At 39.1% G+C, this 258,995-nt stretch overlaps 12 protein-coding genes across 28 annotated transcripts in view; 8 read left to right on the top strand and 4 right to left on the bottom strand.

Annotated features, from left to right (window-relative positions):
* Positions 1-46,365, bottom strand: part of creb5b (cAMP responsive element binding protein 5b) — a 63,179-nt gene extending 16,814 nt beyond the window's left edge. The window contains exons 1-7 of one of the 3 annotated variants that reach the window (XM_053627827.1): positions 46,227-46,365; positions 40,508-40,585; positions 39,599-39,692; positions 35,380-35,501; positions 31,790-31,947; positions 15,525-15,651; positions 12,427-12,537 (exon numbers count right to left, since the gene is read on the bottom strand). In XM_053627827.1, coding sequence (XP_053483802.1) covers positions 12,427-12,537; positions 15,525-15,651; positions 31,790-31,947; positions 35,380-35,501; positions 39,599-39,692; positions 40,508-40,561 — 666 coding nt within the window. In that variant the 5' untranslated portion in view covers positions 40,562-40,585; positions 46,227-46,365. Of the gene's footprint in view, positions 1-12,426; positions 12,538-15,524; positions 15,652-31,789; positions 31,948-35,379; positions 35,502-35,677; positions 36,446-39,598; positions 39,693-40,507; positions 40,833-40,946; positions 41,297-46,226 lie in introns of those variants that run through there. The other 2 variants (XM_053627835.1, XM_053627843.1) reach the window with 2 other exon arrangements.
* A 17,662-nt stretch (positions 46,366-64,027) lies between these two features.
* jazf1b (JAZF zinc finger 1b) lies at positions 64,028-84,944 on the top strand. The gene is made up of 5 exons (XM_053627895.1): positions 64,028-64,522; positions 75,840-75,912; positions 77,295-77,491; positions 80,755-80,924; positions 82,576-84,944. The coding sequence occupies exons 1-5, from the start codon at positions 64,408-64,410 to the stop codon at positions 82,750-82,752; spliced, it is 732 nt and encodes a 243-aa protein (XP_053483870.1). The 5' UTR covers positions 64,028-64,407; the 3' UTR covers positions 82,753-84,944.
* Positions 84,945-85,085: 141 nt separating this feature from the next.
* tax1bp1b (Tax1 (human T-cell leukemia virus type I) binding protein 1b) lies at positions 85,086-116,909 on the bottom strand. 5 transcript variants are annotated; one of them, XM_053627796.1, is made up of 18 exons: positions 116,803-116,909; positions 115,372-115,567; positions 105,191-105,293; positions 104,512-104,702; positions 104,057-104,215; positions 99,253-99,401; positions 98,351-98,441; positions 97,533-97,718; positions 96,578-96,829; positions 96,299-96,454; positions 94,471-94,540; positions 94,205-94,323; positions 93,863-93,988; positions 89,463-89,549; positions 88,550-88,727; positions 88,254-88,405; positions 86,602-86,684; positions 85,086-86,291 (listed from the first exon to the last, which is right to left on the bottom strand). In XM_053627796.1, the coding sequence occupies exons 2-18, from the start codon at positions 115,507-115,509 to the stop codon at positions 86,090-86,092; spliced, it is 2,442 nt and encodes an 813-aa protein (XP_053483771.1). In that variant the 5' UTR covers positions 115,510-115,567; positions 116,803-116,909; the 3' UTR covers positions 85,086-86,089. The 5 variants fall into 5 exon arrangements, with proteins under 5 accessions (XP_053483771.1, XP_053483761.1, XP_053483753.1 ...); XM_053627786.1 differs by having other exon boundaries at positions 88,550-88,730; XM_053627778.1 differs by having other exon boundaries at positions 96,299-96,457.
* A 4,888-nt stretch (positions 116,910-121,797) lies between these two features.
* Positions 121,798-134,412, top strand: hibadhb (3-hydroxyisobutyrate dehydrogenase b). Of its 4 annotated transcripts, none has more exons than XM_053627885.1 (9): positions 121,798-122,180; positions 122,762-122,919; positions 123,514-123,623; positions 124,478-124,599; positions 129,883-130,016; positions 130,110-130,186; positions 130,404-130,560; positions 130,773-130,934; positions 131,800-134,412. In XM_053627885.1, exons 1-8 carry the CDS (start codon positions 122,111-122,113, stop codon positions 130,929-130,931), a joined length of 987 nt encoding a protein of 328 aa, XP_053483860.1. In that variant the 5' UTR covers positions 121,798-122,110; the 3' UTR covers positions 130,932-130,934; positions 131,800-134,412. The 4 variants fall into 4 exon arrangements, 1 of the variants encoding a protein (XP_053483860.1); XR_008386216.1 differs by having other exon boundaries at positions 121,800-122,180; positions 130,773-131,611; positions 131,800-134,405; XR_008386212.1 differs by having other exon boundaries at positions 121,800-122,180; positions 130,773-132,241; positions 132,362-134,404.
* Positions 134,413-146,228: 11,816 nt separating this feature from the next.
* On the top strand, positions 146,229-147,732 carry hoxa13b (homeobox A13b). Its single transcript, XM_053633065.1, has 2 exons — positions 146,229-146,991; positions 147,491-147,732. The coding sequence occupies exons 1-2, from the start codon at positions 146,340-146,342 to the stop codon at positions 147,730-147,732; spliced, it is 894 nt and encodes a 297-aa protein (XP_053489040.1). The 5' UTR covers positions 146,229-146,339.
* An 8,111-nt stretch (positions 147,733-155,843) lies between these two features.
* Positions 155,844-158,648, top strand: hoxa11b (homeobox A11b). Its single transcript, XM_053633184.1, has 2 exons — positions 155,844-156,777; positions 157,465-158,648. The coding sequence occupies exons 1-2, from the start codon at positions 156,147-156,149 to the stop codon at positions 157,695-157,697; spliced, it is 864 nt and encodes a 287-aa protein (XP_053489159.1). The 5' UTR covers positions 155,844-156,146; the 3' UTR covers positions 157,698-158,648.
* A 2,094-nt stretch (positions 158,649-160,742) lies between these two features.
* On the top strand, positions 160,743-163,866 carry hoxa10b (homeobox A10b). The gene is made up of 2 exons (XM_053627920.1): positions 160,743-161,875; positions 162,695-163,866. Exons 1-2 carry the CDS (start codon positions 161,140-161,142, stop codon positions 162,967-162,969), a joined length of 1,011 nt encoding a protein of 336 aa, XP_053483895.1. The 5' UTR covers positions 160,743-161,139; the 3' UTR covers positions 162,970-163,866.
* Positions 163,867-166,041: 2,175 nt separating this feature from the next.
* hoxa9b (homeobox A9b) lies at positions 166,042-168,638 on the top strand. The gene is made up of 2 exons (XM_053627931.1): positions 166,042-166,922; positions 167,769-168,638. Exons 1-2 carry the CDS (start codon positions 166,376-166,378, stop codon positions 168,005-168,007), a joined length of 786 nt encoding a protein of 261 aa, XP_053483906.1. The 5' UTR covers positions 166,042-166,375; the 3' UTR covers positions 168,008-168,638.
* Positions 168,639-175,456: 6,818 nt separating this feature from the next.
* On the top strand, positions 175,457-183,539 carry hoxa2b (homeobox A2b). Of its 3 annotated transcripts, none has more exons than XR_008386223.1 (3): positions 175,457-176,494; positions 177,129-177,898; positions 182,830-183,539. XR_008386223.1 is itself a non-coding variant. In XM_053627934.1 (3 exons), exons 1-3 carry the CDS (start codon positions 175,641-175,643, stop codon positions 177,845-177,847), a joined length of 918 nt encoding a protein of 305 aa, XP_053483909.1. In that variant the 5' UTR covers positions 175,457-175,640; the 3' UTR covers positions 177,848-178,170. The 3 variants fall into 3 exon arrangements, 2 of the variants coding, with proteins under 2 accessions (XP_053483909.1, XP_053483908.1); XM_053627934.1 differs by lacking the exon at positions 182,830-183,539 and having other exon boundaries at positions 175,457-175,643; positions 176,299-176,494; positions 177,129-178,170; XM_053627933.1 differs by lacking the exon at positions 182,830-183,539 and having other exon boundaries at positions 177,129-178,170.
* A 4,000-nt stretch (positions 183,540-187,539) lies between these two features.
* skap2 (src kinase associated phosphoprotein 2) lies at positions 187,540-200,084 on the top strand. 4 transcript variants are annotated; one of them, XM_053627935.1, is made up of 13 exons: positions 187,540-187,650; positions 188,157-188,262; positions 188,408-188,433; positions 189,163-189,264; positions 190,967-191,047; positions 191,171-191,254; positions 191,433-191,557; positions 191,691-191,754; positions 191,850-191,978; positions 192,229-192,303; positions 194,577-194,692; positions 199,508-199,610; positions 199,747-200,084. In XM_053627935.1, the coding sequence occupies exons 1-12, from the start codon at positions 187,611-187,613 to the stop codon at positions 199,598-199,600; spliced, it is 1,041 nt and encodes a 346-aa protein (XP_053483910.1). In that variant the 5' UTR covers positions 187,540-187,610; the 3' UTR covers positions 199,601-199,610; positions 199,747-200,084. The 4 variants fall into 4 exon arrangements, with proteins under 4 accessions (XP_053483910.1, XP_053483913.1, XP_053483911.1 ...); XM_053627938.1 differs by having other exon boundaries at positions 194,580-194,692; XM_053627942.1 differs by lacking the exon at positions 187,540-187,650 and adding an exon at positions 188,013-188,058.
* A 15,862-nt stretch (positions 200,085-215,946) lies between these two features.
* On the bottom strand, positions 215,947-219,787 carry snx10b (sorting nexin 10b). Its single transcript, XM_053627960.1, has 4 exons — positions 219,604-219,787; positions 219,407-219,507; positions 217,943-218,044; positions 215,947-216,345 (listed from the first exon to the last, which is right to left on the bottom strand). The coding sequence occupies exons 1-4, from the start codon at positions 219,694-219,696 to the stop codon at positions 216,141-216,143; spliced, it is 501 nt and encodes a 166-aa protein (XP_053483935.1). The 5' UTR covers positions 219,697-219,787; the 3' UTR covers positions 215,947-216,140.
* A 362-nt stretch (positions 219,788-220,149) lies between these two features.
* On the bottom strand, positions 220,150-226,181 carry cbx3b (chromobox homolog 3b). 3 transcript variants are annotated; one of them, XM_053627954.1, is made up of 5 exons: positions 225,800-226,181; positions 222,366-222,511; positions 221,462-221,627; positions 221,061-221,226; positions 220,150-220,938 (listed from the first exon to the last, which is right to left on the bottom strand). In XM_053627954.1, the coding sequence occupies exons 2-5, from the start codon at positions 222,503-222,505 to the stop codon at positions 220,826-220,828; spliced, it is 585 nt and encodes a 194-aa protein (XP_053483929.1). In that variant the 5' UTR covers positions 222,506-222,511; positions 225,800-226,181; the 3' UTR covers positions 220,150-220,825. The 3 variants fall into 3 exon arrangements, with proteins under 3 accessions (XP_053483929.1, XP_053483928.1, XP_053483931.1); XM_053627953.1 differs by having other exon boundaries at positions 220,164-220,943; positions 221,066-221,226; positions 225,800-226,179; XM_053627956.1 differs by having other exon boundaries at positions 220,172-220,943; positions 221,066-221,223; positions 225,800-226,172.
* Positions 226,182-258,995: the final 32,814 nt, after the last annotated feature.

The raw sequence follows: 258,995 nt of genomic DNA on the forward strand, positions 1-258,995 counted from the left end.
TTTCAACTTTTACTTTACTACTATTACTACTACTACTACACTTGCAGACCTGGTTTGCATGTGACTATTTTTAGTTTCTCCAGACACATTCACATTAATTCTTTCATGCTGCTCATTCTCACTTTGAAAGAAAAACAATTGTGATAAAATTGTACCCATCATTTCTCAGTTATCCAATCACCAAAAAGGTTCTCAGGATTCAGATACGCTGTATGATTCATTTTGCAATGTCAGTCCCAAAGACCTGACTCATGGCCATCGTGGGAGTGGAGAAGCATGGAGCCATCACGTAATATCACCATAACATCAATGTGTATTCAGATTTGCAAACAATACATCACTTCTTTGTAATGTCATCAAAGGAAACTCCAAGTTGATGAAATAAGTGTTTCTGAAATAACTATAAAACAATATATTTCCATCCATCCATTTTCTGTGCTGCTTATCCTATACAGGGTGGGGGGGACGGGACAATCGCTCACTCATTCACACAGTACAGACAATTTAGAGATGCCAATCAGCCTACAATGCGTGTCTTTGGACTGGGGGAAGAAACCGGAGTATCCAGAGAAAACCCTTGAAGCAGAACATGTAAACTTGATGCACACAGGGCAGAGGTGGGAATCGAACCGTTAACCATTAGGTAGCTTAGTTTGCTAAAGCCATCCTAGTTAGTCTGTCAAGTTTGTGTCAACTAGTTGTATGATATTTGCAGAGGCCATATGTGGTGATAATTACCATTATAAATTCTAGTGGAGTGAATGAAGTGTGCTAAAGAAATGTAACAGTTTGGTCTGTTGTGATCAGCAGGAATCATGACAACAAATTTGTGCAAATACACACTTTGCTTCACTTGGTAAAAATATTTTACTAAATCAAGAGATGCTAGTAGGCTAGTGCTCTCCCCACTAATGGTAGCATGGTAATGGCCAGATTGTATAAGCATCATACCACTTCAGCCTCTTATGTATCATGAAGATTTAAAGAAACCAGTGTTCATCCTTAGACTTTCTATTATACTAATTCCCAGTCCTAATAATCTTTTCTCTGCCTCTCTCCTTCTGCCGAGCCACACACGATTTTATGGAGATACTACAGATCCAGATCCTTTCTGCCTCTGGATGGAGCTCAAATCTTCTCCAATTCCAGACTGCTGGGACTACGGCTGCTCCTCAGGCCATACAGACTTCATATAAGTCAATAATGAACTTTTTCACATTATCTGTTGTTACCCAGATGAGGATGGGTTCCCTTCTGAGTCTGGTTCCTCTCAAGGTTTCTTCCTCTTAAAACATCTTAGGGAGTTTTCCCTTGCCACCGTCGCCACTCAGTGGCTTGCTCAGTTGGGATAAATTCGCACCTTTAACATCTGTATACCATGTTGATATTTCTGTAAAGCTGCTTTGAGACAATGTCTATTGTAAAAAGCGCTATACAAATAAAATTGAATTGAATTGAATTGAATCCTAATGCAGACCATAATATAATAATGCAACACCAAAATGGGTTTAGAAGAGCAGGCAATGAAAAGCATAAGCTGTGATTTATTTTCTAAATTATATATAATTATATAAAATTAAATATATAATATATAATGTCACTGGTATAACAAATGGATTAGGTTGCTTATGGAACGTCTTATAATCTTGACTTTCTTACAAAGTCTTCATAGGGCATGCATTTTTCACTAGTGTTTAAATTCCACAATATCATCCTTCACCTCTGACACCTCATTTTTGTCCTAGGTTGTCTCTCTTGCAGGGATATAATGGCACTTTAATGGTATTTATTGTCACTTGTACTGTGGCACTAGATAGTGAGCGATGTTGCACTGTGGGGTGCATCCTTCTAACAGATTCAGGTTCCATGGGATGGCGGGATGACTTCATATCAATAAACGAGTGTAAAAAGTGAGAGAGTACCCCACCCACTTCTTCAGGAATAAATCAGACTGAATGAGGTCAGAGGGAAAAGGGAGCCCCTAGGTAGAAGTAGAGCAGTAAAGACTCTCACTCTCTCGCGCTCTCGCGCTCTCTGTGTGTGTCTCTTTCTCTCTGTGTGTGTGGTTGGTGAATATCTAGCCAGGCTCACTGCTGTTGCTGCTATCAGTGCGCACCTGTTACTTTCTATGCATCCCTCCGTCATCTTTTCTCTTTTCTCTTTCAACAAATTAATTCCACACACTATTTTAAAAATCAAGCCCCATGTCTCGGAAAACAGCATCTGATCATCAATATAAGTTTTATCTGATCATCAATATAAGTATTTGATACAATAATGAATATATGCTTTTGTTATGTTTAAACTGATCTCATTTTGCTGTTAGAAGAAGGTTAAGAAGCTCTGAACCAGTCTTCTGTCATAGTGCTTGAAGCTCAGCCATATATCCATTCCAGACCTTAGGAGAGCAGACCAGGCTTTATGTACACATTACTGCTTATTGCATAAATCTGAGCCCCAAATTTCCTGGCACCCTTTCCTGTTCTCTTTGGGCTCTTGGGTATTAGACACCCATCTGGTTCCTCATCACCCCCAAACCTTCATGCCAGACACAGTCTCTTTCCAACCATCTCAGTCCCAGCTGTGGTGAACCCAAGTGCGCATGTCCAAACTCTCCACCACACCCCCATTAGCTCATTTTATGAGCCCCCCCCCCCCTTCCCAAACACCACCCCACTTAGCCAAGCTCTGCCAGCAGCTGTGAGCTGGAGCCTACTTAACTGATTTCTTATGGGAAGGCTTTTATGAAGGGAGAGGCACAAAATCTGGTATTACTATAGCCTTACTGACATGACTATGTGTGCCATGTGCAATTATTGGAACCAGTTTGATTTGCTTTGTTTCAGTGCATCAGCCCTAGTGAAAATGGCCAGAAGTTTGATTAACTAAATGGTTCAGGGTGAGCATGCTGACCTAGGATCATTTCCTTCATGACACCATAATTGTTTTCATTTGGCCCTGATAGACAAAGCTTAGTCCTACATGATCACTTACATGATTACTCTGAAACATAAAACGAAGCCCAGCTCATTAACAAAATACCAGAAACTACTAGAAACAGTGATGGACAGTCATGATATTAGATTTTAGCCTCCCATCAAATATCAACTGTAGACAATGAAACTGTTTAATTGAGCAATGCATTATATCATAACATGTCATTGATGTCATAATAAGATATTGGGCAAACTATTACACATACGCTTAAAAGCAGATAGACAGCTATATATAAGTTTTCTCATTTTGAGTGTTTGAAGTCTGTAATGCACTACTGGATTCATGTTGTGCTTCCTCCTAATACCATACTTTCATTCAAACCAAAAAAGATTCACAACACTAAACGGTTCTGTTATCTATCTTTTTGTATAATATGTACTTTGATTGGACAGTGTGTGCTGAGTCTGAGTATTTTTAGTTTCTCCTCCAAAGACATATTGAGTGTAGGGGAAATGGAATGATAGAGTAAATAATCCACCTTGTTCCTGTTCATTAAACCCGCAACTGATTTTACATTCACTTTCACTGCTGATGATATGTTACTGATGCTTCAGCATCATGGGATGAAAAATAACAGCCCAAATGGAGATCGAATCTAGGTGACGGTTCACCCTGTGTAATAACCTGACTTGACTGTCCATCCGCGTATGTTCATGCAAACTGTGGGATATCACATTAAAAAACGCTGGATGGAAACACCAGATGTGAATAAAATCGGCAAAATGTGCATCAAAAACATATGCGCTCAATTGAGGCGAATAATTTTTTTCATGCGATAAGAATACATGAGCGTGAACTACAATGGAAACACATTTACCAAATAAATTCCTAGATGCGCATCAAAAAGTCATGTGACTTTGCCTCAACAAATCATGTGATTGGATAATTGGCTCAGAAAAGTTAAAAAACAAAATAAAATAAAAAAAACGGCGGCAAGCAAGATGTGCCAGCGTCACCAGAAAGTCAGACAGTTTTGTTCTCTTAAACTCATGGGATGGAAATGGTGCTTTATTCGTGAATGTTTAATGTGATATTCCAATTTTTCGCAATTTGGATGGAAACATAGCTACTGATAGGTGGCATGAATCTATACTCTCTTCTGGAAAGAAATCAGCCCCAGCCTTGCTTGTTACATAACATTATGTGTATATTTCTTAGCACCAGGTCCAGAATTATCCACCTTAAGACATTTGTTAACAGCAAATAATCTGATATGGATGCCAGATGCCAACAACGAAACCTTATACTGACGTCTTTGTATCTTTGAGAGACACAGGGGCTTAGGCCTGCTAGCCAATTTATACCAGCTGCCCCTGCAGACACTGATTAATGTCAAAAGGCAAACTGGAAAACAGACTGAAAGTCCACTTTACTGATCCAACTCTACTCAATACCATATTGAGTAGACCATGTTTGCTTTCACTTGTAAGACTGTGCATGCTTTTAATAAAAGTGCTCTTATTCACTATTAGCAGAATGGATAATGTTCTCAGTGGAAGCTGTACAAAATCATTTTTTCTCTCAAACTGCTTGTGCCTCGGGGTGGCAGGCTGGGTAATGCTGGCGAGGCCTAATCAGGCTCAGTTAACAAAAGCATAAACACACAGACCTCCTGGACTAACTGTGGCTAAGCAGCTGTAATCAGGGCTGCTCTTACTATGGACACAAACATCCATCACTTTACACTGTAGATAGTGCAGTGCATGACATTAGAGAAGTTCAAGGCTTCACAGTTCAATCCATATCACTTACAAGTTAGGGCTTAAAAGAAACTCTCAGTTGGCCATCACGTGGATCACATTACTGTAAAAATAAAGCTGACTGTACCTTAAGCTGCCAGATTTGCTATGGCAGGTCAGTGAAAAATGCCTGACATCAAAGACTAAGCAAAAGTGTAATGGTGTAGCTCGCCTGTGACTGCGGAGGTCACATTTGGTACTGATCTGAACGGTGAGTGAGTTAGGCTTCACTCTGTGTGAGCAATCTGGCCCTGAAATCAAGTCATAAATGATTTGATAATTAGGTGAAATAAGGAGAAACACAGAGCACAGTGTTCCCCAGAAGGGCAACCACCTGACCTATATTTTGTTTTCATGGATCAATCGCAAGAGTGCCACCCGTGAAATAAGAACCTACTATAAACAGTGAGAACAACAAAAAAACAATATATAAAGCACATATATGGGCTACGTGTGAGTCTGCATCACTGAGTGTGCTTACCCAAGATTCCATGGTGGCTGAATGCATTGACAGGCTGTGAAGCGTAGATGCCCATGCAGCTAAAACAGTGTTATTGCAGCTAAAACAACAAGCTGCTACACTAAGACAAACACGCAGTAGTCTCCCAATCCTCTGTCCACTCAATAAATAAACTTACAACCAGCTGCAAAACCAGGAACCAAAGGTAGGAGCCCTCTCTTGTCTTGTCATTAAAAAAAAATCTATGAATGCTCTAAGTGCTGTGACTCCTGTGTGGGATTTTTACAGATTTTATTTTGAAACAGCATACTACACCACAGATAACTCTGCATTACTATGGATACAGTCAGGTCCATAAGTATTTGGACAGTGACACAATTTTCATAATTTTGCCTCTGTACAGCACCACAATGGATTTGAAATGAAGCAATCAAGACATGATTGATGTCCAGACTTTCAGCTTTAATTCAAAATACAAAAAATATTGCATGAACTGTTTAGGAATTATAGACTTTTTTTTGGCATAGTAATTTCCATTTTCACAGGCTCAGACACTGGACAATCTAATTGTACAAATAAAGTAATGCCCACAGTAATTGACAAACTGGATAACATAATCATAAATATTAGGATAATTTTTAATACTTGGATGCAAATCCCTAAACATATATATGTGTGTGTGTGTGTAAGGGTAAGCATATTGAAACCCATAGAAAACCTGTGGGGTGAACTGAAGAGGAGAGTCCACCAGCATGGAGAGATTCTGTATGGAGGAATGATCTCAGATCCCTTGCCATGTATTCTCCAACTTCATCAGGCATAATAAGAGAAGACTCAGAGCTGTTATCTTGGCAAAGGGAAGTATTGACTAAAAGGGTGCCAATAATTGTTGCACACCTATATATTTTTTTAAAAAACCTGTATTTTGTTTGCAATTGTTTGATATCCATGAGAGTAGAGTATTTTTGTTCATTTTTTTAACAAAAAAAATCAAAAGGTTAAACAATAAAGACAATTTTTCACAGCCTTCTTTGCTCTTTGCTCATATTTACTAAGGGTGCCAATATTAGTGGAGGACAATGTATGAATGTATGTATGTATGTATATATATATATATATATATATATATATATATATATATATATATATATATAGTATTTTTGTACAGTATAGTTTTCTCTTTAAATACAGTTAAATGTATGTGTCCAGTCGATCATATCTGCACATTTCAGCTGCGCCTGAGCTCATCGTCACTTTTTAATGACATCATTCTCTGACAATGCCACCATTCATACAGATGTTGCTCCCAAAACCTAGATTCCAGCCCTCACTCGGCACATACTGCCTCACACACAGCCTGGCCTCCAGCCACAGGTGCTGCTGAGGCGCTGAACACAGCAAGAGGGCTCCACATTCACCTATGCAGTAATAAGGCACTGGCACTGATACAGGAACAGGAAATATATAGATGAGTGATGTTACATCAAACCCTGACAAGGATAATTCCACTGGAACTATAACGGACAACAGAATTCACTGGTATTATGTGTTAATGAACTACAAACACCTATAAATATTTCCAGTAGTACACAGTCCTGAACAGGTTTCACTCCAGCTCTAGTGTATTTAAGTACTCCCAAAGTTGCAGTTCTCGTATAAATCCTTTACATCATCTTGACTGCAGTATTCCTCAGTGAAAGTTTCTTTAAGATAGGTTCGTTTTTCTCCCCCACTCCAAGTTTTCAAAAAAAGGAGTACATTTACAGCCAGCCAAGCATGATGTCACCCAGCGCAGCGTGTGCCAGCTCTTGGACCCAGTAGAGGAATGGTGCATGAACACATAGCATTGTTGACCACATAAAAAAAAGCCCACCTCCTAGCCTGATACTTAGTGACAAATTTATTGTCCATAGTAACAATGTAAACAATAGATAATTACCCCTCGATAAAAAATCACACTTTTGCTGTGTGGCGTCACTCACATTACTAACAAGGCTAGCATTCCAACAAGGCCTTTGCTTTGGGAGGAACTTCATGGAAGACTAGGCGAAAGAGTCTGTGCTTTTAAATCCACAAATCGAGAGCACTCAACTGCTGCATTGCTTGGAAACCGAACACAGAGGATTAACGTATAATAAGTGCTGCTATAAAAATCAAAGTGGAGTTATACTATAGGCTTCACACAAATGCCATGTTTTAAACTGACTTTTAAAAGCCAAATCTCATAAATCCCTAAGATCTTATCTATCCCTGTATACACGTATGGTGACGATCTTAATTAGCGACAAACTGCCGCGATCACAGCAGAGCAGAAAAGGTTTTGCGGGGAGAAGAGCTGAAACTTCAGCTGATGTTGTACAGTTGGCACACATGCAACCTTTATCCTCCCACTGATAAGAGTGTGTTTGGGCTTCCCTCTTCCCCAGAGACATAAGTGCTTTCATTTTTCCAAACAACTCAAATGAAGAAGGTTTCATGGGGAAAAGACAGGCTCGCACCCTGAACTGCTCACATACAAATGCGGAAATAGGCACACACACACACACACACACACACACACACACACACACAAACACTCACATACTCTCTGCGATTGATGTTGGCGAAAACTTTGTGCAAATATGTATGTGTGTGCACGTCTTTCTGTGAGGTGTTGTTGACCCATGTGTGGCTCTGAATACACACACTAATACAAACCTAAGCCACAGAGGAGTGTTATGTGTGTGATGTCATGCTTGGAGCAGAATGGGGTGCTCTGTACAGCATTTCCTCTCTGCACACAGATTCCTCAAATACAAAACATTCATGCAGGCTCATACAGACACACAGACACACACACACACACACACACACACACACACAAAGAGCAATATCACACTCTTGACTACATACTGTATGCCAGCTGCTATACCAGTGGCAGACCGCTTATGCTGTAGTGCCTATATGTTAATATATTTGGAAAAAAAGAGGAAAAACTTGTGTGCGCATGAAACAATAGTGCAGCGCTGCACTCATGCCTGTGTGTCTGTATGAATGTGTGTGTATGTGTGAGAGGCTGTAATAGTGAACTCATGGGGAGGATGGAAGCAACTTATGCAGTATTCAGGCCCGAGATCCTTAAACCACCGAAAAAATCAATTTAGCCTCATCAAGCAGAGCTCGCTGTACAAACCTAACAGTGACGCGCAGACACACACACACACACACAGTCTAACCTACTTACTCCTAGCTTTTACTCACCTTTCATTTCCAGCTCTTCCCAAGTTCTTTATCTGTCCTTCCATGTTACACATTCCTCTCTAACATCTTATTCGTCCCCTCCTTCTTTCCCTCTTTCCTTCTTATTCTCTCTCTTTCTCTGTCTGTCTCCTGTGGCCAAGGCTAGGGTTTCGAGTTACAGTGGGGTGCGGGGGTGGCGGGGGGGGGTCTGTGGGGGAGAGATTTCCCATTTAGAGTAAGTCAACATCTCCGGATAATGAGATTAAGGCAGGATTCTATGTGCTGCGCTCTGTAGCCTCGGCTCAACCGTGTGGGGGACACATGGCTCTGATCAGCATGGGGTCATTCGATAGCACCCAAAATCATCATCCAACTGGGATCGTAGCGGAAATTACACTCATTAGAAAAGAAATGGACTTAAGAACAGGTTAGATAGTTACCAGTAGTCCAGCTGCGTGGTTCCTTCAGTGAGCTTTGTATTTCAGCATTATATACACTGTGTAAAGTGCAACAAAGTGCAACAAGGATTTGTTAGTGTCTTGTGATAAGTAGCAAACAAAACTAAATAAATGCAACCTGACAAGGAGGACTTGTAGATTTTATTAGAGATCTAATCTTGGACTAAATTACACTGTCAATCTCTGTGTTGGAAACTGACTTTACATGATACATATTGCATATGTAGTTCACAGCTAATTTACCGTTAATGACTAAGTGAATCACTAAGGTAATAAGTGCTGACAGACCTTCTTCTGACAAGTCATGAAATAAGACTTTTCTCGATATCTTAAAAGATTTTTGCTTTTGATTTAAAAACTGACTAGGTGTTTGCGTATGTGAGGAAGAGAGGGGTGCGATGTGTGTTGGGGGAAAAAGGCTGTCCACTTCTAATTGAATTCCAATCAAAGAGGCAGCACTCAGAGGATGTTCTTGGAGCAGAGCCAGGACAGCGATAAGACAGTACATTAGACTAATATTATGTTCCCTCTGCCTGTTTCCATGGGGAACAAAAAAGAAACACGGCACGATCAATCTTTAGCATAAGAGAGAAAGAAATTCCCTCTCTCCCATCTCACCCACTAATCACTTACATTCTGTAAGACACACTTCTCACACACACGCACACACACACACACTTTCCTGTTTGTATTGCCTTTCTCACTAATATTCCTTCTCCTCTGTGTCCCAGTATTTTTCAGTCCTCCTATCCACACCCCATCCCCCACCCACACACATACACTAGCAAAAATAAAGTGCATATATAAAGCATAAATATAGTGAAAGTCTACAGACATCTTAGTAGGCATGAATCCTTGCTGAATTTTATATATATATATATATGTATATATATATATATATATATATATATATATATATATATATATATATATATACACACACATCTTCTATAAATACAGTTACAAAATTAACAAATGTCTGTATTCACTTGAACTCAACATTTGCAATATTCAAAAAAGCTTACTGTACGAAATATTCAAATGAGATTTTTCATATTTACATTCCAGTTTACCATAATTGCTTACACACTGTTCTTACTTCCTGGCACGTGATCCTCTATAACCAAAGCTCTCTTTCCCCTCAGCGAATGAGACCAAACTCAAAAACACATTGCAATGCAGTTCACGCTCATAACAAACTCTTATCCCACTTTTTTGCAAAACTCTTTACTAGAAGACACTCCCCTTCTAAACACAACTTTCATGAGAAAATCCTCTTCCTTTTTTTCCTGGACACTATGACATTTCTTTGCAAATCAGTAAGCAACACTGATTCACCAGGACTAACACTACATATTTTTTTTCCTCTACACTTCTGCATCCTTCTCTGCCAAATAAAAAAAAAGTTAAAATGTCCTTTTCTATATAATCCAGAGGCAGAGACAGACCTGTCTGCATAGAAAAGTATATTTGGATTATGTTTACGTAGAAAATCCACACAATAATTTAGTGTATGAAATGAGTACATCTGCCCCCCTTCCAAACAAGACACACAAGAATACAAATAGTAACAAAAGCCTTCTGTAATTTAAAGAATATTTCAGAAAACTGATGCTGCGTCCCAGTTCGCCTACTTTTACTATGCACTAAAAGTATGTACTCTTTTTTTGTGCAGGAAAATTCATACATTTCAGTGTGTAGCAAAAGAGTATGCAAGTACATGGTACATACTAATACGTCATGTAACAGAAGAGAACGTTGTTGCCTAGTTACGCACGTTGTCACCGTAAACAAACTCCTCGTTGCATTTCAGCTATTTTCTTCATTCATTATTCCTTATATAATTGATACTATAGTATTTCATTTACCATTCCCTTGATTTATTTTTTCCACCTCTCTAAAATGCGTCCCCGACATTACACTTGTCCGCCACGTTTGCAGGTTGAATTCGGTGAAGCAAGCCATCACAAAACTCTTCCTCCCTCTCACGAGGAGTTGGGGGCAATATTATCTGAAAAAGTGTCCACGCATTCAGACTTTGAAAATCTACCAGAAATAGTAGACCCTCCAGGTACCTTTGTCCCAAATTGAAGTATGCTGAAATAAGTATCCCAAAAGGTGCCTTGTATCACAAAGGTACCCCAATTTGGGACACACTAATTCTAATCTCGGATACTATTTATGACGGATAGTAGGCGAATTGGGACACAGAATGAGTTACGTAGAGAGACAGAGGACGAAGAAGAAGCAGCATACTATCTGGCCACGTCCTCAACCATGATTAGAGTCTGAAGCCGCAGAGGGTTATTCCAGCATTGTTAGAGAACACTGCATATGATGTAAACAAAATCAAATCACTGAATCAAAATGATATGAAACATCCTGCAGCTGTCTATTTTTTACATTTTTTTTTATACAAGAGGACCAATAGTCGTTTGCCTGCTGTGCAATGAAGACGTTTGTTTAATGTTACAGAAATTCAGTTCCTGAGCACAAAGTAAACAAATACATGAGTAAACAATTCTCTGAAATCAAAACATGGTTCGTTGTACAAATTCATATGATAATTGTGTGTTGTATTTTAATAGGAATATTTCACTTTGAGGAGAGTGTTTATGATTTTGGAGCCAGTGTTTCATTTCGAGCACAATCTAGGAACATTTGCAAACTGTGTGAGTTAGTGTGTGCAGTGAAAACGTGTTCGAGGATTTGAGACACTGAGACACTGTTTCCATGGACGTACTTTCAAGTGTAATTACTCCAAGACACTCATTAATAATCCGAGTTGAACTTGAACATTTAATGTGGTCGAGAGCGATCTTGCATGCAAAGGTGACAGCATTTTGTTTGGAGAATGTAATTTTAGAGGGCCTGCTCATTATGATGGTGATGAATGAGACCCTTATTTCTCGCTGTTTTCCTTGTGATACTGAAAACCTCTGCAACTTCCTGCACTGCCTTTGAGAATAATCTCTGGACAAGGATTTATGTAAATCGAAATTTCAGGTGCACATACTTGGCCTTACGGATAGATTTAGATTCATCATTATGTCCTAATTGTGTGAACAGAAATGAACCAGGAGTATCACAAACACGTATCCATGTGTTCCATACGCAAATATATTCATATATTCTGGAAATTTCAATGAATAATATACAGTATCTCAATTTGGCGTAGATGTTAATGTCACAGATCTTTAAATGTAAAACTGATTTATGTTTTAATTATTCAGATTTGAATATTTGCTCTGGTCGGACTGAGTGCTTTCTTGCCGATGAGCTCACATAAGAGTTTAACTAGTGTTAACAAAGCTGCAGAAATGTTTATGTGGGCATTAGTTTTGGACATCAGGTCACATGGCCTATATAGCAGCACCATCAGTGTTTATGCACTTGTGTACCTCCGGATATTCGGACCCAAATCCTTTCAAACAGCTCAGTTTGGAGAAGCAGAAAAAAACTTTTACAATGTTAATTAACACAGCTGAGAAAGGTTAATGCTGTGTGACATTCACGTGTATATGTGTGTATGAGTGTGTGTGTACTGACTAACCAGTTTTGCTTCTGAATGCATGGATGTTACATGAGGAGAGGAACAGGAGCTGCTGTGGGTGGGGCCTTGCATGCCCATTATGTTGGAGCCCATGGACATTTGTCTCTCCATCTGTTCGGGCGGGGGGGACAAACAACAAACCAACAGAACATGAACATTGGTCAGGAAAGAAAAAAAAAGAGAACGAGACAGACTAGAACAGATCTATCACACCTTTCTTACATCCAAGTAAATTAAACAATCACAAGACAGTTATTGCAAGATGTGTTTGAAGAGAGGCCACAATGTCACTGGTGTGTGTATGTGTGTGCGTGTGGTGTGTTTCTGATTTCGCATTCTTATTTGTGAGAGCAAAAGAGTGGTCAAAACTAACACAGGAAGTTTAACTCTGCAAAAGTGTGGGGCTCAAAAATAGAGCCTGGCTGCTGCATGAGTGGTTATCTGTGTGAAGTGTGTGTGTGTGTGTGTGTTTGTGTGTGTGTGAAGTGTGTGTGTGTGTGTGTGAAGTGTGTTTGTGTGTGTGTGTGTGGGGAAGAGACATGTACTCAGCCTTTGTGGGAACTAAATGTCCTCATGTTAATAGGAATATAAACTATGACTTATAAGTATGTTTGATGCTCATTTAAAATAAATAGAATTCATTTGCCGCTTTTATCTGAAAAAGGGAAAGAGTGGAAAGATTTCCATTTAAGTTCTGAGGTTAAGGTTTGGTTTTGGTTTAGGGTTAGGTATAACATTATGTAGCTATAATAATACAAAAGTCAATGGAAATACCTCAAAGGTAGTAATACAAGTGTGTGTGCGGGTGTGCGTGAGAGAAACACTCATTTCCTTTCCTAAACCATACAATCTTTTTTTTTCTCCAGTCCCCAGACGACCCCCTTCTGTTCCCCTTGAGCCCGGCCAGGTGGACGCAGAGCAGCCTGCAGAAATTACTGGAGAAATATTTGGTATAAAAATATGTCCCTACACTGCACCCCTTTCCTGGGACATCAGTTTCTGGCCAAAAAACTGTCCAGCTTTAATTCAATCACCACTAAGCTTCTTTTCCCCGCCATCAATATGGACTGGCTTCAATTACAATGAGAACATGTGTTGTGTCATTAAAACCCCGATGCGTGTGCTCTCAAACACTGACTCTCGCTTCAGTCCTCTCCATACGTCCAGCTCTTATTGACTTTGCTACAACGCAATTAAAGTTACGGACACTGTGGTAGGAATCTATACTCCAGGATGGCCTCCTGTGTCACTGATATGTGCAAGGCCCTGGGAAAGTTGACTGAAAGACCACTAAATCATTTCAACTTGCAAAAAACCAGGTGAGTAGGTGGTGTACAGTATTGTGTTTTTAAATTCTGCATGGAATCACACATTTACTTTTCAGATTATAGGAGAAATAATACATGAAAAATATCTGTAATCAGAAATGTTGAAAATTTGGAAGATTAATTCAATGATATTAACACTAACAGTCTGTGTCTGTGATTGAATAGAAATGATTCAAGTCAATCAAAACACTCATATTGGGAAATAGATCTTAGAAAATAGTATGAAGAAACTGAAACAAAAGTGTAGATGTTTGTGCATTATGCGAGACTACTAATTACTATGTCTCATTCACTATTAGGACAGAGCAGATTATGGAAAGCTAGTATCTAACACACTGGTGGTTGTCCTGCTCATGTACACCTGATTCACTCAGAGGTTAACCCCTTAAACCTTTCCTATTACATTTACTGTAGGTACTGAATATTATACCACAGCGATGTTGAATTCTCAAATCTGATTGGTCAGAGGGTGTTGATTAATTTTCTATAATATCCCAGTTCGGACAATGGCACCACCTTTAATTCAAATCACAAGTTTTTATCTATGCACTTGTTCTAATATGTTCTCACTTCTATAGTAACAAATAATTCACATGGACCAGTATGCCAGATATTTTAGATAATCTAAAAGTAATTTTCAAAAAACAAGCTTAAAAATGTGTTATTATTTAAGAATCAAAAAAGGTGTAATTGTTAATATGATGAGGCGTTCCTCAAGGAGACACTGATTTAACTTTTATGGAAGGAGTCTCAGGTGTCCAGGCTTTGTAGCAGTCAGGGTTAGTATGCGCAGTTGGATCGGGGTTAGTATGTGTAGTTGGACCAAGGTTAGTATAAGAATTTGGATCAGGGTTAGTATGCGTAGTTGAATCGGGGTTGGTATGTGCAGTTGGATCGGGGTTAGTATGTATAGTGGGATCAGGGTTAGTATGTGTAGTTGGATCGGGGTTAGCATGCGTATTGGATCAGGGTTAGTATACGTAGTTGGATCAGGGTTAGTATGTGTAGTTGGATCGGGGTTAGTATGTGTAGTTGGATCGCAGATAGTATGTGTAGTTGGATCGGGGTTAGTATGTGTAGTTGGATCAGGGTTAGCATGCGTAGTTGGATCAGGGTTAGTATGTGTAGTTGGATCGGGGTTAGTATGTGTAGTTGGATCGCAGATAGTATGTGTAGTTGGATCGGGGTTAGTATGTGTAGTTGGATCGGGGTTAGTATGTGTAGTTGGATCGGGGTTAGTATACGTAGTTGGATCGGGGTTAGTATACGTAGTTGGATCGGGGTTAGCATGCGTAGTTGGGTCCGGGTTAGTATGCGTAGTCGGATCGGGGTTAGTATACGTAGTTGGATCGGGGTTAGTATACGTAGTTGGATCGGGGTTAGTATACGTAGTTGAATCAGGGTTAGTCTGCGTAGTTGGATCGGAGTTAGTATATGTAGTTGGATCGGGGTTAGTATGTGTAGTTGGATCGGGGTTAGTATGTGTAGTTGGATCAGGGTCAGTATGTGTAGTTGGATCAGGTTAGTGTATTTGCTGGACTGCAACCATCTGCTTTCCAGTAATTCAATCAGATATTAAAGAAATAAGCTGCCACATTATTACTGTCCAGCATCAGTGTCAGTGTGCGTGTGTGTGCGTGTGCGTGTCTGTGAGTGAGTATGAGTGTGAGTGCGAGTGCGTGTGTGTGTGAGTGTGTGTGCGAGAGTGTGTGTGTGTGTGTGTGTGTGTGTGGTGTGCATGCATATAAGTGAATGTTTGTAGGCACTCACAGGCATGAGCACAGCGGAGGATCCCTGCATGGTGGGGTCGGGCAGAGTGCCAGGCATGGAGGCTGGCAGAGGCTGTCGCTGTCTGTTCCTCAAGTGTAGCAGTGATGAGAGTGAGCCAGGAACTGGGCTGGGGGAGACAGACAAATAGATGGACAGATGTATATATGTTTTTTCTCAACAATAACAATGATGCATACTTCCGTTAACGCAGGGGATGTTGCCTGTGTTTTCACAGTAATTAGACTTCCCTTTTTTGTTAGTCCTAATTTCTAAGAAGTTAGTGCTAACACTTCCACTCTCTCAATGAGTCACTACCATCTCTTCTGTCCATCATATCCTCATTGTACTGCAACCTGGTCTAAGCTGTGACAATGAAGACTATTTTAGGGCATTGTGTTCAGGAGACTTCAATCCACTGAAGAACTAGGATACTTTAAAAGATATACATTTTGGCGATTTTATAGAGTAACCCACAACAATTTTTCTAACACTGAAGCTTTAACTTTGCTAAAATTTGGTATATATATATATATATATATATATATATATATATATATATATATATATATATATATATTTAACACTTTATTGAAAGTCTAAAAGACGACTCCTGTGAAGTATAACACACTTCCTTATCTTTAAGTCATAAAGTGTGAAAAGTCTGGATTGAATATTTTTTGAAGCACTAAAAGTGCTATGATATTTATGATACGTGTCAATACACAGACCATTTATTTAGACAATGATCAGATGGACACAGTTAAACACACACTTATTCTCACTGGAATGAGAGAGGCATACGTGGCTTTTCGGGTGAAAACAAAAAGCTCTTAATGAGATCTACTTAGTACAAAACATGTATGAGTTTGGTTTGGCTCTCCTATACATCCTCTCTTTGTAAGCCTTAGATTTATGAATAATTCTAGTTCACTAATCGCATGTTTTAACATCACTCTAAACAAAAAGGAAGAATTACTGTTACTATGACACCTTTTATATCTAAATATCTAACCCTGTTAACTGAAAACAAATGGTCGGGAACCTTTATCCAATTATATCCTTCAAAATACCCTGCTCTAAAGTAACGTGCTGGAACATTATTATGTGGGCAGTTACAGCTTATGAACAACCTGGTACACATAAAATCAATAAGCAATACATTTTCTACTAATACATCATGGCAACCTATACCTTTGGTTTTTTTTGCATGGCAGGATCCATGCACATCCCTGCCATTTTTAATACCTCAGAATTTATGGTCATGTGATCGTCTAATGAAATGCATCATTTGGACTTTCCCATTGGCAACAAGTTTGTAAATACAAGCCTACTCACAAGCTAGCTATTTGTTATTAGCTTTAGACTAGCTAAAGTATGTGGACTGTCCCCAAACCACTGGAAGCACACAACTGTATAGGATGTCTTTGTATGTTGTAGCATTACAATTTCTCTTCACTGGTACTAAGAGGCCCAAATCTGTTCCAGCATGACCCTGTGCACAAAGCGAGGTCCATGAAGACATGGTTTGCCAAGGTTGGTGTGGAAGAACCCCAGTGGTCTACACAGAGCCCTGACCTCAACCGCACTGAACACCTTTGGGATGAACTGGATTGTAGACTACACTCCAGACCTCTTCGCTTGACATCAGTTCCTGACCTCACTAATGCACTAGTGGCTGAAAGAGCACAAATCCCCACAGCTACACTCGAAAATCTAGTGGAAAGCCTAGCAAGAAGAGTGGAGGTTATTATAACAGCAAAAGGTGGGACTAAATCTGGAATAAGTGTTATGGTCAGGTGTCCACAACCTTTTGGCCACACACTGCATAATAAGTTAAACCTCACTGAAAAACAAAATACTCTGACAAATAGTTTTTCATTCACTGATTGACTGCATAATAGGGCTAATGAATATGAATACATTACTTTGGAATGAACAGATAATGTGCTCTAAATTAATACAAATACAAATAAGACATGTGCGATTCTTTCTTTATTATGTTTTATACAGCTTGCCAGAAAAGTTCACAGGGCATGTGTTTAAGACTAGAGTTGTTTATCAGGATTGGGATCCTGCAAGATGCAACACTACGGACAATTCAGAGATGCCAGTCAGCCTACAACTCACATCTTTTGGACTAGGGGAGAAAACCAGAGTACCCAGAAGCCCACAAAGAACGAGGAGAACTATCACCATGTACGCAGGGCAGAGGCGTGTATCAAATCTCCAACCCCAGAGGTGAGCGGTAAATGTGCTACCCACTAAGCCACCATGCCTGTAGTTGGGACCAATTATGAACTCAAGTGGTTTCCAGTGTTTCTGGCAGCATAGTCGTATGGTTCATATTTAATAATAATTCAATTTTATAATTACAATTTTTATCATAAAAAGTTTAATAATTAAAACTTTCTGATTTACGCCTACATCAGGTTTAAATCCAAATCCAGAAACAGGTAAAGATATTTGGAACACTAAACAGATACAGATCCAGGAATTGAGTTACACTCCTAGTGCAAAGCTTGATAACTCATCAATAAATAATGTGTTTTAGTAGCGTTATGGTGCATGATTATGCATGGGGCTGTGGTAATATTAAGGTAGTGGGAATGGTGTGTGTGTGTGTGTGTGTGTTTTGGAGGTGTTCTTGTCCTGTCCACTAGAATGCCTGCACATGGGCCTATGAGAACATGCTGAATACAGTAGTGACACATTTCGCCTTGTAAGCCTAAAACATTTGGGGCAGTGGGGTTCAGTGTTTAAGGCTCTGGGTTACTGATCGGAAGGTCGGGGGTTCAAGCCCCAGCATTGCCAAGCTGCCACTGTTGGGCCCTTGAGCAAGGCCCTTAACCCTCTCTGCTCCAGGGGCGCCGTATCATGGCTGACCCTGCGCTCTGACCCCAACTTCCTGACATGCTGGGGTATGCAAAGAAAAGAATTTCGCTGTACTGTATATATGTTATAAATAAAAACTCATTATCATTATACAAAAGATAAGATATTTCAGATATGTAAATCATTAAACTATCATATTAGAACACTAGCATTCATCTGTCGGATTGTACCACTCAACTCCCTGCATCGAGATGCTCACAGCTGAACTCTGCAGAGCTGGCACTTTAGAGTCAATCACGTCCAATCCTTCTGGCACGTCCTGCCCTGTTTAATCTGTGCTATATAGAACAAGCACTCAATGATGTCATTTAAGCAACTGCCATCAATTATTTAGCTGGTAAACCCAAAGCTTTGCAGCTGCCCTACTACGAGCAACAGAATTACATTTCATAGCATGCATGCTAATGTCATAAAAGAAGGATGTGCTTAACAACAAAGAATAATGTAAAATCAACGTTTGCCAGTGCCGAGCACTATTATGGCCAGGAAAAAGGGATGACAGACAGCTGGAAGGTAAATGTAGGAAAGGGGGGAAAACATTCCTCACCTGAACAAATACATGCATTTATACAGGCTAAATGGCAGCAATTGCACTGCTGACATGTGCACACACACACACACACATACGCACAGGCACTGTCATTAGCATTCTGACATATTGTCATTCATGTTCAATGCTCCAATCCATCATGATCAATGCTAGGGCCCCTTCACAAACTTGTGTGACATGTTAATGAGATGAGTGAAAGTCTCAATCTCTGACACACGCCTGTACGGATACAAGGACAGAAACAGTTCAACCACTTTCAATTCTTCAGTTTTACTAAATGTGAGCCACATTTCAGCCCTATTTTCCATCTATAAAACAATCACACCAGCATCTTGCTGAACCAGACTAGACTAATCCATTCAAATGCATATGACAAAATGTGTAGTGAAATCTAACCTAATGAAGTTTTCATAAATGTCTTAGTCTTTGACTTAGAGCGGCTGTGGCTCAGGTGGTAGAGTGGGTTGTCCACTAAGTGTAGGGTTGATGGTTCAATTCCTGGCCCACATGACTCCACACACTGAAGTGTCTTTGGGCAAGGCACTGAACCCCAAGTTGCTCCTGATAGCAAGCTAATGCCTTGCATGGAAGCTCTACTACCATTGGAGTGTGTGTGTGTGTGTGTGTGTGTGTGTGTGAATGGGCGAATGAGAAAAATTGTAAAGTGCTTTGTAGAACTGCTCAGGTTAAAAAAAGTGCTATATAAGTGCAGACCATTTACCATGAAAAAATCACATTTGTTATTGTATGTACAGCCTCTTAATCTATTCAGAAAGAAGTACTTTCTCGCGTCACGGTATGAATAAAATTTAGTTATGGAGTAACTAGCATTAGCATAAGAGTGAGACAGGGCAGTATAACACAAGAGCTCAGTTCGAGTCTGGGCCTCCACCCAGGCAACAAGGGGATGAAAAAACAAGAGAAAAAAAGGGAGGCAGAAACAGAGAAACAGAGAGAGAGAGAGAGAGCGAGAGAGAGAGAGAGAGAGAGAGAGAGAGCGCTCTCATTAGGCTGTCTCTCTGCGTATAAAGGGCAGGAAGGCCTCCGAATTGCAGTTGAGCTTGGCTAAATAGAAAGAAAGCAGCTTTCCCGCTGTCAACTACTCACCTGACCCAGAGAGACCAAGGGGGGTTGAACTAGACACAGAAACAATTTAAGACACAGAGAAGTTCCCCAGGCAGCTTGTATGCACACACACACACACACACACACACACACACACACACACAATATGGATGGAAGTTGAGGCAGAAACCCACCCTGGATGGGACACCAGTCATCATACACAAACATACACAGACACTCATTCACAACTAGGGGCAATTTAGTTAGGAAAGGTATGGATTTTGTCTATACTGTTATACTGATATAGAAACACTTTTGTATTTAAAAAAACATTCAGTATTACATATAATCCATAAAGAATGTGATGTGAAAGACTGAAGGAGGTAAAAAATAGACAGTGGTTTTCTATAGCGCTATCCACACTGGTTGCACATGACACTGATGTCGTTCATTATCCAAAAATCACTAGCGCTGTCTCTATTTAACTGTCCTTACACTCATTTACTCTCTGTCAATATTGCAAATTGTATTCATATTGATAAAAAATCAACCCATTTGTCCTGCCTTAGTGAACAGTGCTACTATAGCATACATTTTTAGGTCTTTGCACAACAAACACTTTCTATGTTATTGGCATGGCTTTATAACAAAATGCCTCCAGCATCAAATTTATAGATGGCATACTTTTTTTGTCAGAAAATGCTTTCAGCAGCCTACGTTTTTCCAGTATTCAGCTGTCCAGTCTTGGTGAGCCTGTGCTCACTGCAGCTTCAGCTTTCTGTTCTTGGCTGACAGAAGTGGAACCTTACGGGGCCTTCTGCTGTTGTAGCCCATTCACCTTAATTTGTGCATTGCGCTGCTGCCACACAATTGGCTGATTAGATAATTGCATGAATGAGTAGGTGTACAGGCGTTCCTAATAAAGTGCTTGGTGAGTGTAGCAACATCATTCAGAAATTAAAGAGACATCACATAATATTATGACATGTACCAATAATGTGGTCATGTAAAACCATACTGTGCTATACATTTCTGCCATACTGCCCACTACTAATATACTATATATAAAATGACTGTAGACTTGGGCAATAACAAACAGAGCCCTGGTGAATCCAAAGACACACAGTGCAGCCCGAACCTTGACTCTCAGATTACACACACAAGCCCACTCTTCCTAACATGACATCACTCCTCTTTCTGTCTCTTGCTTTCTTCCCGCACTGTAGTTTTGTTTTTTTTTGCATCCCCAGGTCCTTCTTCTAGCCCTTTCTCTTGATTATCTCTGATGGGACACTCAGTCCTAACACAAACAATTCATCCTGCTGCACACACACTTGGGCATGTCCAGGGTCCAGATGAGATGAGAGGACTCCATGTGTGGCACTCTAGCTCTACAGTATGAGCTCTGCACATCATGGACATGCTCCAAATGCACCAACAGGGTGGATGAATGGGATTTTCATGGGTGACTGAGAACCATTGTATGTACTGTAGATCACACCATTTGTGACATATAGTATACAAAGGTATGTGCATGCATATAAATTAGATAACAGACATGCAGCCAGATCACAAGGCTCAACCTCAGTGACTTCAACATAAGAGGCCTGGTCGCAGCATGCAGAGAGAGAGAGAGCGAAAGATAGAGAGAGGCACAGTCAGCCCACTGACTCATATCCTTCCCTTCTTCTCTCCTTCCAACAATGATGTAATGCTCTTGGCTTATTGCCTTCCTCCCACCCCCTGCCCCTCTCTCTCTCTCTCTCTCTCTCTCTCTCTCTCTCTCTCTCTGCGCCATGCTGGTGAGGTCAATGCTAACTGGAGCAGACACGGCAGGAGCAAGGAACTTTTACTCTGTGTGAATGTAACCAAAACAGCCCCGGGCTTGCTTCCAGCCACTGGGAGATGGTGGTGCGGTCTCCACAACAACGGGCCTAAACAGTGAGAGAAACAGAGAGAGTCCAAACAGCTTGCAGCTGCCTGGCGCGCTGAGTAAATACAGCACAGGACCTGCTCCTGATTTACCACTTTAATCAGAGAGAGAGAGAGCAAGAGAGAGAGAGAGAGAAGGGGGTGGAAGAAGGGGATTGAGATACAAAGGGGATATAGAGCTTAAGAGAATGCCACCGTGCTTGGGACTGCTAGTGCAGGAAGGTGGGGAGGTATAAGAACGTGATCAAATAAATCAAGGCCTAATGGCTTGTGAGACTCTTATTAAAAAGAGTGACAATTACTACATGGGGGAGGGACAGCAATCTTGGCATGTCCTTGTCCACAGCAATCTTGGCATGTCCTTGTCCCATTGCTTAAGGACTGGGACAAGGACTTAATTATATAACTCAACATGTGGAATTATAAAAATTATCCAGGTGTGAAAGAAATGCAGTGACAGACACCATAAACAAGCTAAGCACTATCTACAAGAGTATAAGACTTGTCCTGGGACATCCTCAGGGCAAAGCAGCATCCTACAATTCCTGTAGTGTATAACAACCCTATAATTATGTGCCAATATTTCCCTCAGCACAGGGGAGAACTGGTCCAGAGAGAAAAAAAAACGATCTGGCACAGGACCAGTTTCTTCCTCATGTGACTGAAACTGGCCCATGAGTCCCGCCTACACCTGTCAATAGAACCTACTGCCCATATATCACCCTGAGTGTTTCACTCGTCACGTAAATATAATCCCGCCCACCAGTTGCTGACTGCAGACAGAGCCAGTAAAACAGCGCCAGAGCCAGGTGACAGCTCTTCTAATGCAGTCCATTGGCTGGGACACAATTTCACGAGTGGAGCTTTGCGGTGTTCTGGAACACTGTCTGCATTTATCAAAATCAGCTTCATCAGAGTGACACTTACAAAACAGGGTTGTTTTCTCTTCTCGCCAAAACCACATCTGCAGGCTTACTTTTAATGACAACCCATAATCTTCTAGAGCAGCACGTTTATGTATTTCATCGAGATATACAAGAATATGACACACAGTGTGGCCCATCTTCACATTCCATTAGGATCCTGCTTTATATCTTCCATCCACTTTGGCTTCAATGCTGTGTTCACTCTTTGGTTGGTTTTTTTTTTGGCTATTCCACTATTCACCCAGTTCCACCTGATCAGACCTTTTAGAGCTCTCTCTATACTTCACTTCCTCCAGCTGCTCTTTTCATCATCCCCTTACCCATTTAGGTCTTCATCTTCCCCATCCTCTTCCTCTCTTTCCTCAAGCTCAGGGTCATTCCTCCCGACAATCCACTCTTGATCCCGTTCTTCCTCTCTTCCCTACGCTGTCATGGCGGACGGACAGCCCCGGGGCTGTGGATGACACAGCGGTGTAGGAATGAGAGGAACAGGGCCTGGGCGTTCCTCTCCAAATGCTCTATTAAAGCCTGTGCTGTACACAATGAGCTCACTCTAATTCAGCTCAGATGTACATCCTGCCTGTCTGCCATCTCTCATTCGCTCGCTTTTCTCTCTCTCTCTATCTCCACATCATGCTCTCTTTTTATATGTATGTTATAGGTCCTGAAGTCTAAAATGGATTTCTCTCTTTCCTGCTCTAAAACCATACACAAAGTCACAAGATGCCATTCAATGTTTTATATTTAACATTTCAATTAGTTGAAGATGCCACATGCATTTGTTATTTATAAATCACTGTATTATGTGATAATGGTACCATGATAAACATTTTATTTTATTTATTTATTTATTTATTTTAAATCACATTTATATCTACAATGATAGTCTACAGTTTTAACAATACAAATTGAAATCTAAACATGGAAATCTATGACGTCCATGTTTTGGCCCGAAAACAGAAGGCCTTAAAAATACAATTCACTGCTGAGAGAATTATAATCATGATTATAAAGGACAATGATGATGACAGGCTAGGAACATGAAACATGATAATGCTATTTTATGTAACTATTCACAATAGTTATTCATTTCCCATTTCCGCTTCTCAAGTGCAATGAGCTACTTTTCATCATTCTCTGAAAGTATATAATGCTCGCTCTCTCGCTCTCTCTCTCTCCCCCCCCCCCCTCTCTCTCTCTCTCTCTCTCCACCAAGCTGCCATGTACAGATATGGTAACGTACTATTTCAGCACTCAGCTTCCTCTATACACATCAAAAGTACCTCAGGACGTCCTCTGTTCTCTGGAGGTGTGAAACCAAGCATGCACGCAGAGCTATATAGTCACATCCCTCTATTACACTCAAACTCACACTCACACTCACACACACACTCACACACACTCACACACACATACACACACACTAACACACACACACACACACACACACACACACACTAAGAGATACATAAAACCAGTTGTGTAATGATGAGCTTTGGAACACTTTGAAAACACTGATCTAAAACTGCTCTAAAACGTTACTTCACTCCCTTACTTTACTATAATAGTATTTTAATTAAGGACATCAAGATGGTTTCTATATGGTTCTTGATGTCTCTGAAGCTTTCCTGAGTATAAACAGACAGACAGACAGACAGACAGACAGACACACACACACACACACACACACACACCCCTCACTAAACTGTCTGCTCACAATCTAAATATTAAGATCAGGACAATTATTTGCCTTGATATTTTAGCAATTATGCTGAGTTTAAGTAGAAACACACTCAAAAACCAAATCAGATGCTATGTTTCAGGTCTTAAGCTTCCGTGTAATGCCAGGAGAGTGACTGCAGAGTCATTTTTAAGGAACTAAAACCTTGTGATTTAGATGCCAAGGAAAGTAGTTTTAAAATGTCAGCAATTCTGATCATCAGGAATCAGCTGTCACACTTTATAGTATGTGCTGAATGTGGGGTGGCGTTAAAAGATTTTTTTTTTAAAAAACAACAACAACAAAAAAAACGTCTGACTTCCTTCATCATTAGCATGTAGCCAACAACTTGTCTCAAAGTGTATCATGGTCTTGTGACTACTTATGCTACTGATATTATATGTGCTAATGATTTAAGCTTGTGCTTACTGGTCTAATAAATCTTATGCAAAAAGAATAAAAGAGCTATCTGAGTGCCCAAACTGACAGGAAGATTTATCACATGTTCAGCCCATTAGAAGTCCTTGTTTTGCTTTTTCCACAATTCCTGCACATTGCACACGTTGCTGGTTCATACTTCCATTCACTGCATCCCCCCTCCAACCTCCTGCAATAAGAGACATTGAGGGACTCGTACAGTGTTTTATCTCACGCGGTTGACTAGCTGTGTCTAACATGTTTAGCGCTGACACAACTCAGGAACAGATGTTTCCAATTCGAAAAGCCGAGGCCGTTTGAATCATTCGGACGTTCCCCATCTCCCAACAGTGGGCAATAATGGTAGCCATGATGTTCAGACTCGCTGTGTTGTGCGCTTTCCTTTGTAATTTTTTCATGGTTTCTGCTGGTTTTTGTCAAGGTGTATATCAGAGGGCTTTCTTGTTCAGGGCCAGCATATATCAGGGGAACGTAGGCAAACTGCTGGGGGAAGGTGGGGGGGTGGGGTGGGGGGGGGGGGTCCTTGGGCTCGCAGCTGTGGGCCTCTCGCCTCAGCAGGCCGGTTCGAGTAAACCCAAGCTTAATTGATTCCAAGCCTCAAAAGCACTTTGCTAAACATGTTGCAGCAATGGGTTTTCTTTTTTTGCTCTCTTCATTTAACAGAGGCCCTTTACTTCTTTCATAATCCAGAGTCTAAAGAAGTCAGGAAACAGACACGGTAAGGATCACGTTTCAGTGATGCTACATATCGCATACATTCTACACAGGAAGTATTCAGAGCCCATTTGTCTTTCTCTAAACTCCACACAATATCAGCTTACCACATGCATATGCATTTCAAAACCTTAACTCCAGAACAACTCCAGGATACTTTCCGTCCCCACTGTGTAAAGTGTATATAGTGTAGGTAACGTACATTCCCGTACTAAAGACAAAGAACGTTATGTTTTATAACGATACGTTTGTCTACAGAGTAACAACGTGATTTTCTTTGCATATTCCAGCTTGGAAGAGTGCACACTCAGCAATGCTACATCATCCCTGGAGCAACTGAGGACTTGCTCAGTGTCAGCTTTAAGTGTTGTGAAACCTGAAACTTGGAACCTGCTGATCAGTTGCCCAGAATGTTAACCAACAAACTAACACTGTTATCACAAAAGATAGCCATGTTAGTACCTCTAGTCTACCAATCTTCCACTCTTCCATTAACTATGCTAATGAAGGTAGCTGATATCACTCTTTATTCATTCATTCCATTTAGAAAAAAGCAATGGGTATATAGATAGATAAATATATACAGTCTATGAACATAATCGTAACATAATAGTCAAAAAGCAGCAGTTGAGGGAAGCATTATTGGTATGCTCGTTTGGCAGGTTTTACTTGAAGAATGTGCAAAACATTTACAGCTTTAAATGGAAGACATCCTGACAGAACAATTATGTTGCTGTCTCACTAATCATGAACAGGAGAATTAGTGTACACCTGCTGTCTGTGCAGACATGAGGTCTCTGCAAGCATTTATGAATGCTTTGGCTTTACGAGTCTTTTATGAGCACTTCATTAAGCCACAGTTCAGCACTGTACAGCTGCAGTGTTGTCTGTGAGCAGTGGCACCGGGGCTGAGGGGTCACCGAGTGTGTGACAGAGGAACATCGTTACAATGCAGATGAGAAGGAAGAGGAGCCCCTGTGAACAGAAGCGCTCACTGACCCTCTGCTTCCTGCCGAATGGGTCTTTGGGTTACAGAAAGTAACATACAAAATAATAACAAGTGCCAAGTGGTTTCCTTGCTGGGCTTTTCCCGCTGAGGTTTACATTTCCACCCACTGTCGGCCTACCCGGGATAACCAGCGACCTCAGCAAACCCTGTAAACAATAGGGCTCGTTTGGCCGGCTTTCCAGCGACTTTCTCATGATCTCGTTTGATGGTGCTGTGTGCCGCTCACCCCAACTAGCTGGAATAGCAAGACAAAATGATCTGTAATTAGAGATCCTCACATGGGACACCAGTCGTTCTGGTTATCAAAATAATTCTTAAGAAAAGCACAAACCTGAGCTTGTAAATCTTCATTTATGTGAGGGAAAGAAGCGAGTCAAGCCTCTTCATGTTTAGACCTGACTAATCTCATTCCCTCAGTGTGTTATAAACCAGATCCTGTTTCGCCACTTTGTTAGCGCTACGCATGCAGACAACTTCTGTTCAGCTTCTGCATGGCAATGAATTTTGAGTTGAGATTAAAATAATTAAGCACAAACACATGTTTAATTCATCTTTACCAAGGCCGCCAATCATTCTGGAGATGACTATATTATGACGGTTTATAGTTGTGGTAACTCCATGAGATTTTATATTGGAATGTAACATGATATGCATAATGAAAAGTTTATGAGGTAAACTGTTATGATGACAAGGAAAATGTAAATAGTTCAAATCTTTTTTTTTCTTTTTTTTAAAAAAAAAATATCATTCCTACATATGCAGCATTGATAAATGTGTAGATTTATTTTCAGTAAACAATACACAGGACTGTTATTCTACATTGGTCCAATAAATTCCTGAAGCAAGTTATAAATATTTTTGGTAACCTATTATATGAACGGTCATAACACATTCATTACTGAATCCTTTATAAAATTCTCTGTGATTTATGAAATGTGTGACGTGACATTAATGTATTTGTTGACTGATGTTGAATGTTGAAGGCATTTGAGTCTTTTAAGATCTGTACAATTAAGCCTTCCTTTTTTTTTGTCCTGTCTGTCTTTTCATCTGTTTTTTTTTCTTTAATGCTTTTTGTTGATTTATTCCGTATTAATTTATTTTATTGTGTTTTATTTCATTTCTGTTTGTAATTACTTCATTTTTTTGTCACTAATTATTTGTCAGTTTATACTAACAGCACATTCCACACAAGGTTTAAGACATTGTAAGTATTACCACATGGACTCTTAACTTTTGGGAAGTGTATTTACTTCAATCTACTTCATACTGAAGCACAGATTTGCATGTGTGCTGGCGGGCCAGCTTCATTTATTATGAAGATAAGGTGAAAGCTAATGGTCTCAAACTGAAGTGGTCATCAAATTTGCATTTATGAAGCACAATATAACCTTATTACAACTTCAGTTATTTAAGAAGACCATAAATGGATACTTCATAGACTTAATGAATGTGCTGTTTTATATATATATATATATATATATATATATATATATATATATATATATATATAAAAAGCTTACAAGATATGACTTAAAAATGACTAAACATTGTAAAGTCTGACCAGACTGACGCTTGAGAGATGTTTTTTCTCCTTCTTATTAAGACCAAGCTATAAGTTCTGTAGTTCATTGCAAGTGAATGAGCAACATTCTTACTGCTGCTGCTCGCCCTTGTTCTCTCTCTCTCTCTCTCTCTCTCTCCCTCTACTGTGGTTGAAATTCCATCCATACCTCTGAACAAAAGCCACTGTCGACCTGTCAGTCAAACTGACTGACAGTCTTCCCATCCAATATTCACAAGCTGTCCCATCTAGGCATCTGCCCCCGTGCTGTCTCGCCACTGACATAGAGAAGACATTGTGTTCTCCTTTAACCTCGCGCGTCACACCATGCAATGCTCAAGGACCAGTCATTAACTGTAACGCCGACCCTCGGCCAAAGCGTGTGCATGTGTGTGTGTGTGTGTGTGAATGTGTGTGACAGTGGTTGTTTCGGAGTGATAAGTATGCAGGGCAGGCTTGACATGCAGAGCACATCCTGGAGCCTCGTTAGTTAACCGAGTGGGTGAAAAAAATTAAAACAGTTTTGTCTTGTACATATTGGGTGCAGTTCAGGTCTGTACAGTCCTTGGTCATTGGTCATGTGTTTGAACAGAACCACAAGGACTGCAGATAAATCAAGGCAAAAACGTGCTATTAGGCAAAAACGCATTCTAAATGACATGAATATTTTGGGCAAAGTATTCTGTGGCTGGATCTGTAATGTAAGATACAGACCTTCAGGTCAGCTTAGGGAAACAGAACCTGCGGCAGCCCTGAATGCCTACCTCCACTGCATGATGGATCTGTCTTGCCACTTTAATCCCCTTCAAAAATACCAAACCACAGGCACTGAGCTGGAAATGACACTGTGCTTTTCCTGCAGAACATTATGTTTGTTTGTGTGTGTGTGTGTGTGTGTGTGTGTGTGTGTGTGCAGTCAGGTGATGATTATGTCGCAGACAGGGTATATTCTGACGCAGAGAAAGCAAAAGAGAGCAAGAGAGATGGATCAGAAGTGGTGAGTGCTTGCGCAAAAAGGGCGTCACCCCCAAATAGTCGATATCCCCACCAGAGTAGTACTATTGATGTCATAAGTGTGGGACACACCCAAGCTGGCCAAACCACACAGGCTCTTTAAGGGCCAGGGCAATTGAAAAGAGCCACGTGCACACGTGCGCACACACACACACACACACACACACACACACACACACACAGCACCACTGGAGACGCAGGACAACATGCATACAAAAGCTTCCATAAAATCGTCCCTTCGCATAACACCTAAATACGTTTCAAAAGTAGTTTTAATATATTGCAGATATATTAATGTATTATTAATAATATATTATAGTTATATAGATAATATATTACAGATTCAAACATGTGACTAGTTAAAGGAAACATAAAGTGTCTTAGTAAGTTGTTGGGTCACTACAAGAGACAAGAACAATGTGCCTTGTTATACATTCTACAAGTCTCTGGAACTGAAATGGACGGATGAAAATCATTCTCTTTGATGATGAGCCACGGGTTTTTCCTTTAAATTTGTCACTTATCAGCATGCCCTCCAACCCTCCGACATGCAGTGCTGTGTGACAACGGTACACAAACAACACAGCTTACACTACAGCAAAACAATGTATAAAAGTATACAAATCCCCCAACAATACACATCAACAGAGGTGGAAAAGTGGATATAAATATAAAATATAGATATAAAATATACTTAAGTGAAAGCATAGATATGTCAAAATTTTACTCTATTAAAAGGAAATATCCAGCCAAAATATGTTTACACGAAAAAAAAAATGCTTATATAGAAAAGTAACTTTTCTTACTTATCTTAAATTGTTAGAAGAGTTTTTTTTTTGTTTTAAAGCAACTACACAATTTTGCCTGAAAACATTGTTCCGTCTCTGTAAATCTGCAGTTCACATGCATGACTAATGCTATGTATTTTGCTACTGAATTAATTAGAAGTGAAATATCTTCTACATAATATATTACCATTGACTACAATTCAACTTGCTCTCTAGCCAGTTCATGTTAGCTAATGGAATCGATGCTAGTCTAACCTGGCATTAGCAAAGAAAACAGGCTAACTTAGTTAAATATAGCCAGTTGACATTAGCAAATTAGCAAAACTTTCCTCAATATGCTTTTCCAAATTAGATGGAATTCATGAGGAGACACCTCATTTTATATGAGCCTTTTCTTACTCCAGCATATTGGAACATTTTACTGAGGTAGGGTCAGGGGCGCAGTCTGGTGGCTTATACATCTTCAAACGCACACGGGTTGCTACAGCGCTAACCTCATTAGAGTTATGCAGCATGAGAAGGTCACAGCATTTCTTGATAATTTTTTTCTTTGTTGATAAAGTTGGATGCTATACAGAAATGACTGGATGCTATTCTGAACCCCTTTAATTGATTTATAATGTACAGCAATTTGCTGGATGAGAGAAGAAGAGATAAGTTCTAAATAAAACTGTAAGGAGTGAAAGGTAAGGTTTTTTTTTCTTGGAAATGTAATAATGTAAGAGTGCAGCTTTCAATTTAAATAAAACTCAAGTAAAGTGTAAATGCACTAAAATAATACTTAAGTATAGTAAGTACAAAAACTCAAGTATTTTCCACCCCTGCACATCAACACACATGCACACACAATGCCCTACAATTACCATGTACAGCAAAAAAGCTACAGACAGCAAGGTGCCTCAGAGATCACAGATGGAGAGAGAGCTGTGTCACAACTTTTTAGGCGTCTTATTGGGTGAATCTTTTCCCATAAGATTATCTAAAAGACATTAACCAAGGGAACCTTGGACACCTTGGTGCATTTCAGTAGTGTAAACAACGTAAAGAAGAACTGATCAAAAAGCTCATCTCAATCTGTTATAAATCTTTAAAACCACATAAAGCCTTCTTAATTATTTATCAACAACCAAAAGATGTCTCCTGAGAAAGCCATATTTGTCTGGTAAACAAAGAGGTTTCTTTAGAGAAGGATGTACAAGAAACATATTCAACGAGCCCCTTAAACTATCGATGCAGAAATATCTACATTAAAAACAAAAAACAAAAAACAAATCAAGCAGCTACAGAGTCTGTAAGTAAACTCCAGTCATTCAACACATGCCTCAGCCCATGAGAAAATGCAGACTTCCCCCTGGGTAACTAGTTTGAATGGTACAATATTAAAAGAGCAAACTTGTGTGTTTACATATTATCACAAATTTTTGAATGAGCAGCAAATACATCACTTCTACATCAAGTTCTCTAAATGTTCTCCACGTGTTCTGCAGGTAATGAGTAATAAGAGGACATTAAGACGTAATATGATTTAACACAGTGCAGCTGATTATCATTCTCACTTGGATGTTTTTACGGTGCAGACATTCAGTATGAATCATCTAACCTGTAAGTATAATTACAGTGGGACGCTACTGAATCTGAAAGTCCTCTACTCACCCAGTCTGTCTGTTAGTGGAAGGAGCCTGCGTGATGACGGAGCTGGACTGTGGCGAGGGTAATGCTTGCTGTATCACTATGCTGCTCTCATGGTTGGCCATGCGGCTGTGAGGTTGCTGGTGCTGGTTGGGGCCTGGTTGTGCATGAAGAGCAATATTCTAATGAGAAGAGAGACAAAATGTGCATCAACATACCGATGACAAATCCTGCACTGCCAAAAAAAAAAAAAGATTGAAAATATCTTGAATATAGTCAAATTGATCAAGTATGACTTATTATAAAATTACAATAAACTTTTACATTTATAAACCCAGCACTATTTATTACTATTTATTAAATATACTGTTTATTCATTTTGTCATTACTATACATCATGGCTATATATATATATATATATATATATATATATATATATATATATATATATATCACAATTGTATCACTCTGTCCAATGCACCCTGAATTGCATCTAGCTGCTATTTCTACCTCCACTTTAAAGTACATTACAACTGAGCCTACCATTTCCGTTTAATGTGTAATATTTGTATATTTGGTGCAATATTTGAATATCTGTATATTAGATGCAGTGTGTGTATATATTAGGATGGCAGTTGTGTTGTGTTGTGTTGTATGAGATGTTTGTGTTGAATGTATCGTGTTGTGACCAAACACCAAGAAAAATTCCTAACATGTGTAAACGTATATGGAGAATACAATGATTCTGATTCTGATGTAAGATTATTAAATCTATTTTCAGACATTTTTTTCCTACTAATATAAGCTTTAAATCTTTGTATTCTACTATATTGGCAGATAATTATGCTTCTTTTTTGGAAATAAATGCTTAAAATTTGCAAAACTGATCTGCCAATAGGAAATACTAGATAGAATTTGACTACATTTAGTACAATATATTTTCCCTTGCTGTGTATTTTTTTTTTTTCTGCCGTGTGTAAAAAAGAATTTAGTTAGCATTAATATGCACTGAAATTACAAACTACAATGTTTATAGTTCAAATAATGAATTTGGTTTACAAATGTGCCCACAAATAAAATTTAAATAAAGGATCAGTTAAATACTGTACTGATTGCAACACTAATAGATCATTAATAGAGGTTGCATACTAGTCATTAATTTACAGATAATAAATATGCATAGAAATGTGAGTTCAGTTATTTGGCATTTGTGCTCATTAAGATTAAACTAAAATACTTACCTCCTTAATCATTTTCTTAACCTAATTTAATTTTCTCTGTAAAGTGTAAATATGTTTCATTGTTTGAAAAATACTCATATGAAATTGAAATTTATTTGAATATCCTGTTTATAATTTTTTTCCCCCATAAGGTCTCCTTTAATACAGTGTAAATGAGTTACACTAAGACGCAATTATTAAAACTCAGTCATAATTCTGTGCAACATTAATTGCCCTGTACTTTGGAGTTTGTAAAGTAAAGCTCTGTGCATAATACTTAAAATAAGGAGCAGTCATTTAGGAGGTTTTATCTTTATATGTTGAGACAGCAAATCAATTCAAGCTATTATAATGTTAGTTATTTCCAGAAACAGGAGTTATTAAGAATAAATAGGAAACACCAACAATACAAAAATATTTTTAGAGAACACTAAATAGCAGTCAGTGTTGCCGTATATCAACTACTGCTATATTAACTACTTATTACACTTATTAGTAATGAAGTAATGTCTAATGTAATATGTACTGAAGTGTTATCTGTGTAACCAGGCCTTGTAGAAAGTGCTGGAAACTGAACTACTACTAAATAACAAGTCTCTTTTCTGGAACAGTTTATAGACTATGACACAAGTTGACTTTTGTAGGGTGTTTGGAGCGTATTATTATATGAGTTAATGGAATATAAAAGAGCAAATGGAGAACTTTAATAGTTGTGGTATTTATACCAATCATTTGGTGATTTCTGTTCTGTATTCTGCCTATAACATTCATTCACTTTGCTGAGGTTTTTGGAGCAAGCTCTTGGACAAGGGTTTTTTCCTGCTTCCTCTTGATGCCATATAGGTTGTCAATGGAAACTATTTGTACTATATTTAACCATGCACTGTGCATGTAAAAATATGACTGTTCATATAAAGCTTTCATAACGTAATGGGGAATGTCCCAAATTAATAGATATGACACTTGCACAGCTTACACAGGTTTAAAAAAAAGCACATCTTCAAACTTTTAGAAGTAAGTCTGAAATCTGACGTACCTAACTCGTGTTGAAATATTCAGAAGCCTAAAATAAATGTCATTTTATTCGTCATTGTTCCTAGAATTCGTCACTGTTCCTAGAATTAAAAAAAAAAAATTAAAGTTTATTTTACTGTATTTCTGCTTTTATTATTAACCCTTTAATCCTGACTGCCATACATGCATATAATTATTAGCCCGACAAAAGGTTCTTGCACCAGTGACAGGTTTGAAATTTTGTTTTCGTAGCCTACATTGAATGACACTTTAATTATGCTACTGTTATTATTTATAAGAAGCAGAAAACACATGCATTTTCTCATCTAATGCAAAGTTGTTTGAGGTTTTCTCTCAACAGTAGTGATGAGGAAGTTAGCTAGGGGTGGGTGGTCTCTGTCAGACCTCAGCACTAAAACAGCATCTAAAACTAAACTTGAAACCTAAAAGTCAGATCAGAAAGTAAGTGTTACTGGTGTAGTGTATTAATTAAAATCATCCAGTATTGTAATTCTGTCTTTGCTTTATAGATTATGATAATGTACTGAATTTACAGGAAAAAAAAATGCCTTGAATGTACAAATATAAACTCTTGTCCCGGCAGTCGAGAATGTCTGATTTCTTTCACTATTTCTTAGTAAATTATGATCTTGCTTAGATGTTTAAAAAAAAGCAAGAACAGAATTCCCCTTCATGTCCCTCGGCAATCTCTGAGCTGCTGCACATGCGTGAGCCATAATCCTTAGCTGTTAACTTGCATATCTCTATATCCTTATAGCTCCTTTACTGCACTCAGCAGAATCTTGCTACAGCGTGCTAACTGCTGACTTTGCATCTCTACTCCACAGGTACACTCCTTACACCACCCAGACATCAGTTGTCCTGCAAGAAGTTTCACCAACTGCTCAGGCTCTAGTAGTTGGCCGTGTTGTGGTTCTGTTCTGTTTAGGTTATGAAACCCACATCGGGGTCAGTTGCAGGTATTAGTGTTCTCACAGGCAGAACAGCGTGTGGTAGACACAATGGTTCACCACAGCTGTGTGATTATTTTAAAGACATCACATTAATCAGTTCACATTGTACGAGACTCAGACACTGATGAAATATGGCTGTCTCTAAGGAATGTACGTAGAGGTTAAGATGCCATGGTAAATTTTATTTAGAGGGGAAAAAAACTCTTATTGGTCCTTTGAAGACTCAGACAGATGCTATTGATCCAGTGTTTGCAAGCTGTGTGGCTGTGTGTGTGTGTGTGTGTGTATTTGTGTGATTATTTCTGAAGCAATATTGCAATATTAGAAGCTATGGGAGCGACAACAGCAGTATTTGATGTAGGATGAGCCCCACAGTGCAGCTGCACCACAGGCCCCACTCTCTCACCTGTTTGGTGTCCTCCTCCTCTTGGACTTTACAGAACTCCTGCTCGATGGAGCAGTCCAGCTCACTAAACAGTCCTACCTCCTCACAGTTCTTCAGGAAGCGTGTTGGGGTTGGCGTCTGGTCTGCAGACAAAGCAAAAACATGATTTAAAACCTTAAACCTCAGTCAACCACATTTGTAGAAGAAACATCAACCCCCCCTCCCCCCCGTAGCGTCTTTTGAACAGTACATATAGTCTATAAACACTGAAGTGGTCAGCACCATTAGTTTTGTATAATGACATTGTGGATTAATTTACCTGTCACCAACATCCTTACGCAAATATGCTGAAATGTTTTCAGAATGATGAAGGAAGCGACAGAATTCGCATGTAAACTCATTTTTTACAGTAATGTAGATGTTCTGGCTTACAGAGTCAACAGGGATCTTGGAATTTAACCCAGTATCAAATCTTAGCTTGCAGTTAACAGTTAAGTTACAGTTCCAGACTGCAGTCTGCATTGTGGGTTAGATCAAGTATATGGTCATAAATTGTGTGACTTTAAGTGTGGTTAGAAAAGGGGTGTTTTTTACAAGTTCAAGGAGGTGACATTTTAGTTGTTTCTTTTTCTGAGAGTATGTGGTTGTGTGTGTCTGAGTGAGTGTGTGTGTGTGTGTGTGTGTGTGTGTGTGAGAGAGAGAGAGAGAGATTGAGAGAGAGAGAGAAAGAAAGAAATGAAATATGAGTCTAGATGTGATATACAGTAAGTTGGGGAGTGAATGTAGCGTGAATAATGGAAAGAGGAAATGAATGAATTTATAAGTAGGAGTGAGTAAGTAAGTGAGTAAACGTGTGGGGGTGAATATATAAGTAGGGGAGTGAAGGAATAACTGCATGAGTGAGGGTGAATAAAGGAGTAAATGAGTGGGCATTTGAGTATGCTGTGTATAAGGAAGTGAGTGAAAAAGTGAGTGTGGGGAAGCTGAGTGAGAGAGTGAGTGAGTGAGCGAGCAAGCGAGCGAATGAAAGAGTGAGTGAGAGAGTGAGTGAGCGAGCGAGTGAGTGAAAGAGTGAGCAAGTGAGTGAAGGAGTGAGTGAGAGAGTGAGTGAAGGAGTGAGAGAGAGAGTAAGTGAGAGAGTGAGTGAAGGAGTGAGAGAGAGAGTAAGTGAAGGAGTGAGTGAGAGAGTCAGTGAGGGAGTGAGTGAGAGAGTCAGTGAGGGAGTGAGTGAGAGAGTGAGTGAAGGAGTGAGTGAGAGAGTGAGTGAAGTAGTGAGCAAGTGAGTGAAGGAGCAAGAGAGCAATTGAGCAAGTGAGTGAAGGAGTGAGTGAGTGAGCGTGAGAGTGAAGGAGCGAGTGAAGGAGTGAAAGAGTGAGCAAGTGAGTGAAGGAGTGAGTGAGCGAGAGAGCGATTGAACAAGTGAGTGAAGGAGTGGGTGAAGGGGTGAGTGAGTGAGTGAAGGACTGAGCAAGTGAGTGAAGGAGTGAGTGAGCAAGTGAGAGACTGAGTAAGTAAGTGAAGGAGTGAGTGAGTGAGCGAGAGAGTGAAGGAGCAAGTGAAGGAGTGAGCGAGTGAGCGAGCGAGCGATTGAGCAAGTGAGTTAGCGAGTGAGTGACTGATAGAGTGAGTGAAGGAAGGAGTGAGTGAGTGAATGAGTGAATGAGTGAGCGTGGGAGTGAGCGAGTGACTGAAGGAGAAAGTGAGTGAAGGAGTGAGCGAGTGAGTGAGTGAATGAAGGAAGGAGTGAGTGGTGGAGTGAGGGAGGGACTGAGTGAAGGCGTGAGGGAGGGACTGAGTGGTGGAGTGAGGGAGGGACTGAGTGAAGGAGTGAGTGAGGGGCTGAGTGGTGGAGTGAGGGAGGGACTGAGTGGTGGAGTGAGGGAGGGACTGAGTGAAGGAGTGAGGGAGGGAGGGACTGAGTGATGGAGTGAGTGAGGGAGGGACTGAGTGAAGGAGTGAGGGAGGTTCTGAGTGGTGGAGTGAGTGAGGGAGGGACTGAGTGGTGGAGTGAGGGAGGGACTGAGTGATGGAGTGAGTGAGGGAGGGACTGAGTGATGGAGTGAGGGAGGGACTGAGTGAAGGAGTGAGGGAGGGTCTGAGTGGTGGAGTGAGGGAGGGACTGAGTGGTGGAGTGAGGGAGGGACTGAGTGAAGGAGTGAGGGAGGGACTGAGTGAAGGAGTGAGTGAGGGAGGGACTGAGTGATGGAGTGAGTGAGGGAGGGACTGAGTGAAGGAGTGAGGGAGGGACTGAGTGATGGAGTGAGTGAGGGAGGGACTGAGTGATGGAGTGAGGGAGGGAGGGACTGAGTGGTGGAGTGAGGGAGGGACTGAGTGGTGGAGTGAGGGAGGGACTGAGTGGTGGAGTGAGGGAGGGACTGAGTGAAGGAGTGAGTGAGGGGCTGAGTGATGGAGTGAGGGAGGGACTGAGTGAAGGAGTGAGGGAGGGAGGGACTGAGTGATGGAGTGAGTGAGGGAGGGACTGAGTGAAGGAGTGAGGGAGGTTCTGAGTGGTGGAGTGAGTGAGGGAGGGACTGAGTGGTGGAGTGAGGGAGGGACTGAGTGGTGGAGTGAGGGAGGGACTGAGTGAAGGAGTGAGGGAGGTTCTGAGTGGTGGAGTGAGTGAGGGAGGGACTGAGTGGTGGAGTGAGGGAGGGAGGGACTGAGTGAGGGAGGGAGGGACGGAGTGATGGAGTGAGTGAGGGAGGGACTGAGTGATGGAGTAAGGGAGGGTCTGAGTGGTGGAGTGAGGGAGGGACTGAGTGAAGGAGTGAGGGAGGGAGGGACTGAGTGGTGGAGTGAGGGAGGGAGGGACTGAGTGAAGGAGTGAGTGAGGGAGGGATTGAGTGAGGGAGGGACTGAGTGATGGAGTGAGGGAGGGAGGGACTGAGTGATGGAGTGAGGGAGGGACTGAGTGAAGGAGTGAGGGAGGGAGGGACTGAGTGGTGGAGTGAAGGAGGGAGGGACTGAGTGAAGGAGTGAGTGAGGGAGGGACTGAGTGAGGGAGGGACTGAGTGATGGAGTGAGGGAGGGAGGGACTGAGTGATGGAGTGAGGGAGGGACTGAGTGAAGGAGTGAGGGAGGGAGGGACTGAGTGGTGGAGTGAAGGAGGGAGGGACTGAGTGGTGGAGTGAAGGAGGGAGGGACTGAGTGGTGGAGTGAGGGAGGGAATGGTGGAGGAAGTGAGAGAAGCAAAGAGATGAAGGGACTGAATGTACAAGAATGCACATCTAGTGGGAAACCTAAAGCTTCAAGGCTGCTTGGTGCTGAAACCTGATCTGCTCCCCTGACAAGGGTAAATAATGAAGAGGAGAGAATCACAGCGTTGCTGGAGACACACATATACACATACAGACACACACACAGACACACACACACATGCACACACATACACACACACAGACACACACAGACACACATTCTCTTGCTTACTCCTGAGATAAATTCAAACATTTCAGCCTGTAAGACTTTTAGCCTCAAAGTTAAACACAAACACGTATTTTAAAAACTTGTATAAACTGATACAGTTTTGAAAATTTCAACCGTTATCTGAAGTAACCAGTGGGAACCATTTCATCGTTTCAAGCATTTGCACTTCTAAAGCACCAGAAGGTGTATGTGACGGGAGTCAGATGTGGAATTTCTCTAAATTTGAACTCTGGGTTTCTCCTTGTTTTCATCACGGTAATTGTGGTTTTGCGGTTTGTTTGGTTTTGTCCTAAAATGACCAGGCCGCTAACTGATATGGGGCTTAGAGCGTGCGAGTGATAGGAGGGATTAGACGAGTTAGGTAGAGGGCAGCAAAAATATTATTTTAACCACATGGTTATGCGTTTTAAACTTCACGTACACACGCATAATGCTTGCTAATCAAAGACAGACGTCAAATTAAGTCCCAGGCGGCCCGTGTGGCTGGTTGTGTGTGTGTGTGTGTATGTATGTGTGTATATGTGTGTGTGTGTGTGTGTGTGTATGCGTGTGTATATATGTGTGTATGTGTGTGTGTGTGCGTGTGTATGTGTATATTCACACAAATATTCATATATTACCGTCATTATGAGGAACTACACCACTCTATTCTGTCTTTGTGCTGACATGTTTTTGTTTCCCATAAACAGCATTTCACACAAAATGATGCAGCTTTTGTTTAAAAAAAAAAACAAACAAAAAAAAAACAGTTGAGGTTAAGACTTGGGTGAAATTAGACTATAGTCCATGTAGATGTGCCGTGTGTGTGCTTCACCTGATAGCATGTTATCGCTTTTGATGGGGGGGAATTTGAGGGTCATCTCATGCTTATGGCGGTGAATCATTAGATGGTCTTCTGTGGGGAAACGCTGTTAGACACACAAACAAGTCAGTCTAAAAGCAGTTGTGGTTTAAGTCATGGCTAAAAACAGACGGTGGTTTTGCTTTGCCTTTCTAGATTTGGCAGGAGTCTTTGTAATATCCTGAAATGGCACGGACACTTACAAATCGTATTCAAAACAATCGGCGCGATTCAGGGAGCGTACAGTCAGCGTGATCAGACGCTTCGCTGTGGAAAGGTTCTATAACTGGTCACAATGCAAAAAACCTATTCTCACTGCTAGCTCAAGCAGCCTCGTAAACTGGATGCAGTTATTTTCTCTTTGCTCTTATCGCACGCGATCGTTTAGAGCATGAGAATGCGGCTTTAGGACACAAACACCTCTGATATCGGCAACTAATAGACTTAACATTTAGTGCAATCTTTAATTAGCAGCAATCCACAGACTGCTTGTAAGACCAGTATAACCCGTGACCCACAGCTATAGACATCTTTATAATAATTTAGGAATGAATTCATATATTTATATGGTGTCTATTATTATTATTATTATTATTATTATTATTATTATTATTATTATTATTATCATTATTATTATTACACATATAAAATGTACTGCAAAAGAAACATTAACTAGCATGTGCTACTCCGGGTTCCTTTTTAATCAACATGCCAAGAAATAGTGACCCCAGACATCTAAGGAAATATGGTGGCTTCACATGTTAAAAAGGCCCAAGGGAAACAGTTTTCTTAGCAGGGTAACATTTCACTGTGTGTCTCTTTGAGAGAGCCTCGATCGGGTTACCGATGCGTTCATCCCCGCCATTGTGCAGTCAGACTTACCTGAGAGCAGCCTGGAGCGCTGCAAATGAACGGCCTTTCCTGCTCAGAGTTCATCTCTCGCTCCAGCTCCTCATAAATCTGAAAACAAGCACGTAGAAAGAAATCAGCGCCTTGCCCCGGTGTCGCGTTTTGCTCGCGTCGTGTGCCGCCGAAAGCCGTGCTACCTGCCGGGGATTTTCTTATCGGAATCTCAGGTGAGTATTCAGTTGCCTGTTCCTGCTGAGGTTAAGGTCATGTTGGGGTAGAGCTGAGAGAAGTAGGAAGGAGCGGGAGCACAGTTTACTGGCCCGAGGTGTCACACTGCCTCTGTGTCTCCATGGTGCTGCTGCTGACCACAGCACAAGTGTGTAAATTATCCACCAGCTACCCAGGACGCAACCTGGTACCCAGATAGCAACAACAACAAGGGCTGGGGATCAACAAACTGCCACTCACTCACCGTTATCCTGACCCTTCAACTCCGCCGTCATCTCAGTCATGCCTTTAGTAGCAGGGATGAGGTCAATTTAGCAACTGACTGCTAATAATGGTAAATACTAGAGGCTCTATTCATTCGAATGATAATGAGTGTTGACTATCAAGCAGACAGGGGAATAATATATAGAGTGGAGCGTAGAGTAAATAGTATGTCACAAAACAATGGCAAAACTTCCAACGATTCCTAGTGGTCATCTTACAAGTACTTAATAATTCCAACCCATCAATGATGAACATTCTCTCTCCTCTCTGTCTCATTCTCTATGTATGTCTCGCTCTCTCTCTCTGTTTCTCTCACAAGAGCCCTTCTTCAGTGCCATGATTCTACTGAATACCTCTGATGACAGTCTGACAATAGAACGGCATGTCAGTGATTCTTTTTCCCACATGCAGTGTGTAAACAGATGCTCTCTGGCATTAATGGAAGTTTGTTTGCCTGCAGTTTTCCTACAGATACATACTGTAGTTGCTGCCATTTCTTTAAGCTGTGAAATAGGTGGGTCAACATGTTTGCCTCATGGGAGAAGAGGATATTTCTATTTCCAGAGATGATGAAATTGGAAGGACTTAGTGTGTAACTCAAATCGCCTGGCCCTCTTAGCACATCAGGGGTCTTATGCAACTCAGTGACCGCATATCTATGATTAGACCCCGAGGATAAAACCACAATGGGGTACGATTGAGGAAGTATTAAATAGTATTATATATCATATAAAAGATTATATGTTATAGTGGGGGAAATAAGTATTGAACGAGTCAATGTTTTTTTCAGTAAATATATTTCCAATGAGGCTATTCACATGAAATTTTCACCAGACTTTGGTGTTAACTCAAGAAATCCAGAAATATAAAGAATGAAGCTGTCATTACAAACAAAGGTTTCTCCACTAAGTATTAAATAAATTCCAGTTAGCATGTTCAATACTTTTTTCCTGTGTCATTCCACTTTATTACACATAACTTTATTTATGCACTTTAATGTTGTGAATTCTTTATATTTCTTGCGTTAATACTGATGTCTGGTGAAAATTTCATGTGAATAGCCTCATTGGAAATATATTTACTGGAAAAAATGTTGACGCATCCAATACTTATTTCCCCCCACTGTATATAATCTTTTTTTTTTCTTTAATTCACTTTTGCATAGTTTATACATTTGCAGTTTGGGCATTAAACACTGTTCTCTCTCTCATGCCTCATTTCAGTAACAGCTCCACAGTCTAGAAGAGCCTAATGAGTAGCTGTCTTAATAGTGCATGACAGCCTGAGTCGAGTCCTCCATATACAATAGTAAAACCAAACTAACAGCCATGGGCTAGAATATGTATTGACACGCTGGTTAGACAGCTAACAAACATCCTCTTTCCAAATACGTGGAAAATAAACATGTTAGAAGTTTGGAGACATGAAAAAGGAGGCACATAGAGCTCACGTCAGTGCTCTTCAGGTTAGGTCTCTCTGGGGACGCACAACTTCGACTGCATGAACGCTTTCATACACAATTTGCATGTGATTTTTTTTCCCCTGATGGGTCTCGCCAACTGTTTCCTCTCATGAAGTCAAAACATTCAAATTTGGCGTTATGTTAGCCAGAGCAGTTTTTCCTTACTGACTGGTCGACGGGCAGAACCCCTCCAGCCAGGCCCCAACACACGGCCTTATGGGATACAAGCTCTGGTCTTGAAACAGTGCCTCTGTCCGAGACCCAGAGTGATGAGAACCAACAACATGAATACGCTCTGTTTCTCTCTCGGGATCTCTGTATATCCCACATCTTTCTGTTTTCTCTCATTGCTCTTATCGCTTATGTATATATATTATCACTTATTTATTTAAGACTGAATGTGCATCTTATTTCAGTCTTTATCAACATATTTATTCTGTCTTTGCGATCACAGATACAGTATATTAGGCAGCTTGTGTGTTTGCTGCCTCACATCCAAAATCAGTCTGGTACCAGAACCAGTCTGTTTGGTTACGATGTATAATTTAATTGACCATCAGGCAGTTTGATGAATTGGATAATAATCAAAAGGCTTTTGCTGAAATTTATCCAAGATAGCACCTAAAAAATGGAGCAAGTCCATCCATATCATAAACACACGAGGCTGCTTGTATATAGTAAGCTTTATTCTGAGACATTGGTATCACTTTTTGGGGGTATATATAATGCTCAAACCATTTAGAGGTGGGTAAAGGAGACTTAGTTGATTATTTTGGTGCAGACTATCACAGTGCGGTTACAAAAAGCACAGCTCACGGTGCAAATTGATCAATCCATACATACGGCTGCTTCACCCTGCATACATGCTTGTCTGTGTGTGTGTATGTGTGTGTGTGTGTGTGTGACTACACATTGAGCATGTCTCATGTACACTCTGAAACCTGTCATCACAGCAATTCAGACTGATGTATAACTCCATACTTGGTTGATTGTTATGACCTCCAAAATGAACAAGCTCACTTCCCTTTCTCTGTCACATCTTTCAGACAGCTCAAAACTATCTGACCCCACCCGATGACACGGGCCTGCGTGTCATGTCAGATTGCTGGAGACTTGACTGCACCATTCAGGGCAAAGGGGGCAATTGCTGATATGTTTTCATTTAGCAGAGGAAATTTGGTTACGTTTCACAGTAAGTGGGAGCATATGAGGTTTAGCGAAGCGGAGTACAGTTTCATGAGGAACTTTTGCTCTCAAGGTTCAAGCAAAAATTCAGGTTCAAGACAGAATTCAAACAGTATGGAGAGGGAGGAGATGAGCGTAGGATGCAGCATGCACAAACTTGCACTGCAATTCTACCTACCCCTCCCACCCACCACCAGCACCACCAACCCCATCCAAAAAAGAACACACACACACACACACAGCTCCCTAGGCCTTTGACAGCACAAGTTCAAGGTTGGATCAGTGAAAGCCCGGGGGCGAGGAATAAGGCGCACATAGGCAATGCACTTATTGTCAAGAAGCCATCATAATGAAATAATGAACAGACGAAGGGGCCCCACACTGGCCACCTTCAAACAGTGCCAATAGTTTTACCTCCTCGAATTTAAACACAGACAACTGTTAAGAATTCACATTTTAGTTCATATCTTAAGTTAACACAGAGTCCACACAATACAGTGTGTAATTGTTTCCTATCTATACAAATATTTGCTTAGCAAATGCAACAATTGGAAGAGTTAAATTAGAACACTTAATTAAAACTGCATGGAAACAAACTGAAAAAGACGGATGAAAGAATGTGTGAGAGCCACCTTCGGCTACACTGATAGCCTTGAAGGTTGTCAAACGTCTATTACTAAGACACTCACATTTCCAGTTTAACTCCTACATAAAGCTGATATGACCTGTTGTGGGGTTTTTTGGTTTTTTTTTTAGATCTACTTTTCCTTCAGAAAGTATAACAGAGTATCAAGCACAGAAATGTATATGATGTTTTGATTTGTGTGTCAACAAACTTTAATGCTGGTGTAGTTAAGAACTAATTCATACCAAACCCCTTCCCCCCACAAAAAAAAAGGAATCAACATATATAGGATATTTCACAAACATAACAAATACGGATATATTTGAATATAAATTTGAAGATAAATTCAAAGTCAGAACAGAGAAAGTCTTATTTTTGTTTATGTTAACATTCAAAATCATTCAACTGACCTACGCATCATTACTTTTAGGTTTTACCTACATCTAATTTTACTAACTCACTCAGATGCAATTTTTTAGGATTTATAGTAGATAAATAAAAATAAAATTACGATAATAACCTGATGCTTCTCAAACGACGCGTTAACCTCTTAAACTCCCAGGATCCATTGGCAGGTCGGGACTAACCTTTCTTGCACTTGGAACTACATACGTTATTACATTCACTGTCTGAAGGTACTGAATAATTCATCGTAATGAATAATAATATGGGAATAAAATGCTTTAGCTTGAATAACTATTATTATTAATAAGCAGAAAGTTCTAAGAGTAATGCAAAAAAAAAAAAAAGCAAAGAAATGATTGATCCATTTTGTTATTCTTATTAGTAGTAGTAGTAGTTGTAGTAATATTATTATTATAATAATTATTATTATATTATTATACTACTACTACAACTACTACTAACAACAATAATAATAATAATAATAATTACTATTATTATTATTAGTAGTAGTAGTAGTATTACTACTATTACTAACAATAATAATAATCATTATTATTATTATTATTATTATTGTTGTTGTTGTTGTTGTTGTTGTCATTAAAGGTTATGAAAATAAATGAATGATTTAATCTATTAATCCTATGCCACTAGTTAGTCTACAGACAGTGTGTGTATGGATTAAAGCATGGCTTCAGCCTGGAGGTTTTAGTGCTTGCTCAGCACAAGTCTCCTGAAGCCTTCACCATCTCAGTGCTTAATCAAATACTCCGACTGGCCTGCAGAATGACGTAATGTCCGAGAGGCATAGCAGATTTGTATGGACAAACAGAAAACAGAAACATTTATAAGACAACCAAAGTGTTATTTGGGAATTGGAAAGCTTTCCTGTGTGCACATTCTTCCTTTTCAGTGTGTCAGTGAAGCTGGGGCGGTTGAGCTCCATGTGAACTAGAGATATATTTTAATGCAGAGCGGCGTGGGTCCGAAAACCGTGTGCCGGTCGCACGTCGCACAACACTTCACTACTGTCATGCCCACAGAAAACTAAAGTCCTCTCTCTGTCTCTCGCTCTCTCTCACACACACACACACACGCACAGACATGCGTGCAGCACCTAAAAGAAATCTCTCCGGTGCTGCACAGCAAGTGTGTCACAGCTTGAGGCGCGCGCAAACAGAATAAAAGCCAGAGAGAAGCGCTCAGTTAACTTCTAACCCTAATCACACAAAGCTGAGTTGAGTCAGTAGTTACAGATGAGCGCGGCGCACAACTCAGACATCCTGAAGCAAACCAGGCGAAACCTGTTACATGCTGCTGACTTCTAGAGGCGAATCCGACACGCATTGTTTACTCACACTGATGCTTAGAACAGCAGAAGACAACACAACTCGCGCCGCACGCATTCCGTTAGACACAAACTTCAGCTGTGTTGCCCCGCACAAGCGACTTGTCACTCCAGCTCACGCTGGAGAAGAGCCATTGTACCGGGGCCGAGTTCTCTGTCCAGCCTGCAAAGCGCGCGCGCTCTATATCTGCGAGCAGAAAACTAAGCCAGCGGCACCGCGACTCTCCAAACAACTTACCGCAGAAGTGTAGCGTAGATGCAGCGCCCTTTCTGAAGGAACCACGTTGGACTGAGCAAAGATTACAATACGATCTATTTAGAGAAGCATTACGTCACCCTCTGGTGACGTCGCGTGGGATTCCTGAACTTCTAAATCACTGCGGTCCGTTTAGAGGCGGGGCGGCACGAGGCGGGGGCGGGGCCAACGGGGATATGGCCCAAACCGCACACTACCCTACTATAGAGTGTGTCAAAACAGGAGGCCACTACAGCCAGCGCGGATTGTAGGTTGTTTAATGTACTGTTTTGGCATACTATGTAGTATGGTAGTAATATGTGGGCGTGGTGACGATGCCAGCTGTCTGGTTTGTTGTTATGTGGGATGGGAAACATGCTCAAACACATTTAAACAATGTTGTGTAGTAGCTGATGATGGAGTGTATTTGGGGGCCGCATGAGACTGTTTTAGAGCTTCTTTAGAGTTTTACAGGCAGGAGTCTCAGGAGGGATAGTTCATAGACAAACTAATGTAAATAAATGTAGTCCTAACAATTACACACACACATTATATATAGGCCCTACACATATTATATGTGCTTGTGTATAGTGGTTAGCACGTTTGCCTCACAGCTCTGGGGTTGGGGGTTCATTTCCCACCTCTGCTTTGTGTGCAGTGTTTGCACGTTGGGGTTTTCTCAGTGTACTGAGGTTTCCTCCTCCAGTCCAAAGACATGCACTGTAGACTGACTGGCATTTCCAAATAGTCTGTAGTGTGTGAATGTGTGAGCGGTTGGGCCCTGCAATGGGTGGGCCTGTCCAGGGTTCACATCCATTTTCATCCATATATATATATATATATATATATATATATATATATATATATATATATATATATATATATATATATATGACTTGATATCATGTCCTCCGGAGGACATACAAACCATGCACAGGGTGTCCCCCGCCTTGTGACCCAAGTTCCCTGGCATATATATATATATATAAATTACTTTATAACTTTTCTAGTTGCTGCTCTCTGTAGACACAAAGGAAAATCCAGGAAATTAATGCCTGTTCTCTTTTTGGTCTGTAATCCCCAAACAAGCATGCTGATTTCCCCATTATCAACCCACGTTGGGTCACAGTGACTCGACTACCTGATTCAACAAACTAAACCCGCAACTGAATTGCAAAGACAACACCTTTTGCAATTGCAATGCAATGACCAGTTAATTTACAGCCAGCAGGCTACAGCACATTAAAGTCTCTATCTAATGTTAAAACAATGCTTTAATTTAATGAACAGAACCTAATTTCCCAAAAGCATCGTAAAGTTAAGATTTAGGGAGAGTGCTCAATCTGATGCTCGTGCTATCATTCAACAATAATCTTGTGCTGTGGTGCTTTTGTGATAAAGACTAGAACACACACACACACACACACACACAATCACAATCTGAACACTTGTTGGGTTTATCCCTGATCAGCAGGCCAGTAATACTAATTGCATAAGGCTCGCCAGTGTCTTGGCGCATACTAAATAATGGAAGTAGCAGGGGTAAATAAATTATTGGCAGGATTATGTCTGTCTGCCAGTGTTGTATTCAGAAGATGGTGTTACAGAATCAAAGCTCTGACTTCTTTGTCCTGAGATAGTTGCTCAGTAGACGTAATATGATGCAGATAAAGCCTTAACACTACACAAATCTTTATTGTTAAAGCAGAAAATGCTTTTTATTACTTGTGTGTTTTATAACACAATAATTGACTGTGACACAATCTCAATTGGACATGCATAATAACATTAAAATGATCTAAAAAGATATAATGTGTCTAATATCTGTTTTATCTTAATCTTGAACATGTATGCTATGCCAATAAGTCTTGATAATGAGTATATCACAGATTCATTTAAGTACTAATGGGCATCAGGTTTAAGTGATATGATAGATATTGATAAATGCAATGGAATTCATGTATTATTCATATTTCACAACGGTCTAAATACCAACAGTGTAGCAAGGTAAAGTAATATCACAGCCGGTTTTGATACTGATCTGGAAGGTCATGGACATAGCGATACTCTTGTAACTTGATAATTTTAAAAACAGTCTGTGGCACTTTTCACTGGCATAAGTATCCATGGTTTTGAGCTAAGTTAAGAGTGGAGATGGGAGTGGAGTAGCTGTTGAATGGCTGAGAAATACTGTACAATAATAACAATGAATTAATGGTGCCTCTAAAACTGCTTAAGAACTATTAATCTTATATGCTATTCCTTTCCTTGAGCAGAATCTACACCATGTGCAATAGCAAAGACAATGGTGATATGGCTCATCATAGCCATTAAATTGACACATTAGCCATTTACAGATGAAAATGGAAAAAGTGGCGCACCCAGCAGGCAGCAGACGGAGTCATGGCCCTTAGCGCTTTAGTGACTCTGCCGGTGGCAGTGCAGTGATTTCTGAGGCTGGAGGCTCATGAGAGGAGTCTGAGATGGCTGCAGCAATTAATGACTGTCTGTTCCTGGGAGAAGGGGCTGTTTACAGCGAGCCGTCCATGCTAAGAGCCTCGTCACGGGAACAATCACACTGGCCCCATCCTACGCTATAACTCAGCCTCTCCCTCTGCCTCTGTCTTTTAACCCGAGGCTTAATCAAACCTTTATGACAGTCTTTTGTGCCTTTATGGACGATATATTTCCCCCACCAATCCAAACATCATCCCTTGGGAGAGCTGCACAGTAAGTGGCATAAGTGCACAGCCAGGGGTGGGTCGCTGACCCCAAGCTTTAGAGAATTTTGCCTCTAATGCACCAGAGAGGCTGTGCAGCTAACAGGTTTGAGACTTCAGTGAAATAAAGATGATCATAGATGATCTTTTTGAGGCTGGAGTTTTCAAGTCAAGTCACCTTTATTTATATAGCACAATTAAATGTCAGCCAACAGCAAAGAAATATGATACATCCATTCATCCATCCATCCATTTTCTATACCGCTTATCCTACTGGGACGTAGGGAGCCTGGAGCCTATCCCAGGGAACATGGGGCACAAGGCGGGGTACACCCTGGACGGTGTGCCAATCCATCGCAGGGCACAATCACATATACATTAACATTCACACAGACATTCATACACTACGGACACTTTGGACATGCCAATCAGCCTACCATGCATGTCTTTGGACTGGGGGAGGAAACCGAAGTACCCGGAGGAAACCCCCGCAGCACAAGGAGAACATGCAAACTCCACACACACAGGGCAGCTGCAGGAATCTAACCCCCAACCCTGGAGGTATGAGATGAATGTGCTAACCACTAAGCCACTGTGCACCCCGAAATTTGATACAAATTAAATAAATCAAAATAAAACAAAAATAAAACAAAAATTAAATAAATCAGTAATTGAATAAAACACTATTTCCATTTTCTGTATTGCTTATCCTACACAGGGTCGCGGGGGAGTCTGGAGTCTATCCCTGGGAACTCGGGGCACAAGGCAAGGTACACCCTGGACTGGGTGCCAACCCATCACAGGGCACAATCGCACACACACTCATTCACACACTACGGACAATTTAGAGATGCCAATCAGTTTACAGTGCATGTCTTTGGACTGGGGGAGGAAACTGGATTACGCAGAGGAAACCCCCAAAACTCGGGGAGAACATGCAAACTCCACACACAGGGAGGAGGAAGGATTCGAACCCTCTACCCCAGAGGTGTGAGTCAAAAACATGCTAACCACTAAATATAACACTATATGAATAAACACGAATAAAACACTAATAAGCATCAAAAGACAAACATTTCAGACACTGTGGTTCACAATCATTCCAAATTCCAACTATGACTCCTTGCTTAAGAGTCCAATAGCTTCAGGTTTGCAGTATCGAATGTTTCCATTAGAGAGTGCGAGCCGTACAGAGCTGCTGATTGCCTGTCTATGTGTTTGATCTTGCTAACGGAATGTTCCACTCTCATTCTCTCAACTTATTTCGATGTCTTGAAATGCCCGAGGGAATGGAAATATTATAGCATAAGCCTTCATATAATGTTACATGCCCTTCTTGCAGATCATAAGAAGCATGTCTAAATATCCAAAAGACAGTTTAGAGGTTATAGTGGTTTAATAACTAGATTTTGTTCTAGGTATATAATAAAATCATGTTGAACACAAAGTTTACAAGTAAAAAAAAAAAAAAAAAAAAAAAAAGCTGTCATTTTGGGTTTGTTTTGCTTTATTGAAAATTCTCTATCAACATGTACTACATAAATGAAATGTCATGTAACAGTAAAATGTATGTACTGTTCATACCCTGTCATGTGTGTTCACTTTAGGTAACCACCAATTGTATCTGAATAAGCTCTAATTCCATGCAGGTTCAGATTTCATAAGTAAACCCAAGTTAGCCAAAACAAAATCTAGGAGCTATTTATTTCCAAGATAAACATGATCTTGAAACGTATATTATGTGTTGGTGCTCATTAAAAGGCCTACGTCCCCTAAAACTTCCATGTCATTACCTTGTGAAAGGTTATGAAGTGTTGAACAATTATTACACAGACTGACTTGGAACAGCTGAAAAAGTATTAGTGATGCTTGGCTAGAGACTTAAAGGAAAAGCATTTACCATGGTGGAGGCATGAAGCGCTTCATGCTGCCAGTGTGCGTAATGACTCTGTGCAGGGATATTATGGTGTTGTTTAAGTCCTTAATGGGGTCTGAAAGTTTGCATTTGGCCATGCTGAGGGATTGAGGTGAGTCAGTGGACCTCTTTAATGTGTCCAGGATTTAAACCCAACATCTTTCTGCTATTACTCATCCTGTGCATGGCGGCTGCTGGGCAGATAGGCTAAAGAGAATTCAGAGATGAATTAAAACAGTTATTACTCAGGGGTTTTATTAGACTACTAAAAGTGACACTTCTACTTAACCTCATTTGTATATTGTGTGGAACATGAGGAAAAATAGAACTGCCTGTAACTTGCAGCCTACAACAATACGGTCTGCGCTAAAAATATTGGGTAGGGTAAAGAAATATACACTGCAAATATCAAATCAATGTAATATTTCACACAAAATAGATCACCTCATATTACTTTGTGTAGTGTTAGGGCATTACATCCAACCCATGTGCTATATACTCACTTTTTCAGTAAGCAGTGCATTTTTGCACATTTTAAAATGTATTTATTTGTTTGTTTGTTTGTTTTGGTAAAAACTGAATGTCAAATATAGGCTATGAAGCCATTAATTATCGTTTACATGTTGGTGTGAGCTTGCAAAGATTTATTTTTTTTTCTGAAGAAGTGCCTAGAAATGGTCTTCAGAGAAATGTAGACCCTTACACTCATGCAACTACATGTTTTCAACATGGATCATGATGCTGATCCTAAAATGCACACAGTATAGAGAGCGTTATAATAAATTACAAATCCTTATAATCAGTATTGTGAATCACAATCACTTAAACATTTTTTTAAAAAAATAATAGAAATGCTGTACACATTTCCTAGGTGTGAAAAGTATGCCAACAAAAGGAGGCCAACTTACAACGCAGTCTTCTACACACACACACACACACACACACAAATAAACAATTCGTAGTCCATGACCTCATCTCAATTTCACTAGTTGTAAATGAACTGAAAGAGAACTTCAATGTGATCAGAGGCAGCCTTTTGCATTTCCCAGATCAGTAAGGCTGAGATGGAACTGGAGGTTGCCACAGAGCTCTGGAGCTCCTCAAAGCCATGAGTGAACCAGTGAGGTAATGCTTTCATAGGCACGTCCCTTAGCATGCTCTGGTGCTGCTGGAAAAAGCAGGTCGATCAGAGGGAAGGCTGGTCGCCCAGCACTGCACTGAGCTGAGGCTGAATGAGGCCCAACCCAGCACAGTCCCCATTACACACCACCCTGGCACAAAACCAGTATGGACCGCCTCTGCCAACAAATGTGAACAGGAAATCATGGAAAAACAGAGGGCGTGGGGGGGGGATATGACAGTGAAGAGGGAACATTGAAGTGCATGGATGTGAAAGAAAAAGCAAGTTTCCTTGGACTGATATTGTAACTAGACAGCCAAGTCTTCTGACACTATGGCTGCTGTCAGATAAGGTCTATCTTTGTGGGTTGCAGTAATCTCTTCTTCCAACAATGAACTTCTTACATCCATTTAATACATTTTCAATATGTTATTTCTTCGTTCCTTACTTTTGTCCATGGACCTGCAAGCAAATGGCCTAAATATTACTATGGGGTGTCCCAAAAGTCTCCATACATAGAGGAAATTAACATGTTTTAGCAAAATGTCTTCCAAAATTTTTCATACTTATCTTATAGATAGCCTTTAAGAATGTCTTTGACAAAAGAAGAACATATTGAAATCATTCTCATGGTTGGATCAGGAAACTGTCGTAAGGTTGCGATAACACACGACATTGTTGCTAAGCTTATTAACAAATTCAAAAAGAGGAGAAGTGTCCACGAACATCCACCTCTTACGTATGGAGACTTTTGGGACACCCTGTAGTATGACACATGTTACCTTTGAAACTCTTTAAACTTTTCAACTCTTCAAATTCTAGACTCGTGTGATTAGGTATATCATACCCCACTATTATATTACAGATATATATTACGATACCACTTTTTCTTTTCCGACACCGATATTGAAACCTTGAGGATCAGCTGGAACTAATATGCAAATATTGTTTTCTTTAAAAAACTACTAAATTTTAATTTATTTGAACTGGAGCACAAAAAACACTTACATTGTAAATATAATAAATATAGTAAAGTATAAATATAATCAAATCAGTGCTAACAAAAGAAAAAAGTCAAATCATTTATATGTAAATATTTCCCAATTCCATCCAAATCTTTGCCATTTACTACAGGATCCAATATCCCACATGTTTTCTCTAATATCCGATCCACTGGTTTTAGCCCAAGTTGTGTTAGATGAAGCATTATTGTCTACAATCCTTCATGTCTGTCTGGAACTGGAATAGAAGCTGCATGCGTAAACCTTGGACTTAAAATCATTGGAGGATGGTAATGCTTTTTCTGTATTAAAAGCATAGAACATAAGTACAGAAATTTGTAATACCCAACAACAACATGGAGTCTATGCTTATTTGTTTACAGATACACAATATGGCCAAAGGTTTGTGGACACCTGACCAGTATGTGCTTTTTGAACACCTGATTCCAGATTTATTCCACTTTGCTGTTATAATAACCTCCACTCTTCTGGGAAGGTGTTCTGCTAGATTCTGGAGCGTGGCTGTGAGGATTTGTGCTCATTCAGCCACAAGAGCATTAGTGAGGTTGGACACTGATGTTGGACAAGTAGGCCTGGGCACATTCCACGTTCCAATTCATCCCAAAGATGTTCAGTGCTGAGGTCAGGGCTCTGTGCAGGTCACCTGAGCTCTGTCACACCAATCTCATCCAAACCATGTCTTTACGGACCTTGCTTTGTGCACAGGGACATTCTCATTTTGGAACATATTTGGGCTAAGCCTCTTAGTTCCAGTAAAGGGAAATTGTAATGCTACAGTATACAAAGACATTTGCGTGCTTCCAACTCTGTAGTAACAGTTTGAAGAAGAACCACATGAGTGTGACAGTCAGGTGTCCACAAACTTTTACCCATATAGTCCATTTTAATGATATTCTCTTGGTCTTTGTCTAAGGTAGTTTGGTAGTTAAACTATTTTTGAGGTTTCTAAACTAAACTCACTACTGATAGCGAGACTAGTCGGCCCCTCAGAGTTCTGGTTTTAAGTCCTATACTGCCTCCTTGCGGAGAAAGATCGGAACTGCAATTTATTCTATTTTGCATCTTGGCGGAAATAAACAGTAAGCCTATATTTGAAGAATAACTGCATGACCAACGATTGTGAAACAATTTGCAGCACAACTGGAAAAAGCCTGTTTGTACATGACTAATTTGTGAAAAGAATCCTTCATTTGTAAGGACTGCCAATGTGACACACACACACACACACACAGAGTCATGTGAAAAAATAAGTACACCCTATGGAAATTGGCTTTTTTGACATATTTGGATAAGCAAACATTTGATCATCTTTGAAACAGTGCCTATTAATGAAGTTGATATACTTGAACAAAACCACAAGGAAAATTAGCGTTTTCAACCATTTATTCAACAGAAATATCAATAGATGTGATATTCGTCTGTGGAAAAAATAAGTACACCCTTGGCCTGAGAGGTTAGTATTACCCCTTTAGCAGAAATAACTTCTTGTAGGCGCTTTGCACATTTGTCCCCCAGGCTTGCTGTACTTTGTGACCACTCTTCCATGCAATATTCTTTCAGTTGCAAGATGCTTAAGGTTTTCTTGCATGTACTGCCCGTTTCACATCCCGCCACTACAGTTACAGTGGGGGAAATAAGTATTGAACGCATCAACGTTTTTTTCAGTGAAATTTTCACCAGACATCAATATTAACTCAGGAAATCCGGAAATCTAAAGAACTCACAACATTAAAGTCCATAAATAAAGTTGTGAGTAATAAAGCGGAATATGACAGGAAAAAAGTATTGAACACGCTAAGTGAAATTTATTTAATGCTTAGTGGAGAAGCCTTGGTTTGTAATGACAGCTTCAAGATACCTCCTGTATGTAGAAATGAATGGGCCGCAGCATTCAAGTGTGATTTTGGTCCATTCTTCTAAACATATTGTCTTTAAATCTTGTTCAATTGGACTCAAGTCAGGTGATTGACTGGGCCATTCTAATACCTTGATTTTTTTCTCTGAAACCAATTGAGAGTTTCCTTTGCTGTATGCTTTGGATCGTTGTCCTGCTGGAAGGTCCACCCACGTCTCATCTTCATCATTCTGGTAGATGCCATCAGATTCTTCTCAGGAATCTCAAGGTAAAGGGCTCCATTCATCATTCCTTCAATTATATGAAGTTTTCCAGTACCATGCGATGAAAAACAGCCCCACACCATAATGCTTCCACCTCCAAACTTCACTATTTGTATAGTGTTTTTAGGGTGATGAGCAGTGCCATTTCTTCTCCACGGTGTGTAGTATGACAGCCAAAAAGTTCAATTTTGCTCTCGTCTGAACAGATTACACTCTCCCAGTAATTCATAGGCTTATTCAAATGAGTTGTAGCAAACTTTAACCAAGCTTCGACATGCCTTTTCTTTAGTAATGGAGTCTTGCGGGGTGAGCGTGAGTAGTGGAGTGCATCGCCTATTGTTTTCTCTGTGACGATGGCACTTGCTGCCTCCAAGTGTTTCTGGAGCTCTTTCTGAGTGGTCCTTGGTTCTTGGGCTATTCTTCTGACTCCCTGGTCAGAAATCTTGTGAGGAGCTCCTATGAGTGGCCGGTTGATGACGGAGTAATGTTGCTTCCACTTGCGGATAATGGCCCCAATGGTGCTTACTGGAAGATTCCGAAGTTTTGAAATACGTCAGTATCCGAGTCCATCAATATGTTTTGCAACTAAAAGGTTCCAAAGGTTTGGGAGAGCTCTTTGCTTTTACCCATCATGAGATGTTTCTTGTGTGACACCTTGGTAACAAAAAGCCTTTTTATAGACCATCAATTTACTAACCCAGCTGATATTAATTTGCACAGATAGGGGGTATAATTACTTATGGATTTCAGCGGGTTCCGTGCCTTACTTTGCCTTATAGAACTGCTTTTTCTTAGCGTGTTCAATACTTTTTCCTGTGTTATTCCACTTTATTACACATAATTTTATCTATGCACTTTAACATTGTCAAAAAAAATTCTGAATTTCTTGAGTTAATACAAATGTCTGGTGAAAATTTCATGTGAATAACCTCATAGGAAATATATTTACTGAAAAAAATGTTGATGCATTCAATACTTATTTCCCCCACTGTAAATTATTTTCAAATCCAGAGTTTGACTAGGCCATTCCATAACCCTCCATTTCTTCTTTTTGAGTAATTCCTTGGTGGATTTGCTAGTGTGCTTACTATCATTATCCTGTTGAAAGGTCCACTAACGGTTCAACTTCAACTTTCGGACAGATGGCCTCATATTATTTTCAAGCACTCTTTGATATGATGCAGATTTTATAGTTGAATCAATGAATGCAAGCTGTGCAGTCCCTGAGGCAGAGAAGCAACCCCAAACCATTACATTTCTCCTGAAAAGCTTTGGTCTGTGCCAAACAGCTCTACTTTGATTCGTCTGTCCAGAGCATATTATTCCAAAAGGCCTGGTCTTTACCTGTACGCTCACTGGCATTTACGTCTCCCATGCAGGTCAAATCTTTTTTTTTTTGATTGTGCAATCTCTTTCTGATTGTAGAAGCATGCATTTTGACACCAACAGTTGCAAGACTTATTAGCAGATCCTGTGATGAAATTTTGGGGTTCTTGAAGACTTCTTTTTGCATCTGTTCTTGGGCTGAATTTGCTGGGATGTCCAGTCCTGGACAAATTGACAGTCATTTGAAATCTACGGCTTTTATAGATTATTTTCCTTACAGTAGAATGATGTATTTCAAATAATGTGGAGATCTTTTTAATCCCTTGCCAGACTCATAGGCATCCACAACCTTTTTGTTGAAGGCCTTACAGAACTCTTTAGATCTTGGCATGATGACACCACACACCTCATTAACAAAGGGAACACCAGACACTAGATATGAGAGGGGTATGAATAAGACCGGTTCCACCTGTACTCCCTAAGCAGCTTCTAATCACTGGCACACAATCCTCAACACCTGATTCTAATTTTATGGATTTGAATGTGTGATAAATGTAGGAGTGTACTTACTTTTTCCATGTGACTGATCTGTTTTTTGTTCATTTAAATTGTGATAATTACTACAAAATGTCAATTTTATGTGTCATTTGATAGAGTGTATCACCTTTATTAATAGGCACTGTTCCAAAAAGGATCTAATGTTTGCTTATCCAAATATGTAAAAAATAAATAAATAATAAAAAATTAATTAATTAACATTCCATGGAGTGTACTTATGTTTTCACATGACTGTATGTACAGTATCTCACAAAAGTGAGTACACCCCTCACATTTTTGTAAATATTTTATTATATCTTTTCATGTGACAACACTGAAGAAATGACACTTTGCTACAATGTAAAGTAGTGAGTGTACAGCTTGTGTAACAGTGTAAATTTGCTGTCCCCTCAAAATAACTCAACACACAACCATTAATGTCTAAACCGCTGGCAACAAAAGTGAGTACACCCCTAAGTGAAAATGTCCAAATTGGGCCCAAAGTGTCAATATTTTGTGTAGCCACCATTATTTCCCAGCACTGCCTTAACCCTCATGGGCAGGGAGTTCACCAGAGCTTCACAGGTTGCCACTGGAGTCCTCTTCCACTCCTCCATGATAACATCATGGAGCTGGTGGATGTTAGAGACCTTGTGCTCCTCCACCTTCCATTTGAGGATGTCCCACAGATGCTCAATAGGGTTTAGGTCTGGAGACATGCTTGGCCAGTCCATCATCCTCACCCTCAGCTTCTTTAGCAAGGCAGTGGTCGTCATCATGCTGGAATACTGCCCTGCAGCCCAGTCTCCGAAGGGAGGGGATCATGCTCTGCTTCACTATGTCACAGTACATGTTGGCATTCATGGTTCCCTCAATGAACTGTAGCTCCCCAGTGCCGGCAGCACTCATGCAGCCCCAGACCATGACACTCCCACCACCATGCTTGACTGTAGGCAAGACACACTTGTATTTGTACTCCTCACCTGGTTGCCGCCACACACGCTTGACACCATCTGAACCAAATAAGTTTATCTTGGTCTCATCAGACATGGTTCCAGTAATCCATGTCCTTAGTCTGCATGTCTTCAGCAAACTGTTTGCGGGCTTTCTTGTGCATCATCTTTAGAAGAGGCTTCCTTCTGGGACAACAGCCATGCAGACCAATTTGATGCAGTGTGCGGCGTACGGTCTGAGCACTGACAGGCTGACCCCCCACCCCTTCAACCTCTGCAGCAATGCTGGCAGCACTCATACGTCTATTTCCCAAAGACAACCTCTGGATATGACGCTGAGCACGTGCATTCAAGTTATTTGGTTGGCCATGGCGAGGCCTGTTCTGAGTGGAACCTGTCCTGTTAAACCGCTGTATGGTCTTGGCTACCGTGCTGCAGCTCAGTGTCAGTGTCTTGGCAATCTTCTTATAGCCTAGGCCATCTTTATGTAGAGCAACAATTCTTTTTTTCAGAACCTCAGAGAGTTCTTTGCCATGAGGCGCCATGTTGAACTTCCAGTGACCAGTATGAGGGAGTGTGAGAGCGATGACACCAAATTTAACACACCTGCTCCCCATTCACACCTGAGACCTTGCAACACTAAGAAGTCACATGACACCGGGGAGGGAAAATGGCTATTTGGGCCCAATTTGGACATTTTCTCTTAGGGGTGACAACTTTTGTTCCCAGCGATTTAGACATTAATGGCTGTGCGTTGAGTTATTTTGAGGGGACAGCAATTTTACACTGTTACACAAGCTGTACACTCACTACTTTACATTGTAGCAAAGTATCATTTCTTCAGTGTTGTCACATGAAAAGATATAATCAAATATTTACAAAAATGTGAGGGGTGTACTCACTTTTGTGAGATACTGTATATATGAGAAATATGTATGCATAATGTATGTCTCCCTCTAACATCCACAAAAAAACATTTTCTTTGCTGCAAAAAGTTTTTAGGGTGCTAGGGGTATAAGACTGACCCCCTCTCCCCTGGTCTTTGCTAGCTGACCATTACCAGCAGTGGATCCAATCATGGGAAGTAAGACAATTAGAAACTCTCAAACATGTATTAATACAGTTAGTATATGGAAGCAATATCGAAGCAGGAAAATAACTTTTCAGCTGGTAAAGTTTGTGCTCTACCACTTTGACCAGTTCAGCCTGTGTTTTGGCAGCTGGGAGATCAAACCAAGCTGGATTTTTAAGCAGGGACTAAATATTTGCCAAAATATGAATAGTTAATAATTATTTAAACTGATAACCCATTGTATGAACAGAAATGGTCCCATGAATTAACCCTCAATACACACAATAAATCTATAGCGGATTACACTCTCCCCCCATTGTTAAGATGTCCTCCTGACAGTCCCTTTCCATTACCATAAACACTTATTATACAATACTGTATGTAGTGTTAATAAGCAGGACTTGTATTCTGAATACACTTTGCCTCATTTCCACAGTCTTTTTTTTTCCATTCTTCATTGGCCCTTTTTTTTTAGTCCATATCAATCAATTGGCAGATGCCATATACTGACAAGGGTCTCAAAGTTCAGCAACAATAGTCCATTTGGCTGAATTGTTGTCAGGAAAGAACAACAAAAAGGACATATCACTTATGCCAAAATAGAACAGTCCATTTGAAGCTTAGAACAGCTTACCATGGCTGTGTTCACAGCCCTACAACAGTCCTTGTTCCCTGCCTTGCTGGTTACTTGTTCACTATTGATTGTCCATTGTTTATATATGTTTTCCAGGCTCTCAGTGTGCATATTAGAAAGGGCAATTCATAGCGAATCAAATGTTGCGGTGTGTATAAACACATATGAAGCGTCCATATCATTTGCACCCCAAATGCACTTGGTAGTATAATCAGAATAGCAGATCACCTTAAGGATACGGTAGTTCACAGTTAGTAGCAGTAAGCTGGGGCTTGGTAATAAAAAAAAAGGGGCATTGTTGACTAAATGGTTGGAACTTGGATATCCTAATAATAGTCACCACTCATGCTCTGCACATTGCGACACACTGGTGTCCCAAAGGTGACGTACGTGAACATTTTTCGAGGCCGTCCTGTTCTCGTTGTTAACTTGAAACAGTTTTTTTTCCCCTGCGTGTATGTTTATCTGCTCTTGTGTTGCATGTGCTCCTCTCTCAACTAACTCCAGTTCCTCTGACTCAGCATTTGATCCGATCTCCTGAGCTCTCTGCCTGTCTCCTGTGTCATCTACTTGTCTCTGTTCTCTAGGCTCAGTTTCCAATTCAGCTTGGGTTGACTGTGGATGTGGTTCATGAGCTTGTCCGAGTACATACTGATGATTCAGGTAAGTCTGACTCCCTTGATAACATGTTTCTCTTTGTCTCATGTTGTCTATTTGGCCTTTGGTCTATTTGTTGGAGTTCCACTCTGAAGCTGTACTCATCTTTGTCACTTTCACTGTTGGTCTCTTGCATATACCCTCTGCTTATCCTTCCAAGCTGACCCCTCTTTTTCCTCTGTTGGTTATGCGTGGAGTCCTTTTTCTCATCAATGGCGGATAGTAAGTGATCGCAGGGTAGAAGTAGATTTCTGTGTAAGACTCTTTCTCTTCCTTTCCCCTGCTCAGGTTTCACCTCATAAATACGGGCATCCTCCATGACTTGGCGGATTACAACATGAACTTCATCCTCACAGTAGTTCCTTAGCTTTCCAGGACCCCCTCGCGGAGTGAGATTTTTCACAAGGACTCGACTTCCAGGGTACAGGTCAACACATCTTACTTTGTGGTCATAGTTTCTCTTGTTCCTTTCAGTAGACTTTTTTGCATGTTCCCGTGCAATCTTGTGAGCCTCTTGCATCCCCTTTGTCCAGCGTTCTACATACTCTCGCTAACTGGTAGAGCCACGGTCTTGGTCAAGTCCAAACAACACATCAACGGGGAACATTGGGGAGCAACTGAACATTAGGTAAAATGGCGAGAAGCCAGTAAACTCGCATTTAGTACAGTTGTAGGCAAAGACTAGTTTGTTAAGTGCCTACTTCCAATTAGATTTCTTTCTCTCTGTCTTGAGAGTCTTGAGCAGCTGCAGTATTGTTCGATTGAAACTTTCCACCTGGCCATTTCCTTGTCGATGGTAAGGGGTTGTTCTTGATGCTGTAATACCACTGTACTTCCTTAGTTGGTCAAACATCTGGTTTACAAATTCCCCACATTGGTCGTGGTGGATCCTTGAAGGGAATCCAAACTTCAGAGCAAAATCACTGAACAGTCGTTCAGCTGCCGTTTTGCCTGATTTTGAAGTGGCAGCATAGGCTTGAACAAATCGAGTAAAATGCTTGATAATGACAAGGATATAGTCATATCCCACTTTGCATTTGTCCAGGTGGAGAAAGTCGAGACTAGCTCAAACGGTAAGTTGTCTTGATGCTCTTTAGTGGTGCTCGTATCTCCTGACATCGTTTTTTTTGCTTAATGCACGGATACGACCTGAGGACATATTGCTCAATGTCCTTCTGCATCTGTGGATAGAAAAAAACTGTCTCTGATAATACTTGTAGTCCGATCCAGCCCTTGGTGGCCCACCTCACTGTGTGCTTGAACTTGGCTGGTAACACAAGTTGAGTCCGCTGTGACGTCTTACAGTACAGTATGCCGTGTTCGTCCAACTGTAACTTGTCCCATTCTTGGAGTAAACCTCTGAATTTTTGGTTGACTGCCCGCCACTGCTTTGACCCCGGCCGAGACCCAGACTGTAAGTGTTCGACGATCATTCTGATGTCATTATCGTCACTCTTTGCCTGTCGGATCTCCTCATTTGACAATGACTTTTGTGGGTAGTTCATCTGTGTGTCTCCATGCCATTACATCCTTGCATCTGACAGTCATGGTGGAACCCAGCTCATCCTGGATTTCGACTGCTTGTATCATCGCTCCGATGCAATCTGATGGAAGCTCCTCCGTGTACTCCTTCATCACAGTCTCTATGTCCACAAGCATCCTAGACAACGCGCCTGCATCCATGTTCTCCCTTCCGGGCTGGTAGCGGATTGTGAAGTTCACCGCTAGTTCACCGATCCATCGCCACCCGGTGGCATTCAGTTTTGCAGACGAGAGTACATAGGTCAAGGGATTATTATCTCTGAACACCATGAAAGTTGGGCCATAATACAAATAGTCCCTGAATTTTTCAGTCACAGCCCACCTTAGGGTGAGGAATTCCAGCTTCCCACTGTGGAGGTGGTAGTTCTTATCAGATGGTGTCAAAGCTCTGGACCCGTAAGCAATCATTCTCAACTTTCCACCATGCCGTTGGTATAGAACAGATCCTTGATTTCATTTGTTGTTCATGTGTGACCAAATCCAGCCTCTGGGCTGGATGACCTGGCCCTGGGCCCCACTCCGGTGGCAGCTGTCTGATCTGTGTCACATTCTGCGGATGTCGGCATGTCGCTGTAACTGCTAATTCTTCATTGCTACCTGCAAAGCATTGCATTGACGTGACTGGTAGCTGCTGAATAGTCTCTTTAAATTGCATAATGTCATCGCTAAGTCTTTGTGGCTGAGACATCAAATCGAGCTTTGACTGTTTAGGCTGATATTTTTGTTCGGGGACAGTCTCATCTCACTGTGTGACATGAACAATGGCCTAGCATTCTGTTTTCCATTTGTTCTGCCTTTCCGACTCATTAAGGCAAGCAACATATAGTTTTTCCACTAATACTTCACCAGAAATCGCAGCGTCAGAAAGATATGGTTGTAAGTCACTCTGAATACGGTCGTTTTGCAGGCCCATTAGGACTGAATGCAGAAACATGTTCTGCACTAAAACAGGGTCATACTTCAGCCCAGATTAATCTTCTTGTGAGGCAAACAGAATTTTTTGTCTCAGGTCAAGAGCATGTATCAGGATGTTTTGTGGGATCTCTTTGCTGCGCTGGCCCTCCGTGCTCAATTGTTTGTATAATTCAGTTGCATTTTTGTCTTCATAACGGGAATGGGGGATGCGTCTCAGTGTAGGAAGTGTTAAATCAGCTTTCCCTTCAAGATAGCTATGCAGTTAAAGCCCAGGTGTAACAGATCTGATTACTGAGTCTATGATTTCCTGTTCAGGATACCCTACGCACAGCCCACTCTCTATCTGACAAGCAAGACTAGAAAATGATCATATGTCCTTTTGGCCCGGTTCACCGCTCAAGCTTGAGATTTTGAATTCTTTATACCAAATCACTGGCACGTTGTGTCTCTGGGGCAGTTGAGACTGGTCTCACAGCCTCCTATCTGATGTCGCCTGCGCCCCTGCTGTGGTATGTGTAACAGCAGTATTGATATGCACGGCCTGAAATGACTCAGTGTGCTTGTTTCTCTCACTGGTCTCTGTACCCCGGCTTCAACCATTTTTCTGGATTGTCAGCAGTGGCCACCGTGAGGTTACTTATTTTCTCATTAATACTCAATAACTTAGCCAGACCACTATCCTCAAGCTCTTCCAGCTCACTCCTCTGCTGCTGAGATACTTTATGAGTGAGAGGCGGGTCACATTTGTTACCTCTTTCACTGTGATGTCTAAAAAAGAGCAGACTTCAATTATTTTCTCTCTTGACAACATGCATAATTTTTCTCCCATCTCCTCCTGAAGACTTTGAAGCGCATCCATGCTTCTTCTTCTTTCTCTCTCAGCAGTGTTTAGCGGTGATGGAAGTGGTGGTTACCTCACTGACCTGAGTCTGTGATCACTGTGCCTCAAGTGCACGCACCACTTAATCAGCCTTGTCTCTCCACTTCACTCTGCTGCCTCACTGCTGTAGGTCTGGGTAAGTAGAGCTGAATGTGACTGGGTGGTTCTCGGTGATGAAGGACTCAGACCATCCAACAATCATCCCAGTGGTGCCTCCAAATGTATGTTGCACCCCTGTAAGGGAGTATGTTTATCAGTAAACACTCAACACGCGATGCTTTACTGAGAATGAAGCGCATCGCGAGAACTCCCCGATAACGGGAAGACGCACGCGCAAACAACCAATCAGGTGCGCCTGATTTAAACTTATTAACATGTTGCTTTTTAACACAATATGAATTTACTAAACGTATCAATTATTGGAAAAAACGTAACATTTTCAGAGTATTTGCCAACATGTGGGTATTAAATAATTATTTCAACTGATCTGAACCCATTGTGTGAACTGAAATGGTCCCATGAATGAACCCTCAGGAAAACACACACAGTTAATCATCAGCGCGTTACACGTACAAAACACCTCGCGCATCAACAGGTCCGGTAGTCGTGACGTCAGAGCGGGTCTCGCAGATGGCCCATCCCCCCTCCTCCTCCTGCTCGTGCAGCTGCTCCAGCTGTGTGTTTGAGTGTGCGAGTGCGTGTGACCGCCGGTGTGTGTGAGACTACGTACCGCTTCCTTTCCGCTCGCCCTCGCGCTCAATGTTGCAACCACCATGACAGGCATCGCCGCTGCCTCCTTCTTCTCCAATACGTGCCGTTTCGGAGGCTGCGGGCTGCACTTCGACTCCCTGGCGGAGCTGATCGTCCACATCGAGGACAACCACATCGGTGAGTGCGGAGCGGCACGCACACGCATGCACACACGCGCACACACACACGCACACAGCGAGGAAGCCGGGGAGCGCCAATCTGCAATGGCCGGACTCGGCCAGCTACTTCCTGCGTCCCCGCGCTGCTGTTGCTAGGTGTGGTATCGATGGTACTGAGGGCTAGTTTAAGCTTCCCCTCGGCGGCATTTCAGACTCCTGCCAAGACTGGAATTGTAATGCAGCTCATAAGCAAAAGCTGTTCGCCGGAAATGGCACGCAGGCTGTAACTTTTCCACCCGGTAGATGCTATCCGCCCAAGCGCTGGCTGTAGCTGTGCTAGGCCTGGGCTTAACACACCGCAGCCGCACTTCTCACACACACACACAGCCAGCGCCTAGCACGCTACTCACACAGTTATTTAGTCGACGTGACTGAAGAATGCCATATTAACGTTGGTGAAAAGTTGCCTAAATAACAAATGAGCCCGGTCGTAGCTCCCGTTAGCTGTGTAGCTAAAGAGTTAACGGATTCTTCCGCGTCGCGGCTCAGTAACGTTGACATGCTCCTTAGTTCACATTAGCCGTGTTTTGAAGTGACAATGAGAAATGAACTGTGTGTATTAGTAGCTACCTGGTGTCATATTATAATATATCTGATAATAGAGAAACAGCTCAGTCACTCGGTTTGTTTTTGTTTGTTTGTTTATTTAGGCCAGTTTGTTCAATATTTTACTTCCACCATTTGAGCTTCAAGACATCTTTGACACTTTAGTGTAAACATGGCAGAGCGTGGGCTGTTGTTCAGTTCAGTTCAGTTCACAGCTGGCTTGGTCACAATAGTACATTTTCTGGAAGGCCATTTAGCCACAGTTTCCCAATCCTGGTCTTGGAGTACCCTCATCTTGCACATATAGTGTTTTCCATGGCTGTGTTACAACTGGTAAACAGTAAAACATGTAGGACATGGGGTACTTCATTACCACAGGGTTGAAAATCTGTGCCCTGCCTTTTCTGTTGTATTACTCCTGTATCCTTTCCTGTTTATCTCTTGTTGTTGTTGTTGTTTGGATGTAGTGCAGGTGGTTAAGCATATGCAGTTTGTTTTCCTGTTTGTTATGCAGTTCTGCTTGAGTTAATCGGGGTCAGTCTCTCTGGTGTATACTTTAGATAGGGCTACGGGCTGCAATCATTATCTGATTTTATAAAGCAATACCTGGAGTGATCCTTACACAGGAAAACTAGACCTTTTAATATGCTTATATTTGTGTCATGCAAATAACGATACATCTTTTCGAGACTAATTTGGTATTCATGGTTGAACCAGTTAAATTTTTTCAGTATTTAAATACATCATTAAGCATAGCTATGGGGGGGAAGAAGAGCGAATTATTTTTTGTGTGTGATTTATATTTTTATTGTTATTGCCTAAGGAACATGAAACACAAAAAGTTTGCATATCCTTTGCAGAATCTGCTCAATCTTAATACTGTTAACAAAATAAGAGCGATCATAAAAATCCCGTGTTGTTTATTTAGTACTGTCCTGAATAAGCTATTTCACATAACATGTTTACATACACAAGACAAGATAATTGAATTTATTTTTTTAAAAATTACATCATTCAAAAGTTTACATATCTTTGATTCTTAATACTGTGTTGTTACCTGGATGATCCATGACTGTGTTTATATTTTGTGATAGTTGTTCATGAGTCCCTTGTTTGTCCTGAGCAGTTAAACTGCCCACTGTTCTTCAGAAAAAATCCTCCAGGTCCTGCACAGTATTTGCTTTTCCAGCATCTTCTGCATATTTGACCCCTTTCCATCAGCGGCTATATGATGTTGATGTCATACACAACTATTACATGAGGTTCCCTGATGCTCAAGAAGGTAACACGGTACTGTAACATATAACACGATAGTATAAAGATTTAGCAGATTCTGCAAGGGGTATGCAAACTTTTGGGAACAACTGTATGTATATACATTTTTAAAAAGACATCATAAAGATACCAGTACTACTGACAGAAGTGGATCTTAGAAATTGTATTTTTTTAAACAGTGAACAGGCAAATCATGGCAGCAGATTATTCAGTTATTAAGCAATTCATACACATCTTAAAGTAGTCGACTGTGTGCTTTTTGCCCCCATTGATTCTTGCGGTGCTACATTCTAAGTAGATCATTTTATAAAAGGCGAGTTTCCAGAACTGTTGCGGATTGGTATCTGGTGCAAACCATAGTTGTAATATTGTTTTTTTGGCTGCTGTGAAGCCTGATATATCTATATCTATCTATCTATCTATCTATCTATATATATATATATATATTTTTTTTTTTTTTCTGTGCTACTGTGAAACGATAGAGTGAGTCATCATTTAGCAGTAGCAAACAGGGGTCTAGATGAAATGAGAACATGAATTTTTATCATCAGGTTGCTGCCATTGTCATTAAGGATATACAGAATAAGTTTGCTTGCAAACATACTAGATGTTGATTAAGACCCTTCTTAGTAAACTGCTTGTTGAGGAGCTGGCCTTATGCTAGTGCTATACTTTTTAATGAAAAGTCTTGCGAAATTGATATTACCCGAGCAATCTAGTGTCAAAGAGTTAGCATTATTATTATTAGCTAAAATACTTTAAGCTTTTGCACTACATAGACAACTAAACACTTAATTAATGGTGAAGCCTGTCTAGGACTCCAGTTCTCCAGGAAATCTCTTGTGGACACACACCATTCTTTTACTGTAATCACTCTTTCATTATGTTAATTATCAGCGCTGAAATTGTGCTGTGTTGGTTTGATATGTGAGCTGAAGTGTCTGTCTAATCTCTATTCCTGTAACGTGATTCCTCGGCTGCCTGTCTGCTGGGGAATTTGCCTGGTGGCTGAGTGTGAAAGGATATGTAATGAGAAACCCACCTGCAGGGGGGAATTTGCTTTTTTTTGTGGCTGATTGGCATGTCTGTCAGCCAATCAGAATAGATCTAGTGGGGTGCAGACAGCTGGACGTCTTCTACTGTTCTTCGTCTCGGTCATCCATCTCACTCTGAGGCAGTTAGTCCGGCACGTAGGAAATACTGGCCTACAGTAGAGCTACTTCCTGTGTTGCTTTGTCGCCTATAACACAGACCCTCAGGATCCCAGGATTGTTATAAAATAGTCTTATTTGTTTCTCAAATTTATAGATAACTTGATCTGTAAGTATCTACTTTTCATGAAAATGCTTGAAGATGTTTGATTTAAGAGTGAGGATCTCAGCACTTCTGGTTTCAGCCGTGCGTTTTAAGACCATGAGTCATACGCTGATGATGTGCTTTTTGAAGATGTTGTCCATCTGCTGCAATTCTGATAATAAATAATGTAGTGATGTATTACTTATTTTAGCAGGCCTCCCGTACGTCCCTGATGTTCATGAACATTCTAATCGATGCTGTCTAGATTTGCACTGTTACTCATCATCACTACATCATCTATTAACAAACAATAGCCATAACATTAGCTTGTGCATCAGCCATGGCGGTGGTTGTGCTGCTGTAGATGCTGTTGCACTGGCTTGCTTTTCACCAACAGAGGGGGATACATACTCAGGTACTGAGTATAATCCAGTACTGCTTCCATGCATGCACGAATTAGTCTACACGGAAATGTGTTGGCAACCTTTAACTTTGAAAGAGAGCTGTTGGAAAAATACAGCGCAAGAACGGTGGTTTTGGATACGACGGGTAATAAAACCTTAGATCTTGTGTCAGAATAATCTTATCTCTTCACTAAGTGTTTAAATCAGCACATTTTCCATTGCTCGTTGAACTAACTTCTCTCTATCAGGATTTTGGATTGATAGTTTTCTTAGACCCTGGCGTATTTGTACTAAAATGAGGACATATTTGATGCAAAGAATTGTAAGTCACTCTGGATAAGGGCATCTACAAAATGTTGTAAATGTTATTTATTAGCAATTAAACAACCGACTAGTCCATATAAAAATGAAAACTATTTGTCAAATGAGTTAACAATATCTCGATTCTGGTTTGCATCATGCGCTTTGCAAGCAAACTACACCTCTCTGTAGAGGTCTTATCATTCTTCTGAAGAGATCATAAAAGTAAATGCGGTGTGGGTGAATTTACAGACGAACAGCCTTGTACAGTAAAATATTTGAACATTTACAATGTCTTTGTTTAACGACAGTGATCACAAAAAGCATCCATCACTGCTTGAGACTTAGCCAAGCTAGGATAGTAAACCACATTTAAGTAGACCTACAACACAGAGGAGAGGATTTCTACACTTATGCATCTAGCTAATCATTAATGACAAGAAAACTTTACTGTAGGTAAATAAATCACATCAAATCTAAAGCCATATGACTCTGCCATTTTCAGTGCAAATGTTCCATGGTTTATACATTATGAACTGTGGAGGTGTTCGCTCTTTCTGTGCTGGTATAAAATGATATTTAATGTGACTGTTTGAATGTTCAGTATGCAGTTTACAGTTGAAAAGCAGGTGCTTTGTCTTTTAGGTTTAATAAAATTTTTGTCACAAAATAACGAGTAACTTATGAGTAAGCGTGTGCAACCGTACATGCAGTGAACAATTTTTCCAGCACAGAGCTTTCAGTTGTCTCGTCATATTGGCCAGTGATTTGCATGTTACCGCTGGGCTTTAATCTACTTCCCAAATGTCTGATCAGCCGACTGCTGCCCTGCTTAAATCTAGGCCAAATTAATCTTGTTTGCGTAAGTACAAAATGAATATTATAGCTTTAAATAAATAAATGTTTGTACACTTCTGACGTTACTGTATCCGTACATACCGTGTATAAGAAATCTTTAAGCCCAGTGTCAGATGGACATGATCCTATACCAGTCGAATTATACAGGCTTTGCTTGAGGTCAGTCAGTCAAATAGTGTTTTCAGACAGTCGGTTTTGAAATTAATGTATTTCTAATCTCTTCCCTAGTCTCTGGAAAAACAAACTGCATATTACAGAATGTTGACTTGCCTGACTTGGGTTGTGTATAATCGGATCAGAGAAGCTACCACACACATTCACTGTGATAGAAATGAATTGCAGGTCTTTTATAGTGGCATCAGAGCAAAGGCCAGTCTCTCTGCTGGCACCCATTAGCTCCTTGAGTAATTTCAGATAGACGTAACTCACCTGTGCATTTTATTGCACATTCCCATATTTGTTGTAACAGAACATGGTGCTGTGTTTCTGTTTGATGTGTTGAAAGCCTCTTAGGCCTCTCTCTTTCCTTCTCTCAAGGTTCTTAGTTGCTTATTAGTTGCTTTCTATGGATGATGTGGCGCGTATGGATTGTAGGCGTGAGTTGAAAGTGTGATCGGTGTTATTGGTCAGTAATGATCTAATTAGTGGTCTCTGGAGTTAAAAAAAAAAAAAAAAAATTCCTTGGAACCACTCCTTCCTCTTGCCTCGCTCTCAGCAAAGTGCAAAATCTGGCACGCTCTGCAAAGGGCGAGGAAGCCTAATTACAGGGTGCGCTGGCAGATTCTGGCCTCTCTTCCTCCTCATCTGGGGACCTGCTGCTCAAACACATTCTCTGCTTTAATTAGTACCAGGCTAAAATGAAGGTCCACGTTGCACGTACATATGCTGTGGTGAAGCATTAGCATTAGGTGGCGCTGTCACACTCTTAGAGTTGCTTTGAGTGTTTGTTAGGAGGCTATGGCACTGCTGCCGCCGCTGCTGCTTTTCCTTGATTTAACGGCAATAAAGGTGGCAAAGGGGTGCAGGGGCATGACGCCGATAAACTAACAACATAATGTTTTTCTGTATGTCGGTGTATAAATTTGATATTCTTTCCGTACAAAAGAAAACACAGTTCACCTGTTTGATTGTGGCTGATGTCATGTACTGTTTTCATGTGTGTCACACTCCAGCAGGTGACCAATGCATCTCTAAGAGTTTCACTGGTAAAAGTGGAAGTCCACAACATTTTTTAAATTCAAGTTACGTTACAAAAGAAAGAAAGAAGTCTCGGTTACTATCAATAAATTAATGTGCCTTTCACCTGAGAAAAGCAAGCAATGTATGGTAACATTAACTACATGACAATAGCTTTGTCCTTTATCTCGCAAACTAGCTGTTATCTCCCAAACTTGCCCAGTATCTTCAGTCAGTAAAAATCGGTTAGACAAAATAGAAACAAAGCATACTACAGATAGATATTTGGTGACATCCTAGGTCACCTAAAAACACATCTACATAGGTTTTTGTTTTGTTTTGTTTTGTTTTTTAGATTCAAATGACAATTCTTGAAAGTCAAGAGCTCATGGATTTTCAGGTCCACACATAAATAAGAAATGCTTAAGCCCCGTGTCAGGTGGACACGATGCTACACCAGTCTAATTATCAGTCTGTACAGGATTTTGCTGCGGCTTTTTTCTAAATTTGTGATTCAATTTGCAAAGATTTTTATGGGGTTTTTTTGTGGGAAACTACTCGAACTGGTGAAATTGCAATCACACAAAATTGTTTTGCACGGACTTTCGCCGGGATGCTTGTTGGTAAATGAGAACTTTTTGCTGTACTCATGTTCGATGCACATGAATCGATGGGTCTTTGGCTGAATGAGCATTGTGAAGACGTCACATGGAGCGTCTTGGCCCAAATCTAGGTAAAATCTGTGATAATTTTGAAAAATTGCAAGCTCCTTGATTTTGCGTTACTTTCTGCGATCGCAAAATCCTGGAGGGACTGAATTACGCTAGGTTTCCTTGAGGTTACTTGGTCAAGTAGTGTTTTCAGACAACTCACTGACTACTCATTTTTAAAAAATATATATACTTTCATGTAAATGATTTGACTTGCCTGATTTGGATTCAGTATAATAATAATAATAATAATAATAATACAAATACAGATACTGTGCTGGCCACACACATTCACTGTTAAAGAAGAGCAGCCATTAAAGTGTGTATCAGAGCAAAGGCCAGTCTCCACAGAAGGACATTGCTGTGTCTCTCTGTTGACACTCATTAGCTCCTTGAGTCGTTTCAGATAGACTGTACATTTTACTGCACTTGCCCATATTTGTTATATAATAGCACATGGTGCTGTGTTTGTATTTGATGTGCTGATAGCTTCTTAGGCCTCTCCCTTTCTTTCTCTCAAGGTCCTTAGCTGTTTATTACTTGCTTTCCAAGGATGATGGTTGAGCAAGGGGCAAGACGTTGGATGATAATTTTCAATAGATAGTCAGAAAAGGCCATGGATGAAGTACATCATGTGACAGAATTGCTCCTTTGTCTGTATTGGCTGGTTTGTGACTGGCTGAATCGTTATAATTCACATTACAGTATTTTGAAACCACTGTAAAGAGGAGATCCCTAATTGCACTGTCACTTTTTGCTGTACAACACTGCACTTCTGTGTAGTTGTTTTTTGAAAGACTCTAGTGACCTATAGAATCTATACTATAGATACAAGTATAGGCACGGAAGTTGTACTCCACAGTCCTACAAAGTTAATTAATGAAATTCATTAAAGGCTTAAATAAAATCAGTTTTGGTCTACCATGGCTAGGACCTCTTCATTAAACAAAAACGGCCACATGGTTCTCTAAGCATTGCTCCCCAACCCCCACCCCCAGTACTGTTCCGAGTGTAGTGCTGCTGTCTAGAAACCTGGGCTTTGACACAATAATTATATACATTTTTACTAACCGATGAGGCTGAAGGCTAATATGTGCTTCCTTCAAGACAGGAATTCAAGACCTGCATTTTTATAAACTGCTGCTCATGCTCCACAATATGGCCAGAAGTATGTGGACATCTGACCCTCATACTCGTATGGGGTTCTTCCCCAAACTGTTGCCACAAAGTTTCAAGCACACAATTGTCTAGAGTGTCTTTGAATGCTTAGCTTTAAGATTTCCTTTCACTGGAACTAAGGGGCCCAAACCTTTTCCAGCATGACAATGCCTGTGTGCACAAAGTGGGATCCATAAAGACATGGTTTGCCAAACTTGATGTAGAAGAATTCGAGTGGCCTGCACAGAGCCCTGATCCCAACTGCACAGAACACCATTGGGATGAATTGGAATGTGCACCCGGCCTATTAAGCCAACATCAGTGCCCAACCTCTTGCATTCGAGGGGCTGAATCCTCACAGCCATTTTCCAAAATCTAGTGCATAGCTTTCTCAGAAGAGTGGAGACTGTTCCATTGGATTTGAACTTGCAATCTAGCAGCATTAGGGAGACCATTTTGTATTACACCACTTAGGAACCCTAAACAATTCTTTATTCATATTTGTGCATGGAAAAAAACACACGCCTCACATTATCTTGAGCACTGATCTGAGTTAAGACTTAAGTTCAATATAGTTAAGGCTAGACAGAGTTCTGTTGCTCAGGTAACATTAAGACTAATAATATCTTGCCCTGTCGCAACTGCACATTCAGTCGTCTGGAACAATGGGACTTTCTCGGCCTCTGTGAACCGGTAGCTCATTTAGGGCACCTGGAATGCATCCCTGAAAGCTCAGCGGAAATAATAAATTTGAGGAGCAGTTAGTGGTCCTCCCATAGCTGCACCTGGCTGAGCTAATTACCTCTACCCCATGGCAGCACTCTTTTTCGTTGTTCTTCCAGTTCCATTGGGCTCCAGCAGGGGAGCAGGCGTCCGAGAATAAGCTCAGCCCAGCACTGCTTCTCACTAATCATGGCTAACGACAGGAAGGCCTCATATTACCTCTGCTAGTTGAGGTGTGCGGTTGTTCCTAATTTAGGTAATTGGATTTTATCAAAGTGCCGTGAGGGAACGTGATGCTGATGTGTCACGGTGACATGTTGCAGAAATATTATCGTCTTGCCAGATGAATAAATTTAGCATCCATGAACGCACTTGATGCGAGACATTGCTGGTTTGGCGTTCCTGGTTTCTGGTCCCACACAGGGGCCTTTGCTGTAAACATGTCACCATGACGAGGGCCACACGAAGGCATCCCACAGTGCACTGGGAGAGCAGAGCAGAAGAGAGGAGGAGGGAGGACGCTGGGAGGCAGTCATGTCTGAACAGCAGAGAGTGTTTGTACTGGCTGAGAGGTAGAGTGAGGAAAACAGGATGAGGTACATAAAGATCCAATGAGGCGAACATGCCTGCGTTTATGGCTTCGTTCTAATGAATGTGTTCGGTGTGCTGTTTCAGCTCTGTACACGCTTGCGTGTTCACACTGTGATACCTAGCCTTCTTTCCATAGCAGGATTGGTTCTGGTTTTATTATGAGGTGTAGGAGGAGGAAAGAAGGAATTCTGCTGTGCCTCACTCATTCCTTCATCTGTCTGTGATGGGCTATGGTACTTCTCTCTGTCTGTCCTTTTCACTCATTCACTCCCACTTTCCTAAACCATAATAAGCATTTTACATGAACTCTGGCTTAGTCTCAATGGAGTAATGGTGTGTCTAAGAGATAAACAGGAGAAGAGACCACCACGGCAGACCACCTGCCTGCATGCTGGACCACCTCTCTCCCTCTCCTGAGCTGGGATCTGGTAGGCTGCTGCGCCAGGTCCCTGATTGGCCTCCGGATGCCAGCATGTGATTTACAGAGTGTGTTGGGGGATTGATCTATGGCTAATTGTGTGGCTGTTGAGGGTGTGTGTGTGAGAGTGTGTGTGTGTATTTCCCACCCTCTGTTCTGGTGCAGAAGAATAATGCTGATCTTAATGTGTCTTTGTGTGTGTGCGGGACTGCAAAGTGTCAACTCTCTTACACAGTGGTTCCAGACTAATGAAACACTTCGGTAAGAGTGCAGAGTGTCAAAGTGCTCAGTGTTGCAGTGCCAGTGACTCACGACACACAACGCTACCTGGACAAACACTCCAGTCGAGCCCTTATAGCTGCTGTCTAAAGAGCTCTCTGCCTTTGGCGCTGTGGCTCTGGCGAATACCAGGTGGTACCGTCTGCATGCCTGTGTAATTATGAGGTGCTGGTGAGTGTGTGATGCCACGCTGGCCGGAATTGCGCTGCAGATTCACACACACATACACACACACACACATATTGGCTTGCTGTCTCTCTTCAGGGAAATTGTGTGGTTTCTGAAGAACTGAGACAAATATGGTTTAGTTTAAACAGAGAGACAATGTGTTTACTCACAGCAGCAGGATAAAGAGAGGCATTAAGATGCATCGTAGTGTGTGTGTGTGTGTGTGTGTGTGTGTGTGTGTGTGTGTGTGTCTTGGTTTAGGCCATGATTAGCTAAAGTCTTTTTTGTGCAGCATTTGTGTTAATGGTGTTGGAGAATGCCTGCAGAGGTGGGCATCTGAAAACAATTACCCTGGCAGAGCAGTGAAACTGTGGGCTAAGTTAAACACAGAGTGGACACGAAGCTCCGGGACCTGTGGATTCTCTTGTAATAAAAGCTCCCCAAAAATGCAGGGCTGCATAGCTTTCAGGTTTTAGAGCAGGCCACTTTGAGGGTGTTTTACATTTCGTCACACTAGGGGGCAGCAGAACTTTACCAGTTCGTCTACTCCGACCAGTCTGCAGAACACCAAGGACAAAAACTCTTCCTTGGGGATACTGATTCAGGAGCCTTGTTGTGTCCTCTCAGTGTGAGGTTTGGCCAGGTTGGACTGATTTCAGGTTCACATTCCTGGCTATATCTTGCACTCTAGACCAATGGGCTGGATATCTGGATAGGCTTCTGAACACAAAGCGTGCTGCTGTAGACCAGCACTAAAGTGCAGCAGACCAGATGTCTGGAACACGTTGTATGAAGCTGCACAAGTGTGTCTAATGTGGTCTAACATGTACCCAACTGTGTGTGTGTGATTTCAGTGAAGTCAATATGAAACCAAAATGCCTGGAAAGACCAACTCCACTTTCCACATATTTAGTTAGGACCTCTGACTAATTCTGCTGCTCGTTTACATTTAATGACAAAGTTTATTAATGAAGTTAATTGCCATCTGGGAGCGATTGGGGGTGGGTTGGTGAGTGGCAGGAATCTTAGAGAACCACTTGGTGAGACTATGAAATGAGTAATAGATTCACTTTATATACGCTTTGGGATAGTCCACCCTCAAAATGAGTGCCTTCATGGAAAAAGTTGTTACCACGTAATTAGCTCCTCACACTCTCACGCAAGGTTTGCGCTGTGTTCTGCTAGTTATTCTGATTACAATTGGGTCGGTTTTCTCAGGAAACCTGCGAACAGACGCGGTCATTCTGACAGGTGTTTAAAACGTTGGGTGTTTTTCAGAACACACTGTACTCAGAGCGGTTTTGTGTTTTTATGCCAGTCTATGACCATCTTCTCTTTTTCTCAACTCCTTTGTTCTTCCCTTTTCTGTCTCAGATACGGATCCTCGCGTGCTTGAGAAACAGGAGTTGCAGCAGCCCACATATGTCGCTCTCAGCTACATAAACAGGTGACACACATCACCACACACAGAATTGCAAATAGTATGTGGTGTGGAACCACACTTGGTCCTTGAAATTAATGGTCCGTTCGCTAAATTTTTATCCATAGCAATACAACCATGAAACACCAAGAAGGGTTTTTGTTTTGTTTTGTTTTGGGGTTTTTTGCATTAGATAGTAGACAAACTTAACATACAATGCATTGGGCTTTCAGTGTTATTATTATTATTATTATTATTATTATTATTATTATTATTAATCTCAAACTACCTATTATGGATGGGCGATATGGACGTAAAACTATATCATGATATTTTCTGGTATTTATTGCGGTAACGATATCCGTGACGATGTAAATATAGTACCATGCACCACTGTTTTTAGCTATGAGTGATAGCTGTGATCTTGAGAGCCTCAGAAACACAAACATTGATCTAAAAGTAAAACTGATTTTCTGTAACCAAACCAGTTCCAAATTGTAGAGGTAGCTCCTCGTTTAGCAATGAACTCCTCAGCTTCACGTCTGCCTTCCCCTGTACTTGTTTTCGCTCTGCACGTGAGCTGCGAATGGGTCGCACACCATCTCACCCAGAAATACGTCATCAACTAGGCTTTATTGTTTTTATCGTGAGAAGACTAATTCTTATGGTGGGGAGAATTTCTACCGGTATATCGCAAACTATATTATATTGCCCATCCCTACTAGCTATTATTATTAATTGCAAACTAGCGGTTATTATTATTCTTATTATTATTATTATTAATAGTAATAATAATAATCTTATTAATCTCAAACTAGCAGTTATGTTCTTTCTTTCTTTCTTTTTTTCTTTATTTTATTTTTAAACAATGCTAAAAGCACTTGTACTCAAACATTATCAGCTGGCTTTTTCATGTTTATAGTTCTCTAGGCTTCAGCATTGCTGCGCATGGTAGTGTTTTAGATTCCCTTGAATGGCTCCAGTCCCTTTATGGCTCTATTAGTGACTTCAAACCAGCATCTGAGCCTCCATATGCTCCTCATACTGAAGACACTTGTGTTCTGACATTCTGTGTACAGCGTGGTTTCAGAATGGATCCTCCATGCTGAGAGAGAGCATTGGGTCTCATATGCAGTTTCACTGCTGGTAGAAAGAGGAGTCTCCACTTGATGTGGTTTCCAACTGTAGTCTGTTAATTCCACACCAGCTTTAACAATGTTTGTGTGAACTTTTTATTTTTGTGACATGCATTTATAAAAGCGTTTACAGCGTCCCAAAACAACTCGTGGCCCAATAGTTTGATAATGAAAGCATCTGCGGAGGATCAACTGACTTGGAAGTGATTGCACATGTGTCTCTTTGATGAGGATTTCTGATCATCCTCGTTATTTCTGCGCCCTTCTCTGTAGGTTCATGACAGATGCAGCGAGGAGAGAGCACGAGACTCTGAAGAAGAAAGTTCAGCCAAAGCTGTCCCTCTCTCTGACAGGCAGCCTATCACGTAACAGTGTGTCCACTCCGCCCCGACACACCAGCGGCAACCTCACTCCACCTGTGACACCACCTATTACACCCTCCTCATCATTCAGGAGCAGCACTCCCACAGGTACTGAATATACACACACACACACACACACACACACACACACACACACACAGGTTACTGCAGTGGTTCATTCCTGTCTTTATGATCATACTAGAACTGGATGTTTCCAACTAACCTATAATAGCATATTTATGTCAAACAACTACAATATTTCTCCAACATATTTAGCATTCTTCTGAAATCATCATTCTCAAAAATGCTACAGTGTCACATGTCTTCATTGGGGATGGGCACACATGCTTCTGTAAGTGATAGTCTCTTATTGTGAATTTTGTAAAAAAAAAAAATTACATGAAGGAATAATTATATAATATATATTTATTATTATTATTATTATTATTATTATTATTATTATTTAGGTTATTTAATCTTAAGATTTTTGGTCCAGTACTAAACAATTACACATAAATCCTTATAGAAACTGACCTTGATTTAAAATATTGTGCTTGATTACAGTGGGGACTGAAACTTACAGTCTACACTGACATATGTTTTAGAGCAGTTTTAAAGGATTGTTCAACAGGTGATCTGCTGACAACCAGACAGCTGCCAATTAATATAATGAGTAAGGAAAAAAACAAAGGCTGCACAGGTTCACAATGGTTTCAGCTATGGATGTAGAATAGAGGGGGGGGGCTTCAATTATGTGAGCGCTTCAGCTATTGAAGATGAATTAACGATTGTGTATTGAAGCATGATAATCACACCGCTGCTGTGGATAACCGAATGCCATGATCTTTATTTATTTTTATGTTTTCACACTGATGCATTACAATATGTGTGTACTAAGTAAGGAATACAACACATGTGGTTATAGGAGAAATAATCAACGATGAGGTGATGTGATGTGGAGTGCCGCAAATAACTGCACGTTTTTATTCCTCTTATTCTTCAGTGTTTTCGTTCCTCTTATGCCACAGCAATTTAACAATTACAGTTGTTTGTTTATTTATTTATTTTCAGTAGTTACATTTGATGTTATGACACTCACAAAATCAAGTTCCTGTTATCACTTCCGATATAGCAGCTATAAACAGTCGCAATAAGGCAGGAAAAAAAAACTTGCTTGTCTAGGAATGTTACCAGGAATGTGCAAAGTGCTCCCTCCTGACAACTTTACTGTTGCAGAAATAAATAAATTCATGTGTTATACATTTTATTTCATTATTATTATTATTATTATTATTATTATTATTATTATGCTTAAATTATGTGAAGCAGCCACCATACAATTCCCAGTGAACTACTTGTTACTATAGAGATAATAATATATTAGATTGAGCCGTGATGTATGGAAAATTCATTGCCACCTTCTGAGCAATCTTGATTTGAGAGTTTAAACTCGCTGTGGTATAAATATTAATCGATTAACGCAACAGACAGAGAAGCTGAACCTCATGCACACACTCAAGCTGTTGTTTTATCTTGTGCTATCTGTCCCACAGAATGTTAGACAATGAAGGCCATATATTTTACAGCTGCCCTAGTTGTTTGGTGTGTTTATTAAATATAGGGATAGGGTTAAAAAAAATCTAAAGTACAAGAATCATGATATCAACGCTTCCATGTCCTTTCTTTAATTTTGTTTTGACGAAATAAAGTAATGAATAAAACATGACAGGGCGTGCTGTTATAGGAAAATGATCATTGATGGGGTGGTGTGATGCAACCCGACATGAAGCTACAGAAATATATTATAATGAGTGCTTTAATATAAATGTGAGTGGAATTACAGTTAAAGACAGTTATACCATAGTGCTGCTGAATACTCGATTCTGATTGGCTGACAGACGTTCTGAGGTGTGCGGTTATTTTTCATTAAATGCACAGCTAAAAGTAGTTCCAGTCAGATCTTGACCGCATTACAGTTCCATATCACTTCGCCGAGTTAACGGAACTAACGGAAATGTTAGCCTGCTGTCCACCACAGCACCCAGAGCTAACGACAATCAAAAGGACAGGAAACTTCATCCGTCCATAAATATATGTAAGGTATAATTTGAGGACAAATAAAGCACACCCGAGGTGGGAATGCGGCGAGAGGGAGAAAAGAGAGAGGGCGCGAGAGAGCATGTGTGATATGCCGGCGAACAAGTGTCAATATGTATTTATTTATTTGTTTTCTGCAGTAATAAAAAAAAAAAACGTGAACAAGTATTTATTTATTTGTTCTATTGTATATTATCAGCATGAAGCGAAAAAAACCTGATCCCTCTCTCCCTCTACCCCCTCTCTCTCCCTCCCCCCCTCTCTCTCCCTCCCCTCTCTCTCTTCCTCTCTCCCCTCTCTCTCCCTCTACCCCCTCTCTCTCCCTCCCCCCCCTCTTCCTCTCTCCCCTTTCTCTCCCTCCCTCTCCCCTCTCTCCCCCTATCTCTCTTCCCCTCTCTCCCCCTCTCCCTCTCTCTCCCTCTCTCCCCCTCTCCCCCTCCCTCTCCCTCCCTCCCCCTCCCTCTCCCTCTCTCTCTCCCTCTCTCTCTTCCTCTCTCTCTCCCTCTCTCTCTCTTCCACTCTCCCTCTGTCTCTCTCTCCCAAATAACTGCATATCAATAGCTCAAGCCTCCTCTAGCATAACAAATTAATATAAAATAAGTTCCACACGAGCGTTTTAAGGACAAAAACCTGACATATGTCTTGAAGTAAACCACCTGAACAATGTCATGACGTGTGGTAACTGTGGTATAAGGGGAATAATTGACTCCGGTCCATTGAATTATTAGTAAATAATGCACACCTGAGGTGTAAGGGCCACTCCGCTTCACGGCCGCATTACCACCTCAGTGCGTTATTTTCTAATAGCTAATTCAAAGGCCCGTCGTAAATTATTCCTTACTTAATCAGTACATTCTGACTACTCAGACTCGAGAATATACCAGTTGTAGCGTATAAACACCCATGGCATTTTATTGCTTTTCACAACATTTCGCATTTTCTGCATTCACTGCAACTATAGCTGTATTTTCCCATGCTCCTTATTAGTGGGTTATTTTTTCTCTTTCCTCCACAATTAGAAGTCAGAGCATTTTATTTGTGTGGGTTTTGTTTGGGAATGCTGGTTGCTGGCATGATGCTTTTCCTGTGCATTAACCCATAACCCTTTACAACATGCTTACATTCTTTTCCATAAAAGTACAATGGCAACGTGTCAGCGCTATCGTAATAGCAAGGCAAAGGTCTGTGAGAAATTCACGCTACCCTTTTTTCTTTCTTTCTGCATAGCTACAGGACCCATGAGAAACAGTTCTTTGGCTGTATGTATCCTGCAGGTAGCGAGTATGACGAGGAGGAAGCAGACTACGAGGAGTCTGACAGCGATGAGTCTTGGACCACCGAAAGTGCCATTAGCTCCGAGTCCATCCTCAGCTCCATGTGCATGAACGGAGGCGACGAGAAACCCTTTGCCTGCCCCGTGCCCGGCTGCAAAAAGAGATACAAGGTAGGCAACAGGGGCAGATCTGCTTTCGGCGTTCTGCAGCAGTGGATCTGAGGCGTGTAAGTGGTGCTAAAGCAGGGTCCTGATGAGCAGCAGGTCATACAATAGAGCAAAGCTGTCCATGTCGGAGCACCCTGTTAAAAACAATAACGCTAGTTGACAGAGTACACTCAAGACTGATGAAAGCTCTCAAAACGCACTACTCTGAGAGCAGACTCCTACGGCCATACGGTCCACTTCAAGGCTTCCACGGGTTTTATGGGATTTTCCGCTGGCATCTGGCGCATGCTCCCGTGATGAATTATGTACAGCTTGAGAGAGCCGTGTTCATTAAGAGGCACAGGAAGTGGCTGGTGACAGGCACGAAGGAGATTTTCCATGTTCATGCCATTTTTCCATGCCGTTAGATGTGGATTTGATTTGGGCTGGAGTGGTTCTCTGTGTACCTGGTCTTGACACCAGATGAGCGTCATGTTACCATGCTCTAAAACGTTAAGGCCAGTACTGCTAAATGGTAGTTCTCCATCAGGTTCATAATGAGACCTAAAAATTCAGTCTGTTCAACTCAATAGCATTTTTTGTATAGCTTTTATTATCAACAGTCAATATTGTTACAAAGCAGCTGTACAGAAATTTTGATTTGGCTTTGTAATGAGCAAGCCAGAGACCATGGCAAGGAGGGGAGATATGAGGAAGAAACCTTCAGAGGAACCAGATTCAAAGGGGAACCGATTGCCTATTAATGAATCCTGGTCTGGATAGTGGGATTGGAAATCATCGCAGCATACAATTATAGAAGAGTAAAGACAAACTGTACTAAGAGTGCTGAAAGTTTAATCAGTAAGAGAACATTGTAAACGAGGCTACGTCTAAATTAATCCGAATCAATTTGAAAAATTTCTCTATGTTTTGGGTTTCTGTCAACAGTGTTTTTTTGTTGTTGTTGTTGTTTTTTCTTTTTGTCAAGCAAAAACTGAGCTTGTCGAAAAATTTGAAGCCGCTGTCTTCGCGTTGGAGTGCGGACTGAGAAAACGGAGATATTCAAAAACGATGACGTATTTTTAGTCACGTGACAACTCGAAACTTTGTAGTCACTTTGTACAACCTTCAGATTTCATTTCTAAACAACCGCCTGACGGAAACGGCGCAGGCCAAAACTTATTAGGTTTTCACACGTGCAGTATATGGATGTAAACATTTTCAGACATTTCAGTGTGGACAAGCAGTTTTTGGAAAACATTTGAAGACCCCAATCTAGATGAAGAACATTTCAAAACAAAAATGCAGTTTTCAGATCTATCCAGATTCACGTGGACGTAAGCTAAGAGTCCAGGGATGAGATGAGTACAACACAGTTTGAATGATTACAGCAGCAGTTTTTAGAAGATACACATTCTTGGAGAATATAACTGGAATGACTTAATTCATCTGTTTATGGCAATTCAGTATGACTTGGCAATTAAATTCACTAAGATTTAGGTTTACAGTGTATACCCAGAGAAAGGTCCTAATTCTATTATTAGAATACAAGTGCTATTTTCTTGTAAGAGAGAAACGTGCATATGCATGCTGGGAAAAATATAGCCTATGTTACAGTTGTTATGAAAAACCTGGTATCATTGAATCATGACTATTGCTGGGTTTTCTTTCGCAGAATGTGAACGGTATCAAGTATCACGCCAAGAACGGCCACCGCACTCAAATCCGGGTGCGCAAGCCGTTTAAATGCCGCTGTGGGAAGAGCTACAAGAGCTCACAGGGCCTGCGCCACCACACCATCAACTTCCACCCGCCCGTCTCAGCTGACATCATCCGCAAGATGCAACAGTAGAGCGGGCCTCTGTGCCAACCAGATCCTTCACCCACGCGTTCCATCATTAGAAGCTGTTGCTGCATTTGATACCTTTCCTGCTTTGTTACTCTTTATTCCTCCTTGTCCTCCACGAGGAAGACTCTGTCCACTCATTCCACCTCTCCATGAGGAAACTTGTACCCCTTCATTTAACTCTTCCATAAGGAAGACTCTTTCTATCGTCCCATCATTTCATACCTCGTTTAGGAGGTTCTCTTTATCCCCCTTTTCATTCCATCTCTTTGTGAAGAGTAAACCCGTTCACCCTCTTAATTCAAGAAGCACCTATGTTCCCTTTACACTACGCTTTTGAAATGCATGCATATGGTTGTTTTTGTTTTTTGTTTTTTTTGTATCCTGTTATCTGTTCTGTGTCTATTTGAGATGATGTATCATAGAGTTTGCAGTTTTGTACTTTTGCACATTCAATTATTATTCTTTTTCTGTCTTGTATTACTATTGTCATAAGGTGCTTATTGTGAAATGATTGGGATGCGTTTAGACAAGATAAGGCTTGGCATCAGTGTGGGACGAGTTCCCAACAGTTGCTTTGACCACCCGGGGCAGTTTGTGATGCGTGTCAAAGCCACAACATCACAATTCAACCACCATGACTTTTTTGGCTTCTGACAAGAGAAAATGGTGAAGGAAAAAAAAAAAAGAAGGGCAGAACATTTCTGACTGTTTGCGCTACCCAATATAACTGACATTTTTAGTTATAGATTTTAAGAAATGCATATAGACTTTCATAATCAGATGTTAAATATATCCTTTTATTCCCAAGTTTTTTTTTGTTTTGTTTTGTTTTTTTCCCATTTCCAGTTTTTTAAAAAAAAATTATACCAAGTTAAAATTAAGTTTGGGACTTTTGGAAGTTGAATCCTATATTTTGTCATCCTTGGACAAATCGTGTTTTACACCTATTAACAATCTCAGGTGACAGATTGCCAGCATTTCAGACACATTATCCTGCCCATGTGGTCAAATGGTATTTTTTTATACAGCTGTTACACGGGTCCCAGGACAGCTGTGGCCGGTGTGTTCTAGAACCTTTGGAGCATTCTAGAACTCCACAGCTGAATCCATTGCCTGCTAAAGGACCTAAAGCACTTTGTAGCACCTAGTTGCCAACCTAGTTAAGAAGTTTCCATTGCCAACCTTTCAGGGACTGCAGAGTCCTACCTGCGAGTCACTGAGTTAAATCTACACACTGACACGCTGCTTTGGGTTTAGAGTACACATACGCTCCTTTTTCTTTTTTTTTCTAAGTCTTAAGGGATTTCTTTTATTTCCTTATCTTTCATCATAGCCCCAAAGTGTGTGTTACTGGAAGATCATTGTAAATGATTGCCTTGAACTGTTGTAGACCATAGCATTCCACACCTTTGGTGTAACAAGTCGATCCGGATGTTGTTTTTTGTCCTTTGATACAGGTTGAGCTCTGGCGTTACCTGAGCCGCCTTTCAGGTGGACAGATGACAGTTATTGTACTTCCCAATATTAAAACTACAGCAGAGGATTTGCCCATCGCCGTCTTTGGTGGCCAGTGTTGTTTTGCTAATGGGGCAGTAGGATAACTCAGGGATGTCCTGTCCTAGAGTTAGAAGTTTGTTTTTCTGCCTTTTCTGCTTGAGTTTAAATCAGACAGCAGCAGGTTTTGGAGTACCAGCAGTAATCCTACATCAGTTTTTTGCATTAAATACAATAAATAGAATAGGTATATAGAAGAGGTGTTCTATTGCAAAATCAATCACCCTACTCTGGGAGGTATCAAAAGAAAAACAAGAAGAGTTGGCAGAGAAAGGCCTGACCAAGCACCAAGCTACGAATCCCTCATGATCATGACATTCTGCATGGACATCAGTGTTGTAATGGAATTACCTGTTTAAATGAACATTGTGACAGTATTATACTGCCAGTCTAGAGGGAAGTATTGGACATGTTGTGCATAGTTTATGTATTATGTATCTGTGTAAGTGCATTAAATTATATTTTCATACATTAGGGGAGGGGGAGGGGGGATTCCTACATGTAATGCCATTGACACCACGGGTTGTTTTTAAACTGGTGTCCTTCAACAAAAATAGAAAAGAAAAACTGACAAAAAAGCTGCTTCATAAATGTAAACCTGGTTACAAGTTAAATATTAAATGGCCTCTGATGTGTTTCGATATCTGTGTGTGGGGAATGTTTTATTCTTTTTATAACCGTGTAGGGACATGTGTTTTTCACTTTCAGTGAAAAACAGAGTGGCTTTTAGCTAAAACTAAGTAGCACTTATCTAACCACACCGGCAATTCAGCAGAACCAGCTATTGTTCCAAACAAAACTTTATTGGTGTATATCAGAGTAAGAAGACACACGTACAAGAAAAAGGTATCTAGAAGACCTTACATAATTAACTTAAACCAAAGTAAACACACATTAGTTTGGTTAACTGAGAACAAATTAAGTCTAGCACTGGGCAGTGTTCAGTAGTACAATGCTGTGTACAGGTTTACAAGTTAATCTCTCATCCATTCTCTGCAGGATAATTACTAAATGTAGCACACTTTTTTTTTGTTGTTGTTGTTGATGTTTTTGACATCAAACTCTCGAGCATAACCTTGGACTAACACGTTCATTTGTGATTTTCCTTTTAGTCTGAATCCAGGCTTAATTTGTGTCAAGGAAACCAGACCAAGCGGTTTTGAAGTCAGTGCACAGTGACAGAAGCATGCAACTAAAATATAATAATGGCTAAAGTATCAGTTGATTTAAATAGAGGGAAAAAAATGCTCTTTATAGCCTGTTCATGTGCGACATTTAAAAGCATTTTCTAAAATAGATTATTTTATGACTATATGATCAGCTTGTTGTGTATAAATGACTACTTTGCCCTGACAGTACAGAACTGTGCTAGATCAGCACAGTGGGGGAAAATAGGTCATACCTGACATTATTTCATAAAGCCTGGAGAGTGCTTGCAGTTACATGTGTTAAGATGTTACACTGGCTATATGATTACGCTTGTGACAAAGTGACAGTGAGTTAAGTCTGTACAGCCTTCTCCAAAGAACTAATAAATAGCACCCTGAAAATCATTCATCCTGCGGTATCTTGATTCGATTGTGTTAATAGTAACCCCACCTATCTCATGGGCAATGTGAGCTTAAAAAGAAATCCTTAACAAAGAGATAGTCATGAGCTAATTAACTGATTGCTTAGAAGTAAATGCTCACAGCGTAACATGTGGCTAAGAGTTAACAGCTGCAGTTTCGAGGTGATAAAAATGAGTTTAGAATAAATGTGGTGAAGATTTTCCTCTCTGGCTGGTCTAATCGAAGTTGAGTATGTTGCCATCAAAATGAGTGAGCACGTGCTTCTCGAACAGCTGCTGGTCGCAGTCTAAGGGGAACTGCTCGCTGCACATGGGACACACCTTCCAGTGGCTCTCCACATGCTCCTCGAACTTGGACTGGTCATAATTCGGAGGGAAGATGACCTCACACAGGGGACAGCGCTTCTGCAACTCTTCGCTGTAGGAGAGCAGGAGAAAGTTGGTGCATGAGAAAATGGTAAATACAAACGAGCGAGAAGAGGGATGGAGAAAACAAGAGAAGAACAAAAGAAGGCAAGGCGAATAAAAGACGTTTGTGCATAATAAGCTGTTTTGATGATGCGGGAGAACCAACGGAGTGAGGCAGTAAAACAGCATCTGTGTGTTGGGCGATGTGGGTGGCCCATACAGCTAATTCAGCCACAAACACAACTCCTGCAGAGCTCAACAACATGACACATGACAGCACTTTCTGTGTGGTACTTTCTCAGTGTTTTTGTGCATTTTACCTGGTATCAAAGCAGAACGGCATTTGTCCGTCGTTGAGGAAGTGGGTGGCTGGCTCGCTGACCGTGGCCTGGTTGTTGGTTTGCTGTAGAGTGAGCACACAGGTCAGAGAGCACTTATTACTGTTACTACCTTTGTCAGCATTAGCATTAACATCTAGTATGTGCCACAATTCCTCTCTGAGCTGAATTACTCAATTAGCTGCAGTGTTTGGAGGCAAGCTGCAGCGTCCTTAATGAGCCTCTTTAAGTTCAGATCTGGCAAGCTCAGCTAATCCCCACTCAACATAGCAGAGAGGGCACAATACAAACCATAAAAAGCTTTTCCACCAGATAACGTGGCATGATACAGATACTATTCTAAATCCAAAACTTTACATACCCTGGTCAGGGGTGTGTGTCTGTTTCTTATTACATTACTGTCTGTGAAGGTAGAAGGAACTTGTATAATATTTTGCAGCACTGTCTATTTGGTCAACCAGGAAATGCTGGGAAATTCCTTGGTAGACCTTCTCATTTCATATACTGAACTCAAGATCTCCCTTGTTTTTGATTCTCCAAACACATACTCATGAGGGTTTGCATAAGGTTCTCCATGATGGGGATGTGGTCTAACACTACTACTGGAAAAACACTGTGCCATGCTGTCTGGTAGAAAAATAACTCTAGCTAGGACTGCTTCATATGGCACGTGTCTGACGAGTACTGAAACAAGAGTGTTCAGTACTCTTAGTTCCCTGGCAAGAAGGGTAACCAAAACACAGGGTTTTGTTTTGTGTGCTTGTAATTTAACTCCATGCCAGCTACCATGTCTATTTTCATGGTGGGAAACAGGTTAAAGTGTAGTAAAATATGAAGAATTATCTGCTATATAAATTCAGAAACTAAAACTGGTCACACTTAATAAAAATCTTTTCATATGAATCAAATTAAAAAGTGTTCTTGAGGAGTTGAAAGCATCACAGTGCTCTAAAATATGCCTCAGAGATACTGGACTTTGGCATACTTGTGACTGAGTCTGAAGTGGAATTAAGCACAGGTCACTTGACAATGGAAATAATGAGAAAATGTTGGCTCACAGAATTGCTGCCATACTGTGATGTACGGTGCAGTGCAATCAGGCCTGCTGTGCATATTGCTTAGGCCCAGGACAAGTCATTTAAAAAGGACCCCCAAAGAATTATTCACACAATCCTTGAAATATAAACAGTTACATCACATAATCAAACTATAATGCATTCTAATGTGATACTCGGGTATTGCTTTAAGAACTTTGCAATACACTTCCTTGGGTTAAATGGTCCTTCCCTTTTGAATATTTATTTTCTTTTTTTGTGCACCTGACTTAACTGAAATCTTAGCAAACCTACATGAAAGTAGCTAATAGACAGACCCTCTACAGATAAGAAAATGTCTGTGATTACCAAGAAACCATGGAAGCTCTTACCACAAAATAAATAAATAAATAAATCATCAGACCAGATCATTTTACAAAATTGAGGAATTATTAACTTGATGAAAAACGGCCTACATTTTTTTAACAATGAAATTAAATTAAATCTCAATGGAAGACTTCACTGGTTGTCCCCCATGAGAGTGGGTCTGAGTGATAGAAAGTCCTTGCTGGTGTGTACGTGGAAGCATTATCCACTCACAATGTTCGGCTGCTCCTCAGGTTCCTCCAAACCATCAGGGCGGCTCAGGTTGCGGGCAGGCTGGCTGCACACCACGTTACTGTCCCAAGATGGAGGTCCAACAGGAGGAAGCCTAGGCATCTGATCATCTGAGAACTCCCCATCTGCACTGTCTAAACCAAAACATACACAAAAGACTACCCTTCCTTATCTGAAGGTGACACCAAAGCTATTTAAATCTGGATATGTTTAGTTTTTTTTAATTTTTTATTTCAGTTGTTGGTGCACTTTGTGTGGCATGTGGACAGAACACTGACCCCTGCTTTCAGAGGAGTATGGGTTTCCAAACATCAGCTCTGTAGGACGCTGGGCCACCAGTAAAGGAGAGGGGACATCTGGCTGATATGGCAAGGGGTACTGTAGAAAAACTGGAGGCACATCCAAACTGCCATCATCCTCCTCGTCTTCCTCGCGGCTAGCACTTCTCTGCAGCTCCTGCTATCAAAGACAAATTTATTAAAGTTTAGCCAGTGAATGGAAACAAAAGTAATACTAGGTAACTCTAAATGGCAATGTGGTGGCAATGAATGATTTAAACGCCCTAGATGGAAGCTACATTTAAATTTTACTGTTACTAAATGCAGCTCTGCTGCCAAACAGAGGCAACATAAAAATAAAATAAAAAGCTTAAAGCAGCAAACAATTTATTGACGGTCATTCAGATTTCCATCAGTTTTCCTTTCTCTCCATCTTTAGCTCTAGACAATACATCATCTGCCGCAGTATTTTAGCTGCAGAGTTGTGGACGCACTAGCCACCCTCTCGCACAAACAGTTTAATTAGCCCCTTAATTAAAAACTCCTCTGCCTGTTCAAAGGGATGCAGAACGTTGCTTTTTACTGAAGTTTTCTGCAGGCGCCAATTTAATTTACAGTCTCAGCCTCAAATTGGGTCATTTTGCTAGTTGAAGCATCAGGCTCTGTGCTCTAGCTACCTCTCTCAGCAGTGCTTTCTGTTTTTTGGATTTTTTTTTTTTTTCAAGGCTGCTGTGCATCCCTTTCTGTGGTCCAGAGTAATTGAATGGAAAATGAGGCCTTGCTGGCTCTGCTGCCCCAATTAGAGAGATACGTTAAACCCAAACCAGATCCTGGGAGGGGAAAAAAAAACAAGCACTCTGCGGGCATTTTTAGATTGGCACAAGTTTTAAAGAAGAAAAACGAAAACCCGCACCCCTTCCAGTTTCTCCTTCTCGTTGGATAAAGCAGCAAGGCTGTCCTTCAGCTCCTTCAGTTCCCGACCCTTGGCTGCTAACTGGCTCTATGAGATGAGGAGGACAGTAGTGCAATATTAGTTAATAGCATATGGTGTTAATAACCGTGAAGACTAGGGGTTTAAATATCCGGGGGGGGGGAGAATTCTTCAAGCTGAGTGTTCTTTTAGCATTTATGCGAATGGGTAAGAATGGGATAAGATTAATCTTTAACATTAATTTAAATCACTACTTGCGGTGAATAACTCACTTCCATCACTGCTGTACAAGAGTCATTCTACTATCCTTCAGCCATGTTACTCGTGGTGTTTAAATGAAGGCACAGTGAGCCAGCTGTTACATTAGGCTGTCTTGCATCAAATATCTCTGTCTGTCCTTCTCTTGTCTCCATGTCTCGTGTATACAGCAGTAAAATGCTGTCTCCACTCTGTGCTCTTATAAACCTGCCCTGTCTATGCAGTTGTGCTAACAAATGATACCACTCGATGGAAAAACCTTGAGTCAAAGCAGCTCCGCACAGACAGAAGAGAAGCAGTGCAGAGGCAAGTGATCAGGGCTCAAACTGTCTCAGCACTTTATTTACAAAGCAGCTCAGAGCAGCAGTTATGATCTACAGTCAGGTTTCCCAATGGGTGGCATGAATAAGTTACACTTTTTCATACATAAGTGTACAGCACAAGAAAGTCATTTAGTGAATTGTGAGACTACAGCAAATCCGGCTGGGTTCCAATGAACCAGAACAATTTATGGTTTGTGGGACAGCACCTATTGATTGTTTACTATAAAGGTTTTTTAAACTACATTTGTGTTATGGTTTGTTTCACTATAGTTTACATTAATGTCCACCACAAAAAAATCTAAATTCTTGGGTTTGTGATACTGTCATTCAAATAAAAGACTCCAAAACTCCAGTGCATAGCAGGAATAAAATAATATTAATATAAAAATACATGAATTCAATATTAAAAAAGTATTTCATATTTACTACCCTCACTAGCAATGCCATGTTGAAGCAATTACTCTGACTGTGAATTATTAAGTTCCACTATCACATTTATTAAAAATTAGAATGTGCATGACAAAATATATATTTATATACTGACTACAGTTGGCAGCAGTCCAATACCCTTGATCAGTATTGGTCTGATGCCAGCAAAAAATGGTGGACTGGATACTAGAGATAGTTTAGAGCTTCAGTTAAAACAATAATTTTAAAGCTTAGTAGTTTTTAATAGAAGAGAATCTCAGATAAGTATCAATATCAACTGATACATAAAGTTTCTGTATCAGTACTGGCATCAGAAAAGTAAGCGTGGGTTCATATAGAGCTGCAACAACTAATCGATAAAATCGGTAATAATTGATTGTGAAAATAGTTGTGAATGAATCTCATCGATTAGTCGGTCTGTGCGTGGCACGGGGTGCGTTTACTCACTAAGTTACTTCTGTCCTGAAAACACATCGAAGAGTAAGTACTAAAGTTGTGTCCCAAATGAAGTACTATATACTTACACTATGCAATGTGTACTCTAGCATGTAGTGTAAGAATTTTAGAAAGGTAATATGTTCTCAAATAGAACACTGGCGCTTTTTTTTACTAACTGGAAGTATAAGCCGTGTCCTAGTTGACGGCACATGATGTCATACGCACATAATATGACGCCGCTTGCTTTAGCAGATACCCAGAGTCACAGACAATGACTTTCTTCAGTTTACTGTTTATGTCAACGTTACCTTTTATAAAAAGTAATGCATAAATACTATTATAAAATATAAACTTTTATATTAGTTCATATTTTATATAAGTATTTATGCATTATTTTTTATGGATGCAAAAAAAAAGCACAGAATTAAACTACACTCCTAAATGAATAATATATATTCTGGTGTGTGTGTGTGTGTGTGTGTGTGTGTGTGTGTGTGTGTGTGTGTATTGGGTTCTTTTCTGTGTTATATAATTGGACTAACAGTTGTGTAAAGTTTTAGTCTGAAGTTTATATTTGTAACACTCAGTTTGTGGATTTTATTTTAAATAAACGAAAAACGTGGTACTGAAAGCCCCCCCCCAATCAGATTAATCGATTAACCGAAAAAAATTACCGGCCAACTAATCGATTATGAAAATAATCGTTAGATGTGGCCCTCGTCTCAAACCATCTTTAATATTTAGCGTGTTTCATGTAAATTACAGAGGTGTGCCAACAGGTCTATATTTATAACAGAGGCTTTCCTTTGGGTCCAACTGTGTTTTTACAGCTCTGGGTAAGTTAACTTACTTTTTAGTAGCATTTTTGTTTGCATTGTTGGCCAAACAACAATTAATTAAAAATATATATATAAATAAAATAAAACCTTTTTAATTAATAAAAATAATAAACTAATTATAACTAATAAAAAAAGAGAAAGTCCAAAAGTTGTTATTTCCAACCACCTTTTCATGCATAGATATACTTTTCTTTAAATCATGGTTATGTTTACAGAATAGCTCTAAAACAAGATATTTTAAATCTGTGTGCCACACAGTGAGAGGTGAGACACTGGGTGTTGATTAACTCCTGTTCCTTCTGCTGTAAATATGCTAGGAATTTAGCTAGACTTTAGACCATGTGAAAGTAGAAGAAAACATCCAGTGGCACTGGAACTATGTTTAATGTTTAGGAATTACTGCCATTTTTTAAAATAGTCCCTCCATTTCATTTTCACAGGCTCAAAAGTAATTGGACAAAGTAACAATTATAAACATAAGGATTTTTTAATACTTAGATGCAAATCCTTGGTAGTCAATGACTGCCTGAAGTCTAGACATCACCAAATGCCGAGTTTCCTCCGTTGAGATGCTTTGTCAGTCCTTTACTGCAGTCCGCGTTTTTAGTGCTTGTTTGTGGGTCTTTATACCTTCAGTTTTGTCTTCAGTAAGTGAACAGCATGCTCAATTGGGTTGAGGTCAGGTGACTGATTCAGCCAATTTCAGAACATTCCCTTTCTTTGCCTTAAGAAGCTCTTGGGTTGCTTTTGCAGTGTGTTTTGAGTCATTATCCATCTGTACTGTGAAGTGCTGTCCTATCAGTTTTGCAGCATTTAACTAAATCTGAGCAGAACATATAGCTCCATACATTTCAGAATTAATCCTGCTACTTCTATCGGCAGTCACATCATCAATAAACACCAGTGGCCCAGTTCCTTTGGCAGCCCTACATGCCCATGCCATAACACTTCCTCCACATGTTTGACAGACGATGTGGTATGCTTTGGATCCTGAGCCCTTCCCTTCCTTCTCAATACTCTTCTGCTCCCATCATTCTGTTACAAGTTAGTTTTGGTTTCATCTGTCAAAAGAATCTTGTTCCAGAACTGGGCAGGCTTTTATATATGTTTTCTAGCTAAGTCTAATCTGACCTTTCTGTCCTTGGGTGTTACACCAGTGGTTTGCATCTTGATGTAAGCCCTCTGAATTTACATTATGGAGGCACTATTTGATTATAGACTTTGACAAAAGATATGCCTACAGCCTTGAGAGTGTTCTTGACTTAGCTAGATGTTGTGAAGGGGCTTTTCTTCAGCAAGGAAAGAATTCTGCGATCATCCACTTCAGTTTACTTTTGTGGTCTTCCAGGTCTTTTGGTGTTACTGAACACTCCAGTACATTCCTTCTTTTTAGGAAATTACCAAACTGTTGATTTGGCCACTCCTAAATTTTCTGCTATCTCTCTGATAGGTCTGTGGTTTTATTTTAGCTTAATGACGGCCTCTTCCACCTGCACCAATACCTCTTTCGACTTGCACAAAGTTCCATGAACAGCTAAATGCAAATTTAACACTTGAAATCAACTCCTTTTATTTCCTTAATTTGTCATGAAATAATGACTAAAAAGGCCACACCTGGCCATGAAACTGCTTAATCAATTGTCCAATTACTTTTGAGCCTGTGAAAATGGAGGGACTGTTATAAAAAAAATAATAATAATAAAAATAAAAAAGGCAGTAATTCCTAAACAGTTAATATGATGTTTTTGTTAAACCCCTCGATTTAAAGCTGAAAGTCTACACTTCAATCACATCTTGACTGCTTCATTTCAAATCTATTGTGGTTGGTGTACAGAAGCAAAAATACAAAAACTGCATCACTGTCCAAATACTTATGGACTTGACTGTGTAATTCACTTTGAAAACGTGAACAATTATTTCCTACAGTGTAATCACAGTATTTAAACAGTATAGACTGATCAGTGTATATTTCTATGAACTGCCCATTAAACGTGGTTCTGTCTAAGAGAAGACAGGGAATGCCTCCACAGGAGGAAAAACTGATTTCACTACACACATGGACAGGTTACACATTGGAACCGTAGGGGGCGCTGACCTTGTAGCGGTCCTCCTCAGCGGCCAGCTGCAGCTTCAGGCTCTCGTTGATCTTCACCTGCTCTTTCCACTTTAGCTCAAGCTTAGCCAGCTCATCCATCAGCGTGCAATTGCGCCCCTTCTCTTCCTACAGTACATGTCACATGTACAACATGTCTTTGGTACTAGCATGATTGTAAGTGTAGCATGTGCCAGAAAACGACCATAACCGCTCAGTTAAAAGCAGGGTGCATGGCTGTAACTAGATGCACATGTTGATGCACTAGACGCACATCACGTCTGGCATGAGGATTAAACAATAAAAGGAAATGATTATTAATACTAAAGATGCAAACTGACTTACACACAACATCTGTTTGCACTTCTTGTATTTGTCACTCTTATCAAACACATCCTTACTGACACCCTTCAGCTTGCCCTGAATAATAGCATCCAGCACGTTGTCTGATGAGCCAGGGCTCCCTGTCACAGAGATAAAAGCTTATTGATACCTTTATGCTCAGCAAAGAAAACTGTTTTTAACTACAAGGATCTGTCTTTTGAATTCAGATGTCTAAAAAGTTAATACACAAATTGGATACTATTAAGCTCGGATACACGAGGACTTACCTGGCACAGAGGCCTCAGGGCTGCCAGACAAGGGGCCAGTTGCTACATCTAAACCAGGACTTCTTTTTGCCTAAAAAGAGCAACAAAGTCCTGCCACTGAGCATTGTACCTATAGTAAGCATGAACTGATGTGTTGCTTATCTCAGTGTGAAAAATATTCTTGTTCTTAAAGTATCACTGAGCTCAAAAACTTTATTTTTTAATACTGAACAGCTGACTGATTTATAGACTGGAGTTTTGGTCAAGAACTAAGTTTCCATTAAAACATTTTTAGTATTAGATTTTGATGCAGTGAAGCCCGTCACATCTGCTATGCAAATTATTGGCAGATTTGCATATTATCCAAACCTGGCACATTAAGCCAGCTACATAGCTAACTTGGGTAATATTAGTGAAGAACAAAGGTATGTTCTAATCAGTGAGGTTACTGTTAAATAAATTGCTCAGTATCAGGCAATAAAAATCAGAAATCAGTCAATGAAATCCAACTCAATCTATCTGTGACAAATTTCCTCTTTTTTTTCCCCTTTTTTTTTTAACAAGGGTAAAGGTGGTCCAAGTTTCTTGGGCTTAAAAATACAGCTTAAACAATTTATTGCCCTACACAGATTAGTGTTACTGATTTCGAATAGCACATTCATGGGTTCATTAAAGCGCACCTATTATGGTTTTTGAAACGTGCCTAATTTTCTTTTAAAGGTCTCATACATTTACATGCATCCAAAGTCAAAAAACACTTTCATGTGCTCATAATTTAAAGTGCAGTATTACATCCCCCCCCCCGTGTTAAAAACGACTCGTTCAATGATCCGTTCTAAATGATTCATTCTAAACTCCTCCTTTCAGAGAGCATACTCTGCTCTGATTGGTCAGATGTCACAGTCTGTTGTGATTGGTCTACCACTGTCAGCATGTTTCAAAAAAGAAACGCCCACTACCATAACGACTTTAAGCTCCGTCTGTACGCGAGCAGTTGATGAAGAACAGAGGCGGGGCTTTTTGTTACAAACCTACGTAGGTTAGTACAGGAAGTAAAGTCTGGAATTACTAACGACTCGTTTCAGCTGTTCAGAATCGCTTCCTTCTTTTGGGAGTCAATACCTCCGTTTGTCGTGCGCTTTGATTTTTTAAACTTTGCAGACTTTTTACATTCACAAACAGCTCTAACACACTGCATGAAAGGTAATATTTAAAAACCATAATAGGTGCACTTTAATATGTACTTGAATAATAAATAATACAAAAGGCACAGAGTGCTTTCTGTGTCACGAAAGATCAGCAGTACCCACCCTTCCTCTGGCCAGCCCTGATAAATTAAGATACAACACCAACTTGACACAACCAGCTGTAATATTCAAACATTCGCACATGTTAACTAGATCAACTGTGCTTGTTTTGGGTGGGAACCGGTAGATCCCGGGCAGTGTTGCCTACTCTTTTCAAGGGAAAGTAGCTAATTCATGGTCAAAAAATTCAGATAAAATGCTTTTCTTACTTGTAAATTTAACCAAGAAGAAGTGTGCATGTGCGAAATATGATGTTTCTCTGTGATTGGTTGTTGGGAACGTAAGCACACACAAGCGTAACTCAATCAGGCCTGAGTTGACCGAACCTACTCGCTCACCTCATATAACCAGCAGCAGTAATGTGAGGTGGAAAGCTGTACCGAGTGCAGGACACTTACTAACATCTGTTCAAAAAGTTACTAGATTTGTCACTAATCTCTTTTTGAGACAAAGTGGTCAAAAAAGTCAGCAAATTGTTAAACTGGCAACGCTGGCATAGCGTTGAACTGGGCATTAGATTATACATAGGTGTGTTTACTCACCCCTTGCTGCTCAGAGAGTTTGACCACCTGTTTCTGCAGTCTCTGGCACTCCTTGTATTTCTCTTTATAATGTTCTGCAGCCATCTGCAACCTGAGCTTTAGGTCTTCCACTTCCCTCTGCAGCTCAGCCACAGCCAAATCCTCAGACTCCTTACGCTGCTAAGAAACAGTCACATCACTTTTACACCACAAGACTGCAAGTTCAAACTTGGCACACAAAGCTGGTTGCTCAAATGTAGAATAGGAATTCTGGAAGTGTCACAGTGCATTACAACTTACTGCCTCCTGCATGGCTGAGTTCTTCATTTCCTCCACTTGTTTTTCTAGAAGGCTGCAATCAGCCCGTGCCTCAGCTTGGCCCTGTCTGAGCGCGTCAGCCTCCAGCTTGACTCGGTAGAGCTCAGCCATGCTGCGATCCCGTGCGCTGGATGAGTCCCGCAGCTCTGCAGACAGCATGGTAGCCTGCTGCTGAGTGGCCTGCAACTGCTCCTCTTTTTGCCTCAGCTGCTCCCGCAGTGCCTTGCTCTCTCCCTGAGAACACACACACACACACACACACACACGTCACTTGCATGCAAATACACAAAATTTTAAAAATATTCGACTTTACTTACCTGGGGCATCACCTAACTAAATTTACCAGTAAAGCTTAAGTTTTGCATTTCAAACCATTTCACTGGGATGCATGCATTCACATTTGGCATGAAAGTCTCTTTACATAGGCTGCGAATTTATGTTTCAGTTTGTTTATCTCCTGTGTCAACTGTCTACTGTCTTCACCATCCTCTTCTGGTGATTTGCTCAAAAATAAGCACACCCTAGACAGTGATAATTATTTGACTTTCTCGTTCTCTGCATGAACTCCCATGGGGGTCAGGGGACCAAATGTTACTAGACTGAAGCTGACTACTAATGCAGCAAAGCATGTCAGTTTAGTGGCTAGTTAGTGGCTAGCAAGAAAACTCATAGGATCATGCATTAATAAGTAAGGAAAATGTTTTACTAGCTCAGTGCAGTTCTTCTTTCTCATTAGTTTATGTTGCCTCCACTCTGCCCTTTCCCACTTTTGCTTTCTCTGCTCCCACTATCTCTCGCCTCCCCCTGACCCTGAGCTGCGTTCATGTCACCACCAAATTCAAAACAAGGCACAATGATTTCTTAGAATGGATTGTCAGTTGTCAGTTTCCAAAATCTGCCCAAACGGAAGAGACAGGGGTGTGTAGATTTATATTACCGAGGGGGAACTGTTAGCCAGTAGCTGACGATGCTGCTTGTCTTTCTCTGCAAGACAGGCTTTGGCTCGTGCCAACTCCTCCTTCAGCTGTGCGATGGTATTCTCCTTATTCACGTCCACTGATCTTAGCATCTGCAGCTCAGCACTTAACTTAGTGTTCTCTAGCTCTCGGTTCTTCAGATGAATCTGGGTCACACACAAACATACACACACACACAGAAAGAGTGAGAACTCAGTGACCTCATTTGTCTAAGACTCTGAGACTGTGGCACTTGAGCACAAACGGTCCATAATTATCACCAGGCTGCATTTCTGCTCTGCACGGAAATGCGTTGCCTAACTCTAATTATAAGAGCAATAAGAAAGCACCGGCAGCACTGGGCTAACCCACACAGCCAGGGGCAACAGCAATGAGGTGTGGGCCTAGCTGTGTTTCCGTAGCTACAGCTCCATGTCACGCCTAGTTCCTGTGCCCACCACAAAAAAGCAGCAGAGACATGTAAAGCTTCCTGTGTGAACAGAGCCAAGCCTGTTCCCAGAGAGCAGGTAAACTGAGGGGGAGCACAAACCTAATTAAGGTCTGCTGTAAGAATATCAGCTTTTAGATTTACTGGATCTGGCTAGAATGGGCCACCAATGCGCTTTCTCTTCAGACACCCGAGCATCACAGCAAATTGCCTCATCACACGTACTGATAGATCCGGACGTTCAAAGATGGGTAAGATAGAAGCCATTTCTTACTATTTTCTTGTCCATTTAAACATGTTAAATAATATAGTATTCTACAGTGATTATTTTGGTGGTGTTGGACGTGTTACCTTATAGAGCTCTTTCTCATCCTTCTCATTCTTCAGCTGAGACTCCAGTGCTTCTTTCTCAAGAGTGAGCTTCTTCACTCGATCTCTCAGGCTGTCAGATAGGACATTAAGTAATCAATAATCCTCACTCAGAATTCTTACTCAAGTAATTAAGGTACAGAATTTCTTTGCTAATCTGGAGTACGTATTAGGGTTTGACAATTTCAAACTAGTTGTAAAATATTACACGTCAGCGTATCACAGTATAAAGTAACAGGATGATTTAACAAGGACACACAATGCCAGTGATGTGCAGCACCATGGTACATATGTGACCCCCGAACATCCCAGTGTGCCTAAACACTGTCGCCATCCCATCCCTGCAGGTTCCTAGCACAGTCACAGCATTCCCTAACACCTATTACATATATGCATAATATGCCACATCTTATAAATTACTCATTTATTCATCATTGTACAATGCAGCACTGCAATTGGTGGATGCGACTAATTTCTGTCTAATCTGAGGAGGTTAACATTCTAAATCACTAAAAGCCAATACAGACTGACACACACAAAAAAATCTGGTCACTAAAGATGGCAGTTAAGTCATAATTTGCATCCTGAATGGGAAAGGCAGAGATCACATTTCATTCTTCTATAAACAACTACTAAACTAAAAACTGTAGGTTGTGTTTCATTTAAACCACCTCACAATATAATGAGGCCTAGGATATGCGCGACAAATGTGGCTGTAATTTGACTTGTGGTGCAACCTGAAATATCTGAAGTGGATTTTACCAGTTTGAGAATAGCAGTGGCAAGAGTAACAGGCTGCAGTGTATAAGAAACTTGCATAAAAATTAACACATAGACTGTAGGACTGGAATAGTAAATCTGTATTTTGATACAAAAACACACACCAGTCCAACTCGGTCTCCTTCTGCAAGCCTTTCTGGGTGACCCCAATAAGATCGTCTTCCAGCTGCAGCAGCCGTGCTGTGTTCTCCTCCATCCTCTTCTTCACTTCCTCTCTCTCCTCCTGTAAGCTCTGAGAGGACAGCTGTAGCTCCTAAGATATACACATACACTTCTCAGTATTCGTAAAACTTAATGTAGACACGCCAACAGGAAAAAAAAAGCATAACAAAAATATTGCTGCACAATCCAGCAAATGCATCATTGATTTCTGACACTCACATTAAATCAGTTTTAAAACTCTCCACTTTATCCTGACACTTTATCCTGCTATTTGAACTTTTAAAACTGTTACACTGTAAAATCTTACTTATTTTTTGATATTTAAAAAAAAAAAAAAAAAAAAAAAAAAAAAAAAAAAAGTGTATTATATGACTGTAGAGACCTATCAAACACCCAGGAAAACACCCATCAGCTAAATCATAACAAAAATCATTCCTCCAGAATTCCCTTCTACTGTATCCTTTTAGGAGCAAAATCTTTTTCAGAATTATTGTAGCAGCACATAAAACAACATATAAAAGTGCAGTCATAAAATTAACAGCCACAAATGGGTGGGCAAACTCATCTTAACTCAGTTTTCCCTCTGTGCTCATACAAATATATTTCTAAAAACTCCACTCAGTCACCGAATGATAGCTGCAATGATCTGATCGATGATGATTTATCACATAAATACTCACTGATTGCATTATTAGGAACACCTGTACATCTGATCTTACCTAAGCAGACAATCGTGTGGCAGCAGTGTAATGCAGATACAAGTCAAGAGCTTCAGTTAATGTTCACATCAAACATCAGTATGGGGAAAAAGTGTGATTCCAGTGACTTTTGGCATGGTTGTTGGTGCCAGATAGACTGGTTTGAGTATTTCAGGAACTGCTGATCTCCTGGGATTTTCACACACAACCATCTCTAGAGTTTACTCAGAATGGTGTGAAAAACAAAAAATCTTCGCGTGAGTGACTGGTCTGTGGGTGGAAACGCCTTGTTGATAAGAGAGGTCAGAGAAGGAAAATGCAGTCTTCAACTGTCCAGGTTTGGGTGAGTTTGTGCCCATGATCGGCTCAGATTCTTGTCCTTGGCTGACAGGAGTGGAACCTGATGTGGTCTTCTGCTGTTGTAGCTCATCCACTTCAAGGTTTGATGTGTTGTACATTCTGAGATGCTTTTTTTTTGCTCACCATGATTATAAAGAGTGCTCATTTGAGTTAGTATAGACTTCCTGTCAGCTCAGACCAGTCTGTTCATTCTCCTCTGATCTCTCTCATCAACAATGTGTTTCAGCCTAAAGACCCTCTGCTCACAGGGTGATTTTTAGTTTTTTTCACGCCAGTCTGCGTAACTTTAGTGACTGTTGAGTGTGAAAATCCCAGGAAATCAGCAGCTTCTGAAACACTCAAACCATCCCATCTGGTACCAACAACCATATCACAGTTAAAATCACAGAAATCACATCCCCCCCACCCCCCATTCTGATGTTTGATGTGAACATTAACTGAAGCTCTTGACCTGTATGTGCATGATTTTATGCACTGTGCTGATGTCACATGATTGGCTGATTGGATAACTGCATAAATGAACAGGTGTACTAGTGTTCCTGTTAAAGTGACTGGTGAGTGTACTTTGCAGGGAAATTCCTTTCTTCGCATATTCCAACTTGTTGGGAAGCTGGCATCAGAGCACAGCACTATGATTCGGATGCCCCTGGAGCAGAGAGGGGTAAGGATCGTGATCAGGGACCCAACAGCGGCAGCTTGGAGGTTGAACCTTCTGATCAGTAACCCAGAGACTCAACCGTTCAGCCACCACTGCCTGAAAAGCACTGACATCATTTATTAACGTGCTTTTCATTCTGGGAACACGTAAATAATGCAAATCCTTACAACAGTGAGTGATGATGAACTGAAATGGATTTACACCAAATAAAAATTCACAAACGTAAATTATATTAACTTATTTGAGTAAAATACTAACAAGAGTTGAACAAGTTCAATGCCTTTTCAACATGGTGAACAGTTGGATTCTATAACATTTGATACTTTGGACTCTGTATTTAAAACAGGCCGCCACTAAGCTGACGTTGTATCTTTACCTACAGACGAATCAAATTGAGCATGCTAATTTGACTTGCACAGTGGCTCCAGCGGGAAGTACGGAAAAAGAAAACGAGCGTCACACCCTGAAACTGTGGAAAAGATGAGCTCAATGAAAGAGACTGTGCAAATAATGTAATACTGCCACTTCGAAACAAACACCACAATCTTGGAGAAAAACATTCTGACACTGACTAAATTAGATAGGTATAACAGTTAAACATTTTACTGGAAGTTTAATTCAGGCACATACCTGCTTTTCCTGTCTAGATAATAATCTAATTTTACTTATAGTCATGTGGAAAAAAAAATAAGTACACCACATGGAAATTGCTGTTTGTTTTTTTTTTTTTTTTTTACATATTTGGACAAGCAAATATTTGATCCTCTATAAAACAGCGCTTAGTAATAAAGTTCATTCACTCTATCAAATGACACATAAAATTAACATTTTGTAGTAATTTTCACAATTTAAATTAACAGAAAAACAGATCCTTCACACTGAAAAAAGTAAGTACACCCCTACATTCATCTCCCTATCAAAACGGGCAGTACATGAAAGAAAACCCTCAAACCCTGGTGGACAATTATGCAAAACGCCTACAGGAACTTATTTCTGCTAAAGGGGGCAATAGTAGCTTCTGAGGCCAAGAGTGTACTTACTTTTTTCTGCAGAAGAATATCACATCTATTGCTATTTCTTTTGAATAAATGGTTGAAAAAGCTAATTTTCCCTGTGGTTTTGTTCAAGTATATCAACTTTATTAATAGGCACTGTTTCAAAGATGATCAACTGGTTTTCTTATCCAAATATGTCAAAAACGTCAACAATTTCCATGGGGTGTACTTATTTTTTCACATGACTGTAGTTTAATGGTAAAGGAGTGTGATAAAGTATTGGTGTTACCGGGATTACTTACACTCACTATATATATGTATATATATATATATACACACACACACACACATACATACATACATACATACATACATACATACATACATACACACACACACACACACACACACACTTTTTTATTATTTATTTATTTTTTAGGGATGTCACAAGAACCGATACCTCGGTTCCAAGTCAGTACCAACATTCTTAAAACGTGACGGTACTTGTTTTTCCTGGAGCACTGTTGTAACCGATTCTAATGGAGGTACCGGGGTTGCAATTCTTCCGGACCTGATGGGGGCAGCAAATACGCGCAAGTGTTTTAGTCAGTCCACAAGTGTTGAAGAACAACAACTACTACAAGCACACAGGACAAACTATAGAAGTTTAGCTCGCCGCGACTCGTTTCGAGGAAAGGTGGTATGGAACATGGAAATACTTCGCATTTGAGGCGGATGATAAACATATAATTGATGCTCTGAAGTCGGTGTGCAACCGATGCTATCGTTCATTTCAAAAGTCCCTCTCAAAGCGAGGAAACACCTGGAATTTGGCGAAGCACCTGAAAGACGGTCCTATATTATGTTTGTTTGAGGCAGCTGGCATTGTGGCCGTGAAACCAGCTAACGTTATGCTCCATGTAATGTTTGCAATAGCCAGTTATTTGTTAATGACGCGAACACATTGCAGTGTTATAAACTACCTCCTAATGGGCCACCATGCAACGCCATTCAGCCCGCGTCCTGTCAGCTAAATGTAGCCTAATGTCACTAATAATTATTCAAATGTTCATGCTTTTAATAAATCTTTTTGGCTTGCCACCATATCAGTGAATTTAAACTAATGCTTGCATTCAGAGTATGGGGGGGTGGGTGTGTGTGTGTGTGTGTGTGCGCGCACGCGTGTCTGTGTGCGCGTTTAGGAATGCCGCACCTCCACTGTAGCCTCCACTCACTGTCAGACAGTGTTTGATAACTAAAATCTCTCTCCATCAGAGGACGATGTCCTCCAGGAGAGTTTTTAATTTAATTTTTATACCACACCGTGGTATCGACTTTGGTATCGAGTACTTTTGGTGGTATCGGTACCGACTACTAGATTTTTGGTATCATGACATCCCTTTATAAAATATATTATCTATATCTATATCTATATATATATATATATAGATATCTATATATATATATATATATATATATATATATATATATATATATATATATATATATATATATATATACATATACATATACACACACACACAGTATGAGGGTGATTAGGAGTGATTAGCTGTTGAGTTATGTGGATTGCTATATGCCCATGAACATTAGCTAGCTAAATATTTTCAGGTTGAACCCTTCCTGTATCTTTAGCGTTTTCTTTTTTTTATAATTGCTGTTTTACAGTTACGTACTTCTTACTAAGAGTGATTTACAAAGGTTTATAAACAGAAAAGTTACATGTCTTTGTTATAGCATACCCTAAACAAACAAGTACAATTTTATCCTTTGCAATAACATAGCTTCACAATAAAATTAATTGCTTTTCCTCAGTTTCATAACGGAGCTTCAACGTAGCTAGCTACGTTTTCTTATTAGCTTGTAGTGTAGCTAGTTACTTTATCAAATGGGTAGTTTGACTGTAGCTTAGCTATTTTAAATCATGCATAGCTGGTAGCTCATAAGTGATTTAATACATGTTAAATGTTCCACCAACTTTAACTAGAGGCAAGAAGAAGAGACACCCAGCTCTGACCTGCACTTCTTTCCTGAGCTGTGCAGTGTTCTCTATCTCCTGCTCGTACTCTTTTTGAATTCTGTCTCTCTCCTCCAGCAGCTCATCTCTCTCTTTCTGCAGGAGCTCCATGTTCTTCAGCAGCTCCTCCTTTTCCAGGCACACCTCCTCCATCTTTTGCTGAAAAACAATGCATGGAGCAGATGCAGCACTCATAAGCACATACAGGAAAATGTTGCACACAATTAGTTGTTCATCAAAGCCTCACACTGAGCGGTGAATCAGACAGGAAACTGACAGGAGGTGAGCAAAGCAGCTTACATAGGCTCACTTAACATATGTTTTATATTAGAGAACGTACAGCACTTCATCTGCACTCAAAACACAGGAGTGATAATCAGGAATTAGGGAGAGGTTTTTATTTTTATTTTTTTACTTTTCTGTAACACAATTTACAGTTCTCTAGACTTGCTTACCTCTAGATAGCTGGCTTTGGTGGTGACAACCAAAATGTCTGATCCACCCTCATCCTCCACAGTGAGCAGCTCCTCCTCAGTGGGGCTGTTAGCACGGAACTGGAAAGGCGTACTGGCCCCTCGAATCTCTCCTTTATGAGTGACATAACAGAACTGGTAGAATTCGCCATCATCATTGGGGACGTAGTAACCTGTACAAATAAACACAAATCCATCTTGTTATTCTCGTCATTATCAATGAAGGAGAGTTTAGATGCATGATTTTGCCAAAAGCTTATAGAAAGCCCTCTGGAGAAAGATTTTTTTTTTTTTTTTTTAAATTGTAGCCTCCACTTAACACCATGTTTTACAACTCACATGTGCAAACTAAAAGTGTGCTAGCTCATAAATTGTTTTTACTATATCTTTCTGCTATCTCCGGACTATACTGGTGCACCTTTATCTTAGAATTTACAAAGACTCCAGCCTGTGACCTAAACCACTGCTATAAAAGTGGCCCATCAACACTTGGGCGTGCTAATAGGGAGTTTGAGTGTTCCATATTTTACTGCATCCGTCATTTGGATATTAAAAGCTCTTAATATACCTCTGAAGGGCCCCAAGCCACAGTGCTGCATTCAACTGAGAAAAAAAGTGTCAGATAAAGGGGCAATACAATATTATATTAATCTCATGTTACCTTGAAAGATCACTGATCTGTTGATTGCAGTGCCTTCTGTGTACACGTCGGGTAAAGGAGACCACAGGAAGGTGTAGTAGTCACGAGCCGTGCTCCATCCAACCTATGAGAGAAAGGGTTTTGCATGGTAAACTGGCTAGATCCATATTACAATGGGGGGGGGAAAAAAAGTTTTTTAAAAATTTTAAAACATGGCTCCACTCGACATGTAATTTATATAAATACATTCTCACAGGTTTATCAACTCACAATTCAAGCTAGAAAGAGAACAGGAACACCCTATTTCTATAAAAGGAGGTCTATTTAGTCAGCCACACGTGCGGTCTAACTCAAAGACACTAGATGCAGTGTTCAGGTGGTCATGGCATTACCCACAGCCTGACTCACTTGTTTACATCACCGCTAACCTTTTAGCACCAAAGCCTGAAAGGAACACTCAGAGATGTGTGCACACATGTGAACTCTGCATGAGTTATAGTGTGGATGATTGATACATGGCTCTTCCCAGCTGCCACATGCGCCAAGACCTTGTTGGATATGTTCGGTTGAAGGAGCACGGCTACAACTCAGGCTTAACAGGAAGAGGAAAATAGGTGAAAATTTTACACATACTTCAAACTGGAAACCAAAATGTAATTATATGAATTTTATGTGTTGTTAACTGATGGCTGATGAGGGGGGTGCACAGAAAATATATCCATAACTTCAGCCGTCTGCCATAAAACTGTCAAGCAAAATCAGACTCACGTTGTACTGGCTGTGGGTCCCAACACGCACACACACCCGTGCACACACACACACACGCTAAACAAGACTGCCGCTTCATAAATGTGCACACAGGAAATCTACAGCAAGTGATTTAACATGCATATGTACAAATCCACAAACGCAGAGTCACTGGTAAACGGTGATATTTAAGAGCTGCTCTCACTGTGCAGTTCACCACAATTAAAGTTGCTGTAATTCCCTGACTGTACAAGGGAGAATAGCCTGGGGTGCTGGAGCTGTAAAGAACAGGAAGCCATTAAAGGTAGTATCATTACTGCACGCTGGACACCGCTCACTCATTAAGCCCGTTTAGGGTGAGTGAGGGTGAAACTGAACCCCTGTATGCCTCTCATTTAAGCCCAGAGAGCAATTCACTGCCAGTGGCTGATCACAGCAACATATAAATGGGATGCTATGACGTTTAACTGAGTAAGATGGTTAAAATTAAGACATGTCTGAAAAACAATCAACTTTTAAACAATGACTTGGTGAAGCTCGTCTAATTCTGAATGTATAGGACACTCACTACATGTAATATCCTTCCTACTCATCCCTACGTATCCCTACTTTCACATCTGATCAACCTCAAAGGCACTGGATGACTTCTACAAGCATGTGTGAACTGCAAGCAAACCATGCCACAGAATGTGTTTCATGCAAACAGCCCCCTTGATGCCTTAACGCCCCACTCCAGCAGCCTTTTTTCCTGCTGTCACACCCCATATACAAACACCATCTGTGACCTGACGTAATCACTGGTGGGGGTGGGGGGTTGGGGGGGACCGCAGTAAGGAACTTTGTTATTTAGTTGCTGGAATATAAAGTTGTGAATTTTGGTCAATTTCTCATTAATGTTAATGTACAGCAATGTGAATCAATAAGTACACCCCATGGAAACCGTTGGCAAAATTAGCTTTATCAATAGATGTGATATTTTTCTGTGGAAAAACTAAGTAGACCCTTGGCCTCAGAAGCTAGCACTGCCCCCTTTAGCAGTAATAACTTATTGTGGACATTTTGCATAATTGTCCACCAGACTTGCTGGAATTTATTACCACTCTTCTATGCAATATTCTCTCAGTTACACGATGTTTGAGGGTTTTCTTGCATGTTCACATCCCGCCACAACATTTAAATGGGATTCAAATCTGGGCTTTAACTGGGCCATTCCATAACCCACCATTTCTTCTTTTTGGGTCATTCCTTGGTGAATTTGCTAGTGTTCTTAGGATCATTATCCTGTTGAAAGGTCCACTATCGTTTCAACTTCAACTTTCAGACAGATGGCCTCATATTATCTTCAAGCACTCTTTGATATGATGTAGAATTCATAGTTAAATAAATGAATGCAAGCTGTCCAGTCACTGAGGCAGAGAAGCAACCCCAAACCATAACATTTCCACCACCATGTTTCACAGTTGGTATGAGATGCTTCTCCTGAAAAGCTGTCTTTGATCTGCACCAAACATGTCTGCTGTTACTGTGGCCAAACGGCTCAATCTTTGATTCGTCTGTCCAGAGCACATTATTCCGAAAGGCCTGGTCTTTGCCTATATGCTAATTGGCAAACTGTAGTCTTGCTTTAATGTTATTTTTAGGCAGCAAAGTATTTCCCTGGTACGATTCCCATGCAGGTCAAATTTGTGCAATCTCTTTCTGATTGTAGAATCATGCATTTTGACACCAACAGCAAGACTTACAAACAGATCCTGTGATGAAATATTGGGGTTCTTGGAGACTTCTTTTTGCATCAGATGGTCTGTTCTTGGGCTGAATTTGCTGGGACGTCCAGTCCTGGACAAACTGGCAGTCCTTTGAAATCTGCGCCATTTGTAGACGATTTTCTATACAGTGGATTGATGCATTTCAAATAATTTGGAGATCTTTTTAAATCCCTTGCCAGACTCATAGGCATCCACAGCCTTTTTTTCCTAAAGGCCTTACAGAACTCTTTAGATCTTGGCATGATGACACCACACACCTCAATAGCAAAGGAAACACCAGACACTACATGTGAAAGGTTTAAATAAACAGCTGCTCTCCCCAAGCAGGTTCTAATCGCTGGCACCCAATTTTGAACACCTGATTCTAATTTTATGGATATGAAGGTGTGATAAATGTAGGGGTGTACTTACTTTTTCCATGTGACTGATGTGTTTTTTTGTGATAATTTAAATTGTGAGAATTACTACAATAAGTCAATTTTATGTGTCATTTGATAAAGTGTATCAACTTTATTAACAGGTGTGGTTTTATAGAGGATCAAATGTTTGCTTTTCCAAATATGTATTTAAAAAAAAATTATTACTTTTTTTTTTTTTTTTTTTAAGAAAAAGCCAACAATTACCATGGGGTGTACTTATTTTTTCCCACATGACTGAATATTCCCAGGAGCTGATCAGGATTTTTGAAATTCTGTTGTGTTGGTCCCTTTAACAAAACTTAAGAGCAGACATTTGGCTGATTTATAACACGGGCTCTCGCGTCTTTGTTTTCGTTCTGTATGTATATAAATGTGAGGAGGTTTATCATTATCACTGGTGCCACTTTACTAAACTCTCATTTGAAACCTGAAGCGAGAAAAGCATCTTCATGCTCAGTAACCTTATTTTGTGAATCTAATAATTTTCTATAGCTGCTTGTATACAGAGGTTATCCATATTCAAAAGTAAATGATCCTTTGCACAATGTATTTATTTTACTCATATTGAGAAAATACCCAAACGAAGCGCAGCATTCCAGTGCATCAATGGCATCCAAGCCAGTGTGAAATACATGAATGAGTCAAGCTTTGCCTAAACAATAATAAAATATTGCCGCTCCATTTTGTAATTTTTCATGTTTGCCAATGAACTGTTTGATGTTGGACGCATTTGTAGGAGTTTTGCTCAATACTCAATGCCAAGGCATGCTAAAAAAATATATGGGGGGGGATAAAAAAATAAAAACACACACAACAGCCTTAACGAATTCAGAAACCACGGCTTTGCAAGATATTATGTATTACATCATCTGACAAAAAAAATCCCTCTCAATGGCGCGGGTTAATTTTGAGAAGCACTTTGACATTTACATCTTGTATCTGACATCCATCACTGGTAGCCTAACACTGAACAGTAACAGATAAACCTACAGTCAATATTAAAGTAACCTAACAAGAAAATCTCTTAGCCATGATAAACTGATGTGGGTGTATTGGTGTGGATTTTTTTTTTTTTTTTTTAGAAAGACCTTTATAGAAAACTATAACACTAACATGTTTTTCCCCCTTATATTAATGACAGGAAACATGGCCAGAAAATATTTCTGCGTGATCAGTTTTTAGGAATGAAAATCATGAAGCCTTCTGAGCTTAAGTGTCAGGAACAATGAATAGGTCCAGCTTCCACATTGGCTCAAAACACAGCATTTTAACTTGCTAAACACATAAGGTGCAGAATACATGGGATGAACAGTCTTACTATTATTATTATTATTATTATTATTATTATTATTATTATTATCATCATCATCATCATCATCATCATCATCATCATCATCATCATCATTATTATTATTCATACTGAGCATTGCCTGTTGTTCCAATTAGAAGTGTGTTCTTAATGCTGTAATAATAAGAAGATTGGGAATACAGTGTTTTGGTTTTGGAGAGTGGATTTAATTGTATATGTGAAATAGTCAATTTGTGAAATAAATGTAATTACTATTGGGTCAGGACACAATAATCAAGGACAAATGTTGGTCTCATGGCAAAACCAGTTGACAACAACTGCTTTAAAGTTTGTTATGTAAAACAAATCAAGTCAGACTTGAATCTACCTGTAGCAGTAGGAAGAACATAGATCACAATACTGACTGCTTCTTCTCTGACAAGATAATTATAAAGCAGTGTTTGCCAGCTCCACCCTGGTGGCATGTTCTGACGCTCCAATCATGACGTTCACAAATTGCAAATCAGGCGTCTACTAGAGCTCCAATTTCAAAGAGCATCAAGCTGCTGCTCTTTAGAATTTGTTTAGACCAGAGATTGAAGAGACAAGCTCCAGCTAACATATGGGTTATTGCAAACCATTTCAACAGCCAAGTAAGCTGAGGACATAAAGGACAGCAAAGACATCATGGCGTCATAGCTCTAAATTCAAGACAAGAGCGATATGAACTTAAACGGACAGAAAAAAACGATACAGTTTCTTTTCAGGCAGCAATAGCTATACACAGCCAAGCTATACAAGGCAGACAGAAAGACCAACAAGTTGCTACCAGGGCTCCATTTCATTAGTCCCAGCTCAGGTAGTGTGAAGTCTTCCCCTGAACACCAGGTGGCAATAACATCCTACTGGCAGCCGTGAGCCCAAGTCACAGCTCCAGGCCAGTGACTCATGGAGCAGGTATCCATTTTGGCATTGTTTAGTGTTTGGCACAGCACCCACCCATCTTTCAGCAAAGCAATGGCTGTGTGAAGGATTTATAACCCATAGGCTCTTCATCCCCAAAGTTTAGTCTTGCGTCAGGAGGTCTGTGTGCACTGCAGACGTACAGATGAACGTATCTACCTCTAGGGCAATGCTGTGTTTTGTGTACCACCAACCTCAAGCTTGGAGAACAGGCTTCAAGCTCCAATCAGGATCACACAAAGGTGGCAATGACAACAAAAGATATAAGATAGCAGCTGTAAGTGACAGAAATACAATACATCTATTGGGCAGGAAGTTAAACCAGTGAAATGTGGCTCTTCAGATTTTGATTTTTGCTCTTTCCCTAAATTGCTCTAGGTTATAAAAAAAATACAGGAAGCAGTTTCAGAGATCATAAAGTTTTTCCATTAATCAAAATTGCTCATCATCAACTTTCTTTGAAGCCATTTAGCTTAAGTCTAAAAGGTTGGATCTTAGAGCGGTTTTCACCGGAGGTTAATCCCATGGCTCTTAATGAAGAACACTGCCTGCAATGCAACACAGCTGCAGAGGAGGAGAAGCCCTCCTGACAGCTTGTTGTAAAAAGACTACATCAAACTCGGCACAGCACACAGAAACACTCATACACACACAAGCCAGGAGCCTCTAAAATTCCTCTTTGATCTCATCAGACCAAAACCCAGACACTGAATCTTGTCAGTTACCATCCTTCCTTCCATCTCAAAAACCATTAAACGTTAAGTCAGTCTTTCTCTCTGTAGCAGCGCTTCCCTTAACATGGCCAAGGCAGTTGTGTGTGTGTGTTTTAACCAGCAGCAGCTGGGAGAAACTGCAGCATGCAGATCAAGCCAAAACACTAAGCTTACCCTGCCAGCAACTATAATTCATACCTAAAAGCTCCCACGGCCATTAAGCTACACTAGCTCTCTCACATGCATTCACAGATAGTAGGTGAATGTTCAGCTACATTCCAAGCAATTTACACTCCAACATGAAGCAACGCATTCTGTCAGTCTCAAGTCCATGTGTAACAAACATTTTTCATTGCCAAAGTGCTAGCTGAGGCTTTTACCTCAAAAGCAAACTGACTCTTTTAGAAACACATAAGTCACACTATGTATAATTTAAAACAAAAACAGACACACAGAGAGAGAGAGAGAGAGAGAGAGAGAGAGAGAGAGAGATCAGAAATAACATTAAAACCACCTGCCTAATATTGTGTAGGTCCCCCTTGTGCCACCAAAACAATTCTGACCTGTTGAGGCATGGACTCCATTTGGCTTCAAGACATTAGCAGTAGATCCTTTAAGTCCTATAAGTTGTGAGGTGGGGCCTCTATGGATCAGACTTGTTTGTCCAGCACATCCCACAGACCCTTGATCGGATTGAGATCTGGGGAATTTGGAGGCAAAGTCAACACCTTGAACTCTTTGACATGTTCATCATTATCCTGCTGAAAGAGGCCACTGCCATTAGGGTATACCGTTGCCATGAAGGTCTGCACCAAATGTTTAGGTAGGTGTCAAAGTAACATTCACATGAATGCAGGGAGCCAAGGTTTCCCAACGGAACACTACCTCCAATGGCTTGCCTTCTTCCCATAGTGCATCCTGGTGCCATCTCTTCTACAGGTAGGAGACGCACACGCACCCGGCTGTCCATATGATGCAAAAGAAAATGTGATTCATCAGGCCAGGCCACCTTTTCCTATTGCTCCATGGTCCAGTTCTGATTTCTCACTTCCCACCGTGCGCATTTCACTTTCACTTTCGAATTAGCAGCAGTTCGGGGGCAGCAATTGCTTGAATGGTGGGTTTGTTATTATTCTTAATGAAAAACACAACAACTACAAAACAGTACAATGACAACTCACTTATATTAAACACAGAACTTTTGAAACCAAATCTTCCACCAGCATCTAAGCAGTCAGCTCGCCTCAATCTCATCACGTGATAAATGAAATCTGATCTGTGCTGCGACTCTGACTCATTCGGCTCATGCTGAATTGAGCAGACGCGTTCAGTTTTTAATTGTAGCGTCCGTTCTCTAACAGAACTAAATGATTTTTATTACTATAAAAAGGCAAAACGATGGTGGGGGTGGTGCTGCAGTGGGCAAGTGATGTAATCAGTGTGCAGCCTGAACACCGGTAACACCAGGAACATTGACTAGCGCAGCAAGCCTATCTGACACCTTTTGATCATATCCAGCACTAACTTTTTCAACAATATGTGCTACAGTAGCTCTTCTGTGGGATCAGACCAGATAGGCTAGCCTTCACTCCCACACACACATCACTGAGCCTTGGGCACCCATGACCCTATCTCTGGTTCACCGGTTGTCCTTCCTTGGACCACTTTTGGTAAGTACAAACTACTGCATACCAGGAACTGGATACCACGAACACCCCCAAGACCTGTTGTTTTGAAACGACTTTTGCTTTGTGACGTGGTGCATTATCACGCTGGAAGTAACCATTAGAAGATGGTAAATTGTGGCCATGAAGAGATGCACATGGTCAGCAACAATACTCACACAGGCTGCAGCATTCAAGCAATGATTGATTGGTATTAACTGGCCCAAAGTGTGCCAAGAAAACATTCCCCACACCATTACACTACCTCCACCAGCCTGTACTGTTGACACAAGGTAGGTCTGGTCCATGGATTCATGCTGTTGCTGCCAAATTCCGACCCTACCATCTGTGTGCCTCAGAAGAAATCGAAATTCATCATACCAGGCTATGTTTTCCAGTCTTCAGCTGTCCAGTTTTAGTGAGTCTGTGCCCACTGCAGCCTCAGCTTTCTGGTCTTGGCTGATAGAAGTGGAACCCAATGTGGTCTTCTGCTGTTGTAGCCCATTCGCCTCAAGGTTTGACGTGTTGTGCATTCTGAGATGCTTTTCTGAGCTCTTTCATCAACAAGGCATTTCCATCCTCAGAACTTCCATTTAGCATTCTGTGTACACTCTAGAGACTGATGTCTATGAAAATCCCAAGAGATCAGCAGTTTTTGAAACTCAAACCAGCTCATCTGGCATCAACAAACGTGCCACGGTCAAATTCACCGAGATCACATTTTTAACCAATTCTGAAGTTCGATGTGAACATTACCTAAAGCTTTTGATGTGTATCTGCATTATTTTACACACTGTGCCACTTCCACATGATGGGCTGATTAAATGAATGCATGAAGTGTGTAAACATTCCTAACAAAGTGGTCAGTGAGTTTATTTCTGATATTCATGAATTTAAGTTATTCTCCCAAAGAAAACTGTACATTCCAGAGCAAAATATTAAGCTTTTAAATAGTTTTAACAACAAATTACTGGTCAGAAAAGTGGCAAGAATGAAACAAAACCACTACTGAGACCTCCTGTGCCACCATTTGCTTGTTTGCTTTAGCTGCAGTGAATTGTTTTGGGGAAAAGCTAGAAACAAGGAAATTCACTTCTTGTATGCAAAGGTTAAATCATGATAATGATAAAAAAATTAGGGATGCACCGAAATGAAAATTCTTGGCCGAAGCCGAATATAATGAAAAACTTGGCCGAAAGCTGAAGGCCGAAACCGAACACGTTTTTTCACGTTTTTTCCATTTATTTTGCCATTTTTTTCACCACTGCATAAATTAAATAGTCAAAATGTGCTTTTTACTATTTTGTCTTGCTTTTCAAAGAAAAAAAATCTATTACAAAAACTACAATTTCAGAATATTTATTTAACACTGAACATTTGTTTTTCATTCCAGCAGGCATAGGCTACCAACAAGGAACAATATAACTTTAAATAAATAAATGAGTAAAATAAAAATATTTTTATGTGGTCATCTTCGAGCCCCCCTTGAATAGCCGATGTTAGGCCTATAACTGACTGCTGAAAGAATTTAACACTCTGTAGCCTACAACTAAAAATGCATTAAAAAGTGCATTGATAAGAGTGCAAAAATGGTTCTATTCGGTTCTATACGGCTGATCATATTGGGGATATATACTGCTCACGTCCTTGTACACCTCGCAGAGTATTATAGTAGATATAGTATAGTTAGACATGTTGTTAATGTTATGTTCCTTGATAGATTTAGTTAGTTTAAACTATAGATTAGTTCATTTAGTCCCTTTGCCTGTCTTGACTACGTTTTTGGATTACGATTTGGATTTGTCTGCCTGCCCTTAAATCCTTAAATACGTCTTTACCTGCTTCCGTACCCTTACGTCTCGCGACGTGACAGAATACTCCGGAACAGAAACCAAAAAGTAAACATCCGAAGAGCTCACGCATGCGTGCGCCCCCTCATCGAGGTCAAGAAATTTGCGCGTCTCATTCTGGTTGCTAGGCTATTTGGTCACGTCATCAAACACGTCGTTGTTCGGTCAAATTTATTCGGCATTTTCACTTATTCGGTCAAACACAGAAAATGCTTTTTTTTTTTGCTATTTTCGGCCGGATAACTTCGGTTGTCGAACATTCTGTGCATCCCTAATAAAAATTTTGCTGTAAAAGTCAAAACTAACATGTATGGGTGTTAAAATAAAATAAAGACAATAAATAAATAAAATAAAAAGCTGTTTGCAAGTTTACCCACAAGGCTTAAACGTTTAAAGAAATTCAAGGGAAAATCTATCCCATATTAAGTTACTTTATCTATTTGTTTAATTTTTGCTCAATTCCTGACCAATGACTCAATTCCTGAACATTAAAAACTTAATATTTTGCTATTTTGGGCTTGGCTATTTTTTTGGCCCAGGAGTGTAGACTATAATACTTTACCCTCAAACAAAAGACAGTTGTTTTTTGTTAGTTTTTATTCTGGCAAAATAGATGTTGAAGATGTGCTCGAGTTTTTGATTTGCTGAAGCAAACCAATCTGATTATAAAAGCAATGCGTTTCCTTTCAAACCATGTCAAACTGTAATAGTGAGGCGATCAAATCAACGCACTGCAATAAACCTTACCAGAAACGAACCACTAACAATTAATCAGAAACGTAGAAGCTTTACCTTGAATATGCCAACCCAGTCCTTGGGATGGGGCTTGATGAACTGTGTTAGTGTATAGTGGCACTCCAGAGCAGCGTGGGGGAGATAACTCTTCCCCACGTTCTGGAAGATGACATGAGCAAAATTAGACATTTCCATGGTACTAGGTGCTGTCGTTCCCTCCTATAAAAGTCTATCCATCAATCAGCAGCTGGTCCTGCATTAAAAACATCAAAAACAAAAGAGTAGATGAGTTAGTTTAGAAATTACACACTCTGTGCTTCCCCAAATGACACCATAACTCAGACACATGCCAAAAACTCAAGCATTCGGACTTTCCTCAACTTTAACAATAAGAACTGCATTATAGAGTAAAAGTCATCACATAAAATCACTTGATATGACATGACAAGCCCTGCATACCAGGATTACTGATGTCGCACTTTTTGAAGATAAGATGAAAGAAAGCATATCTTATGGGAGTGTAAGCATAAACCTGTCAGAATTAAACACCCCCTGAAACCATGGCGACCCCGTAGGCCTCTTTTCAAAGCCGTTTTAACACAAGTTTAAATTGAAACGATATAAATAAATATATAATATGGAATTTTATATATATATATATATATATATATATATATATATATATATTTTTTTTTTTTTTTTTTTTTTTTTTTTTAATAGTGTCTACATGTATCTGAAAGCACTGTATTGACTATCCATTGTTGTTATTTTTGGTGCACTGACAGCATTCAACATTCCTATTAAAAATGTTTTCTTATGTATATGCCGTGTATCTGTATACAGCCCATGTACATGTAGAATGCTATGTATAACTTGCTAACACAGCCAACTACATTTTAAACCAGTTAGCTAATGCTATACTTCCTATTTCTAGAAATATATACACTTAACACTACGATGTTATTGTTAATTATAATTATTATTATAATAATAATGATTATTATTATTATTATTATTTATAATGTTCGACTCTAACGAGTTATGCTAACTAAGCAGAAAGCTGACTTCATAACAACGTCATTTAAAACCCACAAAGTTCGTTGCTAGTAGCGTGAGCTGCTAGGCTAAACAATAACAAACGAAGTTCCCATTATTTACTTAACCTTATTCAGTTATACAGAAGTCCTATCGGAATACATACATCATAACACAGAATTCAAGTGCTCCTGTCATCCTAACGATGAGAGAATCTAGCTGTTTTTCATATCAAATACTGTATACACATATATAACTATATATAGGAGTGTGTTTGGCGGATCTATAAGCGGCTAGCATGCTACTTCAGAGAGCGGATTAGAGCTAGCGTTAGCTAATAAGCTTCTATTTATCTTGGACATACCTGACGTCAAAATACCATTTACACTAAAAACAACTATCAAAATGTTATAAATAGTGATACAGTGTATAAACATATAAAGTATGGCCTACCCCATGTTTCACAGCAAGCAGAAAGCCTTGGTCCTGTTATTGACGCACTTTCCAGACTCAGCTGTACATTCCCTACTCCGCTTCCGGGAACGTGACTACATGACTGTCCTACGTAGGCGCTTGAAATACGGCTCTTCAAATCATATTTCCAAAATCGTTTCCTTGTATATGATGTGTAGATTCACACCAATACTCCAACACACATCTGTTCTTATGCGAGCAAAGGTACAGGCTTCATCGGCCACGTTTAACCGTGTGCAGGGTTAACCCAGTTCCGTGCAGTCTCACTGTAACACAAGTATCGTTCGTATCTCTGAGATTTCTGAGAGAACTTATAAGTCAAATTCATAAATACCTTCAGTATTGTGCAAAAGTCTTAGGCACTGGTCAAGAAATGGTGAAAACCAAAGATGTCTTCGAAATGTAATGAAAATAAAAAAAAATTACATGAAAAAAACTACATTAAAGATCAGTAATAAAGTAAACAAAGTCAGTATTTAATGTGACGGTCCTTTGTCTTTAAAAATGCACCAGCAGATGCATCTCAGGTACATTTTGTGCAGTTTTTAGGAATGTAGAGGTTTTTTTAAGCATAGTAAAGAATCTGCCACAGTTCTTCTGGAGAGTTTGATTACTGCACTTGCTTCTGTTTTTGCAGGTAAAACCTGATCATGCTTGGGGAGTAACGGAATACATGTTATGGCATTACATAATCAGGATACAGGAAACACTGGTAACTGTAATCCGTTACAGTTATGTCAAAAAACAAAGTAATCAGATTACAGGTACATTTTGTAAAAAGTGGGAATGCTATCAAGATTTAAAGATATATATATTTTAAAACCAAAGAAATTAATGTTTTGACATCATAATACAATATAGACAGCTGCTTGATTATAGTTCTGGTTCTTGCTTGCCAGTCGTGGCTCATGTGAGCAAACTCCTGGTGCATGCGCAAATAAATTTTGCGGCAAGTTAATTTGGTAGAAATTAACACACGTTGTTCTCTGAAATACTTTTTTGGGGTGACCATACATCCTCTTTTTCCCGAACATGTCCTCTTTTTCGGACCTTAAAAAAGCGTATCTCTAAATTTTAGAAAATGTATGGGATTCGGCTTTAATTTCATTATGATGTGCTTATGGTCTAATACTGCAACATGTGTGCGCATATTTGCATTGCTTTATCCCCACTCTGTAATTCCCGTCTTCTCGCACACCAATTGGTCGATTACAAAAGGCTTGCAGCAACTACTGGCCAATTTCCTGCCTCTCAAACATCAGCCTACTCTCAGTGAACAGGTGAAGGAAAGAGCTATCTGCCCTCTTCTACATATATGAGCTCATACAGTGCCCTCCACTAATATTGGCATTCTTGGTAAATATGAGCAAAGAAGGCTGTGAAATTGTGTCTTTATTGTTTAATCTTTTGATCTTTTGTTAAAAATAAATTCACAAAACTATTCTGCTCTCATGGATATCAACCAATTGCAAACAAATCACAGGTTTATACAAAAAATATATCTTTTTTTTATAAGACGCTTGAGTTTGTTTTTGGCTGAGATGGACTTTTTTCAGGGCTTTTTTCTTGAAACCCCTCCAAGCAATTTGTGGTGATGTAGGTGACTTCGGATTGTAGTTTTGGAGACTTTCTAACTCCAAGACGCAAGTGACTTAACTAACTATAATTGTAGATTTTTTGGTCACTTGAATCATCCTTTTCACAGTGCGTTGAGACAATATAGACGCACGTCCAATTCCAGGTTAATTCATAAAATTTGCAGTTGACTGGAACTTCTTAATTATTGGAAATGGGCATCTTCAATGCTTGTGCTAATATTCTTATAGCCACTTCCCATTCTGTGAAGCTCAACAACCTTTTGCCGCACATCACAGCTATATTCCTTGGTCTTACCCATTGTTATGAATTACTAAGGGAATTTGGCATATGTGTTACCTGATATTTCTATCCCTGTGAAACAGGAAGTTATGGTTGAACAATTTCCTGTTCCTAGTCACGCAGGTGTCTAAACAATTTAAAATATCACTGGGAATATACTTCAAACGTACTTTTCTCATATGAATTCATAGGGATGTCAATAATTTTTGCACACCTATATTTAACAAAGATTTTTTTATAAACCTATGTTGTTTGCAATTGTTGGATATCCATATCCAATTTTTTGTGAATTTTTTTAAACAAAAGTTCAAAAGCTTAAACAATAAAGACAAATTTTCACAGCCTTCTTTGCTCATATTTACCAAGGGTGCCAGTATTAGTGGAGGGCACTTTAGATGACTGCGATTGGCTAATGACATTCTGATAGTCAGGGACATTCATCAAGATCTCTCAGGATCCAACTCGCAATCTTCCAATGACATGACTAATTCTTCTCTTTTGCACCACTTGGGAACCCTCACATACAGTACATATTATTATACTGGTATAAGGTGTCGCACACCTGGGTCACAGCAAAGCTTATTTTCAAATTATGTTTTGTTGCTTTTGTCTTATTTTTTCTGTTTTTGTGTTCACATTTCACGTGTAAAAGTTTGGAGATCTATTTTATGAACTGTAAAATATAGCTACATTTTTCTTCCCATAAAAAACATTTTTCTTCACAGAAAAATGTTCCAGGTATGGTGACGCAGTGGGCAGCGTTGCCTCATCACAGCTTTAGGGTGTGATCCTGACCTTCATTTACTGTCTGGCCTTTTGTATGTCCGTGTCCACACTGGTTTCCTCCCACCTTCCAAAAACATGGGAGGAAGTAGACTGCCTATGCTAAATTGCCCCTAGGTGTAAATGTGTGTGTACATGGTGCCCTCCCATACATAGTGGGATCCTGCCTCACCCACGACTCTGACCAGGATAATGTGATTACTGAATATAAATGAATTAACAAAATAGAGGTACATTTTCCTGCCCTGCGATGAATTGGCACCTCGTCCATTGTGTCACCTGCCTTGGACCACAAGTTCCCTGGGAAAGGCTCCAGGCTCCCTGCAACCCTGTGTAGGATAAGTGGTATGGAAAATGGATGGATGAATGGATAATATTAGAAATATTTTCTCCCAAATAATCACTAAAACTTGCATGTTAATACACATGCAAATACAAAATAAATAATACTGTTTCTGGATGATAATGATACTTATTTTATTTTATTTTTATACACATTGACATATACCTTAGAATATTGGCTAGATTTGTATACCCTCTCTTAACTGATGTGTATTTCAGTATATCAGCAAAAACATCTAAACTGCGTTGATTTCATTATTATCATCAAATAACATACTGGCATAAAGTTGGCTTGATGTTGATATTCGCAGATAAGCGGAAATTAATGGACCGTCTCTAAAGTTACATAAAACATTGTTAAGTAATGTAATAAGTAATGATAATAAGTCTTTATTGGTCACATATACATGTGCACAGTGAAATTCTTTTCTTCGCATACCCCAGCATGTTAGGAAGTTGGGGTCAGAGCGCAGGGTCAGCTATGATATAGCACCCCTGGAGCAGAGAGGGTTAAGGGCCTTGCTCCAGGGCCCAAAAGTGGCAGCTTGGTAGTGCTGGGGCTTGAACCCCCCACCTTCTGGTTAGTAATCTAGCGCCTTAGCCACCAAGCCACCACTGCCCCCAATATTCATGTATATAAAAATTGCCATGTATTTTATTACTGCACGGGCTCATACACAAATATACTATAATTTAAAGCTCAATATCATTTGAAGGGAATGACTTACAGTCACACATCCAACTGTAAAGTGTTCAACTAGGTATCAGGTATAACGCACACCTTTTAGATTTTTGATATTTGTTAAAATAAACTATTAAATCACATTTAAATTTGACATGTATTGCATTACTGAATAGGCCCATACACAAAATATACCATAATTTAAAGCTCAATAGCATTTGAAGGGAATGACTTAAAGTCACACAACCAACTGTAAAGTGTTCATCTAGGTGTCAGCTATAACGAACACCTTTTATATTTTTGATATTTAACAAAATAAGCTATTAAATCATATGTAAATTAGATATGAATTTCACTACAGAATGGGCCCATACACAAAGTATACCATAATTTAAAGCTCAATAGCATTTGAAGGGAATGACTTACAGTCATATAACTGTAAAATGTTCGACTAGGTGTCTGGTATGACGCACACCTTTTACATTTTTGATATTTAACCCTACAATGCATGAACCAATAAAACCTTCACGAATGCATAAAGGGGGTCAAAATGACCCGTACTGGATTGAATGGTTTTCTTCAAAAAAATAGATGTCCTATTAATGAATTAATTAAAAGAACTGATGATCCACAAATGTTTTAATATTTCAAACTTTTTTTTTCTTTTAATTTATTTATGTACATGTTTAGATTGTGGATGGGAGCCAAAGGAATTCAAAATTATGAATTATGAAAAATTATGAATTGTTGAAAATTATTTTGTGTATGGGCCCATTCTGTAGTGAAATTCATATCAAATTTACATATGATTTATTAGATTATCTTAATAAATATCAAAAATCTAAAAGGTGTGCGTCATACCTGACATTTAGATGAACACTTTCCAGTTGGATGTGTGACTGTACATCATTCCCTTCCAATGCTATTGAGCTTTAAATAATGGTATATTTTGTGTATGGACTCATTCTGTAGTGAAATTCATATCTAATTTACATATGATTTAATAGCTTAATTTGTTAAATATCAAAAATCTAAAAGGTGTGTGTTATAGATGACACCTAGATGAACACTTTACAGTTGGTTGTGTGACTGTACATCATTCCCTTCAAATGCTATTGAGCTTTAAATAATGGCATATTTTGTGTATGGCTCCATTCTGAAGTGAAATTCATATAAAATTTACATGTGATTTAATAGTTTATGGTATTATATATCAGAAATCTAAAATGTGTGTGTTATACCTGACACCTAGATGAACACTTTACAGTTGGTTATATGACTGTAAGTCATTCCCTTCAAATGCTATTGAAGTTAGAAACGTGTTTAACAATGTCGTACGTAACTTTAGAGACGGTCCCTTAATTTCCGCATATCCGCGAATATGGAACGTCCAACGTCAAGCCAACTTCCCTAGCCAGTCTGGATATCGCTTGTTATAGTGCAGCTAACCAATGGGATTATAGCTATGAAGAATGCCCCGCCTACACCTGGTTTTCATTGGAGAAAAAGTCGAGCAAACTCAAACTTGTATGGACAGCAATTGCGTCATTTGTTTGCCGTCCAATGCTGGCGCTGTGAGTTAGAGGGCAGCAGTAAAGCAGCATGGCGGCTCTGTTAAGGGGCTCTCGTAGTCTTTTAGGAAAGTGGCATAGCCATGTCACTTCGGTGCAGGGTATGCTCGGTCATGTTTCTCTCAGTTAGCGTAGTTTTCTTCTGTTGTGTTTACAGCGTTGTATTGTGAAAAATGTTCTGTTAAATTAACTCATTCAGACAAACAGTAATCTGAGCTCAGCGTTGTACTGTGAAAATGCTCTTATAAATTAACTAATGTCATGCTGTTTAAAAATTATTCGGGTAACTTCAGTTGTAGCTGTGCCGACTAGTTACCGATTACTATTACTTTACACCCGCTTTGTGTCTATTAAGAGGGTTAATGTCATGAGTGTCATTGACAGGTTATGTGTTCATTTTTCATCTCTACATTTAGGCTTTGTCAGATTTGAATTTTAAACCAAGTTGGTAATAAAGCCGCTTGCTTTTTTCATTGATTAACCAAGATCAGATTGTGGTGCAGGATTTTCAGAAATCTACAGTCTTGGCCTATAAACCACACACTCTTCTTCTCTGGAAAGCTTAAATAAATAAGTTACTGATTTTGGCTGTTTACCTTGTGATTAGCAGAAGGACATCACTGCTGCACAAGGACGTTCATGTGTGTTCATTATGTTTGTATTTTTATTTATTTATTTTCAGTCTCCAGATCCATGGCCTCCAAAACCCAAGTGGGCTTCATTGGCCTGGGGAATATGGGAAACCCAATGGCCAAGAACCTGATCAAACATGGCTACCCTGTGATTGCTACAGATGTCTTCCCTGAATCTTGCAAAGAGCTACAGGAACTGGGTGCTCAAGTGAGAATACATCAAAATATGATTGCATGGCTTTTAAATGGTGCTGGTTTTTAATTGATCTAAGGTGGCACTGCAGGTTCTCCAGTGTCTGTGGTTTAATCCTGATCTCGGGGTATTGTCTGTGTGGAGTTTCGTGTAAGAGCAGGTTTCTTCTTGGTTCTCCAGCTTCCTCCCACCTTCCAAATAAAGGCCTGTATGTAAATTGTGTGTGTGTCCTGCATTGGGCTGGCATCCCACCCAGAGTAAATTCCCCTCACACAGTCTTTCCAGGATAGGCTATGGAGCCACTGTGACCTTGACCAGGATAAAGTGTTTACTGAAGATGAATGAATAAATTACTGAATTGAGTGAATTGGTGTTCACAATATGACTTTAAATTAAACATGTCTTTGATTGTACTGTTATGTGGTGTAAAGTATGGACACGTGATCATCTTGTAAATACGTGGTTTTGCAATTCAAGATTATTTGGTGTGATCGTCTTTACTTGCAAAAAGTGATATACATGCTAGAAACATATTATTGCACCTTAGTAAAGCATAGTCTCTTCCTTTATTTATGTTTGACTTGATATTCTTGTGTTGTATGGTCTTAGATTTTGGACTCCCCTGCAGATGTGGCAGACAAGGCAGACCGCATCATTACAATGCTGCCGTCCAGTCCTAATGTTATTGAGGTGTACACAGGCCCCAGCGGCATTCTGAAGTAAGCCCGTGTTAACCGTTTTCAATTCTTAATATCACAACATTAAGTGTTTTTCTGGGTAAATTGTATAAGTGTGTAATTATTTCAATACAGCTGCAAAAAGACTAATAATGTCAAGTCAACATGTATGAACAGGATCAGAATTATGTTCGATACTTCCAATTGCCTTATCCTTGGGTTTTTCATATGGTGTAATTTATAGAAAATTGGTGACCACATGTGCGATATCAGATTAGAGTGTGAAGGGGTTATGCTGTCCACACACGCATACTCAAATAACGATAGGCTGCTTTTTTTTTTTTTTTTTTTTTTTTTTTTTTTGTTAGTGATGTGTGCGAACTTCATGCAATCTCCTTTCAATTTGTAATTTTCTAGTGCAAAAGTAGTATTTTATAGTGTATACATTGTGTCTGTGTGTGGTTTTTTTTTTTTTTTTTTTTTTTTTTTTTTTTAACTAATTATTTATTTATATAAATATATTTGTAGTGTGTGTATATATTATTTTCTTCTCTTCCAACAGCCAAGTCAAAACCAAAACAAGCCAAATTTTTTAATTGGTGTGCTGTATAATCCTTACATTATTTAACAAATTATCAAAAAGCAATCAATCAAGCAAAAATCACATGGAAAATATGTGTATTGTTGCACTACCATATTCTGGATTTAGTCATAAGCTTTTTTTAAAAAAAAGTAAACATTTTAGTTTACATGAAGCCGTTAAATAGTATCTGTAGTTAATATGTATATTGTCCAGTGATGGAGTGAAGAGCTGGGAGCTTGTTGTATTGACATTAAAAATATAAAACTAATTCCATTTTCTATGCTCTCATATACTCATTGCTCTTGTTGTATAGGAAGGTAAAGAAAGGCTCTCTGCTCATTGACTCCAGTACCATTGATCCTGCTGTATCGAAGGAAATGGCTGTTGCTGCCGAGAAAATGGGTGCTGTTTTCATGGATGCTCCAGTATCTGGAGGTAAAAGCATGTACCCAGCACAATGAATAATGTGGCCAAAACCAGACAAAACTGTTTTACGTGAGTGCAGTGTTTTATTGTTGTCGCACCCACACATGTCCTGAACTGACGTGATTCATCCTGAGCTGACCCCCCACCCCCCCAGCTCAGTATGAAGGAAAGAAAGGAAAAAAAACATGATTCATCCTTTACTGTAAGTGATGTCCCAGAAGAGGCAAATAGGCTGTTTTCTCAAAAGGAAGGAATATGAGAAGGGTCTTTATGCCCTTTATGTTTTCACTGTGTTTATTTTGTAAAATATAATCTGGTAATTCAAAAATATTTCTTTCCAGTTTCATTGTTTAAAATATTTTGGCAATTTCATTTGGTTTCATTTATGTTGATATAATTTTTAAAGCCTCTCTCCCCTCTTTAACTTCCAGCCATTTTAACTGACCCCATCCCCAAAAATGTATATTTATAAAACAGAACTGGTGTGTTTAATATTCATTAGTAGACTTGCACCAGAGTACATATGCCAGTATAGGAGAGAAGCATTCTGCCTGTCAATACACCCAATGTCTTTGCTCATTACATGAAAAGGAAAACTCTGATTCATTATTGTCAGAAGGCCAGAGCTAATTCAGCCCCATGCAGCCATATTGACCTGTGTTCTGTCCTGAGAGAAAGTTCCCAGCTGTAAAGAGATGAGAGAAGTTGATGGGTCAGTGAAAATGAAAACTTTGACATTCATTAAAGGGGTTGGAAATGGTGTAGATCGATATGAACGTATCAATATTGTGATAAATTAGGTTTGCATTTCTTAGATATTGTGATTATCTTTTTATTATTTTTTATTATGTACAAATTGGCGGATCATTTTATGTTAAAATGTTGCACTTAAACTTTAAAAATTTTACTTTTTTCTTTTTAGTTACTTAAATATAAAAAATAGAATGTATATTTTGCATAAATTAGAGTATTAAACAGTTTTTTTTTTTTATTTTTTTAAATGCAGTGCTGCTGTATTGCTGGGAAATTGTTCACAAATATGTATATCGTGAAACATACAGTCCCCTCTGAAAAGGGATTACCAAATAATACTAAATAGTATAAAAAATTAGTGCACCACCAGATGTTTCATATAATGTAGTAGTCTACTATTCTGCATGATGGTATGCTGTTTGGGAGCCTGTGTCTCATTTGTGTTGAATGGGAAGTGCCAGAGAGTTATTCAGATGCATCACTCATGTGACGCTCTTGCTTCTATGTTATTTACAGACATGGGCTATTCATTGTGAGTGTTCAAATAAATCTCTAGCTTCATATCCATAATTCTGAATTTGACCAGAGATACCACTAAGCTGAAGAAAATGCACAAGGTACAGGTTTCACATTTCTTATTGACTACATTTACATGGACAGCAGTAATCTAATTATTGACCTTATTCTGAATTAGACAATCTGACTAAGGTGTTTACATGCGTTGCTTTTAGAATATTCCTTTCATGTTCCCGTTTTAGATGTAGAACATGGATCAATTAATGGCACATTTCATTATGTCCCCGCACCACGCCGTCCGACGTTCCCTCCGGAATTTCATGCATCAACATACAGTTCGTCTTCGTTATGGTACCATATACAGTTTTGGGTGTTTCATTTTTAATTTTATGTAAGCTTCAAGTGCAGTTAATTATTTGTCATGGTATACGTGCAAATAGACGACTGCTTGAAGCCATGGGCTGTGTCCGAAACCACATACTTGCCTACTATATAGTAGCCGAAATACGTGTATATCTCCTACTATATAGTAGGTAAATACACGGTTTTGGACGCAGCCGTGCTCTCTTGTTTGCCGTCAAACGGTTGAGCACTGCCATGTGTGTGTGTATGTGTCCTGTCACAAAATGCAGTGAAAACTCCCACACGACGTTAATAGTGTGATTTAAGGTGTGTACATGTCTATAATGCGACTAAAACAGGAATACTCCACTTGTCTTAATTTGATGTGTTTACTTCGAGTATGACTTTAGCCGGACTAAGGTCATCAGAAATCGCTGTTTACGTGGTAGTTTCTTAATCAGAGTATTGTCTTAATCGGGTTAATATTGGATTACTGTTGTCCATGTAAACATACTGAATCATGCAATTATCTAATCAGTCAATCAATTATGTGGCTGCAGCGCAATGCATAAAATCATGCAGATATGGGCCAGCAGCTTTGGGTAGTGTTCACATCAACAAAAAATCTGAGTGATTTTGACCGATTGTTGGTGCCAGACGGGCTGGTTTGAGTATTTCTATAACTACTGGTCTTTTGGGATTTTCACACTACAGTCTCTAGAGTTTACTCGGAATTGTACAGTAAAGAGAGAAAAAACATCCAGTGAACAGCAGTTCTGTGGACGGAAACACATGTTTGATGAGAGGTCAATGGAGAATGGCCAGACTTGTTCGAGCTGACCGGAAGGCTAAAGTAACTCAGATAACCACCATGTAAAATTGTGGCGAGCAGAAACGCATCTCCGTATGTACAACACGTCGAACCTTGACATGGATAGGCTACAACAGAGGAAGACCATGTCAGATTCCACTTCTGTCAACCAAGAACAGAAAGCTGAGGGTGCAATGGGCACAGGCTCTCCAAAACTGAACAGTTGAAGACTCGAAAAAAACTTGGACTGCTCTGATTAATCTCGATTTCTTTTGAGGCACACAGATAGTAGGGTCAGAATTTGGCAGCAAAAGCATGAATCCATGGACCAAACCTGCCTTGTGCCAACAGTCCAGGCTGGTGGAGGTGGTGTAATGGTGTGGGGAATGTTTTCATGGCACTCTTTGTGCCAGTTAATACAAATCAGTCATTGCTTGAATGCCACAGCCTATTTGAGTATTGTTGCTGACCAAGTGAATCCCTTCATGGCCACAATTTACCATGTTCTAATGGTTACTTCTAGCATAATAATGCACCATGTCACAAACCAAAAGTCGTCTCAAACTGTTTAAATGAACATGACAATGAGTTCAGTGTTCTTCAGTGGCCTTCCCAGTCACCGGATCTGAATCCAGTAGAACACGTTTTGGATGTTTTTAGAGCCATATCACCCTGCAGTTCTTGTCTGGTTTCCCAATGAAGCGAAGCAGGAACTAAGCAACTAAAGTTGCTGCTGGAAGTGGTATTAGTGAGGCCAGCCGTGGGTGCTTACCCTGTGGTCTCTATGAGGCCTAATGCCCCAGTATAGTGACTGGTGTGCCATACTATTAAAACAGCACCGTCTTTCGGATGAGACGTTAAACCGTGGTCCTGATTCTTTGTGGTCGTTAAAAATCCCAGGGCACTTATTGTAAAGGGTAGCCCTGGTTATACTTTTGGTAAAGGTATAACCCCTGTGTCTTGGTGAAATTCCCCCATTGTTCTTTATCTATCGTGTGTGTATAATTAATGTATATTTTATATATGCACATATGCGCACACAGAGGGAGGCCTGTACAGTCTCCACTGTGCTCCCTTTTGCTAGTAGTGTTCTGGAGATTTGAGGAGACTAGGCAGAATGTGACTCGTGCTATTAAAGTTAATTTACCACCCACAGATTGACTCCTGGGGTCTAAAGACATGCTCACACAACACACATGCACATCCTTCATACGATCATACATGCTTTCTGCTTGTTCTCCACCTCTCAGCTAAATATGACTCATGTTCTTTGAGCTCCTCAACCATATTTTATGATGTAGCCCCAGCAGATTACTGAAGATTTATGTTTTCAGTCCCTTTCCTACTGCACTGTGATTAAAGCTGTTCAGCTGTCCATGCTTAAACTGACTGTTCTGCATTGTATTTAGAAACACCATACTGCAATCTCTCTATTAACTCCTAATCTGAAATGCCGCCTGTGCAGACCTTCTGACATAAGCTGCTGTATCTCCAGACCAACAAGGGAATGAGTCCAAGGCTGCTCACTCAAGAGTTTTAAATCTTTCAACTCCACTTTGAGGGAGGTTACAGGTTAATAAAAATAATAAATCACAATTTTGAACTATTACAGGTATGCATGAGCCTTTGTTCTGTTTTCATCTTTGGCTACAAATATGTTCGACACCTGCAGCAACAGGCATAGGCCACAACAGCACTTATAGGCCACTCTCAATATGCACATGCATCAGTGCATAAACACATTTTTAAAAAAGTATACGTTTTTAAATAATCCTGGCAGTTACTGTAATGCAGCCTTCCTTTCCTGTAGGCTTGGCTGAGGTGCAATGGCTACCTCATGTTCTAAGACAGCCGGTTCTTATACTGAGCCAGCACCCACTCTGTGCTTTATGGCCCTTTTAATCAGGAAGTTGTTGCCTCTGGCTTTTCAGCACGTAAACAAGAGCACGCTACTAGTTTTCTTTCCTTAAATTGTTGCCTCTCCCGACAAGACTGCGTCAGCATGGTTTGGCATGGGCGCCGCTGAAACTGCTTTTGGGTGCGAAACAGTCATAAGAATTCCACAAACCTGCTCAATCTCTGTACTTAGCCCCTCCAGTAGACATTATTCTCAGCTCTACCCTTGTGCCTGTGAACCGGCCGTAATGAAAAGCAAGCCACAACAAAACTGAGCATGACGTCACTTTCGTCCGTGTGTGAAAGTAGATGGAACTGCACTGCTGTAATTATAGAACTTTTTCCTGCCTGTGTAATTAAGGCTCTGAGATGGAGTCAAAGTAAAGAGCCACACAAGCTCTCAGCCTCTTTATTCCTAGCTAGCTTGCTTGCTTGCTTGCTTGCTTATTTATTTATTTATTTATTAATTAATTATTGCTGCATGTTGTACCATTAATGTTCACTGGAATGCAGTGACATCTACAGATTGGAAATTGTGGGTCACTTAAAGTTGTACCAAGATGTGTCTTTTTGTTTTGCTTAGCATGCATTATTTTATTTCTTTGCTGGCAGCTTTCTTTGGAAAGACACTTGACTCAAAGTTGCCAGTGTGGAGTTGGCTTCATTTGCTGAAATTAAAAGCCTGGTTGAAAAGCCACTCACTCACTGTATTTTACATTATACATGCATTATTCATACAAATTCTAGTGGAGCAGTGCACAGCTAAGTGCACTTTGTTGGGTATTTTGGTGATGAAATAGCAAACTTTAATAGTCTGGTTTAAGTAACTGTGTTAATATTAATACTGGACTCATACATGACCACTATAATACTTTTACTTGGCTCAAAAATTAATTATAAAGCCCTTTACAAGCTCAGCTAGGTATGGACTAATTTGGTACCACCTTCAGAAAGTAATTTTCTGATTGGCGCAGGTGTTGGAGCCGCCACTTCTGGTAAGCTGACCTTCATGGTAGGAGGAGTGGAGGAGGAATTCACTGCAGCCAAGGAGTTACTAAGCTGCATGGGAGCCAACGTTGTGTACTGTGGTCAAGTTGGCACAGGACAGGTATACCTCTAACTCTGCATTTGTTGTTGCTCTTGTTGTTGCTTTTGTATGTTGTATTTGTGTAATGCTCTGTTTCTCACATTCTTTTCACAGGCTGCTAAGATCTGTAACAACATGCTGTTGGCAATAGGAATGATTGGCACTGCTGAGACCATGAACTTGGGCATCAGGTATAGTTGGCCAATCTTAGTTTTTATTGAAGGTGTGAGTGTGCAATAGGGCAGTAAAAATGCTATATCTTCTATATCACTCTTACTCTGCATGTATATTTTGTTCAGATTTGGCCAAGTTATTTTATTACTTTTTTTTTATTTGCATATTTGTAGACATTGTTGATCTGTCACACTCAGTGGTGTAAGGAAGTTCTGTTTTGGTCACCTCTGACAGGCTGGGGCTCGATCCCAAGCTACTGGCAAAAATACTCAACATGAGTTCAGGCCGCTGCTGGTCCAGTGACGCCTATAATCCTGTTCCAGGAGTGATGGAGGGAGTCCCCTCAGCCAACAACTATCAAGGGGGCTTTGGAACCACACTAATGGCTAAGGTAGGCTTTGTCTGTTTTGTTTCGGTGTTCTCGTTCTGTCTCTCTCGCTGTCATTCATTCATATTGTATTAAATGTGTATACAGTGTGAACAGAAATAGTACTTTTAATATTTAGTTTATTCCAGTGACTAGATCTGACATATTGTTTAAATAAAGTGTAATAAACAATGACGTAAAATAATTCTTTAAAATAAAATCCTGTTTTACTACAGGATCTAGGACTTGCACAGAGCACAGCGACAAACACGAAGACTCCGGTTCCACTTGGTTCTGTGGCTCATCAAATCTATCGTATGATGTGTGCACGTGGTTATGCCAGCAAGGACTTCTCCTCTGTCTTCCAGTTCCTGCGTGAGGAGGAGGGCCAGTAGGGGGTAACACTCACAATTGTGGCCTAATTCTACTCTCCTGCCTCACCAAGACCTGGCGAGAGTAATGTTTGTTCATAGTGCAACACCTATGTGATCTTGAAGACTTCAAGTCTATGAAGTCAAATGAGTGAATGAGTAGAAAAGAGGATATGAATGTAAAAATTTAAACATATTCAGTCCTAAAGAATTCAGTCCTTTTCATTGGAATCATGTTACCTGTTTGGGCCTGCCCTGTACAAACCATGTTCCCATGTTTAACTCTTGACACTGAATCTGAGGCAGTGGTTGCAGTTTGTTTTTAAAGCAGATTCTGTGGTGTTGTGTCCTGTAGACTGACTTTCAATTATGTGTGTGGCCATGTTTGAATTGCTCTTATGGTTTCAGCTGAAGGAACTGGCAGCAACTGCAGTGAGGAAGTGACACGTTTAGACTCCACTAAATATAAACACTCCTTTTGCTCCAGCTAGCTGAGACACCCCATACCTTATCTTACAGTTCTGTAGCACTTTTTTTCTATTTTTTTTTTGGTAATGGTTTTTTTTTTTTTTTCCTAGTTTTATTTTCAGAGTTATTGCTGTCATGTCTAACAGGTTTGCAGTGGTGTCTACATGTCAAAGTTATGTCTCTACTCTGAAATTAAAGCAGGAAAAAATCTGACAATGAAAGCTGGTTTCCTCCAGGTGACACTTAAATTCCTGGTTTACACACTCACTAATGAACTCCAAATGATCCTTTTTCTCATGGTTTTTATGATTCCTGCTGCCTGGTCAGTGTCCTGATTGGCAGTGTCATGCTGATAGAATGAAGACACATGTGAGGGTGCTTTAATATTCATGGTTTGAATCTTCGGTGCATTTTGTTTAAGCAGGTGAGAACACGGCAATTGCACTGAAGATAAAAACAGCACTTCGAGAGCCATTTCTGACCGGCTCTAAGCAACTTGACTGAATCAACCCAACTGCAGGAAGTGAACCAAACACACTGTGTACACAGGTGTTTTAAAGAATTATAAATTTTTAATTCTGATATTTTGAGATACTGGATTTTTGATTTCCATGAGCTATAAGCTGTAATCATCAAGATTAAAATGAAAAACGGCTTGAAATATTTCACTTTGTTTAATAAATCTAAAACAAAGTTTGACTTTTTGAATTAAATTACAGGAAAAAATTTACTTTTCCCCAATATTTACATTTTTTTAGATGCACCTGTAATAGGTTGCGTGCCAAAGGACTGAGCTGATCGCTGAGTAGAAGTGCGATTTGTTTTGGATATTAGGACTAAGGAACCAAAACAAAAAGAAAATCTGGGTGAGATGCAGACCATAGTTTTAAAATTTATTCAAAAGTTCTTTATGCTCGGTGATTTTTGTGATTTCTGCACAAATACAAAGATTTTTTTTCTCACTTTTTTCCATCTCTGTATTTCAGACCAATTAATGAAACCGGTTTACGAGTCCATTTTCAGCCCTACATCTCAAACATCCAAAGTTGTTTTGCTCGAGTTTTTATTTATTTAAATAATTTTTTAAAACTCGGTTTGTTTAATTATGTACTGTGAAAACGAACCAAACAAATTTCGTTTGATTCTGGTTAAACAAATAGACTAAAAAGCGTGACATTTCTCACATTACATTTACATTTATTCATTTAGCAGATGATTTATCCAAAGCGACTCATAAATGAGGAAATACAAAGCGATATATCAAGCGGAGAGCAATTACAAGTAGTGCAACCATACAAGATCTTTAATTTAGTTCTAGAGAAGCAAAGTGTGCAGAGTAGAGGTGTAAGAGACAGAATAATATTTATTTATTTACATAATGTGGGGTTGGCATTTTTAAGTGGTATTACATGTTCCGTAATAGCACTGTCCTAACATCAGGTCATTTAAGGCATGACTGTCGCAGTCCTGACATCAGAAATATGAAAACTAGGAAATGCAAAAATAAGAAACTGTTATCAATTACGTTTAAAGCTGCAACCATAAACACTGGTTATTTTGGGCTACATGTCCTCTTCACTGTCCATATGATTATCTTGAAAATTAAATTGAGTATGCCTAAATACCAAAGCCCCGTAGTTACTGAGCAGACAGAGAATTGGGGTTCCAGATAAACAGGCTTACATCTTTTCCCCTCTAACACTGTAAGCCTATACAAGTTGATTGAACTTATTTATGGAAACTCATTGCCCTAAAAAAGTTTGTCTTGGTGAACAAACAAGGCATTTCAAGTTTAATGTACTTGATATTAAAATAAGATTGCATTAAAAAAAAATTGTTACACTAATGTAACTTTTATTTATTGTAATAGATAATCAGTTTAGGTAACTCAAAATATTAAATTGCACTAACTTGGTTTTTTTTTTAGTTAAACTTAACTTTGAGTAGACAAAACTTAACTTTTTATTTATTATTTGATTATCTTTGCAGAATTGTTACTCTTTAAGTTACAGCTGCATTATAAACAAGGACAAAGAATACATATAACAAGGATTTGTTTGAATAGGCATAGTTTATGAAGCACAATTAAGACACGTTGACTTTTTGTCTAACAAAACTGACAATAAAGCTGAAGACAAATGTATGTTTTCTTGTCTTACACAGGAAGCTGATTTGTTAGTGGTAGAACTTTGCCTTTCAACTCCTTCTTACCCAAACATTAAATCACTTGCTGAATGAAATGGAATGTGTTGGTCATACACTTGGGGGGACGAGACCCATGGGGGGGACGAGACCCATGGGGGGGGGCCGGTTCTCTAAATTGTCCATCACAACATTCCCCTCCAAGATGATTTTCATGGAGGTGGAAGGAAGGGGGATGCTGTGCCACATCTTTACTTTCTAAGTGGAGGAACTGGCACATGTTGGAATGAGTCCTCGTCATCATGAATAGAGAGGTTACGTAAACAAACTTTAGCTGTCTAATATTCGTTTAGATATCAATAAATTTTTATTGAACATGTTTTTGTTAGTTATGTGCATGCACAATGGTTTATGAATTACGTACACAAATATATGCAGGAGTTCAAAAATCTGAAAATATTGTTTGTCTGCTTTTCAATAAGAGTAATTGCATTTAACATGAACTACTAATTCAATTCAAATTAAATGACTGATTCAAAATGATATGCATAATTATAGAATGAGTCAGTGAGATCATCCTGGATTGCATTTGAGTTTTAAATTGTCATAGCATGAATTAAATTTAGCTTTCTTTCTTTCTTTCAGCATGCAATAGTTCATTCAAACTTCAGAACTCAAAACTTCCTCCTCACTTCTCACAAAAAGAGCAGCCCCAAATTCATGTTTGATTTCATTCATTTTATTAATAAATTATGACTTATTTTTACTAATGATATAAGAGCACATCAAGGAAAATAACAGAATAAAAAGTATGTAATGATCCTTTTAATTTACATCAACTATGAGAGATTTTTAAAATTAACAATGCTTACAAAGCATGCTTTGAAGAACGTATTTGGGTCATCTCTAAGAATTACTGGAAGTCCTCTTATGGCAACACATCTATGTCAGCGAGGTCAAAGGTCTGAGGTGCAGTGGTGGCAGAGACAACATTGTATCAGTTGTCATCATCAAAGGAAGGAAATTTCTATCAATCATTATTTTGTCTTATTTAACAGTCTTGAAGTAATCATAAAATGCTGATGTCAAAATAATGCTGTAAGTGTATTTTAAGGCTCTTGAAAGTACATAAACACTCCTGATGTAGGCCTGGAAATGGCTGGTTTCTTGCATAGCTACCATGTTTTAAGTGTCCCCTTATGTCACAAGCAAATATGCAGTACTTACATTTCCAGATCATTGCTTAGTTTTGCTTGAATCTTCTTGGGGGAAAAAATTCACAAAAAATCCACTGATGAGGTAAACTGTCCTTAAAACTTGTGATCTGTTAAGTTATCCACATAATTTTCTATTTAACAGCTACAAAAAACAGTAGGCTAGTAAAATTATCTAGCATGACATGGTACAACAGACTCCTTATCGACGAAAATGTATACAGTAGCTAACTAGCTTGGCTAACACCATGCAGCTAGGATAATCATGAGATTGTAATTATTATTCAAAAAGACGAATCTATTCATATAATATACTTTCGCATACTCGTTAACCTTACCTTATACAGCAGACATCCCAACCTGCAAAAAGGGAGTTCCCCAACTATTTCATAACGTTTTGCAAACACTATTTACACACGCTAATGCAATTAGCTTTTCTGGTATATGCAGCATATGTGACATTAAATATGTACGCACACAGTTTCGTATTATTTTATTACTGTATTATTTCACTCATGGAGTCATTTTTATATTCAGTAACTACTTTACACATGTCTACAGGGAGTTTGGCCTCATCACCTAGACATCAATACAGTTAGCTATGCTAATGGACGAATGACACCTATTAAACTCACCTCAACATGTCTTATAGTCATTTTACCCACCATGGACAGGTGAGAAATCACTGCTGTAAACAGTACAGCGAGCTACACTCTCGTTGTTGTTTTTTTGTTTTGTTGTTGTTGTTTTACACCTATTATGCATAGGTACACTTTAGTGTAGTCTGGGGTGAAGTGCGTTTTGTACTTTTTATTTGGACACTGCCATGGCGCAGCAGACACTAAACTGAACCGAACTGATGAATGAACTGGAGAGAGAAAGGTTGAGTGTAAAGCCCGCCTACCGAGAAATCTGATAGGTTAGTTAGCATATAGAGAGACCAATCAGGACGCTCGCTGTGTCACTCTCTCACCAGGTCTATCTTTCGCTCTCTCGGTTTCTCCAGAGTCCGTCTACCTTTAGAAATAACCATTGAACTCTCTCTATCGCTCTCAAAAAAATAAAATAAATCCGGGTTATTGTATATAATTTGCAGGCGTCAGGGAGCCGCTATTAAAATGCGGGAGACTCCTGGAACCTGCGGGAGACTCCTGGAACCTCCAGGAGAGTTGGGATGTCTGTCTTAGACACAAATGATTGTCTCTGTCACTCATTTAAGCTGCATACATGATTGAGAGATGGTGCTTTCGCCCTTTTGTTTATTGAGGATCACTGAACAGATTATCGGACACGTATTTACACATAAAAGTGTAAAGTGGTCCAAATCGGGTGCAAAACAAAACGATCTGTGACAAACCGTCGTGAAATTTTTGTAATTATTTAATTTAGTTTTATTAGCTAACTGCTATCACTTGCGAGTAATGGCTTGTAGTTCATTTGACCTTTCTCAGACTAATTAATAATGGCTTGTTTCAGAGCAAAACGCACCTACAAAAAGTCCTTCGACTCACCAGAAAACGTTGACAGAAATATGCGCTACATCCATGCCTTGGCGTCAGTTCAAACAGCCCAATTAAACTCTTCTTCCTGTTGTGTTCCACTCTGTCTCTGGAGTGTTAATCGTCTTCAGTTCGTTGCCATTGACAACGGACTACGATAAGCTCAGTTAAATTGATTCAGCTAAAAAAAAAAAAATCCAATAGAATGAGAGAAATCATGAAAATCATGCACCTAACTCAAAGAAATTCAGTAATACAGCGATAATGTTAGGGTTTATGTTTAGTGTAGGCTACTTAATTAATTTCGGTTAAAACAAATTCAGGGAAAACAGTGAACGCTATGTTAGGGAATTTGGGGAAGATTAACATGCCTAAATTGTAACTGTGCAGACGGGATAAATATAGCTGTCTTCAATAATTTATTATTATTTTTTGCTGTCGGTTTTTTTTTTGTTGTTGGTTTGTTTGATTCATGATAAATTTTACATGATAATTTGAAGTTAAGGCACAAGTAGTATGCTATTGACTGTTATGCAATTTACCCAAACTTATAATATAAGTATAAAATATAATATTATATAATATTATAATATGCCCCATGGAAATTGACAAGCAAACGTTCGATCCTCTTTGAAACGGTGCCTATTAATAAAGTTGATACACTCTATTAAATAGCACATAAAATTGACATTTTGTAGTAATTTATGGAATTTAAATGAACAGAAAAACAGATCAGTCGCATGGAACACCCCTACATTTATCACACCATCAAAACCATAAAATTAGAATCAGGTGTTCAAGATTGTGTGCCAGTGATCAGAACCTACTTAGGGAGTGCAGGTGGAACCTGTCTTATTTATACCCCTCTCATATCTAGTGTCTGGTGTTCCCTTTGTTATTGAGGTGTGTGGTGACATCATGACAAGATCTAAAGAGTTCTATAAGGCCTTCAGATAAAATGTTGTGGATGCCTATGAGTCTGGAAAGGGATTTAAAAAGATCTCCACATTATTTTAAATGCATCATTCCAGTGTAAGGAAACTCATCTACAAATGGCACAGATTTCAAATGACTGTCAATTTGTCCAGGACTGGCCGTCCCAGCAAATTCAGCCCAAGAGCAGACAGTCTGATGCAAAATGAAGTCTCCAAGAACCCAAAATTTCATCACAGGATCTGCTAGTAAGTCTTGCTGTTGGTGTCAATGTACATTCTTCTACAATCAGAAAGAGATTGCACAAATTTGACCTGCATAGGAGGTGTCCCAGGGAAAAGCCTTTGCTGTCTAAAACGAACATTAAACCAAGACTACAGTTTGCCAATGAGCATACAGGCAAAGACTGGGTCTTTTGGAATAATGTGCTCAGGACAGACGAATCAAAGATAGAGTTGTTTGGCCACAGTAACAGCAGACATCTTTGGCACAAACCAAAGACAGCTTTTCAGGAGAAGCAGCTCATACCAACTGTGAAGCATGGTGGTGGAAATGTTACGGTTTGGGGTGGCTTCACTGCCTCATGGACTGGACAGCTTGCAATCATTGATTCAACTATGAATTCTGAATCATATCAAAGAGTGCTTGAAGATAATGTGAGGCCATCTGTCTGAAAGTTGAAATTAAACTGAAAGTGGACCTTTCAACAGGATAATGATCCTATGCACACTAGCAAATTCACCAAGGAATGGCTCAAAAAGATTAAATGGAGGGTTATGGAATGGCCTAGAAAAAAGCCAGATTTGAATCCCATTGAACTGTAGTGGGGAGGATTTGAAACGGGCAGAACATACAAGAAAACCCTCAAACATCTTGCAACTGAAACGAATATTGCATGAAAGAGTGGTTAAAATTTCCAGAAAGCGTTGTGGACAATTATGCAAAACGCCCACAGGAAGTTATTTCTGCCAAAGGGGGCAACACTAACTTCTGAAGCCAAGGGTGTACTTTTTCCACAGAAAAATCTCGCATCTGTTGATATTTCTGTTGAATAAATTATTTAAAAAGCGAATTTTTCTTCTGCTTTTGTTCAATTATATCAACTTCATAAATAGGGACTGTTTCAAAGATGATCAAATGTTTGCTTGTCCCAAAACATAATCATAATAATAATCAATGTTTGATTTCTTTACTTAAACAAGAAAAAATAATACAATAAGACATACAAATATTGTAAAACTGAAACAAATACATATTAAATTATAATTGTACATAAAAATGCGGAATTGTTTTGGCAACTCGCTTGCTGGGTTTACCTTTGGGTCAATATGCGACAACCAGAAAAAAATACCTGTAACTGCAAAAAAAAAATGTTTTGTTCACATGAAACTTAATTTATAACGTAGTTTAATCGATTTAAACTATATTCCAGGCATAATAGGCAATCCTTTTTATTATTATTATTATTATTTTTAACGTTTTAGCCAATGAGCCAAATAATATTGAAGGCTAGCTAACGTTATATTTAGGGGAAATATGACTGAAGTTAAAAAAAGTTATGTTTATATTTTATTATAAAAATTAGATTAAATTCAATTGTATTTTTGTTAACAACGAGTTAGTTTTAAAACTAAATTTGGGCTGCTGCATAACTATTTACTTTTAGTTCTAGAAATGTTCCCTAACATTTCCGCAGATTCAAGTTATTTCGAACACTACGTTTGATATTCACTCATGATTTCAGTATGTACTCGGATGTAATGTTGAATTATGATGGTTTAGTCATGTAAAGCTGTTTTCACACCAGGTGTTTTGTAGAGAAAATGAGTTGCATGCAGGTTCTTTTGTGCTGATAATATGTGGGAGAAAAGGCTGCTCACGCGAGGCGCACACTGTTGGGCTTAACTGAATTAGTCCATATTGCACCCAGGGCAATTTTACAATACAATACAGCTTGAACTATATTTAGCCTATATCAACAAACACCATATACAAGTGGATCTACTACAAAACAAGAATCCTGCAGATTTATTTAAACATTTATTTTATCCTGGTTGCAAATCAAACTAATGCAAATGGAAGCGACAAAACGTGCGCAAGGGTGCACTGCAGTAAGACTGGCATTTCCATCATATTTTGAAGATGACGTAACCATGTTTCCACTGAGTTCTGGGATGAAAAAAGAATCCAGCTGTGCGAGGAACTGGCGTGTATGTATGCTTAAATAAGTAAATTTTGGTTTGACAATGTTCTATAGAGCAAGTGCACTGTCAAGATAGGAATAACAAACCCAAACAGGCTTAACGGGAACTCCCACTCTCCTTTCATTTTCTCACCTTTGCACTCCTTGCATGCCACCAATGTCAATGTCTTTCTCTCTCTCTCTCTCTCTCTCTCTCTCTCTCTCTCTCTCTCACATACACACCCACACACACACCCACACCCACACACACACACACACACAGATACAGACAGAGAGGGGAGGCAGAGAGGGAGGGGGAGAGAGACAGAGACAGAGAGCTATGGGGAGAGTTTTGTTTAGTTGGTGGAACAGTGAAGACTGACATTATAAACAAAATCACACTAAAAACGTTTCATTAAATCGATTGCACAACCTGAGCATATTTGTACAGGTACCAAAACATTTCCCCTACAATAATAGGTGAAACTGCGATAGGTGGCAACTGGTTATTTGTGCTCCGTTGTTTCGATTAGTTTCTTTCGCTTTTGTAGGCTACTTATTCCAGCCATTTTCAGATGCCCTTACGGTAAAGTCACACAGACTTCACATATGAATAATCACAAGATTCATTATGGGAATTTTACACACAAGATATGTTTCAAACATTTTCACATTTCACAGTGCCTGTATTTCTTCTCACATTTGTTCTTGCAAGGAATGCAGTTTTATTTCTCACGTGGTTTTCCCCCATATTTTTTATTTTAGTTTCTTTTCGCATATTAATTTTCCACATGTTAGGCATGTGGTTTTATTTTTTCACATATTATTCACGTCATGAATCAGCATAATCATATGTGAACTTTATGATCGCATGTGAAATGTATATGATTTTCTGTAAAGGTGAGCATAAATACGAACGTTATTATTATTATTATTATTATTTATTTATTTATTTATTTATTTATTTATTTATTTATTTATTTATTTGTCGTTGTAGTTGTTGTAGTATTATTACTAGGGGTTCAAACCCAAAGGGCTGAAACCCTATTGTAATTACTAGTGGTGTTGTTATTATTATTATACATCGTCGTCGTTGTTGTTCGTTTGTTTGTTCGTCTGTTTATTACAATGCCAATTAGCTTTTCCACTATTTCCAGCATGTTTTGCAGACAAAGTGTATGCTTTTGAAATTTTGTCCCTTTTACACTGTCACCTTTGTCTCACATTGTGGAACTTTCTCTTCACTTTTTCCTCCCACAAAATGTCGGGCAGGCACTCAGACCTCTAAACGGACTGTAGTGGAGTTGGAGGGTTTCTTTTCTTTCTTTCTTTTTTTGTTTTAGTTTTTGTTTGTTTGTTTTTAATGTGGGCTTTCCTCCGGTTACTACTATTGTCCCCTTTCCAACACAGCAGCCATGTAATAACAAGTTCACTGCTCTGACTGGATACAAACAAGACAAACAAAACTAAAGGAAAGTTTACATTATACAGTACAAGTGTAGTCTTTTACTTTTTGCAAGACATTCCAAATGAATCACTGACTGGAGCTCTGAATGGATTAAACATTTTGCCTTCGGCATAGTGATTGTGACGATAGTGATATAGTTACTTTATGGCTTAATGATTCGTTTCAAAATAATGTAGTACTTATTTTGACAAATTATAATTTAAAAAGTGGGAGTGTACTTTTGCCTTGAATTAATTCCAGATGAATGAGTTTAACTGATTAGTAATTTTTTTAAATTTATATGCAAAGACCCAGTACTTATAGCAGACACCTCTTTTAAAAACACTGTGATTGGTAGGCTACCTGGCAATTTAGCTGTCTCAACTAGATTACTGTTATAAAGCACACATATCTAGTTCCCACCTATCTCAATTCCACCAGTTTACGAATGCTATGGGGAAATATTTTGGTACCTGTACAAATACGCTCACAGTTTGTGCAATCGAAATTTTTCAGTGTGATGTCTTTTATAATGTCAATCTTCAATGTTGCACCGACTGAACAAATCAATCAATATCTCTCTCTCTCTCTCTCTCTCTCTCTCTCTCTCTCTCTCTCTCTCTCTCAAAGGAACAGGAACACAAGTATCGGTGTGCTTAAGATCTAAGCCTGTAGAGAACCACACAGAGGTTCTAATGCCAGATGTCACATGATCACAAGGCAAACCCATAAAAAGTCCATTAAGCTAGGAGGCCTAAGTGCTGCCTTATCTAGCTGACAGTTCTTCCAAACAGAGCTTTGTGCTGGGGTTCACCTACGCTCAGCGTGCTTAACCACTGTTCGTTTGGATTGCTTTGCTCAATACTTTATGGTTAGCTTGTTTCTATATGACCTTCTTAATGCCTTTCAGTATTGCCTATGGTACTTCAACCCTCAGTGCTTTGATTCAGATAGGCCTATGGAATTAAATTCTCCAGAGCAATTAAAACGGAAAGAATAAAAAAAAATATATGTACTTGATCTTTAGGGCTCCTTTATGTTTGTCACTCAAAACCGCTTCATAATAACCAGCTTTCTGGAAGATTTGTAATTTTGCTGGGAAAGTTAGTAAAAACCCGAAAATCATGTTATTAACATGCAGTGTCATGTGCTGAGGGTGATTAACCTTCATCATGTCAAAAAGCCGAACAAACAATGCTACAAAAAATTATACATTTTTAAAAAAACTAGTTGTTGCTTACAATAACCACAGCTCTAAAAAAAAAACGTAATTCTTAAGCATCCGAGTCTGTGATGAAAAATATCTTTTAGGACGAATTTATTTATCATTTTATTTCGGTGATTGGTCAGATTTAAAGAAAAATTAACTAAATTAGACTAAAATGTGCGATGACATTTGTGGGATGTAATTTTATAAAATATTCCAGTTTGATTATTTAGGAACTCCACTATTATGTTTTACTTCAAGATAGTCACATAACCTTCCCCTTTTCTAATGTCTAGTCTAATATTCTGATAACACTAACGAGTCTTAAAAACGGGGCTTAAATACATTTAACGTTTGTGCTTAAATACATGACCACTGATCATGCTAAACAGATCTTCTTTAATGGTGTGTATTTTTACTCACAGCTCAGACTGCACGTGTGCTAATAACTTCTGTGAATTATTGAGCTCTAGCTGCAGCTCGCTGGATTGAACTATTTTGACGGTAAAGTCCACGTTATGTAAAATGCGTATCCAGTGCAGTCTTTTATTAATTGGTTATCATATATGTTAGCAATTATTAACGAATGTTTTTTTCCCCCGACAAGAATACCTAGCTACACCGTCGTTGTGGTGGAATATAGCAGACACGTTATTATCAAGTTATTTTAAAACCCTTAAAAGGTAAACTAAAATAGTTTAATGTTATGTACATATACTTAACGTAAGCTATTTTTTGTGTGCTTTTTTTCTGTTTGTTGATTTATTTAGCATACCTGACCAATAACAAAAGTTACACATTTCATTGAGCACTTATGCAATTATTTGATAAACCTGAAAGTCTAAGGTCATAATATTTTCCAATATTTATTCAACAAAAACCAGTGAGAACCCTAAGCTTACAGATAATTACCATTTTTGCACTGCATAATGTATCTTATATTTGAATGCGTTTATGTTTATTAATACCAGTGCGCCAAGAGCTTTGATGTGGGCTGTAAATTGTGCATAAATACTGTTGGTGTTAGCTTCTGTTCACCTACTCGTTCACTTTCTCCTGTAGCTAGCTCAGCATAAAATAGTTGAATATTATTAATCGTGACTTAGTATAAGGGGTATACGGTTCTCTTTGGGTTATAAATGAAATAGTGGATGTAATACTAAGGCCACTAAAAGGAGCAATTATCTGTTAATCAGTAATTCTTGTCACAGTTAATTCAGTATAAGCCCTAAATAATTTTGTGGTCTTAATGATCAAAGTCTGAAGAGTCTGGAATGGTCAGAGACGTATTTCGGTTGTTTTCAGGAACGATAAAAGATCGCTACTGGAAATGTTTTAAATGCATTTTGTCAAACAAACAGAAAATGACTACAATGACAAATGTTAAACAAAGAAATTAAAACAAGCTGTAATGTATGATTTAGTTTGTCTGTCTGTCTATCTATCTATCTACCTATCTATCTTTAAAGTGAAAATATTGCTTAGTTGTTCATATTCACAACAACTAAAGAAAGTAAACCCGAAAAGTGACCTAGGGAACTAGGCTTTTCTTAAAACTGTTTTCCATTACAATGCGTACTATAACAGTCTACAAAAGGAATGGTCCTATTTGCAGGATAACTTAGTAGTGTCTTAACAAAAAGTAGGCTATAAGCCTACTAATCCGATTTATATGCACCTTTCTTCCCAACTGTAAAAGAAAATACCATCAATGTTATTAACCTGACTGACTTACTTTTTAATTATTGTATATTTGTATATCTGACAGCAGCATTGCTGAATCTATATGACCTCATAAAAACTTATGATGAAACGTCAAAATCATTTTAAAGACCTCAAGAGTATATCAAGCTTCAGGAATAAAAAACTGCCTTCATTAGGGAGACAAGAATTCCTCTGTTTTCTGGCTTTTATATTTCTTCCAATATCTATAATAAAGTCACCCAGTTATTTTTCCTCTTTTTAGTAACTTACACACCATTTCATTTTCATGCTGAGATGTCCTACAGTGTCTGCTCTTAAAGACATATCGTTTAATTAAGAGTGTCTGATTATGAACACTGTAGAAAAATGATCGAAATTTCGCTAACACAAATCTATTGCAAATCTATTACTTCAACAAATCTATTAAATCTACCCCAAATATATGACCAGTGCCTACTACTAGGCCTATATGGTTACTTATAACTAACTTTAAACAACTAACGAGAAACTAAAGTAAAATGACTCCTAAATGGCACATGAAGGGTTCAGTCCAAATTCAGATTAGGCCACGTCAAAACCCAAATATTTTGAGGGGCACATATCAGCTTACTTAGCCTATTTGTAATACAGCAAATTAAATTTCTCCCACTCGCTATATTATATGGGAAAGACAGTGAAATATAAATGAGGCAAAAACCATCTGACGTCTGTGTTCCATCTCGGGTGGTCAGGAAAGTGTAGGCTTTGCCAACAAAACGGTTCTTAGCTCATTGTAAGAACAGCTAAAAAAAAAAAAACGGAACCAGTGTTTTTGTTATTTTTACTCATAACGCTAAATAGGTTTATGGTCAGAGCAATATTAGGCAGCACAATTTAGCAGCACATTTTAGGAGGCATAGGAAAGAATGTATATTCTGGCTTTAATGAATGAATGAATTATATGAATGAATAAATAATAATAATAATAATAATAGTTATTATTATTATTATTATTATTATTATTATTGGTGGCAGCAGTAGTACCACGACAGGTCCTACTTTAATGATAATAATAATAATAATAATAATAATAATAATAATAAGAAGAAGAAGAAGAATACTCGTAGTAGTAGTAGTAGTAGTAGCAGTAGCAATAGTAGTAGTAGTAATTAATAGGCCTGCATATACTATGCTAAAATGGGAATTTAATTTTATCATGTTCTTAATACTGCTCATGTTCAATCACACAACAAATATTACAGTGTAGTTTAAAATGAAAGTGATACAGAATAACTTACTGTAATTATCTTCTCCGAGAGTTGCAACCGTGAATTTGATGTCTGTGTACTTCTGATAAATAAGTATTTTCTTTTTGTTACATTTACCTTCGAAAACCAAAGTACTGTTTCATTTACATTTGGTTTCAAAATAAAATAATCTGGTAATTTGCGTAGATTTTCTTCCAGGTGACTCTAATTAAAATCCTATTTATCAGAGCCAGACTGAATCTCGTCTTTTCCTATGTCTCGCTGCAATTGCTATAGAGCTTCTAACACCTCAACAAAGTTGGCTCATTGGTCAGAATAGAAAAAAATCCAGTAAAGAAAACCTAACACATCAGTACCTGTTTTCATCCCCCTATTTTTATTTTATTTTACAATGCTGAGAGAGATGTGTGGTCGTTTCCTGTCAGACGGTCAAAGGCTTCAGTGACACGGAAAGCGCCTTGGCTAGACTGCAACTTTCAACTTGACCTTGGCCTCCAGCCGTGCCTAAACTCTTATGGAGTCTGGCCCTGCCAAATTCTGGGCAGAATACCGCAAATTCTTAAAATGCACACTTCACTAGGTGAGTGTGATTTGCTGTAGCCTATGTGACAATTTTATGTAGGGCTTCGTCGCTTTACTTTATTCGCTGTCACTGGCCATATATTTGCTGCCACAAACATCGAATCATCATAGTGGAATTAACTGGAAACTGGTTTAGATGGTTATTATATTTTTAAATTATCCCATGGACTTCCTAAACGTGTTAGTGGAAACGAAGCCTGTAACAAAGTGTAAAATGTGTAACAATGGGGTAAAACTGTCATCTACATTAAGGCTTAAAAGTCATCAACATTGTTCTTTATTGATTGAAATTACATTACCATCTACCCGGGCAGCGTGTTGTAGAAACGACGAAAACACGACATTGCTCATGAACCTGAAATGCTGGCCGTTTATACATGTTCAGAGGCTCTTGATAGGTTTCGAAAATAATTTTCACAAATATAAATAAGCAAATTGAATACTTTTAGTCAAATAAATGTCATATTTGTTTTATTCATTCTAGCTGTCGAACTATAAGAGAAATTCGTTTTGAATTTGAATAGAACGCCACTTGGTTCCCAATCAAACTAAACTCTACAGATAATTAGTCTCTCTTCTTTATATGTTCAGTGGGAAAAAAAACATACCCGTGCTTTGCATTATCTTCTGCCTTGCACGCTTATCGTCCTCTTTTGCATATCACGTGCTTCCCGTCGTCCAATAACCGTTCGCGTTTAGTCTGCACGGGCGCGTGAGCTTCCCTTTACTCTCTCAAGTTCACCGTCGCATTTTTTCAGTCGTGGGGATTCCTGAAAGAGCTGGAAAAGGCTCAATGTTGGTCGTGCTATGACAGCGTCTCTGCTCCTCCATTCTCGCTGGATCGAGCCGGTGATGTTTCTCTGTGACAGCGGCTGCTCAGACGACGTGAGCAAAAACATGGAGGGATTCGCGGGAGGCAATTTCTCCACCAACCAGTGCCGGAATCTCGTGGCCCACCCGACTTCTCTTGCTCCCGGTGCGCCCTATGGATCGAGCGAAGTGCCAGTATCTGGCGTGACGGAACCTGTCAAGCAGTGCAGCCCGTGTTCGGCGGCGCAGAACTCCCCTGGTGCTGCTTCTTTGCCCTATGGATATTTCGGTAGTGGCTATTATCCGTGCCGAGTATCACATCACGGCGCAGTGAAGTCCTGCGCGCAGCCTGCCGCTTACGCAGACAAGTACATGGATACGTCTGTCGCCGGAGAGGAGTTCTCGTCTCGATCTAAGGAGTTCACTTTCTATCAGGGCTACTCGTCCGGACCTTACCAACCCGTCCCCAGTTATCTGGACGTGCCAGTCGTGCCTGCTCTAAGCTCAGCTCCGGAACCGAGACACGAGTCAATTTTGCCCATGGAAACTTACCACCAACCCTGGGCCATCACGAACAGCTGGAACAGCCCTGTGTACTGCCCAAAGGAGCAGACCCAGTCCAGTCATCTCTGGAAGTCATCTCTTCAAGGTATTAGGCCTACGTAGCTAGTGCATCCATTTAGTCCATCCTTGTGGTTCATCATTATAACAATTATAAGTGTAAAATAAGTAAAATCAATAGACTATTCTGTGACTATGTGCAAAATATTATTAAGCTACAATTATGTACAGCGTTTTTGCAAACACATTTAGGCTGATACTCATTCAGTTAAATATATTCTTCACATTAGTTTATTCATATATATATATATATATATATATATATATATATATATATATATATATATATATATATATATGTATATGTATGTATGTATGTATGTATGTATGTATAAAATCAGTTCAACTTGACCTTGACGTCTATCTTCATTACCCCATTTATGAAATGTTATATGTATGTTCTTTTCTTGAATGAGTTTAAGAATATTTGCAGATAAGAGGCTATCTGTATGAATGGACCTACTCGTAAATATTTTCCTATGAGTTTCTGCCAGATGTAACCATGATTTTTTTCTCTCGGCCCCTAGACAATGTGTCAGGAAGTGATGGCGCTTCCATTCGCCGAGGGAGGAAGAAGCGCGTCCCCTATACCAAAGTCCAGCTGAAAGAACTGGAGCGCGAATATGCGGCCAATAAGTTCATCACGAAGGATAAACGGAGACGAATATCTGCTCACACAAACCTGACCGAGCGCCAGGTCACCATCTGGTTTCAGAACAGGAGGGTAAAGGAAAAGAAAGTGGTCAACAAATTCAAGAGCATCACTTAAGGGGCTACAGAATTTGAGACGGACAGAGAGAAGGAGCCACTTCGTTATTTATTATGTTCCTTTGGGAGTGACTGTGCTGAGATGTGTAGCCTATAGCTTCCATGCAAGAAAAAAAAACAAAAACAACATTCTGCTTAACTTTGAAGGCCATATATGTTACACGGTGATCGTGATGAGCGGGCAAATAAACTGTCAAAACATTTGTATGCATACACAATTTCTTTGTTTTTGTGGCAGTGCTACCCGCCACATAAACCCTGTTTCGTATTGAAACACGAAACCAGTGTGCTAATTGTAATTGCGCGGGAGACAAACGCTGTGTCTAGGTTCAGTAACATGAAGCTACAATTAATCCAATGTTGGAAGAACACGCTGTTAAGGCTATACCAAAGGTCATCTCCTCCAGTCCTGGAGGTCTGGAGTAATGCTCAGTTTGGTGATTTTCAGGCTCAAAGACACCTGATTCAACTCGCGTCCAGTACTGGAATTGATGACCTCAGCTACATACCGCCATTACATTAATAGTTTATGTAAATAAAATAAACATCCTCTTAGATATGACTACATGGTATATTAAAGATTTTAGGTAGAAAATATAATTATTTACAGTTTGTTCAATGTTTGTACCCCGTTAAGTCTCTAGTCCAGGTTGTTTATGGAGCAAGCTCCTATTTGTTAATGCAAACAAATATTCCAATAAAATTCCCAATTTTAATATTTCCAGTAAGGACTGAAGAATGCTCATCGCTATGCCTAAATTGTTTGCGCATTGCAAAAGTGTTTTGTTTTTTTCTCTCTCGATATATACCTATATTCGAAATACAGGTAGAAAAAAATCGACAAATATTTATGTGACAATGTTACAGGCAGAAAACAAGTGAAACTTGAATGAACACCACAATGTTGCCATCTCGTGGTAGACTTGAGTCGTTGCATCTGTGTAAGCAGTAGGGAGAAATATGGAGCTTTCAGGATTAAGGTGAAACCTTAAATAAAAAGACTGAAAGGACTTTGAACACAGGACAAGGTGTATATGTAGTGCAAATAGTACTATAAGTGTAATATCAGAGCAGTGTAGAAAAGTACATTTTAAGTATAGCGACATACGCAACACAATATAATAACAGAACAGGTACTGAAGGTATTACACGCTATTGGATAAGACTCAGGACAAACCATACAATAGGGGAATAAGACAAATCACTATTATTGTAGAGTAACATTTTTTTTCTGAAGAACACAGAAATTGCACTTTTACCAACAGACGTTGTGTTTGTGTGTTGGGAGGGGAGAGACGTAATGAATAAGCCGCTCGTACGGACCAATGTTCGCCGTGCATGAAAGTAGGGTACAAATGCTGGTTTTTACAGAACATTTTACACTCTAGTGCTGAGGCAATTAATTCTGCCGTGCTGCGAATATCATTTTAAAGTCAATTAGTTACCCTTAGAAGTGGTTGCATTGTCATTCTGCGAGGCCCTGAAGTCATTGTAATAGTGTAGAGCTATAGTATGAGCTGTTTGCTTGTCAAATTATAGATTACTATATTGTAGCAATAAAGAAATAAGTTGTGTGTGAAGAAATACGTAACATGAGTTGATGGGCCTACCAACGTCCGTAATATAAATCAGTCTTTTTGATATCTCGTGAAATAAATGCGCTAAATATTACGTGATTAGCATCTCATACTTGCCAGGAAAAGCACGTAAACCTGGGAAAATATTGTAATCAGCTAGGCGATAACGTTTTTACGAAATATAACATAATTTCCGACTTTTTAACTAAATGGATTTTAAGAGATCATTAATTTAGTCTTTCAACGATTAAAGAAAATTTGAAACCGATGCGTGAATAAAAGCCAGCCAGATACGTTGAACTTAACAAGACCTGGACACAGAGTAGGCTATACATAGAGTTTTTGATTTTAAAATAAAATGGTCTAAAAATAATTTTTAAAATATTTTAAAAATCATTACAAAAATTAGTAAATCTTTTTAAATCACTTTTTAAATCGTTTTAAAGTAAAAATAAAATTAATTTATTTGCGTTTATTACCACCAAAGAGACGAGAAATTTCAAAGACTGTCAAGCATGTATATATTTATATTTATACATGTATATTTTTGTAAGGAAATTCCTAAGATTACTTGCGAAATTAATACATAAATTAAGTTTATATATATATATATATTACTATATAATATTTTCAAATAAAATGTAAAAGATGACTAATCATTTCATCGAAATCATTTACATTGTACATGACAATTCTGTGATTTTAAGATCTTTATTAAAGCTATAGCATTTTGACTCATATATTTTTTTTAAATACATTTTTTTATACATTTAGGCAAGATCTTGTTGTAAAACGTCTTACTTTTATTCAGTGACATGCAAACAATATATTTAGTCAGTGACACTGACTAAAGTCCCAATTCCAAGGTCAGAAACTAAATTAATGGAACAGCAAGGTGAAAATGAATCACCTTGATCAAAACATTTAAAAGGCACTGAATATGAAACGTGGTTTAGACGAATGCTGTTATGGCAGAAAGTAATCTAGTCTCTTAAGTCGAAAGTGAATGCGGTTAAAACAAAAAAAATGGGTAAGCAGGGTAAAGACGACAATATTATATTTTTATATGTATTACATAAAAAATCATAAAACTGCTCAGAGTAACGCAGAACCCTCAAACACATAGGCTATATGCAGGAAATAAGAAATAAAAACAAAAAAAGAATCTGGGTCCGTATGTTTTCAGGGTAGTTTAAGTTAACGTGGTCACCTTTTGAAGTGGTGAATAAAAAACGACTTAAAAGACAAAACACTACACAAAATTTCCCACACTTGTCTAATCAAATATATGTGTGCCAAATGTAGCTAATTATTCATAGACTACTCGGCAACCGCCATTCTCATAGTGGATATATATATATATATATATATATATATATATATATATATATATATATATATATATATTAGATGATGGAAAATTTAGTGCATTAAAAAACAAAAAACAAAAGCACAATGCGTTTCAGTTCAAACCTAGAAAGCAAATTCCTATTGCAAGGGGAAATTAAAGGTTTTTTTATTATTATTTTTTTTTAAAGTGACATTTAACACATGGGGTTCCATCGAAACAGTTATTCCATGGGGCTCTAAGTGTGCAGATAAGTTTCTTCTGCAAGCTGTTTGTCACAGTCTAAATCTACAAGTGTTACCAACCTAGACCGGTGACACTAAAGATAAAGATCCGATGTTGCACATGAGGTCGCAGTGAAAATACGCGGAGGTTCCCCTCCTTGGCCCCTGCACTGCAGCAGAAACATATCACAGTAAATGAGCCAATAAGCAATGCTGCAGGAAAATACCCGGATAGAAAGAAACAGGGCGATTGCTGCCACCCAAAGGCCGAATTAAAAACAGCATTACATTTTGAAAGACTGGCTTTGCAACTGTCATTTACTGACTGTTGTACATTTCGTTAAGGGTGATTAAAATAATAAAATAAATATTATACGCTGATCTATTATGAACTTTATTAAGAAGACAGAAGACAAACACACCCAACATTAAATAATTATTGATCTATATGCGTGCATAACTATTTGCGCTGCTGAGAGTATAAATAATATCCCATTATGTTATTCATTGCCCATCGTTTATTTCTAACAGTTTCACAGTATAGTTAATTAAGTTGCTTCTTCTCCTACATGTAGCACATAAGTGCCTTCTTTTATAATACTGCTCTTATAAAATCCCTACCACTAACTATTAATAGTCTGCGGCATGATTGTCAAATAAAAATATGCTGTCCTGTCAAGCAAGTACGCTTTAATGCCAGCCTCCTTATAAAATGGTACTGATTATAAATAAATTAAATAAGAATTAGCTATTCATTAAAGGCCATTTTCATGGACAATGGATTTATTAAACAACACTATATCAACACCTGATCTGGCCTGATCACACTTAATTTTTAAAAAATCTTTTAGATGTAATGTCAAAAGCTATTTAGAAGCTAAATTAAACGTTGTTACGTATTTTCCTATAAAACAAAATAGCATTAGTTGAAGTAGGAATTTACACTTTTCGTTCAAATGGTAGCATTATTTTAATCTGACATTTTATAATAAAAAAACGCAGCAAAATACGAACAACAACAACAAAATCATCAGTGAAACAACATTCAGAAAGAATATTGAGTTTATTGTTATATAGTAATATTATATGAGTTTACTTTATATATTGATTAAAAGTGTTCATTATTTCATATTAGATTCAATCTTAGATTTTAACATTTTTAGAAAGCTTTTGTTACTGGCTGGTTGTTTTTTTCACCTGTTGTACAAATGTACTATGTTTGAATTGTATCTGATACACAGTAGTGCTTTTATAAAGATTATTATTATTATTATTATTATTATTATTATTATTATTATTATTTCTTCTGCTTTTCACAACCCATTTAGAAATAACTAATTCCGCGAGAGACATATGCGTATAAACATGCTATTTATATATTTGCCCAAATTAATAACAGCCACAGTCAGTTATTACTGTAAGTAAAAAGGAAAAGGAAAGAAATATAAAGACAGAGAATATATACTCCAGCGCGCGTTCTTTGTCAAAAAAAGTAATTATGGAATTACAAGAAACAGTCCAAAAACTGGGACACTTAGCTATCGCGTGTATCTAGCTCCTGTCAACTTGCACCTGAGTAGACAATAAATTGATATCATATGTATATTCATGATCCGGTTTGAAGGATTTCAGGTATTCTTAAATGGATTTGCAGGCACAAAGAAATTGGTGGAGACATTAAACTAATTCAATCGGTATGCCAAATGTATCACCCATGAGTATTTTGGGTATAATATGAACATTAATAATTGTGTTCATAATTTCATTTGGTTTTAAAATTTGAGAAAATTTCAGTGTTCAATATTTGCGACGTGTTTTAGAGTCGTGTAAAAGTGCATTTTCGGTGCATATATAGCCTAGGCTAAATAATATACTAGTTTTTATTCTACTTTACTCCAATACAACATTCTAACAGCTTTAATTGAACGCGTATTGAATGCTCTTCATATTTATTATAAGAATATTAATTGTTTCTATCGTTGCACAGTCTGATCTTCGCAGCTGACGACGGTGTCACCTGCAAAGAAAAATAAAAAAGTAACAGAAACAAATATATTTGTTATGAAGATATCAACTATTTGAAAATAACAGTCGTCAGAATCAGTAGGCTGTTTACCAGTTGGAGCGGGAACAAGTGCAAGGCAAAGGTTGGGTTTGGGTTCAGACAGTGCCCATGGCCCCCAAACGCACTACTAACATCAGCAAAACCCCCACTCCACTACTGCAGACACTAAAAGAGCCATCGCAATTCAGTTTGGCTAAAAGGTTTGGAACCTTTGCTTTATTACAGATTTAAAGTACTTAGTTTGATCTTTAATTATTATTATTATTATTATTATTATTATTATTATTATTATTATTATTATTATTATTATTATTCAAATTGTATATGGCAATGTTTTTTCCTGATTACACATTGTTTCTGTCATGAGAATTTAAATAAAAAATAAAGCTAAATAAATAAATAAAGAAAGAAAGAAAGAAAGAAAGAAAGAAAAAATAAATAAATAAACATTGAACTGCAAGGCATCAGTCAGAATCCACAGAAATATAACGGCATTTAATAATCAAACGAAAATGCAGACACGTCTGACCTTTTCCGTTAAAGAGTATAAGGAATTCATTTATTTTTATGAACATATTTACATTTATATTAATTATATTTACATTTTTATTTATATGTTTATATTTGGATATTTCAACTTTTAAACTATACTAAATATAAAATACTGTAACAAGTGCAATTAAAATATTATTAATTAATTCAAGCAATGCAGAATATAGTGAAAAATGAACAGCTTCAAATATGACATATAAACCAAATACAAATAAAGAAGGAAGTAATATCAATGAAGTAATCGTTGGTTATCTAAACCCTTCAAAAAATGAAAGCATACTTATCAAATAAATTTCAGTCACTTCTGAGTGACTATATGAGCCTTTTGTTATTCCATTTTTGTGAAAGGTTGTTGAGTTTCTATATGCCTATCACTTTAAAAGGAATATATAGGCCTACATGTTTATAGGCCAGGAATTTTTTTCTTCCGTGTGTGTGTAAGCGCATGCGTTAATTATTTTACCACACTCTGCAAGACATAGAAGCAGTTTAGTACAGGATATATAGTATATGCTGTATTATAAAAGCAACGAATCATCTACTTGAAATATTCGATTGAAGAAATAAGTATTCGAGCGCCCCTTGCGTATATCTATGGTGATGGGCGCTTTGATAACGTGGGCTATCTTCATTTCCTTGAATTTCCTTGAACCGTTGGCAAATTAGTTTGGACTATAAAGGATGCCAATTAGTATATACCATTCAAAAATACTGTTACATTTGGCTTAAACAAAAATGGGTACAAGTAAAGAAGTTTTACTAGTAAGAAACAACGAGTTAGTATGCTATTTCTTTCTAGATCTGACAGAGAATCGCTCTTATAGTGTAAGCATGTGCTTCATCCCGCACACCGGACATTTCTAGGCTCCGTCTACTTAAATTTCACAGCAGAACATGAGTTATACCCATTTCAACGTGAACGTGAGCTCTCTAAAACAAACAGGGCTGGCTTGCGCGGTAGAGCCGTTCTATAAAATCGTTTTGAGAATTACCTTCACAACACTGCATAAAAAAGCTAAAATATTTAACTAAATTTACACAATTTTAATAGATCATTGTTCACCTATTTTGCATCTGATTATTAAACATAAACGTTAAAAATGTGTGTGTATCCTACCAGATATGTTAGACGAAGCTGGAGGCTCTGTTTAATCTCCCTTTACCCGTGACTTCAGGTCTAATTGAAGTTCACGAAGCCCATGTAGGTGGTGTCTCCTAGTCGCACTCGGCTTGTCTGTGCAGACAATAAGCTACTGCAGCTAAAACCCGCCATAAAAAGAGCCTATATCTCCGGCTGCCTTTAGTATTGGTTCCCACCCTGCCCTCATTTAAGCTTTAAAATGGCATAGCATAAAAGAAATATTACTTAGTGGATACCTGGTGGAGAAAGTCCAGCAAATCAATACTTTAAAGTAGGGCATTCGAATTATTGAACGGATCAGACTGAACTTTTTCACCTCCTTTTTCATGGTATTGTGTTTAAAGCAACCCACATCTCTCCCCATAGGCCTAAACGCCTACATAAGGATACCATCAGCCGTCCTTCTCTATGGAGGCCAATGTAATTTTAACAGGGCCGCAGTCCAAGTTAAAACTTTATGGCCCTAAACCGTGTTTAGACCACTCGGTTTCTCCACTACCGCCTGAGGCCAGACACGACAAGACAGCTCTTTCGGTAGTTCTTACCGGAAAATTCATAGAACAAAAGATAAAATTTTTATTTTAAATAAACATGCAAGCTGTGCTCGGTGCATGATGGAAACGGGTAGGCTGAAGAATGGCAATATTATGCTCCTGAATTTAGCTGCATTTACACCTCCGTCTGATGCACGACCTGAATTTGCACGGATAAGGGTAGTGAATTAACTTCTGTAGTCTATGACTAATCGACCGTGTTACACATGCTGTATAAGTGCAAATAACCGCATACGGACGCATATAAGTAAACCAGGATTTACTAACAACACCGAGGAAAACGAGTGTAGGCAAACTCCATAAACATTCTCCCTTTAACCATTTAAAAATATACCCGAGTGCCCAACCATGTACTATGCGTTCTATGATAAATTGGTCTGAATAAATTAATTCCAGTAATTGAGTCATAAAACCAAATTAAAGGGTGGCAAATTGGGAATGGATTTAATGACAATTTCCCTTTCAGCAAATAATACCCTATAAAGAAGAAGCTGTGGTATACAATATTTACAGTAATTCTATGCATGATTGAAAAAGGACAAAGATTTAAAATCACATCAGTTGAAAGGCTCGAGCAATCAGCTTATATTGTTACAGAGCACATAACATTTACAGAGACGTGGCGTCGTACTTTTTCCTAAGTAGCTTATTTGGATGGATAAACAAAACAAAAGTCTAAAAAAAAGCGTTTTTGAGCTTTGGTTTGCTATCAGTAAAATGTTTCTTCTTACAGCACATTTACAAATGCTGGCACAATATAGCCTACACTTAGGAGTAGATGTCAGATTCTGCTCATGGTCACATGACTTTCTGCTCTCTGCAATGGATGGAGATGGATCTCCACGTCACCTCACTGCTCAAAATTTCTACTCGGCGATTGCGCTCCAAACCCACTAGAGCTCTGCTCGGCACAACGATGTGAAGCAGGACCGGCGCTTTGGTACGGGCCATTAGATGATGGATTATGATGAGCGCGTGCCCGTTGGGTCTAATATGTATTTGCCTAACTGCACTTACTACGTTTCCGGAACGGACTTTTCCAGCCTCCCTCCTTTTCTGCCCCAGACCCCGTCTACTTGCCCCATGACATATTCCTACTCATCGTCTAGTCTGCCCCAGGTTCAGTCCGTCCGAGAGGTAGCATTCAGAGACTATGCCATTGACCCTGCCAGCAAGTGGCACCACCGGGCCAATCTGCCACACTGCTACGCGCCAGAGGACATGGTGCACCGAGACTGTCTGCCCAACCCGGGGACTTTAGGGGACATGTTCTCGAAAAACAGCTCGGCTGTTTACCACTCGGGTTCCGGCCATGCTTCCGGCGTGTATGGCAGCGTCGGAAGGAATGGGGTTTTACCCCAAGCTTTTGATCAGTTTTTCGAAACGGCTTACGGCAACGTGGAGAATCAAAACAGCGAGCAGGCAGCGAGCAGATCTAACAGCAGTAAAGCCCCTCCAGCAGCTGCGGCAGCCTTAAGCTCGGGGACAGAGCCATGCCGGGACCTCGAGGAGGCAGACCGCCGCGAGGAGGCCAGCAGTCCCGAATCGTCTTCCGGCAACAACGAGGAAAAATACGCGAGCACAAGTACGTATGAACACTTGAGTCGGTTATGGGAGAAACTTTGTAATCTCGCGCGCCCCTGTTAAACATTTTATGTGCTGTTTTATAAGCATATAAGGTTTATGGAGGGCCTGTAGATTTACTCTAACAAAACTTTGTTATAAACGCAAGATCACGTGCTTTAAGGTTGAAATTGGCCGTGAATGATAGGGCATTTCCTCTCTAAAGTCTTTTAAGTCTTCTTTAGAGCTGTGATTTTGCAAAACCTAGCAATTGCAAACAGTGCTAATATTGTAGGAAAATTCGGTCCGCAGCTGTGATTAGCGTTCAGATTTCAGCCAAGTTGTAAGTTTATATTGATTTCAATGTATATAACATTTACGCATGCGATGGTAGGCTACTCATCACAAAACTAAATTAACAATCTTTTTGTTCTAAGCAAAATACTATGATATACTCAAATTTTACCTTGACCAATAATTGTTTTTTAAGCTGTTGCTTTTACAACATTCGTGACAGAGTTGGATATGATTTGTTTGAATGTACTTATCTACAGTAGCAAAACACAGCTTTCTCTACTGTAAACTACAATCAACTGAGTAGTCTAAAGTTAATTTAAAACGTGAACTTTGTTTTTTTCGAGGTTCATTTTACTGATCAATAATAGCCTGTTCTATATTTATGTTTTATATGTTTTTTTCCCTCCTCCAGATGGACAAAAAACCCGTAAGAAGAGATGCCCCTACTCCAAGTATCAAATAAGGGAACTGGAAAGAGAATTTTTCTTTAGCGTTTACATAAACAAAGAGAAGAGGCTGCAGCTATCCAGGATGCTTAACCTTACCGACCGTCAAGTTAAAATCTGGTTTCAAAACAGGAGAATGAAGGAAAAAAAGTTGAACAGAGACCGTTTACAGTACTACTCGGCAAACCCTTTGCTGTAGAGGTTGTGTGTGTGTGAGAGAGAGATAGGGTGAACTTCAAGGTCGCAGCGCCTGCACATTCCAGGAGCGGACCTGAAGGTCCAGAAACCTCATTTCACCATATATAGGCTATGCAATATCGGCGATATTATTATTATTATTATTATTATTATTATTATTATTATTATTATTATTATTATTATTGCATCGCCATTCACTCAGCAATGTCAGATACATTTTACAGGGTTTTTATATTTTATTGTTTTATGGCTTTATTTTCTGACGATCGTGTGTACTTTATATTTATAAATGTGATATGTATACCTGTTCAAACCAATGTATAGGGGAAAGTCGTTCTACAGAAGGAAATTCACTTAAAGAAATCATTAATTCGAGTGTCTTTATAATGACATCATTGTTTTTTCTTTCTATTTCTTTTTTTTTGACAAAGCAAATGAATTGGTTTGTAAGGGTTATCTTCTACTTGAATTTTATCCTTTTTTTGTGCTAGACTTTCATCTAGGCCTAAAAGATCTGATTTAATGAATACAAAAGTGTACGAACTATAAAGATGTGTATGAAGAACAATTTAAAAGCAATAGCCAAGTCGAGAAGGACACTGCTTAACATGTTAACATTTCACTACAAATGTTGGGCTAATATCTTCGAATTGTCATACTGTAATTTTTCCAACTTGTGATACATTATGGACTATGCATTCAGAACTCGTTATATAAATCGATTCGTGAAAAGAAACAGTCTGTTTTTGTTTCTATACTTTTCCCCCTTATATAGGATCAAATGTTTGATTGATTTTTTTTTTATTACCGTGGAAGTTCAAATTGATTCGGGGATCAAATAGCTGTCATTATTAATGCCTCGTATCCATTACGGAACTACCCCAAAACACTGCAGTGGATGTCTCGGTGAATCAAATCGGCTTTAAAACCCCTCGCTCCAGTTTCGACCTCCCAGACGACTGAATGTATGCTGACACTGCTTTGATGCAAATGTAGTAATACCTACAGTTATTCTTTAAATAATCAAGAAAACAATACAGTTGAAGCGCATCAATCAAGCAGTGATTACTTTCATCGCAAATACTTAGCTTGCAACCTATATTTTACAGTTTCAATGTGACCTATCAAAATACAATATAGGATATGGTCACAAACCCAGTAAAGGCTTCATACAGGTCTTCAACTCTCAGGTCTAATAAATAAAGACGCGCGTCAAGTAATAGCGAGTTCCTCGCGCATCCTTTGAGGCTCTGTGGAATTTGGACGTCCCTCCCCCACCGGCGTTGCTGTAGCAACTTGGCCATAAAACCCATCTTAGTCTGGAGCATTTGTACAATTGGTGTGCGGTGCAATAAACTGTCTGAGAACCAAGGTTATTAACTGTGACTAAGAGCGCGAAAAACAGCGACTGCAATCATTGAAAGCTTGCGTTCACCGACTCTTCCGGCATTTGTCTCAGACTCGTGGACGGAGTCCTCAGCGATTAGCCTTCCTGAGCACTAGCGTTTTCTCCACAAGGTGGCGCCATTCAGCTCAATGTCATGGCCGCGGATTTAAAATATGCTGCCGAAAAACAATTCACGTCTGGTTCTGAAGATGGACCATGTCCTCATGATATAATAAGGTATTTCAGGTAGGCTAAACATCATTGTTTATCCAAGTGTTCGGAGTTAGAGAAACTAGTAAATAGATTGCCTAAAACTACCTCCACGATAACTAGCTATGCTACATTGTGGTGCTCATATATCTGAGACAGTGTTGGAATATGTCTGTGACTGACTCTTTTATTTAATTTATTTTTTTATATTTATTTTACAGTGTAGCTTATAGGAATTATTAAGATTTACAATATAATTAGGCTAATTTTATTTTACCTAAAAACGAGGGTGGAATCAGAATGAAGGTAACTATAACATAAGCAATGCCCGAACAAGAGGTCAGGCTGGATGTCCTAGTGTTTTTACAATATTTACAATATTCATAGTGTCTGTACAATATTTACAATATTAGGATATGAAATTCCATTTCCTTAATTTGCAAAAAAGTTTAGTCGCAGGATGCTGCAAGTAACTTAATAAGAATTATCTGCTAAACTAAACGTGCAAAAGTAATTCGCGCCACGCCGAGAGAGAAAGAGAAAAAACAGTGTTGGTTTCATCTTAGATGAAAAAGAAAACATTCCATGGTTATAGAAAAATATAAGTAATACATGAAAATGTACATGTAGCGAAAATTTACATCTAGCTTCTTGTTAATATAGGCCTTGTTCTCTCTGTCTCTTTCTCTCTCTTTGTGTGTTTTTTTCCTACCAAACACACCAAACATTGTTTATCACTAATATCATAATTTTGCCCTTAGTAAAACTGAGAGACGTAGTAAAAAGTTTATGTAATTGACTATATAGCAAGTTAAGTGTTTGTAAGGTATCTGTTCTCAGTTTTCACACACACACACACACACACACACACACACACACACATATATATATATATATATATATATATATATATATATATATATATAACTATTATTCATTTTAAATATCAAACATCAATCAGCCGTTTTGAAAAATAAACATATTTAGTATTAAAAAGTATTTGCCATATAGGCTACAGGCTGTTATCCTACAGGTTGCATTGTATGTGTAATTATTATAAAAAGAACGCCTTTATTGTAAATTTGGGGGCAATTAGCGACAAGGTAATTTGCTCAGACATGTTGTATAGGATAATATATATTTTCTCCTTCCTGATTTAATTTTTTTCTAGTGAGTTTTTTATTCGATATAGTAAAATGGTAAGATATATAGATAGGTAGACAGATAGATAAATAGATAGATAGATAGATAGATAGAACGATAAAAGGTAGATCAATAAATTTAATTAATTGTATATAACATTAAAATGAGTAAATTGAATTAATTGTATTGAAATGTGATGATGCCTTCAAATTTATTCAGTCAACAAAGCATGAAAATTTTTTTTTTGAACTTGAATGCGGTTGAAACGGTCCCAAATACATTGAAAGATCGGAAGATCAATTGTAATTCGCTTAATTTTATTACTTTGCTTGATTAGTTAGTCAGTATTACTAAGGTTTACCATTTTAACCCAAGCTGTTTTATATACACATGGTTTTTTTTATTGTGCTTTTTAAAAAATCTGGGTTGCTCTGGCTGACATACCAGTGATAATGAATGTGGATGATCGTATTAAATTCCCTTCACATGTGCTCATACAATAACAAAAACACAAATGCAGTAAATACCTATTTCACATTCTTGTTGAAAAAAATGGTAGCCCAAAGTGGAAGCAGTACACAACATTTAGACTACGTATTCACAGTGGGAGGAGCTTTGAGCTCCGATGCGTTTTAATTGGTTGCTAGCTCACACTGAGTTGTACGGTTATCGGTAATTATATTCAGCATGTTTTACCCAAGAAATGACATCCAGAAAGGGTTATCTTCTTCGACCGTCAAATTATACCACGAGGATGGCATGCTCCGACAGCCCATCTGCAAATTCGTTTTTGGTAGACTCTCTGATAAGCAGTAGAAGCGAAGGAAGTGCTCACTACTATCAAAACGGTGGCGTGTACTTGCCACCCAGCTCCGACTATTCCTATGGATTGGCTAATTGTGGCTATTTTCACGGACCCAAACGAACTGAGAATCAAAATATGGTACCTACAACTGGCCCATATATGCAAGGAATGGAATCATGGTTGGAGACTTCGAGATCATGTCGCACTGAACAGCTCAGCAGCCAGAGCGTTTCCCGGTCGTTCTCCCCTGCCATAAAAGAAGAAAACTCGTATTGCTTCTACGAGTCAGGGAAGTGTCTAAAAAGCACGGGGACTGAAGACATTTCTTATTCCCGAGTGACGACGACCGTATGTCCAGCAGGGAGTAACAGCAGCGTTCCTGTACCTGGTTACTTTCGCCTGTCACAAACGAGTTCATCGTCCAAAGGTTATTATCCAACCGACCTGTCCGAATCGGGCCATTTTGCCCGTTTTGAGGAATCGCGTCCAACCCTTTCTGCAGAAACAAACGGGATAGAAATCGAAGAGCCGGCCGTCCAAACAGACGAGGAGAGCCGGAGATCACCGAGCGGCCCCTCTTCATCTCCACTACCAGCAGAAAGTGAAGCGGAAAACCCACAAAAAGTGAATGAAGGTTTGTTTGTTTTTTTTACTTTAAAATGTGTGGGTTGTAATTTCTGCAGTCTTGCAGTCCAACTACAATAACAACTGCAGTCATACAGTATCTCTAAGTGTAAAATAATTTGATGGATAATATGACTTTAATTTTCAAAGCTCCCACGCCCTGCGTGTTGTCATATGGTCAACTTAATAAGTTTTACTGTACCTTCTTGAACCAGCTCTAACAGTTCTAGCAGTCTGTAACTCTAACAGTTTTTATTATGTGACAAAGCATAGTATATTTAGTCTACTTTATCTGTTCACTACAGTATATGTTATAGCTTTGCGATAATCAAATAGAAAGATATAGGTTTCGATTTACATGTGTTAATAGTAGCCTATGTAAAGGTCAGAATGCTGTTGAGTTTGTTAGTAGGCCTATAGGCCACGAAAGCTAATTCACTGTAATGTAGATTGTACCATTTGATAAGATTAAATAGTGTGATTAGACTATTAGTCTATTTTTAACCTTTCTTAATTCTGTTTAATATACTCACCAAATACGTCATATTCCAGGTAGGCTATTGTACACTTCTAAATACGTAGGTCCCCCAAAAACATTTGTTTTTTAGCTTTTAGTACGTTTTAACAATTGTATACATAGATATTTTTGATAGAGAAATGCAAGAAACACCTCTAGCAAAACCTTTGCAATAACAATAACAAATCATTAACTAGAGAAAAGTTTATTTTTGTACATTTAAAGGTGGAGACATAAACAATGCACATTACATCCTGTATTGCAAATATGTCACATATGTAGATATTGTGTGTTTTCTACACTATTTAACAGGAGAATGTAAAAGTGACAGTACGGCCAACTGGTTGACGGCAAAGAGTGGGCGAAAGAAGCGCTGTCCATACACCAAGCACCAGACTTTGGAGTTAGAGAAAGAATTCCTCTTCAACATGTACCTGACCCGAGAGAGACGTCTGGAGATCAGCCGCAGTGTTCACCTAACGGACAGACAAGTAAAGATCTGGTTTCAAAACCGCCGCATGAAGTTAAAGAAAATGACTCGAGAAAACCGCATTCGCGAGTTATCGGCAAACTTCAGCTTCGCCTGAGGAAGGAGCTCTGGCGCCCTCAACCAGCTAAAGCGCTTGCTCAGATTACTCTCCAAGCGCGCACTTCTGAGCTGTACATAATATAAATGATAACTTATTGTGTCGTATATACTACTGTCTGAATCTTTTTTATATGTCCGTTTAATTTCACATTTTTTCCCTGTACCACATCATCATTATTTATGAACGCTGCGTGCGTGGGATATAGTCTACAACTCGAAGAAAATCATGTTGTTTTATTGACAGTTGTATATAAACGGACAGTAGTATATATTAACTGTATATAGTATGGCAATATTTGCATGATGTAATATTAATTGTAATTACAATCATCGTTTACAATTATTGATCGCTAAGTCCATGTTAAGACTATGTTGGTGACTGTTTTTTGAATTAGCCAAAGTGTTAATATGAAGGGGGGAAAAAAAAAACTATCTTAAATTAATGTCTACACGTGAATTTAGCTGCAGTTTACTTCTAGGCGGTGTATACAGTTTTCAATTTAATTCCAGTTACCATTCATTTAAGAGTAGACGAGACCATTTTATCACAGATAATGTTAATCGGTGGCGTATATTTTAATCTTACAGTATGCCTATGGTTTTGGGCGGCCACGAAGAAATGACCTGCTTGTACATATCACAAACTGTATAGGTCAGAGGTGCAATATGATTTTAGTTTTGCTCGATATCATTTATAATTTGCTGCCAAAGAATTGTGTGAACAGGCTGTTTGGGCAAAACCCAATAGCTTATCTTTGACACCGCATTCTCCCAAACATGTAGCTATCTGTGAATTCTTCTGAAACTAGTAAAAAATTGAAACCATACCTAAAACATGTTTATAACACTTTTTTTCAGATGCCTGTGTGTCTGAATTAAAAATAAATAGTTTACAAATGTGATGCTTGATGTTTTGGTAGTTTAATTATTATTATTATTATTATTATTATTATTATTATTATTATTGTTAGTAGTAGTAGTAGTAGTAGTAGTAGTAGTAGTAGCAGTAGTACATTTATTATTATTATTATTATTATTATTATTATTATTATTTGTTTGCTTTTTTAAAATTTATATTTGTATTTACTGTTGTTCCAACGGAAACAAGAGGACTGCTGAGTGATTTAGGTAGTTTTATGTTGTTGGGCTCCATTTCGTACCCCCACAACACGAAACTGTCTTAATTGCCTTGCAGTGAATTTCGCCTCAGAATCTACCTCATGTGTTTGAATTACTTTTTATAAACTGAACATTATGTGCCAATATATGCTAAAGTGTTTCCAGAAAGAGTATGTGTATGCCGATCACATTTGTGCGTAATTTGGTGATAGATTCACTGGATTGACCGTAATTTCTTTTGGTGCCATATGTTAAATGGAGACTTCATAGATATCCGCGTATAAACATTAGTTTCACCCTTAAGATCGACAAAAGAAGGAGTGTCCTGTAACTGAATTTTCCGTGGAGTGCAGTAAAGCCACCGCAAGGCCTAGGTTACGATCAATGCACTTTGGCCAAAGCCGTGTGTGTGTGTGTGTGTGTGTGTGTGTGTGTAGTACTACAGGACCGTGTGCCACGCCTACACCGCCGGATGCTTCCGCCGCACTGTAGAAGCAGCACAAAAGCTTTATTGGGGATATTCAGGCCAGACAGCCAAATAACCTGCAGGAAAACAGCGTAATAGCCCTATTATAAACGCAGTCTGTTATAGTACCCAGCAATCCGCACTCTCAGAGGGACACTGTTAGTAAGGAAAAATTATGCTGTGACCAAACAGAATAGAAAGCTTGACTATAGGGGCCTTTTTTTGCAGTTGTTGAGTTGTATTCTCCAATTTCCAATTTTATCTCCACATATATGATGATCGTCTGAAATCTTTTCTAATTTACTTCAAATTAAAGGTTTCTTATGCTTTATTATAGTGACAAATGTACGTTTTATCAACAGTGCTTATTCTACATGCTATAATGTAATATTGCTGGTTATTATCTGAAATAGAAATACACTTCTAAGCCAGATTTAAACAAAAAAAAAAATCTTAGTGTTAATAAGCTAAGGTAATCTTAAAAATGAAAGTGGATGCTGATATTTCCTATTAAGAAGTGGCTTTAATCTATCTATCTATCTATCTATCTATCTATCTATCTATCTGTCAGCACAGACAGAAAAACTATTAGCTCACAACTAGATCACCACTATTAGACTAAAATAGTCTATGTTGCTGTTGGTAATGTAAATAATAGGCTACTTGAGATATATATATATATATATACACTAAATGTATTTGAATAGCATAAATAATTGAAACTGACATGTCTATATATAATTGTGTATATACTATGATTATATATATCATAAATACATCTATATAAATATCTACACTTTAATCACAGTATATACACAATTTGATAGATGTGTCAGTTTCTCTGATTTATACCATTAAATAGCCTATTAGTTACATTTCCAACAGCAACATAGACTATTTTATGTTAATAGTTGTGATCAATACGATTTTTTTCTGTGCTGACCTACTTAGATCTTTTCGCAAGACATATCTACCAACTCACGAAACTGAAATGTAAAAAATAATTTGCTAATAAATTTCACCATATTTTATACACGACAAATTAAACAGCTAATTAAATTTATTTGAAATGCGCTGCAGTAGAAGCACACACGCCTTCTGAGCACGCAACGTTGTTGAAAGACTGCGGTCACTGGCTAGTAGATCATATCTCAACTATTCCATGGCACTTATTGCCGTATAAAACTTACATATGGCTCACGTAATGATTGTCTTTATTTCTTAAACATGTCTGTAATATTTTATGTCACCTTGTGCTACTATAAACATTACGTGTTGGCCACATGCAATGTGTGAAGCCTGCAAGATAATGTATTTCTTATTGTTTGCATCATTAGCAGCCTGAGGTTGTTTTGACTTGGAGAATTTTTTACGCAGACGCACTCCTTAAAATAATAATAATAATAATAATAATAATAATAATAAACTTTAAATCTATATTTTCAGAGTAATGCTGATACATAAATTACAGTCGTGAACGTTTGAATCAAATACCTTATAGAATTATTATAAAGAAATATAAACCTAATTGCACAAATAAAACCAAACTCGCTCTCATATGAGCATACAGCTCTTCCATTAACAATTTTACTGCAAAATGGAGGCTATGTGAAGCTCTGGTTTAGGCGACCCCTTTATTGTTCTCTCCCATGGTCACGTGTCCGTGTCATCCAATCCTGTCTCGGCCGCCGTTCAACTTATCAAAGGTCTGTAGTTCACAGTGAAGTCGACCGTTCCTAGATTTGCAGATTCCGTGCTTGTGTCTATTCCGTGGTGAGGATTGTACGCACGGTCGCGCCTGTGTGCGTTTTTTTATGTTATGTCGACCCTGGGTACTCTGGGTTACTACACCGACTCGCACATTCCTCACGAGGACGATGATCATTTGGCACCGCGGTTCCCAACTGCACCGGCGATACAGAGCCAGGCTCGAGAGCCATCTCTGTCTGAATATGGTGAACCCGATTCGTACCCTTTCCAAAGCAAGTCGGCTATTTTTGGCGCGTCGTGGAGCCCAGTGCCTGTGCAGCCTCCGGGCGGCACATCTATCGCATACCATCCTTACATACATCAACCGTGTCCGACAGCCGAGTCGGATGGAACGTCTGCGCGCGCCTGGGCGCTCGAGTCGCTTTCTGCATCCGTGCCTTTCGCCGGATTATCGACAGATGTGCATCACGATATCAAACTCGAGCCGCTGGTCGGGAGTGGTGAGTGCACCACGCTAGATGCACGGACACTAATGGCTCCTGATGTTCAAAACAACGCAAACCCTGCGGTGAAGGAGGCGGATCTGAGCCATGCGGATGTGACAGAACCAAGCGAAGAGAAAACGTTAACTGAGACTAAGCGGGATCTGGACCCGAGTAAGTGCAGCTCTACTTCATCTGGCTTCCACATTTTTTAAATAGTGCAGACCGTTACCTATCTGCACAATTTTACTTCAAGGGTAACGTTATAGTGGAGATTAGAAATCAGTGTTGTGTTTGCAGCCAGCACCGTCGTCGCTCGGCCATTGGTAGTATCTGTTCCCTAAATTATATAGCATTGTAATCTAAACCTATCGGATGATTTAATCTTTTGCGCCAGATTGCTTTCACAAAATATGCAGTGTATTGCCTGTGGTTGTGGTTGTTTCCTAGTGCTTGGTGAATTTAGTTAGATTCAAATGTGTTAATATTTTATTATCCTCCAATATGTTACAAGCTCATTGCAACAAATTAGTGAGCTGGGTGCCACAATTTTTGACAACAACGAACTATGCAGTGATTACTGTCTTCAGATGTTCCTTGTTTTCGTGTAACGGCTTTCGACCACATCACACCCCATCCTCCTGCTCCGGAGAAAAAGTTTAATTAGTGCCATAAAGCATATAGAACACAATTGACAATTATTTGCTCACAGATTTCAAAGGCCTTTTTTTCACTTTTGACGGTAAATAGATAGGAAAATGTAATGCCCTCGCAAAATATTTTGCTCAGATAAAAGAATTATTGTACCGTTTAATTACAAAATAAAATAAAATAAAAATAAAATGTAAGCTGGAAAGAGCAAGTGGTCTGCTTGTACTTTGAGCAGGCATTTATTAGGCTGTACATCTTTCCTTGCTGGCTAATCGCGCACCCACCAGCCACAGGTCATAAAATGGCCGCAGTCTATTCCTGAGGGCAATATCACTACCTCTGTTTTTCCTTTTCCGACCCTTCTTTCAGATAACCCTGCGTCCAACTGGCTACACGCGAAGTCCACGAGAAAAAAACGCTGCCCATACACTAAGCATCAGACTCTCGAGCTGGAGAAGGAGTTTCTCTTTAATATGTACCTGTCTCGTGACCGTAGATACGAAGTGGCAAGACTGCTAAATCTCACCGAGAGACAAGTTAAAATATGGTTCCAAAATCGTAGGATGAAGATGAAGAAATGCAACAAAAATCGCCCAAAAGACATCTGAAGTTAAAGAATACTGATGAGTGCACACCGCAGTGGTTTGGACAGCTTTAATTCCTGCGTACACCGGTTTTGTGCTATGCCTCTACAACAGCAACAAAATTACTTTTGCACCAATTTTCGGTGTGAGAATGTGTCAGTGTAATGATCGCGTTTTTGTTATAGGGCTGTTTGTTAGTCAGCTTGTGTCGTGTTTGCTTGTTGTAGGTCCAGTGTTTATAATTGTGTACATTTTTGAGTCTCTTTCAGATTTGAGAAACTTTCCATGTAGGCTACTGATTTCAGGGACATATACTAAATGCTCGATATATTTAATATTGTTGAGTTGCATGAGTGTCAGTTGCTTTTTAAAATGCCAGAATGACTTCTGTCCAAATATTTAATGTTTAATGTAATGTTTAATGTAACTACCTAGATGTATTTGAACTACCTATTTGCATTATGAAAATAAGTGTTTTGTCATTGAGACATCGGTGAATTTTGTATCATAAACATGCTTGAATTTTTTTGTGACTGGAAAAAAGGCTGTACAAGTAAATACCTCAAATCATCAGTTAGCTGAACCATTTTCAATTCAAAGTTCATCTGTGTAGATGACAAATAAAGTTCAGAAAATTTAATATTTTGTTATTGCTCTATTTCCGATTGCAAAACGTAATAACCTGCCACTGAACATTTAACTTTTTACTTTTTTTTTTTACAACAATCTACAATTAATTATATCTACTGCTATTAATGATATTAGTGATAGATAGATAGATAGATAGAATAATCTATAATAATATTACATAAGAATTTATATATTAAAATATTTGGATGAAATCTTGGATATAAGGGTCTAGGATAATACATACATACATACACACACACACACACACACACACACGCACACACACACACACACACATATATATATATATATATACATATATATATATATATATATACACAGTCTGAAAAGTCCTGTATATAATCTGAAACCTTATACTACGCAGGTTTAAAGTTTTAAAATCAAACATTTTTCCATGTCACGTTTACCATCCCATATTCAGCTTTTCACCGTTCATATATTATAACAAATTCCCTGTTTCGTGTCTCGTTTGTGTCATATAAATCAGGTTTATTTTGTTGTCCGTGGACAGGCTTGAGTGTGTTATGTGTACGTGCATTCGCAAATGATATTGGTGGCCATACCAACAATAAACCACAATCACAGTCTTAACAGTTTATGGGGTGCAAAGTGATTGAAGGCCGACCTGTAGGAATTTTTCAAACGCCACTTCCTTATCGTCATCAATATAATAACACACACGGCCTATATTGTGTGACAAACATGGGGTGTGTGCAATTATAGAAGCAGTGGTCTACCGCATATAGACTGCATCATAAAACTTTAACGCACAAAACGTGCTTAAACACAAAGTCTCGAGCGCACATACAAACACGCGCGAGCATTTTCTTTGAAGGCATAGTATGGGATATTTTGTCACAGTAAAATACAGTAGGAAAGGTTATCGTTTTATCGGTCTCTAACAGCTGCTAAGGAACAATGATTTGGGGACATTCTCTTGATTATTGCACTGCAGGCTGTACCTTCAAAGCTGTAGGCACAGACAGCACCATAAAACGCAAGGCTTTCCGCACTGTCTGACTTTTTCTCTGCTAATTACTTTATTACAGCAACAATGACGACACTCCTGATCGCGTCGTCCATTTGTTAACGCCGAACACAAAGGCACAGAGAAAAAAGCAGACATTTTGACCCATCAGTCCTGTGAGACTTGCATTTGGCTCTAGCCTATGTTCACTAATCCTCACCGTTTTGCCAAGAACAATTTAAAAATTCTTCAAAGTCAATTGAAAATCAAGGGAAAAACCAATCTAATTAATTAACACCCAACCCCCCAAAGCTAAGCTATTATGTGTATGCCCAAACAGGGATGGTGAAAAGACATTTAAATATTATTAGACATATTAGATAATGTTAATGAATTAACAGCAATCAAGATTAAATTTCCCCCTCTATTTAACCCACTAGTTCAATAGTAAAAAAGAGTAGACATGAGTAACACTATTATGCGTACTGCGTTAGAGTTAATTCTAATGGCACTCTACCTACGTCCAAATCCAGATACTGTCTTACTAAATATGTGTATTAGTATGCGGTTTCTTTGACACAAACTACAGAGTGCTACACAGGCTACATCTATACTATAGTTAACAGTCGAAAAAAAGTTGCACAATCACAACGGAAGCCATTGCTGTTACCCATAATAACCACCAGATGGAGGCAACGTCCAGGCCAAAACGTTCAAGAACGCTTAAAGTTGCCTTTGAGAAGGTCTAATGAATCTAATCAGTGGCAACTGACCAAAAGGATGCATTTTGTAACTGGGAAAGTTTTGTCTATACAGGTGATAAATTAAATTACTTACGTCATTCGGACTACGGGAGTAGGCCTACAGCTTAACCAGGTTGAGAAATTTACAGTAACATGGTTTATTATTAGATAAATATACAAACCTGTTAAAAACAGTGATTACAATGCGTCAAATAGACCCACATAAACAGTGATTACACTGGTTACTCTACATAATCTGTACCACACACTGACCTGACCATGAGCAACAAACGTGTTGATAACGGCACAGCGTCAACAATCACGTGACATATGACAGTCACGTGACGGAAATAACTGAACTCCACTGAATGATGCTTCACTGTTTAATTATTAGGAATACCAAAACACATTATAGGCTATTTATATAAGTACACCCTTAACGTCTTCTAAATAGCCTACCACATAGTCCACTGTCGTATGTTGTTACGTTTTCTGGTTATACTCTAAACATATATAATTAGGCCTATACAAAAGTTTCATTGTCTTTCATATTATCGTAAATGATCTTATAGTCTATATTATTGCCTACCTTACACTATCTCAGCTTATCTTATACTATATGAGAAAAAAGAGAGCTGAAAAATGTTTGCCAAGTTAACTGCTAGTAACGTGGTGAATAATTGTTTTAAAGCTCTAAGCTGGTTTTATTTATGTTATTACTGGTTGTAGACAGTGGAATTAAAACCTTTAGTACTATATTCGTGAAAAAGAGCTCCCAGAAAGAAATTTTTACTTAATATCAATTTGAGGAAAATAGAAAAAAAAGTGCAGAATTTGAGCAAAACCCTAGGCGTCGAATAGCTACGCAACTACCGCTAGAGGCAGTGTTGAGCTTTTCATCTCCAGATGCACAACCCTCTGTTGGTATAAGCTTCCGCAAAACGCATGTTGCGTTTTATGCAAACAAACCAGTACTGCATCAAAGCACGTTAATTGTGGACATAATCGCAATGTCTTGCTTCATGACGAGGAATAAGCTATTATGTAATATTGTTGTCCCTACATAGGCTGCACGTTTGTTTAGTGAGTTATAAGGGTTTGCTGACCATATCTGTACTCTTAGAATTCAACTAAGATTTGGTTGTATTATTCTACTTCATGATTAAATAGCGCTCCACAGATATGCAAGTCTCATGTTTTCAATTCAAACCTTACAAAAGGCGCTTACATCTAAAAGCCTTCCAGCATCCGTGAGACTTCCGTGAGGGCTAGTTTTCAGTACTCTTTCCTGACCCTACGACCTGCAATACATCAAACTCGAGGTCAGTTCCAGACAGGCAGGGTCTTTTTCGCTGCGCTCTGGTGCAAGATGTTCAAGTGTTGGCTGTGCGGATCAGCACCTGGTTTCAGTAGGGGTTCAGTGACATGGTCACAACATCACATTCTACAGAGCCATGACCATGTTCTGGCCACGTTTACTGAACGATTGTATAACCGAAGGAAATATTACGTGTGTCGTTTTCTAATCGTATTAATATTTTAATAACATTGGTTTTAACTATATTCATAATTCCAGAAGCCGCACCAGGGCCAGTACGTCGTGAATAATATAAGGAATGTTTGGTTAAAATAATGAAGACAAGACCCTAATGGTGTCATTAGCATTAATGGTGGCATTAGTCAAAAGTGGTTTTAATATATTTTTAATGCTTGTACATACAAGACATAGGCATTGCAATATCCAATATGATAGGCTATCTTACATTTACATTTACATGTATTCATTTAGCATTCTTTTATCCAAAGTGACTTACAAATGAGAAAATACAAGCATATCTTGTTCATACTGTGCAACCCAAATGATTAGTTCCTATGAAAAACATAGCTCTAAAATGCGTTCTTTCACTAAATATGAAGTGCGTCAATGATACCAGAGATGCAAGCATGTGAACAAATAAAACAAAACAAAAGGGTACGATAACACAAATTTGGCTAATTTAAAATACAACAAGGACCCAGTTCAAATTGCGCGATGCTTTCGTCCTGAAAATTATTTTCTGCTAATTTTCCGTTTACCTGCATATAATTAACTTTTGGCTGCGATATTCTTCCTGTTCCTATACACAATACAAACCTAATACATAATATACCTAAATAATTATGGTATTGTACTTCACTTCCTAAAATTATCGTTTTAGTTTGGGTTCTCAATCACATGAATCACATAAATACTGACATACTAACATGTAACACACACACACACACACACACACACACACACACACACATACATACATACATACATACATATATATATATATATATATATATATATATATATATATATATATATATATATATATATATATATCAAATTATACTGTGTGATGTGAACACTCCAACCAGGCTCAGATGTACTAAAGGAATGTTGATGTTAATGGCAGTCATATGACAAAACAAATGTAGACAATTATGTTACAAATAACGCAGGACAATATTTAATCAAGTAATACCAAATACGATAGATATAAAATGCAAGGCACAGAGTAAGCAGCGATTTGATTACAATATAATATTTAGTTCATATTACGCTTTAGAAAAGGACTACTTTACAACGCCATAATCTGTAAAAACCTATTATGGTCTATATTGCCGGAAACGACAGACACCTCCAGATGAACAATGGTGGTATGGATCTCATTTACAGCTTGTGTGTGTGTGTGTGTGTGTGTGTTTGTGTGTGTGTGAGTGTGCTGAGGGTCATCCATCAAGCCCTACTGTCGAGCGCTGCCTCCGCACACACTATAAACAGCCCATACACGCCTCAGCCACACTCATTTACACAGCATCCACGCTGAGGAAGAAATAAACAATAAGAATATCGAATTGCATTAGAAATACATAAAATAGCTAAGTAAAAATTGGACATTAAAGATGAAGTTGTAGGATATGTAGCAGGCGCTGCTGCATAGTATTCTTACCTTGGGTGGGTTTTATTCCAGCTCGGACATGTTTTTGGATAGACTACAGTAAACGTATGAAGCCAAATGAAATATTGTCGTGGGTAATACTTATTAAGAATTATTTTTGTACCTTTGGATATCTTTTCGCGGTGCAGATGTGGCGATTTAAAATATAGCAGTAATGGGTTATAGGGATTTTAACAACAGTGTCAGCAATAACAAGAGCAATAATAATAATAATAATAATAATAATAATAAGAAGAAGAAGAAGAAGAAGAAGAAGAAGACGACGAATACTAAACAAAACTGTGCGGTATTCAATAATAAATAATTATTTAGCAAGTAAATCCGAGATATTTTTAAAAACATTATTCGACACGTTCATCTGCTGGATGACGAAGTTTTCCCTTTTAATTTTGATGGATTTTGTAAATGTCTATGATCAGCATTGACTGTTATGTCTAACAGACGGTGAGCGAGCCTAATCACCGTGCCAGACACTAACAAAGAGATTGCTCAGAAAACCTTTATTAAATAGAAAGACGAGTAACCTTATAGCTATGATTAAGCATTAAGCTGTTTATTCAACATCTCAATAAAAAAAATCTAAGAATTGTCTTTTTGATAAATGGATGCATGAAAATATAAACAGTAGAACAAGGAAGCCCTTAGAGTAATAGATAACTTCTGACAAGTCTCTGAGTCATTTGAAATAAGAGTTTAAATATATTTGGACGTTGTATATTAACGATGTATATTTTATAGTAATAATAATAATAATAATAATAATAATAATAATAGAAGAAGAAGAAGAAAAAGAAGCAGAAGAAGAGGAAGAAGAAGAATGTAGCTAACTATGCTTGAAAAACATTTCCATTCTAAATACAGTTAGCATTACTAACGCAACTTGAATTCATGCAATACAATTGCAGTGTTCATGTTACACATACATAAAGCACAACATAAAAAGTACACAGAGTAACGTGAACGAAAATCTCTATAAATACACAATTTAGGCAATACAACTAAAAAAATTACTATATCTGAAAACAGAAAACAAATACAGATTAATTAAACATTCTGTTTCTGTGAAGTGAATATAAATATTATATGGAGTAAATTTAACTGTCCATTTGTAGTGTTATTGCTCATATCGTGAGAAAGCACGCCAGCTTTGCTGTTTGATAGAAAATATGTAGGAAGGAGGAAGATTTTTTTGAAGAATGCCAACACCCACTTCTTTCCCACACAATACATCCAGTGTAATTGCAGAGAAAATCCTTTTTTCTTCTTCTCACATCTTTGGTAATTCTATCCATATAAATCCTTTTCCCCATACTCTCTTTTCCAACACCAAAATGAAGCAGGGCAAACGAATATTTGGTCCACAAACAAGCAAATGTAGTTCTCGGGCATATCCGGTTTGAAATTAGAATTAAGATCAATCCATTCTTCGGTAAAATATTTTATAAACAAATGTACAAGAGAGAGACTCACATCGCAATCCCTATGCTGTTTCCTTCTTCCTGAGCACATATGATCTAAGAGAGGGCTAGATGGTTTAAATGTGTTTCTTAGGGCACGAAGCTGTCAGACCTTTTGGCGAGCAAGATTGATAGCGCGCAGGCTTCCAGGGCTCTTTGTTTGGAATATAAGCAATAAAGAGCTCGTGGCCCACTGCCACTTACAGCTGAAGACAACATAGGTAAAAAGTCACATTCTGAACATTCTGAGGTCCATATTTATGTGTTTATTTTGCATTCATATATTTAAAATATCCCAAAAGAGTATACTTTGAGGCTTATTCAAATCCTCAATGTCATCGTGAGGTCAGTTAAGGCAACAACATATACCTTCATAATTGCAAATCATAATTGCAAATAGGCTGTACGGATGTAGGTCACTTTGCATTTTTCGTTTAAATGCAATGCAAAAATATTTTTTAAACCTTGATCGTAAAAATCTTATTAAGATACATATTAACGAACTCAGACCATTCTGGCACCACTATGATAAAACTGTCCAATTGCAAGAGCACCCAAAACCCAAAAGTTTTATTCTACAATTTAATACATTTAAGATCATTCGACAGGGACAATGCCCATGCAAATGCCCGTGTAACACCTTCATGAACGCGCTCGCACGCCCCTGTGCGCGTGAACTGCAGAGTGAAAGTCTACTCGCCCTTGTGAACGCGCACACAAGAGTGCGCGTGCCAGGGTTCTTACGCATGCGTGTATTTGGGAACGCGCATAGTCTGACAAAAGTTGGTGGTAAAACTCGGTCGCAAGATTAATGGGTTTCTTTTGAGCATCACGGCTGGTGGATCTTATATGGTGAGTTTTTTTATGTGGTGTGGCTCACAATCCAATTTGAGTCGGAAAAATACGTCGAAGAAAGTAGGCGGCGAGCATTTTCTATTTCATAGCTTATAGGCTATAAATACATATAGGCCTATATAAAATATAATTTTTTTAAAAAAGAATTATCAGTTAGCGAGCATGTGGACAAACTGTTCACAAAATGCGCAAATAAACTAGCCCGTCCCTGAGAATGAGGCGTTCCTCTTCGACTTTTCTCGATCAATCACGCGGACAGTGGCTCCTTTTGATTAAACCCCAAATTGTCATTGGACAGAGGTAATCATGTGACAAGCAATACGGTCCAATTTCAACCTTGTCTCCATGAAAGCAGTTTAATGGTATCGCGGTCCCCATACGGCCGTAATCAGCAAAATAGTGATTTTTTTTTACACCGGGCACAATATTTCATTATTTCTTCGTAGGTCCCAAATCTGTGCGCGGGGAATTCCTTTAAGACTCGGAGGAGATGAATTACGAATTCGAGCGAGAGACGGGCTTTATCAATAGTCAGCCGTCGCTCGCTGAGTGCCTGACATCTTTTCCCCCTGTCGCTGATGCATTTCAAAGTTCATCAATCAAGAGCTCGACGCTTTCACGCTCGACACTGATTCCTCCTCCTTTCGAGCAGACCATTCCCAGGCTGAACCCGGGCAGCCACCCTCGCCACAGCCGACCCAAGCAGAACCCGAACGGCGTGTGCCCGCTGCCCGCCGCCTCGTTACCCCCGGAGTACCCGTGGATGAAGGAGAAAAAAGCTTCAAAGAAAAACCAGACTTCAGCTGCAGCCACAACCGACCCTGCACCACTCTACTTCTCTCCTGAAGGTAAAAAAAATTGTAAATCTCATTCGAACACTCTATGTTTCAATTTTACATCATGTTATAGCCATAGGCCTATTTAAGTTATCTTTAAGGAATTATGGGCAAAAGTCTCTCGCTCCGGTGCATCAGAACTCAATGGTGTATGCAATATTTAATATGTGAAAGCATGACAAATTATTTGAGGGTGTTTTTGCACAACTCCTAAACTCTGTGTGCGCTACTTGTAGGGCGTGAATTTTAATATTTGACAGTAATGAAGAGTGATAGATTGGTATTACTCAAGTCGGCAGCTGGCGTGTTCATTAATCTTCTCGCGGGCTCGTCCGCACTCACACCGCACACAGCTCTCTCTCTCTCTCTCTCTCTCTCTGTCTCTCTCTCTCTTTCTCTCTCTCTCTCTCTTTCACACACACACACACACACACACACACACAGCTTTCTGGCACCGGGGCCGAGGACACAAATTATTCTCGTGCCGTGGCTTCATTCCCACCGACGATTTATGCCCCTTGCGAACCGCAATATATTGGACAAGTTTTGTGAGGTCAGCTGTATAGCCCCAGAGCGCGTTGTTAACAAAGGACGTGTGATAATTAGTGGCATATTGATAATATATAACGTTGCAATGCGCGTGCAGGTTCGCCGGAGGTTTCTGACGGTGGCGGAGGTGGCGGCGGCACACGCAGACTGAGGACGGCCTACACCAACACACAGCTCCTGGAGCTCGAGAAGGAGTTCCACTTCAACAAGTACCTGTGCCGACCACGCAGGGTGGAGATCGCCGCGTTGCTGGACCTCACGGAGAGGCAAGTAAAAGTGTGGTTTCAGAACCGGCGCATGAAGCATAAGCGCCAGACGCAGTGCAAGGAGAACCAGAACGGCGAGACGAGAGCTGTGAGCCTGGAGGAAAACACCGCTCATGGCAAGGTTTTTTACGAACAATCGGGAACGAACTCCGTTTCCGGGGCTCTCTTGGAGAACGAGAGTTACGCGTTCCAGCAGAACACTACGCAGAATGGACACAATGGAGAGTCGGCGAGCTCTACTGTTTCGCCCCTGAACAGTAATGACAAAAATCTGAAACATTTTCCCAACCAGTCACCCACTGTTCCCGTGTGCGCCTCTACAATGGCTGTGGACGGCGCAGCTGCTCGGGACAATAGCACTCCTCCAGGCCTGGACGGCCCCATGCACGACTTTCACGTTTTCTCCACAGATTCCTGCCTGCATCTCTCAGATGCCATCTCTCCGAGTGTGTCTGAGACGGTGGACAGCCCCATGGGTTTAGTCACGGACTCATTTGATTTCTTCTCGGAGACGCTCACGACGATCGACTTACAACACTTGAACTACTAACAGTTTTTGAGCACAAGGAAGCCCCGTTATCTTTCTCTACGTTGACGGATGGTCAGTCTGTTTTAATTATAACGTTTGAAAATTAGGCCTAGACCATTAGCCTGCGAAGGGTTAAGTTTAATATGAATGATTGAATGATTAATTGTGTTTACAACGCAAAAACAAAAAAGAAAGTGATATTTTTTCGTTTTATTTTTGTATAATCTTTGCTGCAGTGTGGCATATTTTCCTAAAATAAAATTTTTACATTGCTGAAGATAAAGGAAGGCCGCTGTGATTTGCATACATTTGCTAAATATTTATAATATGAATTCATGCCATTAAACAGCCATAAAAAAATTCATGCCATAAAAAAATCAAATGATCATGTGAAATAAATAAAATAAATGCTGTGGGATGACATGATATTCAGTCTAGTACGAAAACAAAAACATTTTTTGTTTCGGTAGACCCAATAATTTCTGAAGTGATATAAATAGCCTACATGCACATATAAAATCTCTGGAGCACGTTAAAGCGTAACAAGTGCAAGCTTATTGTGAATAACCGTCGCATGGGCTGCGTAGTTTAATATAAGCAAAATATAGGCAGAAAAATATATTGCTTGTTTTTAAAGAAAATTGTATCAGCCATAGGCCTTAACTGTTGAATATTCCATTAGGCCTAAATATGCAGCAAAATTATACATACATATATATATTATATATATATATAAAACACCACCAAATGTAATGAAAGTCCCTGCTGGTGCATGGCCGAGAAAACAAACTCTCACTGTATCGGAAAACACGGGTAGCACTCTGTTCAAGAGCTGTAGCGTTCAAGAGTTTAGCAATTAAATTTTATAGCCTATTAAACCTTCGACAGTGGGGTTAGTGTCGAAGCCGCAGCACAAGTAATTCAATCTGGAGCTAGGGACGATCATTGAATTCTACCCACTATTAGTCACTAGAATGAAATTAAATTTATTTGAGATTAATTTCGGAAACAGGAAATATTTATTTATAACGTGATCAGAAATTTAATTTCGAAAAACAACAGAAATGCATATTGTATAAATTCGATATATATATATATATATATATATATATATATATATATATATATATATATATATATATATATATATATATATATATATAAGGTTAAAGCATTTCAGAAAACTACTTTCCTTCACAGCCAACTCTTGCATGAGGCCCAAATATAAGCCAACTTTCAGTAATGGTGGACTGCCTCACCATACAACGCAAATTCCTCGCTAATGTTTATACATATACATTTTTCCTTAAATATTTTACAGAAACCTTTTTTTACTTTTACACTTGTTTGAGTATAAGTTTAGTACTATTGGCTGTAATGCGAGTTTTCCTTTAAAGTCTTATTAATTATAACATAATTAAATGTAAATATACTTTTATACTGCTTTACAATTACCGCTTTATAATTACTGGTTTAATTCACGACTCTGCACTGAGAAGACAACACCACACTTAACTACATGTAGAATCTATAGTTTATTATGTAGTTTTATAGAATTTGAAAAAAAACCCCAAAACTAAAAGCAGCCACGTGGGATTTTTATTATTCAAACAATTAATAGCCCATACTTCACTTTAACGATAAATTTATTTGCATGTCGTGTTTATCAGTGGGCCATCGAGCTAATACTTTCCAAACAGCTGCAGTGTTGCACTCCCGAAGTGGGTATTAAAATGGAAATGAGTTCCCTCTACTCTCTGGGGTCTGGACACTGGTTTTATCCACAGATAATGGAGCTAGTAAAGACTGTTAACTGCATGTGAACTTCTACAAGAAACATTTCCTGCTTTTCCAAATTAGTTCTACATGTCAGATTTACTTTCAAAAAGTGATCAGTGATCCAACAGTATTTTCACACATAATTAAATTCAATTCAAAATTAATTGTATTAAATAATATTTATAATCATACATTAACGGACAATTAAAAGCCAGGTGTTACTGGACACTGACTGGGAATAAATGTGATAATACATTGACCTTAATTTGGCCAACATTTTGAAACAGTATTAGTAAAGTGAGGCTTTGATTCAGTATATTGATATTGACATGGCACATCTAAATAATACAGGGAACTGCAGTCTAAACTTTTCTTAGTCATATTTACACATTTAGTGGATTCACTCAAGTACAGACTTGACTCAAGTGCACAGAAAGTCACTCAAGTATACAGAAATAAATACATTGCACAATAGGTGGCATTTACAGTTTTCTAACAGAGTATCCTGTATTAAAGTCAACTAATCGCAAGCAATACAGTCTAACACCCACTGGGCATAGAGCCACAATGAAGCAGAACAACAACTTGACTGATGTATTTGGACAGAAGAAGACACAAGATTGACATGCTGCAGTTAGTTACAGACCAGTGTTTCTCTGGGTAGGAACTCAGCATAAGAGTTGATTTGCAACAAGTTTATTTACACATAAGCATTACCCAGGAAAGTTGTTATCGAACAACCCATAAAGTAGATAAACTGAACATTTTCTTTTTGTGTTTTATCATTGCCATCTGAATAACATCAAGTCTACTTGTATAATATAATAATTACTTGAACTTTAGACAACAGCCATGCATCAAATTTTATTTGTACAAGTACAAATCTTTTAGAATAACATTCCGGTTTCTTGGTCTGTTATCCCAATCAAACGTTTATTATAGCAATTGAAGTAACACAATCCAGTAACACAAGAAGAAAATACTTTAAAAATTTCACAGTCAGTTTTTCACTGTTTAATGCTCTTCTCATGCCTATTAGCTGGTCATAAAGTTTGGTGGTCAGATCTCATGCCACATAACCTTTGGATAAACAAATAACTCTGTGATGTAGTGTGAGATAGTGACTCTGTAAAAAGTCACTATGAGTGACACAATTAACATTTTTATCTTGTAACATTTAAGCAGTCGATACCACATATAACCATGTACCATTTGACTACTTATACATTTAAGCTGACCTTATTTTGAAAAAGCATTTTAATGTTCATGTAACCATGCCTTTTTTTTTTTTTGCAGTTGTAGGAATATTTGATGTCAGCAAAGCCTTAAATGAAAAAGACTTTGTGCTATTTGCAGAAAATATAAAGACAGAAAAGTGCACAGTTCCTCCTTCTAGCATGCTGATGACAGAAAGGAAAACCCCATGGCTTGTCCACTAGCATTGAAGCTTATGCCTATGTAGCCATTTAAAGCCATAGTGTTAGACATTTAGTGGTTTCCATGGAAACACAGCATTTTTTTTGCAGTCCATGCATCATTCCCATGCAGGGCTTTGCTTCCCAAAGGCATCACAGAAAACAACCTTCATTAAATGGCAGAGCGAGTCTTACTTTTCACCTTTGATCTACTATAGGGATGTCATGCTGTAATGCTTCTGGGTAGCATAGATTGGCTGGGCCTTTTACTGTATCTCAGGTTAATTCTATGAAGTATGAAGACAAGCAAAAGAAGTAGTATGAGGTACAGTGTATAAATCACAAGCATGGTAAGTAATTGTAATAGCATCAGGTGGATGTATTTATACACCTCAACCTTGGGAAGTGGTACAGTGGTGCACTGTGCTGCCTGACAGCTCCAGCTTTCCTGGTTGGATCCTAAGCTTGGTTTAATGTATTTGCAGAGTTTTGCATGTTCCTTTGTTCACATGAGATTCCGTCGGGTTCTCCAGTTTCCTCCCACTGTCCAAAAACAGGCAGGTGGGCAGAGTGACTATGCTAAAATGCCCCTAGGTGTGAATGATTGTTTGAATGTTTGTGCATAGTGCACTGTGATTGGCTGGAGTCCCATCTGGGGTGAATTCTCCTGCCTTGCTCCCAGTGTTTCTGGGATATGCTCAGGATCCACCGCAACCCTGACCATTATAATGCGGTTACTGAAAATGAATGAATGTTTAGACCTCCTTAACTAAACCATACCTTAGGCAAAAACCGGCCCCAGAAGATTCAAAAGCAAACCTCCTTCATGAAATTTACAATACAAATAAGCAACGGCTGAAGTGTTGCATTCTTTGCGTTAACAGTACTATTGTGGTCAAACAGCATGTTATTACATGTTATTGTTTTGATTTGATTGTAGGTTATGTCACCCTGTATATAATATGAAAGAATTAATCTCTGGGACTGCAGAGTGCAACAGCTGGATGGAAGTCGCTCACAGCTGCGTACCCTGCAGGTCTGAGCCAAGTTCATGAGCACTCTCTGAAGAGGTGTTGTAAGCAAAACCAGACAGTGAGGGGGTGTAAAGCTCAAAGCAACTGCATACACATTTCTCTTACCACAGAAGCAAACAAAAGGGATTTCTAAGCTTGAATGCATTAATAATAAATATAATGTCCATCAAAGGTGACCTTTTGTCGATCTTTATCTGGCAATGCACTTTGCCCCCCCCACCCCCCAAGATGTTAGGTTTCCATGTAAGCTAATTCTAAGCTATTTAAAAACAACACCTGAGCAGCTTAATCCTTTGAAGGCCAAAAGGTAAAATGCCTTCTCATCCACAACAGAGTTTATACTTCACACGTTTCACTATACCCTCCAGACAGGCTGAATTACAGTGGTAAGTGCAGATTGTCATGTGTTTGGGCTCCAGGCTTCAGAGGCTGCTTAGATGTTCTGATAGTGAAATGAGCTATCTGCAGCATACTGTAACTCATCTTAGTGACCTCATCCCTCTCAGCCAAGGGCTTGAAACCTGCAGTTATCCTGATGTTGTTGTGATGTTTTAAATGCATCAATGTAAACATGCAAAATCACGTATAATTTTATATTCATAGCACAGCTTTAATTCCAGAGACCGAGATGGCCATTGTAAAAAAAAAAACAAAAAAAACACCCTTTTTTGTCCCTATAACAATTTCTGTGTTTATGTGGGTGTTCGCATGGGGTATAATCTTGTTGAAACCTCTGTCTATGGCTACATTTTAACCTCCTGGCAGGAGAAACCAGGGGCAACAATTTCCTGGTATGCAGCAAAATTCATGGTACAACTAATCCTCCCAAGAGTTCCTGGACCACGAGCCACACAGCAGAGCCTACACATCAATGATCCACCACCATATTTCACAGTGAGTTTGGGGGATTTTCCTTGTATGTGGCCATCTTTTTGTCTTCAAACATTCTGATGGTGTGCCTCACCAAATGTTTGATTTATATCTCATCTGACCAGAACACAATTTAAATAAAAACAATTTATTAAGCTTGGTGAGGTTGAATTTTGTGGTTTCATTTCTGCAAACATTTCCAATGTTAGAACTTAACACTACAAAAATAAACAAATAAATAAATAAAGTGTGCAATTTTGAAACTGAAACTCTTCTTCCCCTCCCTGCTAGGCTCATGGGTCAAATGGGCCAATTCCTGACAAATGTCCAACTGTTCTGGACTAATTATCTTTCTATTATAGCACAGGTCATTCCTAATGATATTTTAACTTCTTGTGTTTTTTTTCATCCATTAACTTAATATCCACTATGTTTTAAAAATATAAGTCAGAGGTATCTTTTGTTTCAATTTTATTGTTTGTTCTCCATAGTGTTGCATAACAAATGGATTTTATTTGTGTGTGACCTCATATTTATATGTCAGGAAAACAAGAAAATACATGATGGATGACAACTGGTGAATTGAAATAGTTCTCATATAAATTTTTGCACATATATTTTGAGAGAAATGTAATTTACGTTTGTAATAAAATTTTTAATTGTAATAAAATGTTTTTGTTATAAAAAAGAAAGTAGTTTCTTACTGGATTTATTTGATAGAATCCTTTCTGCTCATTTATATCATCAAATAATTCTGGATGGCAATACATACATAGAATATATAATTAAAGTAAATGTATTCTAAAAAATATGGGAAAAATACATATATTACTGTATATATTTTAACAAAAATATATGGGTCACAATTATTGACCATGGAGACCTCTCCTCAATACAGAATCTTTATAGATCCTCCAGGATTCTATGTCCCCTCTTATAGACTTCTTTAGCTCACACCACAGGTTTACAATGGGGCTTAAGTCATTGAACTGGGCCATGTCAAAAGCCATGTTATATGTATGTTGTATTGTTATTTGTCCTACTGGAAAATGCAACCACAGCCCAGTTGTGGGTACTTGCTGAAGGCAGCCAGATTTTCTAGTGATAGTTTATGGAGTCCATGATGTCATGAATACCTAATGAGGTTTCCAGGTCCTTTGGGGGAAAAACAGCCCCACAAAATAACAGCTCCTCCACCATACTTAACAGTGAAGATCAGACTCTTTTCTGTATATCTAATTTTGGTTCTTATGAACACAGAACCTGTCTTCAGTCAGGTTCCAGTAGCATCTAGTCAACTCCATATGCTTGTGATTAGTGGACTTAGAAATGTGGACATCACAATCCTTATACAGAATATATACATATATATATATATATATATATATATATATATATATATATATATATATATATATATATATTATATATATATATATGTGTGTGTGTGTGTGTGTGTGTGTGTGTGTGTTTGGAATGTATTCAGACCCCTTCAGGTTTTATTGTATTGTGTTCCAGATTTTATTTAAAATGGATTAAATAGAATTTTTTTTGCCATTAATCTTTACACATAAATAAATCTCTCTGTCCCTGCTGCCAAGAAGTACCCCCATAGCATGATGCTGGCACCACCCTGCTTCACAATAGAGATGATAAATATGCACTCACCGCCCACTTTATTAGGAACACCTGTACATGAATGTGCAGTTATCTAATCAGCCAATCATGTGCCAGCAGCATAGTTAAAAAAAATACATGTAGATAACAGTCAAGACCTTGATGTAATGTTCACATCAAACATCAGAATGAAGAAAAAAATGTGATCTCTATGACTTTGATCATGGCATGGTTGTTGGTACCAGATGGGCTGGCTTGAATATTTCAGAAACTGCTGGTCTTTTGGGATTTTAACACATAACAGTCTCTAGAGTTTACACAGAATGAAACAAAAAAACAACTGTGTGAGCAGTTTCTGAATTTGGAATTGAACCCTCACAAAAACAGGTTTACGCTCGGTAATTTTAAGAGTTTTTTAGAGTTACGCATATATGGTTTTGATTTATGCACGTGTGTTTTTTGACGGTCTTTTTAATTCTACAGCAGTTCCTGAAATACTCAAACCAGCCCATCTGGTGCCAACAACCATGCTATGGTTAAAGTCACAGAGATCACATTTTCCCCACATTCTGATGTTCTAATGTGAACATTAACTGAAGCTCTTGACCTGTATCTGCATGATTTTATGTATTGTGCTGTTGCTGTAAGAGAGAGAGAGAGAGAGAGAGAGAGAGAGAGAGAGAGAGAGAGAGAGAGAGGTCACAAAAAGAAAACAAAGCTACCCACAAGATTTTTCTTTGCCCAACAGATCTGGAATTTTATATTATATTATATTATATATTTTATATATATATATATATATATATATATATATATATATATATATATATATATATATATACACACACACAGACACACACACACACACACACACACACAGACACACACACACAAATTAAAGGATAAAGCAATGTTGGGCCAGCACCAGCTGCCAGCTTCAATGTGCCTTTACACACTATTCTATTCACTCAGCTGGTGTTTTGATAGAGAGCACTGTCTAACCCATCAGTCTGTAACAGGTGTTCAACTGGGTTAAAATCTGGTGACTATGAAGGCCTTAGTATATTTTTTACATTATTTTCATACTCAACCAACTATTTGTGAGCCCTTGTGCCTCGTGTGGATGAGGACATTGTCAACCTGGAAGAGACAACTCCCATCAGGATAGAAATGCTTCACATTCAAATCCAGAAGCTTTTTTTATGCTGTAGTTGTACAGACATTATTTCCAAGGGGTGACACATTGCTCTATATACTGTATGCTGCAATAATGTATGCTGGAATACATATATTCCTTTGCTATCAAAGCAGTGTAGTAATACCGCTTTATATAATGTGTTTTTTTTTTTTTTAATTATCAGTTTAAAAAAATTTACAGGGATCTGCTGCACCTGTAAATAATATCTGTACCCCATATAGCATAAAGGTAACAGTGCAACTACCCGCACACACCTTCTAGTGCCTGGCAAGATATAAAAGCCATACAACCATAAGAAATCAACCTGGCATGATACTGTACACATAACAAATCTGTATACCTCTGTTATATGCTAAAAAAAGAACCCCAATATAAATATTTTCTTTTGACACAAAAATATTTTTATATAATCAAAACAGCATTGTTGTTTTGACAAACAATATTCCTGGAATATCCCATCCACCCACCCACACACACACACACAGAGACAGACTTGCACACACACACACTCCCCCCTGTAGGTTGGTGCCAGAAGCTAAGATGTGTGAACTGAGGTGAGTCCAGATCAAACAAGGCTGTCTGAGAGGAGATGAGATACGAATGCGCCGCCCTCTTCTTCTAAAGGTCAAAGGTCACTCCATCTCTCCTCTCCCCCTGTGTGCTGGATGGAGCTGTGGCCAGGTCAGCTGTAGTTCAAGCACTGTTGAGCAGTTTTTAAAAGAGAGTGTACCAACTCTCAGTTTGTATTGCACATATGCACTTTCAGCAAAAGCACTACTGTAAATTCCAAGCCTTAATCATCCAACCTAGACAGACTGCACTAATTATTATTTTGACTTTAGCTTGGAATAAGTTAGCTTGTGCTGTGAGAGGATTCTCTTATATCCAAACCCAAAGTTTATATCCAAACCAATTCTCTCTGTTATCAGACTTTTCAGTGCTAACCTGATTGTTTCATGATGTTTTATTCCTTACAAAATGTACAGTATATGTTTACGAACAAAGTCAGACAGTAATTCAAATTGTTCTGCTTCCTGAGAAGCAGAGACGGAATAAGAGAGAAGGGGATTGGGAAGTGACACAGTGCAGGTCTCCTGGCAGGTCATCAGAGGCCTGTACACTGATGTGATCTCTGTGAAAAAGTGCAGGACCAAGGGGAGAAGGAAAGAGAGAGTTGGATGGTTGTGTGTTTTGTGGAAGCCTTATATAATCCTGAATCTTCACCTGCCCCTTTTTTGGAACAAGGGGCCCCTTCATTAGGTTTTCTACTTCTTTGCTGATTTGCTGTAACACACAATTTGTAAACATAACATTTAAAAACATGCTAAAATGCTAATAATGTCTTACTGGGGTGGCTAGAGGGGTGGCCATGGTCCACCAAACATCACTGACACCAAAGAAAAACGGTATTCCCTACCAAATACTGATCATCATTTGTCACCATCACTCATCTTTACATATTCATGAATGAAACACGTCCATGATAGCTGCCAAACACCGAAATGAGCATGCGCAGTCGCTAAACACTATGTACGTTCTCCATAGCGTTTTTTCACCAATAGTTTCCACTCTACGCATGTCTACTTCCGTGTTCCTCAATCAGTTAACTTAGAAACTTCCGTGTTTCGAAGGCTACTGCGGCCAAAGGCGTTATATTCATTGCCCTACCCGTATTCCTATAACCCCCCGCCTGCCTGTGGTAGGATTGGCTAGAAGCTCATACATGCGATGAGATCAAACGTACAGACCACCCACTGCCCGTGAATATGAACTAATAGCCAATGGGAGGGCAGGAGGTGGGATATGTCTGAATACGGGTGAAAAAACTAAAACCAACGCTGACCGGAGAGAGAAAAGCGCACAGTGGCAGAATGAAGGCCATTCCGGAGGATTTAACCACGCTCGTCTCAGGTAGCAGATTGTCGCAATCAAAAAACAAAATTTACGATAGTAATATTTTTTTTCTCCCAAATTAACTAATATCATAGCGGCGCAGAAATATCAGAAACTTTTGTCTCTAGTTTATTAGCTGCGGTTATTTGGCAGAAAAGAGGAAGTCGATGGATGAGATGTGTAAGAGAACTGACAGAACACAAACCAGTGAATGAAAGTACATACATTCACGAAATGGGCTATTTTTGTATTTTAAAACTTTGTTTAAAACTTCTAGGTGAACTGCTGTAGTCACATAAGTGTAACATGAATTTTGTCGTATTATTGTTTATTACTGTTTACTGTTTATTTGATTGAGTCTGAGAGTAGTGTACTTTCAGTTCTTCACTGACATACACTGGGATACACTTCCACAGACCTTCATAGGTGTGAAAATAAATTGTTATTGCTCTTTATATCCAACTAGTTTGATGACAAATAAATAAGTATATATTTAAGTATATAAGGCTAATCTGGATTTTCAGATTTGGAGGCATTTCTGACAGAGGTTCTGAAAGGAGAAAATCTGAGCAAGAAGGCGAAGGAGAAAAGAGATACTTTTATAAAGAGGATAAAGGATGTCAAAGCCAGGTATGAAAGAATGTATGTGCAGTATAACATGTAATATGGCTGTCTATAAAGAATTCCGTCACATATGTTAGCACTGGAGTCATTACATGTAAAATAAATAAATAAATAAATAAATAGAATAAATAAAAATGTCCTTTTTTTTCAGTTACCCTCAGGATTTCAAGGAAAAACGTAAGTTTTTAGGTTGTATGTCTTTGTTCCTGATGGATGGAGGAGGCTTACATTCACATTACAAAAACAGGGAAGTTTGCGTTCAGCACATTACTGCAGCTTCTTCCTGGCACGCAGCACACTAAATATATTGCATGTGCAGACTTTTGAGCCCAGCAGAGGTAGCTGGCTGCACTGGTTTGTGCTCATTAAAAAAATGTATATTTGAACATGCATATATCAACTGTTGCCTTTGAAATGTGATTGATTTTAGAGTACAATGATATATTTACTATTTTTACTATTTAATGGCATTTTATCCTATTTGTATACCTGTAGATTGTTGGATGACAAAGGCCACAAGCAGTTCCCCATTATTCCATTTGCACATATTTCCCTAAACAGGACATCCTAGTGTCCTGAAATATTCTATTATTGTAAAGGCATGAAAAGGTTGGGGTAACAGGTGCACTATTCAGTCTCATTTTGCATTTGGCTATCCAAAACCTATGCAAAGTAATGTGTCTTTTGTATGTCCATATGTTTTGGTTGACTGCCATTCTCTATGTAGTGCCAGTTTAAGAAAATTAGTACTGTGTGCCTTTCAGGCATGACAATGAATCCTGAATGCAATCATGTAACTACGTTTACATCTTGCTCATGTAATGTCAGTAAAGAGACCTCAATTTGCTGACATCCATTTCCTCCAATGTCAGTTGGCAAATCAGTAATGAAAACTTTGTCATGTAGGAGATGAAGAGTGGGATGAGGTTGAGGAAGCAGACAGCAACAATGACGGCAGTTCGCTGCACTCTGAGCGCATGGATAGGGACGAGGAGCCGGCATACGATGGTAGGTGCAACAGTAATGGCCTTGTACACAAGCTGTAATTTGGGTAACAACCGTATTGCACAACTGTGACTCAAATACTTCCTTTAAGCACTTTTCTTTGGATGAGGCTATTGTTAGAAGCAGACTAGACTTTGGTGGAAAGATTACACTGCTGGGTTGGTACTGATGCTTTGTTCATCAACAGAAAATGGTCTGCTAATGTAAAACTAAAGCCACTGAAGCTCTATTTTGGTCAATATCATCTTTTCGCACGTTTAAACCTAGAGTGAAGTAGTGGACAAAATTGCGTATTCCAGTGTAATGCTTAATTATCTACACTGCCTGCTTGTGTCTCAACGAATGTGAAAAAAATGTCTTGTCTTTTTTGGGAATTGCTGTAGATCAGTACATGAGTTGAAACGACTGTTTGAATGGTTGCTGTAGCCTAGCAACAGGCCCAGGAATGACTAAAAAGCACAGGCGGCAGAGCCTAAGCGTTCCTTTGTCTTAGCACAAATGCTTTATGACATGGACCTCAGACAATGTCGCCCACAGCCAATGTCATTTCAGACTACTATTTTCATTGGGCACAGCTAAGAACATCCTATTGGATGAAGCTAAACCAAAGAAAACCTGTAAATCTCCCTTGTTTCAAATCGTGGTGCGTATCTTATCACATGAACCATGCAAAAGCTCTGGCTGCACTGCAGAGAGATACTACTGTGTGAAAGTGTGTGGTTTTGCTGTGTCTATTTTAGGTATGCATTTTTGTGTTTGTCTGCTTGTGCGGATGTGTCTTAGCCTTGTGTGAAATTTTATTGCCTTGAAACATGGGGGTGTTTTATAGGCCCTTTTGCCCCCAGATAGCACAGCTGTTCCTGCAACCAGGAGAAAGTGCTCTGAGCCAACACTGCTTTTCAGGAATGAGATTAAGCAAACTTTGAGGTTAGACCTAGGGGTGGTTTATTTTACTTGGTTCCATTTCAATCAAGGCGTGCCATCTTTTTTGATAAAATGACATGTTCAGTGAACATAAATGAAATTGTTGTGAGAAACAAGAACGATCACAACAGACAAGAGTAATCATATAAGTAATGTGCATCATGAAGATGCTTTTCAAGCATCTTGGCAAGGTTTTTTTTGTTCTTGCAGAATGTGGTTTACATTCTCACACAATAATTTTAATGTGATATAGATGCAACTACTGTAAGATTATCAGATAATTTTGCTCAAACCTAGCACCTCTATAACTGAAGATCCAAAGATAATAATGGGATTCGTTGGAAAGCTTAAACACGGATTTACATTCGAGAATAATAGCATAGTTATTCAGAAGGTTTTTGTCTTATTCATTGTCTGCATTGAGTATTTCCATGCCTCTTTGTCAACAGTAGTGATTGTGGTAAGGGATTTTTGACTTGAAGGAGGTCACTCATTCATCTGGACTCCCACTCTCATTCAGCCATGCAAATAGTGGATTATAAACAAATGGTTTAGGTGGGTTGTTCAGCTTTGCAATGCAAATAAGGGCTGCACATGCGGTGCATTCTGGTGATCTTTGGTTTGTAGAGTGTAACCCTGTGTAAACCAGTGTACATGATTGAGTAACCTTATTTTCATTCTATTATTCATCTACAAAACATGATTTTGCCATGTTTAAGTGATGAAGTCTGTGAGACTAGTACAAACTGTATTCTAAGCCCTGTATACTTGGTTTATTCAGGAGTTCAGCAGGCTCCTCCAGTAGCAGCTCAAGATCTTCAAGCTGTGTTCAAGAGTGGTTACCTGGAAAAACGGAGAAAAGGTTGGCAGCCATTCACACCTTCTAAACAGATGTATTTCAGCTTGTGTGTGTGTGTGTGTGTGTGTGTGTGTGTGTGTGTGTGTTTTTAAATACTGTAACCTGTAAACATGTGCCTTCCGGCAGATCACAGCTTCTTTGGCACAGAGTGGCAAAAGAGATGGTGCGCTCTGAGCAACCACACATTCTATTATTATGGCAGTGAGAAAGGTATGATCATTTCTATTTCTAATGGGTTCATGTGTATTTCAGTTAGTAAACCACAGAGAATTATTTTTCTCAACTGCTGGATTGTTTAGTGGACTGTTGACTAAGTGTAAACCTGTACATGCTTATCAACAAATTAGCTTAATCAAACAATTCTCATAATTCTGATTAATCTCATCAGATAAACAGCAAAAGGGAGAGTTTAATATCAGTGGTTATGCTGTCAAAATTAACAACAGTTTGCGCAAAGATTCCAAGAAAGACTGCTGCTTTGAAATATCTGCTCCCGACAAACGTGTTTACCAGGTAAATGTCATCGTCATTGCTCTGCTCATATAAAATTTTCGATACTTGTGTAAACACTAAAATATCCACTTATCTGAGCTGAATTTGGGTCTATGATGATGGCTAATTGTTACCTCAATCTTTCTTTCTCTAGTTCTGTGCCTCCTCACAGAAAGAGGCAGAGGAATGGGTAGAGCAGATTAGCTTTGTGATAAAAGGTGGGAGTGTGTGTGTGTGTTTTAAAAAAAAATGTATTATTTGGTATTTGCTGCCACAGTACATTGTAAGCTAACACTTCTGCACTCATACACAGACATGGAAGGAATCATTCCTTTGGAGGAGGAGCAGGACACCTACGATGACTGCGTACCTTTGAGTGCAGCATCCATACCTGCACCCATGCCTGCACCCATTGATGACGATATCTATGAGGAGCTTCCTGGTTTGGCATCTTAAGCTAATATAAGCCATAAAGTTTAAAAATAAAACCTAACACTATCATATATATAAAGTTTCAAGACTATGAACCCGTGATGAAATTTAAGGATGACGTGTAGGATACGAATAAGATCCCTTTAGCATATTTCTAATAGCAAATGTAAAACTTGAGGGTAAATAAAATCTGAACCTCTTAAATGAACTAATTTCTTTAATTTAACTTATGTTTCTTTGCTTACCCTTTTCTGTCTCAGAGGAGGAGATGCCTCACACTAATAAACCAGCACCAGAACCGGTCAGCAAACCCCCTGTAGCACTTCCAGTGACAGGTAATTGCACTGAGGCCACCAGGCCTCTCCATACTCTTTCAGCCCTGTAAATCTTCACTTCGCTGCTGACTCTGTGCTGACCAGCAGAAGAGCCCTGGCCCTTGCCTTCTCTCCTGTGATTCTGGGGATTTTAATACAACGATTCATTAAAAGTTAGAGAGAGATAGTGGGAAGGATAGATGGATGAGTGCTGGTTCTGCAAAAGAGAAACAGAAACAAAGGATGAGTATTTGAGTTTGTTGAGGGAATTTTTTTAGGGGAAAAGTAGAAAAAGCTCAGTCAGAATAAAGATGGATGAATTGATGGATGAGGGACTACAAGAATCAGATAGAGGAAGGCATGAAAGGTCTTTTAGGTTCCACCATACTGGACTGTTATTAGCACTGTAAACATATCTCTCTCTTCACCTGTACAGGTTTGCAGAGCTGCTCTCTCTCTCTCTCTCTCTCTTTTACATTTACATACTGGCATACTTTATTTGCATTTACATTTACAATTTCATGTTCTCATTTGGCAGACACCCTTATCCAAAGCGATTTACAAGTAAGGCAAAATACAGTGCAACAATATCATTGTTGAAGGAGCTGAATGTATCACAATTGCTGCACGTTTTTACCAGTAGAGCAGAAATAAGGACAAGGTACAGTAGTTATTAGAAGAATATGGACATTTTCAACTAACCACAAGGGTTGCAAGTGTAGTACAATGCTGTGCTAGTCATATTAAAGTCAGTCAGGCTCTTAATGATGTAGAACTCTAGAATTATTGGTACCCTTCATGAAACTATGCAAAAATAAATTATATGAACATGACACAGAATTGTTTACACAATTAAATTATTGTCTAATATTATTCTCACTTAAACAACAGTAGGAATGTCTTTTCTAAAAAAAAAAAAACCCAACATTCTGATAAAAAGAAATGTAGTTTTCCATCAAAAAATAAACTCCTTGCAGAAGCAATTAAAATTTATGCTAAAACATAGCTAGAGATAGATCCTATAACAAGATTTGCTGTGGGACTATTTTGGTTTGTTATGTGTGGTTTTTGAAGGGTTTTGTGTCCCTGCTTGAGTGCAGTGTGTGCCCTGGTGAGTTTTGGCCACTGGGCAGGATTTGGTAGGCACTGGCAGGAAGTGGAGTGGAGAGGCTGCCAGCGGCACTGTGGCCCTCCCCGGCCCTCTGCTCTCAGCTCACAGCACAGGAAGTCCTGCTGACAAGAGCCATGGCTCAGGCAGGATCTCATGACAGATGCTTAGGAAAAGGGGCCAGCAGTAGAGACAAGCATGGTGTGGGTAAAACAAAAGCTATAACTGTAAACCCTTTATGTTGGGATAAATGTGAATTCACATTAATCAGTTTGATATGGCTCAGAATGTGGCAGCAAGAGGCATACTCTAAAACTTGGGGATCAATTTGGAAATCAATTTAATATTATTATATGAGTGCATAAAGACTCCAATGTCCACAAAATGAAGATAATTGACTTCCTTGACATGATCTGATGTGAAAGGAAATGCTTCGCTCTTGTTGCTGAATGAGCTGTGTTATCTGTTATTATAGAATATGTGTGTGTGTATATATGTGTGTGTGTGTGTAATATATATATATACACACACACACACACACACACACACACACACAAATATGTGCATGATATGTGTATATACAAATGCATGTTGTATTTCTGCTAACTCCTGAGATAATTACTAACATGTAGGGTCATTCCCACATTCCTAAAAAAGATTTAGTAGATGGCCTAATACCTCTGGAAAATGTTGTTATTTTGGACCAGGGGTTCTCAATTTCATACCTGTGAATCCTCTGCCTGGCACACTTTCCTTAGTGCAGACACATCAACTAATTATTAGGCCCTATACGAGTTAGATCAGGTGTGTCAGCAGTAGGTAAAACTTCTAGCTGTGCAGGGTAGCAAATCCCCAAGACAAGAGTTAAGAGCCCTGCTCTGGACCCTTATTTAGCCTATTTTTGCTCTCTGCTGCCCACTGCTGGTCTTTTAATGCGGTGGAAAAATTGAATGAATAACAATACAGCTGCAAATATTCTTCCTGAATTAGTATCTTCTGTAGTAGTAGTAAACTCAGCTAAATTAGAATTATAAGCCACCTATATTTAAACATAAATTAGTGATTAGCTAAAGATAAATCAGTGTACTAGCTTATATTAAAAATAGATAATCAGCATTAGAGCTCATATTTATTCTCCAACATTTTTGATACTCTGAAAAATGTCTTTCTTTTTTTCCCCACACAGCAGTAAATAAGAGCACAGACTACCAGAACTACTTCCAGGGTTTGTGGGACTGCAATGGAGACCAACCTGATGAACTGTCCTTCAAGAGAGGAGATGCCATCTACATCCTCAGCAAGGTATGAGAACAGCTGGAAAGTTCTGGAGGCTTTAAACGTTACACTCCAGATTCAGAACAACATGTAATACTTCATGAGCTAGTGTTGTAGTGTACAAATAGCTAATAAATTTGCAAATACAGGGTTTAGTAAGGTAGTAATGTCTGTGTAGCTTTGGATGATGTGGTGATAGTGACTGTTAACAGGTCAACTGTGCTTCCTGTCAGAGGCAGTACTGTACTCTGAATGTTAAACTGAGATGAACCTTCTCTTGGAGTGCAGTGATTGGATTAGTCTTGTCACTCAGGAAACTGTTTTAGTGATTTTGGCCTGGAGCGTCGTGTGACCTGGCAGCCTGTAGCATTCTGCCACCTCCACTTCTTCCTTATCCACAAGAGTATGTGTGTGTTTCAACAGAGTCCTTCTGGGAGGCTTGATGCCATGTTTGGTTAGGTCTGCCATCCGCTTACCGTCAGCATGGCTCTGTCACTCCTTGTAACTGTGTATGCCTTTAATGCCAGTTTGTGTTCTGTGGAAGCTCTGAATCCAACTTTAGATTTGCACCAGGTGTGCTGGAGAATAAGTTCCTGTACCTGTCAACTGGGATGTGTCGGCCAGCTGTGATGAGCCAAGCTCTGAAGTTCGTACCTAGCTAAGAGCATCAGCTAGGTAAACCATCTGATTAATTTAAGACAGGGTTGGCCTTTTCTGTTCCTGGAAGCATGACACTTCTAGCTTGGTCTGACATTTTCGCATTATAAAAAATATTTTTCCCCTTAATTAGACTTGATCATCGATGCACTGGTCTGTTTGTCTTCCTAGCTCATGAGAACTTGTTAACTAAAAACAACTTGGATTGATATGTTTTCACCAAATTCACAATGGTTAACTCAGGGTTTCTTGGTTACCTTGGACTGTCCATTGGCTGCACTAATTGCCCCTAGGTGGGAATGACTGTGTGAATGTGAGTGTGCATGGTGTCTTGGCAATGGGCTGGTGTCCCATTTAGGGTTCTCCCACCTTGCATCCAGTGTTACAGGGATAGACTCTAGATCAATCACAACCCTGACCAGGATAAAGTGCTTATTGAAGATGAATGAATAAACTTGGACTGATTTCTAATTTATTGTCTTTTAGCAATGGGTGAAAAAAAACTCTGGAACAAAATACGTAATGTGAACTATTGAATGTTTTTAAAATTCACTTACATTTTGATATGTAAATCAAACGCGGGAGAGTTAGAGGGCGTACATCACCCATCACCGTACAAGATAATGTGCCATCAAGAAAAGTGTCTCAATTCCAGTAACGTCAGCTGAATCAGGGGCACCAGTGATTTTTTTTTTTAGAGCAAGTCTGCCACCTGGTGGCTGGAAATGATAACGAGATATTTCACCAAACTGAGAAAGTTCAGGAATACGTTAAGTAATTTTAGTCATTTTAAACACAACGTTTTATTCTACACATAATATGTATATTTGACTATTATGATTCGCTTTTTTAGTTATTGTAATATTAATGTAGATATATAGTAGATATATATAATTTAGTTCGGAAGATCTATGTATTTCTGTATGTACATAATTTCATAATAACACAAATGATATTATTGGCTGGCTGATGCTGTGGTTTGTTGGTACTGTTTTTATTTTAGTGTCTGTCGGTGCTTGTTGCTTTGGCTGTTTGTGCTGAAGACCCTTCCCCCTCTTCTCCAGCCGCAGTGACCATAAAGCTGGTTGGATTTTAGTGTCCAGCTGCGGCTTATGGCCAATTCAGTGCAGTCTGGAGAGCAGACTAGTGGGGCTATTAGTGTCCAGGCTCCTTCCCCTTGGCCATGCAGCAGCTGCAGGACTTCCCCTGCCCCCTTCCTCACTATTGCCCAAGCATACCCAAAGCCACTCTTAAAGGGTATTGACCATCAGACCAGAGGGAGGTGTCAGGGCTCTAAATCACACACACACACACACACACACACACACACACACACACACACACCTCTTTTCAAAGCTAGACCAAAGTAAGTCTGATGACAAGTTATCACAGTTTGTGCATATTGTCCATTATTTATCAGTAATCATTGTAAAGCCAACTCTTATGTAATTTGAATAAAAATTATATATGCACATTATACATGCAAGCTTTGGACATTCTTTATATTTAAACACTTAGGTGGAAATTGTTCTGCGAATATTGTTCACCTTATTGGCGGCCTTTTTATAGGGTTTGTTGAATAGCTGTAAATTTCCATCTGTGACATGAATTTTAAGCATTTTTTTTGTTGATTATTTTTTTTATCCTATTCTACATATGGATGCATGTACATACCATGCATTAGCTAATAAGGTTCCATCCATGCTTAAATCACTTTGTACTATGCATTAGACATTAGCTACAGACTCATATGCATTAAGCAAATCATGTGGTCCAGGCTCATACATGTTCTATGAGCTGCAAAACGGTGGAGCCAATCCATGCACTTGCAATAAGCCATAGTCCCATTAGAGTTAGTTCCTTCTGATATAACAATTGATCTTAAGCAGATATGTGTGTATGTGTCTGAAGTTGGTTTGGCAGAGTGTGAGGTCTTTTCCTTTTGCTGTTTCACATGTAACACATGCCTGCTAATCTGTGAGTGTGGCCATTCCTGCACACACTCTCAACACTCTCTGACACCATGTGTGCCTTGATCAGTGGCTCGGCCTACAGCACCAGACAATACAATGAAGTGTGGCTGTTTCAAAGGACAGCAACAGGAAGCATACCTTTCACGTGGTGGATGTTTAATTCCTTAGCTGATTTGCACAACCTGTTGTGTTGTTATGTATATGGCATTGACGTATCCAATTAATAAAACTAGAAAACTGTTTAGGACACACTTGAGATATGATTTTAATATCACAAGTATGGTTAAAAAAAGAACAACTTGTTAGGTATAGCTTCTCTCATGTTCTTTGCTGGTATTTATACAGCACTGTTTTATGCTCAAGAAAAGAGAACACAGGTCTAGACTGTTGCGGGCCACTGTCTGTTTCTCCATTACAGTTTATATCTGTGGGAGCTGTCAGCAGCAGCATTAAGTTGCCTGGAGTTTTATAGGTCGATATGTGCTCATATGCACTAAGAGCTTGGCTATCTAGGAGCAGACATTTTACATCTGCCCCTACTGCACAACCGGAATCACTTAAGTTCCTGTGGGTCAAGCGCAGGACCGCAGAAAGTTCATATTTAACTTCTGCAGTGCTATAATGCAAACCACATCTCTTGTTTCATTCCACGTGGAGAGACATTGTCTCCTGCAATAAGCCAGTGAAAGAGGAAGGATGGATGGAGGGTATCTGGTCTGCTCGGAGGAGATCAAAGCCTGGTGTGTCAGAGAGAAGAGAGGCTATAAAAGTCACTGCACACCATGAAGAATCGGCTGCTGTAGGATGGAGTACACTAGATAGAGATGTTTGAGGCCAGACCAGCTTTAGCTCTTGTAAGGCTGGATTTTTCAGTTTAAACCTGGTTATGGATATTCTGTTACTGTAGATTCTGCTTTAAAAAACTTAATCAGTGAACACAGAAGCGGGAGAAGCCACATTTGAGCTGCAAACATATACAAACTTTCTGGATTTAGACCATTATCTTTAGTCAATCTGAAATGGAAGTTTGCAAGTATTGGAAATGAATACTTGTTTTGTATATTTGAACCTCTCATATATTTGGGATCTGAAAAATCGGCAATCCCGCCCACTGTGTTGTTTTCCCTTGTTCTCTGTTATCAACCTTTTAAACGATTCAATGCAAAGTCCATCTAAACATAATTTATTCTATTAACCGCGTTATTTCTGTGAAACATTTTAATTTTTATTTGCTTTTAAGTGGTTTTCTTTCCATTTAATGAACTCGCTGGCAGAGAACAAACATGAGCTGCCCTGCATTGAGCCTGTTTGTTGTCTAATAGAAAACCTCAAACACCCCAAATCCCCCTTGTGGCAGACCCCTGACTCTTGAAGATGTACCAGTGTGTTTGTCTTGTGTCTTTTACGTAATTGATTATAATCTGTCCTCAGTGTTGTGTTATTGTGTGTTTAGGATATGCAAATGTATGCTCTGTCACAAACAGATTAGATTAGATTTTGGTTCACTCCTTACCTCCTGACCATTCAAATATAATATAACCTGCTCAATGCATTGACTATACTGGCTGCAAACTTCCTGGCAGTCTGTATTTAATACAATTGATACTGAGCAGCAAAACCCCAAAGATTCATGTCCGTGCCTTCACTCAGAGGTCAGACTACCTAAGTAGTATGGTAGAGCTGGTGCTCCATTCCTCTTCCCTTAGATCCTCCGCTTCATCTACCGCTATTCCACTTCTTTTTGGGCACAGAACATTTCTGACGTCTTTTTTTTCTGCCTCACTGTTCTTCGTCAGGCAGCAATGCATTTGTCAGAAAATGGGGCTGATGATGTCAGCCCACAATCTGTGTTTTAACAACCTCCATGTTGTTACTGGAAAATCAAGTTTCTCCTCAAATCCTGAAATGTTGTTATTTCAGGATTTGAGGCTGCATGCTGTTAGTGATACATCTGTAAGAATTCTGTATGGAAGTTGCTCTTGGAAAATGGCATTGGGGAATTAGTATGACAGGAGAAAAGATAGAAATTTGAGGTGAACAAAGCTGTGAACGCTAAAAAAAATTTGACAGCTGCTTGCCTTCTGCTTACCTTCTGAATGCTTTAAGGTTTGCCCTTGTCTTGTGTCACAGCACTGATGGTTGAAGCTTTAATGAAGATGTGGAAACTGGCTTCAGTCAGGTGATTGGAATGTTTTTGTGTTCTCTCCCTCAGGAGTATGATACTTTTGGCTGGTGGGTTGGGGAGATGAAAGGTGTCATTGGCATAGTGCCAAAAAGCTACTTGACAGAACTTTACATTCTGTAAATGCCTTAAAGTAAGTATGTGACTGGAGGCCTTGTGTTTGTCACAGCATTTCTACCTTTTGTCCTTCAGTACTGAAAACATTTCAGCTAGTCCCATTTTACCAACAACTGTTTGTATTATTAACTCTTTCTTTGTGTTATTTATAGGGTCAAGTGAAGTTCCTTTAATCCTGCCTCCTTGAGGTAATGCATTTCGCATTAATTCCAGACTTTTTCTTGCCAAGAGGCTGGATTGTCATTTCTACCCAGTGCAAAGTGTACTTCAAGAAGACAAATATATTTAAAATATGTGAAAAGGTTTGACTAAAATAGTTGCTTTCTAAGTTAAGAGAAAGAAAGAAAGGTTCATTATGTTTGAATTACAAATTATGTGTGAATTGTTTGTTGAAAATTATGCTTATTATTATGGTTAAAAGTTATGCTTAAGTTATATTGTAAAAAATGTTATAATGAGCTATAAAAATAAAGCTTGTGAAATATAAAAAGTATCATTTTTTTCTGTGACTATTTATATGATATAGTTATTTGAGATCAGATCTCTGAGCAATGAAGGATTTGAGGTACAGCCACCAGGTGGCAGGAGTGGCTTAGTATTTGGTATCTTGTGTCTCAGTGAGGTTGTCTGCTTCTAATGCATGGAATAAAATTTTTATCAAAACCATCTTACCATTCTCTAGTATTGTTTTTGTAATGCACTAACATTAACACACTAGAAAGAAAGGATTTGCCCTTTTTATTCTCAAACATACAAACAAATCAAAAAGCAGTTATTTAGCTGCAGGATTGATTGTCTCATGTTTGGCATATTGGATTGTATCTTCATGGTTCATGTGCACTACTGCACTGACATCTACAGAATGTCTGGCCACTGAAGTGAAAAACTTAATTAAAAACATGAGTCAGACCATTACCTACTCAGAATGCTCCCGAATGAGTTGTTTCTATTAGCATATTAACTCATTCAGCCAGGCTGCACACAATAAAGAGTGAAGACATTTTTTAATTCATTGATTACACAATGCTGCAAAGTGTACTAATGCAGACTCATTGTGCCAGCCCTATGTAACCAGCATAGCAATGATCCCACCATGACCACTGCAATCTGCAATTCAGCAACAGTAAGTAAACAAGTTGCTCCCTGTGGAAATATCCATTTGAATCTTATTTTCTAATCTTAAAGCTGCATTTCTGTGCCACAATCCAGATGCTGTTTACATGTGGTGTCCCTCTTTTTCCTTCAGATAATATGTGGGTGATTCTTAAATTCACCATTAGCTTATTACACTCGTCAAGCAGGATTTGGTATTTTACAGTTCTTCCATATAAATAATAAACATATATAAAAGAGAATATAAATTGAATTTATCTGGACCCCTCTGCATCAGACAATAGAGAAAATAATTATATATGATCAGTTCCCCTCTGACTATATAATCATGTTTTTGTGAGGATATAAAATTGAAATATGAAATCCCAGATCATTCGTCTAAGCAGTGGCTATAGAGTAAATAATCTCTAATTAAAAAAGTGGATGTTTTCGTCTGTGATAAATAAAAAATTGAAAACCTAAATTAATACTTTTTAAACTCTAAGACAAAATGAAATCCATTAGCTTATATTAGCAGTTTATTTCTATACTTTCTGCATGTTTGATTGAGGAGGCTATTTGAGACTATTTACTGACTATTTTAGGCCACAATTACAGAATCCAACCTCTGTTTATATGTAACTAAGGGGCATTTATGTTTTATTGCTTCAGAATATAGCACTTAGTGTGTTCATGGTACTTTGTTGAGTGTAGTATCAATAAGTAGATTTTCTAGGAGAAATACATACAAATGAGGATGAATGCATCTGATGTTCTTCCATGAACTAACTACATAAAGCCTGTGAATCATTCACATCATCAGTGTTCCACTATTTTCCTTTCTAATGCTTTGCCAGGCCTGTTCTGAATCCAGTTTATGACTTTCTGGCCTCTTTTTTTTCAGCATGTAAAATGTATGCATAATTTAAATCAGGACATTTACTCAGTATAAAACTTTTCCCTGTTTTCCTTTAATGAACTCTGTGGTTGGCTTGGCAGCACGCTTCGTATTACCACCAAGTCTGGAAGCATTTTCTTTCCAGACCTCTGAAGATGGTGTTCTTTTGTCTTCTTTAGTTACATCATTGATAATAATACTGCATACACTATGTTTGACTAATTTAGTAACAAGCTCAAAACCTTTCCATTACTTTGACAGGCTAAAGGTCTGTTTTCCTCTAATCTAGCCCTAAGCAGTGCTTTCTGGTAGATTTCCATCTTGCAGTGTAGTCATTATAATTCTGCTAGTGAAGTCCTCCGCCGGCAGAGTATCGGCTATCTCAACACTGATTAACAGTATTTCCTTACAGCGCTGTTATTTTCCTTGGTACACTTTGTTGCTGATTTTATAGCCTATTCTAGATTGTTTAGTTATGTCCAGTTATTTGCTTTGTTTAATTTCTTTCAGGCACAGTTCTGAATTATTAATGTTGATTTATGACTGCAGCCTCCAAGGCCTAGCACTAAACATAAAAGCAAGGACTTTAATATCTATAAACTATTTTGTCTTTATTTATCACAGATGTTTCAGTGAAGACGTGCTATAGCTTTTACTGCAGTAAAAAAAAAAAAAAAAGTCAAATGTTCTCATGCAAATATTCTAACATTTACTACATGGTGTACCTGTGAGACGCTTATATGTGAGAAAGCAAAAGAATGAGAGAGAATCAAAGAGAGAGGAGCTGTGAGCAGAGTGGACGTAAGGCACCTGTGGTGGGAGGTGGGGGTTCATTAGTATTCATTCTACATATCTCTCCAGTTCCTGGAGACAGAAAGAGGCGGGGGGAGGAATCATCTGTCCCCCCCCCCGCAGGCTCTGCGGCTCTACTTCAGAGACTAAAACAAAAGAAGAGAACAATGCTGTTACATAGGAAGTCTTACAGAGGAACCAAATGTAACAAAAAGAGTTTGTCTGATTAAGCACACAAACCATGTTTGGCTTAATTCAGAGTCTCACTTTGAATACTTTAAAGATATTTAGAACAAATCCTTGCATTCTCCATTGTCTTTGAGTTGCTGACAGAGCTTTAGTTTTCTCTCCGTTCTCTGTACTGGTTGCCGTGGTCCTGTTTTATAGGACCTGGGAGGGTTGAGGCAGCAGATGGGCTGCCCCGCTGTGTGCCTGATTGAAATGCTGGAGCTGAAGCATACTAGTAAGCACACTCCTCAGCTTCAGACAGCACCAGTCCAGCCTGAGAAACAATCAGCCTTGCAGGGGCTCTGCTACATAGAGCTGGATTCTGGGTGGAGGACAAGTGGACCCTGCCAGGACACTGAGGTCCTGCTCGGCCAATGACTCCACCGTCATTTATACACCTGCTGCCTTCCTGACTGAGTTGGCTGAGCTTTTAGCAGACCTGTGATCCTCTGAGTGTTGCTGGCTCTTTCTTCAAATAAATAAATAAATAAATAAATAAATAATTTAAAAAAAAAAAAAATATATATATATATATATATATATATATATATATATATATACTAAAGAGATTCTAAAGAAAGCATGTTCTTCATACTGTGTAAACTGGTACACTTATATGATTGAAATAAAATCACACAACCAAGGATTAATAGCTAGTAAAAAAGACTATATATTTAAATTTAAGAAGTAGCTTTATATTTGTGCATGAATACAGTAGAACACAAGCACCACCACCTATAATCATTCAGGATCATTATTCTATTTTTCCAATATAAAATATAGATAAGAACAGAATGCGCAGGTTTAACTGTGTTAGATAAATATATCTGAAGAATATAGAAGAATATCTGTAACGACATTTTACAAGATAGCATAATCAGCATTCACTGCAGTACCAGCAGGAGACCAGGCAGGTGCTGATACCGAGTTTAATGCAGAGATTACTAAACAAATATGAGTATACAGCAAAAAACAAAACAAAACAAACAAACAAACATAAAAAAACAATACATAACAAACAGGCATCTAATTGTCCATATATTTCTCTAGAATTTATAATTGAAGGTTGTGAAATATGATGGTAAAGAGGTTTTCAGCCAATGTCACACAGATTAGTTTCAAGGGATGAGAAGGCTCATGTTTCAGTCAAAAACAGAAAATGCTAAACATGTAATTGATGTGAGTTTCATAATCAGTAGAAATGATCCTAACTGAAAAATAGTTACAACTCAGTTACAGTTCATATATAATGTATAATTCTTATACTTAAATAAATAGGTTAGTTGTATAATTTCAATGTTTAATATGTTCATATGTTTTGTTTTACCACCATCACCTTTCTGAGCGCAGAAATCCAGTCCTGTTGATAAAAATTGACTATTAAAGGACAGTGACACCACCATGTTTTTCCTGTCACAAATATTTTCTTTCCTTTTTGTCTTCTGATTAAAGTTTTTGGTAGTATTGTAGGCTTGTGCGAGAAAGGGTTTTTTGTTCTAAGGCGTGAAAACAATGCTACTACTAAAACTGATTTGTCTCATGTGTAAATAGTTTTTTTAATAGTAAGTGCCAAGTGGATTAAAATGTCATATTAGCTTTAGATAGATGATGAAATAATAACAGTAGAGCGCTTAGGTTTAAACTCTACTGTAGATATCCTAATTTGAGCTATAGGTACTTACGCTTATTAAGTAGGCCTATAATTCTGGCTACAGTAGTAGGGATGGGTACGTTTGGCATTGAGTAGAGAAGGATGGGGCGTTTTTGTCTTTGTGATGATATATAGTGCTTCAGGCTGGGGGCTGAATGATGAGGAGCCAGCCCGCTGTCCTCTGGGTGACATTCAAAGCCCCCATAAATCCTGGCCTTTATAGTACCAGATCGCCATAAATCCCACAGTCTAATTGGAGGTGTAATGAATTACCATAATTAGTCGTAGGCGATATTACATTAAAAGCAGGGCGTGTGTGCTGCAGGGACGAGCCCGCTATGGCAGAGGAAGCTCAGTGTGCGTGCAGAATAGAAGTGTTGGGAGAAGTTGACCCAGCCTGCTGGTCTGAGAACAGCTTTGATTTTCTCTAATTTTATTCGGATTTGAAATTTATGCAGTATGAATTTGAACCCACATATAAATTAAATACAACTCTAGTTATATGATTAATGTGCATTGATGTATGTTATGAATTCTTTTTAATAATGTCACCTGTCATTATGATTTGAGCTTCAGGTCCTAAAGTGCAAATCACTGATTAGATGTATGCAAGGTGCAACACGTTTGGATGCTTACATCATTAAAAACAAAACAAAACGAAACAAAACAAAAAATGTCTGGGTCCAGATTAATTGATCTATATATTTTTTTCTGACTTCATTAAAAATTCTTTAAACAATTTGTGTAAAACCTGTGTGACCTGTTTACTACCATGTACATGAGTTGCAAATGGCTCTTGCAAACACAGGGCAGTGTGGTCCACTTATCCTTTTGCCCCACAGCAAATTCTACTTGGTACTGAGAGAACTATACCGGGGTGCCAAAGGATGTTTGGCAAAATATTACTCGTCAGTTTTATGATGCTAATAAATGATGTTGTTAATGGATCCACACCACGTCCTGTGCCCAGCTCTAGACAGCTCCATCTATGACTCTTTTATTACAATTTGATCCTAAAATATAAGGTTTCATAGATAAAAGCCATAAACCAATTAATCTTGTGGGCGCTAAATTCCATTAATGATACTGAAACATTTCTAATTAAATTGGGCAACTATAAAAGGATACGTTTGATTAGACAGAAAGGAACAGAGAGTTATAGGGGAAGGAAATAAAGGTCAGAAAAAACTGAGAACTAAGAAGCTAAGAACTGCAAGTTCAGACAAGGTGTTCACTTGGACCTGCTTTTTGTCCTGTATTCTGTATTCTACAGTGATTGATTTTAAGCAACTTAATTGGTTAAGCAGGGTTAATAAATGTATGTGGCAGAACTTGGTGGGTGATTATGGTTATGGAAAATTTGTAATCTTCCTCTTTAAGACTCTGGCAATAAATTTTTGGTCTATTAATCTTGACAACTGGAGAACTTTGATAAAGATCTTCTATACTACAGTCTCTACTCACCCAACTTGTTCACATCTAAATCATTTTTATACCTTTTTTAATCTCTTTTTTTTAAATCTCTTCCTTCATTTTTCGCTCACTCTCTCTCTAACATACCTTAATCCCTCTCTGAATAACAGGGGTGTACTGATGTGATATTCTGAGGCATTTCTCAGGGAAATATATATGCATATATTTTTAACTGGCCTTCTGTCAGCAAACCATTAAGGCCACGTCTTCATTTGTTGGCACTAAATCTGACACGGAAGCTGCTGAAATGTAAGCAAATATTAATTGGGGTCATCATCTGGAAACGCAACTCATGCTGAAGACTAACATAAAGCACTTTGGTGGGACCCAAAGCTATACAGACAATGATGCTGATGCATTACATTTCTCATGATTGCTGGCCACAGCCGTGATGATTCATAATGACCGGTGAACTTCGCCTTCGTATTTTAGGTGCTGAGTGTTTTAGCAATTAACAAAGCCTCTGTTAGTCTGAGTGGCTTTTAAACTACAATCTTTGAATATATTTGGTCATAATTATCATATAAGGTGTTCTTTTGATTGTTTGTTTTGTATGTTTTCTTCCATTCATCCCAGTATATTAAGGAAATAATATACTTCTGGGATTTTGAAGAGCAAACATTTATGAGCCATTGTCCGCAATCAGCTTCTTTGTTTTACATCAGGGGTCTCTTCTTTTGTCTGGACAGCATTGCTAAAAGGAATATATGAGCAATTTGTTAAAAGCACTATGTCTACTATGATCCCTGGGTGTTATTAATTGCTGCCCGTTAAGTACCATTGGGAACAGTGGGCCACCAGGTCTCAGCAACAACCACATTTTCTACAGAGACACCTTGGGTCTTGGGGATGTACTCCAAGATTGACAAGCCCATGTGACTCAGACATGTTTCATAGCAAATACCAAGTGGTTATTTTGTTCTTGTTCCAAATCATTTGAAACAAATTTTAGAGAACATGCGTCACATTTTTATTTTTACCAGTATTTGAAAGTGAGCCAATACTTGGCAAAATTTTGTTCTTATGATCACTTCTCTTAAGCTACAGGTGCTCCTCTTTACCATTGCCTAAACATAGAATCAAATGGACTAGCTAAAAGTAACTGTAACTACACATAAACTAAGTGGAAGTTAAGTTCACAACCTATAGACAGTTTGATTTAAATGAATTTCTACTGAGTTAACACTTCATTTACATGAGAGTGTAGACATAGATTTAACAGCAAACAGCAAGATGCAAGGGCTCATGTTTTATTTGCATCTAACACACCTGGTATGGATTGAGATGCTTGTTAAAATGGAAGCTTAACTGCCATGTGTGAAAAAATGTATATATTTGTCCAGTGTGAATTGGTCTGAATGGAGCCAGAGAACCACATAACATTACACAGAATGAATGAATGAAATACTCAAGCATACAGTGTCAATCCACATGAAATTGTAGAGCCGCAGTGATGAAGAAGACGTGACTTTAACAGTTTGCAGATTTCCAGAATTCCAGAATTATTAACAGAAATGTTAATAATGTGGAATATTTGTCTTCATTCTTAACACTATTGTGCATAAGGTTCGTTGTTGAAAAAGAACAAAGTCAGGGGAGAAAATATTGCATAATGTGATCCCATGCTTCTGTGAATCACATTGACGGTTGTCTCAGTCAGTGCTTTGTCATGATGTTGACTTGGACTTGTTGAGAAATTTATATGCAATTGTCTTATGCAAGTTCAATTACATCAATCATCATGGCCCAGTTTTAAGTGTAAAAAAAAAGGACTGATGTGGTTTTAGCTTTTTTCTTGCTGAACAAGAAAGACAATGATTTGTTGTTTAATTTTGTAGGAAGCTACTGAATAATAGATGATGGTCAGATGAATTATCCTTATTGTGAAGTTTATAACCCATTTTAGAAGTTGTTTATCTAGAGAATTGTAAAAGTAGGCTAATGATCAAGGGAAAGTGTTAACGAATTTATCTGTATTTTTGTGTTTCAAACTTGGTTATATTGGGAAAGAGTGATTTGACCCCTTTACTCACATGTCTTTTTATACTCTGGTGTGGGTTTTAACTATCATGCTTACACTGTCAGATACATGCCAAACTTTCTTTAACAGCCTGGAGAACCAAATGAACAGATTAGATAATAAAATACACAGAGGACACAGATCGAGTAATAAAAAAACAGTGGAAATGAGGTGATAGTTTTATACACTTTGCTATATTTTATTTAGTGAGCTACAGTTAGAGGGCTAGTTGCAGCTTTCCACCTCAAATATGTGCAGAACCTCAGGGAAAGCCTCCTACATTCACCCTGTGGTCTGACCCTGAGCAGTGCACTATGAGATTACAGCAGGGCAACCCTTTTTCCTTTAAACAGAATTTATATTTTAGCTAGCTAGCTAAAATTATTGTCGGCTTTGTGATATTTTTGATATTGCATAACAAGCACAGTTACATCACTGCATTGGTAATGCACAGGTACTGCTGCTGGATCAGTCAGTCAAAGTGCTAACTGGTCAACAGTAGCTAAAAGATAAGCAGTTTTATTTGGTACTGAGTCACTTTGACAGTCAAAATGATGTGCAGTGATGTACAATAAAGTTATTTAGTTTTCATAACACTTCTGTAATACTAAGCAATCATGACTTGTGAACATTTGTGCTGCATCCCATACTGCATCCTAATGTAGTAAATGATATTTTGCTATGGGGCGCACTGTGGCTTAGTAGTTAGAACGTTCGCCTCACACCTCCAGGGTTGGGGTTCGATTCCCACCGTGGCCCTGTGTGTGTGGAGTTTGCATGTTCTCCCCGTGCTACGGGGGTTTCCTCCGGGTACTCCGGTTTCCTCCCCCAGTCCAAAGACATGCATGGTAGGCTGATTGGCATGTCCAAAGTGTCCGTAGTGTATGAATGGGTGTGTGAATGTGTATGTGATTGTGTGCCCTGGGATGGATTGGTACCCTGTCCAGGGTGTACCCTGCTTTGTGCCCCATGATCCCTGGGATAGGCTCCAGATTCCCCGTGACCCTGAAAAGGATAAAGCGGTAGAAGATGGATGGATGTATGGATATTTTGATATGACATTGGTGTCTGTTCTATTTAGGCGTATGCGTTAATCAGTGGGCATGTGGTTTGGAACACAGACTTGAATTCTCTTAGAAAGGGTGCACTGGCAGCCAACCCAAAGGCATAGCACAACCCACTTTACAAAATGTTCTTCTGAAAATGGCTTTCAATAGTGATGGCAAAATTCCAAACTTTTACTTCCTGCAGTTTTAAAGTAATATGTTATATACTAAACAGTATGTTATACATGTTGTCAGGTTAGTGTCTTATGCACTTCAGATCTGCAAATATGAGATAATAGTTGATAAAAGTGGTTACACCTACACTATAACATCCCAAAAAGAATCACTTGCAGAGAGAGAAAGAGAGATCAGCTTGGCAGCTAGAAGAGACATATGTGCTGAAGTTTCTCCCAGAATAAATCAGCACTATAAGTATGACAGGTGTTTGTCCACCTGCTATAAACATCTCGCCCATGCCCTTGGCTGCCTCATCATGGCGTGATTATTTACTGGGCTATGGTCCTATTTACTCTTATGGTGTCCACGAATATGATTGTACTCCAGCTGTCCAATTGAGAGACCTAGTGCTTGTTAATAAATGACGGATGGTTTTGCATGCCCATAGGGTGAGCTTGTCAGTGCAAGGAGTAGCCTGGGATGACAGATGATACTACAATTATCTGAGATGGGGCATGCTCTGCCAAACTGTTTTAGCTGGTGGATGTTAAACTTGCAGATACACACATACTGTCACTCTCGTGGATGCCTCTGAGTGTTAAACTCAAACTAACCCCATGTCAAGCTCAGTGTTGCACTTTCTCAGTATAACCCCACCAGGGTCATACACACTGTGCAACCATGGATGAAAGCAGAGCAATCATATCCAGGGTGGAAGTGCTGAGCTTAGCAGCATCACTGCTAAGGCTCATGCCTCTATCATGGCTAGGGCAGGGATACCTTTTTAGATACCAAGTTCACCAGAGATGACTTAGCACCCTAAGTCCAGGAGATATTTGTGAGGTTACTAAAAAGGTGCTTGCTTAGGCCAGGGCTAAGTCAAAACCTAACCAGGTAAGAAGAGCTGTGGTCCTTGTGCATAATTTGCAGTGACAGACAGCCACTAGAAGTAGGTCTAGAAGGTCCTTTGATGTTAGGGCTATCGGCCAGTGGCATTTTAAAAAATTGTGCATGTGGTTGTCAGGTTCCAGTAGGTAAGTGGGCATCACCTTCATAGCCTAAAACCAAAACCATGGGGACATTAAAATATTTTAATACCACTGATACCCATTATATTTTAATCGTTTGATAATTTCTCATAAAAGTGCAACAACGTGACTACTATGTCACATGCAAAACTGGTAACTAAAATGCATTAATGCACTTCTGCCCATATGTCCCATGTAAAATTAGGTTGTCCTTCAGGAATTCCTGCCTAAATTATGTGAGTATGAAGTACTCATAGTAAGAGCATTATATGAGTAGCAGGTGTGGTAATTTGAGTCATTTGCGGTAGTGCGATGATGAATGGCGTCTGGAATAAACAATCAGACCTGGGCAGTGGATCTATTGCCAAGTAAGGAGAATTTAGTTTCATCATAAAAGAATTCTCCCTCCCTCTATTTCACTCAGACACTTTTATGCTTTTTTTATTTTCTAGCTCGTTGCGGCCGCAAGCTGCATGCTGATTTATATGACCTGGCAGGGATACAAGGGGCCCTCGAGAGATCGAGTCCTCTTCTGAGCACCCCTCCCTCCACACACACACACACACACACACACACACACACAGCTTACCCAGCAAACGCCAACTTTCATTCCCTCCAGCTCCCTTATGTATTTCCCCCCTCTAACAAGATATTAGCTTAGTGCTATTATTTGCCCCACTGTGAGGACCTCAGGAAACCATGCTCCTTATAGGCCAGCACACAAACCCATTTAAAAGGTGTCAGAGGTGATCACAGGCACTCACTGATTCAGACATGGAGTATAACTGAGCCTTTTTGTAAGATGGGCTTTTTTTTCTGAAGAGATCTTTCTTCATGCTATTGCAGAAGCATAGTGTAGGCCTTTTAAAATGTGTATAGGTTCATAGCTGCAGGTTGGACATCAGTGGAAATGGCTCTCTTGTAAGTGCTATTAAGGACAAAACCCAGGGAAGCTGACAACATATCAGATTGATCTTTATCATGTACAGAGAACATTATTAATGCATTTAGTTGATACGTTTATTAATGGGACTTATTTATTTATTTATTTATTTATTTATTTATTACTTTTTTTTCTTAGTTTCATTATTGACCACCAGCTGCAACATCTACGTTATCCCCAAACATTTTTGTTATTTGAGCTTTAGAGATCATAACAATGCATCACTTATACCTAATATTCTACGAGGGAGGCATTTTAGTGAAATGGTCCATATGCATGGATGAGGTGCTCTCCAGGGTCATAAGCTAGAAAATACAGGTCACTGATGACATTTAACATCCAGTCAAACGGCGCTGCACCAGTGATCAGCTGCTATAATTTCTCTATAATTTTGCCATCTCAAGCTAGCGTGTACCATCACTGTCTGCTTCATGCTGCTGGCACCCAACCAAGCGTAACCAGGCAAAGGTAGCCTGTCAGGCTTGATGAATGAGGGACAAGCTACATCCAGCTTCATTTCCCACTCGACGTGTGATTGACAGCGGGAAAATGTCTGGATCAGGTAGCAGTGACAGAGAGAGCTGTTTCTCAGATTGAGCTCAGTGTGGAGATACACACAAAGCCAACCCCCTATCTAACTTCTTATGAAAGACAAATGAGTTATTGCATAATCTTGCTTGTAAATCTGAGTTTTCATATATATGTGTGTGCATTTTTAATCTTCCAGGTGGTTCCTCCAACACACTTGAACAACTATTTTAATTATGCAGTGCTATTTATGTACATTTGATTTTTAATTGCAAAAGGTAGTTTCTCGGCGCAGTGTTTTTAAATATCAAGCATCTGACCTTGGTAGACTAATTTTCGATATTGTAGGTTATTTAAAGGGTGGTGATTTAATGATGACTGGTTCTTATTTGTGAAGAGGAAAATGAACATTTGTCATTCACAGACTTTGACAACAAGGAAAGATGCATAGGTACTGATTTGCATCTCATTTATGCACTCTTTATAGCTTATGACAAAGTAAAGGTCAAATTCAAGGTGTGTGCACATGTGTACGCATGTGTATGCTGATTTGTGATTGGAATGGACTGAAGCAGTGATGTGCCCTGCAGCAGATGGTTGAGTCCCCTGCGGAGCTGTTCCTTTCCCTTCTCTCCTTCTGCAGCTTCTGCTTGAGAAATATTCTGCTCATTCAGCACTAATATACAACTTCAATATATATATATATCCTTGATATCCTTCTACAAAGTCTTCTTTCTGAAATGAGTCACATATGGAACAGTTGTTCTAAGGTCTGGGCTCTGGTATTTGGTAGGACTCTGTCTTCAGTGTGGAGGATTTTTAGCATTGTCATGGCAGCTGATTGGTGTTAACAGCTGTGGTCTCCATTGCCCTCTATTCCTTTTCAGACAGCTCAAAGTAACTAAAGACAAACAAAGCAAACATTTACATAGTCAGTAGTTCTTGACTGTCATGGGAAATGTGATGATATGTTTAGATCCACAGAACTATTCATATGTTGAGGCTCAGTTCTTATGAATCCATATGTAGCCTAAGTTTCCAGTGAACAATTAATAACATCTACATAGAGCAATACAGTAAGTATTGTTATCAGGGTGACACATAAATCATGTTCCAGGTGAAGTAGATATTCAACACATTAAATTACCATTTTTAACTAGCACTTCAGCAGTATGTCCATATGCATGCATCCCTGGAAGTGTACCTCAGATCTAAGGCAGGTACAAAAATCCTTAGTTGGTAGCAGCTAGTAGTATCCATACATTCTACACAGCACAAGAGAGCAATTCATACTGTTACAGCTGGCCATGGATCATCGTGTAAGTCCGCAGTGAACAGTGAAACACTATACTGTGTTTGCTCCTCTTGTTGGAGGTACAGGAGGCGTACCTTTGCCTGGCCCTGGTCTCTGCCCTCTGCCTCTAATTGGACTATTCTGTCATGAGCAGGTGATGGCTTTCCCATTTGAATATCAGCCACATTCACACAGTGGCAGCCATGACAGTTTCATTACTACAGTGTGTGAAAGGGACGGGAGGGGTAATATAAGTGGTGTACACACACACACACACACACACTCTTTTTATGAGCAAGTCGACAGACCCTGAGAGGATTAATAAGACAGCTTCAGTAGAGAGTCCTCCCATTTCCAATTTGGTGCGCTCGCCCCTGCCCTTCTAGTCCATAGTGAGCGCGGGAGGGCTAGAGGTGCCTTTACCTGTCTGTCATGGAGCCAGGAGCCCTTTGTTTCTTCTCATTATGAATTTATAATGAATATCACTGTCACTACAGGACGACACGATAATCTAATTAATGTAGCAAATGTGTCAGACATGTTACAGCTTATGGCATGTTACATTAGAATAGTGTAGCCTTTGCTGCAGCCCTGCACACATATACGAAGCTTTTGCATACAGTGTAGTAGCTAAGAGTAAAATTAAAAATACAGATTATTACCCAGTGAAAATAATAAATAACCAGTTACAACATTTAACAGTCAGTCCACCCAATAAACACACCGATGAACAAAAATACTACTACAACTACTACTACTACTAAACACTTTACCCTGGTCAAGGTCACCTGGTCAATCTTCAACTGTCCAGTTTGGGTGAGTCTGTGCCCATGATATGCCCAGATTCATGCTCTTGCCTGACAGGAGTGGAACCTGATGTGGTCTTCTGCTGTTGTAGCTCATCCACCTCAAGGTTTGATGTGTTGTGCATTCTGAGATGCTTTTCTGCTCCCCATGGTTGTAATGAGCAATTTTTGAGTAAAGACTTCCTGTCAGCTCAAACCAGTCTGGTCATTCTCCTCTGATCTCTCTCATCAACAAGGCATTTCAGCCTGCAGACCCTCCACACACAAGATGGCTTTTGTTTTTCGCACCATTCTGTGTAAACTCTAGAGAATGTTGTGTGTAAAAATCCCAGGAGATCAGCAATTTCTGAAATACTCAAACTAGCCCATCTGGATGTAACAACCATGCCACGTTTAAAGTCACAAAGATCACACATTTACCTCATTCTGATATTTGATGTGAACATTAACTGAAGCTCTTGACCTGTACATGCATGATTTCATGCACTGCACTGCTGCCACATGATTGGTTGATTAGATAACTGCATGAACATGCAGGTGTACAGGTGTTCCTAATAAAATGGACTGTGAGTGTATTTTAACTACAACATGTGTAATGGTGTTAAATAACTATGAACTGAAGTCTGTGTTTTAGGTCATCCAATAAATATGTTAGGTAGTAATAGTAAAATTAATAGGCAAATTCATGTGATGATATTCCTAACTAATGTCAAGTACACAATATGGTCAAAAGTTTGCTGACGCCTGGCCAGCACACTCATGTGCACTTGGTGGACATCACATTCCAGATTTATTTCCCCTTTTCTGTTATAATAACCTTCTCCTGGGCAGATGTTCCACTAGATTTTGGAGCGTGGCTTTGAGGATTTACACATTCAGCCTCAAGAGCATTAGTGAGGTCAGGCATTGATGTTGGGTGAGGAGGCCTGGGGAGCAGTCGGCATTCCAACTCAATCCAAATGTGTTCAGTGGGATTGAGGTCAGGGCTCTTCCATTCCAACCTTGGCAAACCATAGACCTCACTTTGTGCACAGGGGCATTGCCATGCTGGAACATGTTTGGGCTACAAGGTAGCATGTAACCTTTTTTAGTTGTTCTTTTCTTTTCCCAGTGTGGTGTACATTTGCAGTGAACAGTGGACCAGCCTATTAGAAAATAAATGCTGTAGACATTGCAGTACAATTGAAATGTCACTTGCTCCATGTGGGCTGCTGAATGACTGGCTCATGAAGAAGTCTGCCCAGAGGCCGAGTGTTTCAGCATGGTAGGTGGACAGAATGACTGCTTAATGACATTAACCAACACACCTGTCAATGTGGTGGGCCACTCACACTGAAGCATGGGCTGCTCAAACAACTCAGGTATATGTGTGTGTGCGTCCTATGGCACTGCACTGGGAACTCCGCGGTCCCAGGCCTGTCAGCTTTACTAAGAGGCAGCTGACTGCATAGGGAGCTTATTAAGATACTCTCCATTGTTAGTGAGCCAGTGGCAGGCAGCTGACACGGTCCTTATGGGACCGGGGTGCGGGGATGATGTTCAGGGAGCAGACGATTAGAGGAACATCTCAACCTGTTGACTAAACCTGAACATACTGTATAATGCTTTAACAGAGAAAGACAGGTGCAATAGAAACATTAGGATGGGAGAGGGTACATGAAGGCCTCATCTTTTTTGACTATTTGAGTCTAGCAAGATGGAGGAAGGAAGGAAATAGATTATTTCAAAGCAGATATCATATAAAGCGTTACATTCCTACAGTTTAAATTTTTTAAAATATATTTTTATGTTTTTGTAAACTGTTTCCCTGATTTGTAGTGAAAACGTTTAACATGTCAAAGTCAAATTCAAACAATGTGTAATATACTCCGATCTGCACAATAACAGAAGACTAAAGAGGACCAGAGAGCTCAGTACTGTAGCAGACATTTAAGCAAATAAACCTAGCAGAAGCGCCACCTGCTGATCAAAATCACACAGCATTTTAAACAGTTGTCAGATTTACCAATGGAGAAATCAGGATTTTAGATATATTTGTTTTATGAGACTTTCTGGGTTATGATTGTGACATTTAGCATAGCAATGATCTACACAATAGCCAGAATTCATCCCTCAGGGGCCTCACTTAAAATATCCTTTGAGTTGACTTGTTCAGAGACGGTTAAGGATCGTTTGCAAGGGCACAGTAAATTCATCCAATAAAATTCTCAAGACCCATCTGTGGTTCAAACATTAAAATATTTCATATAGAGACCACATGGTGAATGTTTTCCCACAAATTCAGTCCCAATAAGGCTTTATAACTGGGAAATAAAGATAAATATTATATAGATACAGTACATATTCACAACACAAAAAGGAAAGAGGAAGACCAGCTTATATTAATCATTTAGTAATTACTTTTCACATAGGCATTTATCCCATTTTGGGTTGGATGGCTTGAATTCTAGACACTGTGGCAAATACACTATGTTTAAATGTTTTTTGTTTTTTTTAAAAAAAATTAAAAAAATTTTTTTTTACAGAGATAAATCAACAGCCATGACCAAAATAAATGTGACAAAAGCCAGTCATTCAGAGTCAGATTCTCTCTCCTCTTGTGAGGTTTCTTCAGAGCCAAAACGTTGTGCCTGGGCACCAGATCTCTGAATGGCCTCAGTGACAGTGTAGTTTTTTCTGCCCTCAGCACAGGCCTCAATATTCCTTACACTCAGCTGAGATTGCAGGAAGAGGTGCAGACAGCTATCAGACAGCAACACTGGGTTGCGCATGATCCTACAAAACACACACAGGAATGACATTTACACTGGTTGGACATTTAATCAAACCTTTAAACCTTCAAATGACCTACATTCAAACATTAATGCAACTGATAAATAGCTCAACATGATGATTTATTTACATATACATTTATTACATTAATTTGAACTCTCTGGTGCTTTTGACACTGTGAACCATCGGATCCTCTTGTCAACTTTCTCCAGCCTAGGCATCACCAGAACGGCTCTGCGCTGGGTGGAATCATATCTGACAGGCAGATCCTTCAAGGTATTGTGGAGGGGAGGGGCTTCTGAAACTCAGCAACTCACACCTGGGGTTCCCCAGGGGTCAGTTCTGGGTCCACTGCTCTTTTCTATTTATACTACATCTCTGGGGCCTGTGATTGAGTCTCATGGCTTCTCATATCATTACTATGCTGATGACACCCAGCTCTAGATCCTGAAGGTTCGTTCTGTATAACATCAAGAAAATCAGACCCTATCTCACCGAACAGGCTACACAGCTACTAGTCCAGGCTCTTGTCTTCTCAAAACTGGACTACTGCAATGCACTACTCTTGGGCCTCCCAGCCAGCAACATCAAACCCCTTCAAATGATTCAGAATTCAGCAGCATGCCTCGTCTTCAACCAGCCCAAAATAATCCATGTCACACCCCTTTTCATCTCCCTCCACTGGCTTCCTGTAGCTGCCCGCATCAAATTCAAATTCAGCAGCACCCCCCTACCTCAACACTCTCCTGAAGGCTTACGTTCCCTCATGCAATCTGCAATCGGTTAACGACCGATGCTTAGTAGTGCCTACTCAGTGAGGCATGAGGTCCCTTTCCAGAACCTTCAAACTAACTGTTCTTCAGTGGTAGAATGAACTTACAACTTCAATTCAGACCGCAGAATCTGTCACGATTTTCAAAAAACAGCTAAAGACCCACCTCTTCTGTGAGCATTTAACTAACCCTTAATATGCCAACCCCCACATTATCTTTAAAAAAACAAACAGACAAAAACCTTACTCTGGCTCTTACACCTCTAGTCTGTGCACTTTGCTTCTCTAGAACTCAATTATAAATCTTGTATGGTAGCGCTACTTGTATTGTTCTCCACTTGATATATCGCTTTGCTTGTATTTCCTCATTTGTATAAAAGCATCTGCTAAATGAATAAATGTAAATGAAAATGTATTCATTTAGCAGACACTTTTATCCAAAGCAACTTACAAATGAGGAAATACAAGCATAGCGATAGATCAAGTGGAGAATAATACAAGTAGTGCTATCATACAAGATTTCTAATTGGGTCCTAGAGAAGCAAAGTGCACAGAGTAGAGGTGTAAGTGCAGAGTTTTTTTCTTTCTTTCTTTGAGTGTTTGGGGTTGGGGACAAGTTAGGGGTTAGTTAAGTGTTATGGAAGAGGTGGGTCTTTTGGGTTTTTTAAAAAAAGATAGTGACAGATTCTGCTGTCTGGATTGAGGTTGGAAGTTCATTCTACCACTAAAGGAAACTTTATGGAAAAAGTTTGAACAAGCTACATCACAGGCACATTTGGAGTTGGGATAGGACTTTTAGTCATAGAGATATTCATACAGGACACTTACTCTTCCAGGAAGTGCCTTAGTCCTTCCATGCGAGCAGTGATCTGTCTGGCATTGTTGAGGCTGAAGAATGGGTTCTTTGGGGGAAGCTCAGGTAGATTCATTCTAAAGGTCACACCACAGTCCAACAAACCAATTAACATAGCAGCTATGATCATCTTTGCAATGTTATCCATGTAGTATGTTTATAAGCACAGAATTTCACAACTTTTATGCAGGAATTGTCAAATATTTCACAGATATACAATATGGCCAGAAGTATGCAGACAGCTAACCATCATACCCATATGTTCTTCTTGAACATGCCATTCCAAAACCATGGTGTAAATATGGAGTTGGTCCCCTCACTGCTTCTCTAACAGCCGTCACTCTTCTGGGAAGTCTTTCCACTAGAACTTGTAGTGTGGTTGTGGGGATTTGTGCCATTTTGGGATCAAGAGCATTGGTACTGAATTTTGGTGAGAACACCTGGTATGCAGTTGATGTTCCAACTCATCCCAAAATTGGTCAGTGGGGTTGGGGTCAGGGTTCTCTGCAGCCACTCAAGTTCTTCCACAGGAACCTTCGCAAAGCATGTCTTTATGGACCTTGCTTTATGCACAGGGACATTGTCATGCTGGAACAGGTTTGGGCCTATTAGTTCTAGTGAAGGGAAATCAATGTAATGTTATACCATACAAAGACATTCTAGACAATTGTGTGCTTCCAACTCTGTGGCAACAGTTTGGGGAAGAACCACATATGGGTGTGATGTTTGGGTGTCTGCATACTTTTGGCCATAACAGTACATACATTACTGTGCAAAAGTCTTTGCACATGCAAAGAAATACTGTAGCACAAAGGTGCCTTCTAAAATAATTAAATTAAATGTTTCTCCATTAAAAAACACTATACAGAGCTATAAACAGTAATAAATTAAACAAAGGCAATATTTGGTGTGGCGACCCTTTGCTTAAAAAAAAGTAGTCTCAGGTAGAATTGGTGCAGTTTTATAAGGAAATGAGCTGTACATTTTTTGAGCATCTTGCAGAACCAGCCATGGTTCTTCTGGAGACTTTGGAGACTTTGATTGTCATACTTGCTTCTAATTTTTGCAAAACCCAGCGGCCATCATTATATTTTTTTTGTCTCAAAAGCGTCTCTTACCACTTAATATGCTGGTTTCTTTACTGACATACAAACATTTTTCTGTAACATTTAATTTTGTGCTGGAAAACTAATGTTTGGAAATCTGAAATGTTTTTTGTACTGACTCAATAATGTAGAAGTCATAAAATAAAAATCTATAACAAGATTTGTACTAAATAAATAGGGTGCCTAAGACTTTTGCACAGTACTGTAAATAATAAATATAGTAAATAGTAATATAGAGTTCACAAATCATGGGCCAATCTTAAAAAAATAATAACTCAGAGATAGTAAATAATATAATTTTTAATTATCAGTAAAGACCTAAAGGGTACATACGCAAGCAAGGCATTCTCCTGCAGCTTCTGCCTCAACCATACAAACTCACTGTACCTCCTTCGCACACAAGAGTTCTTCTTATTGAAGGCCAAACTGTTTGTCTATGAGCACCATGAGAGACATAGATTTACCGGCATCATACATGTCCTAAATGAGAGTAGGACTCTGGATCTTATATAGTTAGTTACAACACTTACATGTATGCAGATTTCATAATCCAGATATGCATGCCAGAAGTCCTCCTTTTGAATGCGAGGATCCCGGACCCACACACTGATTAACTCCTGCATAGGACTATAGAGATAGACCAGCAAAATAAAGTGCCTATCACTCGGAGTACAACAAAATGTCTGCGAATAAAATGGGAAGTTGTCCAATTATAAGGAACTTGTAGCAATTATGGAATTATTCATGCTGCTGAGTAGTTGTTTTCCATTCACATGGAAACCATACTTCTTACTTTTGATCTCTGAAGCTATAACAGCTGCTATAGATGTTAAAATTAAGTAAAGGTCAGGTCAAGATGCAGTGCATGTCAAACAAAAAACAATAAATACAAGCTGTAATTTCATAATAAAATCTACTGAAAATCCATCAAATTGAAATCTAAATTTCTAAATCCAGGAGAATACATTTACACCATACAGTCTGGTCAGTTAATTAACTAATTCACTCCATATTTGTGGTAATCTAGCCTGAAACACACATCTTATCAGAGAAAACTGGCAACAATAGTGTACAGTAAAAGGAATGAGACTTTCTCGAGTTAATCTGACATTTATTAAGCCAACAGGAGTTTCTTGCTCCTCATTAAAACCCACTAACAAACCATAAAGAGACCATGAAAGTGAAACAGACAAACTACATTTCGCAATACAATGCACTGCGCTGGCAGAGATGTAATAAAATAATCACACTGTGCTATCAGTACTTTTAAAGAAAACATGGTCTTAAAATGCTACATTTGTATTTCTTTGTGCAAATGAACAAAACTACAAATTTCACAGATCACTGGTCTTAATCACAGTAGTAGAAGTGCTAAAACAGCTACACAGAGACCAATAGTAACAGTGATTACTCCTAATATACAAGTTCATATTAGTATATGATGTGGCCCCTTTTTCAATTCAAGTCAAATTCGAAAGACAGTAATGCAATTAGGTAACATATTTTAAACAGCTCTACAGTTCAAATACAGCACCAATTATCCACCCATTTATTCTATAACCTAGATAATTTGACTGACTTGTTAAAACATATCACCTTACAGTGCAGTTCAGTGTGCTATGACATGTTTCACAGTGTCTGGGATTTACACACTTTCACAACAAGACTTTTCACATACAGGAAAATCCATTGGCGTGTTTGAGAGGAAATTTTAAAAGCTGCCAAGACGTATTACTCAGTTCATTGTCACGGTCACTGTTCCTCTTCCTCGTGGTAGCTAAGCTTATCCTCATAGAAACCGATAACCATCTTGGGCCATCTTACACTGGCCTCCCTGGCTGACAGTAGTGCCACATCATCTGTGTCTTTCCTGTAATGGTACAATCATTTACAAACAGTCATTAGGTACTAAATGACGAAATGTAAATAAACATGAAACCTGACATACAAAACTGTAAACAATAACCAAAAAATGTAATAGAGGAACCATGCCATTTGATGAGGAACATGAGCTCTCCTTGTCGGTCGGTGGAGCCAATGATGCATTCTGGTTCTTGGATAAGAGGTTGGTCGTTGGTGGTCTCAGTGTTGTGATCTGTAGATTCTCCAGTCTCACATACTGTCTGCTCTTTCTCAGACTGTTGCCGATGCTGCTGGCAGTCACCAACAAATACACAACAGTAATTACAGACATGGTGAGGTCTGGTATATGTATGCTACAATAATGTTTTCAGTATATTACTAGTGGCTAAAAAGGGTAGCCATATATTATTCCTGTGGATAAGGTGTGGATATTTCTGGCTAATTTTGAGGAGAGTTTTTTATTTTTTTAAACTTATATAATTTTATAAGCTGACTATATGTTATAAAAATTGCCTAAACACTTACTATGTTAGCATCCAGCTCTGTTTGTTCTTCTTTGGGTTGAATAACGGGATCCAGAGGGAGATTGTCCTTTCTTTCTGTCTCACCTGAGACAGCCAAGTTTCTGAGAAACTCTTCAATCAGCTCTGGACAGTCCAGATTGTCCTCTGGTTCCCAAGTGTTTTCAGCACTGGGGAGATAAAGTAGTAGAACCAGCTTCACATTTGCTTTATATATTGAGTCATGAGGAAACAGCAAATTACAGCACTTTTCCTAAGCTGAGGTTAATGTTTTGAAATGAGATAGAAATATAACAGATGGATTGCAGGGGATGTATTTTCATAGTGCCATCCATCCATCCTCAACCACTTATCCGTTAATAGGGTTGCAAGGGCAGCAGCTCCAACAGGGAACCCAAACTTCCCTTTCCTGAGCCACATTAACCAGCTCTGACTGGGGGATCCTGAGGTGTTCCCAGGCCAGTGTGGAGATATAATCTCTCCACCTAGTCCTGGGTCTTCCCCGAGGTCTCCTCCCAGCTGGATGTGCCTGGAACACCTCCCTAGGGAGGTGCCCAGGGGGCATCCTTACCAGGTGCCAGAACCACCTTAACTGGCTCCTTTCAACGTAAAGGAGCAGCGGCTCTACTCTGAGTTCCTCTCGGATAGCCGAGCTTCTCACCCTCTAAGGGAGAAGCCAGCCACCCTCCTGAGAAAACCCATTTCGGCCGCTTGTACCCGCGATCTAGTTCTTTCGGTCACTACTTCATAGTGCACTTCATAGTGCATAAAAGACTATTTGAATAATATTTGAAAGATCCAATCAAGTAAACTTTTCAAGCTGTGGCAATCCAACGTACTGAAACAGAACCTAAAAAAATCTATATATACATATATAGCTGCCATGTCAGACATTTCCAGCCACTCACTCTGTGAAGCCTTTCCACTTTAGATAGTATTCCACTTTTCCATCGTTGACTCTTCGACGAATTATTTTTTCCACAGCAAACTCCTGCACAACTGTAGTCTCTTCTGCCTTCCTGTTTTTCACATTCTGCTTTTTCCTCATGTTTTCCTGAGACACATGAAGACACATGGGGCCATGATTAGATTTAGCTCATTCAATACTGTATGCATTGATGCAAATGAAAACCAATAAAAAACATTTAAAAACCTATTTTGGTGCCATGATATCCTAGGCAATGTACTTAGTGAATGCTGCACTAGAAGACACTGCTACCAGATCTGTGATTGCACTGAAACTAGTACATCACCCTACATACTTGCGACTCAGACAGACACCGATGTCGTAACTTTTCAATTCTGTACTAATGGTGCGTGAGCCAACATGGGAACATTTTGGATGCTACCCATCAGACAAGTCCACGTGGCTCTCACCCACATTCACTCATCCTGGTCAGCCAACATCGTGCCACTGGGGATTCGCACATTAGCGTGACATTGGCCCCACAGCATTGGCCCAATGTGGGCTAGCCCACAGTGGTCCTGCATGGGGCCATTTTGGGATTTTTATGCCCACACTGCCCAAAACTTGCCGATAAAATGGGCCAATGAGGACATGTTTGCTGGGTATACAGTATAATCATGAGGGAGAACATGTTTCATACTGTTAAGCATACACTCACTGAGCACATTATTAGGAATATTATACTAATACTGAGTAGGGCCTCCCTTTGCTCTCAAAACAGCTTCAATTCTTTGTGGCATGGATTCCACAAGAGACATGACTGTATCACGCAATTCCTGCAGATTTTTCAGGTGCACTTTCATGCTATGAATCTCTGGTTCTACCACATCCCAAAGCTGTTCTACTGGTTTCAGATCCGGTGACTGGGAAGGCCACTGAAGAACGCTACCGAAGAATGCTGAACTCATTCAGTATGTTTACATGGACAACAATAATCTAATATTAAACCTGATTAAGACAATACTCTGATTAAGAAACTACCATGTAAACAGCAATTCTTTATTACCTTAATCCGATTAAAGTCATACTCGAAGTAAACACAAATTGAATTTAGACATGTGGAGTATTCCTATTTTAGTCGCACTATTGAAGTGCATTACAGACATGTACACACCTTAATCACACTATCAAAGTTGTGTGGGAGTTTTCCCTGCATTTTGCGACAGGACATGTTCACACACGGCAGTGCTCAACCATTTGACTGCAAACAAGAGAGAACGGCTGCATCTACTATAGAGTAGGCGAAATACACGTGTATATATAGTAGGCGAAATACACGTATGTGTCATGTTCATGAAACCAGTATGCATAGCGTACTCTGTGCCTAAATTACCATGCAAAATTATAAGAACCACAAGCAATGGTTAAATAAGAAATGATACATATCTTTATATTCTGTTATACCTTATTGTGAAATATGTTTTTATTTATTTTCTACTTCCGTTTCTATAATTGTATTACTTATTTTATTACTAATTTTCTTGTTCTATATTACTCTTGATTATTCATGACAAATGTACTGGGAGGGGGAAAAAAGGGAGACAAGTTGAAAATGAAATGTAACAAATAGGCAAAAGGGGAGCAATTTTAAAAACTAGGTTTTGATTTAATTCTTATGGCTTGTGGCCTATTTGTAACTTTTTAGATCTTGCAACATTTTAGCTGTTCAAGCTTCATAATTTGTTTGTAATTCTCTGTAACACTTTCAGGACAAAATGAACTCCATATGGAAGTTAAGGCACTAGCTGTAAATTCACAGGTTTCCAGGCTACTTCCTTTAACTGTGGTGAGAAGCTAGGCTAAAGGTTGGTCGCAAAAACAAAAAAAAAACGCCAACAATAAATAACACTGGAATGCTAATTTCCGTCCCTACCTCCATCCTTCTTAAATATAAAAATTAAGAGATTTATACAAACACAACACCAGAGAACACCACCTATTATGGACCGCGCATGCGCCTAAGTTTCCCGGAGGCGGCGACAGACCGGCAGTAGTAATGGACTTCCGTCTTTTTCAGTGATTCAGAGCACTCGGCTCAGCTCATCAATAGGAGTCGACTCTTTAAACACTCAAAACTCTCAGTGGTATTTTTATTCTTTGAAACAAAACTTTCAGCTTCACACGTACCGATAATTTCACTTGTTCAGTGAAATCCTTGTCTATCTTGTGATTATCAAGACATCATTACAGGCTACTTTACATTGCGTTTAATTTAAATACATGTAAAATAAATAAAAAAAATTTAAAAACAGGAAGGGAGAAATGTGCTACATATTTGCACTGACAATTACAGAAAGCAATACTAATATTATTGTGCCTACCGTGTCTGCACTAAAAAACCCACAAGACTGTCTTATTATTAGGCCCTGTTATAATGGTGATAATGATGATGACGATTAATTGTCGGTACAAATGCAGCAAATCGAGTGTTTTATCACATTCACGTACCAGGGACCTTATAACAGCCATAAGAGACCATTATCCAACCATCCCGGGTCGGTCCTTGTTCCAGACAGGTTCAAATTATTTAAGGAGGTTTAGTGAACCTAACCTGAACCATAATCCACAGTGAAACAAGTATGTTATATTTCAAGAAATAAGAACAAGAAAACTTTGCTGGAAAACCAAACGGGAGCTAAAAAAGATCTACTGCCAAACGTTTCGGGAACAACAACAAAGAATTTGGGGAAGAATTTAAAGAAGACTCCTGTCTATATAACCTGATATCCACGTCCCTGAAATACTGCGCTTACACACACTATTATAACAAGCATTAACAATCTGCAGTCGGACCTTCAGGCTGTAACAGATCACATGATGGCAAGTTTCACTGGATGCCTTGCGGTCACTGTTGCCCTGTAGGCAACATAAGTGATACATGTTATTAGCGAATCCTGAATACAGAATGAGAAACTTATTCATTTTCGACCAAAGTATTACGGTGTCTGCTGTATTTGTCTTGTCCATCATCTTTAAAAAGTTGCTTCAAAATTGCGAGTCGGCCCCCAAGCTTCACCTAAAAGAACCGGTTCAATGAGTCGACTCGTTCGCGAACGACACATGACTAAACGGCGGTAGCAAATAGAACAATAAAATAAAATAAAATGCTTTCACGACTAGTGTAGCCGTGTGTTTCGAGTAACAGCTGTTGAAAAGGTGTTAGTAATTATTTTAATCTAACGCACAACAGGCTGTCGTTTAGTTTAATCATTATTCAGGTGCCTAAATGGCATTTCTTTGCATTGGTGGTGTTGTCTTATATGTGAATAAAGTGTGAGTTAGATTTCAGCCAGAACATAACTTTAGCATTAATTTGAGTGTTCAGGGTTAAGCCAAGGCCATAGCTAAAGGATGCTGTAAGTGTGCACTGCCTACCTGATAATGTTATCGCAGACTGCTCTCTGTATTCCCACTGCAGCCCAGAGTCCTGGGGTCGTCCTTTTCCCACGCCTGTTTTTTAAAATTTTTTATTTTGATTAATTTATTTATTTACCACATTTAGCGATTATACATATGAGGTGCTTTTTGGCGAAGGTGACCATAAAAACCTTTAGTAGCTTTCTTGTGTTTACATAACTTTTCATGAAAGAGTTAAATTAAAAATGGCCGATAAGGAGACGCGGCGGAAGTGCAGGAGGGAGGGAGGGAGGAGGTCTTAAAGCGGTGGCTTTATCCTACTTCTGGACAAACCACACATCACCCATTCAGTGCACAATTAGCCTATTTTATGAGCATAATCTAATTTGCTAAATATTAGACTCTCTCTCTCTCTCTCTCTCTCTCTCTCTCTGGCTTTTATGACATATTTGGACAAGCAAACATTTGATCATCTTTGAAACAGTGCTTATTAATAAAGTTGATATACTTGAACAAAACCACAAGGAAAATTAACTTTTTCAACCATTCAACAGAAATATCAATAGATGTGATATTCCTCTGTGGAAGAACTAAGTACACTCTTGGCCTCAGAAGCTAGTATTGCCCCCTTTAGCAGTAATAACTTTTTGTAGGCGTTTTGCATAATTGTCCACCAGTCTCTGACATCGGCTTTCTGGAATTTGTGACAACTTTTACATGCAATATTCTTTCAGTTACAAGATGTTTGAGGGTTTTCTTGCATGACCGTCTCAAATCCCCCCACAACATTTAAATGAGATTCAAATCCAGGCTCTGAATAAGCCATTCCATAACCCTCCATTTCTTCTTTTCGAGTCATTCCTTGGTGGATTTGCTAGTGTTCTTAGGATCATTATCCTGTTGAAAGGTCCACTTTCGGTTCAACTTCAACTTTTGGACAGATGGCCTCAAATTATCTTCAAACACTCTTTGATATGATTCAGAATTCATAGTTGAATCAATGAATGCAAGCTGTCCAGTCCCTGAGGCATTGAAGCAGCCCCAAACCATAACATTTCCACCACTGTTGCTATGAGGTGCTTTTCCTGAAAAGCTGCCTTTGGTCTGCGCCAAAGATGTCTGCTGTTACGGTGGCCAAACAACTAAATCTTTGATTCATCTGTGCAGAGCACATTATTCCCAAAGGCCTGGTCTTTGCCTGTATGCTCATTGGCAAACTGTAGTCTTGCTTTAATGTTCTTTTTAGACAGCAAAAGCTTTTTCCTGGGACACGTCCTATACAGGTCAAATTTCTTTCTGCAATCTCTTTCTGATTGTAGAAGCAGGTGCTTTGACACCAACAGCTGAAAGGCTTACTAGCAGATCCTTGATGAAATTTTGGGGTTCTTGGAGAATTATTTTTGCATCAGATGGACTGTTGTTGGGCTGAATTTGCTGTAATGGCCAGTCCTGGACAAATTGGCAGTCGTTTGAAATTGGCACCATTAGTAGATGATTTCCCTTACAGTGTAATGATGTATTTAAAATAATTTGGAGATCTTTTTAAATCCCTGGCCAGATTCATAAGCATCCACAACTTTTTTCTGAAAGCCTTATAGAACACTTTAGATATTGGCATGATGACACCACACACCTCAATAGAAATAAATAGGTATAAATAAGACACAGTCCACCTGTACTCCCTAAGCAGGTTCTAATCAACCCAATCCTGAACACCTGATTCTAATTTTATGAATATGAAGGTGTGATAAATGTAGGGGTGTATTTACTTTTTCCATGTGACTGATCTGTTTTATAAAACTATAAGAACTTAGTAATACATAGGTTATAATAACCTTAATTGTGATTTCCACTAATGTAACAAACAACAAGAAACACAAACAAGCGGAGCCCCAGGCCCCCCTAGACCCTCAAATTTCATTATGCTTAATAATATAAAATAAAATTATATTAATAAAAATAGTTTTTGAATAATTGCAGAGTAAATAGTAAAAGAATAGTTTCCCTATGTTATTTAGGAGACTTATTTTAACGTTTAAATAACCTAGTTTTAGTATTAATGTCCTGGTGGAACTGGCAATAAGAAAGAAACCACATCAGTCTTAGAACCTTTCCATTACCAAAACTTTAATATATTGAAGCGCATACATTCTGCATTTATGTCTCTGAAGCTCTACAGTGCTACCATATTTATTTAAAAAAAAAAAAAATCGTGAGCATGTCGTATTTCCACGTAGCATAAATCACTATGTCCCTTGCCTATTTTTTTTTTTTTTACAATCTCATAGCACATGTAACTTGTAGTTACAGCACGTGACCACTAGAGGGAACTCTTGATTAACGGCAAGAATTCGTGTCTCTTAAGAACATGCCTCGTGAGATCAGTTTTTTTAAACTAATCGGCAATAAACGACTTGTGAAACTGTACAAACAATAAAAACACAACGTGTAGATGTACTCCTCCTTACAGATAAATTACAGTAATTTTACATGTGATGAATAACGTTAAATAGGCTGTACTGAAATTGTTAAGTTAAATTAAATGTTACATTAAATGTAGGCTATTTAATTCACAGATTACATTTGCACACGTGTTTTTAAATACCATATTATGTTTCTCACATCGCACATCGACCTTTAGCCTACTTATTTTTATTTTTTAAAAAGGTTTACACCGCTACACTTTTCACGTCTTATAATTATTTCCATATGTCTACAAGACCTAACATTCCTTATTTCATCATACATTTAGGCTACACGTCGTTGTAGACCTACACACAAACGTGTCATCATACTACATAAATGTACATAAACGTATCATTCGTCTATACAGCACCACAAATGACAATATAGCATGGTTAGTGATTTTAGCATTCAATTAAATCATGTGGAAAATATCTGGGCCTTGTTTATGGGTAAATCTATTTACCGGGTTGGTGGGGAATCATGAGTTATCATGCTATAGGCCTAAATTTTTCATCCTTAAGCAATGAAAAAATGTAACATTCATGCTGCTTTGCTGCAATTTCTTGTGAAAAAAAGTGAAAATAGAAAAAATATTACAAAGTTAGCTGACTGGCAAATATGTTTTTTTTTAAAAAAAATTATTTTATTTATTTATTTATTTATTTACATATTTGTACATATTTGTATTAGTTTCAAGTAGACTATCTGAATCTTTAAACTACTGCTGAGCAACTCTTCCTCGAAGGAACCGCTAGTGGGCAGAATATTTTCGGCATGTTTTAGGCTCCTCCCCTTTAGAACATAACTGACGCTCTCATATTATCCAATCAGAGAGGATGCTGAATCCGATTGGTTTACTTGTTTTAGCAAGTAAACCAATCGGATTCAGTATCCTTTTTGATTAAACCCAGTTATCTTGGGTTTAAAAAAAAAAGAAAAGAAAAAAAATGTGGTCCCAAGGAGCAGGGTTATAAAGATACTTTTAAAAATGCATAAGTTTTAACAATAACTAACAAATTCACATAATTACTTTAATGTTAATCTGTATTCAATTAAATAAAATTTTTATTTGTATAGCGCTTTTAACAATGGACATTGTCTCAAAGCAGCTTTACAGAAACATATAAACACAGGATACAGATTTTAAATGTGTGAATTTATCCCTAATGAGCAAGCGGTGACAGTGGCAAGAAAAAACTCCTTAAGATGATATGAGGAAGAAACGTTGAGAGGAACCAGACTCAGAAGGGAACCCATCTTCGTCTGGGTAACACTGGAGAGTGTAAAAGTAAAAGAAAGCTCATTATGGTTTTTACATGAAGTCTGTTTGTTGAACTAATCCATTGTTCACCGAAGGAGACTTGAGTGAAAAATTGTATGTGGTAATTGCAGTCCTAAGGCCATAACAGCAACTATAGTCCCAGCATCCACAGCGCAACTGTTCATGTGAAATTGTAGTCCAAAACCATGGTACTTCAAGCGGCACCATCCTCAGCAACGTAAACTAACAAAGTTACACACACACACACACACACACACACACACACACACACACACACACTCAAATGCAGTAAACAAGTGAGATGTTTATGGTGTTTCTTGTAGACTTTTCTGAATTGTTTTACTTCCTAGAGCCACAAGCAGTGAGCCAGTAAATGAGTTAATATTGCAGTACTGGTAAAAATTAACCATCATAAAATTTTACTACATATTAAAAGCTACATTTAGGTTTTAATTTATTGCCCCCATTGCTTTAAGGTACAATGCAAATCCAAAACCAAGAACATGAGGCATTGTCTCACATAAAGAAATATCATACTACAAAACCCAGAATCAGCCTTACAATACATAGTGCCTAATTCATTTCAGGATGATCTCTGTGGAAAGCTTGAGGCTTTAAGGAAACAAGTAAGAAAACATGCAGATATTTGCATAGGGAAACAGGACACTTCACCACATTTCACCGTCATGCAGTCACACACTGATTTACAGGCCATTCAAAAGTGGAGTCACTTTTCTTCCTACCTTATTTACGACTGCTGTACCCAACAGAAGAGGTGGAAAGTTTATAATCACCGTTTATTTTTCTGTTACGGTTAGAATTGAGCTTTTTTTCTAGCACTTTTCATATGTAAATGTTTTTTTCCCTTGTTTGTATATAGTATATAGGCTAACTTCATGTTAGAGGTGAAGTAGTGCTAGTGTTTTTATAAAGAGTTTATTTTCAGATACATTTGTGGTGTTTTTTTTTTTTTTTAGTGAATTTTGGTAATTAAATTAACTAATGTGCTACGCTGTGTATTTGTACAGAGATATGTATGAAAAGAAACAAGCAAAAAAAGAATGAACAAAAACAAAGCAAAACAAAATATTAACAAAAAAAGCACTTAACATGTATAACTAAGTCTATGATGGCACCAGTAATTTTTGTTTGAAAGTCAAAATAGCTTTTTCACACACAATATGTCTTCTCTTCTACATTTGTGTGACAGAGCTTTTATTTATTTCTTTATTTAATAAACCTACACTTATTGTTCCTATGAGCTATAGAAGTGCTTGTCAGCCTGAGGGCTGTGTGCATAATGGCTGACAGATGGGTTGCGGTGTGTAAGTGCTCCTGTGTTTCTGTGTCAAATCCCTGCTTTTTTGCAGTCCCTCTCCCAAGTCTGCTTTATATCTAGTGCGGAGTGGCAGTTTTGGAACATGCTGTGGGTGAATGTGCTCTTTACTGCAGCCATGGCCCCTGTCAGGCTAGAAATGTGTCCAGATGGAAGAACCCCACTGTGCATGCCTGGCCAACACGCTGGGGGTCCAGAGAGCAGATCCGTGGGCTGTTGGTCGGCTGTGACTGGACTTTTTATCTGCATTGCCTTCCTGGACCCTGAACCTAGCTCAGGTTACGGACACGCTCGTGCCGGTTGTGTCAGACATGTTGTTTTTGCAGTGTGTCAACCCCATGAACCCTGTCCAGATTAGCTGGAGTTTATTTAATGAGAATATTGCAGGCACACTTAATTCATGGAGAGGTTTCTGAAAGGGTCAACTGATTTACATTGAGGAATCTTAAAGGTGGTTAAGATCTCATACAGTACATTCTTCTGTTCTAGCAATAAACACATAAATCATGTTCAGTACATTTCCACTTGGTTATGTATTAACTCACTTATGAATTGAGTTATTTGATTACTGTCAAGTCATGTACCAGACTCACTGAATCACACCACTCAATAAGTAGATTTCCCTAGGATGAAATACATTTGTAACTCACTTCTGTGTTCCTTTAAAAGATAATCATTTAACTATAATTTACAGCAGTATAAAATAATAATAATTTTATGTACTTGACTTATGCTACTTAGCTGCAGGAGCAAAAAAGAGTTAAAATAGCATGAAATACATAGAACGACAGATTTTTTCGTACTATTGTTTCATTTTTTAGTACTAGTCATTTTTACAATAATTTTATTCCTTGTAAAATTTAACCTAAATCAGAGAAATCGGCTGCTCTCAGTGAAAGCGTCTCACAGTCCTCACAGCAGTATGTTTGTAATAACTGTCAGCTCTGTGTGTTTTAGGGGAGAATATCTCCATCGCACATCTCACTTTAGCTTTCCATATCAGCACTCAAATCGTCATTATCAGCGGTATGTCAGCCACACTTAGAGAAGTCATCTGTCATTTTGTACTCTTTGCTTTGAAAAGGCCGAACCTGACACCAGCTGACAGCCTCTGTTGTTTACCCTGCTGCATGGACATGGGTGATTGTTCGGTGAACATGACACTGCATACTGGGCGGGCGCCTGGGCCCCCTCATCACCTAACTCTCAGCACCTCTGTCAAGCCCCAAACCCAACAGAGTATCAAATTTATTAGTTCATATTCAAGCAATCTGTGGTGCAGGTGATGATTTGGGTTGGAGAACAGAAGATGGGTTCAGATTGGAACTGACGTCCTGGAGAAAGACTGAGGCAATTGGTGAAGAAAGACCACTGAATCAACTTTCAAATAGCCATCTCCTGCAACTCTATGCTCTACATTTAATTTCTTTCTGTTCCGTCTCTTAGTGGAGGCCCTTAGACACATTAACTAAAAAAAAACAGGCACTGTGGAGATCTAAATCTAGTCTTGATCCTGACTACAATGTTAATGGTGATTTAACCCTGGAAATTCTTTAAACCTCTGCAATCTAGAGTTTCTAGACTGAATAGTGTAGACTTCAAGAGTCAAATTACTCAGAAGAAATCTTCCAAATTATTTGGAAATATTCAAAATTTACTGGGGATATATCAGGGTTGTCACCTTCAGTTTTAATTAAGGACGTCCTCAGGATTATTTTTGTTTGTGTTAAGAAGCAAATGAAAGAAAAGAGAGATTTTTTGTTGTTGTATGGGTATATGTAGTATGTGTGTGTTTAGGTACAAAAGATAATAATGTTATTATTTAATCTTAATTACAGCTAGTGATCTAGTAAATAAGACTATTGTCAAATTATTGTGAAATATTCAAAACATATTGGGGGATAATTTTTTTTTAAAAGAAGATTGTTTTGTTTGTTTTAAGAAGCAAATGAGAAATAAGGAAACAAAAACCTTTGTTGTACACTTAGTACAGTACAGTAGTATAAATGCGCTCACTTTATTTGGATCCTAGTTGGTAGATTCATCCAAAAAAGGGGGATAGATCAGCAAGAAATTCATCCTTCCAGTTGTTTGACATATTTAAAAAAAACAAAACATTTTAATACAAATTTTATTTTATGACTTATGCATTATTGGGTCAATAAAAAACAATTTAGATTTCCAAAATTTATTTTCCAACAAAACTGTAAATGTTACAGAAAGATCTTTGTACATGAGTTAAGAAAGTAACATATTACATAATACACCACATAATGCTTTGTAAAACTTACCAGCAAATTTCCTTATAAAACCGCACAAAGTGGATCTGAGGCTAGAGATGTATTCTTCAAAAGCAAATGATTATAACATCAAATATTAGCATGTTTATTTTATTAACACCACATATAGGCTTGTTTATTTTTTTAATGTTTATTGCTCTTTATAGTAGATTGTGCTTCCCAGCATTTTCTTTTTACATGCGACTAATACTTTTGCACAGCACTGTATTTTTTTCACATGTGGGGTCACTTTTATTGTTGCCAACTTTCTTGTCAGAAAGTTCTTTAGAAATGCCTGTGATAACGTATAACTGAAAATATTGTTTCTACAATATACATAACTATGAACTTCACTGTTTTTTTTTCCCACCCAGATGAAAAGTTATTTAATCTTTTAAACTTTCTATTAAAGTAACAATTGGTTCTGTCTGCAAATATTAGTGAGGAAGGAAACCTGGTCTTTAAATCTTTTTTGTGTATTATATAAATCAACACTAAAATTCTGCTTGAACATGAATGAACAAACATTTTCATATCACTGTTGATGTTATGGTCAATGCTGAAATGTTCTTAGATGGTTTCTGTGTTCTTTGATAGTCTTGGTTGAATGTATGAGAACTGAGTATGTGTTTGTGTGTGTGAGGAGGGGTGTTTCAGCGTTCTTGAGTGGAAGGGCCTCTTGTTCAATACAGCTACATGAATGTGTCTAGATGTGTGTGAAAGTACCAACAAAGAGAGATCTGTTGGTGTTGCTCCTGGCTGATAAAAGCCTTTTCTGGTCACTCTAGCAGACGGTGGGTGCCTCTACATACTTGAAAAGACAACCATTTAATGCATAGCAAATTGGGTGGGAATCTCTCTCTCTCTCTCTCCCCCTCTCTCTCTCGCTCTTGCTCTCGCATACCTCAAACCTTCAGTTCTTTCTGTCACTTGACCAATGGTAATATCAGCACTATAATATTGCAGTTAGTGCAGGTTTGCAGTGTTAGTTTTAAAGAAGTAGTAGGGCTATGTTGAGTGTGTCCATGTGTGTGTATGGAAATATGAGTGTTTAAAGGGGGTGGGGGATCAGTAACTTTGAGAGAGTGTGCAGACATCCTGTGTCTGACAGGGATCACATTCAGCACAGAACCCTACTTATTTCCCCCCTGCAGGCCACACACAAACCTCTCACTCACTCTAATTAAGAGAGAATGTCATGTGTTCAGCATGTAGTAGTGCTGCACAGAGACGGTAATGGGAGAAAGTGGTAGATCGGCAGAGACAGACTGACAAACTAGCAGGGAGACAGAGAAAACAGGACAACTAGCTGGGGAGACATTGAAAAATAAAAGAGGGGGCAACAATTATCTTTTGCTTTTCAGTCTTTTCTGGTAAGTCTTCAAAAGCCCCCTGATTATGTGCTGTAAACCTACTCTTCTTCTAAAGGCATAATGTTTGTGGTCATATAAGTGCTGTGCAACACTGTCGAGCAGGACTAGGTATTGACCCGTGACTCCAGGATATTTTCTGAGAGGAAACCAGAGCTTGCATCAGGATCTGCTCCTGTGTAGCCTGCATTATTTAAAAACTTGCTCAAGGGGATATGCAGCCTAATGGGCTCCCTAAAAGCACCTGAGCAGAAGGCTGTGGTCAGTGTGCACATTAATCTTCACATCACCTGTGGCATTCTGCTGCATGACAGGTCATGTGTTTCACACTGTGGAGGTCACACATATAAGAAGCAAAATTTAATAAAAAATATTAGTGCCAAAGTGATCTTTAGATTTTCTACTTGCTTATTTCACCCTGTTGTGATTCACTATCAGTGAAGACAACATCTCAGATCCAACAGCAACCATGACCAGTTAGTGAAGTTAAATGAATGAATGAATGAACATGAGAGCAGATCTACACGCTCTGTTCATGTACCACACAGAAAAGGTCTGTCAGCCTTTATGCTAGCCTTCTTCTTTATTATAATAATAATAAAATGAAACCTACATTCAAATCCCAGGGAATCATGACCAGTAGCACATACCACAGGTATTTGGCAAGTAGAAACAAATACAGTAGTGTCCTGCCCTACTGCCATTTTTCATTTCAGGTGAAAGACACTAAGAGCTGACATGTTCATTTCCAGTGAAGAAAGCTAAATCTGTAGAAACGTTTATAATAGCTAAATTCATAAATGGGTTTTGCAGTTCAGAAGAAGAGATGTCTGACAGAACATAGACAACAAGTGGAAGATGCTTATTTGTTTTTGTTTCCTTTGTAATTTCCTGGTTTTTCATCAGTGGATGAATAGACACTTAAAGAAATCAATTTACTTGGTTTTTGCAGTGTGTTTTTTCAAACATTTGATGTTAGAATACAGATTAATTATACAGTTATTCTGAATGACAATTTCAATATAGTAATTTCTTGATGTTTAATTTTACCTTGAAAATGTGGAGATGTTTTTTGCATGTTAATTTCTTCTGCAAAATAAAAAGCATTCATACATGTCTCACACACATCTCATTTTAAAAAGTCTTTCATCCACTGTGCAAGCAAAGTGCCTCTGAATAAACCAGTTTCTATCCCAAAGTAGTATATTTTCTGACAGTGCCGGTGTGTATGTGTGTGGAAAAGGAGTAACATTTGGGGGGAAAAAACACACTAGTGGGAAACTGTGACTGCTCTTTCACTTCAACAGGTGTTGATCCCATGGCAGGAAGTTTCCGTAGCACAACACGAACGCCATTGGAGCTGACATCAAGCTGTCAGGCGGGTGAATGATACCAATGAGAATGGAGCACTATCCTTTGGGCCAAGCTGCCTCACAATGAGTGACAGGGTGCAGGCGGGAGAATAAGCTGCCTTTGAACCTGAAAAGAATCTTTTTCCTCTTTTTTCTTAGCCCTTTTCTTTCTCTTTCTCTCCTCAAGGTGCACATTACCCCAACCCCTAACTGCTCCATTCCATTCTGTTCAGCAGCATTTGTTCGTGTGTGTGTGTATGTGTATGTGTGTGTATGTGTGTGTGTGTGTGTGTGTGTGTGTGTGTGTGTGTGTGGGTGTAAAGAGTGGAGAGTCAGGCGTGTTAAATGCCTTCCTTTCACTAGTGCAACGTGTCAGTCTTCTCACTGCCGCTGTTTTGTTTGGAGCTGTCAACCCTGCTGGAACAGGGAGAGGAAAAAACAGAGGCGTGGAGAAAGAGGGAGAGGAAAGTCACAGGGGAGAGAGGGATGTGTGGGTGGAGGTGGAGAGGCAGTTGGCAGGCCTATAGGAGCTTGACCCACCTCAGTGGCACACCTATAAGCCAGTCTGAAGTTTTAGAAAACTGCAAAAGTTCTGTAGACTGGAGGAGATGTGATTAGGACAAGAATGGTTGCATTTTTATATAGTAAATTTATAATTTGTTTTAAAACTAGAACTAGAATTTTTACTTCAATTTTTGAAATCTTTACTTACATTTTTATTTTAACTTTTTTAGTCCAAACTAACAATCATTCTTCCAAATCTAATTTCAAAATCTTCCTAAAAATCCATCGTTAACAAAATGATGTCTATACTGTTACAGAATTAACAGTGTACTTCAGAGTACTGTAATAGGAGGAAATTAAGCTTTTATTCTCTGCTGCTTTGTGTGTCAAATGCATATTTCTATCCTGAGTAATTATTTGTTATAAAGAAAAAAGTAATAACCATTCCTCTTAAATAACAAAACCTGTAAGCCTTTTGTGGCTTAAAACACCCAATGTTACCCTAAACTAGAATATATTAGGACGTGTTCTCAGCAGAGTGCTGTCATCTCTCTTGCCCTGTCATAGTCTCCTGCATGTTTGATTATGAGCTGGATGAGCATGCCGTGCTTCTATCTCCCTGTTTGCTTTGACCTGACTAATCCTTTGTAGCACAGCCACCTCCACTCTGCCTGAAGAGCTCCCTTTAAAGAGTGCCAATCATGGTCAGGAGAAGGAGGACTCTCTGACAGCTCCCCCTCTTTTAGGGGCCAAGGGTGGGAGGTTAGGGTCATGCTACGATGAGTGGGCTCACTGAAAGAGAGAAGGTGGGGAGGGAGAGAGCATGAGGGAATGAAAAATACCAACAGATTTACAAAACTGCATACAATATAAAATTACATTACCAAATCATTAGAACTCAAACATCATTTGTATATTCTTATGTCCGTGGTGGTTATACAGTGAGGGACTGTGAAGTGAGGTTGGTGATACACCCACTCTCCAGGCTGGGACTGAGCTGGAGACTGGCATACATCTGCCCTGGCTCTATGCCTTGCTAAGTGTCATGCTGCAGATGGAAGTGCTTATTTGTAATAATAAACCCTGGGAATGGGGGAGATCTGTGGCCTCACTTCTCACTGGCTGCATGCGTGACTCCACAACTGAACTGCTTCTTATTTTCTGCAGCCAGTGCAGAAAGGTCAGGAACAACCCCTATATATTTCTTAGACATCTTTTTGTGTTCACACACACACACACACACACACACACACACACACACACACACACACACACACACAAAGGACGCAATGCAGGCTTGGGGTGCTTTCCAGTTGAGATGTGAATTTTCGTTCATGTATATAAATTGTTTCATGTTATTTCACTACTTCAATTAGCAGGACAGACTTCCAAATTTAGTATCACTTTAAAATGCTCATAAGTAATGCTATGCAGGAATGAATCAGTAGTACTATATTAACACCTAGAGGTAAGTTATTACTATTACCTACTAATGAATACTGAGTAATTATAGCTGATGCAAAGTAGCCTAGTCCAACACTTCAGTAACTCCAACATAAAAGTTTTTATGTTACTATTATAAACAAAAATCTAATTACTATGAAATTATTGTATTTATAACTTACTGAGTAGTTACTACTATTAAAGTTACTACTATTAACTACTAATGAATACTTGGTATTCATGAATAATGAATACTTAGTATTCATTAGTATGTGCCAACATAGTACTGCTCATTTATTCCTGCTTAGTCTCTGCATAACTATCTATTTACTATTGAACAGTACTGGAAAGTGTTACCATTAATATCAAGTATATCTTAATGGGATTTATAGACAATCTTGCATGAAAAAAAAAAACTTGTACATTTACTAGTCATCCATAGACTTAATCAGGAGAAAACATGTTGAAAAGTATCATACTAGTGTGTGCTTTCTGTCACATTTGTGTGGAACAGTCATACTAAACATGTTTATTTTTATGAAATGTTCCTCTGGGCCAGTTGGTTAAACTGGACATTTCTCCACAGCCACTGAAATGAAGTCTTTCATCTCTGTTTTTTGTGGGATGTTGACAAAAAGTAAAAATGAGCTGACATTCAATGCAGTGCCAAAAGCAATGTTTACCATAAAGTGATTCACACATTTCTTCACTGGTATTGTCAGACAAAATTTACATCAAAGAAAGTATGAGCGACCACTCACAGCCAAGGAAAGACTTGGATTAGTTGGTTTAAAGCGTTGAATGTCCACAAAATGTCAGCAGTTTCCCTCTACAAATAAATACACGACACTCCACGGTGGCTGCAAACTCCCATCCCACAGCAAGAAAAACAACACCTTCTTCTTTCTGAAAGTGGCTGAACTCTTACTGCCCTCAGACCGGGAACTTGTAGACAGCAACATACAAACTGAATTAGATAAGTCTATGTATGACATCCACATGGTTAAAGAAGCATTCATTTTATGATCAGAATGCAAAAATACACATAAAAACACAATTGTAACATACTGTATCTTTTGATAGTGCACAAACACTTTCCCTCATTAAATGGGTCAGCAAGCCAATTATTGTACTACACCTTAATCAGAAGTTAGTTCACTGAGAATAGTCAATTAAAGCCAAGCCAAGTGTACTGGCCGCCATATGACTCAGTCTCAGAGTGCCTGTCAATATCAGTGAGTATCACGGCTCTGATTGGACTTGCTTTTGTTAACGAGCAGGTCGAACTGACAGGCCTGACAGCGCTATGGCATGATGTCTTTGTGGACAAGAGAAGAGTGAAGTCCTGCTAGGCCTCACTGTCACGCTGCAGCTGCTGTCTGTCTCTTCTCCCCCCTCTTTCGCAAAGCTCCGTCTCTGCATACACAGTCTGTTGACCCTCTGAGCTTTATGCTCCCTCTCTCTCTCACAGCTGTGCAGCTTTGAACTCTAGATCGGTGTGTTAAAAGCAGCCAGGGCCAAATGCTGTTCACAGTATCACCCCAAGGCCTCACAAGCTGTTCTGAGTGATCCCGCTTTCTTTAGGCGAGAAGATCATATATGTTGGAGGAAAACGAGACTGTTCATATGTGTGGCTGGCCCACAGTCAGACTCATTTCTCTGCCTTTATGGTCATTACATTTTCAAAGAGAATACGGCATTGTTTCTTTATACTATTAGTGCTGTGTAACCAGCACATTTCAAGCTTAATAGCTTGGCAAGTAAATTCCTACCCAGTTTTAAGAGTTTTTCGAAACCCACAATGTCCCAGGTGGAAATAGTGAGTTTAAAAAGTTTAAGCTCTAAGCAAATCTGGAGAAGCAGAATATAAATGCCAGTTTGTCCATTTCAATAAGTGTTTTGCATGCTGTATATAAAATATAATACTACACAATATAATGATATATAGGACTATTCTAGGATGTGTACAAAGAATGTTATCTGTCTGTACATAAAACATATCAAACAATGTTCAAAAAGGGTTTTTTTTTTTTTTTTTTTAGCAAAATCTGTATTATTTTCTCATTTAGCTTTATTTCATATCTTAATTTATTCAACAAAATTTCCCCTGTAACATTTTTTATAAAGAAAATTAATATGTGGAAATCTAAAATTTGCTCTTTAATACCGATGCAAACAAATAAAGATTTAAAAAAACAAAAAACAAAATTGTTTTAATAAAAATACTTATTCAAATACTGTGAGCAAAATCCAACTTACAAAAGAAGTTATTACACTTATGAATAATTTTAAACATTGTAAAATCCAGTTCTGTGCAAATCAAATATATTCAATTGTGTCTTTATGTTTTTTTGTCCTGTAGATTAAAAGCAAAGTTTCAGAACTTCAAGACTACTGAACAGAACAAAATCCACAGGCTTTTTCCCCCAACAGAGTAGTGAAGGCAGGACCCTTTTTCTTTTTAGGAAAACAAAGCCAAAGTCCACTCTTGTCTGAATGTGCACTAATTGAGTGAGACAGGCCTCAGCTGTCTGCCAGTCACAGAACTCATGCTTTTTCAGTGGACCCGTTCGTTTCCCTTGATTGCTTCCAGCATCTTAGCATGAGTCCTGTCATCTCATTGTCAGTCTTGTATCTTGTATTCTTTGCAGTTTTTCTAGAGGATGTAAACAAATATACCAGTGCTTTCAATTATTGGGATTTTTTATACTATGTATAATTTTGCAAGCATGAGGAATATTACATTTCACAAAAGTTAAAAAGTCTGGCTTCAGGCAATGGAAAATTACATTAATGTATGTGTGAATTTCAATTTATGCACAAGAAGAAAAAAGGTTGAAAAAAAATTAGATGATGACAAGTTTAATCATTTCACTACCAGGATCTTTGACTCTTTTTAAACAGAATCAAATCCGGATTAGATGATCATTCTTTTTTTAACTGCCTCTAAACATTTAAGGCAATTAAATTATTTGTTCATGCATTTCCCATCTACTATTATAGCAGAACATGTTTTGTTTGCACATATAGGGTACATATTTTAAGATTATAAGATCATTTTATCTTCAGATTTAAGCATTGACACATTGCTTTTAGTTTGTCTACTTGGAGATGTGAGAAACAGATGGAAGTAACCTTTGTTTTTTTTTGCTTTTTTCAAATGTAGCAATGTCACGTAACAATAATTTGTCTCCATTTGGTAAGACTTTATTCCCCACAAGTCCTTGAAGACGTATCCTGCGGCTCTTTCTCTGACCAACTACCTGGAACTGACAAAACCAGAAATGGATTTACTTCATCCATACTCTGAACTGTCTCTCTTAATTTGGAAGCCATTCTGAAGCAATCTGGAAACCGTTAGTCAGTCAGTCCTCAACATAATTGCATGCAGCTGAGAATTTGGTCCCATGTGACCAGTGTATGGTTTTGAGGGGGCCATGCATGTAGAGAAAAAACTTTAGATATAATAAGCGCAATTGATCCTGCTCTAATTCCTTGTGGGAGCAGACTAGTGCTCAGGAAACGGGCTAGCACACGGAAACAGGCCTCTGTTTTTCTACATGTTCAGTCACATTTGTACATCCACTCACACAATCACACTAATGCATAAATACACATGCATGCACATTCCTACACAAGCACACACACACACACACACACACACACACACACACACACCGTCTCTCTCTCTCTCTCTCTCTCTCTCTCTCTCTCTCTCTCTCTCTCTCTCTATCTTATCTCTCTGTCTCTCTTGCACACATACACAGACAGGAAAACCTGCAAGACTGCAGACACTGACTTGGATCTGGTCGTTTCCAAGAGCGGAAATGTGCTGCTTGTTGTTTTGGCATATGTGACACAGTAAACAGTCCAGCAGTTTGTTTGATTAGCCCTAAGTGCTGGTGACGGCGGGTGGTAAACATAGTGGGCTTTGGGGCTGTCTTCAACTCTGAGGTCAGGAAGCGAGCTGAGAGAAATTTGATCCCCACAGGAGAGGTAGGAGCTCAGGAATCCACATGATGGTGGAGCACTGCCCCATGAAATTAACACTGATGGAAATATATTCATTGTCTGTGCAGTAATCTTTGGAATTTATTCAAGTGTAGTTAAGCTCCCAGACTGTAAAAAAGACCATGAAAAAAACCCTATTAATATTGGGTATCAATCAGTCTCAGTCCTAAAAATTCAGAAGCATTTCGATATCACAGCTTTTAAAAAAAAAAAACTTGTATGCACGTTGTTTTTGTGTCCAGTCTGTTCATTTACAGATAATTAATCTCTTACATACCATGCTCTTATCTGTCAAAAATGTGACTTAAAATATTTTATCTCATAAATATTACATGAAATATATAAAAGTATATATATTTCTTAATGTAAAAATTCTGATATGTCTAGCCACCTGGATTTGCGCAGTCAGCCTTTTTATGCTGTATCTCATAAGTATTTATGTCACTATATATGTTATATGTTATCTTAGAGCAAGAGAAAGGAAAAAAAAAGATCAGAGGGAAAAAAAGATGGGGTGAGGCAAGGGAGTGGTAAAGAAGGTCAAATGAGGTGAGTGCAAGTCAGGATAGTCAATGAAGCCTTTTGGGTTGAAGACCTGTCTGTGCAGCAGATAAAATATGGGCATTGTGTGTGTCTGCGGACAACGACTGCCCTGATCTGTAATGTGAGAAACACAGCTCTATCTGCAGACTCTGCACTTTCTGTGAATCACACTGAGCCTCTTAGGTAATATACAAGTACACAGATGGCCACTCAAGCACATTTGATCTAATCATGTTCCCCCTTCCTCCAAACACACACATTTTCTTTGAGATGGTTAGTTTCAGAAGGAGCAAGAGTTGGAATACTGCAACTGGCCCCCCATTCCGCCTACCCCCAAACACACACACACACACACACACACACACACACACACAGAGGAGGATGGTAAAGGAGGTAAATTAGGCTTAGTCACAGTTTTCACAGAATTCCAGAGTTAATTTGTTTTTTGGGGTTGTGAAGATATTAGTAGCTTCAAATGTTCTGCAAGGAGGAGGTCCAAGACCCTTGGTGTGTCTCCAGCCTTGTTAGACATTGCAGGAACAGGTTCAGTGCTGTTATTCTCTCCAGCGAAGCTTATTTTAAAAATCACTGCAGAAAAAAACACAGTCTGTAAAAAAATCTGTTGTACTATTGTGCATACAATGGAACCGCAGGTATTGTTGCTGACTCACAGCTTCAGGGTCCCAGGTTTGAGTATGAGTTACTGTCAGAAAAACATGCCAGTAGATGGATTGGCAATGCTAAAAATTTCCCCTAGGTGTGTGTGTGTGTATGTGTGTGTGTGTGTGTGTGTGTGGCTGTAGAGCCACAGCAAATATAAAAATAAATATGAAATTTGTGCATATTTTTGAGACTGCCCCTCAGTGATTCACAAATATGAAAAAGCTGATCTATTAATACTGCACATGTTAACAGATGTAGGCTAATGAGGTTAATGACTCAATATTTTTCAGTTAATCACTTTGTATTTATATCTGCCTTAAACCAGAAAAGTGTATGTATAAGCAACACAATCATTTAGGTTATTGATATTTCTTTATAAGAATATCAATGCTTGTCAAAGCACTAATGCTTATGCAATGCTTTAATGCTTTTTCATATCTAAATCACAAAAGACCAAACACATAAGAGCCATTTTCCAATTACAATCCTTTTTCATTTTTCTGACCCTGTTAAAATATTCATGCACAGTGGAAAGTGTATCCCCCAGTGAGGAAAAAATCTATGAGCATGGCACTGGAACCTTAATCTATCACTAGCCAGCCATTATCCCTGCAGCTCTCATACTCGAGTGCCTAGAGGCTGAAGGACTCCTCAGCTTCTGGCCCCTTCCCGTTTTTTTTTTTTTTTTTTTTTTTTACAGCTCCTGTTTCACTTAATGTGTCCATTAGTCTTTGCTTGGCAAGTCAATTCAATCAGCATGCATTTACACACAGCCTTACTTCCTAATCATAGTGGAATTTTTCTCATAAGTTATCATTGGGTTATTACACCATTTGTAATGGTTTCAAGTTATCAGAAATGTGTTAAAAATTTAAAAGCAATCACAGTGTCCTAACAGCTGGTTGGGATTTAATATCGGGAATGTGGAACAGGGCTTTCAGAAATTTTATCTTTCCTGTACTCTACCAATCTCTCTCACAGTTGGCTGTTGTCATTTGATAAAGCACCACACCAGATTGAGAATCTTAAAATTAATATGGGGGAAAAAAAATCAGTACTATGGCAGATTATGGTGAGAAAGAGCCAAGAGTTGAGAGGGGGAAAAAAAGAGTTTTTCAAATCTTTTCAAAGGTTTTCAAATTCAAAGTTTATTTGTCACACAAAACCATACACAATATAACGTGTAACGAAATGCTTTTTATGTCCTTGACATAAAATAGAATTTACATAGACTAGAATTTACTTGTATACAGTTAGAAAACGTATTTAAAAAGTTATATAAATATAATTTAGGGATATAAAGATGGATGGCAGCAACAGTCTGACTATAATTGGGATAAAGTGCATGTATTTGTTCTCATGAAAAAACATATCCACAGGCACATCTGTCCTTCTACACATGCTCATGATCTGAATGATTAAATTTCATTTACAATTTTAGTTTATTTCTAGTTAGTTTTAGTGGGTTTTCAATTGTTTTTTTGCTTTTTTTTCAAGAGAAAATTATTTGTGTTTTTTATATTTTAGTCTCAGTTTTGGTTTAAAAATTTTCATCGGGTTAGCTTGAAAATAACTGCATGAACTTGAGACGCAACTTTAATTTTAGAATATACAAAGGCAAAATACAAATCCCCTTAAAGTACAGTTACTTATGTTATTCTTATTTCTGATGAACACATTGTGTAACATTATGGAACGAGCCTTTGCCCTATAATGTAGACTTGATTTAGCTCATCAGTAGGCCTACAAAGTCCAATAAAGCATTCTGAGTAGCTGAGTCAAATGGAGAGCATATTTTCACTACGTAACTAGCTGCCATGGAGAGGATCTGTGCATCGACAGAAGCAGCCCTAGAAAATAAGATTAGATCTTATATTACTAGACTAACAGCTTACATAAGCAAATAGCTGGCTAACGTTACTGTAAAAATACACCAATGTTGAAATGGTTCTTAGGCCCAGAGCAGAGACTATCTGGTTTGGATTTCAACATGACTCACTGTATAGTGTATAGTCTGGCTGTCTAAGACTGTCTATGTTTAAGGGACTTTTAACTAAGGATGGATTAATTTCAATGTCATGACAGCAGAATGATCAACTACCCAAATATCTGGTCAGCACTGGTCTTATGGTGTTTTCTTTTCTGGAATAGTTCAGAGAAGGATCTATCTGCCAACTTCCAATCTCAGCCTCAGGTGCTTCCTCTGTTGGCCACAAGCTCCTGAATTTTGAAAGTTGCTATCCACACTTTCATGTACTGATTTTCATTCAGAAACAAATACCATGACACTATAAGCTTTTTAGAGCAAGAATTAATCATTGGATTAAAAAACATTCACACCATTACATCATTAAAAGTCATTGCAGAGCATTTTTTAAGAAGTTAGTGGTGAGTAAATTAGTTTACTGACAGGCTCCAGGCAAAATCTGTAGTTGGTCATTTGCAATTTCTGTCAAACTGCCTTTTGCTGTGAAAATAGAAGGTTCTTGGTCATGTTTAGTGATGAAAAGTAGCATATTCTCCAGTGACAGCTAAAAGCCTGGCTTGTAAGAATAGCTGACTGCAGACCTCGGGGCATGTCTCTGAGCCCATATATGAACTCAAGGCCCTTTACTTGGTATATGAATCATATGAATTCAAACCCATTTATAAGCTCAAAGGCAGTCAGCTAGCAGTAACAATAAAGACTACAAACATTTACAATTATTGCTTAATTGTTTCATGAGTTTCTCAAGTTAAATACGTAGATAACATTAGGAGTAGAATGAAAGTACTTCTGCTTATTGGTGAATTTAATATAAAACATAACTTCAACTTATATAAGCTATAAACACTTGAAAACACTTCCTAAAATGTTCTCAATTGCATATTTGGTAATTGAGGTATCATACTGTGTGTAGACAGTTTTCCTTCATACCAGGGGTATTGCCAAACTTGGGCTTATGATGCAAGTGCTCTGAATATTTTCTGGATAGCCTTGAATGATGCAACACTTTGTAATGTTGATTCTGGGATCTGTGCCCAGCTACAATTCCCAGAATACAACACGGCCTACAAACATGGCCACCGAAGACTACAACACCCACTCACTACAGACTCTGTCTCGTTAACACTCACCTGATTACTGATTGCACACACTGGGACTCACTGACATGCTCAAAGTATATTGTAGGATAATTTGCTTTTCCAACCTACATTGGCCCTGCTAGCTCACAAATTCAAACTATAAAACTGATTAAAAGATCTTACACTCAAGATGAATAAAACAGCCAAACTCACGAAGACTGGATTCAGATGAAGTAGGTTTATTATAGGTTTATATAATCAGCAAACAAACCGGCTGGTACCAGGGTTGCACATCACATGACGATGTAACTCGCACCAAAGCTCCTGCTGGCTTACAGTCTCCTTATATACATTCCATGTATATTCCTCTTATCCAAGTTTAACCAATCACACGTTTCCTTTTTCTGCACATCCAATCACAAGTCTCCACACTTATCCTCATTACGTCTTGGGTTTTCTATTTTAATGGTGCCCTTATCTCTTACCTCCGTCTGTTTTCTTGCAACATTATTTATGTCATTATTTTTGACAGTTATACTGTAGGGTCTATTATCTTTTCTGGCAGTTAGTTCCTTATCTAATTTTGATCTATTTCTACCTTGGAGGAGTGACAGACTTTTCTCTTGTCACGGCCTCGCGGAGAACTTCGCTCCCCCATGGACCATGCGGAGAGCGGCACTCTCCCTTTTAGCATCATGGGGAAAGTCACTTCCCCCTCAGGCTCCACCTTGAGCCTGGTTCCTTCCGCTGACTGTGCAGTGGCCATCACTCTGCATTCAAGCCGGGCCGGGGACACCATTCCCGAGCCGCTGACACAGACAACCAAGCTCTGCCTTCCTGCCCAGTTGAGGATGTCGCTCTGCTGACCTGTTCCACTGAGGACGTTGAGTTGCTTTCTTGCTCCACTGAGGACGCCGCTCAGCCTCCTGGTTCAGCTGGGGACATTTTGCCCAGGGGGCCAGGACCGCCAGAGGGAGGGAGTGCATTTTGGGTGCTCCGGGAGAAGCACCAAAAATCTGTCATATATCAAGGAGGGAACTCTGGACTTCATTTCCCAGCAGCCAGTGCACCATACTCAGCAATGTCACATGACCACCTGCACCTGATTTACGTTTCGGTTAATGAGCACTCTTGTATATATGCCACTGTTTGCACTGCTTTCCTTGTCTCACGTTATCGTCTTTCCATGCTTTTGTCTATGCTACCGTGTTTAGTTTTTGCCACAGTGTTTTGCATGTCTTTGTATTGTGTTTATTTGTTATTAAATGTTTGAAGAGCTGCGCATGCATCTGTAATCAACTTTGTAACGTGACACATTGGCTAAACCAAGTCACTGTCAAGTATTGCTATACATTGCTTCTGGTCCTGGCTTCCCTAGAACAACTGCAAGAGGCCAAAATATTCACAAATCTCAATCTACGAAGCTCCTACAATTTTGTACACATCTGGGAGGGAGACGAGTGGAAGACAGCCTTAGCATCACTTCTGGTCACTTTGAGTAGTGCGTAATGCCATATGGGCTATCATCGGCACCAACAGTATTTCAGTGCCTGATCAATGATGTGGTGCAGCAGATGTTGGGGTATGTCATCGCCTATATCAATTACATTTTAATTTACTCCCCTGACGAGATCACTCACATTCAGCATGTCAAGATGATAAGGTCACAGCTACTCAAACATCCACTTTATGTAAAGGGAGAAAAAAAACTTCCATTTTTGCAAGGTGGCTTATCATAGGACTAGAGGGGGCGCTTATGGACCAGGACAAGAGTGCAGCAATAGCAAACTGGCCTGAACCCACCACAGTTAAGGAACTACAATATTTTGTTGGGATTTGCCTATTTCTATTGGTGCTTCATAAGAGGTTTCAGCAGCATAGCATCCCCATTAACCACACTCTTAAAAAAGGTGACCTAAAAGTTGCAATGGAACCCCACAACAGATCAAGCATTTTTCCAACTCAAGAAAACTTTTACCACTGCACCCTTCCTGAAACATCCTGATCCTTCTAAGACCTTCATAGAGACCAGTGTCGGGGCCATCCTCGCGGTCAAGAGGGAAGCCCAAGATCCACCCATTGGTCTTCTTTTCTAAGAAGCTGTCCCCTACTGAAAGAAACTATGACAACTATTGACTATTGACTATATGACAACCATTGTCAACTGGAGCTCCTTGTGGTAAAACCTGCTCTAGAAGAATGGTGTCACTGGCAGGAGGGGGCTCTCTACTCATTCATCATTTACACTGACCACAAGAACTTGGAATATATCAAGACCGCCAGAGCTGATTCCCTCTCCTGTATGTACCCAGTGCCACCTCTAGAACACACAGATGAGTCCATCTTGTCAGACTCATGTTTTGCTGGATAACTTACCTGGAACATTGACAGAGAGATTGCGGATGCACAGGAAGTGAAGATCCCTACTCCATGCCCAGTGGGAAAGAAATTTGTGTCCTCTCCCCTATGGGACAAACTAATCACATGGGCTCACAACTCCATGGCTATGGGACACCCTGGCGCTCACAAAACACACCGACCACTGCAAGGCAAATACTGGTGGCCACAGATGCTACAGGACATTCACTGGTTCATCTCATCATGCTCAGTTTGTGCCAAAGCAAAGGTACCACACACACTGACTGTGGGCAAGCTCCTCCCAGCACCTACACCGCAAACACCATGGTTGCACCTAGCCATAGACTTCATAACTGACATTCCCCTGGAACAAAACAGTTATCGTGGTGATCGTGGACCGGTTTTCCAAGTGCCTATGCTGGATTCCTCTACCAGTACTGTATTTCGGCCTTCTAAATGGCAGCTCAACTTGTGTTTAGCATCTGTTTCAGACAGTGCTTAATTTGTAAATCTGCAGGTCCTGGAACACTAAGAGGGTAGTGATCTGGCAAGTCGGGAGGCACATCAAAGGTCCGTGTCCTTGAACTTACACATAGTCAGTGAAATTCAATGCTGATAAGTAGGACTATGCAATTGATCACACTGGTACAGCGACGAAACACGTTTATAGCAGTGAGTACTCTCAATACAAAGGGAAACATTTATGGATTGCACAGTCTATCAGCTTATAATACCAGAATTGTTTCCTTACTGTGCTGTTACTTCAGTTAGCTACAAAGCACATTTGCACTGTCACGTATCAAGAAACTCTGGACTCCACTTCCCATCAGCCACTGCACTGCACTAGCTGTCACATGACCACCTGCACCTGATTCACGTTTTGTTAATGAGCACTCATGTGTATATATAGTCCGTGTCTGCACGGTTTGCGTGTCTTTCGTTGTCTTAGACTCTGGTTGTTTATGTCTTGGTGTTTTGTTTCATGCCACAGTGTTATTCCACGTTGTCTTAGTGTCTTTGTTTCTTAGTATGTTTATTTCAATAAATGTCATTATCTGCACTTGCTTCTGGCTCAACCTCGATTCGTGACAGAACGAAAGACCCACTATCTGAAGCAGCAGATCACCACGATGGACGCCTGGTTTGCAGCATATGCGGAGTGGTATTTAGGACTACTGGAGCAGGGAAGAAGGACAGATGAACTGCTCGCTCAGAATAACCGCATGCTAGGCCTGCCGCAGCTGGACAGACCATGCACCAGGCCACACCCGGCGTTTGTAAGGGACTACGCCATGACACGCGGACAGGAGGGGGAATTTTTGGTCGGGGCTGAGACCAACTCCCACCCTCCCTCCCCTATTATGGATCTCGCTCAGCCATCATGCCCCGCCGAGGACGTCGCTCCGCTTTCATGCCCCGCCGAGGACGTCGCTCCGCTTTCATGCCCTGCCGTGGACGTCGCTCAGCCTCCCTGTTCAGCTGAGGTCGTCGCTCAGCCTCCCTGTTCATCTGAGGACGTCGCTCTGCCTCCCTTTTCGGCTGAGGACGTCGCTCTGCCTGCCTGTTCGGCTGAGGACGTCGCTCTGCCTGCCTGTTCGGCTGAGGACGTCGCTCTGCCTTCCTGTTCGGCTGAGGACGTCGCTCTGCCTGCCTGTTCGGCTGAGGACGTCGCTCTGCCTGCCTGTTCGGCTGAGGACGTCGCTCTGCCTTCCTGTTCGGCTGAGGACGTCGCTCTGCCTTCCTGCTCGGCTGAGGACGTCGCTCTGCCTTCCTGCTCGGCTGAGGACGTCGCTCTGCCTTCCTGCTCGGCTGAGGACGTCGCTCTGCCTTCCTGCTCGGCTGAGGACGTCGCTCTGCCTTCCTGCTCGGCTGAGGACGTCGCTCTGCCTTCCTGCTCGGCTGAGGACGTCGCTCTGCCTTCCTGCTCGGCTGAGGACGTCGCTCTGCCTTCCTGCTCGGCTGAGGTCGTCGCTCTGCCATCCTGCTTCACTGAGGATGTCACTCTGCCTCCATGTTCCGCTAAAGATGTCGCTCCTTTTCTTTGCTTCTCTCAGTATGTCGCTCCCCCCTCATGCTCCACGGAGGACATCGTTCCCCCCTCATGCTCCACGGAGAGCATCGTTCCTCCCTTGGGCCTCGCGGAGAACCTCGCTCCTCTTCCTGGCCTCGCGGAGAACCTCGCTCCTCTTCCTGGCCTCGCGGAGAACCTCGCTCCCCCCTTGAGTCTCATGGAGAACCTCGCTCCCCTCTCCTGTCCCGTGGAGGACGTCGCCCCGTTTTCATGCTCTGCCGAGGACGTCGCCCCGCTTTCATGTTCAGCTGAGGAAGTATCCCAGCCTCCCTGTGCCGTTGTGGAAGCCGCCCGGCCTCCTGGTTTTGCTGGGGACATTTTTTCCAGGGGGCCAGGACCACCAGATGGAGGACATATAATTTTGGGCACTCTGGGAGTAGCGCCCTTGGGGGAGGGTTCTGTCACGTATCAAGAAACTCTGGACTCCACTTCCCATCAGCCACTGCACTGCACTAGCTGTCACATGACCACCTGCACCTGATTCACGTTTTGTTAATGAGCACTCATGTGTATATATAGTCCGTGTCTGCACGGTTTGTGTGTCTTTCGTTGTCTTAGACTCTGGTTGTTTATGTCTTGGTGTTTTGTTTCATGCCACAGTGTTATTCCACGTTGTCTTAGTGTCTTTGTTTCTTAGTATGTTTATTTCAATAAATGTCATTATCTGCACTTGCTTCTGGCTCAACCTCGATTCGTCACATGCACAAAGTACTTTGAACACAAAGCTATGTTTCGTACAGTAGGCCTACTGGCAATATCCTAACATTAATTGCACAACATAATCAATAAATAAATGTCTTACCTAATACCTGTTGTGTTCTGCTTTGAGTGTCTGTGTTGGTCCTGTGTCCCTTATGTATCCATGGGTGCACAAATGGCTCGAGATTGGACTTTGTAAGCAGTGGGCCCATGATGTGCAAAAACATCAGAGACGAGATGATGGGGATGAGAGGGGATGCACACTGTGAGCTACAAATGAGATTCATTTTGGAGAAACACCACACTCCATTCGAGATTGGTATGGAATTCACAGTAACCAGCAACTGCGTCAGTCCTTCTGAGACTATTTGTGTATTTAAGTCCCTCTGCTTCCTAAATGCCTGAATGACTGTATGTGGACTGTTAACTCCATTTAATTCCTGGTAGTCAATCTCACTTTCAAAGCCATGAGCAGGTTGACAACATTTAGTCTCCCTGTAAGTGATTCTAAAATCCTTCCACAATCAGGCTAGCATTATCAATGATCGCCAAACTGCTTCATCAGTGACCTGCTGCTGTTTGCTCTCTTGGACTTTTGCCTTTTTAGTAGTTTGTTCCATTTTCTCATTGTTGTTGTTTGTATTCTTAAAAAATGTTAATGATAACTGCTTTCTTTTTGCCATGACACAACAATGCATGCTATGTGAATGTAGGCTTCACTGTGTGATAATTTGAACTTTGAAATTATTACTGTGAAAGAGGTTATTGATTGGCTATTAACAATATTTGAGCACCAGTAATAAAATATTAGCATTTTTATTGCTGTTTTTTTTTGTTGTTGTTGTATTTTACTTTTGGTGAATTAAAAACTAAAACTGTTTCTTTTGATAATATTGCTGCATGAGACTTTAAACATCTGACTGCAGAGGAGGCAGATCCACATAAAAAGGTGTGATACATTTTGGAGGAACCGGATCCTGTTTCAGCTCAAATTAAGCTCTTGTTTCGGTACTTTGGCATCCCAGAAGAAGTGAGTGATCAGAGGGGTCCAGTTCACATCCCGAGTGTGGAGAGGTTTAAATGAGAAACTGAGCATCTCTGTAAGCCTGACATCAGGCTACCACCCCCAAGCCAACAGACAAGTTGAAAGGGCCAACCAAGAGATTGGGCACTTCCTATGAGCTTTCTGTGCTGACAATAAGGAGGACTGGGCACAATTCCTTGCTTGGGCTGAGTACACCCAAAACTCCCTAAAGCATTCTGCAACTAACCTCACAGCTTTCCAGTGCATCCTAGGTGACCAGCCAACTCTGCTCTCATGGAAAGCCAACCTCACTGATTCACTCGCTGTGAACAGCTGGTTCTAGTAGAGTGAGCAGGTGTGGAAACAAGCCCACCAACACCTAGAGCATGCAGCCCAAGTGAACAAATTTGCAGACAGATAGCATGCCGAGACACCCAACTATGAACCAGGTGATTGGGTATGACTCTCCACCAGAGCATGAAAGTTGACACACTGCAACATCGGCCCATTCAAAGTCCTCCAAGGAATAAATGACTGCACTCACAAGCTGGAGCTACCACGCCACAGGTGCCTAGCCCCCTCCTGTCATGTTTCCCACCTCAAACCAGTCATTCCAGGTCCCTTCCAAGAAGGCATTCCACTCTCCACCCCCCAGCAACCCTGGACATTAAAGGTGGGCCAGCTTACACTGTAAATGAGATACTAGATTCATGGTGCTGAGAAGGTAAGCTGCAGTGTCTGATTGATTGTGAGGGCTATGGACCTGAAGAAAGGTGCTGGGTACAAGCCCACGATGTGCTTGATCCCCTACTATGTCAAGAATTTCATGCACGCCACCCTAATTGTCCAGGTCCATGGCCTAGGGGGAGGCCTCAGAGAAGGATTGCACCCAGAGGTAGCACTTTGGACTGGGGTTCTGTCATGTCGATGCCAGAATACAGTGCAGCCTATGAACATGGCCACCAAAGACTACAACACCCAGTCACCACAGATTCTCTCTCATTCACACTTACCTAATTACTGATTACACATACCTGGACTCACTTACACCCTCACAGTATATAAGGACTCTCAAGCCACTCACTTACTGCAAAGTATATGCTCTATGTCATTTTGTCATAAGTGTTATTTTCACTTATCACACCCCATACTGCACCACACTCCCTCTTGATTTGTTCCACCATGTTATGCCACGGCCAGCAGAGGGCACTGTGGCTCGGGCCCTGACGAGTCACGTGACATTGTTTTTGTTGGCTCGCTTCCGGATTGAGCATTTTGTATTAAGTGACTTTAATTTGCCCCAGGTGTCCATGCTTTGAGTTAATCATGTTCTTTATTTAAATGCCTGGGTGACTGAGCACTTCGCTCAGTTATATATATTCGCTCAGCTTATATTGTGTCTTTAGTTGATCCTGGTTAGTACTGTTTGGATCAGTAGTCTCGTTTGTTTTCCATGCCTCGAATGTTCTCGTTTCCCAGTGAAGACTGCGTTTGCTTTAATCGTGAGTTTTGTGTCTAATAAAGACTGTGACCTGCACCTGCATCCGCTTCCAGTCTACGTTTCGTAACACACCGTCTCTCAGGGTACAGGGAAGGCATGCATCAAGACTCTTCTCTGTTCTGGCACCTAGGCGGTGGAATGAACATCCTGTAGCTGTTTGAACAGCTGAGTCACTGGCAGTCTTCAAATGACCTACCTCTTCCTAAAGTACTTAAATTAGCACTTAATATTTTTTTCATTGTGTTGTCTATGTGCTTTTATTACTTTTACCTCTCCAACAGAGTTTTTAGCCTGATGGTATTCTTAGTCCATGACCTAGTGAACCAATATCAGAATGTATTTATTGATGGGGACTTTAAAGCACACCTGTAAGTTGCTATGGATAAAGGCATCTGCCAAATGCTGTAAATGTAAATTTTGTACCAATACCAAGCCTTGAATCTGTGATTAGTCTCTCTGGTTTTGATCTAGTTTATGGTTTTTAAACTCATTGCCTGACCCTTGCCTGAAAATTGACCTTGTCTTTTGATTACATCTCTGCTTTGTTTGGTATGTTTTTAATAAACATTGAACACCTGCACTTGCATCTGTATCTGCATTCTGACATACTTTGTCATCAGTGTGTGTGTTATAAATATTTTATTTATTTTATTGCATTTATTGCAGAGCAAAACAGATATTCTCAGCTTGTCCTATGAGGACATGTCAGCTCAGCAAAACATTTAGCTAGAACCCAAATGACTATGACTATGTAATCCACTATTGTTAGAGGCCCAGTGCATATATTCCTACCAATTTATAACAATGTACTCGATATCTTGTTACATTATGAGTTTTTAAAATGAGTCTTGGGATGAGCCCAAGATGGTATGATTCCAGCAGCAGTTCACAAGCACAAGTCTACAGTATCCAGTTGAGATTATCCACTGAGGTAAGGGTGAGTCTTCTTCTTAAGCTACTTTTTGGGAAGTACAAGTATTTACAATATCCATGTGGGACCGTTCAAAGCAGCAGATTCACAAGTGCAGAAAACTCCAAGCAGAAGTAGAGTATCAGGAAGAATCAGACAGGTCCGGAGGGCAATCACAGCAGTAGAAAACATCTGGCAACAGTATCACATCAGGTAGCAGGAGTGCACATATAGCTTGACAGAGAAAGGGAACAGATTATTAGGTATTCTCTTATCCTACTGTAGTTTAAACGTGTGTATGTTGTGATCAGAGTGAAAGCAGGGACAGTCCTAGCTACAGCATAGCTAAAAGTCTGAATCAGAAGGTAACACAGACATGAGGGCACTCTGGGACATAAAGTGTCCTACCATTCCACTGTCAACTAACTTGAGTTATCTTGTACATCAAAACATCCCAGTTTAGCAAAACTCTTTTCGCCCATGAACTCCCCAGATCTGCAATTTAGAGAAAATAAACAGTCCCCTCTGAAAGTAATAGAACACCAAGGCCAGTTCCTTTATTGTTTTTGCTGTACACTGAAGACATTTGAGTTTGAGAGCAAAATATTATTAAGCAAATAAGAACATGGAACCTTTGGTGGCAGACCACCCAATTTTTAGGTGAGCAAAAGTATAGGAACAGATAGTCTTAAAGTAAATTAAAGTAAACACTTTTTGGTTGCATATCCCTTGCTTTCAATAACTGCATCAAGCCGGTGACCCACTGACACCTCATACTGTTGCATTCTTCTTATAGTTGTTGTTTGTTTTTCTTTTCCCATCAGTCTCTTCTTCAGGAGGTGAAATGAATGCTCAACTGGGTTAAGGTCTGGACTTGGCCAGTATAAAACTTTCCACTTCTCCCCCCTGATGAACTCCTTTTGTTGTGATAGCAGTATGTTTTGGGTCATTGTCCTTCCAATTAGATTGGATGCATTTCTCTTTGCACTGGCAGGCAGAATGTTTCTGTAGTCTTCTGAATTCATTTTGTTGCTACCATCATGAGTTGCATCATCAATAAAAAAATAGTGATCCTTTTCCAGAAGCAGTCATGCAAGCCCAAGAAATGACACAACCTCCATCATGCTTGACTGATGAACTTGTATGTTTTGGATCATGAGCAGATCCTTTCTTTCTCCATAATTTGGCCTCTTCATCACTTTAGTAGAGGTTATTCTTGGTTCTGGAACTTTAGTAGCTCATTTCTGTATTTCTTTGCAAATTCCAATCTGGCTTTCCAATTCTTACTGCTGATCAGTGGTTTGCCTCTTGTGGTGTGGCCTCTATATTTCTGTTCTCAACATCTTTGAACAGTGAATTGTGACACCTTCACCCCTGCCCTGTTGAGGTTGTTGATGAGGTCACTGAATGTTTTTGGGATTTTCTTCACAGCTCTCACAATGTTTCCGTCAACAACTGCTGTTGTTTTCCTTGGCCAACCTGTTCCATGTCTGGTTGTTAGTACATGAGTGGTTTCTTTCTTTTTCAGGACATTCCAAATTGTTGTCTTGGCTATACCCAATGCTTGTGCAGCAAATCTGATTGATTATTGACACTGACATAGTGGATGGCGACAAGCTTATACTTAATAGTGACAATTGTGTTATAGTTTGAAAGCAGTTTATAAGGCATGAGGCTTGAAGGCTTATTTTTTTGGGTGGATTTTGAAAAGCATTTGTTACTACTTTCAAAGAGCGTACAAATAAAGAACAGCATGCTGGCAGTGAGAGAGGCAAAAATGTGGAAGAAACTTGTGTTGGCTGTAGCATTGGTTCATTTAGCAAAGAAAATCACACAAACAGAGGTGATGTTTTCAGTTTTTTCTTGAAGGTATTCTGCCTGCTGCTTTCAACCTCAAGCAAAAAAGCAAATGGACTGGAAAGCAAAATAAAATTCGGACCAATCACAGACAGGGGAGGTCTTAGAACAACAGTCATCATGCATAAGGTCATCCTATGTTGGGATGCATATATGTCACTGTGAAGCAGCATGAAGATGTCATCTTCAAACTTTCCACCAATGTTGTGGTTAATTGTACTAAGCTGTGTCTCAAATTCTGAACTTTGACCTTATATATAAAAGGGTCTACATATGCTCAGGTTTTGCTGATGGTTTTTATACTTATTCACTCTCAAGGACTTGAGGACTAACATATCATAGGCTTGCACTTAGCCAGTATAATCGAAGGGTGGACTTGGGGTTTTGCATTTTAGTATAAGACAACAAAGATATTCTGCTAACAAATGAAACCTTGTGCTCTCAGCTTTTGGTACCAAAATAAGGCCATATTGGCCATATGTGTGTTTGAGAGGGTAGCACTAGATAGGAACGCTCGAATCCACCTTTGTGTGGCCGTTTATTTTTGGCCTATGAATATCTTGTTCTGAGTGAGGATAGCATATAAATGACAGAGGCCTTGCACATGTAGAGTTAACGCCTCACTTGTTACTATCCGGAGTGAAATACCCGCCCGTCCATCACACTGATGGCTCTGACAGCCATTCAGCAGAGCCCATGGAGCCCCAGTTTACAATCAAAGGCCTTTGACTGAAAGAATCCAGGCCCACTCTGCCAGAGAGAAGGGGTGGAGCAGCCTGTCACAGTGATGAGGCCCTGCACCAGTGAACCAGTCCTAAAAGAGAGAACCTGCAGTGACGAGTGGCACTCTTCATCATTTTTCAAGCACAGCATCATGCTGCAAAATCAGACCAACATTTTTTTTGGAATAGTTTGTTTAAGAAGTACATTAATCCTATTCCATGGTTCTCTCTCCTCTGAATACAGTGTAATGTTTTATATAAGAAGCCACATGATACCAGTATGTCTTTATAAGCAATTATAAGCAAATATAAACTTATTTGATTAACAGTAGAATCACTAACAGGTAAGTTCATCATTTCTCGTGATTATCAATTCTCAGTGCCACTCTAGGGCTCCAGTGAACATTAAATGAGACTTAAGTTTTTGAGAATCAATTTTTCATACAATTGTTAATACTATGTGTATTATGTTTTGTCTCAAAATAGCCTCAAAACCTGAAATGTGGTGAACTCAAAGCCCTGCTGAAACATGTGATAGTCATTAAAAAGTAATTTTCCTTCTTTCAAGGAAGCACACACAAATTTATTCTTTACAGGAAATATACCGAAAGTGTGCCAGTGAATCTATGTGATGTTATTCAGAATGATTATCACATCAAGTGCATTAACACAGAATAAGTCTTTGAAGAATGAAAGTTTACAGTTTTTCAGAGAGGATTAAACATATAGAACCAACTGAAAAGCCCCTTTTCACGGCCAGTACTATGAGTTATAGCTCAGGTGTATTTAATAGTCAGGCTAATCCCTTAAACATGCAGGACTTCTCAGTGGGTCCAGACTTAAACTGAATATATATAACAGTGGAATAATTAATGAATGGTGTATGGTGATAAAGTATCTGCTGGTATGTAATAGACGTGTTCATACAAGTATGTGAACAAAAAATTGTACTTACGTGTGTGTGTGTGTGTGTGTGTGTGTGTGTTTCATCAATTGAGAAGGAAACTGATTTGCTTAACATCTTGTTGGAGTTGGACTTCTGCCATGAAATTTCAGGTCAGTTCCTATGTGTTCCCTTGAAAGATCACTGTAATGCTGGCAAAGAGCACACCTCTGTGCAATGTGTTGATCTCACTCTCGTGGAACGGGCAAGTTATCCAGTTGGAAAGCTTGCTAATATTTGTCTCTAGTATAGTAGGGTTCTGATTATCTTTAGATCTTGACTGCGGAATATTCTGTAAACATGTTCAAACAACAATTCCTCCCAAACCATCTGAACATAGTTTGAGGAAACTATTAAATATTGTTGTTACATATAGAAGTCCCAGACACTGAATAAAAAATGTTCAGTCTTTACATATAAACTTGAGTGTAAAAAAGAGACAAATGCTTTAAAATGCCTTTCTTTTAGAAAGAGGTTTCATCTTTATAGTGCAGTTTGTAGAGAAGACTGTTATCAAAGCCTAATACTACTGATCATGTCAGTACATGTGGTCTATGATACAGACCATCCTAACTAAATGTTGTGACAAACTGTAAACAATTTAAGTAAGAGATACTGTATAGAGACAGACAGAGACAATCCTTTAGGAAATACACTTCTGAAAGTTTTTGTTATTTTTTTTAATTGTACATAACATGGCTTTTACCTTGATTGTTGTGTACACTGATGTGTAATTCTGATTTACACCCACATAGAAGGTTATTAACCACATACAAGAAATAGAATTGCATAATGCCAGGCATAGAAACTTCAC

This window comes from Ictalurus furcatus, chromosome 1, assembly GCF_023375685.1.
Source record: "Ictalurus furcatus strain D&B chromosome 1, Billie_1.0, whole genome shotgun sequence".
Taxonomy (NCBI): domain Eukaryota; kingdom Metazoa; phylum Chordata; class Actinopteri; order Siluriformes; family Ictaluridae; genus Ictalurus; species Ictalurus furcatus.

Bases quoted from the DNA above. Each gene is read 5' to 3' on its own strand.
- hoxa11b (XM_053633184.1), top strand. From the start codon at position 156,147: ATGATGGATTATGATGAGCGCGTGCCCGTTGGGTCTAATATGTATTTG. The intron at 156,778-157,464 runs GTACGTATGAAC...TCCCTCCTCCAG, and splicing joins GGAAAAATACGCGAGCACAA to ATGGACAAAAAACCCGTAAG.
- hoxa2b (XM_053627933.1), top strand. From the start codon at position 176,137: ATGAATTACGAATTCGAGCGAGAGACGGGCTTTATCAATAGTCAGCCG. The intron at 176,495-177,128 runs GTAAAAAAAATT...ATGCGCGTGCAG, and splicing joins ACTCTACTTCTCTCCTGAAG to GTTCGCCGGAGGTTTCTGAC.
- skap2 (XM_053627935.1), top strand. From the start codon at position 187,611: ATGAAGGCCATTCCGGAGGATTTAACCACGCTCGTCTCAG. The intron at 191,558-191,690 runs GTAAATGTCATC...TTCTTTCTCTAG, and splicing joins CCGACAAACGTGTTTACCAG to TTCTGTGCCTCCTCACAGAA. The intron at 192,304-194,576 runs GTAATTGCACTG...TTCCCCACACAG, and splicing joins TGTAGCACTTCCAGTGACAG to CAGTAAATAAGAGCACAGAC.
- hoxa9b (XM_053627931.1), top strand. From the start codon at position 166,376: ATGTCGACCCTGGGTACTCTGGGTTACTACACCGACTCGCACATTCCT. The intron at 166,923-167,768 runs GTAAGTGCAGCT...CCCTTCTTTCAG, and splicing joins TAAGCGGGATCTGGACCCGA to ATAACCCTGCGTCCAACTGG.
- snx10b (XM_053627960.1), bottom strand. From the start codon at position 219,696: ATGCAGGAGTTAATCAGTGTGTGGGTCCGGGATCCTCGCATTCAAAAG. The intron at 218,045-219,406 runs GTATGTACCCTT...TGTGACCTTTAG, and splicing joins CAGGAGAATGCCTTGCTTGC to AATGAATCTACCTGAGCTTC. The intron at 216,346-217,942 runs GTAAGTGTCCTG...TGTGTTTTGTAG, and splicing joins CTAAGGCACTTCCTGGAAGA to GATCATGCGCAACCCAGTGT.
- cbx3b (XM_053627954.1), bottom strand. From the start codon at position 222,505: ATGAGGAAAAAGCAGAATGTGAAAAACAGGAAGGCAGAAGAGACTACA. The intron at 221,227-221,461 runs GTAAGTGTTTAG...GGTGACTGCCAG, and splicing joins CAGAGCTGGATGCTAACATA to CAGCATCGGCAACAGTCTGA. The intron at 220,939-221,060 runs GTTCCTCTATTA...ATTACAGGAAAG, and splicing joins GTTCCTCATCAAATGGCATG to ACACAGATGATGTGGCACTA.
- jazf1b (XM_053627895.1), top strand. From the start codon at position 64,408: ATGACAGGCATCGCCGCTGCCTCCTTCTTCTCCAATACGTGCCGTTTC. The intron at 75,913-77,294 runs GTGACACACATC...CCTTCTCTGTAG, and splicing joins GCTCTCAGCTACATAAACAG to GTTCATGACAGATGCAGCGA. The intron at 80,925-82,575 runs GTAGGCAACAGG...TTTCTTTCGCAG, and splicing joins GCTGCAAAAAGAGATACAAG to AATGTGAACGGTATCAAGTA.
- hibadhb (XM_053627885.1), top strand. From the start codon at position 122,111: ATGGCGGCTCTGTTAAGGGGCTCTCGTAGTCTTTTAGGAAAGTGGCAT. The intron at 123,624-124,477 runs GTAAGCCCGTGT...CTTGTTGTATAG, and splicing joins GGCCCCAGCGGCATTCTGAA to GAAGGTAAAGAAAGGCTCTC. The intron at 130,561-130,772 runs GTAGGCTTTGTC...GTTTTACTACAG, and splicing joins GAACCACACTAATGGCTAAG to GATCTAGGACTTGCACAGAG.
- hoxa13b (XM_053633065.1), top strand. From the start codon at position 146,340: ATGACAGCGTCTCTGCTCCTCCATTCTCGCTGGATCGAGCCGGTGATG. The intron at 146,992-147,490 runs GTATTAGGCCTA...CTCGGCCCCTAG, and splicing joins CTGGAAGTCATCTCTTCAAG to ACAATGTGTCAGGAAGTGAT.
- tax1bp1b (XM_053627771.1), bottom strand. From the start codon at position 115,509: ATGGAAATGTCTAATTTTGCTCATGTCATCTTCCAGAACGTGGGGAAG. The intron at 99,402-104,056 runs GTCAGAGCTGGG...TGTATATCTTAG, and splicing joins AGCTCAGGAAAGAAGTGCAG to GAGCTACAGCTGTCCTCTCA. The intron at 86,292-86,601 runs GTAAAATGCACA...GCTCTCCTACAG, and splicing joins CCGTTCTGCTTTGATACCAG to CGAAGAGTTGCAGAAGCGCT.
- hoxa10b (XM_053627920.1), top strand. From the start codon at position 161,140: ATGACATCCAGAAAGGGTTATCTTCTTCGACCGTCAAATTATACCACG. The intron at 161,876-162,694 runs GTTTGTTTGTTT...ACTATTTAACAG, and splicing joins CCCACAAAAAGTGAATGAAG to GAGAATGTAAAAGTGACAGT.